General features: G+C 44.9%; 1 protein-coding gene and 2 long non-coding RNA genes across 7 annotated transcripts; 2 read left to right on the plus strand and 1 right to left on the minus strand.

Annotated features, from left to right (window-relative positions):
• Positions 1–39,662: 39,662 nt before the first annotated feature.
• On the plus strand, positions 39,663–41,395 carry LOC309866243. The gene is made up of 2 exons (XR_014312518.1): positions 39,663–40,134; positions 41,205–41,395. It is a non-coding gene; the product is annotated as an uncharacterized lncRNA (long non-coding RNA).
• A 5,322-nt stretch (positions 41,396–46,717) lies between these two features.
• On the plus strand, positions 46,718–243,219 carry MYO1E (myosin IE). 4 transcript variants are annotated; one of them, XM_082733714.1, is made up of 30 exons: positions 47,075–47,332; positions 47,497–47,684; positions 65,284–65,360; positions 129,443–129,586; positions 136,848–136,937; positions 139,086–139,180; positions 163,691–163,778; positions 167,367–167,456; positions 172,574–172,705; positions 174,835–174,969; positions 176,391–176,523; positions 181,946–182,142; positions 184,986–185,066; positions 185,368–185,454; positions 187,856–187,942; positions 188,906–189,073; positions 190,395–190,480; positions 192,672–192,753; positions 197,830–197,936; positions 204,808–204,906; positions 211,556–211,700; positions 215,112–215,226; positions 215,476–215,645; positions 215,729–215,874; positions 223,562–223,708; positions 224,528–224,685; positions 225,755–225,847; positions 228,358–228,559; positions 238,863–239,032; positions 242,138–243,219. In XM_082733714.1, the coding sequence occupies exons 4-30, from the start codon at positions 129,509–129,511 to the stop codon at positions 242,212–242,214; spliced, it is 3,258 nt and encodes a 1,085-aa protein (XP_082589840.1). In that variant the 5' UTR covers positions 47,075–47,332; positions 47,497–47,684; positions 65,284–65,360; positions 129,443–129,508; the 3' UTR covers positions 242,215–243,219. The 4 variants fall into 4 exon arrangements, with proteins under 4 accessions (XP_082589838.1, XP_082589839.1, XP_082589840.1 ...); XM_082733713.1 differs by lacking the exon at positions 65,284–65,360 and having other exon boundaries at positions 47,064–47,332; XM_082733712.1 differs by lacking the exon at positions 65,284–65,360 and having other exon boundaries at positions 46,718–47,684.
• Positions 189,408–201,090, minus strand: LOC309866244. Of its 2 annotated transcripts, XR_014312520.1 has the most exons (4): positions 200,673–201,090; positions 200,475–200,570; positions 196,373–196,572; positions 193,625–196,161 (listed from the first exon to the last, which is right to left on the minus strand). It is a non-coding gene; the product is annotated as an uncharacterized lncRNA (long non-coding RNA). The 2 variants fall into 2 exon arrangements; XR_014312519.1 differs by lacking the exons at positions 193,625–196,161; positions 196,373–196,572 and adding an exon at positions 189,408–189,687.
• Positions 243,220–243,793: the final 574 nt, after the last annotated feature.

Below are 243,793 nucleotides of genomic sequence, written 5' to 3' on the forward strand. Positions count from 1 at the left end.
CTGGTCCCTATTTGGGACTATTCCTTTCAGGTCAATCCTTGGACACATTTTTCTTAGTGAAGAACTGTGTGACACCATGTGACATACCTCACAACGGATCGTGACTCCTCACTGAATTTCAAGCCTTGGTTGAGAATTGCTGATTCGGAGATAAATATTAACACTTTATCCTGCAGGGCTCACTACATTATTGGCCTAACAGTATTCTAGCCTTTTCAAATACCACTTTTGACCCATACAAGCCTTTGACCTTTACCTAGAAGTGCATACTTTCTGGCCTCAGTGATGCCCTGTACATCATATCTTCATGATTTTTGGTGGTGTTAAGACACAGGTAGGACCAGAATTTGGCTGTGCGATAAATCAGGTAAAAAAAAAAAAATCTTCATAGTGTATCACTATGTACATCATACTACTTATTGTGATATACTTCACAAGATTTTTCTATTTAATGACTGGTTGGTGAATAGTAGAACAGTCATCAAATTTATAAAATTGTTCTCTGTGATGAAACTATTATTGATAATCTTTGCCAGTATAAAGTGATTTGTGATAAATCATAGTCTTAAGTTTTTAAAATTTTTTATTTTTTAAAAATTTTTCTATCTATTTACTTGACAGACAGAGATCACAAGTAGGCAGAGAGGCAGGCAGAGAGAGAGAGGAGGAAGCAGACTCCCCGCCAAGCAGAGTCCGACACGGGGCTCCATCCCAGGACCCTAGGATCATGACCCGAGCTGAAGGCAGAAGCTCAACCCACTGAGCCACCCAGGCGCCCCTAAGATTTTATTTTTAAGTAATCTCTACACTCAATGTGGAGCTTGAACTCATAACCCCGAGATCGAGAGCGGCACACTTTACTGACTGAGCCAGCCAGGTGCCCCTGGCTTTTTTTTTAACTGTTTCATCAAATAAGAGGAATCTTACATAGAGCAGAGGTGGGGTCCAGACCTTGGAACACTATCTTCTTAATAACCAACTAAAAATTTAGGTTAATAACCAGTTAAAAGGATATATATAATTCTTTATGGCTTTTCTTTGTTGATAATAGTAACATTTTAGGATTAAGGAAATCCCATTTTTAGTCTTTCATATGTAAAAATAACAGATTTTTCATATGTTTTAAGTAAACTGTAATTGACATGTTTTTGCTAATAGTTTCCCTTCAGGTGTTGGCTAATTCCCGCAGAAATGATGTTTTGCTTATGAATTTGTTGGTGAATCGGTCTCACAGGATTTTTAAAAGTAACTATAATTAAGGTACAACCAGGAGAGAAGGCATAAAATTTTGAAAGATTCTTCTTAGAGAAGTGTTAACTTAGGAAGTGCTATCTTTTTTTTCTAAGATTGTATTTATTTGAAACAGACAGAGAGTGAGAGAGAGAACTAGCAAGCAGAGTGGGGGGCAGTGTGGGAGGCAGAGGGTGAGGGAGAAGCAGACTCTCCACAAAGCAGGGAGCCCAACATAGGGCTTGATCCCAGGACTCTGGGATCATGACCTGAACCTAAGGCAGACGCTTAACCGACTGAGTCACCCAGATGCCCCAGAAGTTTTATGCCACAACGGCTCAGTATAGTTAAACAAACATGTTTATCTACCTTGTAGTCGCTAGTCATGGTGCCACAGCTCAAACAATGAAGCCCCACATAACCTGACACTTTTGCTTCAGCTTCTCTGCTCAATAGTACATTATGTGTGGGACAGTGACCCTCATAGACAGAATTAAAAGACAACCTTCACTTCCGTTCAACGACAAGAAAGGAACAATACCCACTATGTGAAAATATGCACAGCATACACGTTATCATAGGCACTACCACACCAAACCACAGTGAAGCTAATCGAAGGAAAAATTAAGATTATCAGTCCTGTCCTTACAGAATCCTGTCCTTACTGGCCCTGGGCTGGTGGTACAAATAGCCAGTGTTTCTATGTCAGACCCCATGCTAAATGCTTTACCTATAGAATTTCAAGTCTTCCTTGCAATAGCTCGTGAGTAAAACTGAGGCTTCAAGGTATGATGTGGCTTGTCCAAGATTCCAAAGCTATTAGGTACTGAAATGGTAATGTGACTATGGGTCCCTCATATGCCACCCTGTGCCTTAACCAGGTGCTAGATGGCCTCTTCATGATGATGTCAGACTAGAGAGGAAAAATGCAACACAAACTTCAGTATGTAATATGTGTGGCACAGTGAGACCTAAATAAGTATTTTTCCTTCCTTTATCTTCCCCCAAGGATAAAACATATCAAAGAATATGAATATTAACATATTTAAAAAACTCTTTTGAAAGAGTAAATTAATTTTAACATTCTGTCTGATTTCTTACAGCTTCATCCCAGGACTGTACTAGCCAAAGAGTCAAGATTGAGTGTAACTTTCCGAATGAATCTGGTTAAAGAATCTTTAGTTTAAAACATACAGAGTCAGAGATGAGTTGGGATTTGAACATCTTCTTAAATAATGAAACTGAAGCAAGATTTTTATGAGTGCACGCTTGTCAGCAAAAGGTATATAGAAATATATACTTTCCAAAAGTCTTAATTAGTAGAAATACATATTCTTTACTTAAAATAAAATTAATTTTTTATGCAACAGCTCTTTTTTTTTTTTTTGCAACTGCTCTTAAAAAAGAAATATCAAGTATAATCCTCCTTGTTTCCCCTTCAATATTTGGATACACTTCAATTATTTTCATGCACATATAACAGATTTCCCAAGGCAAGAATAAGTGGGTTGTAGGATTTTCTATCAGGAGCTGGAGGACCACAGAGTCATGAAATTAAGCTATCATCACTATGGACTGAAGACATAGCCTTCTCTTCCCCCTTAGAATCATAAATCATAAATCTGACACATTCTTATTTTCTTTCCTTAGAAGGCTCCATACCGTGAGGTTGCAGGAAACTATTGGTATGTGCTTAAGCAAGTTACTTAACCTCTCCTTGATACAAGTTTCATCATCTATAAAATGGGGGTAATGTAGTGCCTACCTAACTGGGTTCTAATGGAGATCAATTCATGTAAAAAACTTCAAATAATATTTTAGTTACTATTTTAATATTATTTGTTATATCTAATGTCACTTAAATTTTACTCTTAGTATTTTCTCCTATGACCCAATTGGAAGAGTGGTGATCTAATTAATATTGGCTCAACTATTTTATCTAATATATGGAGACAGAATTTGGTAATTAATCTGGTTGACTCGTTCTTCACACCGTTACTCATGTTGCTTGTCTTGCAACAATACGAATTCTCCTTCCGGTGTCAGCCACTCCCCAAAACCATCCCTTTCATTTGCATGTAGTTATCAAGGTCCTAGTCAAGTGTATATATTGGTGCTAATATCCTAGGTCATTTTTGGCTGCGCCTACTGTGAATTCCAAAGTCTCTCTTCTCTAAGAACAATGAGCGAGATTGTCACAGTATGTCTTCTGCCTTATTTATCTGACTTTTTACTGCCCCACCTAAATTATTCAACCAAATTAATTATCCACTCAGGCCCTAAAAAAGGGAAAGAGCCCTATGTATTTCGTGCCATGGGACAAGTGAAAATGGCATCACTGCTCCCTCCTCCTTCCTCCACCTGCCAGTTGAAGTCGTCCTCACAATGGACATCTCTGAGGATGAACCCACCTAGAATGACCGTGGAATCAATGGTGACCACCACTGCCACCAACACCACAGTTATCTGGTCCCTGCCTTCAGCTGTTTGATTTATTCCTATGAACTATATAAAGTAAGATTTCAAGAAGCATCATCAGAACAAGAAAGACTTTCACCTCCCTAGTCCCACCATCTGACCTGGGTTTTGCCCTCTATGATTCTTCTCCTCCACCTGCTACCCTGTCCTCGGCATCAGGAGTGGATGCAGTCCTGTTCCTGACCAGTATCTTTGCCCACATCTCTCACATCAGAATTTAGACCTTAGCTTTTCCAGCCTTATTTTCTCCCAAATTCAATCACTAGAATAACTAATTATTATTATTGGTTCAGTTATTTTATTTTATACATGGAGACAGAATTTAATAATTCCAGTACTTCACAGTCAGCAGATCTTTCTGGAAAGGTTTCAATGACAAAAACAAAATTATTGCTAATTCAGTGAGTTTGAAACCTAAGAATACCCAGTATCTGACCTTACCATAATCAGTTTGACCTTGCTTTTTCCAAGGAAGAATCTACCTTTTTCCTGTGGAAGAAATTAATAATATCTGCATGAAAACCTCCACAAGAGATATCAGATTTTCTTTTATTCAGTTTAAAAAGAGAAAATTATTAAGTCTTTAAAAATCCTCAACACAGGGTGCTTGGGTGACTCAGTGGGTTAAGCTTCTGCCTTTGGCTCAGGTCATGATCTCAGGGTCCTGGGATGGAGCCCCGCCTCGGGCTCTCTGCTCTGCAGGGAGTCTGCTTGCCCTCTCTCTCTGCCTGTCTCTGCTTGTGATCTCTCTCTGTCAAATAAATATATAAAATCTTTTTAAAAATCCTCAACACAGACATTTTTTATGAGCAATATTGAAGGATGGGACAATCAGTAAAACTGCCACAGTAAGCCCCCTAAAGTTGTAGAAAATTATACAAAAAAAAATTCTTATAACTGAAAAACATGATTACCTAGATTGACTAGAACTACCAATTAACTTACTGAATGAATAATAAAAGACCATACCAAAGCAACTCACTTTGAAATTTTGTAACACCTGAGGTATCTGGCTAGCTCAGTCTGCTAAGTGCCCAACTCTTGGTTTGGGCTTAGGTCATGATCTCAGGGTTGTGAGATCAAACCCTGCATTGGGCTCCATGATGGGCATCCAGCTTGCTTAAGATTCTCTCCCTCTCCTGCTGCCCCTTCTCTCTCTCTTTCTCCTCCTCTCAAAAAAAAAAAAAAATCATAACACTAAAGATAAAGAGAGGATCCTAAAATATTCAAAACTCTAAGAATATCACCTACAAAGAATCAGGAGTCAGAATGACATCATACTTCTCAACAGAAGCAGTGAAATAAGCATCGGTACCTTTAAAATTCTGAGAGAAACTTATTTTCTTTGTAGAATTCTACCCTCTGCTAAACTATCCATCACGTCTGAGGGCAAAATAAAGATATTTTCATACATGCTAATTCCCAAAAGCGTGCGCCATATACACCCTTTCTCAGGACTCTACTGAGAAATGTTAACTGTTTTAGAAAGTAAACCAAAAGGAAAGAAACATCCACTCTAAAATAATAACAAAAAGAATTCTTGGGAATATGACAAAAGGAATCACAGAGCTCATGTCCAGCAGGTCTTGTAAAGAGCCAACAGTGTGGACTGAAGCAAAAAGCAGAGCCCACAGGGAGGATACAGCCAAGAAAATGAGAGAAAGAGAGAGAGAAACAGATTACTTAATATGTCTGACCACGGTGAGAAGAATTCTAATTCTGTAGAAGGTTTATAGATGAACTAGTGGGTGGTACAAAAAGAATGAAACCAGTGGCCAAAGAGGCAATTATTAATGCCAGGACTAAAAGTCAAAAAGTTGTATGATTATACCTGGCTCAGCTGTGAACACTAGACATAATGTAAACGTTGACTGTTAGTTTAATCCAAAATTGTTATGTCACTGTATTGAGAAGTTTGGGGGAGAAGAAGTATATATGATAGTTTGAGGCATTTAGGAAAACTAAATCCCCAGATGCCTAGGCGGCTTGATTAACCCTCTGCCTTTGGCTCAGGTCATGATCCCAGGATCCTGGGATCGAGTCCCCCATCGGACTCCCCGCTTAGCAGAGAGCCTGGTTCTCCCTCCCCTGTTCCCCCTGCTTGTGCTCTCTCTCTCTCAAATAAATAAATAAATAAAATTTTTGAAAAATTGGCTCAGTGGGTTAAAGCCTCTGCCTTTTTTTGAAAAATTGGCTCAGTGGGTTAAAGCCTCTGCCTTTAGCTCAGATCATGATCCCGGGGGCCTGGGATAGAGCCCTGATGTGGGCTCCTTGTTCAGTGGGGAGCCTGCTTCTCCCTCTTCTTCAGCCTGCAGCTCACCCTGCTTGTGTACTCTCTGTGTCAAATACATTAAGAAAATCTTTTAAGGAAATAAAATAAGTACATGGATTCATTTGATGCAAATAAGAAATAAAAGAAAATCCAGATTTATGAGAAAAAATCTTGAGAATATTTTAAAAATACCTTTTATTTTAAAAGTTCTCAGGTTATTTACTTAGAGTCTTATTACTGCCTTTCTTCCTAGGACATAATTTCTGTATTTCTATTTCAGGCACATTCAAAATGTGTGGTTAGCAAACCATAATTCTTCCATTTGAGAAGGTCTTATAAAACCTTTTTAAGGGGACTTAAGATACTAATTTAAAAAGAAATTTTATTCACAAAAACCCACATAAACCCATTGACTGCATAGTAAAATGTTCCAAATATATTTTAATAACTCTCTGATCAAAAAAAAAATCAGTATATGGGTTTTCCTGTCAGCCTTAATTCATTAAAAATAAAATAGTCAAAGGTCGCTTGAGTAGCTCAGTTGGTTGGGCGTCTGCCTGCTGCTCAGGTCATAACTGCAGGGTTCCTGGATCGAGCCCCGCATCAGGCTCCCTGCTCAGCAAGTCTGCTTCTCCCTTTCCCTCTGCCTCTCCCCTGGATTCATTCTCTCTCTCACTCTTTGTCAAATAAGTGAATAAAATCTTAAAATAAAACAAAATAGTTAAGGAGAGGCCTATTTTATTAATACAAAAATATTTTCCAGATACATAGAATACTCATTTAAGGGGTGTATGTGTGTGCGCGCACGCGTGTGTGCAAGTGTGAACAACAATAATGTTTTAGAGCAAGAGAAAAGAAAAGAAAAAATTCATTTTAGTTGGCTTTTTATAAACATTACAAACAACAAAAAGCCAGGGGATCTTTTTTTTTCCTCATAACTCGGATAATAGAAATAATTTGTCTGCTGAACATAAATTATATGAATTATCATGTAACAGAAAGACTCTAGGATTCAGAATAAAAAGATTTGGGTTTAAATTTTGGCTTCCTCTCTTCTCTTACTAACTGAATGATTTGGGGAAATCCATTTATTTTTGAGCTTCAATTTCCTCATCTGTTGAACTGTGTTAGGCAGTATTTTAGGCCAAGGGGATATATTAGTCACTGTCTATGTGACTATATTAGTCTATGCCTTCGTGGAGCTTATAATTTGAATGGGGGAAGATAATAAACACACGAGCAAAGCAATTCTATTTATTATTATTTTTTTAAGATTATATTTGTTTATTTGACAGAGAGATCACAAGTAGGCAGAGAGGGGAAACAGGCTCCCCGCAGAGCAGAGAGCCTGATGCAGAGCTCCATCCCAAGACCCTGAGATCATGACCTGAGCTGAAGGTAGAGGCATAACCCATTGAGTCACCCAGGTGCCCTATTTATTTTTTTTTTTTTTAAGATTATTTGAGAGATAGAAGGCAAATGGAATCAAGCATGGAAAGGGGCAAAAGGGAGAGAACTCCAGCAGATTCTCCGCTGAGCACAGAACCCAACGAGGGGCTGAATTCACACCCCTGGATCCTGACCTGAGACAAATTCAAGAGTCAGTCACTTAACAGACTGAGCCACCCAGGCACACCTCAAGCAAAGCAATTTTAGATAGAATTGAGGATCGTGGAGAAAATTAAAAAAGCCATAGGATAGTGAGCAGCATGGAGCATGGCTAGTGCCAAAAGAATGGTTAGCATGGACTGCTCTAAGGAATTAGTATTTGACACCCAGATGATCGAAAGGCAGTTATGTGAAGATTCAGGGGGAAAGAACTGCAGGCAGAAGGAACACCCACTAAAGAAGGGTCTTGACATATAAGGGGAGTCGGAAGAGGGCTGGTATGATCGGAGCTTAGAGAGGAAGGGTGCAGAGTAGTAGATGAATTCAGAAGGCCCTGTGTGTAGGAACTTGAAAGCCACTGTAAGGAGCTTAGGTTTCATTTGAGATGAGAACCAAAGGGCAGTGGTAAGCAGAGGATCTAATTTGATCTAATTTGTCCTGTTGGCTATTTTGAGAATGAATTCTACGAGGGCGTAAGAGAAAGCAGAGAAACTGGTTTCAAGGCCTTTGTAGCAGTGAGGTATGATGATGGCCCGGATTACAATGGTTGTAGGGGAGATGGAGACCACGAGCAGTGGATTGACGTTGGATATGATGTAAAAGCAGAGTTCAGCCAACCTGTCACGAATTAGACATGGAGGAAAGAGGGATCAAGGTTGTGGGCATTGTAGTTTTTAATCAGAACCGCTGGGTAAATTATGATACCATTTACAAAATGAAGAAGGCTGTGGAAGGAGCAGGTTTAGGGGCAGAAATCAGGAGCTCAGTTTCACACATATTAAGTAGGGGGTGCCTATTAAATTTCCAAGAAGACATACCAAGGTGGTAGCTGGAAGTATGAGTCTGTTAAGTTTGAGGGAGAGTTTGATATCACTGGATTAGCTCTAGTATATAGAAGGTACTTAAAGCCACAGGAATGGATGAAATCATCTAGGGAAGACATACAGATGGGGAATTGTGTGGGTCCTAGAACCAAGCCTTGGAGCAGAGCAGGAGGAACCAGATGCCCAGACTCAAGAACCAAGAACCAGGAAAGAAGATTGAGAAGAAGGAGCCCGTGTAGTTGGCAGAGGACCAAGAAAGTCTGGTGACACCAAAGGCAAAAGAAGAGTTTCAAAGAGGGTGTTAATGCATGGGACAGTTGGGTTAAAGGCTGCTGAAAAGCTTCAGAATTAGGGCGCAAAAGGTGAGTGATGGATTTGGCAACATGGAAGCCACTGGTGACCTTCATGAGGGCTGTTTGGGAGGAGTGGTGGGGACAGACTCTATCGGAGCAGGCTGAGGAAAAGACAGAAGATGAATACAAGAAGAAGTGACAGTAGACAGTGCTTTCTGGAGTTGTGCAGCAACAGAAAGCAGAAAAATGGTAGCAAAAAAAAAAAGCCAGAAGTCATGAGATGGGATCAGCAAAGGTTTTGGTTTTTAGTTTTTTGGTTTTTTTTTTAAACAAGACACTGAAGCAGGTTTCCTTTCTGATGGTAGTGATTCAGCAAAAGGAGGGTAACCAGTGATGCAAGAGAAAGGAGGTAATAGTTATAAATCATGATTTTTAAAATCTTAATAGGTGAATAAATACAAGTTCCTGAAATTACATGAAATAATTTCCAGCAAAAACTTAATTTGGGGGCACCTGGGTGGCTCAGTCATTTAAGTGCCTGCTTTAAGCTCAGGTCCTGGTCTCAGGGTCCTGGGATCAAGCCCCGTATTGGGCTCCCTGCTCAGCAGGGAGCCTGCTTCTCCCTCCCCACTGCCTCTCCTGCTTGTGCTCTGTCTCTTTTTTTTTCTCTCTCTCAATGAATAAATAAAACCTTAAAAAAAAAAACTCTTTAATTTTGAACAGTTTTGGGAAGATTTCTGCTGTTTGGTTAGCTTCTTCTCAACCCTTGTTTCAAAGTATTTAATCTTTAGTCTGCATGTATCCAATTTCATGCTTGCTGAGAGTTTAACTTACTCCGTAATTCACACTTGTCACAAATAATAAGTCTGTGTCCACATAGGGAATTATTATTTTGTAGCGACTAAAAGATCAAGTCCTAGAGTCAGGCTGGCTTGGATTAAGCCTCAGCTCTCCCACATGATACCTGTGTGGCCTTGGGAAAGTAAATTAAAGTCTCTGAGCTTAGTGATTCTTTTCTATTAAAAGTTAATAATACCTTTTTCATTAGGCTGTGAATCTTAAAGAAGAAAATATATGTGAAGGATCTGAGACATAGGAGGCATTCCATAAATAATAGCTGATATCATCAATACTGAATAATGGCAAATCAAAAAACAAAGTGAAAAGATATTCATATGTTGAAACTCTTCCAACTGTAAGAGTCAATAAATTGCCTACTGAATTCAAGAAGTGACAGAAATGTCTTGAATTAGCCACATAATCTTTGCTTTCATACAGTTTTCAAAAGGTATAACTTACACAACAAATAATACATCATATGTTAATTTAAAAAGATATGTGTTAAATATTTTATGAAACTAGACAGAAGTGGTGTTTCACAACAGCATGAATATCCTACATGCCAGTACGTTGTGCACTTTCTAATGGTTAATTTTATTTTTTTTAATTTTACCTTTAAAAAAAAAGTATACATTGAACACATACTATGTGCCTCTACCTTTATTCGTTTAGGAAGATATGGCCACAATAACCTTCTTTTCCTTTTCTGGCCCAAACACGAAGTTAAAGCTGAGATAGGTAGGTAGATAGACAGACAGACAGACAGACAGACAGGGCTTATTGGTTTAGACAATCTTTCCCCAGAGAAAGAGCTTAAAGACGCCCATCCTTTTTACCGGGCAGGACCAAAAGCTCCAGGTGTAGGGCAACAATCAGTATAAGATAGAGCCAAGCACCAAAGAACAAGGAGGGCACATTTCCAAGCAAGGATTTTTAGATGGATGTTTTAGATAAAAGAGCAACAATTCAGGAGAGGATTCCATGAGGCAAGCAAACGGGAAAAGTTGGAGGCAGCACCTGGTAGAGCTCCCAGCCAGGAGCAGTTTCCTTCTACGCCCCTAAGAAGCAACTGCCTGTTTTCCTTCAGAAATCCAGGTGTCCCCCAGTTTGTCATGTTTTAAAGCATGGGATGTCCAGGACTTGAGGATCTCTCCAACCTCCAGTGATGGGGACCACATCTGCTCCTGCACCAGAATCTTTGGCCAGGCTCTCAGGGACCTGCCATACACTGATCCCCAGTTCTCCCTAGAACATTGCTGCCCAAAGCGTGGTCTGTGGACCAGGACCCGGGCACCACTTCTGTGTTAAAACGCGGATTCACAAGTCCTGCAGCAGATCTATGAAACAGAATCTGCATTTTAACAAGATCTTAGTTGATGTGTGTGCATAGTAAAGAAAAAGCAGCATTCTCCCGGAGAACATGAGTGCACCGGAACTTGGCAAAGAGCCTTCCTGGTGTTCTTCACTGGCTAAGAAAGAGTGGCTCAGGAGATAGAAACCCTCATCATTGGAATCATTGGGAAAACTCTGGAATTTTATGTTCTAAAAGAATCCCAGAGGGCGCCTGGGTGGCTCAGTGGGTTAAGCCGCTGTCTTCAGCTCAGGTCATGATCTCAGGGTCCTGGGATTGAGGCCCGCATCGGGCTCTCTGCTCAGCAGGGAGCCTGCTTCCTCCTCTCTCTCTGCCTGCCTCTCTGCCTGCTTGTGATCTCTCTCTGTCAAATAAATAAATAAAATCTTAAAAAAAAAAAAAAAAGAATCCCAGGAATGCCTTGCCATTTGGAATTTATAAGGAATATCTATTTGGCTTTATAATACACCACATAAACAACCAGGAAGAAAGGCCATTCAAAGGAAGAAACAACAGGGAAAAAACTCTCTCTAAGCTGGTACTTGGTTAGCAACATATGCAACAGATATTCAGTACGCAACATGTTTATTTTTCCATTAAACTCAGCTGTCCTAATTCAAGAGAGCCTCCAAAAATATCAGTTGCTATTTAGCTTCCTTCAGTTAAGAGTTGTTTAATTTTTTTTAGACAATATGAAGTTAATTCTCATCACTGCAGGAAGGAAAGCTGAGCGCCATAAAGCCACAGAAGGATGTCCCCACCTACACAAGGTCACAGTGGTATGACAAGCAGACACTGTGCCTCTGTGACGAAAAGCCTGTCCTGATCCTATAAACTTACAGGGCTCTGATGGGGATTGCCACAATCAGCAGTAGAAGCGACAGAGAAGCAATGGGCTTATATTTGCTTTTTGCATTTCAGTTTCTCAGCAAGAACATTCTGTCCTGCTTCTTAGATGGCAGTCTCTAAGGAGTGAGTCTCCAATTTTATCTTGCAGTGCATTTTCTAGGCCATGATTTTAGGAAAACTCTCTGTGAGTCAATCAAGCATACACCAGGCACTCGCTCCAAGTCCAGCTCTGCCCTGGAGAGTATGAAGAGAAAAGGGGTCTGGGTAGTGGGAGCCAAAATATATTGAAGTTGCATGCTCCCTGGCTATGAGAGGTTTCTTGTCTTACTAGGAAGAGTTTAAAAACAAACAAACAGGGGCGCCTGGGTGGCTCAGTGGGTTAAGGCCTCTGCCTTCAGCTCTAGTTGTGGCCCCAGGGTCCTGGGATCGAGCCCCGCATCGAGCTCTCTGCTTGGCGGGGAGCCTGCTTCCCCCTCTCTCTCTCTGCCTGCCTCTCTGCCTACTTATGATCTCTGTCTGTCAACTAAATAAATAAATAAATAGATATTTAAAACAAACAAACAGGAACTCATTGGGAAGAAATGAAAGACACAGTACTAAACTGGCAAATTCTATGGTTGAAACGTTGAGTGCTCTAGAAGGTCAGGAAAGAGTGAGTTCTTTGCCTCTGAAAAAAAAAAAAGGAGAGGAAAGCTTAAAATAGGCCCTGGCGAATGTGTGGTGTTTCAACGCAGGGAAAAGGGATTAAGGGCCATTCCTGGAAAGATAAAAGGGAGAGCAAAGGCACAAAGGTGAGAGTTACTTAGTATCTCTTAATCCTACTGTCTACTTCTCTAAGAGGGAAGAGAAATGATAGTATTTGCTCTGGTTGACTGGTAGATTTTTAAGAGAATGAAATAAGATGGTGTTTGTAAATGTTGGATTGTCTGAAGAGTTAATCAAATTGATGAAAGGGTTTCAGGAATGAAACCTACCAGCACTGAATTAAATCAGAGTATCAGCTTCCGATTTTAGGAGTGAAAGTAAAACCATGGGTGGCCGGCTCCTGATTTCTGCTCAGGGTCCTGGGATCAAGCCCAGAGTTGGGCTCCACCTCAGCTGGGAGTCTTCTTGGGATTCTCTCTCTCCCTCTATCCCTCCGCCCACTTACATACACTCTCTCTGTCAAATAAATAAATCTTAAAAACAAAAACAAAAACAAAAACAAACAGCCAAAAGATTCGTATCAGTCTTTTGCCTAAGATTTTCCCCTGCAATATATTCCAAAACCAAATTTCAGATCAAAAGGATAATGATGATCCTAGTAATACTGGCCACCATCTATTGTATGCCCCTATTCGGGTACACATGGCCTCGGTCTGTTCTTTGCACACGTGACCTTGTTGGTTCCTCACAGCAATCCTGTGAGAAGGAATCATCACCCCCACCATGCGCAAGCCCGGCTTCACAGCTAATAAGTAATGGAGACTGTGTTTATTTTTTTTAAAAGATTTTATTTATTTATTTGACAGAGAAAGAGGGACAGTGAGAGAGAACACAAGCAGGGGGAGTGGGAAAAGGAGAAGCAGAGCAGGGAGCCCAATGAGGGACTCGATCCCAGAACCCTGGGATCATGACCTGAGCTAAAGACAGACTGAGACCCTGTGTTTAAACTCACGCCTACACACGTAGGTGGCTTAGTTGTTAAGGGACTGCCTTTGGTTCAGGTCATCATCCCAGGTTTCTGGGATCGAGTCCCGCATCGGGCTCCTTGCTCAGAGGGGAGTCTGCTTCTCCCTCTTCCTGCTTCCCCTGCTGTGGTCTCTCTCTTGCTGTATCTCTCTCTCTCTCTCTCTGTCAAATAAATAAATAAATCTTTTAAAAAATAAATAAAAATAAACTCATGCCTGACTAGTTTCAAAGACCAACTCCTTTGTTACCAGATTTGAAAAAGACATCAGAGCAAGAAAACATGTTCAATAAGGGTATTCTTACACGCCTAGTGTTCACATGAACAACACACGAACAAGAAATAGCTGAGTAGGTGAACAGAAGTGAACATTGCACCAGCCTTGACAAGCTCTTTTGCAAGTTCGGTTGAAATAATTCCAACATCCCCTAAACCATTCCAAGCTTTCGTAACTCTCCATTAGAGAGAAGAGATTCAAGGAAGACCATAAAACCAACCTGCTTACTGCTGAACGTCTGAGAGTATTGTTTTCTGAAAGGGGAATGGTAGGGTCACAGCTAATGAATTTGATGGGTTGTAAAATTCTGTTCAGATAAATTACATCCAAGCCATCTCTTTTCTACTTAGATTTCCTGCTGCCACTACTCATTGCCTCACCTCTGCAGGTAGTCTGTTGGCTAGAACATTTGGTTCTCTAGAAGAGAAAAAAAGTGTCCCCTTGCTTGATGCATTCCGTAAAACAGAAGGAGCATTTTGTCTTTTTTTTTTTTTTTTTAAAAAACATTGCTATATTAATCATAGAGTAAGTTTAACACTTAGAGCTTGAGAAGGCAACATGAAGGAAATCAAGTTAATATAAAAGGGGAAATGACAGGTTGGGATGGTTTTCAAGCCACTGACTCAGCATCTCCAGACTCTGGGAAGGAGCAAACCAGGATGCTGGAGAGCACAGCCGGGTTATTCAACACTCCTCCATCTGGACCTTCAGCGAGCTGAACTCATTTTCTATCTATAGAGTCTCTCGTTTTGATTTTCCTTTAAGTTATTTCCCAGGATTCTCTCTGGGTAACGATGGAAGCTCCCAGCTTCGTCACACACTTCCCCACCCTCCATCCATCTCTTGAGTGATTCTGAGCCCATCACCTTGTGGAGACACATCTGCAGAAGTCTAAAACAGTGGTATCCAGACTCTTTAGCGGCTTACCTGCAAAAAAAAAAAAAAAAATTTTGGAAAACTATATACCCCCAGGGACATCTTAGAGTTGTTATCTAAAATTTTTCACCAAATGTGTAAATAGTTGCAAAAGATATGATTTCTGGCTCAATAATATTGGGAAATTGAACTTGGAAAATCCAACACACTTTGGAATGATTCTAGTATCTTTGAAGCACTACAGCTATTTGAAATGTACCCAGGAGGGTCATCATGAAGACCCAGGGATTTACCAGAGAGATGCTGTAGTGTACCAGATAGATGATACGGACTACGTATTTGTTGTGTATACGGGTGTGTGGAGAGAGAGAGATGCCCAGGGGTGGCGAGATGCTGGCTCTAAATCCTAGAAGGGATTGTGGCAGATGACGCAGATGTCCCACACCACACCGCCTTGGCTCGGGTTTGAGTCTGCTCACAGCTCTGGGTCACCGACTCTGCCAAGCTGAAGACTTTACACCTCAAATGATGTGTCTCTCTGCTTCCCAGTCAGGGGGTTTTTCTCTGGCACAAAGGAATTTGCTAGACCTTGTCGCTTAGGGCACAACCTGGAACTGAGGCTATTGAGTCCCTCAGGGATAACCTTCAACCTAAGGAGGACAGGAAGCAGTGGGAAAAAGAATCCTAGGCCCCCATTCTCTGTTCAGACAACTGGGGAGCTTGTATTATTTCCCAGACCATCCCCGGTAGAACTGTGTGCTTGTGGCCTGCTTATTAAAGCACACATTATTGCTGTTTTTCCTCTCCCTTCGAAGTAAATAAATAGATTTTTTTTTTTTTAATGTCTCAGAAAAGCAGCCCCATGGTATGGCTGGATGTTGTTCCTGGCCGTGTGCTCCAGGGCCTGGTCTATGGTCCTCCCAGATTCTATAAGCTACAGAATGTCTTTACTTAATAAATCCAATCCTGCTTAAACAAATCTTTGTGGAGAGTGCCTGGAGGGCTCAGTTGGTTAAGCGTCAGACTCTTGATTTCAGCTCAGTCATACCTTAGAGTCGCGGGATTGAGCCTCGTGTTGGGCTCTATGCTCAATGGGAAGTCTGCTTGAGATGGTCTCTCCCTCTCCCTCTGTTCCTCTCCCCACTTATGCTTATATACTTCCTCTCTCTCTTTCTTTCAAATAAAGCAATTTAAAAAAAAAAAAACATCTTTTGTATTGAATGTGTTTAGTAAAAGAGATACAAGAGAGTGGTTCTGATGGGGACAAGGTGCCACTCAAGGAGACTTCTCAATCTACTATTACTATTACTATTACTATTACTATTACTATTACTATTACTATTATTAGACTACTACTATTATAGTCTCTCTACTATTACTATTAGAGACTTCTCAGTCTCTCTATTATTACTATTATTGCTGCCATAAAACAATTACCATGAATTAGGTGGCTTATAATGGCACAAATTTATTATCTTAAAGTTCTGTTGTTCAAAATTCCAATATTGGTCTCACGGGGCTAAAAAGAAGGTGTTAGCAGGTCTGTGTCTCTTTTGGGAGGCTCCAGAAAAGTCTCCTTTTCCTTTTCTTCTTCAGCTTGGAGATACTGCCTGCAGTCTGGGGCATGTAGCCCCTTCCTCCATCCGCAAAGCCAGCAATCACGGGTCAGGTCCCATTCAGAGGCATCTCTATGATCCTCTCTGCCTTCTTCTGCCATCTCGAAGGACTCCTATGATTAGACAGGACCCCTCTCACGATCACCTGTTTGGCAAACTTAATTGCATCTGCACCTGTGACCCCCTTTGCCATGTGAGGTAACATGGTCACAAGGTCTACATCAGGATAGGGACATCTTTGGGAAAGCCATTATTCTACCTGTCAGAGCCTTACAAGGACTGACCCCCATCTCTCCCTTCTCTCCGTAATAGAAACACCTGGAAAGAAGTTGTTTGCAGGCTATGTCCTGATGAGTAGAGATAACTGTCTACCAATGACTTAAACAGAATTTTTTTTTAAGATTTTATTTATTTATTTTACACAGAGAGAGCGAGCGAGCACACAAGCAGGGGGACAGCAGAGGAAGAGGGAGAAGCAGACTCCCTACTGAGCAGGGAGCCCTGATGTGGGACTCCATCCCAGGATCCTGAGATGAGCCGAAGGCAGATGGTTAACCAACTGAGCCACCCAGGCGCCCCTTAAACAGGAACTCTTACATGCAGATAAAGGACAGCTAGCAATGGTTTAGAACTCTGTCAGTTTAGACTTTAGTGGCAAGACTTTTCTCTGTTCCCACATTTATGTCCCCTAAAATAAGGAAATGACATATTCATTCCCAGGTTCACAAGGTATAATACAGGTCTTTAAAAATGCCATCTTGGGGCGCCTGGGTGGCTCAGTGGGTTAAGCCGCTGCCTTCGGCTCAGGTCATGATCTCAGAGTCCTGGGATCGAGTCCTGCATCGGGCTCTCTGCTCAGCAGGGAGCCTGCTTCCCTCTCTCTCTCTCTGCCTGCCTCTCCATCTACTTGTGATTTCTCTCTGTCAAATAAATAAAATCTTAAAAAAATAATAATAATAATAAAAATAAATAAATAAAAATGCCATCTTGAGGGGCACCTGGGTGGCTCAGTGGGTTAAAGCCTCTGCTTTCGGCTCAGGTCATGGTCTCAGGGTCCTGGAATCAAGCCCCGCATCAGGCTCTCTGATCAGCAGGGAGCCTGCTTCCTCCTCTCTCAATCTCTCTCTCTGCCTGCCTCTCTGCTTACTTGTGATCTCTGTCTGTCAAATAAATAAATAAAATCTTTAAAAAAAAAATGCCATCTCGACTCCATTCTGAGCACCTGGCTAGAGGCCAGTCCGTTCCCCTTCTTGAGCAGACAATTACATCCACCCCCGAACCACCTCCCTTACCGGATTCTCACACTCCAGATCGCTGTCTAATCTCCCTCGTTGCCCTGACGCCAACTACCAGACAAGGAGGGACAGCCCCTATGCTCCACAGCTGCCTGAAATTATCTAAACTAACCAATCCTAACTTTCTTACCCTACGTCACCTGCCCCTTCCTGTGGAAACCACGACAAGGTGACTGCCTACGGTTCCCCCTTCTCCCTCGTGACTGACCCTGGTGCTTCCCCTGAGTGGCCCTGGGACACAAGCTGTTTCTCCCCTCGGGAGCTGTGGGTTGCTCTGGTTGCTCTCTCTTGGTCTGAGTCTAACCTCACCTCACCCAAGGTAATATGGTTCAAACACAGGGTAAGCGTGTTTAGTTGGTTTTTCTTTCTTTTGAATTTTTTATTATTTTTTCTCTCTGCAAAGGGCTCAGGGAAGGACCTTCTCAACAAGTTCAAAACTAATTTTATTTTATTTTCCCCCAAATGTTAATTTATTGAAAAATCTTAAATATACAAAGTTAAATAACTTCTTAATCAGCAGTATAACACAGTATTTTGTATATGCACACATAAACAAAGAAATTCAAATTTGTCTTGTTTCTTAAAACGAATTTAATCTATTTGAATGGAATATTTGGAGAAATATGATGTAGAACGAAATTTAGTTAGTTTGTTTTTTTTTGTAAGTATAATTTTTTTTTATTTTTTTTATTTTTTCAAAACTAATTTTAATGACAACAGAGGAAGGTCCAGAAAGGCCCCAGGTGATTCTGCTGAGGGCACCCCTAGAATGCCCAGAGACCCCCTCCTTGTGGGGCCATTGTGAGAGGGGTGGCAGCAGAGAAAGTTTGAGGAAGGGTAACCCCGTAACAAAGGGAAAGTGTCTTTGGAACTGTCTCTTGTTTGGTCTGGAAACCAGCCTCAGGGATGGGAACCTGAATTCAGACCGGAAGAAACAGCTTCCCTTTCACAAATACCGCTCACCTGCTTCTCAGGTCCATGATGCTGCAGCCTGTCTTTTTTGTTTCCAACAAAACTTCTGAATCTCCTTCACCCTCATAAACGCCACCTCATCTGCTCTGAACGTCCAGCCTCATCGCATCATCTTCCAAACTGTGGTCCCCTTTCTACTCACGAGCCCTGACTCTCTCCTGCCTGGTCCACACTCTCAGGGAGGACCAGAGAAGCTGGACCCACGTGTGCTTTCAGACCACCAGCGCACGGATTAGAAGTCCTCTCCCTCTCGACTCCCACCTTCCTCTCCTATTTCACTCTTCCCCATCTCCCCCTTTCCGATCCTGGGGATGGTCCCTCTTCCTCCATTTGCTTCCTAGTCACTCCCCTGAAGGCTGCAGCAGATTCTATCCAGGGCATGAAAAATACAGACAAACTGCTGTAGTCCTCTGGTGGGGGGAGGTGATCCCCCCTCTGTGAGGGGTAGAGGGGAGCAACCTGAGTCCACCCGGGTCTGTCGCCTGCACTGAAGGAGAAATTGTAGCTGGGACACAGGGGCCCAAGAGCACCTGGCTCCGGCCGTCCCAACCAGACCAGACAAAATCCAGAAGCAGAGCAACGAGCGACTGTGAAACCAGAAAGTAATCTGTTTCACCAAGGCCGGCACCAGGAAGACAATGGTGTGGGTCTAGAAGACCATCTCCAAAGTTCTGAAAACGTCGAGGCTTATGTAAGAAGAATGTGGAACAGAGGCTGGTGGGTACATGCAGATGGGCAGTACAGGTCAGGTCGATCCCTGTCTTGGCGACAATTTTGTGGGGTCTTGCTGGCTCAGGACAGTCGTTATTGCTTGAGGGGGTAGTTTCGGTTCCCCTCAGGGGATGCTTTGCCTGCGGGGTCTTTTGCCTGAGTTCAGAGATGAGCTGGCACCACCTGGCTGGCTGAGTCATAGAGCATGAGCCCCTTGATCTCGGGATCATGAGTTCAAGCTTCATGTTGGGCCTAGAGCTTACCTTTAAAAAATAAAAAGATAGGGGCGCCTGGGTGGCTCAGTGGGTTAAGCCTCTGCCTTCGGCTCAGGTCATATCTCAGGGTCCTGGGATCGAGTCCTGCGTCGGGCTCTCTGCTTGGCAGGAAGCCTGCTACCTCCTCTCTCTCTCTCTCTCTCTGCCTGCCTCTCTGCCTGCTTGGTCTCTCTCTGTCAAATAAATAAATAAAACCTTAAAAAGTAAAATAAAATAAAAAGATAAAGAACAGTGCTATATATCTATAATGGAATACTATGCAGCCATCAAAAGAAATGAAATCTTGCCATTTGCAACAATGTGGATGGAACTAGAGGGTAGTATGCTGAGCAAAATAAGTCAACCGGAGAAAGACAACTATTATATGACTTCCCTGATATGAGGAAGTGGAGATGCAACATGGGGGGTTAGGGGGGTAGCAAAAGAATAAATGAAATAAGATGGGATCGGGAGGGAGACAAACCATAAGAGACTCTTAATCTCACAAAACAAACTGAGGGTTGCTGGGGGGAGGGGGATCGGGAGAGGGTGGTGGGGTTATGGACATCGGGGAAGGTATGTGCTAATGCTGAGTCCTGTGAAGTGTGTAAACCTGGCAATTCACAGACCTGTATCCCTGGGAGTAAAAATAATTACATGTTTATTAAAAAAAAGAAAATAAATATAAAAAGACAAGCGGGAAAGAAGAACTCTATTAGAAAGCACCGACTGAGGTCAAAATGGCATAGTTGAAGTCCTCTTCCAAACTGGCGCAGTTGCATTGAGTCTGTCGAGTTTGAGGACTGCTGGAGAGACTCTTATTAATACTCGGAGCGCTTTTCTTCTCCAGCTGTGCTCCCCAGCTGACTCATTCGCACACTTTTTTCTTAGTGGGAAGCCCACTAGTCTCTGCTAGAAAAGCCACACGTGCCACTTTGTTTCTGCTGAGGGTCGAGGTCCACCCCGTTTCTCCTTCCAGTTCTCGGAGTCCAGCTCTGGGCTCGCCACAGCCTCAGGTGTTACGAAACACCCCCACCAGTATGTCTGCAATCCCGGCGACTATAGCCAAAGCAAATCTCAGCCCGTGCTCTGTCCACGCTCCTCCCTGACCTGTGGGACTGAGGTCTGAACTCATTCATTGAGCAAAACCCACGAATAAAGTAACTGTAAAGCTAATATCATTCACATAACTGTCAAAAGCAAAATGAATATGTATGAATTGAACATGAATATTTGTATGAATGTACTGTAAACTATAAATGTAAAATATGAATGAAGTGTAAAATCCACACTCAAGAAACAACTGCTGCTTGAACTTAAATGCAATATTGTTTCAACTCATTTCTAACTTCCTTTCTTTCATGTTTTCCCCCCTAAGCAAGCTCTTGTACCCAAGATGGGGCTTGAACTCCCAACCCTGAGATCAAGAGTTTTCTGCTCTACCAACTAAGCCAACCAGGGGATCCCCCACTCCTAGCTTTTAAAATGGTTTCTTTTTTCCAAACACAGGCTTTGGGACCATTTTCCTGGTGAATTAGTTACCCATTTTCCTGCGGAAGGTGTCTGGAGCTCTTTCTTCTCTGTGCAGTTTGATTGTTTGTCCCTCCTCACCCTCCTCCCTGCCCTGCCGGGGAAGCTGGGTGTGACGATTGCTTCAGGATTAAGAGCTGTGTGCATTCAACTAGGCCCAAAGCTAACTCTGTCAGTTTAGAGAAGTTTACCTACCCGCTCTCTGCCTGACTTCCTTTCTGAACAAGGGACCAACGTAATAAATAGTACCGATGCTCTTTTCCATACTAATAATCTCTACAGTGTAATGACAGTACAGGTATTGTGTTTGTACTCATAATTTCTGAACCATAATAATAATTAATTTCTGTACTATAGTAATTATCCTGATACTAATTTCTGTACTAATAATTTCTATACCATAATAGTATGATACCACTTTTATACACATTTCTGTACTACAGAAATAATTTCTGCACATAATAGTGGTACTGATACTATTTCCTTTACTAATAATTTCTACACCTGGATAATATCTATGCTAATAATACAGTTACAATAAAAAGTCTCCGCTACTAATAATTTAATAATGAAAATAATTCTATATAATTTCTATGCTAATAATATCTGTACTAATAATAAGCTAATAAGTAAGCTAGTAAAATAGTTTTCTGCAAAATGAAGCTTATAATACCGTTAATCCATAGAGTTATTTTGAGCACTATATGAGAAAAAAACAGATAAAGCATACATATAAGTGTGGCATATAGTTCGTGCTCAATAACTGTAAGTTATGGGGCACCTGGGTGGCTCAGTGGGTTAAAGCCTCTGCCTTCAGCTCAGGTCATGATCTCAGGGTCCTGAGATCGAGCCCTGCATCGGGCTCTCTGCTCAGTGGGAAGCATGCTTCCCCCTCTCTCTCTGCCTGCCTCTCTGCCTACCTGTGACCTGTGATCTCTCTCACTCTCTGTCAAATAAATAAAGTCTTAAAAAAAAAAGTAAGTTATAATTATTGTTTTTGCTGCTGCTGCTGATGTTGTTAGGCTCCTAGTCAGTCTCTCTCCCTCACCCCAGCCCTTGCACCAGAGGAATTTGTAAATAAAACTTAAAACTGACTCGTTCTTTTTCTTTTGCTTTTTTTTTTTTAAAGATTTTATTTATTTATTTGACAGACAGAGATCACAAGCAGGCAGAGAGGCAGGCAGAGAGAGAGGAGGAAGCAGGCTCCCTGCTGAGCAGAGAGGCTTTAACCCACTGAGCCACCCAGGCGCCCCCTTTCTTTCTTTTTTTTTTTACATTAATTATTTATTTAATTTTAAAATTAAACTCTCACCCCCCCCCAGCATGGGCTCAAACTCATGATCAGAAGATAAAGAGTGGTAAGCTTTAGGAACGGAGCCAGTCAGGTGCTTCAAAACCGGCTTGTTTTCAGATTTGCCTTGGTCAAGACAGTCTCCCAGGGTGATCTGACCTGTAGGAGAGCCTCACCCTGCCCTGGGGCCTCTTCCTGGGCCTGCTGCTACCTTTCCACCTGTGTACAGAATGTATTCCTGGTAAGAAGAGAAAGAGGTGTGAGGGGGCTGAAACGGACCACATAGGCCTGAAGAATGGGTTTTGTTATCTCTCTGGATAGAATGGGAATTTCACTCGAGGGACAAGAGGCATGGTCAGGAGGAATAAAGGGACTGAGCTTCCCCCTTTGCCTCTTTACCTCAGGGAGATAACTTTAGACTTTGTCACAGAGAAAGGTGTCTCAGTGGTCACGGAGAGGCCAGAGGCAGGGGGCGTGAACTGCACTGTTCCCAGGTATGGGGCAGAGAAGAATTTCAAGCCTTGCATGGTCATGAAGGGTGGTATTTGAGGGTAGGTGTGAAGAGGAACTGACCCTTTCGCTATTGTCTTCCTCACTTCCTGTTTCAGGGAGGAGCTTCCGCACTGGATAGAAGGAGGCTGATGGGGCTTTAGGTTGGCCCTTTGGATTATGTTTTTTTCAATTTGGACTTTTTTTTTTTTAAGATTTTATTTATTTATTTGGCAGAGAGAGAGATCACAAGTAGGCAGACAGGCAGGCAGAGAGAAGGGGGGAAGCAGGCTGCCTGCTGAGCAGAGAGCCCAATGTGGGACTCGATCCCAGGACCCCGAGATCATGACCTGAGCCGAAGGCAGTGGCCCAACCCCCTGAGCCACCCAGGTGCCCCAATTTGGACTATTTTGTTCTCTGTATTTTATTTAAAATGGAACCAGTCCAATAAATTAAGTTATTTAATTAAACTAATTAATTAAAGTCCTTCCGGGGAGGCTGACTGGCTCAGTTGATTAAGCAGCTGACTCTTGATTCGGGCTCAGTTCATGACCTGAAGGTCTTGGGACAGAGCCCTGTATCAGGCTTTGTGCTCAGCCGGGGTCTTCATGAGGATTCTCTCTCTCACTCTGCCCTCACACCTGCTTGTTCTCAAGCTCCCTTGCTCTCAAATAAATAAATCTAAAAAAAAAAAAAAAAAGCCCTTTCTGCAACTATTTGGACTAGATGCCCATGAATTAAGATGAACCATCTTCATATGTTTTAAGAAGCAAAAGAACAGAGAAATCAACATGTAGGATTTGCCAACCTTGGTTCTTCACCTTCAGACTGGCAGTGCCTCTCTGTGTCCTCAGAAGTCAGGAATGTGAATTCACAAACAAACTACTTTCCCTCCGGGCCTCTTGCGGAAGTGGAGGTCTAATACCACACCGGGGAACCGAGGGTTGAGGACTGAGCTAAGCCGTTTTCACAAAACAAATGCAACTTTTCATGAGATAAAAGATAATGCAGGATGATTTAATTTATACAGGCAGAAAATAGATCAGCGGTTGCCTAGGACTGAGGGTGGGAGTGGGGGTTAATTGCAAATGGGCATGAGGAAACATTTTGGGGTAGTGGAAAGGTTCTAAAACTGGATTGTGGTGAGAGCTACACAACTCTACAAGTGTACTAAAATCATTGCCTTACCAGCTTAGAGTGGGTGAATTTTATGGTATATAAATTATGCCTCAAGGAGACTGGATTTGACCAACACAGGTAGTGTAGGTGATCGGTTTAAACAGGTGTGCCAAACAGTATCATGGTTAGTACCTGCCTTTATAGCCCGGAGCACTTGTAAACCATGTGAATCCGAGAAATTCACTTTGCATTCCTCACCCCAATCGCTCCCTTTATCAAGTTGGAGATCATAATGCATATCTCTAAAGCTGAATGCCAGTTCAGTGAGATAACTAGTACAAAGCCACCCTTCTTCAGGCCCTATACTTCATCCTCGAGGGAGGAATGTGGGGATACCCTACAGGGAGAGTGAGCGTTGATCATTCTTGACTTGTGGGGGAAAGTTCATTCTGGGTTTTTCAATGAAGACGAACATGCTGTAGTATTGTTTCCCACCTCTCAGGCTCACCAATGTCCCTGTGTCCAATGGTTCCACAGTTCTACCTTCCCTTTCCAGGGGTCTCTGGACATTGACTTGCACCTCCCCATGGGTCAAGTTTGTGAGAACACAAGGAGTGCAATTTGTTATCAATCACGTGAAAAGAGCAGGCGGCTGCAGATGCTCCAGGTCCCTTGGTGACTATCCCAGGCTGGGTCTCATAGGAGATGCTCTAAGGTAGGTATGATCTGGGCAACTAGACGTGCACATAGGTTCCTGTCTACTGAGAGATGTCCAAATGAGCCCGGAAAAGTCAGGTCTGACCATGGGAGCAGAATGGGATAACTGGAATTTCCTCTGGAAAGAGGTCAAGTGGGAGGAGGGGCTGGTCCCAAGACTCCATTGAGAGGGCTTATTCTCTCCTTGTGTGTGAAAGACACTTCATCGTGAAGTTTTTAGAAACCAGGGAAGGACAAAATGAAGTAGTAGTCATCCTGGTAGGAAAGAGGCATACCATTACATACTTAACACCCTCACAAACCCCATTTCCACCCTGTCCTTGACGGGCTGACCTACTCATTCATTCATCCAACATACATCTATGGAGCTTCTGCTATTTGCCAGGGCTGTTCTCTCTTTGTCCTCAGAAAGCTTATATCCTAGTGGGAGACACAGACAATGAGCAAGGAAGGGAATGATTCTATCTCTAAATGCTAATGAGGGTAGGGTATGCAGGAGGCCGGGGCAGCTGGTTTAGATCGGGAGGTCAGAGAAGACCTCTCTGAGGAAGCGACAATTTAGCAAAGTCTTGAGGGATCAAAAGAAGCGAAAGTCTAGAAGAGGGTATTCCTGGCAGAGGGAAGAGAATGTGCAAAGGCCCTATGCTACACGTGAGATCTGTATGTTTAAGGAGCAGAAAGAAACCAGTGTAGTTGGAGCACTGACTAAAATTCCTTCATTACATTTGACATCACAGACCTTAAAGACAAAACTGGAGGCCAGAGATCTGCCAGAGGATCAAGGGCCCTGATATCTGGACCCACCCCTGAGAATAGTGCTTGACTGGCCCATGAGACCCAGTGTAGAAGCCTTCATCGTCTGGCTAAGGTTAGGGGTGGAGATGTGTCTTTCTTAAAAGAAGCAGACCTCTTTAGGCTTTTGAGGTCCATCTCTGTCTTTCAGATAGTCAACCCCCACTAGTGCCTCCCAAGTATACATGCTGCCGAAGTGAGCACACTACTGTATTTCCATTTTTTATTCTGGGTACAAATCACGACATAGGAAACTGCTTAGGGAAAAAGGATATGAGGGGGAATAGTCCCTGATTTTAGGGTTTCATAAGAAAAGGAACCAGAATCACGTTATATTTGACCAGTAGTACAGAGTGCAGTAATGAGTCCCGCCCCCCTTGTCCTAAGTGCTTGCTTGTGCTTCTGGTTCTCTACAGAGCACAGGGAACGTGTGGACCCCATGGGTGATCCAGCCAGGGAGACATTAATCAGCGACCATGAATTTGCAAGGCAGCATGTGCATTAAAGGAAAGAACCACAGGAAATGTGTGCGGGGAGGATTCCTAGCTGGCTGAGAGTCTCAGAACAATCTCCCCAGGCCAGTGGTGGGAGCCGAGTGGAAAGATGACCAGCAGTCACCAGCGGAAGGAAGGAGCATTGAAGCATACAGGAGAGCCCTGAGTCGAGGGAGAGCAGAGTGCTGGCAGAGGTGAAAGTTGACCAGGGGGGCTGGATTGGAGGCACAATGACACCTGATGAAACAGAAGTGTAGACCTAACAACTCAGCACTGTACTGGCACAGAGAAAGCTCCAATGGGGTTGTAAGTGCCCAGGGAGGGGGATCACAGTCATCTCTGATGCTGGGAAATGAGGACGCTGGCTGTGGCATGATCAGACAGTGGGGGGGGGGGGTCTGAGTGGGCACAAGGCAGCTGAACTGACAACCACTGCCTTAAGACAAGAGAGTAATAGCTTAGGGGCCATGGAGATGGTGAGGAGGAGGCAGACATGAGAGCTATCGAAGAAGCACAGTCACTAGAGGTATAAGGGGTAGAATGAGAGGTGAGGGAGAGGGAGATGCTCAGCTAGCCCTTGGCCTTCTCATTTGAACGTTGGGGTGGGTGGACGTGCATTCAGGAGATAGGGGACACTGGAAGAGGAATGCATTGTGGGTAAGAGCACTAGTCAGTCTTGGCCAAGTTGATTGAGAGGTGCCTTTGCATCTCCAGGTGACCCCCGGTTTCCCAGTTCACAGATTCCCACCTATAAAGTTCGCCATAGTAATGGACAGAGGGTACCTCTTGGTGATGTTCTCCCTCCCCTTCCCCCACCCACCCTGGTGCCTCTCCAAAAAGTCCACTGTAGGTGCTTGTGTTTTTCCTTCTGGTTGAAAAAATAAACAAACAAATAAATAAAAAAACCAACAAACCAACCAACCAAATGAAAAACAACTCCATTCTCCTATTCTGAGAAAAAACAAGGATGTGAGTGTTCTAACTGTTCTTCCCATTCCTGGAGGAATGGCCACTCACTCTAAACTTGGAGACCCAGATAAAACAAGAGACAAGGGAGAAAGAGCGCCAGACCCCTGAGAACATCACTGGACATTGAGAACTGGCCTGAGCCCTGTCTAGGGAGGAACTCCTCCTGCTCCCACTCCATAATTCAGCCAGAACGAGCACCTGTCAGTTCCTCCAACATGTCTTGCTTCCTCTTCCTCATGGCATCACGTGCGCTGCCCCCTCCCTTGAAGCACTCTTTTCTTCCCCCTCTCCTACATCTCTTTCATCTGAACAGGTCCCTAATATTTCCTTCTTAGCTTAGACACCCCTTCTTTCGGGAGGCCCTTTCTGATGTTCATGGCTGGGTTCAGTGTCTGCGGCAGAGACTGCTAATAGCCGACACCCAACACCCATACTCTCCTTTCTTTCTTGGTACCCGACCCAACCCCCAATTTTTAGCTGAGCTTATGGTGTCTGCAACAAAGACTACATCTTTTGCATCCCGGTATCTTTCGCAGTTAGGCGTGGCCGTCTGGCTAAAGTCTGGCCACAGTATGGAAGTAGAAACGCTTGCAACTTCTGTGATGTGCTCTTCGGCGGGGAGGACATGCCTTTCTTCTCCTTCTTCCATTTGAACATGAGGGCTGACTCTCTAGCCACCAACTTGGACCATGAGGACACAGGCCAACCTTGGGGATGCTGGAGCCTTGAACTGCAAAGAGATTCCCAGTGACCTCCTGGAGCTACTATACCTTCTGCACTGCCTACCTCTGCTCTTGTTTATGTAAGAAAGAAATAAATCTCCAGCCTGCTCAAGGTACTGGTATGCTGGGGTCTGGGTCTCATGCAGCCAGATTGAAATCCTCATTTATCCTATGTCCTTCCCCTGTGTTTATTCCTAGGAAAACGCAGTCTGCATTAGCACTGTAGTTACGCACCGGAGTGAAACAAAATCTGCTCTGAGTTTATACTTTTCTTATGTGGAGGGCTCCAAAGTTGCCCCCACTTAACCTAACCAACTACTCCCACAACTGCCAGTATAACTAGAAAGCTGGCCTGGTACCCAAAGGCGATGATGCTGTGGAACCACACCAAACACAGCCTTACAGTCGCAGGGTTTCGAGCCTCTGCCTGATGCCATGGTTCAGACTGTGTCCATTTCTCCTCCAGCACAATTTCTCACACCACTCAGTCAGATAAGACCACCAACAAACCCACAGAAAACAACAAGGCCAAAAAAAAAAAAAATGCACGCACAAAAATATCTTCTAACTGGCATTTTCCTAGTCTACATGCCCTGATGGTGTGGTATTTGTCAAATCAAAAGTAATTTTTAAAACTCTGACGGTTTGGCATTTGGAGCACTGAAAGCAATCTGGAAAAGCCCGATAGCCAGCATTTGGGTCGTCATCGCTAGCTGCAGAAACAGATTGCCAGCGTGGATTTTAGGAGGCTCCGAGGAGTGAGCGTATCTGGGCACACCGGCTCGCCTGTCGCAGCATTTGTGAGTTTCGGTGATACCCTAACAGACTCTAGCAAAGAGTCTGTGCTGATTAATTCACCTTTCTTCCCTCAGAGCCTTTCAGAGGTCAAACCCTGTGTGATGGGGTTTTACACCTTTGCACCACCATTTCTGCTTTCATTGGATCATCTGTAATGGATAAAGGCTTCATAGTATAAGCAAAAGTCAGAGCGGTCAAGAGATAGATTGAGGCACAAAACCCGGACAATACCTCAGAAGTCTGAAAGAAAAATAATTACAGGGGCGCCTGGGTGGCTCAGTGGGTTAAAGCCTCTGCTTTCGGCTCAGGTCATGATCCAAGGGTCCTGGGATCGAGCCCCGCATCGGGCTCTCTGCTCGGCAGAGAGCCTGCTTCCTCCTCTCTCTCTCTGCCTGCCTCTCTGCCTACTTGTGATCTCTGTCTGTCAAACAAATAAATAAAAATCTTAAAAAAAAATAATTACACATTACCCATAGAATACTGTCCAAATGTCTGGACAAAAGTGAAAATAGAACAGGGTTACGGTCCCAGTTATCCTGGAGTTTTGGACTTTGATGGTCTTAAACCAACAGAAGCTGCAATAGTTACTCTTACTGGAGGAACAAAGTTTAATAATTAAAATGACTGGTTCATTCACCATGTAACATTTCATCTGATTCTCCCTTCCCAGCTCTGAGCCCACAGTCACATGCCACAGCTTGGAACAAGAAAGAATCCCTAGTCCAGAGCTGCTGCCAAAGGATTCCGCAAAGTAGCCTCACTCCCCAGGGTGCGTCCACGAGGGTTTGCGCAAGTTAGCCTCTCCCACAGAGGTCAGAGAATCCGACTTGGCAATATCTATTAATGCCCAGTCATCAGAGAATTCATGTAAATAAGTGAAAGTCAAAATAACAATGTTGCGGGAGCCCAAATAAAATGACTTCTCTCCCTTACAATACACAAAGGCTTCCCTTCCTCTTGCCACTGAGGGTGAACATATTGCTCAGGTCGATACCCTTCTACGCACCTGGCTCCAGGAATCACACTGTGACCCATGTGGCAGGGCTCCCCTTTAAACACAGCCTCCAGGAGGGTAGGGTTATACTTGAAGGAGGATCCCATTAAGGACTCATGTCACTCAAGGTCCCCACACAGTGGCTTAATGTGGATCAAACACTTTGGGATGGGGGAGGGGTGCTTACTATGTATCAGGCACTACAGTAGCTACTAGGGATACAATGTGATTAAAAAAATGGGGTCCCTGCTTTCAGGGACTTGAAGCCCACTAGATGATAATGGCTAGTGCCCACTGACCAGGGCTATATGCTCGATATACAGTATTTCTCTTAATCTTCAGCACTATAAGGCAGAAGGCTAGTCTCATCCCCATTTTACAGATGAAAAAGTCAAGGCAGAGAGGGGCTGAGGGCCAAGTTTATATGCAAATGTGCATCAGAGCTGGGTTTGATCCCAGGGATGCTGAAATATTGTACTTAGCATCCCCTCGCTGCCTTCTTGTGGGCAGATTCTGGATGCAGAGGGAGAGATGGCCCAGGCAGTGAGTCCACAAGACAGCCTCAGCAAAGCAGAACTACCTTCTGAAGATAGAGACAAAAATGGGGTAAAAGAAATGTTTCTCTAAGAGAAGAGGTTAACAGAAGACAACGGGCTTCTGAGACGGAAATTTTATTCCCTTTCTTGCAGGGAAATTACACTGCATAGGTTGATAAGGAGAAAGTGGGAAGGTGGAAGTTTTGTGCTCATTCCTCTTGTCTCTCCAAACTTGACCTTGCATCTGAGGCAATGGGGCAGGCACATTCTCAAAAAAAGGATCCGTGGCATCAGCACCATTGGACAGAAACCAGATTTGCCTTATTGGTGTGAGACCAGACTTGCATATTCAACTGGCTGGATGTTTCTCTTAAGATTGTGGTCAGCGAAATCCAAGTGCTTCCTGGTGGTAAGATTGAGAAAGTTTTTGCTGAGGCTGTTTTTTGGGCTATGTGTCAGCTCCTGAGGGTAATTTGCATGAAACTTGTAAGAAGTCTATTTTCAAGGCCTGAAAACACAAAATGTGCCAGACTTAAGGTAAGGACCTTGTTCGACCAGACACCTGCCTGCTGAGGCTTTGCCATGTATCATCTTCCAAGAATCAATAAGACAGCTCCAAGGTTAACATTTTAGGAAGCAGATGGATCTGCAAGTGCATTCAGCAATGTGCACTGGGAGGGCTGGTAGTGGAATGTCAGGCCCTAGTGGGTAGAGAGGCAAGGTCAAAGCAGCATTGGCTACTAGTATAGTCAGTGTTTTGGAATCAGCAGACAAAGAGTGAAGGAGTTCCCTCATCTTTAAAATGGAGTTAGTGAGAATACCAATCAGCAGAGGTCACTGAAGGGTGCCACAGTGGCTCAGTGGGTTGAACGACCAACTTTTGATGTTGGCCCAAGGTTCTGTGTTGGGCTCCCCACTCAGCCGGGAGTCGGCTTGGGGATTCTCTCCCTCTCCCTCTCCCTCTCCCTCTGCCTCTACTCATGCTCTTTTTCCCAAATAAATTAATTATTTAAAAAAAAAAAAAAAAAAAAAGAAGGGGCACCTGAGTAGTTTAGTCAGTTAGGCGTCTGTCTTCAGCTCAGGTCATGATCTCCAGGTCCTGGGATCAAGCTGAGCATCGGGCTCCCTGCTCAGTAAGGTATCTGCTTGAGGACTCTCTTCCTCCCCCTCTGCTCTCTCCCCCACTCCCAGATAGTGCTCGCTCTCTCTCTCTCTCAAATAAATAAATAAAATCTTAAAAAAAAAAAAGAGGCAGTTGTGATAAATGAATGACTTAACGAATATGGCACACTCTGCGAATTGGCTAACAAATGTTAGCTGCCTTCATCATCACCACCAGTATCATCATGGTCATCACCAGCATCTTGGCTTCTTCACTTACCATGTATGTGGCCTGAAACAAGTTTTTTTTTTCTTTTGAAATAAGTTTTTGTTCTTGTTTTTTAAGATTTTATTTGACAGAGAGAGAGCACAAGTAGGGGGAGCATCAGGCAGATGGAGAGGGAGAAGCAGACTCCCTACTGAGCAGAGAGCCCAATGTGGGACTCGATCCCAGGATCATGGGATCATGACCTGAGCTGAAGGCAGTTGCTTAACCAACTAAGCCACCCAGGAGCTCCTTGAAACGAGTTTTTTTAAGCATCTCTAGGTTTCAGATTCCTCAGTTTTACACTGAAGATAAAAATTAGCTACCTTCTGAAGCAAGCAAGATGGGACCAGGGAAGGAGACAAACCATAAGAGACTCTTAATCTCAGGAAACAAACTGAGGGTTGCCGGTGGGGGGTTGGGGGGGAGAGAGAGGCTGGGTGATGGACATTGGGGAGGGTATGTGCTATGGTGAGTGCTGTGAATTGTGTAAGACTGATGACTCACAGACCTGTACTCCTGAAGCAAATAATACATTAGATGTAAATAAATAAATAAATATAAAATTAGTTACCTTCAAGAGTGAGGATTAAACAAGATAAGGCGCGTAAAGCACAATGCCTGGCAAATAGAGGAGCTCACTGAGCAGGTGTTATTACCTGTTGGTTTGTTTTTCTAAAGATTTTATTTATTTATTTGAAAGAAAGAGAGCACACGAGTGGGGGAGGAGGGCGAGAGAGAGAAACAGACTCCCCACCGAGCAGGGAGCAAGACGTGGTGGGGCTCAATCCCAGGACCCCGAGATCATGACTTCAGCTGAAGACAGACGCTTAACCAACTGAGTCACCCAGGTGGCTTACTTCTTACTTCTGAGTACTTACTTACACTTACTTCTGAGTGTATTTTGTTTCGGTTTTTGGTGTATTTGTTTTGGTGGGATGAGAGGAGTCGACTTCAGAGAAAGGTCTAACGTTATGGACTCTCCATGACGTTCCACCAACTACCCTAAGGCAAAACATTTTCTTCTGTAAGGTGAGGCTTGATCTAAGGATCAAGGTGTTTTTTCTGGAATTATCATGTCCAGTTCTTACTCCATTACTGGTCGAGACCACAAGGAGCACACATCTGGGTCGGGGATAGAATTGACTGTACAAGCACACGAAGCTCCAGGGCGTCACACTCAGCTTCCAGACCCCTCCTACATCCCTCCCCATTCTGATGTCCTCAACTCATGGCCTTCAGGGCTGCCCTGCCTCATGGATGGGCCCACGCAACCCAACAAAGGTCGGAAGGCTTTGGGGTGATATCTCCCAACAGAATGGACTGCACCTGGACCACGGGGCAAAGACAGAATCCCTGGTGGTCCTTCTTTAGTCCTCTACCATCTTTAACTATCTCTCCATATTCCTCCTCTGCCTTCCAGCTTTGGTATCTGGAAAGGTGATTTATGACCAATTCATGGAAACTAGTAACTCCTAAAGATATACTCTGCCTTTAAAGATCTTCCCCCTTGGTCCTCATCCCCAACAGAGCAGAGAGCTTTGAGGAACAGAGAGTCACTTTGCTTAAGCTGCTCGAAGGGCACTGAGGGCTGGGGTATAGACCACGGTTTACTGAGCTCCCCCAATACTTTGCTCAGCAGAGGAGTCTAAGGTGCCATAAATAACCGTTAGAAGTCATGAAATCAACCTTTCTGCCTCCTAGCAGCACTGGCAGTTAACAAAGAATGACCTTGACCTTGAATTTCCCCAAACCATCTAGAGGAGGACCTATAGAGATTGAATTAGGAGTGGAATATTTGACATCACTTCTGTTTTTTGTATAATGCATGGGACCCCAGAATTTTCTGCCCAAACATTGTCAAGCTTGCCTCCAAGCCCAAAGAAGATATTTACCAGGTCAGTCCTTCTAAGGGTGACCCTGATCCGGTATGTGGGCACCTCAGGCTCAAGGAGTCAACTAAGAGCGAGTTCTGAGGGGTGGGGAAGGAACTTGGATACCTTGGCTGGGGAGTTCATATACATAAGCAAGGGATCTTTGCGACTGAAGGAAGGGCTGGGTATAAGAGTGGGAAGAGAAAGGGGATACAGGATGACGGCCAAAGCATGGACTAGCTCTCCCCATGCCAGCATGTTCTGGCAAGGAACTCCAAGGAGTCCAAGAATTCTAAATTCAAACCTGAACCTCCAGGTTGTCCTGAAGGTATTTTTGTCAAGGTAGGAGGACAAACCATACTTTCTTTAATGATTAACTGGCTTGATTATAACATTATGTTATTTAGACATATGGCTTGTGGGTTTCCATTCGTACTCTTGCACTGGGGCCTACGACACCCCACGCCCCACTGGGCTACCTTCTGGGAGAGAAGGTTTCACAGCCCACATGGCTCAATAGTCCAGCTAAACCCATATGCTGAGTAGCCTTGCATCTGTGCCATTCTCCAAATCACCCTATTTTGACTCCTAAGAGTGGTTAGATCTTACCGGGTATTGAGTTAAGGATTCATATTTGGCCTATGTTTTGCACAAACCCTATACTAGTTTCCATTTCTATTTGCTCAGGGCATTAAATAGAATATAAGCTTTACCCAACTTCTAGGGATCACACACTTAATTCGATGTCATTATGGGCTTCGGAGACATGCCTGAAAAAGATGACTTGCTTCAAATTTAGCTGACGACCCAACTTTCTTTTTACTGAGTGGGGTGTGCCAGCCAAGGGAGAAAGGAAAATTTCAGGCACAAGAAGCCCCAGGAGGCAATACGGGTAGAAAAGGGGATAAAGCAGCTAGCAGAAGAGGGACCTTGAAGAAAGGCAGAAGTGTATACCAATATTTTTTTAGGGAAATTTTGCTCTTCATTATGAGGAACTTGCCTAATTTTCCAAAATTAGGGCTGAGTCTGCCCTGAGGATGATCTTGGGGTGACAGCAGGGACCAAGGGTCGTGGTGCTTTGGGTTAACCAAGAGAAGGGATAGCAGGCATCCCGTTCTCTTCCCCAGAGCTGACTGTGTACAGGATTTGGGGGTCATGACCAAAGGAGTAGCCACAGCAGGGGCGCTCAGGGCTTTCTGCACGATGAACTAAGAGATGAGCTCCACACTTGGCCTCAGTCCACCAAACTCCCTGCTTTTAAGTATGTGCTTTGGTTGTTTTTCTTTTCTGTTTTTACTACGAAAGTAATTTACGCTCATTAAATCAAATTTGGGAAACACAGAAAAAGTTAAAGGAAAAGAGAAACCATCCATGATGGTCCTACCATCTGAATCCCATCCATGTGAACACTGGTTATATTTTCTTCCAGGCTTTTTTTGTTCTCTGCATAAATGATGTACGTATGTGTGTGTGTGAGACAGAGACACACACACACAGAGATTGATTTTAACATAATTAGATCCACTTCTCTAAAGCACTGTTTTCAAGACAACAGGATTAATGTGATTTTTAAAGTACTAAAATGAGTCATGTTAGGATTATTGAGCAACTTCATGTGGTTTGGTCAAAACAAAGTTAACTTTCCATTATCCTGTCATCAGGAATCACCTACTTTAATATTCAACTGCTTTTCTCACGGTCCATGTTCAGTGGAAAGGGTAACAAGCTATTAAACGGAGAGATGCAAAGATAAGAAATACAAGGAAGGTGCACACTTAAATTTTAACGTTTAAGGAAATTACTACCCAATCTTGAGTCCCTTAGTCACAACAGACCTATTTCTGACTCAAGTTAAAGAGGTTAAAAATCAGGTTTAATTATCTGACCTTCCTGTTAAGTGCTATCCTAAAAAGGATTAGGATTGAATTTTCACAGCATAAGTAACTTCACATTTACTTGATGACTTTCCTCCAAGGTGAGCAATGGAGGAGATCTGATGTAGCCGAGGAGCGGGTATCAATAATATAAAAGCAGGATTGTAGATATTAGATTTTACATGGACCAAAGACTGAAAAACCAGACTTACTTTGTGACAGCTCCAAAGAGACAGAAGTGTACTCTCAGCTCATTATTTTCTCAGTGAGTTTGAGAAAGTGTCCTGGGAGAATCATCTCCAACCACCTCAATAGGTTTCATACTCCTGGGCTTTTGTGGATACAGATCCTAACGCCTAGAAGATTCTATGCTAATTCTCCACCTTTCTAGATTGATCTTTGAGAGCCAGCTCATGTGGCACTGCTCTGAGAAGTCCTCCTTATGCTTTCAAAATCTTTGCTGACAGGATCCCCTGTGTGGCCATTGTATGAGTCTGCCCTAACAATGTATTCTACTGGATAACAACATTCACAAATGTTTCTGAGCAAAATGTTTACAATGGTTGAAAAATCAAGCATTTTAGGGGCGCCTGGGTGGCTCAGTGGGTTAAGCCTCCGCCTTCAGCTCAGGTCATGATCCCAGAGTCCTGGGATCGAGCCCTACATTCGGGTCTCTGCTCAGCAGGGAGCCTGCTTCCCCTTGTCTCTTTCTGCCTGCCTCTCTGCCTACTTGTGATCTCTCTCTCTCTCTGTCAAATAAATAAATAATCTTAAAGAAGAAAGAAAAATCAAGCATTTTAAACATATCTAGTGTACAGTCTTGCTCCTACCCCTGCTCCCACGCCTCTTACTTACTGTGTTTTTGTGTCTTTTCTAATTTTTTTTCATGCAAACATCAATACAAACCTATTACTTCCCCATCCCTGTGTTCTTACACAAAAAGGTACCTTGATATACATACCATTCTTGAAAATACATGCTATTGTTTGATATGCATACTATCCAGTATTTTGCTTTTCATTTTAACTAATACATCTCAGAAATTTAGCTGAGATATATTTCCTTATCAGTTCGGAGAGAAATCCCTCATTCTGTTTTAAAAGCTCTTTAAAATTATAAAAAAAAAATCGAGTAAATGTTGTCCTCTCGTATATTTAGCCACTTCCACTAATGATGGACATTTGGATTGTTTCCAGTCTTTTGCTATGCCAATGATGCTTTGTAGGCATATGTTAATCTGCCTTGTGTGTGTACGTCTTTGGATACATTCCCAAAAGCAGAAAGGCTGGGTCAGGGACTGCACAATTCCATAGTGTTGCTAGATAGCGTCAAATTGTCATAGGGTTTCTACCTATTTATATTCTCATCTGAAATATGGAAGAAATCTGTCTTCCCACAGCCTTGCCAAGAGAGAGGTGAGGAGGGAGAGAAAGTTTCAGGAGTGGTTGGTCCCACAAGCACCTGGCCAGGACAGTGTCCTGAGGTTCAGCTAATCTCTCCCAGGGTTGCCTGGGGGCCTCTGCGGGCTCCAGCTAAGCACATCTAACATGGAGCTCTCTGAACCCGGGGCCTCCTCTTGGGTTCTCATTTCCTGCTAATGGAATCACAATTTTCTCACATTTACAATCCCGTAGGAGAGAGTGTGGGCAGGTAGACTTTCACTTTTCATTTTGCAAACTCTAAATTCTTAAGCTTTACAACAAAAAGCGTGTTTTTCTTTTGCAAGTTAAAACCAGTGGTAATGTACTACCCCCAAATTTGGAAGTCTAGTCACTTTTGGGGTGTTTTTTGTTTTTTTTTTTTTAAATTTCTTCACTCAACTACTTTTTATTCTGTTACCTGTTTTTCTTTTTCTTTTTTTCCTGCCAGGTGCCCAGAGAATGGTTTTAAATCACTTAACTTTGTAGGGAAATTTATCAAGAAAAAACATTAACTGTAGCACTTTACAAATTATTCCTAAGCATTGCCCCCTTGCCACCACTCTCAAGTTTTTGGGTTTTTCTTTTGAGTTTTGTTTTTATTTAAGTAATCTCTTTAACTGATGTGGGGCTCGAACTCAGGACCCCAAGACCAAGAGTCACACGCTCTTCTAAATGAGACAGCCAGGTGTCCCCCTATTTCCAGTTTTTAAAGTGAAAAGAAATTAAGAAAAAACTCCTAAGGAAAGGTTTAATTAATAGTTATAGGAGTTGGGATACTATTTTAGGGAAAATTTACATAGTAATGGGACGTCTGGGTGGCTCAGTGGGTTGAGTGTGCGACTCTTGATCTCAGCTCAGGTCCTGATCTCAGGACTCCCCTTCCCTCTGCCCTTCCCCTGCCTCTAAAAAAATAAAATAAAAATTCACATTGTAAGGATGTATGAGAGCTGTGTGGTATTTTTAGGGGCTATGATATACTTTTCAATCCAGAAATCCCTTATAAAAGTGCACATTTATAACCATTTTATACCATTTAGAGAAAAACTGTAGTAGAATTGTACTATCTTAAATCACAGAAGCTGGTAACTGTCATAGCTGCTTTTAGAATCACATTCTTGGTCAAATATAAAATTCATTTCCTACGATGCCTTATCAAAGGCATGCATGCTTGGCTTTATTTTGAGATTTCCAGGAATCTCATATAGTCAAGAGAGAAGCCATCTCCCGGTGCCCTTGGTCTTCGCACATTCACTTTCGTACAGATAAGGACATCATACATGAATGCACCTGAGCCATCTTTCCATATGGCATCTGGCTCTTGGCCAGGTGACAAGGGAACATTTTGATCGATCTCATGAGGGTGTTGTCTCCCGACTGAGCTCACAGTTCAGTTCCATCTACATCACTGTCTCTGTCAACCTAGCCGCAGTCATTCAACTATGTTTCTAAATTGCATTTAATCTTGTTGCTTTATCAAAGTTAGTGAAATATGGGAAAATATAAATGCAAACACCAGTTAACAGTCGTGTCGTACTCACAAACGTAGAACAACTGAAACAGAGGAAATCATAAAGAATCCAGAAGGTAGTGCACCAAACTCATACTGAGGATTCTCTATGCATTAGTCACTATTATAATCACTTTATATGATGTATTTGAATTATCACAATGCTATGTAAGAAATAAATGATGGAGGTACTATCATTATCTCTGTTTTTATAGATAAGGAAATGGATTCACAATTTGTAGAGATGTAAATAGACTGACCAAATTGGAAAGATGCCTTCCTTTTAAACTTTAGATGGTCAACTCTGTTCAGCTGGGATGGAGAAATCCAAATTTAAAGAACATTTACTGGGACATTTGGCTGGCTCAGTTGCTAGAGCATGTGACTCTAGGTCATGAGTTCAAGCCCCACACTTATGCGTGGGGATAAAAAAAAAGAACATTTACTAAATTCTGGACTTACAGCCTAGGTAGGACTATATATATATCCAAGAGATAAGGCACAATTAGGGATTTTATATTATATTTTAGCCCTTGGAAAATAGAGCCTTTTCCTTAAAACACACAAATCTGCTTTTGAATTTCATATATCTGACATTGGTATGTATTTTCAGAAATATGTTGTATTTGAAAGTAGGAAGCCCTTGTGTTGTTGTTGTTGGTGTGTGTGTGTGTGTGTGTATAAAATCTTATTTATTTGAGGGGCGCCTGGGTGGCTCAGTGGGTTAAGCTGCTGCCTGCGGCTCAGGTCATGATCTCAGGGCCCTGGGATCGAGTCCCGCAACGGGCTCTCTGCTCAGCAGGGAGCCTACTTCCTCCTTCTCTCTGCCTGCCTCTCTGCCTACTTCCGATCTCTCTCTGTCAAATAAATAAATAAAATCTTTAAAAAAAAATCTTATTTATTTGAGAGAGAGAGCATGTGCTTGAGGTAGAGGGTAGGCACAGAGAGGGAGGAAGACGAACAAGCAGACTCCATGCTGAGCGCAGAGCCCAGTGTGGGGCTTGATCTCACGACCCTGGGATCATGACCCCAGCCAAATCGAGAGCTGGATGCTCAACAGATGAGCCACCCAGGAGCCTCTGTTGTATGTGTTTTTGATGTTCATGGGAAGATGTGAGTCCTTTAGGGATGGGGCGTCTTTTTTCTACTTCTCCAATGCCTACAACAGTGCTCAGCAAATGTTTCTCATGGTGAGTGAAAATAGTAGTGGCTTGGAAACCATGCTGCCAACCTGCAAAGCACCAACATTAAGGAACTCTCTACTCCAAGCAAATCCCCCACTGGTAATGGGAGAGGCCACGCATGTGGGGGAGTGGGAGGCAGACTGAAAATCTCTGTATTTTCTGCTAATTTTACTGTGACCCTGTAACTGCTCTAAAAAAATAGACTATTAGAAAAAAAAAAAAGTAAATTCCCCCAAATGTTTGCAACAATATCTTGAAAAATATGTTATCTTAAATACACATTCACACACACAACTCTGTGAATGCACAAATATTTACAGTATCTAGAAACACAGTTACAGGTGTGTGATAATAAAGGCAAAACAGATGTCACATCTTGACTATGTAAAAACATTTATAGGTGCAGGATGAGGAGTTGAAATGATGCTGACTGCTGCAAAACCCATGCAGTTTGTTCTGTTGAAGAGGCAAATGGAACCGCCCTCACGGCTTCCCCAAGATAATCCTGCATAGGTTAAGGTGGCCAATTGGTGGCAAAAGGCAAACTGTGGCACGCCCCCCAATCTGAAGTACCCATCATGTCCCTTCCTCAGAGACTCTGTCCCCATTCACCGTCTTTACATAATGGGGTAGTGGCTTCAGGACACCACCCCAGTGACTACATTGGCTTGGAATGCGACTGTGCAGACACCTAACCCCAGCGACACCTTGCATAGGCTTATCGAGGACCTGTGACCCTGGTGGCGTGGTTTGAGCTGTATGAGTCAGTCTCTCCTTCTTTCTCTCCCTCCCCTTTCTGTCTCTAGAACTTGAATCCAGAGACCAAGAGGAGGGTTCCCAGTGAGCTGCGGGCAGCACTGCTGAGAGACCATTTGGGGGCCTGAGTCAGGTCTATGACAATCTCAGGATACTTTGCATGCCGAATTTATGGGAGGAGGAGCCACCATGAGGGAGTTGCTTACAGTGGGAGAAGCTGGAAGAGACAGAAGGACACTCATCCACGCAGAGAAGCTGGGAAGCCAGAGGACACAGAGTTGCGCAGGTCCACCTTCCTTTGTGTTCTGTTTCCCCTGGGCTCCTGGACCTATGTACCGTTAAAACATTTTTCTCATGAAGCAACCCTGGTGCTTTTTTTCACCTCCTGTTACTACAGAGACTAAATTAGAACAGCAGATAGCAGGAGAAAAAAGTCTCTGACCCTTGGAGGATATAAACTTAAAAACAAAATCAAGAACCACAAAACAGAGGTAGCAGTCAGTGAAGCATCTGCCTTGGGCTCAGGTCATGATCCCCCGTTCTAGGGATGGAGCCCAGCCTCAGACTCCCTGCTCAGTGGGGAGCCTGCTTCTCCCTCCGCCCCTCCCGCTGGGAGGGAGGGAGAGAGAGGAGGGGGGAGGATGGAAGGAAGGAAAGATGGAAGGGGGTAAAAAGACAAAACAAGAAAGAACGGCACATGTATGGTGGTACAGGGCCACGAAGTTTACTGACAAACAGTTGTTCCATTCAATCGTCCCCAAGGACCTCCGCTCAGTACAACCCTGTGTGAAAATTGATATTTATAGTGATGACCTTGAGTCTTCAGGCACAAGGTGCTTGACATTCAGCATATTTTCAGAAGGCAGTGAAGCATGCGGTTTACTACAGAAAAAAATTTCCTTCAAGTTAAAAAAAGTTTTGGTTCCTTAAAAAGGCAAGGCTCATGCAGTTGTTATTCTTTTTACATATTTTTAAAATACATATATTTATTTATACATGCCTTCCTTGTTTGAGTAAAGACTAAAGATGACTATAATTGACAGGAAAGAGAAAGAAGAAAGAACACCAGGGTGTGGACATGAAGTTGATCCAGGAGATTCAGTTATCTGCAAAGCTCACTTCTGTGAAATACCTCACTCCTTGATAGATCATGGAACATCATAACTAATATTACTCATTATTGAATCATTTTTAAATCTGGAGGAGTTTATATTCTGAATGTAACAGAATTTCAATTTCAATTTCTAATTGAAATTAGAAGAAAAAGAAAAAGAAAATATTGGCTTAAGTCAGAGAAAATATAATAACAAAAATGCATTTAATAAGCTGTTAACTAATTTTTTTTTTTCCCTGAAGGGCTTTAACTCAGAACCCTGAGCTCAAGACCCCTGAGATCGAGACCTGGGCCAATACCAAGCTGGACACTTAAACAACTGAGCCACTCAGGTGGCCATAATAAGCTGTTAATTTAAACATATGTTTAAATATTTTGTTCCTTTATTTTGTAAAAATTGTTTTTTTATTTCAGTAAAGTAATTGTTACATTATAGTAAAACTTTTCTTAAGATTTTATTCATTTATTTGACACAGAGAGAGAGAGAGCGCCAGCGAACAAGCAGGGAGTCAGAGGCAGAGGGCAAAGAGACTCCCCGCCGAGCAGAGAGCCCAACATGGGACTTGATCCCAGGACCTCAGGATCATGACCTGAGCTTAAGGCAGCTGCTTATCTGACTGAGACACCCAGATGCCCCGAAAAACTTTTTTTTTAATGTTTTACTAATTTAAGTAATCTCTACCCTCAACACAGAGCTCCAGCTCACGACTGTGAGATTAAGAGTCACAAGCTCTTCCAACTGATCCAACCAGGCGCCCCGCAAAAATTTTTTAATATTAATCAGACGTAGCATCACATTATGTTACCCAACCATTGAAATTCTCTGCACTATCCTTTGTACAAATCAATATTAACATATTAGGAAAAGAGCAAAGATTTACTTTATTTTTTAAAAAGATTTTATTTGTTTGACAGATAGATCACAAGTAGGCAGAGAGGCAGGCAGAGAGAGGAAGGGAAGCAGGCTCCCTGCTGAGCAGAGAGCCCGCTGTAGGGCTCAATCCCAGGACCCTGGGATCATGACCTGGGCCGAAGGCAGAGGCTTTGCCACCCAGGCGCCCCCAAGATTTATTTTTTTATTATTATTTTTAAAGATTTTATTTATTTATTTGACAGAGAGAGATAAAAGGAGAGAGGGAACACAAGCAGAGGGAGTGGGAGAGGGAAAGCAGGGTTCCTGCTGAGCAGGGAGCCTGATGTGGGACTCGAGCCCAGGACCCGGGGATCATGACCTGAGATGAAGACAGATGCTTAACGACTGAGCCACCCAGACACCCCAACAAAGATGTTTAAAGTTGAGTTAAACTCTCTATACAAACGTAATTTTTAATACAAATGTGATTTTTCGGTCCCATTAAAAAAGAGCAAGAATTTTTCCAGGAGCCCCTGTTTGGAGAGGCTCCCAGTGTTTTAATAAATGGGTTCCTATTCATATTGGGCCTATATCAGGGAAAATTTCTTCTAAAATTTATAGTAGGACATTCCTGCTACGGACTTACTGCTTATAGGGTAAGAGTTGGGGCGTTTGGAGTCAGGCTAATATATAGATTTGATGCAGAAAAGCTGAGCAATAGCTTGGGCAAGTTACTTCAAACTCCGTTGGTTTCTTGGTTTTCTTTCTTTTTCTTTTTCTTTTTTTTTTTGCAGTTTAATAACTTTATTTGGAATCAGCAGTTAGTTCTCATCCACATCATCTGTCTGTAGTTTTTTGGTTTATTTGTAGATTTTTGAAAGTGGTGACAGGTACACAGGAAACCTGAATTTGTCTGGTGGGTCTTCAGTGTCATTTTCTGGACAACAGCGTGCCCATATGAGATGAGACCGTCCTTACGCTGTTGGCCCTCGGAGCTTTGTTGTGTTTGGTATCAATCATCTAAGGTCCCCATTTCCCTCGTGGCAAATTCCTGGATCTCTCTGAATACCCACTTGACATCCATTCCACGGATGCACTTGTGAACAATGATGGTGTATTGGTGTATCCTCTGGTCACCTTGGTGGTGGGGTGGCGGAACGGCCCTTCACCTTGCCATTCTTCTTTATGGGAGCTGGTCTGTCCGGCCCATGTTGCAAATGCTCAGCTTAGTTTCTTAATTGCAAATGAAATCAATAGGGTTGTATGGAAGATTAGATAAGATATTACAGGGTAAGCACTTAGCTCATAGCTGATACCTATTGAACCTAACAAATGCCTATTACAGCAGAAACAGTGATGGCCCAGGACATCCGACATTGATGTGACATAAGCATCTCTTTCACTGGTGCTTTGGTAAAGATTTCTGGCCTAATTTTCCTGTGAACGAATTTTTCTTTAATTGCATTGTTGTGAACGCATTCTGATGTTCTCTTACAGTACTGACACGGAAACTAGTTTCATTGCCTTATTTTATCTTCTTACCAATTGTTTTCCAAAATGTATAAGCAGTGATTCTTTTCACTGCTAGATTCATACCAAATTGTGTTTTGTCTCCATTTGGATTTTTTTCTTCATTCCTTTTCATTCAAGCCCAGATAAAACTGCATTTTAAATCATGCCCACGTATGTGTAAAGTCTCATCTGACTAGCTCCATCATGTGTCTATAATGAGTTTTACAATTTTTAAAGTTGTTTTCATTTCATTGCTACTATGAGCTCGAATAACAAAGAATATTGGGTAGTATATTGATGAGTCCTCTTAAAAATAGGTGTAAATCAAGAAAATTGGAAAAGCTTTATAAAGCGAGAATTTTTGGAGGGGGGCTGCAATTTTGCCAAAAACTTAGGGTGATCATAATCTATCATTCAAATTATCAGGCCATTTTGGGAATGCAAGAGGGGTTCCATTAATTATTTCACTGAGATAAAGGCATAAACTAGGACTCTCCCATGTAGACCAGGGCATAAAACTGACAATTTATCTTCCTAAGATGGGGAAGGAGCGGGAAGAGCTTGAGCGGATTCTTTGTGAAATGACAATCTCTATCACATGCTCATACTCTATATTCTACGTTCAAAGTGTGAATTATGGGTTCTGCTTTGAGAATCCAAGCTCTGCCCTTACAGTATCAGACTCAGTTCTAATCCCTATACTTCAAGAAAAACACAAAGATCCAGGAAGGCATAACTAACGTGATCAAGAGCTATTATTTTGACAGTTCCAGCATCTTTGAGAATTTGATGAAAGCTATTAACTCTCCCTGAAGGAAAGGGCATACACAGAAGCCCCCAAGATTTGGCATAAAATTCAGAGGGCAGCAATATGTCTGATCCTACATGAACCCACATCTGGATCCTTAACCTAGAATACATGGCAGGTGGCAGGAGAAAGGAGCCAATGTTCGTTGACCATCTTTATACATATTTCATTTCATATGCACATCAATCTATTTTATAGATAAGGGAACTGAAGTGCAGAAAGATTACTATTTCACAGCTAGTTAAGTGACAAAGCCAGACTTCAAATTCACTTTTATGTGCCACTAAATCTTATAATCTAAGTACTGCTTAGACACACAATTTCTTTTTTTAACTTGGTTCCATGCCCAGCATGGAGCCCAATGTGGGGCTTGAACTCAAGACTCTGAGATCAACACCTGAGCTGAGATCAAAACTCAGCTGCTTAACCGACTGAGCTACCCAGGCACTCCACTATACAAATTAATATATACATTTATATTTCAATCTGGAAAAGAATTATATTACAAAATCATGAAAAATGAACACAAGCATATATCTTCATCAGAGTCCCACCTACTAAAATTACCTCTGAAAACTGGAACAAGATTATTAAGACAAATAAAAGCAAGCATTTAGGGGTGCCTGGGCGGCTCAGTCAGTTAAGTGCTGGACTCTTAATCTCAGGTCAGGTGTTGTTGTGAGTTCAAGCTCTGTGTTTGGCTCCATGTTGGGTATGGAGCCTACTTTAAAAAAAGAAAAAGAAAAAGAAAAAAAAGTAGGCATTTAAAAAAAGATCTCAAATGTTAATACAAATGGCATTTAGTGTCAAGATAGTTTTAGATCAATCCAAGACTGATAAATTGTTGATGGATTCTTTTTTTTTTTTTTTTTAAAGATTTTATTTATTTATTTGCCAGAGAGAGAGCGAGCGAGAGTGAGCACAGGCAGACAGAATGGCAGGCAGAGGCAGAGGGAGAAGCAGGCTCCCTGCAGAGCAAGGAGCCCGATGTGGGACTCGATCCCAGGACGCTGGGATCATGACCTGAGCCAAAGGCAGCTGCTTAACCAACTGAGCCACCCAGGCGTCCCTGTTGATGGATTCTTAAAAGATTTTTCAGTGTCTCATTGTACCCCTGCTTTACAGCCTGTCTCCCTTGAAGCCCATGTCAATCCAATAACTCATCAGGGTTGACTGTGGATGGGATGGTGGCTTAGGCAACATGTCATTTCCCACCTAAGCAGTGCTTCTTGTATAATTGGTAAGCTCCAATATTCCTTTTGGTAACCTCTGTTCATTAGTTCCTAAGATACCTGATCATATTCTGGCGTGCCCCTGAAATGTGGAATCAGTTTCCCTGGGAATTTGGTGGGTCCTGGCTGTTTGTACCTTCGCAGTACCTAGTACAGAGTGAGTGCCCAATAGATGTTTTGCTGTTTCCTGTCCAGTTTGTACTAGATCGCTGCCAGATGAATTCCCTAACCCAAAATGTAGCTCCTAGTTTGGAAGTTCCTTGCACAAAACCACTGTTGCTTTTCATTATATTTGTACCTTTCCTATAATTATTTATTGTTTTAATATGATCTCCTGGGGCTCCTGGGTGGTTCAGTTCGCTAAGCGTCCACCTTTGGCTCAGGTCATGGTCTCAGGGTCCCGGGATCGAGGCCCATGTTGGGCTCTCTGCTCAGTGGTGAGTCTGTTTCTCCCTCCCCTCTGTGATCTCTCTTGCTTTTGTTCTCTCTCAAATAAATAAATAAAATCTTAATATATATATATAAAACTATCTTCTGTCTTGCTCCTTCCCAAATTGTAAGCTTGGCAAGGGAAGAAACCACTGTGCTCATGGTTGCTGCGCTGACCTATAGTAGGCATTTAATCATATCTGTTTCCTCACGGAATGGATGATTACTACAAGAATTTAAGAATGTAGTCAACATGATTTTCTTTCAACTTTAAAATGGAGATAAAATTTGCATACCCTTCTATAAGGTATAATTCAGTGTCTTTCAGTATATTCACAAAGTTGTGCAACCATCACCACTAATTCCAGAATATTTTCATCACCCCAGTATGAAAGCTGTTTCCAAGGTTTAGTCCATGTTGTGGCCTGCGTCCGCACTTCCATCCTTTTTAAAGGCTGAATAGTATTCCATTGTTGTGGACATACCACATTCTGTTTAGCCATTCCAGGCAAGATGATTTTTAGCATTCACACCAACTCTAGGATCCTAGATCAAGTGAAGACCTACCACCAAAGTTCATAAACAATAAATCATAATGCTTCATACTTTCTCTAAGCCAGAAGTTTTCATTTCTTACCTGCCACAGATCCTGGGAGGACAGTCATGTTGTAACCCACCAAGATTACCTTCTGAACGCTTAAAACAATAAGACCACACTCTCTACCTTATTTCAGGATTCTTCCCCCACCTCCAATGTCCTCCTCACTGCCCACTCCATGCCTTGAAACTCCATATTCTGGAATAATTTGGCTTCGCAGGTATGGTTGTACAGCTAATTGTTCTCAACAGATAGGGTTGACTGAGGTGGGTGGGTGCTTTTTCCCTCACTTACCTTTCTGCTGTCTCTCTGTTCACTGCAGTGCAACTTTTTCACCATTCAAAAGTCCCCAAGAGAGAGACAGAGGGGAAAAAAAAAAAAAAAACGAAAAAAGAAAAAAAGCCTTCCTTTGTTTTCCAAGGAAATTCAGGTAAAAGGAGGGGTAGGGGAAATGATATTTTTGACTTTCCTCACAATCCAGACATTGGAAAGAAAAAGGATTTCCTTTGGGCTGCAGCCATGACTCTGATCTTTTATGCTGATAAAATATTTCCTTCTTAAAAAAAAAAAAAGTTATGGGAAAATCATACCACTTCGACTTGGAAGCCACACCTACTGTAATTTTCGCGTTTAAAAAAAAAAAAAAGAGAGAGAGAGAGAGAGAGAGTCTTGCTCACTTTCACGGAGGGTTTTGCGAGGTTGAGGTCTTGCACCCGGGAGCGAGCCGGGTCAGCGGCGCTCCTTTGGAAGCTAGCGTGGAGGACTACAGGATCCAGAGGTCTTTGGAAACTCCAGCAGCTCCAAGCTTGTTGGCTACCACGGTTTCCCTGAGGAGTGACGCTGTGAAAACAAACCCTGATTGGTCAGGCCTGAGCTGAATTCTCCATTTATGGACAGATTGCCCAGCCCGAACCGAGGCTCTGCCGGAGGAGTACAGAGTAAGTGGCTGAAGAAAGAAGGAGCGATCCTGGGCAGCCAGGCAGACGCGCGGAGAGCACCGGGCTCACCTACGCGGGTTGCGAGCGCCTGGTCCGAGTGGACCCCTGCCTTTGGCAGGATGTGCCCCGTCTGCTAAGTCGGCTTCTTCTCGCCCTTCACCTAGCGCCGCCGATCCCGCCTGGATGGAGTCCCCCCAGGGTTCCCATTGGCTCCTGTGAGTGCTTGGGTGTCGAGAGCCTGTTTTTGGCGAAGGGGACCAACTTTTGAAGTTCGCCCAGGAGTCTGCGATCCAGCCCCAGCTCCCCGGCAGCCGGACCCGGCAGAGGAGGGACCGCGGCGCGAGTCACCATGGTGAGTTGGTCGCGCGGCGTCCCGGGACGCCTGACCCTGGGATGGGGCAGGAAGCGCCGGCGCGGGGTACCCACCTTGGGCGCGCAGCCCAGGCCAGGGGTGGAGAAGGTGGACGCGGGAGTCGGCACGTCGCGAGCTCTGCCCGCCGCTTTCCGTAAACCCTGGCCGGGGGAGAGGGAGCGAGGGGGCCAAGGAAAACTTTCTTTCAAGTCGCTCTGGACGCCGCGAAACTTTTTGTGGCCGGGTTGCTATGGCTGCCAGCTGTCGGAAGCCAGTGTATGGGCACCTCTGAGCTCGGGGGCGCGGCCCTCGGAGGGGACCCTTCTCTTCCTGCCGGGCCGGTGGGCAGCGCCCGTGCCCCGGCGTTCCCGCCCGCGGCGGCCCGGAGCGCGGCTCTGCTGCGCGGCCGCCGGCTCGCCGCGCCCCCTCCCCCGCGCGCCCCGCGCTCCCCTCCCCGCCGGCGGGCACGGGCGCCGGCTGCCTCCCCGCCTCCCCGCCTCTCCGCCCCCTGCGCCGCCCGCAGCTGTCCCGCCTGGCTGCGGCACGCTGGCGGGGGCGGACCGGGCCGCACAAAGGGCGGCGGGGGCGCCAGGTAGGACAAGCACCTGGCGCTGGGCGGGCGGCCGAGAGCGAAAGTGGCGCAGCCCGTACGTAGCCTGGCCGGCCTGGACTTCGCTGGGCGCGGGCCCGTTGGGTCTCTGCGCCCGAGAGGCCGAGTAAACACCCCCACCCCTGCCCCCTATCCCTTCCCCGAGGGCGAGGTGACTGGCGCTTCTCGGTGTACCGCGAACCGGTCGCCCGGGAGGAAGTCGAGTGTTTTGTTCTTTTTCCTTTGGCACTTTGGGAATACAGGGAAGTGGCTGACTTTTTCTCCGACTGGCTTCTGACTTTTCCTCTCCCCGCCCCCGAGAGCCCCAACTCCGCCCCCATTAACCTGAGCCGCAACCCCCCCCCCCCGGGTCTCGGTGGGGTGTACGTTTCTTCCCGAAGCACAAAAGCAAGGACTCGGTTTCGAAGAGATGGACAGTCCATCCGAGAAAGAAAGAAAAAAAAGCTCGACTACAAGGCTTCATAGTTTCCACACTTGCTCCTTTTCAAAGAACCCTGCTCGGGTAGATGGCCTGATCCCCTTCTGGTTTGGTTTGTTCGGTTTTAATGATTGTGAATGTGGAGTTAAGTCAAAAACGATAACTAGTACAACACCAATTAAAAAAAAAATCTGTCCTGCATGACCGGCCTGAGAAATGTAGGAAAGGCCCATGCGAACGTATGGTCGAAACTCAAAAGCAGCTCTAGACCCAGTGCTGTTTATTCAAAAGAATGTTTAAAAACAAAACAGTCTTTAAAAGGGCATCTTTGACACAAGCTTTTTCTTTTTACGTTGTCCAAAATTGTGTCACTTCTGTTCCTCCCTAAGAGGACACTTCATCTGTAAATAAATTTCCTCCTTAAGTTTCAGGTTTTAAGAAGTCGGTCTAACCTACATTATTTTTGGAACCCCTGGGAGAGAACCGTTTACTTAAACTGTGTGTGTAAGTGTGTGGTTGGGTGGAGGAGCGACCGAATTGGGCCACTACCCATTTGGCCACTTGAATCTGAGCAATGTGATAGTCCTGGTACTTTGGAATTGCTATCATTATTTTCCATGGGTCAATATTTCTAAAAAAAAAAAAAAAAAAAAAAAAAAATCAGTGTGTTTATGTCAAGAGCTTCAAGAAACTTAACTGAATTCAAATACTTGAGAACTACCTTGAGAAAGTTAGCTTTCCCTTAGTTAAGTCATTTTTCTTGCTGGACACACTACCAAAGTAGTCTATGATGCCTTTTCTGGAGACCTCAGAATCTCCATACTCAGTTTGGCTGCATTGCTTTTGAAGGTGGTTGATCAAATGGGTACAGAGGGGGCGCCTGGGTGGCTCAGTGGATTGGGCCGCTGCCTTCGGCTCAGGTCATGATCTCAGGGTCCTGGGATCGAGTCCCGCATCGGGCTCTCTGCTCAGCAGGGAGCCTGCTTTCTCCTCCCTCTCTCTCTGCCTGCCTCTCCGACTACTTGTGATTTCTCTCTGTCAAATGGGTACAGAGGAGGCATGTTGGAAGGAAGAGACTTGTTGCCAGAGTTGTGTAGTGTGTCTATGGGAGGACAGGGTGTGACTTACCTATTGATGGGTTCCCTGCCAACAGCGCAGATGGCCCCGTTGCGGGCAGCCAGGCGACTATCAGCACATCAGAAAAAAGTTGAAACAGCTGTTGTCCTGAAATCGGAGATTTGCCATCGCCCCATCTACTAGATGTAGAGTAGCATGGCAAAAATGAAATGAATCACTTCTTCCCTGGCTCGAGAGATTGTTCATTAGCTATGTGAGGTTGTCTGAGAGCAGAATCACCCATCTTAAACAGAAACCTTAGTTATACTGTTTACTGTTTATATAAGATGCCTTCAAGCCAGATGAGGCTGCATTTTGTGTTTCACATCTGTCTGGGTCTGCCCAGCTGCATCCTTCAGCTGCTCAGTACAGGAAGAGAAGGGGCATTGCCTTCCATGGGTGTGGCTGAGGCTTAGCATGGAGAGTAGAGTTCCTCGGGCCCTCGGGCTGTAGGGAGAACACCTGTACTGTTGTTTGTGGGTTTGTGTGTGTGATCTTTTAGGAAGTCTGGTGGCACATGAGGAAGACTCCACTTGTCCCCATGGCCCTCCCAAGACTCATTCAATTGTGACTCATAAGGAATATTGTCATTTTCTGACTCATGCGCATAATATCCAGCTTACAGTTCACCTCCTGTCTCTTTCCTAAAAGTTCACTTTGGACCACTTTTCTCCATCTTTGGAGAATCAACAACACTACCAGGCGATATAAATTTGTACCTTTTTCCATAGGAGACTTGAAGAACTGAAAAAAAAAAAATCTCTGCCTGCTTTTATAATTCAGTGTACCTTGGTTAGGAGGGTACAGCAGTCTCCTTTGTCTTTTTTTTTTTTTTTAAGATTTTTATTTATTTATTTGACAGACAGATCACAAGCAGTCAGAGAGGCAGGCAGAGAGAGAAGGAGGAGAAGCAGGCTCTCTGCTCAGCAGATAGCCTGATTCGGGGCTCCATCCCAGGACCCTAGGATCATGACCTGAGCAGAAGGCAGAGGCTTCTGAGCCACCCAGGCGCCCCTCCTTTGTCTTTAATTAATAATCATACCCTACTAAGATTTCTTTTGTCGCGTGTGACTTTATCATTTACAAGGGAAGTTCTGCTTTGTGGCCATGATGGTTTGAATGGTCTAATATGCTAGAGCCCATGTCTGTAGCTCTGCCATATACTTTGAGTGCAGAAATTATTATTCATAGGGCTTCTCTGAAGTTAAATATACTAAAATATTTAATTAAGTCTGAATTGGCCATTCCTTCAGACTGTGGTCAGGTCACATTCCTTTTTTCTCACTTACGTAGTACTTGGGAGTGAGTTGCACAAGTTATTCATAAAAAGTACACAGGAATAGACCTAGGAACTTAGAAATCTGTCAGATAGCTGACTGCAAGGTAGGTAAGTTCCTTTGGGTGAAGGTAGGGCATGTATTTAGAAAGTCTGGAATCGATTTCAGATGTTTTCTGGGGAAGGTAACCTAGTCCATTCCCACTGATTAGTTTATCAGATTTGCTAATAGTTTCCGGGCCAAAACGACAGAATACAAATCCAAAACAAAACAAAAAATTGGGTTGAAATACAGAGAAGTTTTGTGTGTGTGTGTGTGTGTGTGTGTTTAAGATTTTATTTTTAAGTAATCTCTACACCCAACACCGGACTGAAATTTATAAGCCTGAGATCATGAGTTGCTCTTTAGATCGGAACCAACCAGGCATCCCCCCCAAAAGTTTTGATGGACGCAGTGGGGTTAGGGAAAGAGCTAGAGTTCACGACATTATCTAGGGGCCAATGTGAGTTGGCCAGCCTCATGGGAGAAGTTTGATAGGTGCGACGTGAAGGGAAAGCCAGCGGAGCAGCAGATGGAGAGGGATTAAGTGGAGGAAGCAGATAGTTGGGGAAGGTGAAGGCCGCCTCCCCCATACTCTTGCTAGGGATTTCAGCTTTGGGAGTGGTTGCAAACTTGAATATCTACAGGATACAATTTTTGCCGGGATGAGGCTGGCCCCTAGGGAGCAAATAAGCCCCTCTAAAAAAGGCATCATTACTTGACCTTAGGTCATGGTTAGTTATGTCTACCATATTACCATGGTTAGATCGGCCATATTACATATTTCAAGGGAAGCTGGAAATCCAAATTGTTCTGCCGGATTGCTGATTTTTCAAGTGTTCTGGCCATTGCTGAGAGGCCGAACACCTGCAAGTCAGCTGTTAGCAGCCACTCAATTGTAAATCTCAGAATGGTATCCCTGAGAACCACATGCTTCCTTCCATTCACCCACCAGCAAGACCGTCTAAACTTTGGCTCTATACCAGTAATGGTGTTTTATTAATACATCCACACCTTCCCACTGGGTTTCCCTTAAGAGAGGGAGTTGCCTGGTATTTTCAGCACATGGAACCTCCAAACTATCAACAGGGAAAATCTGCATCCAGATTCAGAGCTATCTAAACACCAGTGTAAGTATGTAAGTTGTGTGAGTGGTGAGGCTGTAAATTGAATTTCTCTTTCTTAACCCATCACCCCCCGCTTTGGGTGAAAATGCCTCCTTGCCCTTTCCAGTGTGCTGGACCTCTGTTATTACTCCTTTCTACAGCTGAATGTCGTGAATTTGAGGTCTGTCTCAGGGGTTCTCCTTCGGGCTAGATAATGAGCATTTTGGTAAATATGACTTGGAATACAACTTTTTGCTCCTGTACTCAGTGTTAATGTCATGAGCTTATGTGAGACTAAATAAAAGAGAGAACATGCAGTACTTTGCATTTCCTAATGAGAAAGGATTGGGTCTCATTACTTGGAAAGAACTTGTGAAAGCTTTCTTCATCAGCTTCAAAAAGCAAAAATATTTTGAACCTATACACAAATGCAGAGTTTTATGAGCTTCATTATGGAATATGTAGAAATTTTGTACAGACATGATTTTTTCAAGTATGAGTCATCTGCTATTTTTTTTTTTACAAAGAAGCAGCGATTATGTTTTCATCAGTATGTGATTAAAATGATGAGTTTTTAATATTTTTATTATTATTATGTTTTACCTTGCTGGGATGTAATATTTACAGAGCAATAAGGGGTTAAAGGTTAAATGCCAAAGGTATTAAAAATAAACATCTTGGCCTTACAAGCACATTCTGTAATAATGGTAAATAAATTGTGTTTTGAATTTCAACCTCACAATTTATTTTGGCAGAGACAAAAGGTTTTGGGGCACCCTAGCAAAGTTGTTGTGTTTTCTTTCTTTCTTTTTTTTTTTTTTTTTTTAAATTTTACCTGTCTTTATGACAGCCACACTTGAGAGAAGCAGAACTAGTTAAGAGTGCTCCCCAAAATAGAATTATTGGCTTTATGGAAACTGGGACTATACCACCCAGTGAAGTCAGCCTTCCCTTTTTAGTTGCCACCACGGAACAGTATCATTAATGTATAAAGCATTTCTTTCTTTCTTTTCAAGATCTTATTTATTTACTTATTTGACACAGGCAGAGATCACGAGTAGGCAGAGAGGCAGGCAGAGAGAGAGGAAGGGAAGCAGGCTCCCCACTGAGCGGAGAGCCCGATACAGGGCTCGATCCCAGGACCCTGAGGTCATGACCTGAGCTGAAAGCAGAGGCTTAACCCACTGAGCCACCCAGGCACTCCTACAAAGCATTAATGAATGGCTGTTTAAGAAACTCTTTTTTTCTTACTCCCTTTCTGACCTAAAATATTAGTGTTCAGCCGTATCACCCATCTTCATACCAAGGCCCTCAGCTGTTTCTGGAAGTTACATTCAGCCTCAAAGGAGAAAAATATGGGCCTTACCGAAGATGTGAAATATCATATAGAACAGGCTTTGGAGGACAGAGAGGAGGTGGCTCTTTCCAGGCATAAACAGAAGAACTACTTGGAAGGAGGGCACATGATTCTCTCCCATGTTCTGAGTTCTGATGTGTTTGGTCAAAGTTCATTCATGGGACTTTATGATGATATGCTACATGTAAAAAGTAAAATGTACCACATTGTAGAAGGCCAAGGAGAGTGTTTTAAGAATTCTACCCTAGGGGCATCTGGTTGGCTCAGTAGGTGGAGCATGAGACCCTTGATCTTGAGGTTGTGAGTATGAGCCCCATGTTGGGCATAGAGATGACTGGAAAAAATAAAATCTTAAAAAAAGATTTCTTGTGTGAAATCCTTAGGTAGGATTTCACAGGGAGGCTTAGAGTGGTTAAATGACTTCTGAAGCCTTAGAGAGAGGATTTGGCTGAGCTGGTGCCAAGATCCAGGTTTTCTGATCCCAATCTAAAAAAGCTTTCCTCACCAAACTGTAGTGGTGGATTAGGGTCTATTTCCTTAGAGTCTAGACATGACCATTTCTTTCTTTCCTTCAAAAAAGCTGCTTGGAGATGGAAGGTCATTTATTTTTGATTCATTATTATATCAACTTTAAAAGAGCCTAAGGAATGAATTTAGAAGAACTCACCCATGATATTGCTACCCTAACAGTAGTTATTTTCATGTCTTTGGGTTTCCTTACAGCCTATCCATGCACACCATTTTTCTGTAGTTGTAATTATGGGGCAAATGTACAAGTGGGGCTTGGTATTTTCCCACCTATTTTAGAATTCCTTTTCCTTGGTAAGCATATTTATCGTATTTAGGTGGTAGTAGAATAATTTCCATGTAGCCTGATTGTCCAGCCTGTCATAACTGTATAGAAACTTTGTCGCCAGAGCTATGTCCTGGGGAGACCCTCTCTGTACCCCCTGGGACCACACGGGTCAGCAGTGAACTGCTCAGCTTCCTGTCGCTTCTGAGACATGTAGCCCCCTCTCTGGTACAGAGTCGGAAGCAGGACAGGCAGATCTGGGTGACACTCCAAACTCCTAAGCCCTGGCTCAAAGGTGGGTGCCATTGGTGTTCTCTGTAGATTATGGTGTTGGTACTCAAATATGTGACACCCGTGGGTGCTGAGGCCTCTGGCTCCAACTTAACAAGTATGAGTGATTTTATCAGAGAACGCAACTAGATGGAGAGCTTTGAACCCCAAAGTGGAAAAGGCAACAGTAGTTGGAGAAGAGGTGATAGCGTACGTGTTTAATATGCAGAATCCTTATCAAACATGATGGCAATCACTGGGAAATCACAGATGAATTACACATCGCCTTGTGTGTAATGAACCCGATCTGTTAATTTTATGCTCTTTCACAAGCAATTGCATGACATATTTCTAATTTGAAATTTCTGAATTCAGGCATCTGTATCGCGCTTCATTATTTCACGTACTTGGGAGGGAAGGCAAGGTTGATTAAAAAATAATCTATCTTAGTTAATTTTACCCAGTAGTGCCAGAGTGGGATAATTTAGACCCAAGAACATTGCCCATTATGAGTAATCAGGGTCTGGGCTTTAATTTCCTTGTTTTGGGATTTTTGCATATCACAAAGTTTGCATTCTGGTTGATATCACACAGACAGTAAGTGGAAAAGTAAAAGTCATGCCAAAAAGCTCTCTGACCTCCAGTAAACTAAAGAGGTAGAAAACAAGGGGAAAGAGATAACCCCAAGAAATCTAACCTGTTAGTCCTTGTACATGACAGAAAACAAATAAAAAATTAGGATACCATATTGTAAGTCTCTTAGTGATTTAATTGGTTTGACCAGCATTTGATGCTGACAGCAACTTAGCATAATATTTCTTGGCAATAGAATGGTTTGGGCAGTATCATTTTCTAATATAGAGCTTTTCAGCAACAACAAGAAAATAGGGTTGCTTTTAGTGTCCCAAGTAGATGCAGACCTTTGTTATAGGAAATTTGGACTGAAATGTAGAAGTATCTATTAAGCTACTTTAGAGCCTTAAATAAAGATGGCTTCCTCCAAGACTTGGGAATGCTCAAATGCAAAAACAGGTCTACGAAGTGATAGCAATTCAACTTTCCCCCATCAGATTGTCAGAGATTCCTAATATTTGGGGGTGTCCTGAGGTCTTCTGAAAATATGTTGAAAGCTATTGACCTGTTTCAACAGTGTTTGTAATAGTAAAACCAAAAATAAACAGGACCAATCTAAATGCCTACTAGTAGAGGAATGCCTAAGTATGTGTGGTATCAGTATGGATAGGGTATCAGTATGGATAGATCTCACAAAAGTAGTGTTTGGTGAAGAGGCAAGTTGTAGAAAGATACATATAATAAAAACCATTTAAGAAAAATTAGGCTCAGTGGCATGGCTCAGTGGGTTGAGCCTCTGCCTTCAGCTCAGGTCATGATCTCAGGGTCCTGGGATTGAGCCCTGCATCGGCCTCTCTGCTCAGTGGGAGAGCCTCCTTTCCCCTCCCCACCACTCTCTCTGCCTGCCCCTCTGCCTACTTGTGATCTCTGTTGAGTAAATAAATAAGTCAATAAATCTTTTTTTAAAAAAGAAAAATTAAAAACCACAAAATTATATATATTGTTTAGGGATGTATATATTCTTCTAAAATACAAATCAATTAGACTGGAAAGATACCAAATTTAAGCTGCTAAAGAGGGAAGGAGAGCGCCTTCCTGGCTGGCTCAATTGGTAGAGAGTCTGACTCTTGATCCCAGAGCTGTGAACTCAAGGCTTAGCTTTGGTGTACAGATTACTTAAAAGAGAGAGAGAGAGAGAGAGAGATGTAGAGAAGGGAGAAGGCTGGGGTCAGTTGACTAACTTTAATACTATTGATTATATTTTATTTGCTTTATGTATTAACAAATTCAATAAAATAGTATCTTTAATTCTAGGCAGTGTGTGCATAGATGTTTATGTTATGCTCCATACTTTTAACATCTTTTTCCAATTAACAAAAGACACATAAACATTGTAAATCTTCATATAGTTTTAGGAGGTTGGTAAACCCCCGAAGCCCATATGGTTCCATTCCAAGAGTTGTAGCAAACATTGTGTTGAGGTGAATATTAGGGAGTGTAGTCAACTGTGGATCTACGTCAGATTATTTTAATGACAGTTGACATACAATCAGATCATTATTAAGTCCCATTGAATGTTACGTAAAGGGTCATTAGGGGTTGTATCCCAGGATGTTCAGTACATTAGTCACCTTTTCTTGCTCTATTGTGTCTGCTGGCTTTTGGTATAATAAACCACCCCAAACTTGGTAGTTTAAGTAATAAACATTTATTATATTTTTCATGATTTGTGCATGGGTTGGGCAGTTGTGGTCTGGACTGGCTCCTCAGATCCCTGTGGTCAACTGATGGCTTGGCTAAGGCTGGATGATCTAGGATGTCCTCACTCCCCATCAGATAGCTGGAACAATTTAAGTGGGGGTAGTGAAGATGACTTGGTCATGTATCTCTTGTCACAACTGGCCAGTCCTGGCTCGTTTACACAGCAGTGGGTACAGGGTTCCCAAGAACAGTGAAAGAGAAAGCAAGCCCCAGCACACATGTTTTGTTTTGTTTTAAGATTTTATTTATTTAACGCAGAGAGAGAGAGAGAGAGAGAGCGCGCGCGCGCGCTTGCGCTCACAAGCAAGGGGGAGGGGCAGAGGGAGAAGCAAGCTTCCTGCTGAGCAGGGAGCCCGATGCAGGGCTTAAGGCCAAGGTCCCGGGATCTGTGACCTGAGCCAAAGGCAGATGCCGAACCAACTGAGCCACCCAGGTGCCCCTAGCACACACTTTCTTTAAACCTCAGCTTACATCATGCTTGCTGTTGTCCCGTTGACCAAAGCCAGCCGCATGGCCAAGCCCAGAGTCAGCATGGGACAGGGCTCCCTGACGGCTCAGCGACAGTTTCCCACCCTCTCAGCCTTTTCATTCAGCTCACCTTAGCTGGGTGAATATACTGAGGCAGGAATAGACTCTGCGACAGCTTCAGTCTTTCCCTGGCGGGCCCTCTGAACCTCTGTGTACGGCCAAGGCCCCCATGGCTCCTGATCTCCTGCTAAGTTCCCAAAGCACGAGGAATTGGAACTACAGTTCTTTTGCATTATGGAGACTCAATATGATCTTCAAATTGCTATTTTTGTTGGAGAAAACAAGTAAAAGCAGAAGCTAACAACCAGAAGAAAAATAATTTTCTATCGGTTAAAGGGAGCTTTGTGAACATAACAAAAATTTTACAAGTAAGTCCAAACCGAGAGTGCAGTGAACCATGCCAAACCAGACTGGGCTGGACGGCCCATTGGACAGAGGGTGGAACAATTCTGTTTGGAACAGGTGGGGACAATACCGCTCATGGCTTAATTCTGCCGTTTCAGCCAGCACAGAGCTGCCATGTGGACAAAGACTTGCTTCACACACAAAAATCCTTTTTTGTCTTGGTTGAAAGCCCTATCTTGGCCTGTAAGATGGTGCCCCAAATAACCCCATGTCTGTTCCATATTCTGTTAGCCACAGACTGTGCTATCTCTGGGCTCCTCAACAAGATGTGAATTGAGGTTTAATTTGGCTTTGGACATGGTTCTCAAAAATCCATTAACCCATGGGCTTTCACTTTGACTTTCTCTCTCTTTTTCTAAATGGAAATTTTTAAACTACACAAGTGGGGAGAAAACTCACCCCCCAACTTCAACAAACTTGACAACTCGTGGCTGATCTTGTTTTCTTCATTTTGTTAGTGGGGTGTATCACATTGATTGATTTATGGATGTCGAGCCATCCCTGAATCTATGCAATGAATCCCACTTGATCTTGGCATATGGTCATTTTGTTTTATTGTTGAATTTGGTTTGCTCGGATTTTGTTGAAGATTTTTGCATCTATGTTCATCAGGGGTATTGACCTGTAATTTTCTTGTGGTGCTCTTGTCTGGTTTTGGTATCAAGGTAATGCTGGTCTTGTAAAATGAGTTTGAAAGTGTTCCTTAGTCCTTCATTTTGAGTTTGAGGGGGACATTAATGCTTCTTTAAATATTTGGTAGAATTTACCGGGGAAGCTATCTGGTCTTGGACTTTTCTTTATTGAACTGTTCTTGATTACCAATTGAGTCTCCTTGTTAATAGTTTAGATTTTCCATTTCTTCATGATTTGGTGTTGGTTAAGTTGTATGTTTCTCGGAATTTATTCATTTCTCCTAGGTTGCCTATTTGTTAGCATATAATTGTTTCAATCCTGTTTTCTGTATTCTCATCTTCCCTTGGTTTATGTTGGAGCAAATCTTAGGTATCATTTTATCTTATCTCTGATCAGGTTGGCTTTTAAATAAGCAAAACTCAGCTCTTGGCACTAATTACTCTTTGGTAATTCCCTTTGACTTTTAAGAGGAGGGTCTTTGTTTCACAGAATAATGTAGATGTCTCCAGTCACTGGGCAGTCTTGATACTTGTCCCCATTTTGTCTGCAGGAGTTTGGAGCAATGATATCTCAGCAGACGTTGTCTTGGGTTGCAGGACAGGGTGGCTCCCTACCCTACAGTCCTAGCTCTACTCAGGTACTATATGATTAGGTAGGATTGGTAGAACCAGTTCATGGTTGCTGGTCTCTTCATTCCTTCTTCCACATGCCTGCATCATGGTGATGACTCTAAGAATAATACTTGTTTCTTTCAATGATCAGAAGCATTTGAAAGTAGACTGTCAGGATAAGAAATATCCTGGAGACTTCTTGGGTGGAGGTTCCATGAAATTGCTTAAGTTTGTGTCCATGTTCATATGTGCATTTTTTCCTGGGAAAAAGATTCATAAATCCCCAAAGTGGTCTATGGCCTCCCCAGATGACCCTCTAAGGTCCAAAGAATTTAAATGGCGTGACCAAGGTCACTTGGTAAATTAATAGAAGAGGTGGCCCTAGAATTACAAGTCTGTTTCTCTTGAGGCACAATCAAGGGGTCTTGGTCCTAAACCTGCTTTTATTGGAAAAGTTTGAAAATCAAACATAATAAAGCACTAGAGAAAAGGAAGGTGGTAGGTTAATTTTTTTCTGAGATTCCCATAGACACTAAACTAATGTAAGTTACTATGAAGTAATGGTAGGTATTATTTGTTGGCAACTAACCTGATTTTTCAGAATAAGAATAAAGTATAAAAGGAGGCTTGGGTGGCTCAGTTGGTTAAGCTCTGCCTTAGGCTGAGATCATTATCCTAGGGTTCTGGGATCGAGCCCCACGTCAGGTTCCTTGCTCATTGGGGAACCTGCTTCTCCCTGCCTGCCACTTGCCCTGCCTGTGCTTGCTCTCTCTCTCTCTCTCTGAGACAAATAAATAAAATCTTTAAAAAATTAAAGAATAAAAATAAAACATAAAAACAGACTCACAACATTGGTCTTACATTTATTATGTTTTTAAATTCTCCAGTGATCACAAAGAAAAGTCTGTACCTCCAGTATGACTTCAAATATAAATCAAGGGCATAAGGTTTTGACTTTATGTAAATTATTGACAGTTTCTTATTTTCCTGGTAAGGATTTATTCTTATTAATTATAAAATTAATATTTGTTCATTGAGGGCACAAAACGAGAAAGAAATTGCTGGGTTCCAATGACTGGATGGTGGAGAAGATTACTGTACTCTTGTTTTTGTCCTCTAGGAGTAGGAGTGTAGAAAATTGGGGTGTAGGAGAAAGAAAATTGGAGCTTGGATAGTGTCTTCCTTCTAGCTCTTTCTGTCCCCTTGTCCAAGCCCCAGCCACATCCTCTATCTACTGTCCTGTCCTTTCCTCACGAGGCTCTTGCCTTTCTAGTTGCAGAAAGTTTGGAGAAGGCAGGAAACATAGTTTGCACTTGTCCAGAAGCGAGACACATAATTAAGGCCGCCGCACGAAGGGCACCTTTCTCCTCCCACTTTGGTCGCAGCCCCCTTTTCTTGTCCTTGGTGGAAGCCTGCTTAGCACCTCTCTCCGGTGACTGTGGAGTGCCAGCATGTGAAATGTTGTCTGGTCTACAGAGACAATAGGCACTGTCGTCTTTGTTTGGGGTGATGAATCAGCCTTCAGTTTTTGCAGCAGTGGTGGGTCAGTGTCAGGTGGCATAGGTGTATTTCATGTCTCTAAATATAAGAGGTACCAAATGCAGGAGTCTGCCAGTTGCCGAGTCCAATGGATTCGACCTCTGCAGTGTTGCTTCAGTTTACCTTTTTGTTTCATCTCTTACCTGGATCGCTTGGCCAGGTCCAGCTAATTGCTGTGTCCCTTACAGGCTTGGATGTTCTCAGTTTGGCTGATGGTTAGCCACAGTTAATTCCCCATCCCAATGGTCTCTCCTTTGAGGCCAGTCCCAATTTCGCCTTCTTGAGTCTCAGAGTGGGAAGTTATCTTCAAAATCCCATGACAGTCTATCTGCAAAGATGTCATGATTGTTTATGTGCCATTTAACTTCTCATCTGGTCATTTTCTTTTCAGGTAGAGCCCTTACTCATCTTTGTATCCTACCTCCTTTTGTGATTTGTTCTACTAGGTATACAGTGCTATTTTTGTTTTTCTTTTTGTTTTTTAGAAAGTTTGAGATAAGCCTCAATGCCATATGACTTTCTCACTACTTGTGTTCTTTTAAAAATATTTATTTATTTATTTATTTATTTGAAAGAGAACACAAGCAGGTGGAAGGGCAAAAAGGAGAGGGAGAAGCAGGGTTCCTGCTGAGCAGGGAGCCCACGTGGGTCTTGATCCCAGAACCTGGAGATCATGACCTGAGCTGAAGTCAGCCGCCTAACCAAGTGGGCCACCTGGGCAACCCCAGTGCTATTTTTAAGCCTATTGGGGAAAAATGCTTGCATTTCCTTCTCTGTGTGAGTATAGTCTTTAAAACTGCCCTCTTGGTCTTTATTTTGAGTAGAGAGAGGGCGGAACTGTCAACCCAGTGTAGTGCTCGTTAAATCCACGCCTATAAACTGCTGCTCTTGGTTACTCAGCTGATGGAGTGAAACAGGGAGGGGTGAGGCAGTGAAAGCACCCTGTGATTCAAATGTCACCGGGGCCTTTGATTTTACTGGGAACGATGAAGTTGTCTGATGTCGGTGTCACTCCTCACTTCATTCAGCTTGCCTCTGGAGAGATGGAATGGTGAGGACAGAGAGGAGGAGGATAAAGATACTTAAAAGGGCACCTGAAAGCTGAGCCACTCATTGACTGGAGGCAGGAAAATCCGTCTGCCCATCGTACCTGTCTTCACTCACCAGCCAGCTATAAAACCAGGGCAATCACCACCCGCTTGCCCCCACCCCGCCCCCCCAGCTGTTTTGGAATCTGTGAAAAAAGACAGTTCTCCCAGAAAATGGAATGAATCTATTGTATCTTGCCGGGGATCTTCCTAAATGTGGAGGTTTCAGGAACAGGCAGAGATACAGAGGGACAAAGGGACTACAAGAATCGAAATGGGATTTTGGAGCAGACAGTATGCTTTTTAGTTGCTTCGTGGTTTTGTAGGACTGGTTGAATTCAGATGTTTAAAATTCACAGGTAATCCAAATACTGGTAAGTTTAAACTGTCCTCGCGAAATCTTTCTGCTGGAACTCATCAACTAACAGAATGGGCAGACTTGGACTTTTTGAGCTTTATGGAGTATGTTTTCCACACTCCGCTCCAGGTTGGGTGGTGTGAGGTGTTCTAAGCTCTCCAGAGTATTAAAAAAATGGCCTCCAAGGTGAGGCAGGAGGAAAGGGGAGAAGTCCGAGGAACGGATGGGGTCTGGAAAGATACGTATCATCGCCAGTTAGAACATTCTAAATGACATTTTGAGATTCTTATAGACCAGGAGTAATGGAGTTGAGACAGGCAAGGTCAGTTGGGGCCCTCCTACCCAACAGGAGGTGTTTGAGTGATAGTAATTCATTAAATATTTGCTTATTGCCCTGTCCTGCTGATGTAGGAAAGATGTTAGGGTTTGAAGCCAACCACCAAGAAAGAATTCTTGAGAAACCTCTGGTCTCAAAAAAAGGTGGTTTTATTAAAACAACAGGGACAGGACCCTTGGGCAGAAAGCACCGCACCTGGGTGGTGAGTAGAGGCCCATTATATACTTGCAAGTTGGGAGGGGCTTAGGGATAGCGTAAGTCTCTAAGGACGAGGCTTCCAGGACCTTGAGGGGCTAGCTATTGTTAGGAAAAGGACTTTCATTACTGTCTAATAAAACCTTTAGTCACAAGACCCTCCGTATATCGGTGGGCCATATGCTTGGGGAGTGTCTGCCAAGGTGTATCTTGGGAGGTAGAGATAAAGGAAGTTTCCAAAGGAATTCTTACATGTTAAAGTAGACTTACAGGATCCAGGGGGTCAGGCCAAGCTTGCCTTTTGCCCTTAGCAAAGCGTTAACATCTAGGCAGCTGAGTTCTGGATGGAGGAATGTCACTCTGCCTGTTTTAAGGACTTGTGAATGGGCTGTAGGTAGTAAGGAAGTTAGTTTTTCTTTTGCCTTTGCTTCTTCCTACATCATGATTAGGCTGTATAAACTCCTTAAAGGGACACCGAGTCACACTGATTTTTGTGTTTCCATCACCTGGAGAGATGCCTAGCACTTGGTACAATCAGCAGCTTTGCTGAACGCAACCACACTGCTGTTCCCCACTAGACCGGCAATGCAGGGAGAGCTGAAAGCCTTCCCGTGCAACTTGGCCATGGCATTGAGGCCTCCAGTGGGTGAGTGATTGATGAGAGCCGGTGGATTAGAGTAGACAGCTAACTAATTGTAAACTGAAAATGTTATTCAAAGATAAAAATAGCCCCCACGGATAAAACCTTTTAAGTTTTGAGCTTCCTTTTGAGTTTTCTTTTAATAGAACAGGATATCAGCAACTTCAGCTCAGCTCCTGGAAGGCAGAGGCGGCCGAGGGAAGCTGGTGGGCTGGAATGGCTTCTGGATCTGACTCTCACTCTCTTCACTACACCCTCCTTCACTTGGGACCCAAAGAGTTACCGGATTCCCGGAGGCCACACAGCCCGTCCCAAATGCAGTCCCAAAGCCAGTCCCAACTCATCCCTTTAAGGGATAGTGCTGCTCTTCCCAAGCAGACATGGAAGCAGAACCCACCAAAGCCCTTTGAGGAGAAGTTCCCAATGCCAAAGGGAACCTTTCCAAATCAGGTGTGACCTGTGACCTCCCTTTCCAGCTCCTCGCTGTCACAGTGTGCTGGTTAGGCTGCGTTTGGTGATGGAAGAAATCAGTACCAGAGAGGATAAGAAGATTTTCCTTGTTCGGCGATGTGGACCATCAGAATATAAAATTATTAGCTGACCAAGTTTCTGTCTGTTCAGGTTCAAAGAGGAACATTTACTGCCTTTTTTTTTTTTTTTTTTCCCCTTAGTGGGCTAACCGTTCACCTGCCAGAGTGGAATCTGGTTTTGCCCACCTCCAAAGGCCGGTTTGTCTCCAAGGAGATGTGCTAATGGCTTAATTGTTTTGTTTATTCTGCTCCCCACCGATTCCGGTAGCTTCGTTTGCATCGAGAGTAAAACTTTTTTTTTTTTAAGTGTCTTGGCATTTCCTTTGGTTTTGAATAGCTCTTACCGTTTACTCCCAGTGTTTTTTTTTTTTTGAAAGGTTGGTTAGCTCTTAGTGATAGGTGTGGCTTTCTCTGAGTAGGAGTTTTTCTGGGTATGGGATAGAGAAAGTAAAAGGGAGGGATTTAAAAAAGAAATCCTAGGCACTCTCTCTGTAAAACAAGAGGCAGATTATTTTGGAGCCCGATATTTATGCAGTTATGTTCACTTGGCTCACATACTTGAGTTTTGGGGGTTAAAGGATTAATACATGCAAAGGAATGTTGATATTTAGCCTGACAAAAACTGCATTTACGGAGCTGGGGGTTTGCTTTTTCAAAATGTAGAAATGTCAAGGTTTATTTCTTCACCTATGACAAAGAATTCCAAATATGAGACTATTCTGGTTCATGATGGTAAATGCATTTTTTTAGTTTCATGTAAGTGACACATTTTGGATCAAAAACTTCATAACGTTCTAGGACAATAATTCTCAGTGCAGGGTGGACTCTGACTTTGGGGAAGGGAGGATTCTTGCAAGGGAAGGTTGAAGAAGCTTGAACACACTGAGGTTGGTTGAACCAGGTATCCTGGCTTCTTCAAATGCTTTTTTCTCCAGGGCGCCTGCGTGGCCCATTTACTTAAATGTCTGCCTTCAGCTCAGGTCTTGATCTCAGGGTTGTGAGTCCCACACTGGGTTCTGTGTTCAGCAGAGAGTCGCTCTGCCCTACTGCACCTCCTCCTTCTCCCTCTGCCCTACTGCACCTCCTCCCCCCACCCACTGTCTCCCTCTCTCTTAAGTAAATAAATAAAATCTTAAAAAAAAAAATGCTTTCTTTTCTACAAACTGGAGAATGGAAATTTTAGAACTGGGAAATCATGTAGGAGATCTTGCTGTTATAAATCACTGAGACAAACATAGGATCATGCTATTTTTGGATGTGTTTGTAATTATGCAGGGTTTCATGATGATAAAAGTTTTCAGTGGCTTTTTTCGTTTCTGAAGGTATCTTGTGCATTGCATTCTCAGTTAGTGCCTCTGGAGACCTTCCCTTTCCTTGTGGGAGTATGTGCCTGTAATTTTCACAGTTTTTCGCAGCATCCAGAAGAGAAGAGAAATCCGTTATCGCAATGAATGATTCCTGAGGACCCACCTGAGTCTATACCTCCTTTGAGGTAGGTGTTAGTTGTCTTCCTACAGACAGGGAAACAAAAACCTGCTCAGGGTCACCCATCTGAAAAGTGGCAGAGGAGGGATTTAAGGCAGGAATCCAAAGTCTGCTGGGGAGGGGAGCTGTCTTGTTCCCATACACATGCACATTCTTAGCTGTGGGTCCTTGGGCCAGCAGTGTAGGCGCCAGCTGGGATGTTATGAGAACGACAGAACTCCAGGCCTCACCCCAGATCTACTGATTCTGAATCTGCCTTTTAACAAGCTCCCAGGTGACTGAAAGCCCTAGAGCACAGGAACTCTATGGCCCAAGCAAGGTAACATGCTACGAAACATGTCCCCAGAGGAAGTCTGGTGGTTGTCCTCCAGGATACCATCTTCCAAGGACAGGGATGCAACCAGTCAGTCAATCCTTTCTAATTGTCTTACTGAAGCAAAAATGATAGAGCAGTGTTCAGAAGTGGGACAGATAGAAAGTTGTCTGAGACCATTCTGGAGTTAGATGCACAGAGTCAGTGCCTGTCTCCACCATGCTTGGAAAGCCCTGTGTCCAGAGTGGTTCCTCCATGGTTACGGTCAATGGCAAGCTTGACCGCTACTGGTCCCTCTGAGCTACTGCATTGGTCTTGATAAATTGTTGGTTGGTTACTAGCACCTCACTGTGAACTTCTCTATCAGACCATCTAAAGCCGCCTGAGAACAGATTTTGTCAGGCTGGAGAAAAAGAGAGAGATCCAGAGTGGGGATATCAATAGTACAAAAATGGAGACGGTGGTTGGAAAAAAGCCCAGCCTCCAGAACATTTTAATCCCGGGGCCAGAGAAAATATCCCCTTTACCTTCTCTTCCTCACTGGTTTGCCTTTCAGTATTTCTCTAGACATCTAGATTGGAGCCGTCTGGGACCTTGTTGGTCATTATCTTCTCTTCTGGACTCCTGCTGGTTTCCAAGCCCTGTGAGCGTGTCCTCCTTTTCCCAGCTGTCACCCTGGTTTGAATCTGTGATCTCTTAGGCTGGGACCGTCCCAAGAGTTTCCTAAGTGATCTTCACTGTCTTCCCCCTGTAGTTCATAGAAACAGCATTACCACAGTCATTTTCCTGGTAATAAGAGCTTTGCACCTGTCACTCTTACTCAAAAACTCTCAGCTCTTACAGAAAACAGGCTAAAGGCCAAAATGTGGTACTGTCTCAAATCTCTTCCAGGCTGCCCCTGTCCAACTCTTATTTTCCTGCAGTCCTTCTGGGATGTGTAAACTTCTGTGGGGCAGCTGAATGCCTTGTCCCTGCTGTTAGATCCTAACATAGTGCCTGCGCACAATAGGTTCTCTCTCTCTAAGATTTTATTTATTTATTTGACAGAGAGGGAGAGAGCATAGCAGGGGGAGCTGCAGGGGGAGAGGGAGAAGCAGACTCCCCACTGACCAGGGAGGCTGGCATGGGGCTCGATCTCAGGACCCTGAGATCATGACCTGAGCTGAAAGCAGACACTTAACTGGCTGAGCCACCCAGGCGCTTCAGCATACAACAGGTTCTTAATAAATATTGATTGATTAATTGAACAAATGAATGAATGAACTGATTCTCATGTCCATGCTTTATAGTCGGGCTAGAATTCACTTCTTGGTCAGGCCATTCTTCATGACTGGCCTCCCTTCCCTTTCTTGCCCTTTATCAGAATCCTCTGAGGCCTGCATAAAGGCTCATTTCCTGGAAACTTTTGATTTAGCTCACTGAGTTCATTCCTTCTTCAAATCAGCCCTTGCCATGGAGTTATTTATTTGGTACTTAATTATATGCAGTCTTGCAGGCTGTCTGTATGTGCGTCATACTGTGTAGATGGACTGTAAGTCCCTCGAAGTCAGAAAAGATTTACATTTCTTTATCCTCTTCAGAATTTGCCATCTTTCCCTCTGGCCTTTTCACATTTTTCTACCTGCCCTCCTGGTTCCCAGGTCACTGGCAGCTCCTTCATAGCACCTGGGTTGGGTGTGATGCTTGCTTGTGGGTGAGGCACCTCTCCCCTCAGGAATGCGTGCAGTCCCCAGGGCATGTCCTGCATCATCTGGTTTCTCTTTGTGTCATCTACTCTTTGTAGAAATGATGGATGCTCTAAGCTTTGTCCTTCTGCGTTTTATGTCCCTCCTTTTCATTCTGCAATGTCCATGGAACTCCCCTTTCTCCACCAATACAAGTACAAACATGGTGAATAAAAGTCAATGCCATTGTGACTCAGTGTATCCTCCTTGTGTGAAGGTGAGTCAGGAACCGCCAGAAGCAGCGGGAGTGGATCTGTTCCATTCTGAGTGGGAGGCAGGAGCCTGCCTGGTGACGAGGAGAGTTTTTTTCTCCACCTTTAGGTTTCCTGGAACCAAGCAGAGCAAATTATTTAACTCTGTACTTCAATTTCTTTTTTTCTTTTTCTTTTCTTTCTTTTTTTCTTAAAGGAAGTAAGAATAGTCTGTGTTCCCTTTTCTAGTGGTGCTGCATTGAGTATTAATAAGAACATTATAAAATGCTTTGAATGCAATCACGGTGACATGTGAAGTATCATAACCCGATCACAGCTGAAGCTCTGTACTATCGCCCCTCCTTTCTGGTTCTCCTGCCTACCCCCCAAAGCGGGAGGCAACGCTTCCTAATACAGTTATTACGTAAAGATTTTTCCAACAACCTTGTGTGACCTGTTAAGGAAAGACATCAAAATTGGAATCAATCGTGTAAGGTTATAAATGTCACAAGAAAATAGGCACATTTCCGCTTGATCTACTCAGCTTCAAGTGTTCACATCTTCCTAGTTTGGGGAGGGATGAATGGCAGAGAAGAGAAATCACAGAACGAAATGAATTAGTAATGAATTCATTGAACTTGCGCAGGGTGGCTTGCCTATTTGAAACATTCTTGGCAAAATTGCTCATCACCCTCCTCCATAACTGGCTGGGTCGTTTAAAGAAGACTTACGGCATTTGAATTTTCTAAAAAGAGCGAGTCCAGTTCAGCGTTTTGTATATGGTAGATATTTTGAAGCACATGACCGGAAGCGGGTAAGGACACCCTTCTCTGCCTTCTTCTTGGGCTGGAGGAAGGACACCCTTGTCTAGAAGCATGCTAAACCCACGATCATATCCTTTTCCTAAACATGACAAAATCTTGTTACAAAATTATATAAGAGGCATACATATACATAGAGATCCATACTGAGATGTTCTCCAGAGAACTTATGGGAGGAAAATAAAATAATTAATTACTAACCAAAATAAGGTTTCTAATGATCCTTTTTTCTCCCTCCTCTGCCTGGGTGCTCCCCTTCCATGCCCCACGTCTTATCTAGGCTCAACAAGATCCCAACCCCTCCAATAAGCCTTCTCAGATCTCTTTCTCTTCCCTATGTCCGTGGCATCTGTTTAAAATGTCCTTACCTCCCGCATCCTGGTCTGCCTGGTGGCACAACACTCGGGATTCCATGTCTCATTAAGATGTGGACCTCTGAGGGCAGGGCATGTTTTGGACACGAGCCAATGGACTCCATCTCGTTTATTATTTATTTATTTGTTTATAAAAGATTTTATTTATTTATTTGGCAGAGAGACAGAGAGGGAACCCATGCAGGGGGAGGGGGAGAGAGAGGGGGAGAGGGAAAAGCAGGCTCCCACTGAGCAGGGAGCCCAACGTGGGGCTCAATTCCAGAATCCTGGGACAGGGACCTGAGCCAAAGGCAGTCCCTTAATGACTGAGCCACACAGGCGCCCCTCCATCTCGTTTAGAAGGCCCCGTAGATCTTTTTAAAAATGTCAGTTTCTGGACTCCATCCTAGTGAAAATCAGAGTTCCTGGGGTGGGACTCAACTGAATGACCTTTCAAAATTTCTTGGGTGATTCCTAAAAAGAGCCCAGGTTTGGGGTTAGGAGTAGATATTTAAGAATTGTTGCCTGTGCTACAGTTTGGTGCAACATCAAATGCAAATCAGTGAGGCAATATATTTGCCATGCTGCAGTGAGCCACTGAACTAGGAGATTCGAGGGGGTTGTTTGTATTTTGTTGATGAAATGGGGGGAAAGGGATGGGGAGTGTATTTGTTTAATGCATGTATTTCTTCTGTAAAAGGGACATGCGCTCCCAGGGGACATTATAAAAGGTGAACAAACCTCCCGGTGAGTAGCACTGGGGGTCTTCAGCAGTGCAAGGCTCTGGAAGCCTTCTGCCCCCTCCCCCACTGTGGTCTTGTGCCCTAGAGCAGAGGCTTCCAAAACATGGCAGGGGCTCAGCCCACCTGGGGAGGCGATTTTCAGTGGGGTTGGGGGAGGTTCAGGCATCTGTTTTTCACAAGTGTCCTGGGTGACTCCTCTAAGAGCTTGAGAACCACTGCTCTACTGGCCTGTGGAACAGAAAACAGTGTGGGGGTTATATCATTAGCACTGGGTCTTTTGTGGGGGGAGCAGGGGTCTTTCCTAGATTGTTTTTCTCACCCCCAAATTATACAGTCCTACACATGTTTTCTCTAGAACCTTTCTGTAGTTCTAAAGTTTAGCTCCTCATATCATCTAAAATTTCCTTTTCTGGGGCGAGAGACCACACCCCCTAGAACTTTTTCCAAATGGGTATTCATATAATGGTTCTGAAAGTGATCTATTAAAGATCCTCTCTGAAGTGCTGCCTTTATCCACTATTAGATGCCCGTCTGTATTCCGTTTCTGTTCTCTTCTTTCCCACAGATCCTTTTCTCTATTCTTGAGCCTTTCCCCCAGTACCATACTGTGCAATTCCTCTAGTTTTAGAATATGCTTTTATATTTGTTTAGGCAGGACCTCTCTAATTGTATTCCTTCTTAAATGAGTTCTTGGTAGTTCACCTTCATTCACTCTTCTAGATACAATTTAGGATCATCGTGTCAAAGTTTCAGAATCTCTTTAGACTTGAAATTGGAGTTGCATGGCCTCTCTGGAGCACTTTGAGAAGGCGAGCATTTCTATGACTGAGTCTTTTTATCTGCAAACATGGGGTCTGTGTCTTCATCAGCTCTTCTTGTAGGACCTTCAGTGAATCTTTGGGCTTTTCTTATGTAACTCTTTCACATTTGTTATTAAGTTTATTACTGTCATTTTATAACTTCTGTTCTTAGTTTAAATGGGCTCTTTTAAAAGTAAATAAATAAATGGGATCTTTTCTATAACATTGTCTCCTGAAAATATTAATCGTTTTTTTCTCATATTTTATTCTAATAGTATAATGGATACCAATACTAACCCCAGAATTAAGATAAGAATCTCATTTATCTGAATATGAAGTATTCTGGTTCATTCCATCTTTATCTGTTAATTAATTAATTAATTAGGTTTTAAGTAGGCTCCGCGCCCTGTGTCAAGCCCTCACAATCCTGAGATTAAGACCTGAGCTGAGATCAAGAGTCGGACACTAAACCGAATGAACCACCCACGTGCCCTTGGTTCATTCCATTTTTAAAATGAGTGTATGTCTTCTTTTCTTGACTAAAAAAGAGAAAACCAGGGGTACTTGTGTGGCTCAGTGGGTTAAGCTTCTGCCTTTGGCTCCAGTCATGATCTCAGGGTCCTGGGATGGAGCCCCACATAGTGCTCTCTGCTCAGCAGGGAGCCTGCTTCCCTTCCTCTCTCTCTGCCTGCCTCTCTGCCTACCTGTGATCTCTGTCAAATAAATAAATAAAATCTTAAAAAAAAAAAAAATGAACCGCTTCTCCTCAAATGTCCTAGAATATTCTGCCTAGTTTGTTTCTTCATTACAAAAGCAGCTTGGACCATCAGGTCATTGTTTGAAAGACTCATGGTTGGCTGTATGTCCCATGACTTGCAGAAGGGGCAAAAGTGGACCAAATGAGCGGTAGCCGGACATAACCCTTCACAGAGCTTCTGAGTAGCACCCCAATAGTGGCCAGATGTTCTGTCCTACATCTCCTCTTCCTAAAGGTCAAGGAAGCACACAATTTAAAGTGAAAAGAAGAGAAAAATGTTTTAACTGTACTTAGCAGAATGAGGGATTCAGAAGTGGGAGTCAGACTTTGGTTTAGAATTTCAGTAGGAAAGGGACATCAGGGTGGCTCAGTTGGTTAAGCATCCGACTGTAGCTCAGGTCATCATCTTGGGGTCCTGGGATCGAGTCCCGCATCAGTTTCTGTGTTCACTGGGGAGTCTGCTTGATATTCTCTCTCCCTTTCTTGCTGCTCCTCTTTCTCTCTGTTTCTCAAATAAATAAATCTTTAAAAAAAAAAAAAGAAGAATCTCAGGAAAAAAGAACGATTCTAGAAATCAAATAATTCTGAGGACTAATAATATAAAAATGTTTTGCACACTATAAAGTAATAGTCAAATGTATTAGGAAGTACTAACTCCATGTGTTTTAGCTTCATTTAAAAGACTTCCAGAAAATAATGCCATTGCTGGACAAAACTTGGTCTATCTATCCCAGGATTCTTGTCATGGCTTTAAAGGAAGTTTTACATGAAAGCAGAGGAAACCTTTAATTTAGGTACACATCTATACCATGAGTAACACCTAGAAAGCCTTGGGGATTCTGGTAATTGGTGAATGTGCTATCTATTCTAAGTCCCCAGGCTAAATACCTATTCATTCCCCAAGCGAATAATGTCCCATTCTTAACAGTTAATTAATAATATCCTATCCCTGTTACCTGTCTCTGCATTTCCCTGTCTTTCCTCAGTCATTCTGTACCACTGGGAATATAAAAAGTCATTAGCCAATCCTGCTTTATAGCATGAAGATGAAAGCCAAAGTTAAAGACAAATGTTCAACCCTTGGGTTCTGATGGCTAGTGAATCTAGAGTTTCCTCTACAAAAGGGTAAAGATTCTGTAAACTCGTTAAATTTCTCTTCTCATCTTCCTATTTTTCCCATTATATTTTGCTGCTGAAATAACTAGACGTGAGTTTTTGTTTTTTTGCATGTTGTCGTGGTTAGAGGTTTAGAGGGGGTTGAGACTCCCTTACTGTCTTCCCGGTGGTCACCAGCCCCAACCCCCCTGAGAGCCCAAGGCCACCGTCCTGGTTGGGAGTTGGTCCTGGTTGGGAGTGGGGTATAATGGGAGGAGCAGAGTTGGCCCAGCCTCTCGTGGAGCAGGCTTAGTGGGAGGTGTGCAGAAACCACGGAGGATGGGGCGCCTGGGTGGCTCAGTGGGTTAAGCCGCTGCCTTCGGCTCAGGTCATGATCTCAGAGTCCTGGGATCGAGTCCCGCATCGGGCTCTCTGCTCGGCGGAGAGCCTGCTTCCCTCTCTCTCTCTGCCTGCCTCTCCATCTACTTGTGATTTCTCTCTGTCAAATAAATAAAATAAAAAAATCTTTAAAAAAAAAAAAAAAAAGAAACCACGGAGGAAACCGCTCTGTGGACAACTTCCCACTACCTAATTCAGCCCACGGGGTGCCTTTGTGGATTCATAGCCTAATCCTCTCTGACCAGCAGGTTGAAAAACAAAAAGTTTGTTTGGCTCCTGTCTGGGAGTCAGGAGCTCGGGTCTGTGCGCCGAGTCAGACATTTCAACTCCTCTTTGAAGCAAAAGGGAAGTTTAAACACTGACCTAGTTTAAGTGGCTACTATTCGTTAAAGGGGGAAAAATGGCCCTGTTCATGAAAATAGAAATTTGGCTAGAAATGAAAGAGGCTACCAAATTCCTAAGCCACCTATCAATTTCTTTTTCAAACTTAATTGCGTTTTCTTTGCCCCACAGTGCAATTGTTGCTGTGAACCCGCTTCAGTTACACCTAGTAGCTGAATCTGCAAATACCACAAAGCTTTACTTGCTTCAGAAGGATTTAGCTTCATTAATTTACACTGTTGGGGTGACATTTCTCAGTTGAGTGGGAGGGAAAAAACTGGCTTAATTTAACCACGTAAGCCACATCATGAAGGGGGAAACGTAGGGAGTGTGTGTAAGTGACTTATTTGCCTTCTTACTTAAGTGAAGATGTTTCTGGCTTAGGTTTTTACCTTGTCCTTTAAGAACTTTATGAGCAAGATATTTTAGGCTATGGAAGTTTGAATGTTCTTTTAACTCTGGTACTACAGGCTAAGGCTCTAATTTCTGCCAAATGTGAAAAAGTGGAACAGAATAAAGCCATGTGCTTTACATTAGAAAGGTTGTATCTGATCGATGTTCATGGTTAGAAAAATTGTAATCAGGCTCACCATTTGTAGATATGGGTAACACAACTCCTTTGCCAAACAAAGTTGGTTTCATCCTAATTGCTTGCCTTTATGTGCGTTATTTTTGTATCTGTGGTAATTGGGTTTGGTTATACTTAAAAACTATTCAGTGGTAATTTATAGTGGAGAGCCTGGTTTGAGTCCTGGCTTTTGTAATTTTAGAGAAGTATCTTTGGTTTGTTCATAGTATTCATGGTAATAAATCACCTCCTAGAGTTGTTACAAGGACCATATCAAATAAATTCTAAATAACTTAATAATTGCAAGGCAGTATTATGTAAGCATTGCTTTGCTCTGAGGCTAAAACGAAGGGTTCTTATGGGTGTGATGTACGAATTGCTGGAGGTACCAGAGAATTTTCCAGATGGTCCAACATGTGTCCAAAACTCAAGTCCTATTAGAAACACATATTTTAGAAATAAAAAACATTTGTCACGGCATTCTGAGATCTAGATTTTAAAGGACATAAGTAAACATTGAAATGGTTTTTTCCTCCATGAGAAAGCTTCAAGATTTTCTTTTGCTCTGGGTTTTTGCTGGGTGTCTTAGGACAGAAGAGTAGCAAATAGGAGTCACCAAGGGCCTGGTCCTTTGGCATCATCAGAGCGATCTCCACATCACACAGCCAGGAGGTAATCACAGGAGAAAGGCGTCAGAAGTGCATGTGCAAATGGCACTGCATATATTCTTGAGGACGCTTGTAACATCCTTTGTACAAACCAGGGCTAGCACACTCTCAAGCCATAATGATGCCTTTGCACCATCCGCCAGGGCAGTCCATTTATGGGCTTTTTTGTCTCCCCATCCTGCCTGCCAAAATTTATTGGTAAATAAATACTCAGGCCACTTAGCGGTGGCTGTTGTCTGGGGCACAGAGTGTAATCCCCTTTAAGGGCAAGTGTGTTCTAGCCTCCGAGGAGCTGGGAGAAACAGGTGCCGAACTTCGGAGAGATCTGGAAGAGAACCCGGTCAGGCCTCTTCTACTTTTCCAGCCGTGATCATCATGTGGCACGTGCACGGGACCACAGTGAAAAGCAGCCTTGATGCCCGACCGAGCGGGGTTTTTATTATTCATATTTTGCACAGATCTGTTGATGCAAAAAACATGCACTCCTGATGTGGCCACTGAATCATCGCCTGCTTCTTTCAAAATCCCTCAAATCTTGTATTCTGATGGTATTTGGCGGATCACGTCTCCTCCTGCAGCAGCCTGTGCTTGCCAGCAAAGAGTCTGAAAGTGGTTTCAAGTGATTTTAACAAACTCTTTGATGAGGGTCCACCTTTTACTACATGCCGAGAATAGCACATATACCCACGAAGTCGTGCCAAGCCTTGTTCTTTCCTTCTTTTTAAAATTTTAACATCAAATTTGTACTTTGTTTGATAGTGAAAGTATGAAGCCATGAACAGCGCAGGGAATGAGTAAAGATTAATTGGGGTCGGCTTGGGTCCGCACGAACGCCCTTGTTTTTCCCTTTCACAGTTGGACCCCTCGTGGTGTGAATATTTTCTTTGATAAAATGATTGTGTTACATTTTGCTTATAAGAGGTCTAAAGACTGTTAACATGTTTATTTAAAACTTCCTCAGCAATATTCACAGCGAGGAGGGATTGGTGGATGTGTCTTTGCAAATAAGTTTCCTTGGTTTGCTTTCTAGTTTGCTTCTAGGTTTCTGAACGTGTACCCCTAAATGACGCGTCCGGATGAATGGAACAAAATGGAGGAGACATTTATGCCAATCTGATAAGTAAATAGTTATCATCCTCATGTTAGAGAGTTGGCAAGTTTTTCTCAGATCTTCTACTGTTTTTGATTCTGCAAGCCGAACCCAAAGACCCAGCCGTGTGATGAGAAGGGGGTGAGCCCTGCCAAATGATTTTGGTGTAATCATCTTACCGAGACTTCACAAGCTTTGGAGAGTATTTGGGTGAAGTTGGTGGCTGTTTTATTGCTACCATCTGATTCTGCTTTGGGCCCGTAGCAGTTTCTGCCACTTTGTCACCAATTGCAGGGCGGGGTGGGTAGATGCTGTTACTAGAGTGGAAAAAGATGATGTTCAGTAGCTGTTTCCTGTAGTCCTCTCAGAATTTGTCCAAAATGACTATGGGACCAAGAGCATAGCATTCAGTTGCTGTTGATTGGGTGTGAGACATTAGTAACTAATTTTAATTTGAAATTATAGTGTCTGTCCTAAGAATGAGTAAGACGAGCTAACAGAAAATCATGGGGATATGTTCAGGTCCCCTGGGCCTCATCTTCAGTTTTGGTCTTATGGTCTCACAAGCCTACGGGCCCCAGGGAAGAAGTAGTTCTGTCTTGTTCACTACTCTTTCCTTAGTACCTCGTGCAGTGCCTGGCATAGAGCTCGGTCAGTTTATTGAATTAATTGAGTGAGTGAATGAAAAACCAGGTAGAAAAGGAGTTCCTGATAGCAGCTGCAAAAATAAGCAATTCCCATAATTAATTGCATTTTGTGGGGGTTTTGTTTGTTTGGTTGGTTGTTGGTTGTTGGGAGGGTGGGTTTTTTGGTTGGTTGGTTGGTTGGTTGTTGGGAGGGTGGGTTTTTTGGTTGGTTGGTTGGTTGTTGGGAGGATGGGTTTTTTGGTTGGTTGGTTGGTTGTTGGGAGGGTGGATTTTTTGGTTGGTTGGTTGGTTGGTTGGTTGTGGGAGGGTGGATTTTTTTGGTTGGTTGGTTGGTTGTTGGGAAGGTGGGTTTTTTGGTTGGTTGGTTGTTGGGAGGGTGGGTTTTTTGATTGGTTGGTTAGTTGGTTAGTTGGCTGGTTTTCAAAGTCCAAGAGTAGGAAAAACCCACTAGACTCCAGTCTTTACATGGTTGTTGTTCATTGATTTTATAGTGGATGGAGTGAATTGTTCTCTCCCTTCCCTTAGCACACATCTCTCGTGTTGGGTGTTGGAGTGTCACTGTCAGCCACCACTTTGTCTCCTAATTGCTGCTGTTCTCTGCTACTCATAGATACCCAGTACTGGTGGATATTTATGTTACTTCCATTTTTGTTGAAAATTCCTGCCAGTATTCCATTAAGAGTACTCGACCTGAGAATTGCAACAGGATTGTTGATTCATAGAGTATATGCCTATGACATTTTGAGAGGAGCTCCATAATTGGCTTCCAGAAAGGAGCTGTCTATTTACTTGCTCACCAGGGGCATTAATGAGTTATGAAAATAGGGTAACATTTGGAGGATAATTCCAAGTAACTAAAAACTAACTCCCTGGGAGCTTACAGAAATTTGGAGGATAAGAGATTCTTTATATTTCTTTTATATCCTCCACCACATAATTAACTGAGAAATCAATCTATTCTGTCAAGAAGTCTCTCACCTTTCATACTCTTCACCATTACCTGGGCATATTTCTAGGGAGGTTTTCAGGGAGAAAAAGTAACTCTTTTCTATGAAGAAGATATGCTGTTCCAAAGTTTTACTTAGATATGTGCTAGAAACTCAAAAGATATTTATTGAACTCATTCTTGTGGTTGAGCTTTCAACTATAAACAGTATAGGGGGCACCTGGGTGGCTCAGTCAGTTAATCGTTGGACTCTTGATCTCAGCTCAGGTCTTGATCTCAGCTCAGGTCATGAGTTCAAGACCCGCATTGGGGTCCACACTGCATGTTGAGACTTAAGATAAACACAAGTGTGCACATGCACACACACACACACACAGACACACACACAATAGGAATAAAGAAAAAAACAGAGGCTGAAATCAAGGCAGGAAGAGAGTTGGTCTAGAAGGAAGTAGGGAATTCGTTTGCTCAGAGGAAGGACACACAGCCAGTGGGATATAGGGCTACCGTGTGTGGTGGGGTGTGGGTGGTAGCAGGAAGTCTTTTTTTTTTTTTTTTAAGATTTTATTTTTAAGTATCCCTGCACCCTCATGGGGCTTGAGCTTACAACCCTGAGATCAAGAGTCACATGCTCTGTTCACTGAGCCAGCCAGCTCCCCGCCCCCCTATCCCTAGCTCCCCTGCCCAGTGGCAGGAAGTCTTACAATGTGTTCAGAAGGCTGGTAAGTGGAGGGGGTATGTTAGAAGGAGATAGCAGAGAAGCTGGATATTTACAACAGAAAGTTGCTAAGCAAGACACAGAATAGGACTATAGAATTTCAAAACTTACAAGAAATGTGACATTTCTTAGTAGATTATGCTTAGGTTGTGTTTATTAAGCAATAGTTAGCTCGTGAAGTTACTATATATGCCAGTTCTGATAAATAAGACCATTATGTCTTCATAAAAAGGAAAGAAGTGGGGTTCTTGAGAGGTTCGTTAAGTTAAGCATCTGTCTATGGCTCAGGTCATGATCCCGGGGTCCAGGGATAGAGCCCTACATTGGGTTCCTTGCTCAGTGGGGAGTCTGCTTCTCCCTCTGCCTCTCCCACTGCTGCCCCCCAGGCCCCAATTTGTGCTCTCTGTGTCACTCTCTCAAATTAATAAATAAGATCTTAAAAAAAAAAAAAAAAAGAAAGAAGAATTTGGGACTCCTATCTCTTTCTAGCTCAACTCCTTTTTTGAGGTATGGGGGTACAGTTGGGGGAGGGGGGGCGCTGTTACATAACGGGAAACACCTGATTGAAAAACAATATGAAGTCGGTCTTACAATCCAACTGGCTGCATCCAGTAGAACACCAAGAAAACCAATTCCTGGCATCTCTTCTGTTAACTATTAATACAAAGGTGACCTAGATGATGGGGGAATTTAGTTTATGTGGCTTTAACATGGGACAGATCAATGACAACTGTCCTGTGGATTTATAGGACCGGGAACACTACAACCAGAAATACCTGTAACTATAGACTCCCGGGGTCGTTCGGGGTAACCTATATCCTAATGAGGGTGAGTTTCACCTTTCCTAGTGACAACCGAATAATGGAAGCCCTGGGTCAGTTATTCTGGTCTGTGAGTCATAACTTAGAAAATATTAGAAGTAAGTCCCAACTTACTTTTGATGTTGAGAAGGCAAACGTGTTTGTAAAAGCTGTAGAAAAGCCCAGAATTCATTTCCCTTACATTGACATCGTAATCCCATGGGGCACTTTGTCTCACGAGCAAAGTGAACAACAATGGGAAGACCTCGAATACTCAACCCGTGACTTTGAGCAGGTGATTTAACTTCTCTGAGAACACAGTTCCTCATCTGCAAGATGGAAATAATGTCTCCTTCCAGTCACAGGCTATCCTGAGGGCTCAAAACGGTAAAGGAGACAAAAGCTAAAGTACTGCAAAATTGTAGAGTGCTTTTTGCTTTTAAATTACTTTGTACTCATACGTCAATTTTTATCTAGGGCCTCTATTCCAGGCTAAGAAAGAAAGCTCTCAGCCTTCATTTTACTCAAATTAGCCCTACTCTATCCTTACTTTAAATTTGTCCATTTTTTCCACCTCTTTTGAACATCACCCTGTCCTTCAATAATAAAATAGAACCGCAAGTCATGAAATCAAACTGTGAAATTACCGAATTGTAAAGCCAGAACTCGCTACAGGGAAAGAGAAAAGCAGTCTGATTAAAATACCCGTCATTAAGGTGAAAATGACTGACTTCTATAGCTCCAACAGGATGATTTACGTTTTTTTTTTAGACATGTTCTCCCGACTATTAATCTGCATATGTTTCCAATTGTGGAAGATAAGAGGTACCGATAATTTGGGACACAAATTTATTTTTCCAGCTCAATATTTTTGGAGGTAGGAGATTGATGTGCCCATGTAATTTACCATTAAGAAACAATTCGGGTCTGGGGTGCCTGGGCAGCTCAGTTCGTTAAGCATCTGACTCTTGCTCTGAGCTCAGATCTCGACCACCGGGTTGTGCGTTCAAGCTCCATGCTGGGCTCCACACTGGGCATGGAGCCAACTTTAAAAAAAAGAAAAAACTGGGGTGCCTGGGTGGTTCAGTGGGTTAAAGCCTCTGCCTTTGGCTCAGGTTATGATCCCAGGGTCCTGGGATCGAGCCCTGCATCGGGCTCTCTGTTCAGTGGGGATCCTGCTTCCTCCTTTCTCTCTCTGCCTGCCTCTCCACCTACTTGTGATTTCTGTCTGTCAAATAAATAAATAAAATCTTAAAAAAAAATGCTTTAAAAAAAAAAAAACCTAATTTGGACCTGATATTGATGACCAGATTGATTGTAATCCATAGCAGAGGGAGTCCGTCCCATCTTTTTCTTGCCATTTGTATGTATTGTTCTACCTCCTCCATGTCATCCTAAAATATGGAACAATCACTCAGTTCTATTTTTTAATTTTTATTTATTTTTTTAAAAAATATTTTATTAATTTATTTGACAGACAGAGATCACAAGTAGACAGAGAGGCAGGCAGAGAGAGAGATGGGGAAGCAGGCTCCCCGCTGAGCAGAGAGCCCGATGCAGGGCTCGATCCCAGCACCCTGGGATCATGGCCTGAGCTGAATGCAGAGGCCTTAACCCAGTGAACCACCCGGGTGCCCCAATCACTCGGTTCTAAAGTGTTTCTCCTCTGACATCTTCCTGACCTTAAATTTCACATATCAGTACTCTTCCCTTACTTAGCTCAAGACTGTGCTTCTTTCAATTGGAGACTGAGGTTTGGAAAAGGCTGGTCACTTCTCCAGATAGTTTGATCTCCACCAGCGCTTTCACAATATAGTGAGCACAACTGTGAACTGTGCAAGACTGCTCTAATACGTTTTGTGATTTTCCTCAATTTGTTCTTCTGCATCAAGTCAGCAAATTTCTGTAAAGGGTCGTCAGGGAAGTATTTTAGTAGACCCTATGGTCTCTGTTGCAACTCCCTCAACGCTGCCGTTGTACAAGAAAACAGCCACAGAGAATGCATAAATGAATGGGCATGGCTGTGTTCCAATAAAACTTTACTTACAAAAACAAGCAGTGGGCCAGATTCGGCCCAGGGACTGTAGCTTACTGATCCCTGTTCTACATCATTCCCACGAAGATAGGACAGCTGGAATAATACTAAATGGAATACATTTAATTAAATTAGGGTATTAATTTGTAAATACCCTAAAGTTGAATCAAAGATAGATTTTTCAGTTCTTTGTACTATGTACCCATAGATTGGATTAGGCTAAGGCCTGGCAGCAGACTTAGGGAATATTTCCTTTTCTAAAGTATTTACTTCTTCTCAAATAGTTTCTCAAGTATTTATTTTTCTCCACACATAGTCTGCCATTTTCCACATTGCACTGTCATTTTAGATTAATGCCACTGACCTAATGCCAACTCTATACCACTCTTGGAGCTGGAAACCAAAAGAGAGAGAGAGAGCAAGGACAGAGTAGGAGAGGAAACTTACCTTAAATGATCCTTGGAGTCCACATCAGCTACCTTGAGAAGCCATTGCTGCTTGGTTTTTAAGGTCTTCAATTACAGTGCTTTGATTCTTAACCTTAAGAAAATTCTCCTTCAACCATTTTATGCCATGCGGAATATCTATTACTGCTTAGGAATTTACTGTGGTTTTTCATTGATCGCGGCCCCAGATTCTGGAATATGTATTAATTTATTTGGGCAGAGAGTGCAGGAATCCACATGCAGAATATAGTGAGCTTATGTTGAAGCAGAATATTGAAGCTGGGAATGATTAATTCTTAAAAAATGAACCATCAGCATTAATAAATACTGAATTCTAAGAAGGTTATTTTGCAGTTTGCTTTTTAAAGTACTGAAGTAATCTGACTGACTTCCCATTTCAAAGTGAAGGGTTTTTTTTTCCCTTTATGAACATTATTTGTTTAGAGTCATTGGTAAATTATTAATCTGCGTTCCAGTGTTTCACGTTTGAAATACCAGCCCTCCCTGTCCATCGGGGATTTGATCTCACTGTAATCAGCAGAGGGTTCTGGGAAGTGGGAATGGCTGTGGTTTGCTCTTTGAAAGACCTTAAGAGAGAATAAAAAAGCTGATGTTATACAGGAAGTAGCCCTGCCCAGCATTTGACAGCTGGCAGTTTCCATATCGAGTCATACGATGCCCTGAACTTGGAGGGAACACTGAACTGTGGGAACGTTTGGGTGGGCTCCCTGCCCCCCTCTTTGCAGAGGTCCTTGTACTTTAAAGTGTTCTTGCAGCTCTTTTGAACAGCTGTCAAAATCTTTTCTGGTTTGGAGCTGCCCCAAATGTTGATATTCTGAGCCTTTGGTCCCTTTTCCTCCCTACAGTGCACACGGAGGGTTGCTTTTGGGTTATCTCATGAACTAGACTGGTCATATGATTCTAGGGAGCTCTGGCCCTGGGTCCACACCACTTCCTAGCTCTATGGCTCATTAGGCAAGTCACTTAACCCTTCTGATTTCTTAACCGAGTGGAGACAAACTCGAAAATGTAAGCTCCATGGGGAAACGGTATTCCCACTGTCCGTCACAGTGCCTGGCACATAGTAGGAGCTCAATAAATATTTGATAAGTTAATTTATACTCAGCACTCAGTATTGTCATTATTAATACTGTTCTTGTACTTACTTGTGCTTATGCTACCCTTAGACTCAGGTTCTGTTTTAAAGAGTCCCTCTCCTTACCTTCTGCTGATGACAGGTATCCTTTTTTTCTTTTTAAGATTTTATTTATTTATTTATTTATTTTTAAAAATATTTTATTTATTTATTTGACAGAGAAATCACAAGTAGGCAGAGAGGCAGGCAGAGAGAGAGGAGGAAGCAGGCTTCCCGCTGAGCAGAGAGCCCAATGCGGGACTCGATCCCAGGACCCTGGGATCATTACCTGAGCTGAATCAGAGGCTTTAACCCACTGAGCCACCCAGGCGCCCCTAAGATTTTATTTATTTATTAGAGAGAGAGAGCATGAGCGGGGGGAGAGGCAGAGGAAGAGGGAGAAGAAGGCTCCCCTCTGAGTGAGGAGCCTGATGTGGGGGACTTGATCCAAGGACCCTGGGATCGTGACCTGAGCTGAATGCAGATGCCTAAGCGACTGAGCCACCCAGAAGCCCTGATGACAGTCATTTTTAGGAAGCCATGGTGTCAGTGGAGTGCTGGGTTCAAATCCAGTGCTGCCCTCGTTAACCCCCTGTAGAGTTCTGTGCTACTTTCCTCACCTCTAATTGGCATCACAGTGCCCACGTGCAGAGTTTAAGTGGGTGCAGTCTCTTTGCCTTAGTTTTCTCAACAGTATATGGCTATGCATGAGCCCGGTACTCACTCCTTTTCTCACTTCTTGGATTATCACCTGCCCCAACTGCCTAACCCTGGAGGTGCCGTGAGCTCCACGCCGGAGCCCGTGGCAGGTTGGCTCTGTATGCGGAGGTCTGATGGAGTCCTCGCCCCAGGAAACAGCCACATCCAGAAGGCTTGTCACAAGTGGCCACATTTCCTTTCCTCATTGCTCCAAAAGCTGTGTTTTGATGAGGCTCATTGATGAATGGCCGGCATTGTGCATGTCCTTTAAGTTTCCATGGTTGGTCTTTATAAAATATGGCCACTACTACCTTGTGCCCCGTGGAGAGATACCATCACAACCACTGTGTCTAGGTGTTCACAGAGACCGTAAAATGCGTGTTTTGACACCTGCCCTGCATCCCTTAGGCTTGGTGTCTAGTTTGAGCCTAGAAGTGGATCATGTTCTCTCTCCTCCTTCAGCGTCTGTCTTTGCAGTCCACTCTGGGAGGTAGCACAGGTCCACATAGGAGCCACTTCCCCAGTGCTCTAAGGAAGGACACTGGTCTGTTCCCACCTCCTATTTTTGGCTTGAGCAAGGGCCAAACTCTGCTAGGCCTTCTGCTGCCCAGTTAGTCCCCAGGGGTGAGCTTTCTGTTTTTCTGACTTTCTCCTCTGATACCTTAGACACCTGGCCCTGTGCCCATTGGGTCTAGTGCAAAGGAATCAGTAACTGTCACCACCACAGCTGCCCCTGCTGGTAGCAGTTTCGCCGTCTCAGGTCCAGCAGCCAGCCAGCTTTGGTCCTTCGGAAGTGGGACCCTCTGTGAGGCTTTGTATCCCCCTCCTCTGCCGCCTTCCAGCAGGGGGTGAGCCTCCACACCTCCTGCCTGTGCTCTAGGTCCCATCACCTTCAGTTGCAGCACAGCTTCCATAGTGAAGGGGGTCCATGTGGCTAACATTCCATTGCCCATGGACGGAGAGCCTCAGGGTTGCCCAGGATGTGTCTGGAAATGGCACCCCAACCTAGCCTTTACTTGACTTCATTCTTTCTCTCACCCCTCACATCCCAACCAGAATGTCTTGTCATTTCTACTTAAAAAGTTAATGGAGGGGCGCCTGGGTGGCTCAGTCGGTTAAGCATCCGACTCTTGATCTCAGGGTCATGAGTTCAAGCCCCATACTGGGGCTTAAAAAAAAAAAAAGGGAACCTAACAGTGGTCCATCATTCCACAGCTGCCGTCCTAATTCAGTGACCACCATTTCTCACCTAGAATGACTAGGATATTCCTAATTGTCTCTGTTTCCATACTTTCCCTCTGCATTTTCCACAGAGTGGTGCTGTTTTTAAAGTACACAAATGCATGCGTTTATATAGTGCTTACTACCTGCCAGCATATAAACTAATACTTAGGCAGGACTAGATTTCCTGACAAGGTTTACGAAATGGCATAGGTATGGGGAAAGGTGAGCAGGAATTGAGTCCTGGAAGTGCCTGGCGGTGACTTGGGGCAGCGCTTGTGATGGGTGCATGGGGACCAGAGGCAATGTCTCGTTCCCCACAAGGTGGAGACCAGATTGCAGACTCCGCTATGGAGTTGTGTGTTTGAAAAGTCTAATAGGAAAATACCTCCCCCATGAGGCATTTCCCAGTGTCCTCTCCACTATATTGACCAAGGGAGGCGTTTGTGCAGTGATTACATCATCTTTAATTAAAGCATAGTTATAACATATGCAAGTTACAATACATATTTTAACAACAAAGGAAGGTCCATAGACCAAAACAGAGTGATAAAATCACACAAATGTAAATCCCTGTGTGTGGGAGCCATTTAGGCTGAAACAATGATTTAAAAGCCAACAGGTTTCACCAGTTGATGGGACATTGAGAAACGGCTTGTGATTTTAAACTGGAAGATGGGTTCAGGCCGACCATCCACCTAATTTGGTGCAATTCTCTACAGGAAATGAGAATTACTTGTATATTGAGAGAAATATATAGCTGTCTGGGTTTTTTAAAAAACATTTAATTATTAATTTTAATTTAATTGTTATTTTCTTGTAAGCACGTGATAATAAAGAATGTACCCCAAAAGAGGAACTGAACCTTTGAGCTTGCCTAGAGTTCAGTCTCTGGGTATCTCAGACCATGAAGAATGTGTCGTGGCTTTCCTCTAGTAGTTGCCTTCTGTGCTATGAGAAGACACTTAACTGCCTCCACATTGTGATTCCTGGGACAGCCCTGGTCACAGGTCACAGAGGTCAGCACCGGAAGGGGCTGCGGAGGTCAATCTGTGCCCCTCATGTGACAGGTGAGAAAACCAAGGCCACATACTGAGGGTCCAAAGACTCGTCTAGGCTGACATCGGGTCGCGATAGGCACCATGAACGTAACACCTGTTTCCACACTCAGCAGCTTTCCTCTAGTCTGGATTGATCAGTTTAAGAAAGAGATGCTGGCTCGATTGTTAACAGATTGAATGAATTTAAAGACATGAGGAGGAAGTGCTCGGTTAGTTTTTAAAAATAGCTATTACTAGGCCTTCACGGAAAGAAAGCTAATGAAGCGATGGGACGTACATTTCAGTACTTGAGTTAGAGGAACTATTAGAGGATTGCACCGTCAAGCCCCAGAAAACCCTGAGCTGAAATATGTAAATCATCTCAAACCAGCAGTTTATGGTGGGGCCCTGTGCTGGCCACCCTGCGGCCTGAGACGTGTACAGGACTTTAAGGCCTTCTGTCAAGCTGTGATCATTTCTCCAAAATCCCTGGTTATATAATTAGGCAATTTTTCCCCCCTAATAGAAAAGGAACATGGAATGAGTTTAGTGGTGAAACCCTGCTGAAAGGGAATATAGTTCCCCAGACAAAAGTCATTTCTTTCCAAAAAGCCTTAGGATGCTAAAAATAAAAACAAGTCCAACTATTATTTTAAATTTGCAACTTGCAGTTGAGAGAACTTGGATTCTTCTCTGTGCTTCATTACTCCCCCTGAGAAGTAAGGCTCTGAGAGCCATTTAACGTCTTTAGGATAGAAGACCCCATCTGACTCCTGAAGTTCATCGAACCGTCAAGGGAAGTAGGTACAACACTTGGACATTCTTTCAGCCAATGGTGCAGAGCTCTGCTGTGTACTGCTTTCTGGGCCAGGTGCTTGAACAAGGGTAGACACAGGCTTTCTCCTACTCAGGCTTCAGGGATGAGGATGTTCACCTTGAACTTGGGTAGCTGTGTCTCTGAGATGCTTCTTCCCCACCTGTTTCCCCCTTGAAGCATCGCAGATTCGCCAGGACCCCATCCCTCCCCCAAACCTGCCCAATTCCCAAGACAGCCTGATTTGCTAATGTTATTTTTTTTTAATTTTTTAGAAGATTTTATTTATTTATTTGACAGACAGAGATCACAAGTAGGCAGAGAAGCAGGCAGAGAAAGGAGGAAGCAGGCTCTATGCTGAGCAGAGAGCCCGACTTGAGGCTCCATCCCAGGACTCTGGGATTATGACCTGAGCTGAAGGCAGAGGCTTTAACCCACTGAGCCACCCAGGCGCCCCCCACCCCTTTTTTTTAAATTAAAAAACAAACGATTCTGTTTTATAGAATTCAGGATTTCATGGATTTGACCAGTGCTGGCACTTTTGTGTGTTCACAGACTGAGTACGCTTATAGCAGAGTTAACTCTGTTTCCTAGCAGTTCTGATGTCATATATTCTGCCTTGTTGTCCACATAGGTGTGTGTACTTGTCTGACTTCATGCCATGCTCTTTGACCTCAGAAAATCTAGTTACCCTCCCTTCTTCTGGCTAAGCTTTCTTTTCCTGTTTACGGTGGGTCCTGACATCTAGAACTGAGGGCACATGGAAGGATGCCTCACTTCATTCGAATACACAGCTGGGGTGAGAGGAAATTCCCTCCCCCATCCCACTTAGGTCCTGAACTTCAGAGATCTCTAGGATTCTGTTTTCATCCTGCTTTTCGAGGCTTCCTCTGTCTCCCTGCAGCCAGCTTGGCCCCTAGGACCCGAAGAGTCACAGAGGGCATGTGAAGAGTCTTTCAGCTCTGAACTAAGAAGTCCAGAGCCCCAAAAGCTTTAGTAATAATAGAAGGTGACAGCTCCCCAGATGCTCTTATGGGCCAGCCAGATCTCAAGCCTGCTGCTTTCCCTTAACCTGGAGGCCTCCCTTCCCTGCAGCATGGTCGGGCCCTGCCGCACACAGCAGTACCCATGCAGTCGTCCGACAAATGCACATGCCCATTCTCCATAGTGTCCTTAATTCTCAAGCCTGAATTTTATTTATTTTACTTTATTTTTAAATAATCTCCACACCCTATGTGGGGCTCAAACTCACAACCCCGAGATCAAGAGTCACACACTTGACCGCTTAAGTCTGAATTTTAATTCTCACATGGAAATTGTTTCTTTACGTATCATGTTCAGAAATTACTGTATTTCATCAAGACCAAGACTCCTTATTTGTTTATGTTTGAAAGAAACTGGTTTACTTTCTATCAGCCTTACTTCCAGTTTCTATTGCCATTGATTTTTAAGAAGCACCATTTTTTATGTACCTTTCAAAAAAATTTTTTAAAGAAGAATTTATTTACTTACTTGCTACAGAGAGGGAACACAAGCAGGAGCTGCAGCAGAAGCCGACTCCCTATCGAGTGGGGAAACCAGTGCGGGGCTTGATCCCAGCACCCTGGGATCATGACCTGAGCCAAAGGCAAACGCTTAACTGAGCCACCCAGATGCTCCTTTATGTACCTTTAATAAAGAAAAATGCTCTTAACTAAATGGAGACATGTCAAGGGTTGTAATATAGAGTCTGATTTCAAATAAGTTAAAATGCAAAAACAAAAGGATGTGTCCTTACTTTCCCCCCAACCCCCCTCCCTTTGTTTCTTAGAATCGATTAAAATCTGTATCTGGACTCCATTAGATTTTACTCTCCCTCTGACAGAGTTACTTATGTGTTTAGAATAGCCAGGTAAGCAGGACAATTTCCTTTCAGCTAATTGCTGTTGCTTGGCTTTCTTCTTCTTTATTATTATTTTTTAAAATGATTTTTTAATTTACTTGTCAGAGAGAGAGAGCACAAGCAGGGGGAGGGGCAGGCAGAGGGAGTAGCAGGTACCCCGCTGAGCGAGGAGTGGGATGTAGGACCCGATCCCAGGACCCTGGGATCACGACCTGTGCCAAAGGCAGACACCCAACCGACTGAGCCACCCAGGCATCCCTTGGCTTCCTTCTTACCCCATGCTCCACGTAAGCACTTTGAAGCTGAGAAACACTTAACTGTATTCTCACATGGTCTGGATTGTTTAAACAGAAAAGGTTAGGGCTTTTATATCTAAAAAAAAAAAAAAAAATGCTGTAGCCTTCTTGTTCCTTTTAATTTCACTTTTCCAAACTAAGAAATAGCTTATAAGGTAAACATTGTCAAAGCAGCTTGTAGGCATGGGTACAACTTTGCTGTGGCAGTTTCTTGATAATTTGAGGTGACAAAAGGGATACCCTTTCTCTGCGGAGTCTGGTAACATCACCCACTAAGAAGGGTAACGTTGAGAAGTGACCAGTGAAGGAATAAAAGGCAGGAAGCATCTTCCAGTTGAGAGATCTCGGTGTTCCTTGGTGACAGCTTTGCCTCGTCCAGAAATCCTTTTGACAGTTTCTGACAGCATTCTTGAATACTTCCAGTGATTAAGAGCTCAGGCCTCAGAAGGGAGCCTGTTTATTTTTGAACGGCTAAACTCATTACAAATGTGAAGGCAATTGTGTTTCTTTCATTTTTCTTCTTAAAAAGAATTTGGTATAATCCATTTACTTTTGAAGTTAGAATAAATACAGGTTACCACAGAAACTTCATGTTTGAGTTAAAATTTATTTTTTTGTGGCATTTAGCCATGTATGCTGGTTCTGCTTCTCCGGAATTCCCCAGCCATGCAAATTTTTAACCCATTATCATGTCTCCTGTTTCCTGTGAGGCATATAGGACATGTCCAGCTTCTATAAGATGTGAAGTTAAACATGTCAGTTCATCTCTGCAGTTTGCTCACTGTGTGATCTCAGGTAACTTACTCAGGTTGCCTCCTCTTTAAAATGTAGGTAATGAGGAGTTTTGTGAGAAATTAAGTTATTTGGCATGTGTAATGCCCTTAATACAATGCCTGGCAAATAGTAAGTGCTCAGTAAATGTTGATACTCTCAGTTACCATTCTGGTAAGCTGTTTTCCTGCCTCCCATACTCAAGTAAAATAATTTCACAATCCTGATGTTGTTGTTTTCTTTTCTTTTTTCTTTGTTTCTTTCTTTCTTTTCTTTTTTTTGCCTTAGTCTTTCCTTTGACTTCAGTGTCCAGTCAGTTATCTGGTCTAATTTTCTAATTCCTCTAATTCTCCTCACTACTCATTTTGACAATTTTAGAAAGCTACCGTCCAGCCTCCTTGCCTCCAGTATTTCCAGGACAGTGTGGTAGGAATAGCAGGGACTCTAACGGTAGCCTCACTTGGGTTCAAAATCTGATTCCACCATGTACAGTGGTGAATGCACAATTTATGAACCATTTTGAGACTTAGTTCCTGTTTCAGTAAAATGGAAATCTGGCTCTTCTGGAGTGCTCAGTGTGGATACTGAGGTAGCATTAGAAGTCCTGTCTGAAGAGGTCTGGGCACACCTGCGGAATTCGTTAAATGCCAGTTGCCTTCCCCTTTCTCCTCCGGTTCATTCTGCCTTCAGTGACTACGTGAATTCTGAAATCAGTGTTATAATTACATGGTACCTTGCATAAACATCCTCTGAGACCCCTCCTTTTCTGCTAAGGCATGTCTTAAAGCGTTGACACGCATTTAGTATGAAACAAAGGTTCTAGAACCCAGGCTAGGTATGTTTGAGTCTTGGCACCATGACTTACTAACAAGCTCGGGCAAGTTTTGCAACTTAGCTCGCTCGTTTGTAGGATGGGAGCGATAACAGTAGTTCCGGCTTCATGGGGTTATCATGATGGTTGGACTTGCTAGCTTAGGTACAGAATTTGGGAAAGTCCCTGACTGTAACTGTCCCACACCTTCCGTGATGCCCCCATGGGCTCTCTTTCCTGGTAGTGCTGTCATTGCTGTTCCAAGGACTCCAGGCTCCTAGAAAGCGAGACAATCTGATCTCCGCAGTCTGTCCTCCCCTGCTGCCTCCCCTTCCCGATGAAGGTCTCTGTCACTGCTCTCTTCCCAAGTTATTTCTTCTGTTGGTTTGCCTTGGTGATGGTGAGTTTAGAGTTTGCTCCCAGAATTTTGACTGTTTCCATGACTCATATCAGATTAAATTCTTGCAGTCTCTTGATCCAAGTTTCTTTGGGGAGGAGACAGAGAAGGAAGGGCGTGTTGTACCATACATGACTTGTATCAAACTGTTGGAATTGATTGTTAGCCTGTCTCTTTGGCTCATTGGACCGTAAGCTCTGGGAGGGCAGGCAAAATACATGTGTTGATCATCTCCATCACCCAACTCATAGCAAAGTGCCTGGCACGTAACAGGCACTCAGTAGATATTTATTGAGTGGATGGATGGATGGATGGATGGATGGATGGATAGAGCAAGATTGGAAAATATAAACATCCCCTTTGCATTCCTAAATTGCAAAATATCAGTTTTCCCCTCTTCCCCGCCTAGAGAGGAAACCACTCCTCGCAAGAGTGCATTTTAATGCTCCCAAATACTCTTGGGCCGTAGGGGTTATTTTGCAGGCTCTGCTACTGCTAAAGCTGTGGGCAGTTAGTTGTTAGCATTTATGAGTGATATCTTAAATAATATCAGCTTTCACCAGGACTTGGACTGAATCCAGATTTATTTTCCTAGTACAGTTTCAATTTTTAGTATGTGTTATTTGTTGTATGATACCCTCCTTACATAGCACAGTGCTTTCATAGAAATAATGAAACAGAATTGCTAATGAACCCACAAGACTCACATCAGTCCTCTGTGAAGCAGTGGAAAGCAACAGAACCAGTATCCAATCCACATGTGATGAAATGATTTTGTCGTTGAAAGACCCGTTTATATTGACGCCGTGATCAGAAGTAAAGTAGGAACGGCAAATACGAAACGTGATCATTTGGTCTTACCCTCAGGAGTCCTTCTGGATTTTCTTCATTTATTTCCATTCCCTTTCTCTCTTTCTATAATGCTGCTAGAAGGCAAGTACTACCCACACATTTTTTTGGCAGACTTGGCTATTAGTTAATTAGCATTTTGGCCTCCAGTCGGGAGAGCAGATCCTATTCTCTTTGTAATGGGTGTTGTCAAGGAAGCTTTTCAAAGGCCAAGGGAAAAAATGGCACCCACTCCACTGTCAAGGATTTTTATGAGGGTCAAGTAGCCTTGGCAAGAAGTCAGGCCAGAATGGCTTGGCTGTAGCAAGGAATGCCACAGCCCTTGTGACAGGTTAGATTTGCCATAAACCTGAATTCACTAAATTCTTAAGATGGTGAGAGATTGTTACACTCTCGCTGGAGAATGTCTTGTATGCTTTTTTCTTTTTTTTGCGAGTGGTGGTTGGATGGCTTGAAAGTTGCCCGCTCCCTCCTCGCTCTGTCTCCTGCTGTTCGTGCCCCTTCCCAGAGTCACCGTGAGCCAAATCACCCTGGTGCTGGCTGGCCCACCATACATCAACACACAAAATATTCTTTGGCGTCTGTGAAGTGTTCCAAAAATATGTCTCAGTAACTGATGAGACACGGCTTATTTGTCCTGGGAAAGTGATTTAACGTTCAGGTTCTGCCCTGTTTGAGTTTTTAGGCTAAACCTCAAGCAAATATTAACATTAATCTTGATCTGAGTGTGCTGGTTTTCTTATTTTTATTAGCAGCAGCAGTAGCATTGGAGCATTATTTCCAAAGGGTACGGATTCGAGAGGGAGGTTGAGGTGATGTATGAACTCATTCAGTCTTCCTAGCAGCCGGGAGAGGTCTTATTATTCTTACCCAAATTTTACAAGTGAGGAAACTGAGGCTCAGAGGGGTTAAGTAATATGTCAAATATTTTTCCTGGCAGATCAGGACTAGACCTTTTCCAGGGTCTCTTCCAATCCTGGGAGACTGAATTCTTATTTGGGAAGCGGATGGCACCTCGAGTCCAAAATGTCGCTGAAGAAGCGAGTGTGAGAGAGAGAGTGGCAGCGTGCTCTGGAGATGGCTTTGGGGGTGCAAGCGGCCTCCTGGGCTGCCTCACAAACCCAAGGAATTGGAAGGAAGAGCTAGAAAGCTTCCAAGGGCTCAAGTGAAGGAGACTTTGGATCTTCTCTCCAGATCAGAGGTTGTAAACTGGTGACAGCCCAGCCTCCACGAGGCCTGGCGATATACTTATTTGCCCCAGACTTATTTGGCCCAGACTTGAAAAAGTCTGAGCCGGCATTTAAAAATCAGATTCGGGGCACCTGAATCTGGTGCTCAGTTGGTAGACCACGCAACACTTGCTCTTGGGGTCGTGAGTTCAGGCCCCACGTTGGGTATAGAGCCTACTTAAAACAACAAGTTTTTAAAAAATCAGATTTCTCATGAAAATCCAGTTTCCCAGCTTTTCTAGAAAGTTCAGAACTGGCAAGCTTAAGTCCCGGTTCCCCCGTGATAACAACTGGCTGGAGCCACACAGCGGCTGCTCTCTTCCTCAGAACCTCAGCCCACTTTCCCACTGCCTGGCTCGTCCCTTTTGTATCTGCCTGGCGTCGCGAGTTGTTTGCCTTCAACCACTTCTCTCGTGCATGGTTTCTCATTCTTGATACTACTGACATTTGGGGCCAGAGAATTCTTTGTTGTGAAGAGCTGGCCATCTTGTGCTTTGGAGGATGTTTAGTGTTTCCCTGGTCTCTACCCACAAGGTCTCAGTAGTAACCCCTCCTCATTGTGACAGCCAGAAATTAACATCGCCAAGAGCCTTCAGCAGAGTAAAAGTGCCTCTGATAGGAACCACTAGGGTAGCGTAATGAGCCTAAGCCACCAAGAACTCAGCTGCTAAGCCTCTCTATTATGAATTCCTGGGAATGAGAATCTCGTGCATCTGGCTTGGGTCAGGGGTCTTCTCCTGTGGCCAGGTGGTGAGGTATCAGCCGTCGTGACCACCATCTCCTGCGGAAAGGGAAGCAGGGCGGGCAGCCCAGGAGACAGCCACCATAGGAAGAAGGGTGCAAAAGATACCAAAGGAAAGCAAGAGTCCAGGAGTTACTCCCAGTAGTATAACAATCTTAATTTTCCAAAGGATGGGTCTTTGTGTCTTTTTCTTTATGTGTTCCTACCACTGTTCTGTGATACAGCCAAGACACATAGAGCGTGCCCCTCTCTTCCAGTAGATGAGGAGACAGAGAAAAGCTAAAATGGCCGCCTGAGTGCCTATAGCCACTACATGGAGAAAAGATGAGAACCCGGCTTTCTGGAGCCCACCCCTGGTCCCTCTGCTTATCCCCGAAATGGGAGCCATCTGTAACCAGCACCTTGTCTCCTTTATTGGAGTGCGGGGGCGGGGAGGCAAAGCCAGCCGTCATCAGACTCGGCCTGGCCCTGAAAACACCACCGAGGCAGCCAGTCAGTCATGTTTGCAGAGCGGGTTTAGTTGGCAGGAGGCCACCCCGTCTAACTCCCGCTCCAGTCCGTCTGGGTGTAACCCAGCCATTATGGTCTCTCTCGGGTTTCGAACGCACAGGAACAATTAAGTCATTCTCATAATTTCATGTGGTACAGAAAGTCCCAAGCCAAAAATACCATCCTTGGTTCCTACTTTTAGACTTCCAGGGAACTTCCCCCTCCTTCTCTCCCTACCATTCACTTTGATTCCTTCTATTTTTCTCTTCTTGAATGCATCGGCCAGACGCGGAGTCCTAGTTTACTTAACGAGGAGCTACAGACCCAACACAAATCAAAATAAACCCAACCTTCCTTCCCTGGGCAGGCCTGGTGGAAGTAGGGGATTGTCGGCGGCCTCAAATGTAGAGGCTCCTAACACAAAAGAGTGTGGGGTTCTTTTTTTTTTTTTTTTTTTTTTTAATTTGTCAGAGAGAGAGAGAGCGTGAACACAGGCAGACAGAATGGCAGGCAGAGGCAGAGAGAGAAGCAGACTCCCTGCCGAGCAAGGAGCCCGATGTGGGACTCGATCCCAGGACGCTGGGATCATGACCTGAGCCGAAGGCAGCTGCCCAACCAACTGAGCCACCCAGGCGTCCCTGAGTGTGGGGTTCTTATCTCTGGTGTGTGAAAATAGAACCAGCCACCGGATGCTCCCAGAAGGATGATGGGGCTGCAAGGGAAGTAGTTGTATCTATACCCCTACTATTATTTCTGGGGCTTAGGTAACCACATTCAACCACTGTCTTTATCTTCAGTATATAAAATCTCTCACCCCATAGGACTGTGACATCACAGCAATGCTTCTTTCTTAAATAACTAATTCTTCTAGATCTTTCTCAGATGCACGTTAAGCACTGACTTCCTGGCGGTCAGATGACTGAGGTGGTCTTTGGGCACACACGGACTCACGGTGCACACAGCTGTCTCTGCCTTGTGCTTGGCACGTGTTGCTGGTCAGCCATTTCGGTTCCATCAGAAACTAAATAAAGGTAGGAAACGACTTGAAAGTTTCTGTCTGTAGGAAGAGATATTATAGGTTTACTTATACAAGGGCTTCTGGTTCTCAGAAACTTTAGCCTGTGTCGGAATCACCTGGACAATGTGTAGAAACACAGATGGGGAGCCTCCCATCTCGCCACACGCCGAGAGCATCTCATTCGCTAGGTAGGGCGTGGGCCAAGACTTGACATTTCTGTCCAGTTTCCAGGTGCGGCTGATATTGCTGACCTGGAGGCCCTCTTTGTGAACTAGACTAATCAAGAACGGTGCTTTGAAAGTTTCCCCAGGAGCCATGCTGCCTGCCCCTCCTGCTTCTGTGCCTTCTTCATTTGTGTTGTCCCTGCAAAGTCTCCCTCCTCCCGTTGGCCAGCTAAGTCCTCTGCAGCTGCCAGGCCCCACCTCCGTTCCCATTCCTTCCACCTACTCTTTCCTGACTGTTCCCATCCACTCAGGTCACTTCCGTTCCCTGAACTCTTCCAGTTTTTAAGTGAAGCCCCAGACTGCAATCTGCTGCCTTGTGTCCTGTGCACCTTGCATGCTTGTCCTTTGCCCAACTAGACCGGACTGATTGGATCAGTGAACTCGACTGGCCTCGTACACTCTTCTGTGTGTCCTTGGACTGAGCACAGGGCTCAGTACATTGTAGATAACTCATTAAGTTATTGCCTGGTGAAGGTTCAAAGTGAATTCAGAGGAGAAATAGAATGCTGCATGTACCACTGAGTGCTATTGCTTAATACTTAGGCACCAAATTATGCTTCTGATTTGGTAAGAATTCTTCAGTGCCCAAAGCCACAGATCTTTCCGTCTGATTCAGCATTGCCCAGCTTTTGGTCTTATAGAGAAAGGGCATCATGGGTTTGCTCAGTATGGTGGAGACCCAGGCCCACTCTCAGGGCCACCCTGTCCAGTTGCTGTCACCATGACTATTGTCTACTGTGCGTGAGAATCAGTCATGGGGCTCGGGCGTGGGGGGGTGGGTGCGGAGGCTGGCAGAAGGATAGCATTTATGTTGGAAAGGCAGTTTGGGACCAGAATGTGAAGGACTTACATGACATATTATGGACTTGGACTTTGTCTGGAGCTTTGACTTGAAGGCTTCTTTCTTGATGGTCAGCTCTTCCGACCTTTTTAAAGATCCTGTGTCAGTTTCCTAGGGCTGCCTTCACAAATAACCATAAACTAGGTGGCTTCATCCTAGAGAAATTGATATGCTTGCACTTCTGGAGGCTGGACTCTAAAATCAAGCTTTCAGTGGGGCCATGCACCCTCTGAAGGCTCCAGAGGAGAATCTGTTCCATGTCCTTCTCTTGGCTTCTGGTGTTGTGCAATTCTTGGTTTCTAGATGCATCACTTCCATCTCTGTGTCATCACATGGCCTCTCAGCATGCCTCTCTCTTCTTAAAAGGACATCAGTCATACTGGATCAGGCCCACCCTAATGACCTCATTTTAACTTTATTACATCTACAAAGACCCTATTTCCAAATAAGGTCACATTCGCAAGTACTGGAGCCCCATATCTTTTTTTGGAGGAGGACACAGTTCAACCATAACAGACACTTATTTTGCTACGTCTTATTTTAGGGCTTAAGATAGCAGTGGGCCTGCTGCTATATCCAGCTAGTAAACTCACCTGGGGAATGTGCCCATAAGGAGTTAGGAAGCTCTCTCCACCTTGAGAAATGTGGCAGCCCACTTTATTATGAAGGAAGGAAACACAGGGCCAAAGCAGCAGAAGGTGGGGCACTGATCCAAGGACCAGTTAGGATGGTCTTGCAGGTTAGAAATAATGAGACCCTAAGTAAGGCAGTGACTTAAGAACAGGGGAGGGGTAGAATGGAGGTATAGATCCCCGCAGAGCCAACAGGATTGGGTGTGGGGGGAGGAAGAACTCAAGAGTGATTCTTAGCCTATTGAAAAGTGTGCATGTGTGATTGTGTGTATTTATAGGTATATAATAACTATCTATATGTAATGCATGTGTATATATTTATTTCTCAAAGATAAACAAGGCTTTATAGAGAAGCCTCTCTTTCTTTGTCCTTTCCCAGTTAACTGCAATTATGCTTCATTATCCTAGAAAGGAGAGTAGTAACAAGGAAATAATATGGAAGAAAATAAGGCACAATCTTGGAAATCAATGGAAATAAAGATTTTTAAAGGAAAAGGGGACAAAAGATACATATGTTAGCCCACAACCTCCTGAGAAGGTTCTTGCAAATGTGGTGTGGTTCTCTAGGGGAATGGCCACCCCTAACCTGCTAAGTTCAGCCCAGCAAGCCCTTTGTTCAAGTCCATTCCCAGCCATCAGCCAGGCAGACTTGGCCAAGACTGGCTGACCTCCAGGGAGACCCAGACCTTCTTAGAAAATATAACGGAAAATTCCTTTGCAGGGCAGAAGTCCTGTTGCTATTTTTCAGGGGCGAGGGTTAGTATTTGGACAAGACTCTTAACTTCTCCAAGCTCCATTCTCTCATCAGTAATGGACCAAGACCCCCACCCTTAAAGGATTATTGTGAGGACAAATATCAATTAATGTATATGAAGTGACGGCGCAGAGCTGGTGCCCCACACTATTCATTTCCTTTCCCTTCCTCTTCAGTCTTCCTTCCTTATTCTTAGGACCAGAGCTCTTTCTGCCATCCTATCCCTCTGGAAATAGAATGTAAATAAATTAAGAGAAGTAAAGTATAAGTAAAATCCTGCAGAGGGGCACATGGATGGCTCAGTGGGTTCAAGTCTCGGTCTTCGGCTCAGGTCATGATCCCAGGGTCCTGGGATGGAGCCCCGAATCGGGCTCTCTGCTTGGCTAGGAGCCTGCCCCCGCTGCCCCAACCCCCGCCTGCCTCTCTGCCTACTTGTGATCTCTGCCTGTCAAATAAATAAGTAAAATCTTTTCTTAAAAAAATCAATAAAAAAAAAATTCCTGCAGAGAATTTGCTTTCAACTCATTGGAATCATTATCAGTTGCATACTCCCGAGAAGGGCTGGATGAGGGCTCTTGGAGTCTATGTAGCAAACCGTGAAAGTGAAGGTGAGAATGTTACCAATGTCAGAGTTATAACTGGGATTAATGGCAGTAGAGTTTGATAGGTAGAATCTGGTGCTGGTTCTGTCCCTTGCCCACAGTGGCTGGTCCCGGCTGCTCAGATGCTATTACTGTCTATCAGCTAGGCCCCCTGTGTCCCCTTCTTCAACAGAGAACAACTCAGCAGAACCACATCCTCTGGGACTTAGGTGTTGACGCAGCTGCTGGCGGATCTGTTCAGCTAACCCACACTTAAGTGCTACCTGAGACGCTGGAGAGGGGCCACTGCCCGGGTCACCCTGCGGCTCCTCTGGGTAACGTCCACTTGGACTTAGTTTCACTCAAAGGTTAGAAAGCAGTGACCACACTGCTTTATTGATTATTCCAGATCAATAAAACTGGGAACGATGACCCAGGCAGGCGTGCCTCTTCAACTTCATTTCCCCGCCAAGAATGCTTTCCCAGTGCCCCCTCTCTCTGCTCAACATCCTGTCCTCTCATCCCAGACCCGAGGTGCTAAGTCAGACTTCGTCCCACACAAATGTTAGCCCAAGGGGCAGAGATACACAGGTAGGAGAAGGCTTACTGCGGTATTACTCAGAATGGGGAGACCAGGAAAATAACCCAGGCGCCATTTACAGATTTTTTTTTCTAGAAGAAGGGCACCATGAGAAAGTGACTCACCATCTCAGAGCTTCTACTCTAGCTCCTTGTTTGTAACATAGAAATTACTAATATCCAGCCTGACTACAAGGACTATGAGATGATACGTATGAAAGCACTTTATAAATTTCAGATGGTTTTACAAAGGTAGGGGGGATACAGTAGGGGATACTCAACAGTGAAAAAAAAGTCCTTTGAGGCCTTTTACAAATAAAGGCACTTTATGTATTGAAACTCTTGGCACTCATATATTTAACATTTGAGGTTTTGCCAACCTAGGGAGCAGTCTGAGAGCAGTTTGCAGTTTAGCTGAGGAGTATGTTTTCCTCCTCCACGAACGTGAGGATCTCACATGAGGATGAGAGGAGGGGACTAGATGAAGTAGTAGAAATGAAAATCACATTCTAGAGTCCTTAGACGCTCATTAAAACAGGCATTTTCACAAAACAAACTGAGGGTTGTTGGGGGGAGGGGAGTGGGGGGAGGGGATGAGGAGGGCATGTGCTATGGTGAGTGCTGTGAAGTGTGTAAACCTGGCGATTCACAGACCTGTACCCTTGGGGCTAATAATACATTATATGTTTATAAAAAAATTTTATTTAAAATAAAATAACATTAAAAAAAATAAGCAGGCATTTTCTCAGTATCTTTATACCCCATCAGGGGGCTCTGTGTTATTGGGAAAGAGTGCAACCAAAAGGTAAAAATTAGAAATCTGTAATTAGATAAAACATACATTACTCATGAAACAGGGAGCATCGGAGTATGCAGCAACGTCATACACAGATTTTTACCTGTCCTGTGCACTCCTGGGGAGAGGCGGCGACAAGGGCAAAGCAGAGGGATTCAAGGAAGGAAGATCTGTGTAAACCTGGAGCTATAGAAGAGTTTCTGGGATTAAACAGTTTCAACACATTTAAATGGAAACAGTTTTCCCCTGAGACTAGGCAGCAGCATTCACAGGCGAGTTAATATTTTTGATTTATTAATTTATTATTGAAGTGTAGTTGACCTGAGTGAGGTTCTTTTGCTTGTTACTGGGGGGTGTGTGTGTGTATTTCTCCCTCACTTAACTTTTTGGATGTAGGCGGTGCAAGGAGCACGGGGGTGCAGGCTACTTCCTGGTTTCCGCTTTGCCACCCTGAGGGTGTGGCACCGGTCTTTATGGGTGCCTTGGCTACTACCTGCCAATCTAGCACAAGGGCGCAGAGTGAGGAGGTCATGCCCCCTCCCCCACTTTGTGATATGCCCGAGAGCTTGGACCTGCTCCTTCCACTTCCATCTCCGGCCATACCTAGCAGCATAAAGAATCTGGGAATGGATTCCTTCTGAGCAACTGTGTGCCCAGCTAAAAGCCAGAGATCAGGTCACTAAAGGAAAGGAAGCAAAGATGTTGGGGGGCAGCTCGCAGGTACTGCCACAGTTCAGCCCTCTCTGTGCCTGTGAACCCAATTAACTGTTCAGACAGGACAGCATCTGAATGGAAGTAGCCCTCTCTGTGCCTGTGAACCCAATTAACTGTTCAGACAGGACAGCATCTGAATGGAAGGAGAGGCAAGACCAGGCACGGAGATTGTGATCAAACCTTACTGCATCTGCTGGGGAGTTACTGGGGCAGTTTAATGCTGATTGTATTTTTGGTTTCAGAAAATAAAGGTTTGGGATCATTGAAAGATCATTTGCGTATGATCTTCCTTGACTTTCTTCTGTTCGTATGTGAAGTCTGCTCAGGGGACGTCGTTGCTTGAGAAGGAGACAGAGCAAGCCCTGACATCCTCTGTCGGGGACACAACTAAGTCTCAGTGTTGTTAGAAGGTGGCCCGGCACTCACAGCTGGGCCACGTCCTTGCATTGGACTGGGCAAGTGCACACACAACACAACAACTAGTCTCAGACAAGCTCCCTCTTTTTTTTTTTTTTTTAAAAGATTTTTTATTTATTTATTTGACAGACAGAGATCACAAGTAGGCAGAGAGGCAGGCAGAGAGAGAGAGAGGAGTTAGCAGGCTCCCCGCAGAGCAGAGACCCCCATGCGGGGCTCGATCCCAGGACCCTGGGATCATGACCTGAGCCAAAGGCAGAGGCTTTAACACACTGAGCCACCCAGGCGCCCCTCAGACAAGCTCCCTCTTAAACCATGGTCAAGTGAGAGCAAACAAGGCCACTGTGTAATTTCTTCAAAACACAGGCTAAGACAAGGCGCATTTACAGACCATAATATACTGTCAATACCAGCACCACCCCCAATCCAACCTGGTTAATAGGAGTGGCCACTGCTGCTTTACCATTTTCCCGCTCTCTGCTGTAGTCCACTCCCTCCAGAGAACATATATTGAGACATACAGTTGTAGATTGCCGTACTTTCTGATGGCACCCCATCTAGAGCAAACCCTTGCTTCCTTACACCTTCCCCCAAACCCACTACCAAAGCCCAAATCCTGTAGTAGAATTATTTTAAAATTTTTTTTAAGATTATTTATTTTTTTATTTGTCAGAGGAAGAGAGGGGACGGGCACAAGCAGGGGGAAGGGCAGGCAGAGGGAGAAGCAGACTCCCTGCTGAGCAGCGAGCCTGATGCAGGGGTCAGTCCCAGGACCTTGGGATCATGATCTGAGCCAAAGGTAGACGCTTATCCTACTGAGCCACCCAGGCGTCCCCCTTTAATAGATTCTAAAAACCTCTTACTGAGGAGAGCTGTGGGGCCGGGTTGTGCCTTTTCTCCCTCGCTGTGATGAGTAAATGAATGCAGCTGTGCAGCGAGAAGTGTGTTCCTGGTGGTCTTTGGCTGGAAGGCGTTGACATGTTGTATCGTGGAGGGGTAATCCTGCCCTATAAATCTAGAACATCTGGGTTCACTTAGACGTGACCTCACTGCCACATTGGGCCAGTTTCTTACCCTCTAAAAGGTTCTGTTTCCTGATCTGTAAATTGTGGATGGTAATATCAACTTTACAAGGTTGTGAAGATTATATAAAAGGATAGATAGGAAAGTGCTTTTTAGAATTATGGTGCACTTGGGGCTTCTGGAGAGCGCAGCCGGTGAAGCATCTGACTCTTGATTTCAGCTCAGATCTTGATCTCAGGGTCATGAGTTCAAGCCCCACGTTGGGCTCTACTCTGGGCGTGGAGCCTACTTAAAAAAAAAAAAAAAGAATTACGATGTACTTTATAGATCTAAGGCACTCAGTTTTATTTATGATAGGGGAAATAACAGCAGATTCTGTGTTTCTAAGATTTTCTTTGAGCTGAGGTCAATGAAGAGCTCGATTTATAGCCCAATTTACATCAGTAAGACATCTGCATTAGTCGTCCCCACTTCTCCGTACTTGGGAAGGAAATTTGAACCAGGAGCCTGACTCCAGGGCATTTCTATCCAAATAGGGCCATTTCAACGGAGCCTCCTTGAAAGGAAAGTTCCATTTCATTTGAAAGGAGAACGCAGAAGGCAGGCAGAAAGTCACATCATGACGTACATAGTGTCATACCTAAATAATGAGAAGATAGCACTTTCCCCCAAGAGCCTCTGTGAAGTTTTCAGGGGGCTTCCGAAGTCGAAAGGAAAATTCTAGAGCCAAGCCCTATTTCAGCTCCATTTATTTCCCAGGGTCCCTGTCACCCCAGTTTTGTGGAGCGTGGAGGAAATGCGACCTGAAGCAGCCAAGTGAGAATGCAGCTCTGCCTTTTGCTTTATGTGTGAGCTTGGCCAAGTCTTGGGCCACCATTTTCTCATTTTGAAAACGCAGGTGGAGACGGCTGCCTCACACCCAGATCCGCCATCGCTCCGATAGGATGTGTGTGTGTGTGAAAACGTCGCTGGGAAGTCCCGTATGTTCAGGAAAGCCGTTAGGCTCCTGGGGTTACTATTTTATGAGGAGAGGGTCCTACGTAGCTGGTACAGGTAAATGAGCAGCTTCTGAGCCCCAACTTTGTTTCATTAACCACTCTCTTGAATGATATAGAGGACCACATTAGGGGAGACATCCCTACCTCGATGCTGCTGCTTGGAGACATGAACGGAGCTGGGGATGTTGGGAGTTCTCGCTCCAAGCAGAAGCCCAGAAGACACCAGGGCCTCCTGCTTTTGTGTTTCAGACAATAAGATTTTATCAAGTTGGCACCCGATTCTACCCGTCAGATTTAGATTTGATTGGGGTCTGAAACTGAAGGCCTTATTTGCGGCCTGGAGCTTCCCCATCAAGCTGGATGGTTCCTAGAAAAACCAACCTGCGTGCCACATTTTCTTTTAGATGAGAATCCATTAATATGGTAGATAGTTTGGAGTGATCCCGGAGGATCGTCTCCCCAGACAATACCCGAGAGAGTTTCCTTTCTCCACCCTGGAGATGCCCTAGCCTTGCAGACCAGATTCATGGGTGTCCTGGTCACAATGCCACTGTCTCTTGGGCAGAAGAGAAACCCTAACCTTTAGTCTTTACCTTCCATATATCATTTTTGTATTTTAAATTGGCAAGAGTCTTTTGTTTGTCTTCATACCTTACCTTTACATATTTATAGACGTTTATCTTCAGTCATAACGCACGTACACCTAACCTGTTGATTACAAATTTAATAAAATTGATTAAGCCCTGAAAAGTGCCAGACACTAAGCTGGGTAGACTGGGAAATTCAGAGAAAAAGGGACAAATGTCTTCGCCTACAGGGCACTCAAGGACTAGTCAGAGAATCAGTTGTGTTTATGTCTAATTCATGTCAAGACAGCATGCCAAAGCCAACAATTGAGATGGGTTCCTAGTATAGCACAGTTCTCTTACTGGCCCTGTGAGTTCCATGGTGACACCCTATTCATGCGTGAGGAAATTGAGACCAAGAGCCCTAAGTGACTGCTGTGGTCACTTGTAAGCACTGCTGTGGTCTGACTTGTAAGCACTGGCGTTCTCCAGCCCGGCATGCTGCTCCTTCTCTCTTATCTACCTTGTCAGCATTCCTCCATAGCATGGTGCCCTATCAAGATGACAGGTGATTTCTGCCGATTATACAGAAAATTCTATTTTGGGTTGACTGTTCCCTCCAGACATTTAGGAAGATGCCTTAAGTATCTGGCATGTCCCCGCATCTTCCTTTAGTAGCTAACTGGTCTCCTTATTGGCCTGCCAGTGTCTGTTAGCTTCATGGTGTCCTGTTTTCACCTTTTCCCATATCTGATGCTCATCCCACCCAGGACTTTACTAGAGTTTTCACCAGATCCTATCCTATCTCGGTACCTGCAGTGGAGGCCTTGGCTCTGGCAGGTAGTACACATGCTTACTTTCATTTAGGTGTTCTTGCATTTCTTTGGAAAACAGGTTTGAGGATGAAGGAAGGTAAGTTCTGCGAAGTATATAGCAAATTAGTGTAAGGGCATAAATTAGGAGAAACTAACGAATTAAGTTGTTTCCACATTCTGTCTTGGTGTTAACCAAAATAACTCATGTTTATGGCACCATAAAGTTTACAAAGGACTTTCCTGCCCTTGATCTCATTGGTCTCTCAGCAACAACCCTGAGATGTTGGCAACAGGGGAATGCATGTGAATCCCTAGGCCACCCAGTCAGTAAGTGGCAGAAGAGGAAATTAAGAGTCTCTTCAGGCTCCAGTCCTGGGCCTTTGCTCTTTGCCAGGTTGTGGCAGAATGTGGACTTCAGGATAATAAAGTTGACTCAGGTACTCAGAGTAACAGTTAGTAACTTTATTCCTCCCAGCATCCAAGAGAAACTTCTCAATTATGAATTAGAGCCTTTGGGATTAGCCCTGGAGACAATGCTAAGTGCTTTCACCAGTTGGTTCCTGTTGGTAAGTCTGTGAGGGGATGGGGGACATCAGGAAGGAAGGCTGACTTTCAGGAGTCCAACAGATGGGTAAGGTTTCCTAGGAATGCGGACAGTTCAGAGGAAGGAGGTGAACTCTGGTGACAGGTTGTCGTATTAACGGGGAATTTATTTTAAAGTGCTTAGATGTAAATGTACCTTCTAATTTGGAAGTTTTTCCTCCAGGGCTGTGGGTGCATTAACAGATGTAGGCCATTAACTAGGGAGACATTTTAAACAAATTCTGAGGATTCATGTGCTTTTACTGCTAAAATGAAAAAGGAAAAAAAGTATAAAATAAGCCCACTCAGAGAGTTTGTTTTTCCTATTACTTTTGTTATCATGAGTTTATCATTTGGATACTCTCTTAGAGCCAGTCTGTTCGAGAAAGCCTGACAAAATTCTTAATAACCATACCTGCAACCAAAGAGGGGCATTTGGGGAATTTTTTTTTGTTTAAATAATTAGAATCCTGGAAGATTTATAACTCGAAGGCAATCAACAGGTCTCTAGACCAGTGTAGGAATTCATTGTCTTCCTCTAGCGTTTAACTTCCTTTCACATCATGGGACTCACTTCCAGATTTCAAAAATTATGACAGCATCGGGGTAGAGTCACTTCCTCTCTTAAGTATGAGAGTGAGGGGGTGGGTGAATGGGCAGGATGGGTGGCTAAGAATGGTGGTAGGTTCTGTTACATGGTCCTAAATGCTTGGTAGTATCTTTTGTCAGTAAAAGATGTCAGATGCCTTCCCTGTGGGCCCCACAGGCAGAGCCCTGGGAACCAGGACTGGTTTTGACAGACCGGCTCCGGTCTGCCCTCAGCCTTGCACCAAGGACTGGTCTTGCTGGACCTACTGGTGGGAGGAGCTGCCCTAGATTCTCCTCTAGAAGAGATTCAAGAGAACCCAAAGCCTGGCATGTAACACTTAGTGCTTTACCTGGTGATAAATTATGGAGCAGCTAACTGGTCTGTAGTAAACAGTTGCTCAAATGCCTTTTCAGCTTCTCAGTGGTGACAAACTATGTCTGAGAGAGATCTTACACCACATGAAAGATTTAGGGATTCCAGTTAGGCTATTTAAAACCTCTTGCCAGATGGGAGATGGTATAGCATACCTCACACCAAATTTGTGAGTCTCATAGTTAGGCACTGAGATTTTTAAAAAATAATGATCTTTGGGGCTCCTGGGTGGCTCAGTGGGTTGAGCCGCTGCCTTCGGCTCTCGTCATGATCCTGGGGTCCTGGGATCGAGTCCCGCATTGGGCTCTCTGCTCGGCGGGGAGCCTGCTTCCCTCCTCTCTCTCTCTCTCTCTCTGCCTGCCTCTCTGTCTACTTGTGATCTCTCTCTGTAAAATAAATAAATAAAATCTTTAAAAAAATAGTAATAATCTTTGAAGTCAAACAGCCCTACAATTTTAAGGAAAATCAAACCAACCTAATTTAAATGGAATAAATGATGGTTTAAGCTAATCATTATCTGACAGAGCTTGGGCTGGTGTTTCCAAAATGAAATTAACTGGGACACCCAGGTGGCTCAGTCAGTTAAGCCTCTGCCTTTGGCTCAGGTCATGATTCCAGGGTCCTGGGATCGAGTCCCACATCGGGCTCCCTGCTCAGTGGGGAGCCTGCTTCTCCCTCTGCCTGCCACTCCCCCTGCTTATGTGCGCTCTCTCTCTCACAAATAATTTCTTTTTAAAGATTTTATTTATTTGGGGCACCTGGGTGGCTCAGTCAGCCCTAACTACAAAGTTCTTAAAATGGGGATTCTCAGTGGGTTAAGTCCTCTGCCTTTGGCTCAGGTCATGATCCCAGGGTCCTGGGCTCTCTGCTCAGTAGGGAGCCTTCTTCCCTTCCTCTCTGTGCCTGCCTCTCTGCTTACTTGTGATCTCTGTCTGTGAAATAAAGAATTAAAATCTTTTTTTAGAAAAATGGGGATCATTCAGGTTAGAAGTCACTTGTTAGCAAAGATCAGGATCAATGATTTGTGTGAATTCATGTCTTCTCAGCTTACCTGGTAGCATGGGTCATATTTTGCAATGAGGTGTGAGCTGCACTGGGCATTCTCCTTCCTGGTAGTCACCAGCTCATTCAGTGTTTTTATGTGAGGAAAGAACTGAATCTTACGTCAACAGGATTCATTCTTCCCACACGAACTGCAACTGCAGACTTTGAGTCATTAATTTGTAAACCTTTATATCTCTTAAAAAAAAAAAATCATTATATCCCCAAGGCTGGCACAGTACCCAGCACAGGTATTGTTGCCTGTGACTGAATCAGTGAAAGACTGAATTGGTGAAAAACATAGGATGTGGTTGAGGAAAAAGACCACAGAGCACAGTTGTTATGAAAAGAATACCAGCCTTGAAATTATTATCATTGTTGCCAATTCCTGTTTATATTTATGGATCCTTCAGAGTATCAGAGTATACGCTACCAATACTGTATAGCTCATGATTCTAGCTAGAAGAGGAAAAATGAAATCTTAGATAGAAAATTTTCTGGGGCTCCTGGGTGGCTCAGCGGGTTAAGCCTCTGCCTTCGTCTCAGGTCATGATCTCAAGGTCCTGGGATTGAGCCTCACATGGGGCTCCCTGCTCAGCAGGGAGCCTGCTTCCCCCTCCCCCCTCTCTACCTGCCTCTGCCTACTTGTGATCCCTGTCAAATAAATAACTAAACTCTTCAAAAAAAAAAGAAGAAGAAGAAGAAGAAGAAGAAGAAGAAGAAACTTTTAAATTTAGAAAGTGTAAGGCTCAGTTTTCCAGGGTTGGTTCAGCAGTAACTATTAAAATCACTAGCTTAGGGCGCCTGGGTGGTTCAGGTCATGATCCTGGGGTCCTGGGATCGAGCCCCACATCGGGCTCTCTGCTTGGCAGGGAGCCTGCTTCACCCTCTCTCTCTGCCTGCCTCTCTGCCTACTTGTGCTCTCTGTCTGTCAAATAAATAAATAAAATCTAAAATAAATAAATAAATAAAATTAAAATCACTAGCTTATACATCCCTTTTAGAAATGGGCCCAGGCTTCTCACACATGTGGCTATAATACTGAGAGACCAAGGAGAATCTTTCATCTCCAGATAAGCTCACTGGCCTTTATATCTGTGATAATTTGCCCTTCAGACTGTTTGGGCTTCGTCCAAGGCTCTCTCTGGTTGTGGAAGCGGCCATCTACTGGTGGCTCATAGGTAATAACGTCCTCAGACCTAGTATTTCCACACAATCTTCATCAACAAAAAGAAAACGTTTAAGGACTATTCCAGGTGGTAGCAGATTCCCATGTGGGAACAAGAATGTCCGGAATCTAAGGTTGGACATAAAGGTCTTCTCTGTTTGTGGCTGAATAACAATGGTTGGCAGCCTCTTTGACCTGAGTTAGACTTCACCTCTTTACTCACGTCATTCTTTACCCCCAATCCACTTGTTCCTATTAGGCTTTAAGCTTTCTGGTCCAAAAGAACTTCTTCCAAGTCCACTATCTAAGTAGATAGTTGTTCATTCAAGAGCTCGGGGTGGGGGTTGGATTAAGTGGGGGAGGAGGCTCCTGGGCACCCTGACAAAGGAAATCAGAGATCAGCATCCTCACATAATAGCTTTGCGTATGGGCAGACGTGATTTCCTCGGACAGCTCTTCCCATGATGCTCTCTGGGCCATTAGGAATCACCTTGACTCATACTTCTGGTTTTTAGTTCGGCTTCTAGGAATGCATTATTTCACGCCCTGTGGAGGTGGATGGAACTCGCTGTCAGAGATGAGGAGCGCAGTCGCCCAGCAACCTCAGCCCCTCTGGAACCCAGGAAGTGTGAGGAAATCAGCTACCATGGCCCTGAGACGCTCACATAGATGCTCCATAGCCCCTGTCTGTCTAAAACACTCAGCCTTGGAGAGTTAATTGATTCTCCCTGAATGCCAAATAAGTGGGTTTAAAATTCTAATTCCATCAAAGCTGGTTGTCAGAGTTTGATAAGGAACAGGATATTTACATAGTCTCCAAGTCTCTTCCCACAAACTGCTTAGCAGTTACAACAGGAAAAAATAGAAGTTATGCAGTAGGAAAATGGGACAGTACTTAGCCAAGTGACAAAAATGAATATCACCCACAAACATCAACAAACATCGTGTCCCTCCAGACATGATACCCTGAGAAGGACACAAAATCACTTGACTAGAAGTCTAGCCAAAAAAAAAAAAGGCAAAAGCTGCATTTAATTATGAGGAAACATCTGACAAACCCAAACTGAAGGAAATTCTATAAAATAACTGGCCCGGATTCTTGAAAATGTCAACATTATAAAGGACGAAGGAAAGTTGAGGAGCTGTTAGAAATTAAAGGAGACTAAAGAAATATGAAAACTAAATGCAAAACAGGAGGATCTGGCACCAAGCAAAAGACAATCTTGTCAAAGGACATTATTGGGTTAATTGATGAAATTGGAATATTGACTTAGATAAAAACTATGACATCTATGGTATCAATGTTCCATTTCCTGAGATTGTTTACTTTGGTTATATAAGAAAAGTTCCCTAGGAAATACATACTGCAGTGTTAGGAACAAGAGGGCGTGATGTATACAACCTGTTTTCAACTGCTTTGTATAAGAAAAATTTACATATTTGGCAGGGAGAGAGGGAGGGACAGAAAAGCAGCAAGTGTGACAACATGTTACCAATTGGTAACAAACAGGAATCTTTTGTATATGTTTTGTAAGTTTCCTGAAATGGGGAAATTATTTTAAAAAAAAAAAAAGGTTTTAAAACCTACTTTTCTTATTCTACGACCATAAACAAACAAAATAAACAGAAAATCTGTTTTCTCCTCTATGCTGGGTTGGGTTAGCCATCAGCCAAAAGGGCCGGAAAGAGATTTTTGCCCCCTTTCTGCCTGTCCTCCTGACACTAAATCAAACTGCCCCAGCCAGTTGTGGACGATTCCTGTGGAGACACCAGCCAAGCAGGTTCCAGTTCTATGTCAGGGGCAACAGGCCTGGAGGACTGCGGGCCAGGCGGGCTGCTCTCCCCACCTCGGCCCACCCCAGAGCCGAGGGTTTCTTCCAGCAGCAGCAATGGTGGTCGCAGATTGAGGTCAGTAGGAAAACAGATCTGTTTCGGGTTGTCATGTTGCACATTATGCGATGAGTGAACAGAAAAGAATGCAGCCCAGTGAAGGGACAGCCTGTGAACTCTGGGTCTGGTTCTGAATATCCTTATGATGCCCGGCATAGAAAACAGGAAACATCGGTTAAAACGGGAAATCGCTGTGGGCTGAGTTACTGTAATGCCTCATTTTACTTAGAAGCTGGCATCAAGTAGGGCCTTCATCCACAGCCTGACGTCTCCTGCTTTTCTGCACCTAGATAATTTTGCCCTCTCTGTAGGGCGGTGCATTACTCAACCGAGAGGCTTTTAGGCTGGGATTGCTACCTTTAAGTAAGCTTAGAAATTGTGTTTCTCAAGAGCTGTTTGTTTTGCCCCGTCTCTGGGTTTAAAAAGCAGTCTAGCTCTGCTGCTGGTTCTGGGTCCCTCCTCCTGCCTCCTCTTTTATTTCTAAGTAGGTGAGACGCAGCACACAGAGACTCACAACCCAACTTAATAATATCCCGCCATTCAGGTCATGATCTCAAGGTCCTGGGATCGAGCCCCACATGGGGCTCTCTGCTCAGCGGGGAGCCTGCTTCCTCCTCTCTCTCTGCCTGCTACTGTGCCTACTTCTCATCTCTCTGTGTCAAATAAATAATATCTTTAAAAAAAATTTTAAAAAACCCACCACACCTTCATTTTAAAAAATTAAAAAAATAAATAAAAAATAATATCCCACCATGAGAGACTTCGCCATTATCATGCTAGACATAAGCAGTGGGATGTTCCTGCAGCTGAGGAGCCCAGCCAGAAATTTGCTCTCTTGTCCTCCCCAGATCTCCATCACTCCTCTGGGCTCCTCTAAAGTAAGGGAAATTTTGCCAGGCGATCCAGGCCGTGAAATGGACATCATTATACTTGTTCCCTTCCTGCCCCTCAGAGCTGCTCTGGGACTCACATGGGATGATATGCAGCTGAGTAGGGAGACGCTGGAAGCAATATACAGATTAGAGGTGGTGGTGTTTCTCTTTTTGGATGGGGATCTGACTGCTGGACTTTGGGCCTGTTTCCTCTGGAAGGAAGACAGTTTTTCTGTGTGACCTGGGCTGCACCCTCTGATGGGGATTCCATCTTGGCTGCCTGTTTCCTGTCTCCGGTGCCAAGTACTCAGCCTTGGCCTTCTGGCCTCACTTGGCTGCTTTTATTTTTCCTGTCTATCTAGCCTGTTTTCTGCCTCACCAATGAAAGTAGGCGTGATGGAACCTGGAGCCTTGTCTGTACAGTCTGCAAGTGTTGCCCCAGCACCTAGGACAGTGCTTGGCCCCCAGGAGGCGTATAACTGTTGGAATGAATGAATGAATGAATGAACGAACCAATGGATGAAGGGCTTCCCATCCTTGGTTTTCTCATCTGCTGTTTGCCTCCTGTTCTGCATAATCTCATGCATGTCTATGGCAACAACTTTTTAGGAATCAACAGAGGACTCTCAAATCGATGTTCCTTCTTGGCCCATGGCTTGCTCTTAAGCCCCAGAGCTCCGGATCTGAGCACCCAGGGCCTACTGTGGGAACATTCAATGAAGAACGGATTTTGAGTATAGATTCTGGAAGGAGGGTATTTGCTCACTGGTGTTGATCTGGGGCAAGTGATGTAATTTCATTGTGCTTGGTCTTTCTCATCCTTAAATTGGAGATTAACAATAACGCTGACTTTATAGGCTTGTTGGCACAGGTAAATGCGTTAATACCTGTAAATAGCTTAGAAGTTGCTTGATACATAGTGAACCATCTTTAGAGCTCACTGTACCCAGGTGCCGTGTGGGACATTGGGGTGATTGGTTTCTGCCACTTTGTCATGGCAGAATAAAGGGGGCACTGCTGAATTTTGAACTGTTTCTCCAAACGAAGTGCAGACTTATTCTTTGCCTGTGGCACGTGGACCTTGGCTACTACCCATGCCACCCTGCTCAGGAAGCAGAAAGTGCTTTTCCTGACCCAGCCGACTCTATGGCTGAGATAGCTCCTGAACTGTGAGACCCCTGCCTTGATCTGCAAACTCCCGTTTCCCACTACTTGCATGCCCGTGGGAGAGACCCTCCCTTAGACTCTCCAGGTTCGCTTCTCAAGCTCTGCCTTCTAGAAAATCCCCTCCCTTCTTTGGCCACGTGGACACGTTAGGCGTGGATCGCTGGTCCAGTTCAGATAAGAAAAGACCCCCTAAACCGGTAGGCCCAAGCTCATTTTGCAGTCTTGTTTGTAACTATAGTAATGTCACAATTCAGTTGAGATTTTCATCACACTGGTGAGGAAATTCGTAGGGAAGGTTACTACAGCAACCTTCACTCTGCTGGGGGAAAGCATATCCCTCACAATGGGGCCTTTCAGAGCCTGGGCCCCAAAGCTGGGCAGTGATTCAGTCTATTCAAAACACAATGGGGCAAAACAGAATAGAAAGGAAAGACACATTGTTTTAGGCCTCCCGTCCCCCCTTCGGTAGCTTTGCGCATGCTTGTCCATCCCTGTGCCCAACTTGGCTTTTCTCGACTTTTAATTTTACAACTCGCTTGGGACTCTGCTCTCTAAAGAGCATTTCGTGTCGGTCTAAATAACAATGACTATGACTCTACAGCCAGAAAGCAAAAGCGTAGAAACTCACTCATAGCCAGAAAGTGCTGCCGAAAAAATACCTTTAAGAAAAGGTGGCTCAGAGTTTCAATTTGGAGACCGGGAGAACACCGATTGATTAGGTATGTTTAAAAATATTCAAAAAATAAAATAAAAATAAAAATATTCAAACCACGCTTCAAAACTGAGCCCTGTAAAACCACCACCAATTTTTTTTTGAGGGCTGAAAATCTTAAATGACTAAAAAAAATCAAAATCAAATCCAACCAAATCACCCTTGCCTTCATTCACAGCCACTCAGAATAAACACACCCACCGAACAAAATTTACCCACCACCAGTCAATGATTGGTTCACTTACATTTTTTTTTTTTAAACTAGAGAATGTGGCCTAGGATTTTCAAAGCTGAATGAATATAGCCAGTTAAGCGTGTGAACTGTAGTTGTACTAAGCAAAAGAATTGTTAATTGCAGTTTCCTTAGAATGGAAGTTGGAAGGAAACTTTTTTCTAATTTTTTTTTCCTTGAGAGCATTTATAGTATTTTATTTTATTTATTCACACGCTTGCTCCATGATCAAACAAACTTTTCTTATGTTGTATATTCAGTATATCTGTAGGGTTGTTTTATGTCTTTCTCTTTTTTAATGTTTCCCGCATGTTTAATTTAAATCATTTCCCTTTTATCTTTCTCAGGATTTCAAGCTATTTCTTTTTCCTAACCTTTGTACTCTTGCTCCACTAAATTAAAAAGAAAAGTCAAAGTGAGCTTTTCTTGTAAATGCGAAACTAGCAGGTCCTCTGTATCTTAAAGCCAGATTCCATCAAACAAATGGCGAAACTTTTTGCTTTTGATGCCAGTGGACCCTAATTGGTGTGTGGTCACTTTTAGGTATATCTGGGTGTTGGCTCTTTGATTTAAGTAAGTAACGCTGTGCTTTTGACCCAGCTCCCAGGAAGAGAAGGCGTCACAGCCAGGGAGAGCATATTAGGACCACTGGTGCTTCTTGCCCTCCTAATTTGGGTCTGGGACTTGGGTCAAAAGGGGCTTTTATGCACTTGGGAGCAGAGTGTGGTCGAATTCTCTCAGCATTTTTGCAACCAGAAACCATGCAAATGTGTCTGCAAATGCACTTGTGGTGCTGCTGGCAGTGTCTGAGCACAGCCCTCTTTGTGAGGCCGTGATATTGGTACCTATTGTCTTTTCACTGTCCTGCCCCAAATTGCGTGCCCCGTTTTCTCCATAACTGGGTGGGTTACCCAGCCCAGAGAGCAGCTCTCGCTTTATCTTAATTCCTTGTCTAATATGATTTCTCAGTGCTGCTCTAGGGATCATTTGGGAGTGAGCCCCAGCCCCCTTGACTCCCATTCCTGTCCGTACCATAAGGGAGACCAGAGTTTATGACTTGCTCTTGACTTTCCGGAGCTGCAGGTTCTGTAGCCGGAACTGTTTCGGCAATTCACGTCTATGTCGCCTATTTTGTCGGAGTGAGAATTTCTGTGAGGTTACTTTGAACATATTCGAGTGTCTTCACTGGGGGAAGAGACACTTTTGCCCCAAAGGGAAGCCGTCCTCTCTTCCCAAAAGAATGTTAAATGAGAAGCCAGCACTTGCCGAAGACCAGGGTGTGGGACTCCATCTTCCAAGCTGGCTGTGAGGAGTGCTGTGAAGGGAGATGGGGTCGAGGCAGAGGTACAGTGTCTCAGGGTAGCTCCAACCCTCTGGCCTCTGAGCTCCAGAGAGGCTTCTCACAGCCCCCATTATCCTTCTGTGAGTCGGTCCTAGCAGTGGGCCTGAAATGCCCCTGTAGGCAGAGCGACCATCTCTGTTCCATTGCCAAGGCGATCCTTCATTCAACTTCAAGGCAGCTTCCCGGGCTGTACAAGACACCTTGCTGTCAGACGACAACGTGCCAACCTTGGGGGAGTTTCCCAGAGCGGAGAATCGACTTCCTTTGTCTTCCACAGTAGCCTTGAAGGAAGCTACCATGGGTTTCTAACTCCATCAAACCCAAGGATAGACCTGGACTCTGTGACTCTCTCTGGCCAAGTTTTTCATCTCCTGCATGGGAATCGGAGTACATCCCTGGTTCTACAATTCTTTTGAGACCAAGGGAAACAAAGCACCTAACATACTATTTGATACATAGTATGGGCTCAAGAAATGCAGTGCCCATTCCACATTCCAGGAACATTTTGGATCGCCCTCTTGAAGGCAGGGGTTGTCCCTTCGATACTGTATTACATTTTGCCGAATACGGTGAGCCATAGAATGAATGTCTTGGATTTTCTCTGGAGCTGGGAACTTTAAGCTGGTGGGACCCACCCATGGCCCATAATCACATCAGACATGGTTAGCTGTGTTTTGTTTCCAATTTTAGTGATTACAGCCACAGAAAGTACTACAAAAGTAGAAAGTTCTATAGCCAGATATCTCCAGTTAGATTATAGCTTTCCAATTTCGGCTGACCTTTCCCCCCATATTCTGAAGGTTACCTCTTTCTACTTGCTTCTGAGTTTTAAGCCAATGCCAGGACTTTGCCCCCTGCTCCCACCACCCATAAATAGAGGCCTGTATCTTCAGTGGAAGGTAAAGGGTCTCAGGAAAGTGATCCCCGAAGTTTAGGGCCTATAGACTTTTGCAGGCAAGATAACCTGGAAGGCACATTTAAAACTTCTATTTCTGTTTATCTTAATATTAAAAACTGAGAAATTAAGCTCTTCAAATATTTCATATTTGGATGGACACCAGCACCCTCATGCAGTCTGATTGCCAGAGCGTCAAGGTTCACAAATGATTATCATTATTAACATAAACATTATGTTTATTATTTGAGAAATTTAATTTTTTAAAAGATTTATTTATTTGATAGAGAGAGAGAGAGAGAAAGCATGAGCAGGGGGGTTAGGTGGGGAGAAGGAGCAAGGGGAGAGGGAGAAGAGGCTCCCCGCTGATCAGGGAGCCTGATAAGGGGACTCCATCCATCCGAGGACGCCGGGATCACAACCCGAATCAAAAGCAGACGCTTAACTGACTGAGCCACCCAGGTGCCCAAGAAATTTAAAATATTTACATGCCTAGACTTATTTGTTCTTTCCAGAAGCTCTGGGTGATAAAAAAAAAAACCTTTGCTATAGGTTTGCTCAGGAGAGTCTGGCCTCAGCTGCAAAGAAGGTGCTGGACAGGAGCCAGAAGACCTGAGTTCGAGTCCTTGTTCTTCCCCTAAGTAATTGGCACCACGGGCATCCCTCACCTCCCTGGGTCTCAGATTCCTCACCGGTACAGGGAAAGCTTGGAGGTTGATGGGTACGTACGGCCCCGGCCCCTTCCAGCTCTAAAATTTTAGGATTCAGAATGTAAACACAGAAGCATTCTGCCCCTTCTTTGCCATTTTTCCTTTGTGGTTAGTTTAAACACCTTCCTTTTTTTCCTATAAGGTATCAATCTGTTACTCAGATGGTCCTTACAGCACTCCTTCATTATAGGCTTCCTTTTTAGTTAGCCTCTTCAGTGCCCTGCACGTCTCATCTGGCAGCAACTGTCTTTTTTCTGCTCTGCTGCCGTCGATCCCTGTTCTCAAGAGTCTGGGTTCAGATGTCTCACATACGGGGCCATTAGGTTCATTTGAGGATCACGAAACTTTAAAAGTTCTGTATTTCTTCACTGAATCCTGTCTCTGCTGTCTCTTCTTGATAGCCCGATGAGACATTGTCCTCGTTCTTTCTCGAAACCTCCGATAGCCAATCAGAGCATGATTCCCGGCTCCCAGAGTCCCCGGGTCATTTGCTGTTATTGACAACTTGCTATTATTGGCAAGTTCACCCGCCCGGTGGGCCAGACAGTGTAATACGAACTCTCCACGCATGATCTTATTTAATTCCCACAGAAGCCCTGAGTCCTCGTCACTGTTATTATCCCCATTTTACAGAAAAAGAAACTGAGGCTTAGAGACTGGCATCCTTGCAATGCTGTGTTTACTAAATAGCCTTGAAACACTTAACGTCCTTAAAAATCTTTTTAGTCGGAGGGGTACTAAGATCTCTCTTAAGTCAGAATCTCTTCCCCTCAGAGAGAGAGGGCTTTCTCTCCTTCTCTGCTTTTTTTTCTTTATCTCCCTTCCCAGTTTCTAGAGTTTTAAAAATCTGTGTTTGTGGACAGTTAAGTCTATAGCCAGGATTTAAGCTGGTCCGAGGAAGACTTAGTCTCTGGTGGGTGGCCGTCCACAAACCTGGAAGAACCAAGTAATGGGGGGGCCTGGATGAGCTCAGAGTGAAGCACTGCTGATCTCCCAAATTGGTTTGATTGTAAATCCATCCCTATAACCTGCTCACTGAACTGGGGCACGGGGGGGGGGAGGGGGGCGCAGCAGGTAAGGGATAAGCCCTTGGAAGTTCTATAGGCAGGGCATACATATACACAAGAAGAGATCTGTCTCTGCTCCTCCTTGCTGTGTAGATACCCACACTCAGGCGCCCACCCCGTGCTTGCTGGGTGTGGCTTCTGAGAGATAAGCCGAGAACAGGGCATTAGGAGACCTCACCTGCTTTGCTGTCTCCCTTGGGACTTTGAATGGCATTCTCTGGTGTACTCAGTACTCTCCCCCACCCCCTTCTGAAATCTTCAGCCCAGCCCCTTGGTCCTTTCCTGAAGTTCAAGGTATGGGTCTTGAGAAGAATGGCAGGGTGGGTTCTGTGTCCTCTGCCAGGTGATGAAAAGGAGTAAGAGGTTGGACCGAGTGTCTTGTCTTCAGCCTGGAGCTGTTCTGAGCCTTCTCCATCCTGGTGACACTGATCGGAAATGTTGATTCGTGGCTGCTCTGGTGGCTTCCCCACTCCCAGATGTGCCCACAGAACCCTCCTCTCCTATCAGTTTGCCTCTTAGTAGCCCCAGATCTCTCTGGATTAAACATGCCCTGTTTACACCCAGAAAAGCTCCTAGACTCAAAGCCTTATGGCTACATTTTGCTCCTAGAGGGACATGGCACCTGGGTTCCACAGATCAGGCCAGATCAAGCAAGCAAATGGTCAAGATGTGCCCATGCCAAATACAGGAGAAAATGTGGAAGGCTTTTCTCACCTCTGTACTTTGTTGTTCAGTATTGGCTAAGGACTGTGTGCTCACGGAACCCTCCCACACCCCTGAGTTCTGCTTCTAGACTCAGTATTCCCATGGCTAATCCGTGACAAAGGTTGCCCCTATCTCTGAGACACCCCTGATCACATTCTTGATCCTTTTCTCTTAGCACATCCTGAAATAGCAACACCTCAACCTGTTGCCCCCTCTGCCCCCCCCCCCGCTTAAAATCCTACTCTTTATTCCCTTTTGGTATTTCTACATGAGCTTTAAAAAAAAAAAAATCTAGGTAAGAAAAGAATTCTGTAGACTCTTTTTTTTTAAATTGAATTGTTTCATTCAGATATGCCCAAACGGTTCATTTTCCAGCAAAATTAAATAATACTAAAATATAAAAACAGGGTGCCTGGGTGGCTCAGTGGGTTAAGCCTCTGCCTTGGGCTCGGATCATGATCTCAGGGTCCTGGGATTAAAGCCCCACAATGGGCTCTCTGCTCAGCGGGGAACCTGCTTCCTCTTCTCTCTCTGCCTGCCTTTCTGCCTACTTGTGATCCCTGTCTGTCAAATAAATAAATAAAATCTTTAAAAAGTATATAAAATCAGTTGATTATCTTGGGTTGTCATACCTCCACCATTTTGCATGACATAAATAATGCATGTTTTGCAATCAGTATGGAAAGATGCTGTAAATGATACTGAGCCCAGGGAGACTATTTTTAATCAGGTTAATATCAACTCTGCTTCAGTCGGCTGGCAAGTCTTTGCATATTTATTTTTTCGCAGAACAGCATTTAAAATTAGGATTTTTTTTCTTCCTTGGTACAGAGCAGTAGTTCATTTTATGTGTCAAGAAGTTGTTCGATTATAGGAACAAGAACAACTGGTGTTGGTATTTCTAGCTGGCCTGCCTGCATTATGGCTTTGGTTTCTGAATTAAGTTAAAGAAACTTACTGAACAGCTACCATCACTTCAGGGACTATAATTTTCAAACCAAAAATTATTATGGACATCCAGTCTGCTAAGATTCTATTTTCTTGGTTTATCTATTCATGAAAGTCCTATTGGTAGAGGTGCACAAACCCTAAATCACATTTAGTTATACAGTATTGAATAGATGCCTTAGTCGTGGAGAATAAAATTCCCTGAAACCGACCTTGCCCAAGGTCACCGAAGTAGAGCTTGTCCTTGAACTCAAGTCTGTTGATTCTAATGTAATGGCTGAATTAGTAAGAGGAATTGCATTCCCCAACCTTTGTACTTGAAAACAGGAGGGCTGACCTGGAGGGCCCTGCAGGGGCTGGTAAATGCTTGAAGCTGTTGTCAACCTGGCTGAGCCACAGCAGCAAAGACTGACATCAGTGTCACATGTCATCATTTGTTTGATTAAAATCTATAAATAGAGGCAGAAGTGAAACTAGCGTTTGTCTGATAAGGAGATCTCATACCATTGATTCATTTTATGCTGTAACATGAAGCGTCCTCATCCCTCTGTCAAGAGTAGCCCGTTTCCCTTACCTGTCTGGATGACAACGGACGATTGAGAGGAGGGTTAGGGGCACCTGGGTGGCTCAGTCATTAAGCTGCTGCCTTTGGCGCAGATCATGGTCCCAGGGTCCTGGGATGGAGCTTCTCATCGGGCTCCTTGCTCAGCCAGAAGCCTGCTTCTCCCTCTCCCACTCTCCCTGCTTGTGTTCCCTCTCTCCCTGTCTCTCTTTCTCTCTCTCTGTCAAATAAATTAAAACAACAACAACAAAACAGAGAGAGAGAGAAGGAGAGTTGTCTTTAGGAGAAACATCTCTCCCCTTTGATCTCCCAAGCCGGAGGTGAAAGGAAAACTTTGGAAACTTCTTTCTTCCTTGGGTCAGACTCTGGGCCCCACCGACAGCTGCCGCAGGGAGATGCACCTAGTCCTGAGATGAGCTGAAGAGGCCTGGAGTTCCTTCCCCAGCTCGTACTGGTGGAACACAACCAGGCGCCAGGCACTGCCCTGCCTGCCGGGGACACGGCAGGGAGCAGCTGTGCTCCCAAGGGTTCCAGTGCCACGGCCCCGAGCTTCTCTGACTCGTGCAGGGCCCTCCCTGTACCAGTCAGACTGCTTGCTCTGCGGGCTCCGTGGTGCTGGGCTCTGCACACGGTAGCCTCCATACTAATTATAAAAGTGTCTGCTCCGTGGTGTTGTGCAGATGAAAGAGGCTGGGCCAGGGTGGGTAGTAAACATGTAATCACGCAATTACTATGAACTTTAGAATGATTCCCATTTGCAACAGCCACTTAACCTTATTATGAGAGGCAGCAGGTATGATGGTTAGACACAAAGATTTGAGAGCCGGGTGCTGGGGGATTGAAACAGCGGGACGAGTTACTTCACGTCTCTGTGCCTCAGTTTCCCTGCCTGGTAAGGCGAAGAACAGCAAATAAGTTATCATGTGGTAAGTGTTCAAAGCAGTGCTGGTATGTCATGAGAATTAGCCATTGTGTGAGAAGAAAAATATCCTCCCAAAGGGGCAAGAGAGATTTCCTAGAGACTGAGGGGGGAGAGAACAGTGCCCGCCCAGCTTCCCAGCTCTCCAGCTAGTGCTTCCCTAGGGAGAAGGAATAAACTGCAGGTTCCCAAGAAAAAACTACGTCCTTAGCCTCAAGACAAGCCCTCCTCCTGGGGGACCACTAAAATGTCCCACGTGCGGCTTAGAGGATTTTCTGAGAAGACTAGAGGAGGGGTCTTGGGATCCCTGATGAAATGCGCAGAGGTTTTGAAACATGAGTACAGAGTCGTTTCTACTTATGAAAACAGAGCCTAGGCTCTCACCTGCTATCCAAAAGGGAATCTAGTTTTCTCGTGCAAGATTTTCCACAACAGAGAGCAATACATCTGGGAAATAGAAGAGAAGCCATTCAAATTCCCTACGGCTAGAGACACCCCCGCCCCCTGCGACTCCCCGTCCCCCAGCTCAGGGAGTAGAGCATATGACTCAGCGTCATGAGTTCAAGCCCCATGTTGGGTGTGGAGCCTACCTAAAATAAATACACGTACACACACACCTACATCCATACATACACATGTACCCTACGGTTAGACTTGAAATTAGTGAGAGCAGGCTCAGGAGAGAATGGCAGTGGGCCCCTACGTATGAAACACGGCACCAAGATGGACAGCCCTACAGTGTGTATTTTTTTTTATTAACATAATGTATTATTTGCCGCAGGGATGCAGGTCTGTGATTCATCAGTCTTACACAATTCACAGCACTCACCAAAGCACATACCCTCCCCAGTGTCCATCACCCAGCCACCCTGTCCCTACCCCCCTCTCCGCGGCAACCCTCAGTTTGTATCCTGAGATTAAGAGTCTCTTACGGTTTGTCTCCCTCCCGATCCCATCTTGTTTCATTTTTTCCCTCCCTTCCCCCCACAACCCCCTGCCCTGCCTCTCAAATGTGTGTATTTTTAATTGAACGCCTCATTATTATGTTAATACATATGGAAGAAGTAAAGCTAACACACCAAACTGGTGAGTTTATGGAGATGATTGTTTAGGATTTAGTCACATTAAAAGGGACAGTTCATAGAAACAGCGGAAGCATAGGAACGATATAGAAAAGTTTTGAGAGTAGTTGAAAACAGCTCTGGGCTTAGGAGACTCTGGACCATGGTGTCTGTGAATAAGGGTCACAACTCACTGTAATCCCCCAAGGTGGGTGTATCTGGGAGAGGGGAGAGGTAGGGACCTTCCTGCTTCAAACAATCTTAACCCTGAAGGAACTCCTAGGTTGAAAGAGATACAAATCAGAACATGCCTTTCCAAATCAGAGAGGAAATGCCCTTGCTGCTTGCAAACATTTTCAGTGAAGCCTCTCAAACTGGGCAGTCATCAACCCACCAGTAAAACTACTATGTTTCTTTCTTTCTTTCTTTCTCTCTCTCTCTCTTTCTTGCTTCCTTCCTTCCTTCCTTTCTTTCTTTCTTTTTTTAAGATTTTATTTAGTTTTTTGACAGACAGAGGGAGATCACAAGTAGGCAGAGAGGCAGGCAGAGAGAGGAAGGGAAGCAGGCTTCCTGCTGTGCAGAGCCTGATGTGGGGCTCTATCCTAGGACCCTGAGATCATGACCTGAGCCAATGGCAGAGGTTTTAACCCATTGAGCCATCCAGGCGCCCCTAGTATGCAGTTTCTGAAGTAACACTGATGCATGGTGTGATACCTCCAGAATACTGTAAATCTTTGTAACATTTTCTATCTCTGAGGCTATTACACCGTGACTTAATATTTGTGAGGTGCACGGATTGGTGCCTGGCCCCTTTTAAGTGTTAAGTGCCATAATTCATCAAGCTGAAAGATACTACTGGTTGCAAGAGAGCCATCATTATTTTATTTTTCTGCTTTAAAGAAAACCCCAGAAAAGAAAAACCACACTCAGTTAAGCTGTGACACAACGTTGATTAGAAAGACGCATCCTGGGGCGCCTGGGTGGCTCAGTGGGTTAAAGCCTCAGGTCATGATCCCAGGGTCCTGGGATCGAGCCCCGCATCGGGCTTTCTGCTCAGCAGGGAGCCTGCTTCTCCCTCTCTCTCTGCCTGCTTCTCTGCCTACTTGTGATCTCTGTCTGTCAAATTAATAAATAAAATCTTTAAAAAAATCTAAAAAAAAAAAAAAGAAAGACGCATCCTGGGATGCCTGGTTGGCTCTCTCCATGGAGCGCAAGACTCTTGATCTTGGGGCCGTGGGTTGGAGCTCTATGTTGGGGGTAGATATTGCTTTAAAAAATGGACATCCTGATTTCAGAATATTAGGATATGAAGAAAATGCATCTTGGAATTGATGAGCTATGTTAGCTCTTCATTTATAACATGTTAGGTTGGAATTGTTCCTTGACCATAGAAAATGGTCCTTTGGGAGCAACATCTTGGGCTGATTGCTTTGCCTGCGGGGACTCCTTGTTTAAAGAAGAGTTTACTGTAGCTGCAATGCAGCCAGAGATAGACAAGAATTGGAGACCTGAGCTGACACAGACTAATGAAAAATATGGAAAATAGTGTCATGTTTCATTTCACTTCACAGAGTACTTTCCTGTCCCTGAGGTGATCTTTTTTCACTGAAACCCAGTATGTGTGTGTGTGTGTACATTTTATAAATACGTGCTCAGGAGAAAAATAACCATGCAGAAAGGACACTAGAGATGCAACATATGCAACATTTTAACAACCATATTTCCACACAGATACTTTATATAAAAATGCCATATATGCACTTAAAATTTGGGCATTTTACTGTCTCTCGTTTTTGTTTTTGAAGATTTTATTTATTTATTTGACAGAGAGAGATCACAAGTAGGCAGAGAGGCAGGCAGAGAGAGAGAGGAGGAAGCAGGCTCCCTGCTGAGCAGAGAGCCCGATGTGGGACTCGATCCCAGGACCCTGAGATCATGACCTGAGCCGAAGGCAGCAGCTTAACCCACTGAGCCACCCAGGCGCCCCTGTTTTTTTTTTTTTTTTTTTTTTAACAGACCTTTTTTCTCTCCTCTACTCAATGTTGCCCACTTGCTATGTACCATCCATACGTTGCCCTCTGATTGTGTCATTGTGTAAAACCAACGCTACCCCGAGAGGCATTGGGGGTTGGGTCCATTAGCATTCTTTTTCCATCTTCTGGATCTTCATAGCAGCCCCTGGGGGTCTGAGAGACTGAGGGATTTGTGGGGGACCTGTGGGTAAGTAGCCCAGGATCCTGGCTGGGAGGGCCAGTCTTTGAAAGCTGCCTGTGACTTTTTGGAGATCAACTTGGTCACAGATAGAGTGCGCAACCTGAGACAGCCTCAGTTCATGCCTCATGTTCCAGCTTTATTAACAGCACTCTCTTCTGCGCTCAGAGTGTCCCTGTTTAGATGATAAATGACGTCTGGTCTAGTTGCTTCCAGATTGACTCGGGCCAGCCCTGGCTAGGAGACTGCTGGCCCTCCGATCCTGGAGCCAGCATCTATCTACACTTGGCGATCATGTTGGAAGTTAGTTGTGGTATAGCGGAAGGAACGACAAGGAAGTCAGTCCTGGCCCTTGGTCACAGGGATTAACTGAGATCGTGGAAGTGGAGATGTTACACAAATATGGAACTTTGGGTCAGGTCACATATATTTAACATGAATGATAACTAATGAGCCCATGTCCTGTATCCCGTGAGGGCTCCCCACACTGGATGTGCCAAACCCCCAGTGTACTTCTCCTTCACCAGCTCCTCCAAGCAGAGATTACGTTACAATCCCAGGACGAAGGGATTATAATATTCATCTCTTGCAGGGCTGTGAGAATTAAATGAGATCATGTAAAGTACATCGGCACCTGTTGATGGGTTCAGTAAATGTTAGTTCCTCTGATGCTAAGGGATTTGTTGGCTACCTACTGCCTCATCCCTCCCCACCCCCGCTACTGCACCAGAAACACTTTTTTGCACTCCATTCACTGCAGTTCAACATATCCACACATGCTTGCTTCAAACATACATGTTCACATCACCAAAATGGGGGGGGAGCGGTCTGAATTCCATCAAGTGGAAAGTCATTGCAATCCCAGTGTGAGTTTACAGTGCCGGGCTCAGAGGAAACAAATATTTATGGTTGATTTTTTCCCCCCCATCATTTGCCATAGAAGTGTTTCATTCCAGTCAAATAGCAGAACTTCAAAAGGTAGAAATCCTAGACTGTCAATTAAAAGATTAAAGGACAACAGAGAGTTCTGTTCCTTTCCTGTTATGACTCATGAGGACAAAAAAAATCCCATTAAAAAACAAGCCCTGTTCAACCACAGGCCAGAGCCTTACCCCATTGTCCATTGTTCACAATCAGAATATGGTTTATCTGCCTGTTAGGGTGATACACTTGAAACATTGGGAGTATTCTAGTCCCAGGTCTTTTGGAAATCAGATCCGCCATCCTGTTATGCTCATGGACCTGCTAAACATCCCAGATATGATAATATCTTGTCATGTAGGCAACATCTCCCAATCTACTTTTCAGACCCGGAAGGGGCACAGAACCCAGGCGTACAGTGATGATCCCAGCTTCGGGATAGGCCCATCAACACCCAACACCACCACCAGACAATTCTCGAATGTATGGGCATCCTTTTCAACATGTCTGTTTATTTGGTTATTTTACTAACGCAGGCCTATATGGTTAAAAAATAATAAGTTAACTGCAGAGAAGTTTGAAATGGAAAGTAGAAGACACCCTTCTCCCAAAACCCCAGGTTTTCTTCCCAATGGAACCTTGTGTATCTTTCAAGAAAGCAATTAATCACGTGTCTTTTAAGAATTTTAGAGTGCCTGGGTGGCTCAGTGGGTTAAGCCGCTGCCTTCGGCTCAGGTCATGATCTCAGGGTCCTGGGATCGAGTCCCACATCGGGCTCTCTGCTCAGCAGGGAGCCTGCTTCCCTCTCTCTCTCTGCCTGCCTCTCCGACTACTTGTGATTTCTCTCTGTCAAATAAATAAATAAAATCTTAAAAAAAAAAGAATTTTAGACAGTTGCGGTCACTCTCTGCTTCAGTCCACATATCGATTGCTGTTTTCATGATCCTGGGTGTCTTGAAGATACTTCTATGTCAGCAGAAGCAGATTCCTTTTAACGACTGCCGGAATTCCTTTGTCGGGTCTGACCTCTTCTCATTCGGCCCCAAACCATGTGTCCAGTTTTCCCCAAAACAAACTGTGCAACAGTGAGCAGGCTTGTACGTACATCGTGGCACATGCACTTGGTGTAACTTAAGGTAAATTCCTAAAAAGAATTACTGGAACAAAGAAAGTGTGAGTTTTATTTTTATTTAAGTAACTATTTATATATTGGTCTGCGTGACTAGAATTTTGATCCCTGTTTCTACAATGCTCTCTAAAAATACTGTGCAGTATACGCTTCCTGGAAGAGGATAAGGTATTTATGATCACCCCCTCCCCGCCAGGCCCTGCCCAACACTAGGCCTATTGTGCCACAACGCATTTCATGGCCTCCCTCTTCTGGGTGTCTGAAAGGCGTTCAAGACTTACCCTGTGTATGGTCTCCTTCTCGCTCCTGGACGAACCAGAGAAGAAAACTGCTCACGGAGACACTAGTGAGAGTGGCTGTGGCTTCCCTCAAGGCCCCCCAAACACCCTCAAACCCCTTCACCCCACCCCACCCCTGCCTCCCCACGCTGAGGGACAGTAGGGTTTCAATGGAGAACAGTCCTACCTTTGTGTGCTGACTCACCTTTGCTCTTCCTGGTCCCCACCCTGGTAAACACTCAGCGGCGAGGGACACTCCACCTTTTAAAGTCAGAGAGTCAGCGACCGGACGCCTTCCTCGGCATGAGGGACTCCTGTGTCTTGGTGCTACCTCCTAAATGTGAGGAACAGACCAGGCCATTATGTGCACATGGGTGGACTCCCCTTTCCAGAACGTGTGTGTGAATCCATTGCTTTTTAATAAACGGAATCGTTGTTAGAAACCACATGTGGAGGGAGCGTGGGGGTGGTTCGGTGAGTTAAGTGATGGACTCTTGCCTTGGGCGGCTCAGGTCGTGGGATCGAGCCCTGTGTCAAGCTGCTGGTTCAGCCCGAGACTGCTTGAGGTCTTCTCCCCCTTGTCCCCACCAACTCAGGCGTGCTCATGCACACTCTCATTCATAAATGAATGAATGAATGAATGAATAAATACATAATCTTAAAGAAAGAAAGAAAGAAACCAAACATGGACCCACAAAAGTCTGCATTCAATTCTTAGTAACAGGAAATATCTCCCTTCCTCATTGTAATAACTGTCAGGGCTAAGAGTAACATTTATTGTGATTTTCATGTTCTTTTTTTTTTTCTTAGCTGGCACATCAGCAGCTATAGTCCTTCCTTTGCACAGTGCTGCCATGCTCTTTAAGGACTGTAGGATGTATAATTGCTGAGTACCCCTACTTGTTTAAAATGTTCCTATTTTTAGTGTGGAAACAAAAGTTGAGTTACCTACCCAAGAAGAAGCCCACAGAAGAGAAGGAAGCTGACTCTTGTTGTGGGGATAGCCTGGTAAGCCAGGCCTTTGCTAGCTGCAGAAAATGGCCCTTCTCAGATGGGGAAGTCCCCGTCGCTGTTCTTCCTTCTCCCAGTGCGCAAGGCAGCCAGTCCTACCCCCGCCCTCCCAGTCAGGAGCGGGAGGAAGCAGCAAAAAGGTCAAGGTTATTTGTCCCAGAAATACTGTTCATATTCTCACAGCCATAGCACAGTAGTTTGTGATCTGAAGGTCATGTCCAGCCCCTGCTTCCGGGGACATTGTCTAGGATTATAAAATGATAACCATTTTCCCACAGCGTTTCCACTTGCTGCCTGCCCGCAGCTGTGTTCCGCGGAAGACCTCTATCTAGAAAAGTCATGCTATGATCAAACTTGATCGTCCCCTACAGAAAAACAGAAAATAGTTTTCTGTTTCACTGTGGGGAACTTTCAAGCAAGGGTGAGAGCCTGCGCATCTGTGTTCGGTTCCCTAGCTTCTCCGACGAAGTTCTCATGCTGTGCTAGAACTGCCCTGCCCAACCCTGGCTCTGCTTTCATTTATCCATGGGGTGGATTCTGATCTTGTCCTTGATAATCCACGTGGGTCAGTTTTCCCCAAAGGCTCTGATTGTTCCTACACTTTCTAGCTACGTTCCCTCTTCTACTTTACTTCATATGAATTGTTTTTTGGGGGCGGGGCCGGGAGGGGCTGATATGGGGAAGGAGAAAGGAGAAAGGAATAGTAAGGTGGGGGTCATTGAAGATGGAGAAGTTACAATTAGAAGACCTTGGACAATTAAGTTTTTTTCATTAGTATAACAGAGATAATCATATACAGTATGGGCAATGATTGTGAAGGTTGAATGAGTTCCCGAATATCATTGCCTCAGGGAAGGAGGGACAGAGAGGTGGGGGGTGGGGAGGTATATGTGACCAACTGGGTATAGGAAATGTGCCAAATAAAACATAAGTCCAGTGTTTCAGTCTTTGATGCAAAGAGAAAGTGGTCATTAACAAAGATTATAGGTATTTTTAATGATCAAATCAGTTTTGGAGACAGTGTGTCATTCTGGGGCCATCTTAAACAGAACTGTTGGAAATATCCAGTAAAGTCACCAGGGAGACCCTTTGAAGAAACCATGATGTTTGAATGAATTCATAATCATAGAGACTTGGGTTCGCATCTTACCCTTGCTGCTTCCTAGTTAGGAAGTCTGTTTCTTTCCGCATAGCATGAGAATGTTAACCCCTCTCTCTTTGAGTTGATGGCAGTAGCAGAAGGAGCAGCCACCACAAATCAAATGGCCGATTCCTTTGCTTGTGGTAAGCGTTCCGTCTCACTATTGGTTCCTTATCCTTTTACGGAGAGAGGTCTGAAGAGACACGTGGGACTCTGGTGTCCGCAGATATTTGAGACCATGAGTCCGTGAACTCCACAAGGAGGCCCTGTTTTCATGAGGAATAACTGCCATTAGAAGGAGGACAATGGGCCATATGGGTATATCTCACTCTGCTGTGAGACAGAGAAAAGACAGATTGGATACCAAGACCAACCTGGATCACCTTGAGAAGCCAGTTTCTGTGGCTTGGTGCCAACATATACACTGTGACACAGAGCACCTCCATTTCTTGTCCTTTGCAGACATTAAATAACAGCTTGTTGATACCCTTCTGTTTTATTAAACTGTGCTTACATTTTCAAAGAGAGAATAACATATTTGACCTCTTAAGTAGATGGATATTTATCGGGGTTAAAAACAAACACACATACCTCCTGGTTAGGTACTCCGTGGCCTCAGTTTTTGATGAAGAATAATTTTTTGTGAGTGCCCAGAGAATAATCAAGAAAAGAAGGGAGGACAGAGAAGGGAAGGAGTTGCAGGGAACCTTTATCTGTTTGGAAGTAGACGGTGGATCTTGGATTGCGACCAAGTGAGTCCTGTGCAGCCAGTGCTTTTTCCCTCTTTCTGCTTTGCCACAAGAGGAAGTAGGTGTGGTGAGGCTTGGGTAGTTTTGTAGAACTGATGCTGCTTGTGGTTCTGCGGAAGCCAAATATATCATATAAAGAGTCCCTGTGCAAGGCAGCATGGGTGGCAAGCCTTCCAGAACCCTTTTCTGGAGCGCGAGCCCATGGCACTGGTATACCTTCCCTATGGTAACTCTTTCCTGCCTGGTTTTTAAAAACTGCTTTTCCCAGAGCCCCTTAGAATGGATCTTACAAAGGACCCATGTCTCCTACAGAGAAAAAACATTAAATAAATTTTCCAAAACGAGATTTCAAGTGGTATTTATCTTGTTTCCTTCCACTTCCCCTTTCTCTCGAAGAACCTCCTTGGGACCTTTTCTCATCCTAGTTTATATGTCTGAGCGTGTGGCCTTTTTAGATAGCCTTATTACCCTTATTCAGAAATTTTCTCTTTTATCCAAATCCCCCAAAACAGTGAGCTCCCGGGAAGGGGGCAGGAGCCGAGTCTCACTCAGGTCAATGCCCACCACACTTGGGCAGCACGCAACATCTCCAGTAGGATGCATAAAGGGAGTGAGGGGAAGGGAGGATCTTCTAATATCTTGTCCTGTTCATTTGCCATTATCTCATACGTATCAGATTCTTGCCCCAGTGTGTCTAGATTATAATGACTGTCCCTCCTTGACTCGCCTTTTCTGGCAAATTCAAAATATTTTAGATCCCTTCAAATGGCACCTTTTCCAGGAGGTTGGTTCTGTCTTCCCTAGGACAAAGAAGTCTTCAGCACTCCTGGGACACCCATTTTACATGTGTTTACATACTGACTGTTGCTGATGCATGTGCTACTTCCGTCAATATCGAGGTGTCCTTTAGTGGACATGAGTTCCTCAAGGGCAGCCACCACGGTGCTTCCAGCTGCCTCTAACTCCAGAACTTGGCACATAGCATAACATGCAGGGATCCCACTGCAGACGTGCCAAGTGAAAGGAAGTCCAGCAGGCCAAGGGTGTTGAGAGGCCACTTCTGGTGTTAGGTCATAAATCCAGTGAGCAGACAAGGGCTACGGTTTCATCTCTCCAAGGAGGCCATGGGGCTGGATGAGGTCCTCCTGTCCACGGCACCTTCTGTAATCCCATTTCCTTGTTAATAGAGCAGTGATCAGCCATCAAAATGTACCTTATCTTTTGAATCTGGAAAGCCCATATTAACGTTGACTGTGGAAGTTTATGGAGGGAAAATAATTTGGATGGCTTGAGAAATTAGGCCAATGTGACCTAGCCATTGTGTGATACATACTACTTCTGCTTCTGAGTTCTGTCCTATAATTTGCAAATTAATGTAGAAAGTTTCTGTTTTATTGCCTATTGTATTGTTAATTCTACAAAACAATAAGGTTGAAGGAATTATTGGAGACAATTGCTCATTTTTTTTTAAAGATTTTTATTCATTTGAGAGAGAGTGAGAGAGAGAGCAAGCTCAACCAGGGTGAGGGGCAGAGGGAGAAGCAGACTCCATCCACGTGTGGGACTCTATCCTGGGCCCCCAGGATCATGATCTGAGCTGAAGACAAATGCTTAAGGGACTGAGCCACTCAGGGGTCCTGACCATTGGTCATTTATTGTGTTATACTCAAGATACTCTTCAGTACTTTATATATGTTATCTTAGTTAATCCTTACAGGAACTCTATAAAGTGGGTCTTAATTTCTCCTCTTTTACAAATGAGAGAAGAGCAGCGTAAGGGACACAGTGAGCCTGTGTAACTTCCTCCCTTCTCTTAGTTCATAGGTGGCAAAGCTGAAATTTAAATCCAGATAATGTTAATAACAAAATCTTTGTTCTGCTCATTCTGCAGCATTTGATGTAAGGAATATTTGGGAGCTTCGTCGCTTTTTTTTCCCCATCAGGAGAAAATAAAGCATCCTAATTATTGTGCGTTTTCTGTTCCCAGGGAAGCAAAGGTGCCTACCGGTACCACTGGCAAAGCCACAATGTTAAGCACAGCGGCGTGGATGACATGGTCCTGCTCTCCAAGATCACAGAGAACGCCATCGTGGAGAATCTGAAGAAGAGATACATGGATGACTACATTTTTGTATCCTTTCTTAGTTTCTACGGACTTTTCTAAGTAAGACGACCATACCCACGGTAAAATGTGATGTGTTCCTAGCATGAGAAGATCCACCTGAAATTCTGAACTTGACACTATGCGCTCAAGTTCTTTTCACTGTTTCAGAACATGGTTTTGTGCTTTTCTGCCCTCTTTGTTAAGGTGGTAGAAAGGGCAAAGATGATGCTAAATTATTTTCCTGGCATTTCACAAAATCAAGAACCAGCCGTATTCATCTGTTTCAATCAATGGCACTGTACCTTTGACGTGTTTTAGCTACGCACGTGGGGTCTAAAACCTCTGCTGTTCCTAAGGGAAAAGTCCTGATCTGCAGAGAATTCTGTCGATAGAGCTCCCTAATTGCAAAGCAGACAGTTAAGTCCAGACCTAAAAGGTTTTCAAAAGATTGCCTCATGCAAAAAATAATGCAATTTTGCCAGTTTTTCTGCATTCTTATGTTTACTAAAAGAAACATGAGACGTGAAGATCAACTATTGAAAATGCCTGACATTCTTGAGTTGTTCTTTATGTTTCAATTTTAGCTTGCCAGATGCCGTTTTTTACAGGGCTTTCAAAAATTCAGAATGGAAATTTGATTCAAATGTGTGTTGACTTCATTATAAACAGAGAACTGTGATATTTGCTTAAGTTCCTACAGGATTCAGTTTTGTTTGGTACAACTATAAAAAGATCTCTTAGTGGAATTATTGTAGAGTTTTAGATATGCGAAGATCTGTGCAAATCTATATTGCTGTACCGGGAAGTTTAACTGTGATGCTCTTGGTAACTTCGGAAGGCACAGTGTCTCGGAGGACCATTAAAGGTAGAGTCTTTGCAGCTGGTGTTGCATACACTTTAGGTCTTAACCCCAAAAGCTTGAAGAGGCCTAGTTTTCTCATCTGTAGCTTCTGTTTGTTATTCATACCACTCATTTGACTATTAGTTAAAAGCATCCATATGTATACAACAATATTTTTGCAGAGAATGCCTTTCTCTTCATTGGTGAGTGGGGAGTTCAACATACCAGGATAGACCAATACATATATTAGTAATGCTAATTAGTAATATTAATTAACAGAATTATTCTAAGACACTTGGATGGTGCAGACCAAGACTGTGCTATTTCTTATTGACCACAGGAAATTTTACCAAATCTCTCGGTAGTTAAACACCTAAACCCCTGCTTTGAAGCATTAACAGATATATTTGGACTTCTTAACTACATTAATAATAGCGTCTTGATCGGGGGCAGTGGCCTACCACCCGCAAATGAAGTCTGCCCACTGCCCATTTTATACCCAAGGTTTTATTGAAATATAGCCGTACTCACTCTTTATTTGTTGTTAATGCCTGCTTGAAATCTACAAAGGCCAGGGTGAGTAGTTGCCACACAACCATTGGACCTAAAATAATTATAAGGCCCTTTACAGAAAACTTTTGCTGACTCCTATTTTAGTATATGTGCTGCCAAAACGAGCACCCTTGCTGACTGCTAGGTATCTGTGCAGAGCTTCCTTTTAATTTAATTGTATGAAAGCAGTTGTATTGAGTGCTTAAGTTTTCCTTTTATTTGGTCAAAAAATTTGAAACGTGGGCTTATCATCATGAAAATATGTTAATCACTTTTATGTGCAAGTCCTGTGGCACAGGGGAACTGGCAGGGGCTGGGTACAGGCTGTGGATCTGGACTGCCTGGCTTCCAGCCTTACTCTGCACGGGCTTGCTGACCTCCTGCAGGGTTTGTGATCTATGTGGCTTGATTCCCTCACGTGTAAAATGGGAATGATATTGAAATCTCCTGCATGAGACTGTTGGAAGGTTAAATGAAATTATGAATGCAGTGAGTAACAGTAAGCATTACTTATTATTATCATACACTAAGGCAAGTATAGAAGTTCCTTCCGCATTTCTGGGTTATGTTCCAGAAATTCAATTTTAAAGTTGCTTATGGAAAATTCAAATGCATTTTACCATGGAAACTGTTTTAAATGGAGGATTGGTTTATTGACGAGCCCATAAAAGGTGAATTTCCACTGAATACAGTTGAACAAATTATTTATTGGAATGTTCTTAGAACTTGGGCTCTGCTTATTATGTTATTTACGTAGAAGCGTGGTTTTTGAAAGATGAGTAAGAAAAAAATGCTAGTGCTTATCAATAGCCAGTCCATCATCAAGCTGGACAGACTCACTTCTCCCTATAAAGATAGTTTACCCCCTAAAACTAGGGACTTTCTTTTATACATCTTCTTAAAAAACACGAATTCTTTAAAGCAGTATGTGTTCATTTGATATGATTTATAAAATGCAGTCAATCAGAAAAGAGAACACTAACATCACCTACAATCCTAACATAACCTCTTGGTGTATATTTTTCAATAGAACTGCATATAGACATGCATATATAAATATAAATAACAAATATAAATATATATATATATATTTTGAGGGGTCTTTCTTATTAATTTTAACAAAAACGGCCTCATCTTGCCTCAGACGGTATTTAGTTGCATGCATAATTCTTCGCATCATGCATTGTATTAAGTATTCATTGGAAATCTGTTGACTATCAAGATTGGCTTTTTATATTCAGACTGCAGAGTTTTTAAATGACTCACACAGAGGGTGCTGATTACGAGCCTTTGAATTATTGCCTTTGAATCAATGGCTGACTAATTGTGTGTTCTACCAAGGAAATGAGTTAGTTGACCACTAATGGCCTCTTGTTTTAGAGATCTCTACCCACTCAGTACAAGAGAAACTCAGCATCTGCATGCTTTCCATCAAGAACACAGAGCAGCCTTGAGCTTTGAGGAAGCTTGACGATTCCTTTGGATGTTTATGAAATAATAACTGCAGATCTTTGCCTCTGTTAAGTGATAAAAGCCTCCTTCATCCCGTCAGTGCTATAGGAATATTATTATGATGGAGTAAGATTATTTTAAACAAGAGAATTTTTTCCCCTCTCCTAAGCTCAGTAGTTCAGGCAAGAAGAGATTTGATTTCCTATTAAGTTATGAGATTGCTTATGGTACCTCCTCTACATCGAATACCAGCACATTGTTTCAGATTGAAGGTCCACATTTGGAGCAATCAATTGTTAATGCATTCAGGCTGAATGCACATTTTTTTGTTCTACATTAGGGGGGAAAAATCTGCTTAGAAAATGCTAATACTGTTTACCAGTAATTTTCAGCTATTTATCCTAAGACAAGGAAGGTTTAATTTACCATCCGTTTTTTTTCCCCTGAATGTTGCCACACTTCTTAAAATTACATTCTAAAATACATGAGGAAAACAGTGCCGTCTTCGCTCTTGTGCTTGGCCAGACATCCTTTATAGCCACTTTGCCGACGAAAATAGTTCCTGTGCAGAGCATTCCATGCTCATTTGGTCCAACTTTCTCCCAACTTGTTTTTACTCAAAGACCACGCTCAAGTGTGTTTGACATTTTCAGCCCTTGAATTAGTTGAGGCTCTTGGGCCAGAGCAGCCAGAGCCCAAGGCCTTGCAGTAGTTCCAAGTGAGACTTGGCCCTTGGCCGTCCATTCAGATGGAGTGGGCGGCATGCTGGAGGGACATGTTGGTCCGGTGGCTGGAGCCTGGGGCTCAAGGTCCTGCTCAACTGGTGTCCCCATATGTGTCTTCAGGCAGGTCCCTTCACCTCCCCGTTCCCCCTCAGTGATAAATCCAGGGAAGTCACCTAGATCAGTTGGGGGGAATTCACTGGACTGTTAAAAAATTTTTTTTAAGTTAAGCTCAACTTTGCCTGTTAAGACCATAGAAGTTGTACTACCATCACATTTCATAAAAGGAAGAATATTCTAATGCCCTGAAAGTAGAAAGGAAATAATCTAAGACTACAGGATGGTCCTTTATATTGAATACATTGAGCTTTATGAAAAATTCAGGGCGTGTTTCTTGTGTTGTCATCGTTGCTGCAGAACAATGAAAACCCATAGATCCACCACCAGCTTTTGAGAACTAACCAGTGAACGTTCTGTTGGGTCTCTTCCATCCCATGTATTCTGTGAGACAAGATGGCATGTATTTTGTTTTTGTCTGGTTAGTGCGTGTATGTGTGTGTGTGTTTATGTGCGTTTGTGTATCATAGCCTCATACCTCCATACATTCTGAAAATTAACCTTGGGCCACACCTTCACAGCCAGAGGTTACGTGGGTAGAGACAGTTTACGTTCCGATTATGCCTGAGCCGCTTTTTCCAGAGGCACGCCTGAATTATGTAGTAGGGAGTGGGAGTGAGTTGTCTGGGAAATAACCCAACCCAGCAGGAGACGTGGGTCTCAGAAAAGGAGCTGAGATCTCCGCAGACGCAGCCAGGTGAAAAACCGGGCAGGCTTTTGGATAAACCATTAGGCCAGATTCACACCTGAAATAACTAAACTATATTTGTTTTCTTCAGATTCTAAACTAATCTCTTTTCTCATATCTTCTGACTTACGGAAGTGTGTAGCTGCTTAGCACAGCCACAAGCCGCATTATTCTTCTCAAACCAAACTTTATTTTTCAGGAATCCTCCCAAATTATACTGAGTTTGAGAGCCTTACTGGGAGGTTGAGGGAATAGCTATAATTTTCCCTCCTCTTCTGAGTCACGAATTCAAGATTGGCCTAGAATAATCTGAAAGAGGTTTTTTCTCTGTCTTCTTACGAGGCCTTTACCCAAATTTATGTAGATGACTTAGTGAAAATCAAGACTTTCTTTTTAAAAAGATTTTATTTATTTATTTATTTGACAGATCACAAGTAGGCAGAGAGGCCTCTGTTGAGCAGAGAGCCCAATGGGGGGCTCTATCCCAGGACCCTGAGATCATGACCTGAGCCAAAGGCAGAGGCTTAACCCACTGAGCCACCCAGGCGCCCCGAAAATCAAGACTTTCTAAGATGTTTTTTGACAAAGCAGATTAATAGTAAAAAAAAATAAATAAAGTATGGTTTCCTACAAGAGCTCTCATGCAGCCCAGTCCATGTTTATCCAGTAGCTGAGGGCTTGGTGGGTAGGAAAGAGTTGGTGGGGAGCTCATGCCTGTGGCTCACGTCCTCAGGCAGCTAGTTCTTCTCCATGTGCAGTGCTGATTTCTCTAGAACAGTGGCATTTATCACAGCATTTCCTTTACAACTAAGGGAAGGCGCACCCCACCTCCTCCACAGAAAGATGGAACTTGGCCAGATGTGTTTACATCTGGCAATAAGTGGACCCCTAGACCTCTCCCCTTCTGACATGAGGAAGGTCACAGCATTGCTGTATTTCTTGAAAACTGGGTTTACCGTAAGAATCACTGTATTTCAAACGTAGTGATCCGAAGGGGCACGTGCACCTGAATGTTTATAGCAGCCATGTCCACAAGAGCCAAACTATGGCTATGCTCTTCCAATGGCCCTTATCTCCTCAACTGCTCTTCCTCGGGCAGCCCTTCCAAGTCTGACGATTGTTCTGGTCCACGAAAAGAGAAGCAGAATTGCCACCAGATAATTCCATGTTTTCTCCTTCTTGTGTAAATATTAATTTTCAAGTATTACCTGACTCATCCCACATTTGACTCATTTGTGTTCAATAATAATACCAAAGCCGTGTCTCCAAGACGCTAACACTGGACGCAACCAGCATCTCAAAGGATACGGATTAGGGAAATGGCTGAACCTTCTATACTTTGATTTAATCCTCATAATAAGTCTATCAAGTAGGTGGTATTGTACCCCATTATCCATTAGCCACGGCTTAGAGACATGACTTGCCCAAGGTCAGAGTTAAACTGAGCTTGGGTAAAGTAGGCCTTCTCACTGGTTTCCCTTGCTGCTCTATTTGACACCCAGGTCCTTGATAAAAATAAATAAATGTCCCCTTGGGGGAGGAAATGTCACAGCTTTACATCTTTCACTTCAGATTTTCCAGACATTTCAAAATCCTTGATTAAAAGAAACGACTTTGACGTGGCGCCTGGGTGGCTCAGTGGGTTAAAGCCTCTGCCTTCAGCTCAGGTCACGATCCCAGGGTCCTGGGATCGAGCCCCACATCAGGCTGTCTGCTCCGCGGAAAGCCTGTTTCCTCCTCTCTCTCTGCCTGCCTCCCTGCCTACTTGTGATCTCTGTCTGTCAAATAAATACATAAAAATTAAAAAAAAAAAAAAAGAAACGACTTTGAGTATGTGTATTTTGTTGTGTTTGTTGTTTTCTCTCTCTCTTTTTAAATGCTTGTTTTTCCTCTATGAAGGGCGGAAGTTTAACACTTCTGTCTGTTTAGTTCACCACTGTATCCCCAGCATCCAGAACCGTGCCCGGCATGTTGTGGACACCCCATTCAAGCTAGTCGATTACTGAATAAATGGATACTTTTTTATTTTATAATATTTCCCCTGTTGGGGTATGTTAAAATGTGTATGTGTTTATAAAACAGTTAAGACTTGGTGTAAATGCTTTCTCTTCTGATTAGCTTTCCTGGATTCCCCATGCAGATATAATACCTTCTTCCCCTACACCTGATCTGTGTGGGTTTGTGATTTTCTGCTCCAAATAATGTCTTACAGATATAACTCTGTTCCCCATAGCTTCTAAAGAGTAGGACTGTTCAGTTTGTCTTGTATCCCTCTGTTTGTTAAATGAGTAAGTGAGTACATTTTTAGTCTACCTAAAAGATATGAAAGTTCGCAGGGAAAAACAGTATTTGAGGGCGCCTGGGTGGCTCAGTGGTTAGGCCGCTGCCTTCGGCTCAGGTCATGATCTCAGGGTCCTGGGATCGAGTCCCGCATCGGGCTCTCTGCTCAGCAGGGAGCCTGCTTCCTCCTCTCTCTCTCTCTGCCTGCCTCTCTGCCTACTTGTGATTTCTCTCTGTCAAATAAATAAATAAAATCTTTAAAAAAAAAAAAAACAGTATTTGAACAAAGGAATGATAACTGCTCTTTTCACTCCTAGGTCAGTTCTGTTTTGTGTTGTTTTGTTTTCTTAGCCATACATGTCACCAGTCTTAAAAAGGATGTGCTTCAGATCATTTAAAATAATGATTTCTTTTTGGAGCACCTTGGTAATTAAACTCATTACTCTTCCTGGAGAGGAACAAAACCTGAGCCAATTGGTAATTGCTCTTGTCTTTATTTGTAATCTTTTAGAAAACATGTATCTGAGCTTTTTATTTGAACAGTCATTATGAATTCTTGATAACATCTGGTTACTTAATTTGAAAAATGTGTAGCTATGAAGATTAATGCTGGACCTTAACTGGATATAAATTCAGACATACATAGGATCCGTATTAATCTCAGTCAACCCTTTCAAGCAGATGCCGTATTTTGGGGAAAAGGAAATTGAAATGTACCAAGGAGCGGTAAGTTATATGCCACATAAATTACTGTAGTGTTTGGGGCTTTTATGATGCATAAGTAATTTTTCTTGAAGTTGGCAATACATTTGCATTTTCTTACTGTGAATTATTTATTGGGGAAGCTCGAGTGGATGACATCGTTTGTTTTTTAATGATGTGCTGCTCTAAAAAGCATAGGACTATCTAATATAGGAATGTGGTATACAAAATTATTCAAATAGGATGTAAGACCTACAGTTTGGTGGGGGAGGCAGGGCTCCCTCCTTCCACACAGGCCAGAGAATACTAAGGACTGAAAAATCAGTTAGCAGGTAAAAGAATAAATAGGGCAATGAGAAGAACCATTCCCTCCAAACCAGAACCTTAGTTAGCTATGGCTCTGCACGGAACCTGAAAAATGAATCTTTTTGTGACTTTATTAATGTGGTCCCTATTCAGATCCAGCTCCGTAGCCATTTCAGTTGTCTGATAAAACAGAAACTGTAAATCTGATGACTGTATTTCCCGACATCCCCTGGCCACCCCTTCCCTGCCTCTTTCCCCTTCTCTCTGCGGCAGAAGCACCAGAGCGTTCATTAATCCTGACCCCTGGAAAACAAACAAAGGAGAGCCCACACAAATTCATCAGTTGAAGTGGAAGGCAATTTACCCGGAGCAAGAGCCCAGCCCATTGTTGCCAGATGAATGGTGCTGGTAGCCGGAGCCCAAGGAGGCTGCCACGCGAAAGACCTTTGATAATGCTGTCTTTATGGGAGCCCGGCACAAGGGACACACTGTCAGCAGAGGCTGGGCCCGGCCCTGGCGCCCTGAGCAGCGGGCCCTCCGGTTCAGCAGGCTCGGAGTTGGCTCGGCGTTCTCAATGACGGCCAAAGCCAAGGCGGGGTGGCTGGGAGTGCTGTGCTGTTTCTCTCCCGTCCTCTGAAAACTGTTGTTTCACGAGTTCCTTTTGGATCCTTTATCTCTTAAAAAGTTCTCTTTAAAGAAATGCCCCATGTGCTCGCTTCGGCAGCACATATACTAAAGAAATGCCCCAGAATTTTAAAAGATATATTTATTCTGAGCTGCTAATGCTAAGAGTTGTAAAATCGGTGTTTATTGAACGCTAGGTACCGTGTTCCACCACCAGTCATTAAACAGCCCTGGGTGCTGGCTGTGGGTTACCATCCAGCCCCATTTCACAGATGAGGAGAGTAAGGCTCAGAGAAGTTCAGTACGCAGCTCTGTTGAGTGTACGACGATATTATCCCTACTTGAGAGCTGGGACCCGTTTAGGGTGACAGAGCCCAAATGTCTTCTCACTGTGTCTGCCATCCTCTTCCCTCTCTGATGTGAGTTAGTCTTAAATGTAAGGCAACTTCTTTCTTCCGATTCATAGCACATGAACTATTTTTCTTTTTAGTGATTTTTGAGGTAGTGATGTTAAATCCCAAGAAGCTGAGGAAAGTGGGGGGCGAAATCGTCCTGACACAGTGAATTTACTGGTGAATTGGTATTCAGGCATAGCTCATAGCCAAGCCAGCCCATGGGTCTAAAGCCTCAGGAGGAGATCTTGGTGTGGTAGGATTTTTTTTTTTTTTTTTTTCTTCCCCAATGAGGTGAAACAGACTGGTCAAATCAGTTTATCCCTTTAAAGAACTACTACCCCTCTTGCCCTCTTCTTAGGGAAAATGTTTGGGTTTTCCTCCTCATTCATAGGTGGTGTCACTTCATTTCTTCTGGGCTTCCAGCATCTCCGACTTTCCTCTTAGAAAAAAGTTACGTAGGACTTTAGAATTTCAGTAAAAGTCAGATCCAAGTTTTTAGTAGGCCTCTCATAAGACCTGTTGCCCGGATGTCTTCAGAAACGTTTAGGAATGGAATGTGCTCGGCCGAGGCGTGTTGGGAGGAAGGGTGTGGTGCTAGAGTTACCTGAAGACATCTTCCCCTCTGAGGGCTGAATCACACCTTTGCTGACGGAGAAGTCCTTTCTGGTCCCGTCTTATTTCTCAGGTGTAACTCTTGAGGACCTAGGCAAGCTTATGAATTCCTGTGTTATACAAGCCTTCAGATTGGAACTGTACAGGGGCAAATGCATTGCTAAGACCAAGAAAAGAAATGTGACACGTCGCTCTCTCTGACCATAGTTTTGCTTTTGTTTTTTTGCTTCTCTAGGCACAGTATGAAAACCCACCACATATCTATGCTCTGGCAGATAATATGTTCAGAAACATGATCATTGACAGAGAGAACCAGTGTGTCATCATCAGGTATGGGAAAGAGCCTTCTTCAGAGTAGAAGGCGTGAGACCCTGGCAGATTTCACGTTCGCGGTCAAGGAATGCTGTTTTTTTCTATAGGGGCTGGGGTCAGAAGCTGATTGACGTACCCAAGAAACAAGCAGGACGTCTGCTTTGTCTTGGTTTATTTTATAACTCCAAATCGTAAAAGATTTTGCTTCCCTGGGGTTGTGGTTTATACTTCTGTTGTGGGGGGCATTAAGGCTCCGGGACACATAGTGCTAGCCTGCCTGAACTAGCGTCGTGAAATATCTTCCCTCCCACTTGACCACTGGCTTCACTCTGAACTGGAGATCTTTTATGTCAGGAGTACACTAAGTGTGCTTCTCTATTTTGTCAGCAGGAATCCTTTTCCCTAGGTCCCTCTTTTTCCTTTCCTTAATAATTTAGTAGTTCAAGTTCAAACTTTTTCGGTATCCTTTGTCGTTTGCTTTTAATCTACTGAGGGCATCCCTGTCAAACACCAGGCTTAGGTGTCTGTGGCCGCGTCTCAGAATCCTTCCAACCTGAGCCAACTCTGAGTCTTTGCTGGGTTTAAGTGCTTTCACGATTTTGTTTATTATTATGAACATTTTCAAACATATGGAAAACAGAAGCATCCATATTCCCATCACTTAGAACTCGACGGCTACTAACATTCTGTCATATTTGCATTCCTCTTTTTAGTTCTTCCTTTTTTTAACTGAAGCGCTTTTGAAGAATTTTAAGCTCTGGATATTTACAAACAAAGATGAGAAAGAGAATTATAATTATATATAATATATGTATATAATATATACGCTCCCGTGGACCTGTTTCTAAGCTTGTGCAGCTCTTACTCTCTTGGCCAATGCTCTGGTCCTTCTGTCCTGCCCCTACTTGGCTATTTAAAGCAAATCCCAGGTCGAGAATCATTTCACTTTGTCACTGATTAGGATGTGCCTTTCAATGATCGTTCTTACCATACCTGACAAATGAATAATCCTTTTAAAGTTATCTAGTGCTACCCATATCCGAATTCCGTGTCTTGTTTTCACTCAGCTCCCACAAAGGCTCACACAGAGCTCTTAGACGTCTGTGTCTCCGGTCTCCTAATCATTAACTATTTTCTCTGATTGTTTTTGCTTACTTGGCTCTTGTTTGTTAAAGAAAAAGTTTATTTGTCCTGCAGAATTTTCCACAGTCTGGGATTAGCTGGTTATGTACTGTGTAACATTGCACTGTCCCCTGGATTTCCTGTGAATTTGTCATTAGATCTAAAAGTTTGATCAGGTTTGGATTTACTATTTTGGCAAAAATGTTTCGTTCGTGATGCTGTGCACTTAGGGCCTGTTGGCCTTTTGGTGTGCTGTTCAGACAACCAGTGGGTCCATCCAATATAAATGCTCATTTCACGTCATGGTTTAGTTAGTGGCTGAAAAATATTTGTTTTCTAATTCTGTCATTCCTTCTACATTTATTACTTTTATTGGGTTACTTTTATTGGGTTACTTAAAATACAATTTATGTGGGGAAAACTAGATATAAGGCTTGATTTGTTGTCTTTACTTACCAACTTTTGAAGCAATGACTTGATGCCCTTAGCAACCTCCCAGAGTAAACTGTTTTTGTTTTTTGTTTTTTTTTTCCAGCGTCTTTCCAAACAAATGGGTTTTAAATCTGTTACCTATTTACTTACGTGATGATTTTTCTTTGGGGCTCAAATGGTCCTATCTTCGGCCATTGAGAGCCGTTTGTATTGGCTCCTACGTCCCTTTGACGTGACCCCAATAGACTTTGATGGTTTCCTTAGTTAAGATGTCAGGCTCTGGGGTGCCTGGGTGATTCAGTGGGTTAAAGGCTCTGCCTTCGGCTCAGGTCATGATCCCAGGGTCCTGGGATCGAGCCCCGCATCGGGCTCTCTGCTCGGCAGAGGGCCTGCTTCCCCCCGACCCCCTGCCTTTCTGCCTGCCTCTCTGCCTACTTGTGATCTTTCTCTGTCAAATAAATAAATAAAATCAGGGCGCCTGGGTGGCTCAGTGGGTTAAGCCGCTGCCTTCGGCTCAGGTCATGATCTCAGGGTCCTGGGATCGAGTCCCGCATCGGGCTCTCTGCTCAGCGGAGAGCCTGCTTCCCTCTCTCTCTCTCTGCCTGCCTCTCCATCTACTTGTGATTTCTCTCTGTCAAACAAATAAATAAAATCTTTAAAAAAAAAATAAATAATAAATAAATAAATAAAATCTTTAAAAAAAAAAAAAAAAGATAGCAGGCTCTTAGGGCGCCTGGCTGTCTCAGTAGATGGAGCATGTGGCTCTTGATCTCGGGGTTTGAGTTCTAGCCCCAGGTTGGGGGTAGAGATTGCTTTAAAAAAAAAAAAAGATGAATAAAAGGTACAGGCTCTCTTGGGCATTTTCTGCTGAGCCCTGGAGTCAGCCATGTCACCAAAAAGTTCATTTTACTGGGAAATGGGCCTTAGAGACCACCAGTCTAGTCACTAAGAGTGCTAAAAGGCAAAAAAAAGTGAACTTTTTTTAGAAAAACATGAGTACATACGGTAATTTCCAGTTCATTTTTAAGATTATAGGGAGGGGCAGGGGGTGGGGGGTTAGGTGAGCCTGGTGGTGGGTATTAAGGAGGGCACATATTGTATGGAGCACTGGGTGTGGTGTATAAACAACAAATCTCAGAACACTGAAAATAAATAAATAAATAAAGTCAAGCTCTAGTTAAAAAAAAAAAAGATTATAGGGTGTTTGCTTCTTTGATATCTATATTTGTACCCCATTTTTCTTTCTTTTTTAGAGACCACATGCATACAAGTGGGGGGGAGGGGCAGAGGGATAGAATCTCAAGCAGACTCCTCACCGAGTGTAGAACTCAGCTCTGGGCTCAGTCCCACCACCCATGAGATCCTGATCTGAGCTGAAGCCAAGAGTCAGACACTTAACCAACTGAGCCACCTAGGTGTCTTTTTCTTATGCTGAAAATCTTGGTTCCTGATGACATTATCACAGTTAATTGCTTTAAACTGTGTGTGCAAAAAGTATAAATATAAATGAATAAACATATATAATAGATAAAGCAAATAAGTTTTGTTAATGCTTTAAAATAACTAGCACTATTATTAATAGCGCTACTGAGTTCACTTTAAAATTTGTTATTCTTTTGTCCATAGAATGTACAGTTAAAATATTGGATCTTGGGGTGCCTGGGTAGCTCAGTGGGTTAAAGCCTCTGCCTTCGGCTCATGTCATGATCCCAGGGTCCTGGGATTGAGCCCCGCATCGGGCGCTCTGCTCAGTGGGAAGCCTGCTTCCCTTTCTCTCTCTCTCTGCCTGCCTCTCTGCCTACTTATGATCTCTGTCTGTCAAATAAATAAAATCTTAAAAAGTAATAAAATAAAATAAAATATTGGGTCTTAAAAGTCACTTAAAATAATCCTTTTCTGTGTCATATGTGCCAACCCAACCTAACCATTAGGTTCATTTATTTAATTTTGGATTGTAGGGATTTACAATTTTTAATTTTAATTTTGTTTTATAATTATATAAAACATTTACATGATTCCAAAGTCAAAGCTATAAATCAAGAACACTGAAGCCTTTCAAGGTAAATACAGATTTCGGGTATTTCAAGGTAAATATAGACTTTGTGACATTTTGCCTCTAAATACTTCCATATGTATCTCTGGAAAATAAAAACATTTCCTTTCTGGGGTGCCTGGGTGGCTCAGTCGGTCAAGTGCTCTGACTCTTGGTTTAAGCTCAGGTCCTCATCTTGCGATCAGGGATCGACCCCTGAGGTGGGCTCCAAGCTGAGGGTGGAGTCCAGTTCAGTTTCTCTATCCCTCTCTTTCCCTCTCTCTTAAATAAATAAATAAATAAAATCTTAAATTTTTTTTTTCTTTCTTAGCACAAGGACCATTATCACAACTAAATAATTAGTCATAATTTAATATCATCTAAAAATAAGCAGTCCACATTCAAATTTCCCTAATTGTTACAAACATGTCCTTACCTGCTGGCTTACGTAAATCAAGGAACACTGGTTGCATGTGGTCATGAATCTTTTTTTTTAATTAATTAATTTATTTGAGAGAGAGTGAGAGCGCAAGAGCGTGAGTACACGCGAGGGTGGGGAGGCAGAGAATCAATCTCCAGCAGACTCCCCATGAGTGCGGAGCCTGATGTGGGGCTCGATCCCATGACCCTGAGATTGTGAGTGAGCTGAAACCAAGAGTTGCTCAACCGCCTGAGCCACCCAGGCGCCCCTCGCCTTTTCCCCCTCAATGGTCATGAATCAATCTTCCTTTCTTTCTTTCTTTCTTTCTTTCTTTCTTTCTTTCTTTCTTTCTTTCTTTCTTTCTTTCTTTTTTTTTAATTCTACTATAGTTTCCCTACTTCCACCGTTGTATTTTCATGATGTTGACTTGGTGAAGAGAAAGATCCCAATTCCGTGTAGACACATCTTCTAGATTTGTCTAATTGCTCCCTAATGGTCTCGTTACACTAATTCCTTTGACTGGCTTTTCTGTAAATTGGAAGTTAGATCTATGTACTTAATTAGATGCAGGTCAAGCCCCTTTGGAAGGGATTCTTAGGTGCTGATAAGTTATTGCTTAGGAGGAAATGCTTCTGTGTAACCCCGGGTGGAGGTCACTGACCACTGGATTAGGTGGGAGGCGTTTTCTTGACCGGAGCTGAAGGAGAGAGTATAGGGTGCTCTTTGTTCTTCCTTCTGGGACTCTAATGAGATGAGAAAGAAGGGAATGGTCTTGTTGCCTGAGCTTCACGAGTCTGGAAGCTGCTTCAGGGACCCAGCCCAAACGTCGCCTGCTCAAAATCCCCCTCACCGTCACTGCAGGTGTGCGGGAACAGAAGCGGGATGCGTGCCTTTTCTAGAATCCTGCCGCTGTTCAGGTGGCAAAGACTTGAAGACTTGCTCCAAAGGTTTCTGGGGTGGTGGCTGTGCTATTAATTCAAGAGAAGGTAGAACAAATTTCTGCTTTCTCTCCTGAACTAACTACTCAGACTTCGGCCATGCTTCACAGGTTAAGGCACAGTCCTGCAGAAGGCCACTTGCCCTTCAGACACCGGCTGCAAGTTTGGGGGTCCCCAGGGCACCCTCACTTCTGACTACTCAGACTTCGGCCATGCTTCACAGGTTAAGGCACAGTCCTGCAGAAGGCCACTTGCCCTTCAGACACCGGCTGCAAGTTTGGGGGTCCCCAGGGCACCCTCACTTCTGACTAGCTGGATCCAAGTTCAGGGGTTCCCACCACCACCTTGGGTTCAATAATTTACCAGATTGGCTCACCGAGCTTAAAAAAGTGCTGTACTTGTGGTTACAGTTTTATTATGGCAAAAGGATACGCATCAGAACTGGACCAAAGAAGGTCTGGGAGGGGTCCAAATGGGAAGCTTCTGGTCATCCTCTCCCCATGGAGTCATGGATGGTGTTACTCCCTTCCAGTTATGATGTGTGAGTTGGCCACGTAGCCTTGCCACCCAGGGAAGTTTACCCGAACCTTTGTTGTGCAGTTGTGCAGTTTTAATCTGGGCTCACTCCTGTACTGCCCCCCCATCCCTCCCCCATCCCCGCAGCCCCCGTGATTTCGGGCTAATGCCTATGGTCTCTAGTTCCTCCCAAAACCCTTACATTAATCACTGTTCCCGAAAGCCCCCAGGCAAACAGGCACTCGAATCCCGCAGGACATTCCAGGCCCCTAGAGATTCCTCCTGAGGCAGAAGGCAAAAGCCAGACCTCTCTTTGTGTTAATTCCTTACTGTCCAAGAGCTGTGGTTTTTCTGCTTTGAGAAAGTCATTTTGCTGTCTCTGAGATGCAGTGGTTCCTTCTGCCCAGCTCAGGGATCCTGGGCAGCAAACCTAACACTTGTCTGGGCCTCAGTTTCTTCTTCAATGGGTGAACTGATTAACCAGATGACCTCTGACGTCTCTCCCGGTTTTGGAACTTTTTCTTCCAAGTAATGCTGGAGGGAAGAGAGAACAGGGAAATGCTGTTTTCCGTAGACACGCCCAAGTTTGCAAGCCATCGCAACCACTGGCGCTGGGAGAGTTGGGGACTGAGTGGAATGCTGCTTGCCCAAATGCATCTGGGAATAGAAAACAAATCCATTGTCCTGGGGGCTGGAAGGGAAGCCCGCTCTTATATTAAGGACTTCTGCCGCGGCTGGTAAGACTGGGAGTTTTTAGAATCATCTCATTGGAAAATAAAAAGGTAATGATGGCCTTATCTCTGCCATGTTCTTTTAGACCTTCCCCTCCCAAGTTCCCAGGTATGACACTCTTTAGAGGGGAGGGTGGCAGCACATAAAGACGGTCTTATCAGTTTCCTCCCAGGACTGCTCATGTTTTCCTAAGAGGTGGATATGGTGACAGGATGGATTGGCAGCTGACTATTCCAGGACTAGAAATCAGCGTAGCAGATTGACTTTAAGAAGAAAGAACTTGGGGCATCTGGGTGTCTCAGTGGGTTAAAGCCTCTGCCTTCGGCTCAGGTCATGATCCCAGGGTCCTGGGATCGAGCCCTGCGTCTGGGCTCTCTGCTCAGCAGGGAGCCTGCTTCCCCCTCTCTCTCTGCCTGCCTCTCTGCCTACTTGTGATCTCTGTCTGTCAAATAAATAAATAAAATCGTTTTTAAAAAACATTGTATTAAAAAAGAAAGAACTCAAGGAAGAAGACAGGTGCTTTCTCAAGTTCAGGCCTCCATCCAAGCTTTGGTCCTGAGTTTTGCAAACATTTATAGACTTGACTTATCAAAATAGTTGCACTGGGACAGCCTCGGAGAGGCTGTGGCCAAGCACAGCATGAACGAGAGTGAACTAGACTTTCAAGCATGATTTTATAAGGAGGATTCTGCCCTGGACGGCTCAGGTCATTATTTCCCTGGAACAGAGTCCACAAGGGGAGCCAGATTCCCATTTTAGGGTGGAATTCAGGGCGGGGGATGATCACATTGGCTCCTGCATCAGATCATGGCCCCTGCCTCTATCTGGAGACCGTGAAATAGGGTCTCCCTCCTCCGTGGTCTGTTTGCCTGGGGGAACACCCAGTATTTCTCCTGTTTATTTTCCTACCCTGACTCCCGTGTAGGTCAACCCCCTTTTAGTAACCCGCACTCTCCTGCCAGCCTGTGCCATCCATCAGGTCATGAATAAACACCCAGGATTCGCCTTAGGTGTTCCCCAAGTCTTCTCCAACAGCCCACGGGCAGATAGGTCAGGAGAATGGCTGCCCTACATGTTACTTTCATCCACCGTCCCTTGCGTTCTCTAGTTTAACTTTCCAGGTCTAAAGATTTCCAGTGCCTGAATTGCCTTATTATTTCAGTGGCTCTAAAGACATGGAGGCCCCACATCCATTTCAGCTGATTTCTGGTGGTGGGCCCCAAGCCTCAGTATCTTTTTTCAGGCTCCCCAATTTTTCTAGTTGAGAACCAGGATGAAGGCAACTGGAATCCTAATTCCTAGATGCATCTTTTGTTGAAGCACCCCTAGCATGGGCAACGTGCAAACGTGCAACGTGCAAACCCCCCGCCCCACCCCAGTCCCAGCCTCGCTTCTGCTGGGCACTCTCTGCCCAGGTGGTCTCGTCCTCCTCTCTGGGTCTTGACATTATTATTTCTCAAGGTTTCATGCAGGAAGGAGGCTTGAGAACTAAGATCGTCCAACTAGTAAATGGCAGAGTCTGTTTGAACTTGGCCCTGTCTGACCTTAAACCCCCTGCACTTTCTCTGCACCCTATGGTCAGTGATCCCTCTCTGTGTCTCAGACATCCCACATTTCCCTGGAGGTGGTAAAGCTACCATACACTGTGAGGAAAGGTTAGTTATCCAGGACTTGAGCTCCTGTGGTGAAGGTCTTCTCCGCCCGAACCACAGATGCTTGCTTGAACCTAATCCTTAAGAGGTTGTTGGCCATGATGCCTTGCGTAACCCAGGAGGCGGATGGTTGTGCTTTGTCACCAGTAGAAGGCAGGCACATGGAATTCGTGAATGAACATGACCTTATGAATATGTGAATCTCAGTTTCTTCCTGAGAAGTGAAAACACTTGTATGTACTAGATGGGGGTTTTTTGTTTTTTGTTTTTTGTCCATACCTGGGCCATTTCTCCTTTTTTTCTTTTTCTTTTTTTCAATTAACATCCAACATATTATTTGTTTCAGGGGTACAGGTCTGTGATTCATCGTCTTACTCAATTCACAGCACTCCCCATAGCACATACCCTCCCCAGTGTCCCATCACCTCCCTCCCCTCCAGCAACCCTCAGTTTGTTTCCTGAGATTAAGAGTCTCTCGTGGTCTCCCTCCCCATCCCCTCTAGTTTCATTTTTCCCTGGGCCATTTCTTTATCTCGATTTCCTTGTTAGTCCTGGATAGGTGTGAGGGAATTACCGCTATGGATCTTTGCATTCGGTTAAAGAAGCCTTCATCAGTGGAGGAAACCAGCAGGTCAGTTTCTGAGATAAGCCCCTTCTCACCCCATACCGTGTCCCTTGCAAGCCACGTAGTTTTAAATGTGTGCATTTATCAAAGATACCCTCATGTGCTATCCAAAATTATGCATACTTGGCACGTAAAAGTAAAATAACAATGTATTATAAAGTTGAACAATAGGAAATAATAGAATTCTAATAATTACTAAATAAACATTTAATATATACTCATTCTGTTTACCTTTTCAGGATTTAGGAGATCTCTTGATTTGGTTAATATCTATTTAAGAAGCTACCTTGAAGGGTTTCGATGCATATGTTCCTCTGACAAATTTATAAGGAGGCATATTTAAATTATCTGAGTTCTTCGCAACTTAAAAATTGGGGTCACTTGGGGCGCCTGGGTGGCTCGGTGGGTTGAGCTGCGCTGCCTTTGGCTCAGGTCATGATCTCGGGGTCCTGGGATCAAGTCCCGCATCGGGCTCTGCTCAGCAGGGAGCCTGCTTCTCTCTCTCTCTCTCTCTGCCTGCCTCTCTATCTACTTGTGATCTTTCTCTGTCAAATAAATAAATGGAATCTTTAAAAAAAAATTGGGGTCACTCTATCAAGTGGGTGTTAACACTTGAAGGCATGAGAAAGAACTCCAGTTGTGGGGAATGAAAGAGCCTGGATCCCCATTGTAGGCCTTTCTCCTAACCTGCAGGCTCAAAAACTATGGCCTATTGCATGTTTTTGTGAAAAAAGTCTCTCTGGAACCAAGTGTTAGCCATCTGTGTCCATATTATCTTTGCTTCTGTGCTACACTGTCACAGCTGGGTGGTGAGGGAGACCGTACCTGGGCCTTTATGGGGAAAAGTTTAGCAGCTCCTGCCTGAAGCACAAGTTTCAGTGTAATCATCCCATGTCTGTGACATGCAGCATCTCAAATTTCACAAATTCGTGATGGTTCTTCTTATCCTACCCCCGAACATACTCCTTTACCAACTCTCTCTTTTCCCACCATGGTTGCTAGATGAATGGTTTCAAACTGTTGTCCTTTAATGTTGTCCATATAAACCATTCACTTCTGCCAAAATATCTCAGTGGCTCTCCATTGCCTAGTAGGGTCCAAAGTCCATAGCTCTAGTAGAGACCAAAGTCCCTAACTTGGGACACCTCCCACTTTAACCAAATTGCTGTGGGTTTTTGTTTGTTTGTTTGTTTGGGTTTTTTTGTTTTTTGTTTTTTGTTTTTTTGCCCTCCAATGGGTCAGGTTTACTTCTGCCTCCAAGTCCTTGCCTGGGTAGCTCTCCCAGCCCCTCCTCACCCCCCCCCCCTTTCTCACCAACCTCAAGCCAGTAATCTCTCCATTTCCTGAATTTCAGTAGCGCCTCATATAGCTCTCATTTTCACCTACTTAGTATCATGATTATTTAATTTGCATGTGCTTATTTTAAGTAGCTTTTCAATCCTTGATGACTAGAAACTGGTGTTAGGCTTCTGGGTTTCTCCGGTACACACAATAAATGTTTATTTCATGATGCTTTTGAAACCGAAACGCTTGAAAGAAGCTCTAAGTGCTATTTGTGTTTACGTGAGGGGGAGATCACTTTGGACTAGAACAGTCAGCAAAGGTGTCATGGAGATGCTGGGACTTGATTTGAGCCCTCCCCACCAGATGTGTAGGAGGAAGAAAACCTGAATGGCTTGAGAGCCTCTGGAACCCACACTGTGTGATGGGGAGAAAGTGAGGAGGGTATCAGTGTGGTTGTTAAAGGTTTCTATTGACACGTTGTCTTCATAAATTACTTGCGGGCCAGTTCTACTTCTGTTTCTGCATCGTAGCCACGTAGCATTTGGGTAGCCCTGCCAGGAGGTAAGTGTGATTGGGTGACAGGTCCCTCCTGGAATGACAGGCTGGGTGATCTGGGGTAAGCCTGTGCAGGGATACAGTGCACAAAAGGCTGGTTGACAAAAGGAAGTCTATGTGTAGAAAAGAGGTGAGATCTTGAGGGCATGCAGGTAGCTGGGGAGGTTATGAGGCCCTGACCTGAGCTGGAAAGGTGAAGAAGAAACTGATGTGTGACATCAGGATGGGCACCGGCATGGGGACTCTGGACAGTGCCAGCAGGTAAACACAACCACTCAAGCTCTGTCAGTGTCATTGACGATGATGAGCCCTGAAGACACAAGTAGACACTGTGAGTCCATTACATGGCAACCCATGTCCACTTAGCTCATCTGTCTTCTGCGCTACAAAATGCAGAATTTGGGTTTGTGTTATAGAACTACATATGTGATGCCTTTGAATCTCCCAGAGACATCATTGCCAATCTGTTTAATAAAATAATTGTGTCAGGGGAACTGGGTGGCTCAGTTGGTTAAGCATCTGCCTTGGGCTCAGGTCTTGATCCCAGGGTCCTGGGATCTAGTTCCGAGTTGGACTCCTTTTCAGTGGGGAGTCTGCTTCTCCCTCCCCCTGCTCATGCATGCTCTCTCTCTTTCTCTTTCTGTCTCTCTCTCTCTCCCTCTCAAATAAATAAAGAAAATCTTTTAAAAAAATAAAATAGTTATGTGGTAAGAGGTAAATCATGTGGTAAAAGGGGAGGGAGAACCAGCAGGCTTTTGTGTTTTCTTTACCATCTATATTTCCAGACAAGAGCTCGGCAGTGTTTCTGGGGCCCTTGCCAGGTGACCTCTGTGGGGACCTAAGGGGCTATGAAGAACATGTATGTGGCAGTTGTATTGCTGCTATCAAAAATGAATTCCTGGGGCACCTGGGTGGCTCAGTGGGTTGGGGCCTCTGCCTTTGGCCAGAGTCCTGGGATCGAGCCCCGCGTCATGCTCTCTGCTCAGCAGGGAGCCTGCTTCCCCCTCTCTGCCTGCCTCTCTGCCTCCTTGTGATCTCTGCCAGTCAAAAAATAAATAAAATCTTAAAAAAAAAAAAAATGAATTTCTATCCCTTTCGGCCCGTATCAGCGATTGCCATCTTGGCTTGTTTTAAAACCGTGTTGTCAATTTGAAAGCATTGCATTGGGGGCAGTTCCTAAGTTTATTTTTTGCTTTGAAATATTCTGCTGCATTTGTTTTCCAAAGACGAGGGCATTCTGTCCTTAATGTGTCCAACACCAGTTTGTAAAGTCTTGAAAGGTGGCATCCTGAATCCGTGCCAAGTAAATATTGTTTTAGGAATAAATCAAGACCTGAGAGATAGTTTGAAGATATGTCCCTGCCACTGGGTGACTGAATATGTAAACCTTCATAGAGGAAAAGGAGATAGCTGTCACCATTGGGTCTAAGATTTCTGAATTATCTGCTTCAAAAGACATTTTGGATTTGGAATCCCTAAGCTTTGGAGTAGTAAAGGTTAAAGATGAAAAGATTAAAAAAAAAAATCAGAGCCCCTCTAATATTTGGCTTGTGTCCCGTCTCCGTTCTCTGTGTCTGCACCATCTAATGTCTCGTGGATTCTCAAGCTACCTTCCTGTCTTTGATGTATTTCAGGAACCTTTTATTATTAGCATTGGAGCTTCTGTTTCTTTGGTCCACCCGACTTGTTTATCCCAGCAGCCTTGGCCATTGAGGCTCCCTGTCCCTCTGGCCAGGCTTTGGGAGACCCTGTTAGCTCACACCCAGGGCTGGGGTCTGCGTGAGAACTGCCCTCTGGCTGAGAGCTTTGAAGAGCATGACCTCAAATCTGCCCTGTCCCCCAAGCTCGCTGCAACTCTTACCTTCCAGCTGGTGTGATGGTAGAAATTCCTTTACCACCAAAGAATGTTATTCAGGAAGCCTGACTCACTCGCTAATTAATAATATTATCCCAAATCATAATCATAGCCCCTCTTAGAGTCCTTGCTTTAAGTCTCAACATTTTTCAGTTGTATCATTGACAACCAGGCAGGCGAGGTGTTCCTGCCCCACTTCTCACCCCACGCCCCAGCTTTGCACGTCAAGAAATGGAGTCTCAGCGGCAAAGGAACCATGTTAAACATCTCACATTTGCGATGCGGCAAAGCCGCACTCTGAGCCGGGGCTGCCCAACTCTGTTATTATACTCTTTGCACATCTCCCTGATGCGCTGAGCCAACAGGTGTCAGGTTAGCTGGGTGATCATCTGTTAGCACCCACGGTCACGTGGTGTAGTAGAAAGAAAGACCGAGGGGGCTGAGTCACAGGGTGGACTCAGTTCTGTTCTGTGTGAGGTCTGTGACTTCAGCAAGCTTTAGTCGTTTGAGCTACAAAACGAGGATTAATGCCTTAAAAGAATAGAGGGAAAGCCAAAAGAAGAATTACACATAAATACAGGTTTTCTTTTTCTTTTTTCTTTTTTTTTAACATTTTATTTATTTATTTGACAGACAGAGAGCACAAGTAGGCAGAGAGGCAGGCAGAGAGGGGTGGTGGGAGGCAGGCTTCCCGCTGAGCAGAGAGCCCGATGCGGGGCTCGATCCCAGGACCCTGAGACCATGACCTGAGCCGAAGGCAGAGGCTTAACCCACTGAGCCACCTAGGAGCCCCTAAATACAGGTTTTCTTACAAGATTTTATTTTTATTTATAAGAGAGAGAGTGCACGAGTGGAACCGGGCAGGGAGAGGGAGAAGCCGACTCCACGGCTGAGCAGGGGTCCTGACTCGGGGCTCGATCCCAGGACCCCAGGATCATGACCTGAGCCGAAGGCAGACACTTAACTGAGTGACCACATAGGCATCCCCATCACAGTTTTTGAACTGTGAAGGAGTGCTGTAAAGTATCTGCTAATAACATTGAAAAGAATTTCAAAGCTAGTAAGTAAGTAGCTGAGCTGGGGCTCAAACTTGGTCTTCAGACTAAACATTCGAGGCTTTTCCTAGTGCGTCAGCCTGGGTGGAGAAGAGCGCTGCCATGAGCCGGCTTTCTTGGCAGACTGTAGACGAACTTTGTGTCTGCTTCACAACACTGATTGGGAGGAAACAAGAGCTCTCTGTCTTGTTCACACTTCCCTTGTTACGTTCAAGAGTGAATTTTTATCATTCACTCCGTGGCTTTGGCAGGTCTGTGATTACACCCTTCGCTATGGCACGAACTTTAGGATTTATTTTTCAGTGTCGGGACGGGCTGTGACTGATCACCCCTTTCTCTGTTCCCCTGGAATCCCCCAGGTGGGCACAGAGCTGCTTCCCCTCAGACCTGGTTCTTGCCCAGATCCAGGAGGGCTGCCAGGAAGGGAATGTGTGAATTCAGTCTTTGGAGGAGGCTGTCCTGAACCTTCTCTGGTGTGTTTCTCTGTCTTGATCACATGTGATCACAGGGATGCAGGCTATTATTTGTCACTTTGCACAGTCTGTGAGATAATCAATGTTTTTGGCAGAAGCCCTAATTAGGGAGGTGTCTATCTGTAAAGACTCGGGTGTAGTGAAAAGTTTGATGATGCTATGAACTGTGGTATTCATGGAGTGACTTTGCAAAACACTGTTGATTTTAACTGACCAGCTAACCCGTATGAGGATTTTAAATATATGCCTTGATCAGAAGTGGTAGAGCCAGACTCCTTTCCTAGCAATGCCGCTCCCTGGCTGTGTGTCCCTGAGCGAATTGTGTAGCGTTTCTTATCAAAGAACGGGGCAGAGAGCGCCTACCCCACAGGTCTCACTCAGGTCAGATGACTGATGGATGCGAAGCCTATGCAACAGTCCCTGACGTGCCTTAGCTGCTTACTCCCTGTGCAGTGCTGCAGTGATTCCATCTACTAGATGACTCCTTTCAAATCTTTGGAATTGATATTATTTCTCGTCTTCTGGACTATTTCTCAGACACACATATGTTCATCTTTTGAACTCTGGAATCAGGAAACTGTATTTTTCCACTGTATTTTTTACCCTTAGGTTATACCTTTTGAACTAAGAGTCAAGTTGAATACTAGTATGTCCTGATATCCAAAAGTAGGGTTTGAGAGAATCCGTCCCAGCAGGAAGATTTCAGAACTTTATTGTCTTCTCAGTCCCCTGCCATGTTGACACAGTCGGCCTCCAGCTCCTTCAGTTCCCAGAACACTATGTTCATCCTTTTCCTTTCCCTCATGCCTCTACCACCTTTCCAGCTTGTTCTCCTTGGGGAGCTTCTTTCTCAGTGCTCCCGAAATGTCAGTGGTCCCCATTGCTTTTGACATGCTTGGAGCTGCCAGCAACAAAAAATCTAATTCAACCTGGCTGAGAAATTAAGGCAATTTTTTTTTTTAATTTTTTAAATTAACATGTAATGTATTATTAGCTCCAGCGGTACAGGTCTGTGAATCGCCAGGTTTACACACTTCACAGCACTCACCATAGCACATACCCTCCCCAATGTCCATAACCCCACCACCGTCTCCATATCCCCCTCCCCACAGCAACCCTCAGTTTGTTTTGTGAGATTAAGAGTCTCTTATGGTTTGTCTCCCTCCTGATCCCATCTTGTTTCATTTATTCTTTTCCTACCCCCCCTAACTCCCCCACGTTGCATCTCCACTTCCTCATAACAGGGAGATCATATGATAGTTGTCTTTCTCCGATTGGCTTGTTTCGCTAAGCATGATACCCTCTAGTTCCATCCATGTCATTGCAAATGGCAAGATTTCATTTCTTTTGATGGCTGCATAGTATTCCATTGTATATATATATATACCTCATCTTCTTTATCCATTCATCTGTTGATGGACATCTAGGTTCTTTCCATAGTTTGGCTACTGTGGACATTGCTTCTATAAACATTCGGGTGCATGTGCCCCTGCATATCACTGTGTTTGTATCTTTAGGGTAAATACCCAGTAGTGCGATTCCTGGGTCATAGGGTAGCTCTATTTTAAACTTTTTGAGGAACCTCCATGCTGTTTTCCAGAGTGGTTGTACCAGCTTGCATTCCCACCAACAGTGTAGGAGGGTTCCCCTTTCTCCGCATCCTCGCCAACATCTGTCATTTCCCGACTTGTTAATTTTAGCCATTCTGACTGGTGGGAGGTGGTATCTCATTGTGGTTTTGATTTGTATTTCCTTGATGCCGAGTGATGTGGAGCACTTTTTCATGTGTCAGTTGGCCATTTGGATGTCTTTTTTGCAGAAATGTCTGTTCATGTCCTCTGCCCATTTCTTGATTGGATTATTTGTTCTTTGGGTGTTGAGTTTGCCAAGCTCTTTATAGATTTTGGATACTAGCCCTTAATCCAATATGTCGTTTGCAAATATCTTCTCCCATTCTGTCAGTTGTACATTAAGGCAATTTATTATCCCACGGAACAGAACATGGAGTGATCGTAGGGACCTCAGGGCTAGTGGCTCGGTGGTCCATTGATGATCAGGGACTTGGTTTCTTTCCACCTCTCTGCGTCACCATCCAGACATCCTAAGATTTGTTCTGGTTCCCCTGGGTAGTTGCAAGTGGCTACCGGGGCAATCAGAGTAACGTCCTTCCTTACATCCTAGAGGGGAGAGGAGCCTCTCCCATGAGTCCTACCTTAATTCTAATGCGGCAACTTTGTTCACATGGACTCTTGAGCTGCTGGGAGTGCGGGTCAGGTGCAGATGGGCTCCTCTGAGCATGGGACCAGCCTCTCTATTCCTGGTGTACCAGATAGGATCCCTGAACCAAGTCAGGAAATTGCCAGGGAAGGGGAAGGTGGGGAAAAGAGCTTGAGGAGTGGGAACCACCAGTGGCCACTACAGTCCCCAAGGTCCCAGTGCAGTCAGCACTCAGGCATGCTTCTCTTTGGTAGTCCCACTTTCTCTTGCTCCCATCCTGGTATTCTCATCCAGAACCTTTCCCTGTGCATCAGGCTCCCATTTTCAACTACCTGCTGACCATACCTATTAGCCACTGATCCAGACAACTTACAAGGGGGAAAATATATACATTCACGTGTACACAGGTGACCAGATACTCCATCTACTTCTTCCTTCGCGTCCTCAGATTTGCAACGTTTCCTCTAAACTCTTTAAAATGATTTATTTTGAAATAATTCCAGTTGTACAGAAAAATGGGCAGAATAGTTCAAGCAATTGTCTTCTTCACCTGGTCTTCCCAACTGGTAACATTGGGCCACATTTACGCTCTCTCCCACCCCTTCTTTCAAGCATATGCGCACAGACACAGTTATTGATATTACTGGTGATGTTAATATTTTTCTGAACCTTTTAAGATCAAGCTGCAGATGTGATAACTCGTGACCCCTAAACTCTCCAGTGTGTATTTCCTGAAAACAAGATGTTTTCCTACCTAACCGGTTATAATACTCCAGACCAGGACACTGATCATGGTCCAACCCCACCTAACCCATAGACCCCATTTCCATTTTTTTACCAGTTCTCTCCCAAATATCTCTTTCCATTCTGCTGCAGGATTCTTTCCAGGAATACATGTCTCTTCAGACTCTGTCATTTTGGAATAGTTCCCCAGATTGCACTCAGGGGACACATTGCAAGGTTTACCCAATATGTGTATTTCCTGCTCTTTACAGTTTTAAAGAGTTCAGGCATTACATTCAGTGGGCTGACCTCAGCGTGGGTCTGTCTTGTGATTCCTTCTGGCCAGACTCAGGTCATTCCTGCTGAGCAGGACTTCCTTAGAAACAACACTGTGCTCTTGAGCAATTGGTTGGACCCGTATGTGTCTGCTATGTTTCCTCTGATTAAGTTCTCCATATTTTCTTTTAGGATAAGTTAGCGTTTTGTGGGTCTGTTTTGAGATTATGGCAGAATCCTGCCCCTCAGTAAACCGTCGTCCACTGTAGCATTCACTAAGGACTGCCGCCCAGACCTGTCTCCTAAATGATGGTCGCCAAATGGTGGTGCTCTGTTTCCATCATTTCTTCTGTGTTCATTAGTTGGCACTCTATGATAAGAAAGAGTATTCCCTTCTCCCATGTTCTTGATTGATCTTATATTATGGTAGTATGCTCAGACTGTACTCAGTGACCATAATCCAGTACTGTCATGATCTCCATCAGCAGGAGCCCTTTCAAGCTGGCTCTCGTGAGCTGGACATGTCCACATCAGACAGTGTACGTCTCTATTTTGGGACATTACTACGTGTTCTAGGCTCAGCTTGCATTTTCCCTTGGTCCAGCCTTGGAATTGGCTATTTCTCCGAGAAGATTTGGTCTCTTCTGTTTATTTATAATCTGTACATTTACACTATACACACTATACATACACTACACACACATACACACACACACACACACACTTACACACACTTTATGACTTTCTGTGTCACCTTTCTTTCTAATAGTCAAAATGGATGTCTTTAATACCAATCCAACCCCTCAGGGTTCTTTCTTCTTTTCAGATTTGTTAATACTTTCTCTGACAAGGAGAGTGTTGTTTCACATTATTTTCAATTTCCCTATTGCTCAGTCAAATTTATGTGCTCAATCGACTCAGTCCCCCATCGCCAGCCGTCTCTTCCACTCATTACCTCCATGCTCCCCTCTACCTCCCTGTGGCTCTGAGGCCCAGCCCACCATGCCCACTGGCCCCCACCTCTGGGTGGCCCCTCAGATGCCCTTCAGTGCTCTGTAGCCTTAGTCTCTGGGTTCCTCCAACCACATGAAATAACCCCAACCCTGCTTGGGGGTTATATAAACACTGATCTTAGCGATACAGTGTCCACCAGCTCCTGAGGCCCCGAACCAAGATGTTGTTCTTGATTCCTCTTTATCCATCTTCTGTCAAAACCCATCTCTGGCTAAGTTCTACCGATTTTGCTTCCAAATAAAGCAGGACTTTACCCTCTTACATTTTTGCCACCAGCACTGCCCTCATGGAGGCCTTCCTCCCCCCCCCTGGATCCTCCACACCCTTCTTTTTTTTTTTTTTTTTTTAATAATATTTTATTTATTTATTTGTGAGAGAGAGCAAGAGAGCAAAAGAGTGAGCACAGGCAGGCGGAATGACAGGCAGAGGCAGAGGGAGAAGCAGGCTTCCCCGCCAAGCAAGGAGCCTGATGTGGGACTCGATCCCAAGACGCTGGAATCATGACCTGAGCCAAAGGCCGCTGTCTAACCAACTGAGCCACCCAGGCGTCCCCCTCCACACCCTTTTAACCTGGCCGTGTCCTTCCAGCTTGGCCTCCATGCTCCACACCTGCTTCCCATTGATGACTGCAGTGTTTCCTAGCTATGCAGGGTGCATGTGACATTACAGAACACGCAGAGGACGATCCCATGCTTTTTTTTTTTTTTTTAATTTTTATTCTTCTAAAGATTTTTATTTATGTATTTAATAGAGAGACACAGCGAGAGAGGGAACAAAAGCAGGGGGAGTGGGAGAGAGAGAAGCAGGCTCTCCCAGCTGAGCAGGGAACCCGATGTGAGGCTTGATCCCAGGACCTCGGAATCATGACAAAGGCAGACGCTTAACAACTGAGCCACCCAGGCGCCCCACATGTTTAGTTTTATTTCCGTGCTCCTGCTTCTGTCAGAAAGAAAGAAAAAGAATATCCTCTGAACTGACCCTCCTTCTCTCCAGTCCATCCTGGCTCCTTTCGCATCGCAATTCACAGGGAAATAACCACTGTCCTGATTTTTAAATATCACCTTCCTTTTTTTTTAAGATTTTATTTATTTATTTGCAGAGACAGAGGGAGAGAGAGCGAGCGAGCACAGGCAGACAGAGTGGCAGGCAGAGGCAGAGGGAGAAGCAGGCTCCCTGCCGAGCAAGGAGCCCGATGTGGGACTCGATCCCAGGATGCTGGGACCATGACCCGAGCCGAAGGCAGCTGCTCAACCAACTGAGCCACCCAGGCGTCCCTCACCTTCCCTTTTCTTGATGGTGTTACATTTGCTTCTGTAACCAACCTCTTGATTGTCTTTTTGGGCTGTTGAACATGAGGTAAATGGAATCCTACTATGTGAGTTCCATGTATTCCTCTGCAGCTTGCCTTTTTTTTTCCCACACAACATTAAAGTTCCTGAAATTTCCTGGGAGAGCGAAGCTATGATTCTTTTTTATTCCCCCCTCCTAGAATTCTACTTTTGGATATGTCGCAGTTTATTCTGTGTTGGTAGAAATTTGAATTATTTTCACAAATAACTATTTTATTTTTGTGGTATTTATTTTTAAGGTTGCCATTTTGGGGTACGCCGTCATGGTCTTCTATTTATAGCGGTCATATATATGTTCCATTAAAAAATGAATTTAAGTCGGTTTAGAGAAAAATACTCAGTCAGTAATAGATCCATTGGTCTTTAGAAGAGAGGTAAAGGCAAAATTCATGAATATGATGCAGAAAGGACCAGAGTCTGGTCTGTATAAAATAAGAAATACTGACTGCTGCTGACCAGAACCCTCGGTCCTTCCTCAAAACCGATACCCAAGGCACCGTCATGGACCTTTCATCCCCTCATAGTCCCTCTCCTTCTCCCTCCAGCCCCCACTCAAGTCCCTTTCACCTGTGGTAGTTCCCTTCAGTTGCACCCAGTGGGGTTTTGTCTCCAGCTGGGACTCACGCTTCTCCCTTCGCCTGTGGGTCCGGCGGCAGATGCCCCCCCCCCCCCCCCCCCCGGCTAAAGTGACTCATCTTGTTGAGACTTGAAATACTTGTGACTTCCTTTAAGAATCTTTTCTTAACATGCATTCCAGTCAGGGGTACCTGCCTGCCCCCGGGTGTCTATGAAACCGTAGCCCCATCTACACGGTTTCCCCGCAGCCTGTGTGCTCTCCCCTTCCCCAGCAGGCAGTGAGCTCCTTCGGGGCCGGAGCCCCCTCCCTTTTCCCCCTCCAGCCCAGAGCTTGGCCCCTGGAGGGGTGACAGTACATGTAGGGTAAACAAAAGCACTTCCCATTTCTGTTTTAAGTGTTTCTCTTTTGTAAAGTGCAAACAAATCTGAAATCGGTAAAGCAACGTTTCAATGACATTAACTTGATCAGTTACCAGGGAACAGTAGTTCGTGCGGTAAGAACTGTTAGAGAGGGGCGCCTGGGTCACTCAGTCAGGGCCTCTGACTCTTGGTGTCAGTTCAGGTTATGATCTCAGGGTCCCAGGATCCAGCCCCGCATGGGGCTCTGCATTCAGCACAGAGTCTACTTGAGTTTCTCTCCCTTTGCCCCTCCCCTGGCTCGTGCTTACACACATGTGCACTCTCTTTTTCTCAAATAAATAAATAAATCTTAAAAAAATAAAAAAAAGACCCATTACAGATTATTTTGAGACTAGGAAGGGGGAGATCGGAGTAGATTGATGAATCTTCGAGCAGTAGGAAAGATCGACTCTCCTTACTCTATGGGAAATCTGCCGAAAAATACAACAGAAATGTTTTTATATTTGTTAGAGTAAGTTGAAGTGAATTGAAAACACTATTGATTTCTAAGTGAGGTGTAACTTTCAGACTCACAAAAGCAATTATGGTCCTGGAATCCAATTGTTAATATACCATTGTAAATAGCTTTCCCCCCCAGAACATTCTTTCCATTTCTTTGAAATTTTAGCATATGTTTCCATTTCTATGGCTAACACACACAGAACATTATTTCCTATTTGAATTGATATTTTCTATGAAGTCTGTCTTGACTTTGTTTTAAATTTGCTTGGCTGGTTCCCAGCCAGTTATATAAGAACTGCGGAGTTAGTTAAAAAATCTTATTTCTAGGTCCTGTCCTTGGAGACTGGGATTGGAGGCAGGTCAGCAGAGGAGCCCCAACATGAGCATTTTAAAAGTACTTTGAGGGTTCTGGTACACTGCTAGATTTAGGGACCCCTGCGTCATTTTTCTGATATAAAGCACATATACTTGCAGCATATTTTTTTGTCCACGTTATAAGTTAAGTGAAGGCAATTGAATTAAGAAAGACTGCCTGTAACGATGAGCAAAGCAAATTCCCTAACTGCAGTGAGATGCAAAGCAAATAATTTTAGGCACGCTGTATAATGTCTGATGCCTTACATTCTTCTAACTTGCATTTTAGTCCAGAGGAAGAAATAATATTTTTCCATCCCCAAAGGGCCAGTGTAGTTATGGTTGTATATACTGTAAGCTTCAAATAATTATGTAACATTCTATTATTGTACCATATTCTCAGCAAATTATCAACCTCTGATCAATAGAACTTTGTTTTAAAGTGTTTGTAAATGGAAACCAAGAAATGAAATTTCCAGTCAATGTTCAGCCAGAACTAATTATTTTAAAGCTTCTGAAAAATATCACAATTACTAGAATGTCAGTGTTCTATTATTGGACTTGGCATACTTATTTTAATACATGAAATGAATTATGTTTCATTATTCTTCTGTTCTTTTGCTTCCAACTGAAGAAATAAAATAGTTCATGTCTGATCACACTATTAACCAAAGATACTTTTATTTCATAATTCTAATAGGATTTGTTGCTTTTCCTTTTCTCTCTCTTTCTTAAACACACACACACACACACACACACACACACAGCTTGCTTCAAGGAATTCTGAACATGAAAATATGTTTACTCATCCTGATAAAGGAAGCTGAAGAATAGAGAAATTGATCAGTGTTGATTATCACTGAGATGTGTGGTTCCACTTTTAATAGAAATGCTGTCTTTAAAAATCTGAAATGTATGGGGCGCCTGGATGGCTCAGTGGGTTAAAGCCTCTGCCTTCGGCTTAGGATAGGATCCCAGCGTCCTGGGATCAAGCCCTGCATCAGGCTCTCTGCTCAGCGGGAAGCCTCTCTCTCTCTGCCTGCCTCTCTGCCTAATTGGGATCTCTGTCAAATAATGGGTAAAATCTTAAAAATAAAAAAGAATCTGAAATGTGTAAGTAATTACCTATCAAAAATTTAAGCAATTAAGAGGAATCACATCCAAAGAAAAAGGAATCATCTATATATATCAGCCCTTCAATAAGTCAGAAATATTTCGTTTTTTGGAAAGATTTATTTATTTATTTATGAGAGAGAGAGAGAGAACGAGCACACAAGCACAGGTGGAGGGGCAGAGGGAGAGACTGCACTTAAGCAGATTCCACTATGAGCGTAGAGTCCAATGTGGGGCTCACTATCATGACCCCAACATCATGACCTTCACCAAAATCAAGAATCGGACACTCAACCTGCTGAGCCACCCAGGTGCCGCAAGTCAGAAACATTTCTTTTTCTTGGGATGCCTGGGTGGCACAGTCATTAAGCATCTGCCTTTGGCTCAGGTCATGATCTCAGGGTCCTGTGATCGAGGCCTGCATGGGGCTTTCTGCTCAGTGGGGAGTTGTTTTGTGTTTTGTGATCACATTATAGATACATTGTCTTCTGCTTATGTTGCCATTAGCCTCAGCTGCAGTCTTTTGTATGTTGCCACGTGATTTTCTAGTTATTATAAATGCCTATGTGATTATTAGATTGGGTGGTTGTACCTTTGCACTTTGGGACTTTCAGTATTCTTGACTATGCACATTATTTATAACATTACAAAATGGAGTTTCATTTGTCAACAAAACCTATGCTTCAAGTGAACAAGAGCGCATGTTTTGACCCTGGATCTTGCATATAAAATCATTTAATTACATGGACCGTTTAACAGATCATTTCCTCATAGACCTGAAATATTTGCTATACCTACTTGTGCCTGGGAGTAAGCATGTCCCCTACGAACAGGGTGCCATTTCCTCCCAGACTTGCTGGTTTTCTTCTTGCCACCACGTCTTAGGGAATTTCAGTTTGGTTTCCCTATTCACGTGACCTGCAAGCTGGGAACTCTGAGCGCTGGGATGGTGAATGAGTTACACTGATGGACTCAGAGCCCCTCAAAGAGGATTTTTCCCTTATTATCCCCTCTAATCGCTCTAATTAAACGTGTATTACATCAAGGAAATTCACCAAGTTCTGAGTTTTGCTCTGATGGCTACCTTCATCTTTTTGTTTGTTTTCTTTCAAAATATCAAATGATTTCCAAATTTATTTCGGTGTCCTTTTGAAGCTAGGGGTCACCTGGCTTGGTTGTACCCTAAGCAGACGTTTCCTCTTGTCTTGAGTAACCAAGCCATTGATAGCACAAAGGAAACCCATAGAGAGATGAGAAATCGGACTGACTTAAGCGCCTTGTGAGCTGAGGTCATCATCAGTTGGAGGGGATTTTGAAGGAAGAATGGGTATTTTGAAGAGCAGACTATACACTGTTAACAAAAGGGTTTCCCCATGCAGTGAGGCCACCAAACGGAAGGTAGTCTTTGTTATGCAGGATGTGATAAATATTGCCTCATCATTTAATTTTAGAACTTCTAAAATAAAGTTGCTTACACCACTTCAGGGCACACAGTTTGAAACCTGAGAGAGCCTACGGTTTCTTTTTATTTATTTATTTATTTATTTTTAAAGATTTTATTTATTTATTTGACAGAGAGAGAGAGATCATAAGTAGGCAGAGTCAGGTACAGAGAGAGAGGGGGGAGCAGGCTCCCCACTGAGCAGAGAGCCCGATGAGAGGCTCGATCCCAGGACCCTGAGATCATGACCTGGGCCGAAGGCCGCGGCTTAATCCACTGAGCCACCCAGGCACCCTATTTATTTATTTTTTAATTATAGAAGTAGTACATGCGTTACTAAAAGCTTGGGAAATCAAATGAACTGAAAGGAGTCTTCTGTGGTATCTTTCACTTTACCAGAGCCTCTGCAAATATTTTGTGGTAGTTCTAGTCTTCCCCCACCCCCCAATGTTTTTTTTTTTTTTCTTTACATTTTGCAACCATGTTTTCATATAGAACTTTATCTGATTTATTTCACTCAACATGAATTCCTATGCTTTTTTCCCCCTAAGGTTGCAATCTTCCTGTCAGTTGTAATTTCCGTCTACTATTCCATCTTTCCAATATCCCGTAATCTTCCTAATCATGTTCTCCATTATTGGGCATTTAGAATGCCTCATTGTCTATTCTGACATGATCGTTTTCAAGACCTTGGTCCACAAGGTGGTTGGTGTTTCTCATACAAGTCAGGGAGCTGACGTCATCCTGGCACGAATTTGCCTTTCTCAGCCAGCACTGTGCATTTATTACTGAATACCTTGATGCTTGATTTCTTTTCTTGTTTTTCGTTTGTTTGGTTGGTTGGTTGGTTGGGGAGAGGGAATGGGTTGTGATTTGCTTACTGGGTGGGTAATTATGTCTTTCTTTTCTCAGTGGAGAAAGTGGTGCTGGAAAGACAGTGGCTGCCAAGTACATCATGAGTTACATCTCTAGAGTATCTGGAGGAGGTCCCAAAGTCCAGGTGAGTTAGCGACATGGCCCATTTTGAGGCCCCATCTTACGTGAAATGTAAAAGTCTCTGTTTGCCGTTTAAAAAAAATAATTTTTTTTCCCACAGAAAAGACATATAATCAATCAACTTCTGTAACCAAGAAGCATGAAATCTGTAAAGAAATAGCTTGGGTTGGAGATACCCGATATAGAATAAGCTCTTACAAATCAATAAAAAAGGTCAAAAATCCCAAAAGGGAATAAATGAAGGGACAATGCATAAAACATGAAAGCATGCTCACCTTCATGGCAACAAGGGTGGTGCAGATTAAAACCTCACCAAAGAACTATTTCTTAACTGTCAGAATGGCAAAAATTTTGTAGTGTTTTAAACACCTTGTTGGTAAAAATATAAGAACATAGTTCCTCTCGTACATTATGGGGAGGAGCATGAACTAGTATACTTTTATGGAGGGCATTTCAGCAAAATCTATCAACTTTATGTGTATACAGTCGTTGATTCATCAATTCTGCTTAAGAGAATGTATCCTTTAGATGTTCTGAAATGAATGCAAAATGATACAATTATTTGATACAGTTTTTTTTAGTAGTGTAAAAGATTGGAAACAATTTGAAGGTTCATCAGTCAGAGACTGGTGAAATAATTTATGGTTCATGATAGAGTAGAATATTAGACAGCCATAAAAAATGAAGCTTCACGTACTGATAGGTCATGATCTCTAAGATAACAATGAACTACAAAAAGCAAGGTTCACAACATTGTGTATAATGTGTTGCCATCTGAGGAGCATAAGAGAACATATTTCCCTGTTTGTTTGGATAGTTAGAGCATACCTCTGAAAGGACAGATAAGAAACTGATAATGGGTTTTTCATGGAGGGAAACTGGGAGACCAAGGGAAGGGCACACTCTGCCCTATCTCCTTTTGAATCTTTTAAATTTCGAACATGTGACTACATTTCCAAAAAATCTTAAAATAGAGTGAGGGAGGGCTTGGGGGAAAGAAAGGAAGTAGGAAAAGTTACAGGGTAACATTAGGAAGGCAGGAAGATCCAGAAGAATGAGGACACAGGGGAGGTGAAAAAGGAGAGGAGTACAATATGGGCCGAGAGGCAGCTCGTTTGAGCGTGCAGTATAGAGCACAGAAGATACAGCGTCATCTGTCCTTCGTTTGACCCATCGTGCTAGCGGCATTGGCATCAGCAGGAATGAGTGCAGCCCCCTCCCCAAAGAGCAGGGGAGGATGGCGGAGGTGGGCTAGGGTCCACAGAGGGCTCCCAAATGCATAGGCCCCATCACTGGCCCAGACCACTGGGAACAGTTTCTTACTGGTACTCACGCTCCCAGGTGGATTTCCCCATAAAAATTAATGTTTTAATCTGAGTCATTGAAGAAGTGCAGTCATCTGTAGGTTCTAAAAAGATACATCAAAATTCTCTTCACTGTGGTTCTGTCTGCTGTTTAAATGGTTCTCTGTCACGCTGTATCCTGTTGGGTCAGAAGGCTTCAGGCAGCATCCAGAATTCCTCTCACATACTAAAAGGCCTTAGAGTGGCCTCATTCACTCAATGAAAGGAAGATTTAGGGAAGCACTGCCCAGGGGAAAGATGGCGCAAGTCACATACATAATTTAGAATTTTCAAGTGGCTACATATTTAAAAAAGTAAGAAGAAGCATGCGAAATTAATTTAAAAAATATATTGTATTTAACTCAGCATATCCCAAACATGATCGTTGCAGCATATAATCAGTATCAAGAATCTAATGAGATACTCTACATTCTTTTTGATATTAAATCATTGCAATCCGGCATGTAATCTATACTTAACAGTACCTCTCATTTGTGATTAGCCTTCTTGTAACTCAAGGCAACACGTGGCTCGTGGCTTCAGTGTTGGACAGTGAATATGACACAAGCACGTAGGTTGGTGTGGTGCCACTTGATTGTCTCCATTCCCATGATCACACCCTGTCCCTAGAAGGTTCGCATGAAGACCAACTCAGGATGTTCTTTTATGGCTGGGCTGTACCTTTATTTTTGTTCTTGGCCTTTTCCCCAAATGCTGACCGCATGCCACACAATTCTGTTGGACATCTTGATAGTTGATGGATGGATGATGGATGGATGCAGAAGGATTCTCAGCTTAAAAGTCAATAATTTAAAAAGGGAAGAGACAAGGAAGAGCCTTTCTTTGGTTCTGGCCCTATTAGAAGCCGAGTGTTGATAAAGGGTATTCAGTAACAGATATCAAGGATTGATGAAGAGCCACAAAGTCATAATTAATTTTACAAAGAAAGCATTGTTTGTATAAATTCATGAGTTTTTAAAGGAGAGTAGGCAGCTTGGAAGATGTTTCTAAGCTTTGAACTTGACCCCATGGAGGGACCACCCAGAATTTGTCTTTGGTGCCATGGCTAACCACATATCCCAGTTAGTGAAATTCCCATTCTTATTTCCTCTTCTGAATGTTCAGGAGGTTGCTGAAGGAACCACTTTAGCTGTTACATAGTTAACTAGTCGTTAGTGCCTTAATCTAGTCCTGTTTGCCACAGACCATGACCCAGTGGCCAGACTGCAGACGTTTATTGTTGACTTTTCTCTTCCTGTTTTCCTATGAGGACAATGATACAGAGCTCTTGGCTTGAAATTAGTCGGTAGCTAAAGAGCATAAACGAAAGACTTGTTATTTCTGGAACATGTTTAACCATAGCATGTGAATAATTAGAACTACAAGGAATGACTCACTTGTTGAAAGACCTCTCCAACATCAACTCCTATCTGTTGAGCTGTCTTACCCATAGAGTGTTTTGCACACTTTTCAGTCTGGCACAGAATTGGGGTGTTTGAAAACCAAATCCTTCCTCTTCAGCGGGCCAGGAGTTGTTCCATATCATCCGATGTTGGCCCTTGCTGCTTCAAACGTGGCTCCACTCTGGCAAGACCAGTAGTACCAGGGAGCTGGTTAGGAATACGGACTCTCGGGCCCTGCCCCAGACCTACTGAGTCTGCGTCTACATTTAAACAAGATCCCTTGGTGATTCATGAACATGAGAGCTTGGGAAGTACAGGCCTGTGTGCCCACAACCTTGTCTGGGAGGAGACACTATTCCATTTCCTCTCGGCTACCTCTCCCTGGCCATGAAGAGGGAGGGGGTAGGGATGCGATAGGCAGGTGGAGAATTAGGATAGAAAAGGGGTAGATAGTAAAGACTGACCAGCGTGGCAGCGAGATGCCCCTTCCTACTTCACTCGCCTTCCCGCTGTGACTCTCAGCCTGCCTGTGAGCACAAGGTCAAGCCCCACCATCCAATTTGGAAAGCCAGTCCTGGGCTATCTGTGGATCCCGTTTTCCTGGTGGTGGTGCCCTGGCTCCAAGGAATCAGGCATCAAGTCAAGGGAGTTGGAAGACAAAAGCACACAAGCAAGTTTAGGTCTGTTGAGAGGAAAGTGTTAATCTTCCAGAAACCCCAGGACCATGTAGATTTGAGACATCATCTGAACGGCCTTCAGAAGCCGAATGCTTAGGGAAAAGTGTGGTTTCTTGCTGCCTGGTTGGTGCTTAGACCTTCCTGACCTCTGGCCTGTCTTCCATGACAGCACGTCAAGGACATTATCCTGCAGTCCAACCCGCTCCTGGAGGCCTTCGGGAATGCCAAGACTGTCCGGAACAATAACTCCAGCCGATTTGTAAGTCTCTTCCCTGTTTCGGAAAATGTCGCCTGATTGATGGATGTTGTTGATATTTCTGCTTCAAGGCTGGTATCCCCAAGGAAATGGGAGCTTTTCACATATCATCAGCTTTTCAATCTCTCCCTCATTTCCTATAGCGTTGTGCTGTCAGGCATCCATTTGCCCTTTAACTGAAGTTATTTTTGAGCCTCGGGTTAGAAGATAATTTTTGAAAACGGTTTTCAACTTGATTTGCCTGACTAGGGAAAATAAAAATTGATAAAAGTGTCAGCGTTGGTCCTAGAGGGGTTTGCTTTGTGCCTTGGAGAAAACACCTCCTTTCCCAGACAAATAAATGAGTCGGTTAGATTCGCAGGTCTTCTTGTCTTGCTTTTGCTTCCTGGAACCTGGGCAGTGGACGTGGAAGGGACCAGACCCTTCAGTCTTGTACCTTGGATAGAACCTTCCTCCTCTCTGTCTGCCAGAGTGAGCCAGTTTTCTACCCACCCCAAAGAGCTCTGTGTATTTGTTTTAGATATGTTCGTGTAACATAATCACGTCCAAAAGCAGCTTGGCTTGGCCTGTCCGATGGTCTCCCAACCTCCACTTAACCCAAGGCAATGGAAGTGTCAGGCAGATGCGTGGTCATGAATGCCCGTTTAGACATTTTCTGCCTGAGTGTCTCCTCAGGGGGTGAATTGGAAAGCTGGCGAGGAAGCATATGAATATATTCCCCTTGACAAAAAGCCACATTTATAAAGAAATGAGTATTGGGCCGGTGGCTTTGATTTATGTAGATTTCATATCTTATCTCAACCATAGATTCTGTCTGGCGGTAAACCGTTCAAGGAGCCATCTGTGAGGCTGATTCCAGACCATTTAAAAATAAATACTGGGAATTTTGGAGAAGCATCATTTCTTTTTCACCCTTCTATTTTGGAAGGAGGGTTCTATTTCCAAGAGAATTCTTACTAAGGTCTCGTGTGGTGATTGTTAGATTCCCTGGTGAGTTATATCTGTGCTTACTGCCCTCCGTTTCCTTGCTGTTCGGTACTGTTCACACTATTCACTCATTCGTTCACCACTCATATTGTTCTGCTCAATGCCCGGGTTGTGTTATCCTGAAGAAGTTGCTAGGTAATGAAATACAAAAGAAGATGTGAATGAATTTTCCACTTGACCTTTCTTTCCTAATTGTCTGTCTCGGTCTGCTCTGTAAAAATGCACTTGACCAAATTCGACTCTCTAGCTACCCACCCCTCCCTTTTGCCTTCTTTAGAGAGCAAAATTAAATCAGTATTTTGATGTCTCCAATACAAATTATTCTTTATCCTTGGACAAGGAGGATGCATCGGTCATTTTTTGTAAAACAAACCAAAAATACCCAGCATTTACAGTTTTTCCAATTATAAAATTTCATGTAACCCTGATGAAAAGATGAGAAAGAGTGTGAACACGCGCACACACACACTCACGTGCACACACACACACACACACACACACAAGATAATGTCTGATGGGGCATCCAAAGATGTTTCCATTAATAATGAGAGAAATGTAAATTAAAGCCATATATCATTTTCTGTCTCTCAGATGAGCAAACATTAAGGAGTTTGATAATACCAGAGAAGAAACACTATTGGTTGAAGCCTGACACATTCCTCCAGGAGAGCAATTTGGTGATTTTTATCAACATTTAAAATGTTCAGGGGCACCTGGTGACTCAGTCAGTTAAGCACCTGACTCCCGATCTTGGCTCAGGCCGTGATCTCAGGGTTGTGAGTTCAAGCCTTGTGAACTGTGAACTGTGGCTCCACACCCAGGTGCCCACTTTAAAAAAAAATTTGTTTTTAATGTTCATTTTCGTTGACCCAGGAATAGGTACTATATCTAAGTTCCCTGTTAATAATGATCTGTTTTGCCTGACAACTCACAGACCTATACCCCTGAGGCAAATAATACATTATATGTTAATAAAAATAATTAATAAATAAATTTAAAAAATAATAATGACTTGTTTTTAAAGAGATCCATGGTTAAATTTCAAGAAACAACAAGTTATAAAACAATATCATATTTGTAATTTGGTCTCATTTTTATTTTAAAAGGTGAATTATATAAAAGGTAACTAGGTTGTCTATAAATCAAAGTTTGAATACACTGTTAACAAGTGATTGTTTAGTGGGAGGCAGTAGAAGGGATGTCAGGGTGGGAATATAGGTAATTTCTCTTTTTAAAATGGACATGCAGGGGCGCCTGGCTGGCTTGGTCTATAGAGCATGCAGCTGTTGATCTTGGGGTTAAGAGTTCAAGCCCCACTCTGGGTGTAGTGATTACATAACAATAAAATCTCTAGGGCACCTGGGTGGCTCAGTTGGTTAAGCAGTTGCCTTCATCTCGGGTCATGATTCCCAGAGTTCTGAGATCAAGTCCCGCTTCGGGCTCCCTGCTCGGTGGAGAGCCTGCTTCTCCTCTCTCTCTCTTTGCCTGCTACTCCCCCTGCTTGTGCTCTCTCTTTCTCTCTGTCAAATAAATAAAATCTTTTTAAAAAATTAAATAAAATAAAATCTCTTAAAAAATGGACATGCTGTATGAATCATAAAAACTCTCATAAAAAAAAAACTCACATAGCTCCACTTAAACAAATCTTCTCCAGTTTTAAGAAATACATGGTGAAATATTTCAAACACTATTTAAAAATAATACAGTGAACACCAGTGCACTCAGTACCTAGCTTGAGAAATAAAACATTATCAAGAATCAACGTTTCTTTCCATTTAATTATGAAAACGAAAAATCCCTTCTTTTTTTTTTTTTTTTAGATTTTATTTATTTACCTGACAGAGAGAGATTACAAGTAGGCAGAGAGAGAGGAGGAAGCAGGCTCCCCGCCAAGCAGAGAGCCCGATGCAGGGCCCAACCCCAGGACCTCAGGATCTCGACCCTAGCCGAAGGCAGAGGCTTTAACCCACTGAGCCACCCAGGTGCCCCAAAACATCCTTTCTTTACACAAGTTTCTCTTTTCCCCCAGGGTGCTCTGCAACAGAACTAAACTTTTGGTCTCCTATTAAGGGTTTTAACTCTTCTATAATAAACTTGAACTGTATATTAGCATTTCTATTTATTGGAACAGTGGTTCTCCACCTTAGCCACATATAAAAATCACTCAGGCTCTTTAAAACTGCTCAGGTTTGGGTACCAGTCCCTAGAGTTGGATTTACTTCTCTGAGGCGCCTGGGTGGCTCAGTCACTTAAGCATCTGCCTCCAGCTCAGGTCATGATCCCAGGGTCCTGGGATCGAGCCCTGTATCATGCTCCCTGCTCCGCGGGAAGCCTGCTTCTTCCTCTCCCTCTGCTGCTCTCTCTGTTCCTGCTTTCTCTGTCTCTCAAATAAATAAATAAATAAAATTTTTTTTTAAAAGGAGAGGGTGCGCCCCAGGCCTTTGCAACAGGACAACCAAAGTTTTCAGCCACTTCTGGAAGTGCTTGAGAGTCTGCCATTTCCTGCATCTGCCCTTCCTGGATTTCATGTCCTGTTTGGTTTCACTCCCGCCCCTACATTGGTGGGGAATGGTTAGGGGGTACATATGGACAGACACTGATCTATTCCCTCCAAAATGTGCCAAAAGGAAAAGATGGTGAAGGAATAGTCATCAGAACCGGAGGCATGGGGAATCTTGTGCAGCCATCACTTTTCAGGAAGCACTGATTTGGGATGGCAGTCATTAGTGGTTCTTCTCTCCGTCTGGTGCTTCTGGTATTTCTTTGGGGATTTATTTGGAGGAATTGGGGAGGAGTCATCTGAATAAGATGCACAGACAATTAGAGGGTGGCCTTCTTTGTAGCCTTTCTGATACCTGGAATATGCAGTTGACTTAGGAGGAACCCGGGAGATGATGGATACTGTAGGCAGCAGGAAAAACCTGAAACGTGCTTTACTTGTCCTTAATGAGTTTATGGTTCTAGTCCCAGACTTGCCGCCGGGCAGGAGGCAGCCCTAAAATGGGTGGATTTCATCAGCGTACACATTTAAAAAATATTTAATGTTTTAAAATATTAAAGTTTTTTTTTTTTTTAATGTGAAATGCAGCTAGGCCAGGCATGCTCGCCAGTTCATCCCCAGGCCATACCGCTCCCTAACACCCACATTCTCATCTTTTCCTTCATCTACGTTTACGCTCCTGGCCCTTTCCAGGGATGGAAGAGCAACCGGATTCCAGTGAGAAAAATAATGTCATTTCCTTAACAACCTGGACACCTTTCCAGCTAAATCCCAGGGCTTTATTCTCCTTTGTTCTTTCTGAGCAGTAGTTTAAAAGAAAATGATTAGCAACAACAGCAACAAAAATCTGCATACCCACAACTAGCTGGAACGAACATTGTTTAAAATCAAGTGTTTTTACTTTATATAAGAACACTAGAGGGGCACCTGGGTGGCTCAGTGGGTTAAAGCCTCTGCCTTCGGCTCAGGTCATGGTCCCGGGGTCCTGGGATTGAGCCCCGCATCGGGCTCTCTGCTCGCAGGGAGCCTGCTTCCCTTCCTCTCTCTCTGCCTGACTCTCTGCCTACTTGTGATCTCTGTCTGTCAAATAAATAAATAAAATCTTTAAAAAAAAAAAAAAAAAGAACACTAGATGATCCCAAGGTAAACGGCATGCTTTTTGCTCAAAGCCATGGAAATTTATCTGGCAGTGGGAAAATTTGCTCTCCCTGAAAGAGACTGATAGGGTTCACTCCTGTTGTGCTCGCTTCGGCAGCACATATACTAAAAAAAGGGTTCACTCCTGTTGGATCAAGGCAACCTTGAGATTTTCTATCCCATTCTTGACAGCTTCCGGCTGAGCAGGCAAGCACCCACGGTATGGGGAAATGGGCAAAGAATACAGCATATCCTTATTTAGTCAGGCTGGAAGGATAGATTCTCTCTGTCTCAATACAGAATGGTATGACTGGACAAAAGCCCTGGTTATTGTCTGATAGGAAGAAGTGAGGAAGTCTTGATCAGAGCTGGGAATAATTCAGAATGTATCTTTCATTAATGAATTTCCTTGAATTATATGCTACGTTCAAAGCCTGTCTGGAACATCATGTTTCTGTTCACCAACCATTGAAGGAAACCCCTAACTTTCTTGCAGGGAAAATACTTTGAAATCCAGTTCAGTCCAGGTGGGGAACCAGATGGTGGAAAGATCTCCAACTTCCTTCTGGAAAAATCCAGGGTGGTGATGAGGAACCCCGGAGAGCGGAGCTTTCACATATTTTACCAGGTTTTCCTTTATGTTTTTTTCTTTCTTATTTCCTTATTCCTTATCCACATTAAAAAAATAATTTTTCTCCCTCTCAGCTTTCAGGTTTAGACAATCTAGTCTGCCAAGCCAAGAGTATTTATTCCTATAGTATGTATAAGTCGGTTTGCCAAAAAACTGTGGAGATGTCCCTGCTTGTAAGGAGAGTAAGTTTTTGGGGAGAGAAGATAAGAATTTCCCCAAAATTAAATAATCAAGAAAGTGTTAATATAACTTCAGAACGTAAGTAGGAGTGCTTGATTCTTAGCCCCGCAAGAGTCCATCCACATGGGGGACGTGTGGCTGGGAGGGTGAGGAGAGGTATGGAGGGCGCACAGGGGAATGAGGTGGGGACAGTTCCCTGGCAAGTCCAGTGGCCCGAACAAAGCCCGGTTGGCAAGGGCGGAAGTCTCCCGAAGGGAGCTATCAGAGAAAAGACTAGGGATGGGCTAAGGATCTTTAAGCCCCAGGAAGGAAGGCCTGACCTGGATGTCCACAAGCCACCGACAGGCTAGAGCTGTGTGCGGGCTGCTCTTTGATTGTGTCCCAAGGCTTCGGGTAGCCTTGCGTTTGCCTACTTTTTAAAATGTTTTTCAGTACTTAAGAAATATAATACCAGGGGCGCCTGGGTGGCTCAGTGGGTTAAAGCCGCTGCCTTCGGCTCGGGTCATGATCTCAGGGTCCTGGGATCGAGTCCCGCATCGGGCTCTCTGCTCCGCAGGGAGCCTGCCTCCCTCTCTCTCTCTCTGCCTGCCTTTCCATCTACTTGTGATTTCTCTCTGTCAAATAAATAAATAAAATCTTTAAAAAAAAAAAAAAAGAAATATAATACCAAAACAACGTCTTTATGCATGAGTTTACGTATTAGCATTTCTTTCATCTCTCAGGGATCCACATCAGACTTTGTGTGAAGGCGTGCAGCTGTTTTTTTGTCTCAGTTTTACTTTGTTGGAGATCATCGGATTAGAAGGAAGTTAAAGCTGTGTCGGGAGCTCGCACCCATCCTTTTCAATTACATAGCTATCTCAGAGGATGGCAGATCATTCTGGCAGGTGGCTAGCGCGTGATGAGGGAAGTTTATTCTGCGGCCTGGAGAAGTTCAGAGTCAAGGGAAAGCTTACAGCCAAGAGCAGCATGTGTCCGCAGGCAGAAGAGGGTTGAGAAGCCGGTGGGGGTTGAAGATGCCAATGAGGGGCTGCGTGATGTGGGGGGGGGGGGCACACACAGAAGGGGGAAACAGGAAGGGGGTGGCACGAAGATATTTTGAGGAGGTGGAAGAAAGCTCAGGACCCTGATGTCATGGGTGACCTAGAACTTCTCAGTAATGATGCTGAGATGACATTAGGAACTTGACGGAGATGGAGAAATATGGCTATGCCCTTTCTCTCCCTACGGGAGAGTCCCCCTCCGGGCTGGAGCCAGGGTGTTGCTGGAGCCCCCTCGCACGGGCTGTGTATCTCCCTTCCCACTTCGTCCTTCAGTGCTGTTTTCCAGGTAGTCTGTAATCAGTCGTGGTAGGAGGATTTACACCGTAAGCGTCAGCAAACACTACAGTCCATTGTTCTCCCCACGAGTTGATGTGTATTTTTTTAGCACACCACTGGGGAGCCCTTTAAGAGGGTCTTGCTCAGACCGAAGGCAACATCAGAGCGGGAACAGAAAGCCACGGGATGGTCCATCGGGCGGGAGGTTTCAGAATGCCAGAGAGCGGGACCTGGGGCTACAGTTCCCAGGCATCTGTGGGGAGAAGCTCGAGGGGCAGCTGAACTTCATAAAAGCCATCAGCAAGTTGAGCAGGAACGAAGTGGTTATGATCTGGCTTGTTTTCCACTCTTCTGAGGGCTCTCACTCATACAGCCCTGCAAGTCCTCCTCACTGGACAAGGGGCAAATTCTCAGCTCCGGTAGGTCTTACCAGAGTTCAGAACTCGAATTTGCAGAGATGATCCGCGGCTCCCCCAGGCCAAGCAGCTATCCCGAGGCCCATAGTTTGGAGATCAGGACCACCCATCACTGCAGAAGGCAGGGTCAGAACATGCTCCTCACCTGGGCCCAGGAGTGGGGCCTGGGCGTGGCGGGCCCACCACACACACTCTGCTCCCTTTCGTCCAGCTCATCGAGGGCGCCTCTGCAGAGCAGAAGCACAGCCTGGGCATCACCAGCATGGACTATTACTACTACCTGAGCCTCTCTGGGTCCTACAAGGTGGACGACATTGACGACAGGCGGGAATTTCAGGAAACACTGGTAAGTGCGGGCTCCGGGCCAGGCAGGAGGGGCTCTGCCTGTCGCCTGCGGTAGAAGGGACCAGGAGAGTTAAGAGCAAAGAGCAGTGGGACATTTCCCCCTCATTCTGTTGCAAGCACCTCGTTTCCTTAAACCTGTGGGTGAGCGCCCTTCAACAGACACACGCCCAGCTGCCCGAGCACCACCAAATGAGCTGAAATGGGTAAAGGAGTGAATTCTTCATCCCTCCCAACCCCATCCTCCAGGCGCTCTGGTTACCAGGTGAACACTGTTGTAGGTTAATATATTTATCATCCTGGTTTACCTAGAGCTTAGGCTGGTGCTGAACTGTTGCCTCAGAAAGATGAAGTGAAGACCGCCCTCCAAGTCTTCAGCACCTCCAAGTGCTGGAGTTCCCTTCCTCCCCTTCACCCCCACACTGAATGGGCAGAGGGCGGCCCTCGCCTCCCTGCCCTTCAGGCAGTGTGCATGTTACGGTACCAAGGGTCAACCCCGGTACCATAGGGTTGAAGGGTCACATCTTCAGGGAAACAATTCAGTAAGTCAGTCTGAAATTTCTGGGGCTGGGCTGTTCAACCATTTAGCCTCAAAGAACTCTACACTTCCTCTGCCTTTTGGGTCAGCTTCCTGCTGGGCCCATCCTCAGCCCATGCCCATGTATGAGGCAGGGACCTTGACAGGGCAAGTGGGGGTGCGTTTTGAGGGGAGCTGACCTCCAGCTTGTGAGAGGGGGGCAGGCTGCTCAGGCAGACTGCATCCTGGGTGCAGGAATGGGGCCACCATGGGGCCACATGGCCTCAAAGGAGTGGGGAGAAGAAATGGAAATGGGGGACCTGCATTGGTCCTAGCGTGTGGTGCTCTAGAGCATTCAGATAAATAAGTCTCGGCATTTCAGCTATTTTTACTGAAGTTAAGGGACCTCAGAAACAAGACTTTTCTGTTACACTTTTATTTCATTTGCCGGAGACTTTTGATCAAATTCCTTTCACAAATACAATCTATTCCCCACCCTCCTGATGAGGCAGAAGATCTCCAGAATCTCCCTGGAGTAACTAGAAAGGGGGCATCCGTGCTCTTGGCGGGAGGGGCGTGGCAGTGAGGACACAAGGGGCTCAAGGACAGGGTGCTGACTGCGGGTGCAGCTGCTGCTCCCTCTGCATATCTTTGCTCCTGGGGGTCTCCTGCTGGGGGATCGCCGGCTGGATCCGAAGACAGACCTGCCTTCCCAGCGTGCCTCTGACACTTGAAAAAAAGGGATGAGCGTGCGCCGGGCAGCGACCTTGTCCTACGGGGTCTCCCGGCTGCCCCGGCCAGCTAAGCCCCATGTGACTGCACTAGTTCATCCAAGCTTCGGCTTCCTCATTCCGTGCTTAGCAAGCTCGCGGCCTACCCACCTGCATGATTTCTCTCTCCTCTCCCAGCACGCGATGAACGTGATCGGGATCTTCGCGGAGGAGCAGACGCTGGTGCTGCAGATCGTGGCGGGCGTCCTCCACCTGGGGAACATCAGCTTCAAGGAAGTCGGCAATTACGCGGCGGTGGAGAGCGAGGAGTGTGAGTGGCTGCGGCGCACGGCGGGTGCAAGCGGGTGAACGGCCGGGTAGCTCCGGCCGAGGTAACCGGCCCACGTCCTTTGCTGGGGTCTCAGCCGGGGGTGTGGGGAAGTCTCGTGTCCTGTCGGGGCAGAGCAGATGGCCTTCGGAGAGTCTGGCCTCTCCTGTGCACCTGCCCTCCTCACCACATCCCACACCAGGAGGCCGTTCATGAGATGTTTGTTTCAACGTACCGCCGGCCTTGGGGGAGTCTGGCCCAGTTTCACACCTTGGTTTAAAAATAGTGATGCCTTGGGGCGCCTGGGTGGCTCAGTGGGTTAAAGCCTCTGCTTTCGGCTCAGGTCATGATCCCGGGGTCCTGGGATCGAGCCCCACATCGGGCTCTCTGCTCAGCAGGGAGCCTGCTTCCCCCTCTCTCTCTCTCTGCCTACTTGTGATCTCTCTCTGTCAAATAAATAAATAAAATCTTTAAAAATAAAAATAAAATAAAAATAAAAATAGTGATGCCTTAATGAGATGAGAGTAATAGCTAAAGAGAGTAATAGCTAAAGGAATAGCTAAGATTTGTCTGCTAAGAGAAATCTCTGTACCTGACCTGTGGGGTCTCCATCCACCTCGAGGTCCTGAAGAGCAGGTGGTCGGGTTTATGTCAGGATGGGAAGCTCCCAGTTGGAGCTTGTCTGGGGGCTGGTTTAGACTGGATTCTGGAAACAAACAAATGGGCACTGGCTATCCTGTTGACATTGTCGGTGATTGCCTTTCATGGTCCCCTCTGCTATAGTCCGAGGCTAAAGACTGAATGATGGTGTTTGCTCTTTGGGAAGAAATCGGTCCTTCCTGCAGACCCGTGATTGGTTGTGTACGCTGCCAGCCGCCATGGCCAGTGTGGCCGGGGACTTTAGCCTCTGAGGCCTCAGATGGCTTTCCAGGCTGCTCTCAACCCACACAGCCTTTAACCACCCAGGAAGATGTTTCTTCCTTTCTCAGCATTCTTCCAGAATGATAAATTTAGATGCTTAGTAATAAATAGTATCCTACTCATTGCCGACAATGCAGGGAGGCTATTACCATTCCAAATATGGCTCTTTTTAAAATACTTTTGTTTTCTTTTGTGATAAAAAAGGGAAGTTCTGCTAACTTCTGATGTGTCTCTGATAAAGATGAATTATGTTAACTAGGGAAGGGGGGGTGGGCAATAAATACACATGGTCTGCATAAAGTCTAGAAACAGGACCCAATAATAATCACTACTTTGTTAGATTTAACGTACATTTTCCTTCCCATTTAACAAATGCACATAGATATCCAGGAGGGTCATTAACACTTGTCTTTTTTCAACATTGACCATGTGGGTTTCTTGGTGGTTGCTGTAGAAGCACAATGAATTTCTCTTGCCTTCTTGGATAGTACAGTCTTTTATTGCCTCTTTTTGCTGGAGAACAAAACAACCCTGACACAGCAAGCCTTCCCCCGTATGCTTGAGCCAAGAAGTGGTTCATTGCACATTGATGTCGGGAGGAAGTAGTCTCCTCAGCCAACTGGGTAAGGCCCAGTATTGGCAACTGCCTTGCAGTGCCCGGATTAGAGGCGCTGGAGTGGGGGAGATCAGGAGAGGCTGTGCTCGAGACCTAAGAGATGTAGCAAAGAACTGGGCCCTTCTTCTGAGACTTCTTTCCTGCGCCTTTGGCGTACCTTACCGTGAGTCATTCCCTTAGCCGAGTGTCCCATCTACCCCTTCACCCGTCACCTTGTTCCCTTCCCCAGAGGGCACCAGAGTTGCCACGCTCCTGTATTCCTTTCAGGGGATATGTGTTTCCCAAGCCACGATGTTCGTCCATTTTTTTTTTTCTCCCTTTTGTGCCTTAATGGGGCACAACACGTCATGTTCTACAGTTGCTTTTTCACTTCACCTTATATCTTGAAGGTTATTGTAGTCATTAAGAGCATCGTCTCTTTTTAGCTACAGTGTGCCATTACTTGGCTCTGGGTACTTGTACTGAACCAGTCATCTACTGAGGGATGATATCAGAGCAGGACCTCCGCGATTACAACACTAAATGAACGCACTAAAATGAATAACCTGGTTTGTTTCCTCTTTCTCATGTTTGAGTATGTCCTGTGGAATATACACAAGCGGGAAGAGTAGCAGGCAGAGGGAGAAGCAGGCTTCCCACGGAGCAGGGAGCCCAATGCGGGGCTCGATCCCAGAACCCTGAGATCATGACTTCAGCCAAAGGCAGACACTGAACACACTGAGCCCCCCAGGCTCCTCCTGTGGAGTAAGAGGGAAGTGTTCACCCATGTTTTTATAACAGAAGAAAGCAGACTTTCTGTAATTATCATGGAAAAGATGGTAAGATTGCGGTCACAGCTGACCTAGTAAAGCAAAACAGCCCTCAGTAACAACAGATTTTGTTACTGACCCAACCCCAGACTAGTGGAGCTGTAGGGTTGCCTGAGTCAGACCTGTATGCAGCTGAGCAGTCAGACAGACCTTCGCTTCAGCACATGTGTCTCTGCCCGAGCCCCTACAGTAAGATGACATACTCTTGGAATCAAGTCTTGCTCCCAAGGCATTGTTGTTAAAGGGGGAAAAAAATACATAAATAGTAATGGGAAACATGAATGACGATGCCCATCTTTTTTTGTCTTGTGGCCGGTGGGTTAGAGAGTACGGAACCTCAACACCGAGGACAGCCCACATTTACTTTGCCATTTCTTTTACATTTGTCCAATAGCACTTTGTTTTTGCTACGTCTTTTTAGTTTATCTCCTCTGGACTTCAGATGCACATGGAAAAATTAATCCAGCTTTGCTTTACACTTTAGTGCAGTAACAGAAATCTATTCTCCTTTTCAAAATGCGTTGAAACTTTCTAGCAGGTTCCTTTATGCTCTATGTAACTGTGATTAACAGTATCAGAGTTACAGTGGCATTTTGAAACTAATGCCTCCTCCGCCCCAGCCTCCCTCCCTTCCTGCCTCCCTGCAGCCTCTGAGCTTCTGTACTGACATCCTTCTCCAGCCACACCTGCACACACCCTCATGGAAATTCACAGCCTGAAGGAAGTCAGTATGAGCAACCCTGTAATTTCAGCACCAGGGCAGCCACTGAAGAAAATACAGGGCCATAAAAGCTTGGACTTGAAAAACATGGCATCGATCTACATCCCCCCCCTCCCCAAGCAAGTACCAGATTTCCTCTCTAAACTTCTTAGGGGTCTTCTTGAGTCTGTGGCTCTGACTCTTGGCCACATTCCATTCCTTGTATTTCAAGTGCCTGTGGTCCTTCACTCCTGCCTTCTTCTACGGAAGCCATGGGGAACTTGGAAGGTAGAGTGGGTTTTTTTGGTCTTAGATTAGGACCCAAGGACTTAGCCTTTGTGTGGCATTTCTTTAGTTGTGGTCATAAAGACAATGGTGTAAACATTTTTACCATATTTTAACCGTGTCCCTATTTTAGCATGACCAGGGGCTTGGGAGAAGTGCATATTTTACAAAGCAGACAAATGGAGGCTAATTATTCATTGTATCAAAGTATTCAGTGTGTGAATAGTGAATTTACTATAAACCCCTGGTAATAATATCCACTGTATCAAATGCGAAATGGATCTGACTAACTGCCTAATGGTGGTGGCTTCCCCTTCATAAAGGCTCTCATGTCAGACACTTTGGGAAATGTCTCTTGATTTTCCCAACAAACACACATGTGTCTAGTCTGGCTTATGGGCGTCATACGTCCTTGTCCTATGTAAACTTAAGTTTCAGTTTAGCAGAAGACACATTCAGATTCCTAAACCTATGTGTTAAGATGAAACAAACCAAGGGAATTGGCTGTTGGCAAATGAATACCCTGGATTTTGTTCCAGTGCCCTTTGTAAAAGGAAGCCCTTCTACGAGTCTGAGCATTTCTGTAGAACACTAGCATAGATAATAAATACCTTGTTCTGGCATTACACATCTTCAGAATGCCTTCGCTGACTTAATCTCGTTGGAAGGTATCTACTGAGAAATGTCAACCCGTTCGTTCTAACACCATCTGTGAAATTCAGATTATCCTTTATTGGGAGGCTTGTGATTTTTGAGCATTAGCATAAAGTCTTTAACAAAATCCTTTTATCAGAAACTTTTGATACAGTTTTATGTGGAAAAAGAAGACTCCTATCCAAGTTTGGAGTTGGGATTTGTGTGCGTGAAAATCTTTCATTCATACTACCAAAAAAGTCTGCGCGTTCTTTCATGATCCAGAATGGTGTCATTTATTCACATTGGAGTGTTTCGAGCAGGAATTAAGAAAACCCATTAAATGCCTGGCCCTCCTCTTGGCAAGTTGCATGGCTTGCAACAAGTTACTAAACCATCTTTCAGCTCTTCTCTTCGAAGACCAAGGCTGTGTTACTACGTGTCCTCAGGGTGGGATGGGTGTGCTGTGACATGCGCTGCACCAATGCCTTCCATTTCACTCCATCTGCCTCTCCCAGAGACATCTTGTAAATTACACCTCCTGCCCCAAAGGACCTCCGCTGTCAGAGTTCCCCCTAACCTTGTGACCGCCTACCTTTCCAGCAATGACCAATGCTGGTGCACTTGCTGCACCTTGACCGTGTCTCCTTCCTTGCTGCCTCCCCCCCAACCCCCCGTGCCCATCCCACGGCTCTCCCCTCTTTTCCTTTGCATCTGTACAAATCCTGTTCTTCCCCTTTCAGGCTCCACTGGAATCCCAAATCTTCCTCGATGACCCCAGCAAGTCATAATAGCTTCCTGTTCTAAATGCCTCCAGGACTTTATTATCCCTCTGTATCACATATTCAGCTCTTCAGAGGCTTCTTAATTTGGCAAACTATCCATGCCTCATCTAAACTGTCTTCAGGGTTTCTTAACATTATGTGTTCTGTCCTCTTTAGTAACTGTGTGCGTGGTAAGCCCTCAAGAATAGGTAATTATTATGATATTGAATTATTACTCCCATGATACCAGGTGCTTCAACATCTTTGGGAATGATGCTGTGAAAACACCATACCAGAAAGGAAGAAAACAATTTTGGGAGCCAAAGAAATGTCTCCTGATTTAGTTCCATCCGGGCTGCCCTCCTGCAAACTTGGAAAGATGTCCATTTTAGGCATGTAGCTGTGATCTCACAGGGGGATTGGTTCACCATCCTTCTTGGATCACTGATTTGTATTATTGGAAGTCTCAGCTGTCAGAGGAATTGACTCATGTAATAGAACAATTGAGAAAAACAAAGTGGATGGGTGTGTGCGGGACTGCTGATAAGCAGTCTTCGGTAGAGTGAAAGTTTTTAGGGGGCCAGTGATGGGGTGTCTTGTAGGTGCACATGCGCACATGCAAAAATGCCTCCACGTGTTTGTGAAATGAATTGTTAAAATTCTGAAAGACCATCATGTTTTGTTTTGTTGTCTATAGTTTTGGCTTTTCCTGCGTATCTTCTGGGAATAAACCAAGACAGGTTGAAAGAAAAGCTCACAAGCCGGCAGATGGATAGCAAGTGGGGAGGCAAGTCGGAGTCCATCCACGTGACCCTCAATGTGGAGCAAGCGTGTTACACCAGAGATGCCCTCGCCAAGGCTCTGCACGCCCGGGTCTTTGATTTCTTGGTAGATGTAAGTAAGCACAAGTGGACATTGGTGGCATTTCACATCTCTGCTCTTAAAAATTAAAACTACTAAGAGCTTTGTTTTCATGTTTTAGTCTGTTCCTTAAAACCATTAGCTTACTCCTCCACTTTTTATCCGTTCACCCTGGAATCACTGAATACCACCTTGGCTTCTAGAATTGTCCAGCAAGATGTTAAGATGGTAACAGTTTCTTCCAACAAAATATTTAATAAAGCCAGAACGACAGAACAGAAAAAGGGGAGACCTGTGGTTGATACTTGGTTGACTGTTGAGCCTCAGCTTTAGAATACTGTATCACGTATTGCTATGTTACAGATTAACCCCCAATTTAGTGGCTTCACCAATAAGCATTTATTCTGTCACAGTTTCTACAAGTGACTTAGCTTGATGATTCTGGCTTAAGGGTGAGGCCGAAGTCCAGAGGCTGACTGGAGCTACAGCCATGTCAAGGCTTGACTAGGCTTGAAAGGTCTTGTCCTAAGGTGGCGCACTCCTAGGGCTGTTGGCAGAACGCCTCAGATCCCTGGCATGTGAGCCTTCTTTCAGGCTGTTTGAATATCCTCACAACATGGCAATTGGTTTCCCGCAGAGGGAGTGATCTGAGAGAGAGAACATGGAAGAAGCCAGAAAGCTTTTTTTTTTTTTCCCTTAAGATTTTATTTATTTATTTGACAAAGATCACAAGCAGGCAGAGAGAGAGAGGGAAGCAGGCTGCCCACTGAGCAGAGAGCCTGATGTGGGGCTCGATCGTAGGACCCTGGGATCATGACCTGAACCGAAGGCAGAGGTTTAACCCACTGAGCCACCCAGGCACCCCAGAAGCCAGAAAGCTTTTAATTTGTAAGCTTCGACCCCAATATTGACTCTCTGCCATATTCTGTTGATTAGATGTAAGTCAGTACAGCCCACAGTTAAGGGGAGGAGAATTAAGTTCTACCTTTTGAAGGGAAAAGTATCAAAGGGTTTTTTTTAAAGATATATTTTAAAACTACCATAGAGTGTTTTATAATTCCATAATCCTATATACTTGTATATACATATACATATATGCATACACACACATATGTATATATATGTGTACCACATAGATTCTGAAAATTAGTCTTTCAGCAATATGGGGCTGCCAGTGATAGGCTATGTTAATCATCATATCCTCTGAATGGTAGAAGAAAATAGCAAACACTTCTACCATCCTTACTATGTGCCAGATGCCATTCTAAGTATTTAAGAAAAAAAAAGCTATAGGATTCTTCCCACAACCACACGATGTAGGCATTATTCTGCTCGTCTTATAGATAACTTAGGCACAGAGAGGCTAAGGAACTTAGCCAAAGCAACACTACAATTAAGTGATAAATCTAAGAATTACACCCAGGTAATTTGGCCATGTTCTAGCCCTTCTACTGCTCTTTTATATATTCAAGCTAGAAAGAAGCATAGGGGGACCCTAAGGCAAGACCAGCAGCATGGCCATTCTCTTTAAAAAAATCTCCTTGAACTTGGCAACAACATCTGTAAGGCTTTAAGTGTGGTTAGGTGTGGTTAGGATTGAGTAGGGCAGGGCAGGATAGGGTAATGATTTTGTGTACTTTCTGTGGAAGGTCAGGGTCATACTAAACATGAGTCATCCTTTTAACTTGTCCAGACGCCTCATTTTACTGACAGGGGAATCATAAGCCTAGGGATTGGTGGATTTGCCCGAGGCCCTTCAGCAAGAGATTGATGCAGAGTTGACAGCAGAACCCATGTCTCTCGTGCCTCCCAGTGCTGGCCTTCCTACCTTCCTTTGTTTTTGCCTGCCCTTTATTTTGTGTGTGGTGAAAGCGGATGAACGTCCCGTGTAATTAGAGCTGACATTTACTGGGCCCTGAGCATGCGCCGGGCACCGGGCTGAGGGCTGTGGGTCGTGATGCATTAGCTCTCCAAAGAGGCCATGCCATTTTCTTGGCCCAGAAAACACCTCTGGTGCTTCCACATTCATCCAGGTGTTCACCACCTCTGGGAACTTTTCTCTTCTGTCCCTCCTTACCCTGCTACCCTCCCGAGCCCCCTGGTGGAAACTGCACCCCCCCTTGTTAATTCCAGCCCTTGACTTGCATGTCCCTTCTCACGGTGATCCAGAACACAGGTGGAGTAGACATTGTGCCATTCCATGGAACCCCAGACCCTGCCCCTGGCCCAGGGCAGCCTTGGGGATTCTAATGTCACTCTCGTTGGCAAAATTGTAGCAAGGGTTCAGTGAAATACGTGGAAAGTGCTAAGCAAAGCCTGGCACAGGTGAACGGTAGATACACGGAGCCTACTTATATTCTCCTCGCTTTCATAATGATGACTGGTATCATTATCCGTAGCCCGCCCCACCCTCTGTCGAAGCTCCTGGCCCCAGACATTGATATGCCTCCCAGCTGTTAGGGGACCATTAAATGGCTACTGAACGGGGTCAGTGGAAATAATATTTATGGATATTGTCTTATCAGTTCTTTATATGAAGTAAGTTTTACGTCAAGTCGTGCAAGATGACATTTACTTCCAATTCTCCAGACTTCCTGAGAAAAACTAACTGCTGGAAGTTCATGGCTTTCATCATGAAGCCATAGTAGATTTTTCAGATCCTGGTGGTTTCCCAGAGTACTTGACCTTGCAGCAAGCCTTTTTCTTTTCTTTTCTTTTCTTTTTGAAGCTGCAAGTCACCTCTCTTCCTGTTATCCTCTGTTTCCAGCAGGCAGTTGCATTTGCTTTGTACAGTCTTGCTTCCCTGTCCCCCATGCATGCCCTTTTCTGATAGGAAATAAAAGGAGTTCATTGCCATCTTCCTTACTTTCTCTTAGTCCATCAACAAAGCAATGGAGAAGGACCATGAAGAATACAACATTGGCGTTCTGGACATCTATGGCTTTGAAATATTCCAGGTAAGGCCCGTCTGAACAACTGGGGCTGTGGGAGGGGGATGCCTTACATCTGGCTTGAAAGAAAGAATTCTGGGCAATGGGGAAAAAACCCGCTCCAGGTTCCTTTTTGCTTCCGTTAAGTTGTTCATGTACCTTTACTAAATAGTTTCTCCCAAATATAAACTATGTTGCTATCTCCTGATGCCTCCAACATTTCTGTTAAGGCTTCTCACATTGAAACATTTCACTTAACCACTTAAGGAAGGACTTCATAATGATTTCGCAGAAACAATTACATGCAAGCAACTTTTTTTTCTTTCAGAAAAATGGCTTTGAACAGTTCTGTATCAATTTTGTCAATGAAAAATTACAGCAGATTTTTATCGAACTGACGTTAAAGGCAGAACAGGTAAGCAGCCCCTCTTCTTTCCTCCTGTGTTATTTCTAATGTGTTTTGTTTAAAAGATATGAAAGTCTCTCTTTGGGCACTAGATTTAAGCTTTAGTCTTGTATTAGGAAACGTACTTAATAAAGTCAGGCAGAAGAACCATATGCCGTTTTGACATTTTGGTCTATGAAATGTAAACACCGTCTGCTACCGTTTCTTTCTCCTTTAAGCAAATGATGTTGTGAAGTTGGACTTATTGCTGGCTGCTTTTACTACTCTGACTCATTGTCCCAGTGGAAAATGGAAACCCAGTTCCAACCCTAGCTGTCAATGGCATGGACCATGTTCCAGAGGAAAAACTTGGGTTTTCTCACATTTGCTCTACTCCCAGTCTTCTGTAAAAAAATCAATGTGTTTTCAAGAAAGCGCGTAGTTTTCATTCTGACTTGAAGGAACGTGCTTTGGTTACAGTTTCTCCTCAGAGTTCAGGGTGGGTTCCCTTTGATTCTGGGCTCCATGTTGTTTTGGATTCCGAGGGCTGCTGCTCAATGTACCACCAACTCAGTGGCTTAAAACAACAGAAACGTCTTCCTCTCACCATTCAGGAGGTCAGAGTCTGAAACCAAAGTGCCTTTAGGGCCACACACCTTCGTGGCCTCTTCCAGCTTCTGAGGGTCCTGGTGGTCTTTGTCCTCTGTCAGTGGAATTCCAGGCTCTGCCTCTCCCTTCATGTGGCTTTTCCTCACTGTGTCTCTCTGTGCCCAAGTTCCCTTCTTTTTTCTCTTGGAAAGACACCAGTCATTAGATTAAAGGATCTCCCTCAATCCAGGATAATTTCATGTATAAGATCTTTAGCTTAACTATATCTCAAAGATCCTATTTCCACACCACACATTTTGAAGTTCTAGGTGGACATGAAATCTCAGGGGACACATGCAAACCTACTACACATGTGAAAGGCTATTTGGGGGACATTAAGCCATGGAAGTGTTCGTGCCTCTGCTTGGAAATCCCAGTGAGCAACGGTTTCCACGTAAATTTCTGCCCTAGTGTTCTAGCTTTCCATCCCATCAGAGCCGCCAGAGCAGAACAGCCAGGGTAAAGGGTGGTAGGGACTGAGACTGGATGATGTTGGCAAAGGTTAGGTCCTAGAGGAATGTTGTCCAGGGGGAAAAAGCTTCAGATTTTGTAGGAAGTATGATGGGAAACCCTGGGGGAATTTTGAACAGATTTGTGTTTTTGTGATTTGTATTTTTGAAAAGACTCTTCAGGTTCTATAGACTTACGGAGTGGGCTGAGGGGAAGACAGACAGGAGTGGAAGTTTAAAAACCAGCTAGGAGACTGGGCAAGAAATGGCGGGGGTGTAGGCAATGATGGTAGCATTAGAGGTGGTTACACCGTGAGAGGCGGTCAGATTCAGCATGTGTTTTGGAAAGTGAGTCAACATGACTTGCTCAAAATAGTTAGCAAGGAACCAAGAAGGAAAGAGGAATTAAAGATGATTGCTCCCTTTGTAGCTTGAATCACAGGGCCAACGGTGAAGCAATTTGCAGAAGAGTGCGATTAGGAGAGTTGATTGGAGATGATGGGGGAAATGCACAATCAGATCTCCACAGAACAAGTCACACTCCTAAGACCTCTGACACTTCGGGACAGAGTCTCTAATGTATGAAATGTGCATGACCCTGGAACTCAGTGGGGAGGTCTAGACTAGAGAAATGAATTTGGGTGTCATTAGCCTGCAGGTTCTATCTAAAACCAAGGGATTGAGTGCAGTCCCCTAGAGAATCAGGGCTGAGAATACAGAAAGGCTGGAAGATCGAGTCCAGAGACTCTGTCAGGTGAAGGTCTGGAAAGAAGCTAACAAAGCAAGACAGGTGAGGAAGAAGGGAGACCAGAACGTGGTGGTGTTCCTCATGGGAAATGAGCAACTGGCCTGAGGGAGGGGCCTTCCCCTTGGGTGCCTCGAGGCTAATCCACACTACTCTTCTTATATTAAATTCAAAGAGATGATTTTGTACCTGGACCTATAGGTTAAGCCATATTAAATTGCCATCATTAGTAGATCAGAAATGATTGTGTGCTAACAAATTTCACAGGGCTCAAACTAAAAAACTACCAAGCATGAGGCATCTGGCTAGTTCAGTTGGGAGAGCATTTGACTTTTCATCTCAGGGCTGTATGTGTGAGCCACACATTGGACAGAGTTTATTTAAAAAGAAAAAAGAAAGAAAGAAGATTACTAAGCAATGAGATATTCCTTTTCTATCCCTCTTAGGGGGAAAAAAATTTCCCATTTATGTCAAAGAGTATTCAGATTTTTCTTTCATGGTGAGCCCTGTACCTTTGCTCGTCATCTGTGTGGCGCCCTAGCTCATCTTCACTGGGTCATAATGTGAATTCCCGCTTTCTGTCCCTCAGGAAGAGTATGTTCAAGAAGGCATTAGATGGACACCCATTGAGTACTTCAATAACAAAATCGTGTGTGACCTCATAGAGAACAAAGTTGTAAGTATCTGTCTGGTGTGTCTCTTGTCTGCACACAGGTTTATGTCAAGTGGGTTTTTGTCTCTCGTATCCTTGTTCTAGAGTAAGCGAAGGGACAAGTCTGATTTGCACAGAATTTCAGCAATTACACCAGTTGTGTGTTTGGATGTCCGTATAGTAATATGAACATCTGTATATGAATAAAATCCCAATTTACAAATGGAAGTTGTTACTGAATTCTGAGAGCAGACGTCTGTTACCTAAATGGGTGGCAGAGCAACTGAAGAGGCATAGCATTGGCCCTACCTTCTGGACCATCTCTGCAGCTCGTAGGACTATAGCCCTAAAACTTAACCAACAAGAAGCTTGTAGGCAGAGATGGCCACAGTACTGTTTGTTTGATTTGGTTTTTTATAAAAGTCCAAAACTGGAAACTGCAAAAACATCCAAGGACAATCCGGTCATTAAATAAACTAGCATATCAGAGCAGGAAAACATAGGCATTAAAATAGTAAGTATGAAGACTATGTAAAGCATGAAGATTGTTCGTAAAATAGTGCTATGCAAAAAAAGTAACACATGAGAGAATGTGTCTGCCTTGTAACCGTGTAAACTATGCCTCTGTGGGTAGTAGGCTAAAAGCGAACATTAAGAAATGATTAGGGTCAGAGGAAAATGTTTTCCTTTTTCTTTTGGGTTTTTAAAAGCAACTTAGTACAAATGGGAGTCAGCAGATAGTGATCTGTATATGAGTTTGAATAGAACTTCAGGGAGTGAAACCTTTTTTTTGGAAATGGACTTTCCTCCATCATGAGATCTAAGTGTCTAAGTGGTAACTCCCTTTTGGGGTTATTAATGGCATTCTTGCTCAGAGGGAAAGACTGACTTTCAAGATGGTATCTTGAGTCTGGGGAGCTATTTCCTTGCTTGAGAAAAGACGCGATTAGCCGCTGACCTGGGGCTTTGCTCTCTTGGTCCCCTCAGAACCCTCCTGGGATCATGAGCATCCTGGACGACGTATGTGCCACAATGCATGCTGTGGGGGAGGGGGCAGATCAGACGTTGCTGCAGAAACTGCAGATGCAGATTGGGAGTCACGAGCACTTCAACAGCTGGAATCAAGGCTTCATTATTCACCATTATGCTGGAAAGGTATGTCTGGGGAGCAGGGCGGCCCCTTTTGAAAGGAGAAGTTACCCTTCCCAGTGTCTGTCTTCATGTTTTAAGCCTTTGGGTCTGTGATCTGTTTTCTCATGAGGCAACTGAGTAATGGTACCCACACAGCTTCATCTGCCTCGTTGTATTGTATTCATTCAGCATTCATCCATTCAACAGCATGGGCCTGGGAAGGGCAGTAGATTCTATCACATATTTTTTTTTTAAGATTTTAATTATTTATTTGACAGAGATTACATGTAGGCAGAGAGGCAGGCAGAGAGAGAGGGGGAAGCAGGCTCCCTGCTGAGCAGAGAGCCCGACATGGGATCACGACCTGAGCCGAAGGCAGAGGCCTTAACCCACTGAGCCACCCAGGCGCCCTGCTATCGCGTATTTTAAATCATGAACCACCCTGGCATGTATATTAACTGCTGAAGGAATGGGTTATCTTGCCTCTTGCTCCAGTCACAAGCCTGTATCCCCCTCTTCTGTGCCTGCTGGGAGTGTACATAAGGCTTGCTTTTGGGATCCCTGGCTGGCTCAGTCGGTAGAGCATCTGACTCTTGAACTGAGGATCGTGTGTTCAAGCCCCATGTTGGGCACGGAACCTATTTAAAATAAATAAAAATAAAAATAAAAATAAAAATAAGGCTTGTTTTTGATGTTAGTCCTCATAAGATGCATGATTTTGGCTGCCTCCCAGGTACCAGTCTTTGTACTGGTGATACAAAGATAAGTAAATTAAGGTCATGATATTTACGGTCTTCTAATCCTCTGGAAATGTACTGGTCTCACCTTTCATCCCCTTGAATCTCTTGTTAACCAGGGTCCCTGACCATGAGTTTTGGACTGACTTGATCCAATTATGATGCCATTTGTGAAAAAAATTCCAAAACCTCAGATGACATGCCCCGTTGGAATGGATTAATGAGCAGGAGTTTTCTTTCATTCTGTTGTAGTGAAAATTTAGGGAAAGAATTAGGTGTCCCACTAAACACCCCTATGGATTCACTGGAGAAGGGGTGGGTGATCATGGTAGCTGAGGTCCTAATTCTAGGTCATCTGGGCCATGTAGGCAGCCAGATAACCACTTATCAACATCCACACACCATCACCACCTAAATCTGCTAGCAAGTTAAATAAAACATGCACAGCCTTAATGTGACCGTTCACGATGAAATCCCAGTTGTACATCTGGAAATATTCACATTCTGGTAAGAATAGCCATGCCAACTTGAATTTTTTTTTTTCTTCTTCTTCTTCTTCAATGAAATAGTTACAGGATAAAATTAGATTTCTTTCCATTCTTGGCCAGGTATCCTATGACATGGATGGCTTTTGTGAAAGGAACCGTGATGTGCTTTTTATGGATCTGATCGAACTTATGCAGAGCAGTGAGCTGTAAGTGTGTTTGCCTTATCTGACAGGTGATATAGGTTTGCTGAAATTTTTACTATTAAAAAAAAAAAAACAACCAACTTGTGGCATTTGAATAGTCAGTAGTTAGTTCCTTTGAGCTCTTGGGTCTGGATTGTCACTGGGAAATTTGGTTTTTCAAAATAATTTTTCTTTTCCAATCCCATGTACCCCTAACATCTTCTGCCTCCAGATTCTACATGCCACGTGCATGCCCTTCCGGGCCCCCAGCTTCCTCATTTTCAGCAGTGATATCAGGGAGAGGCGACTATCCAGGAGTTGGGTTAGGATGGCCATTTCTGACTATCTAAGAGTGGAATGTTCTGATTCTCAGATACTTTGCCCTTAGACTATCATCCCAAGAATTTTGCATGGTCTCTTAATTTTTTGAATGCCTAATGGCTTTGCAGGATGTGAGATGACGTGTCCCCAAAGCACTTGGAAATAGCTCAAGAAGTTTGGGAAGGGCAACTTAAAAGGGATTTCCTTAGAGGTTTCTGTTAACTCTTAAGACCCTGTCTAAGCTCTGCTGGCAGGAGCTGGAGGGGCGTCCATCTGTCTTGCAAACTGCAAGAGCTCCCAGGACCAGCCCTGCTCTGCCCTCTCTTCCCTTCTTCCCTGCAAAGGTTCCCAAGATCCCAGGTAATGGATATAAAGTATAATTTACATGGTCAGGCCTGGGTATGCCAGGCAAATACAATATTGTACAGTCTTCCGGATTTTATAGTTTTTAGAGCTATCTCCAAGGAGGAGCTGCCCTGGGAGTCCCTGTTACTCAAGCTGTGGTAAGATTAAGGTGAACTTCCTTAGTCATCAGCTCTGAGTCTGACCATTTTCTAAGAAAACCAAGTGTGTGTTTCAGGCTTTGGGCATAAGTTGTCCTGCTCCACTTCATTCTCTACCCTTCATCTCCCCTCCCCTCCCCCCACCTCCCCGGCCCTCATCCCGTGCTGTACCTACCTCCCCTGTGCTCACACCCCCAGCTTTGGAGATCCCGGATTTGTTTTCGTTGGAAAACACACAGAATCGATTTGCTGTTCTCTGAAAAAGTCAGGTCAGCCCGCAGGTCCTGCCTTGTGGGTTTTTATGACCTGCTTTCAGATTTTTTTTTAATCATTAAAATTTCTGCTGAGTTTGAGAGCTGTGGACACACCCACGTAAACTCCTATCCTATAGACACAGTCTGTTGTTCATTAAACACGTTTACAGCAAAAAATCTGTAATCGCGTCTAGTTAAGTTGAAAGTAGATTGTGGGGAGAGTTCCTAGAAAATTCAAGATGGCCCCAAAGCCACTGGGGAGGAATTGAATTTGAGGGTCAGATTGGCAGTTTACATGGATGACTTTATTCCGTCACTCAGCACATAGTTATCAAGCACCCACTGCATGCCAGACTGTGTCCAGACACTAGGGGCACTGAGGTTACTAGGACATTGTCTCTGTCCCGTGTCTTGGTGCATGTGAACGAACACAGCTATATTGGAGCCACTAACGGAAATCTATCCAACAGGCAAAGGACTGGTGAATTACTACTGTTTGACTTAAAATGGCTTGTACTCAAAAGCACCGTTTGTCAAGGTTTTTTGTAGGGGCTGGAGACACAGTGGACTGCTGGCATTGAGTGGGCAAAGGTCACCATTGCTGCTAAATATCCTACAATGCGTAGGGCAGCCTAGCCCTCCCCACCCCAACAAAGAATTCTCCAGCCTCAGATCCCAATACCTATAGCGCCAGGATGGAGAAACCCTGCCTTAGATCAAATCAGGATCTGCACTGGATCTTGACAGTCCATACACACACCCGAGCTCCTGTGTGTCCTGCTAATCTTAACTCAGTGAACCCGTACTGACCCCCTCTGTGTGTCTTCTCTTCAAGGTGTACCTCGATTCCAGTGAGTAGGCAAATTCAAAAGGCAGAGTTTATAAAGTGCATTTTCCAGGCTTAGATGCTAAGATGTTCAGACCTTAGAGTTCTTCCTCTGTTTCTCTTGTCCACCGCTGATTTCCCCGAGTCACACCTTGGTGTGACTTGGTAACTCGTGTTTTGAGTCAGGTGGCCTTTCTGGAGCCAAGGTTATGTGCTTCTGGATGGCCTTCCTTTCCATTCTCCGTGGAAGCAGGCTTTCATCCCCCAAGGTACCCACTGATGGCTAATCCTTTCTCCTTCTCCCTTTCCAGACCTTTTATAAAGTCTTTATTTCCGGAAAATCTGCAAGCTGACAAGAAAGGGCGCCCAACTACTGCTGGAAGCAAAATAAAGGTTGGTTCTGTTTGGGGAGGGTTAGAGATTCCTGTACAAGGCAGGGTTTTCTAGGAGTTGGGACCTGTACCCTTGGTCCAGGATGAAGTCAGTGAGATGTAACAGCCTGGTTACAGAAGTTGCCCAGAAGTAATGCTTGAAAAAAGGGACAGGATTCACACCGAATTTGACTTGGCTGTCCTGAAACCCCAAATGGGTATCAGATACCTCCTAAGCTTCACAGTTAGCAGATGACAGTCAGCTGCTTTCTGAGAGGAAATGGCTTTAGTCAGAATTTGGAAGAATTCACATTAAATGATAAGAGAAAATTTTAGGATTGAGAGCCACAGTTTGGATTCCAATGACCTTTTTCCAGACTGGACCCTGACACTTTCTAATTAGGAAACTTTCACATACCTGGAATCCTCCGGGGTCTCACGGGGACAGTACATCCACCCTCCCCACTGGGTGTTGTAAGCCCCTCCTTTCTGCGGATTATGGGCACACCTGGCCCCCTCGTGTCTTAACATCTAGAAGGAGTTCTTCCAGCTTTTGGGAGCCCCTGTAGAGAGTGCCCTGTGTTAATCTGAGCCACTGTATGATGAAGTTCATGGTCCCTAAGTACACTCTGAATTTAGAGCTTGTGTCAGGCACACTTAATCATATAATTCTGTGAGAAAGTCACTAAACTATTTTTAAACCATCATACCAGTTAAATACGACCTCAGTTTGATACTCTGTGGGATTATCAAATGATTAACAGTAGGGCTCTGGGGACACGGGTGTCCCTCGTGTGTGTTGAAATCCCAGCTCTGGCTTTTATTAGCTTGTGATTGCCAGCAAGTTGCCTAAACTCTCAGTGCCTCTTTTTGCTTTATCTGTAAGGTGGAGATCTCTGTACCTATCTCAAGGGGGGACTGGGATCTGGAATTCAGCAATCCATCTAAGACACGGAGCGCACTGCCCGAGACATCAGACACACAGAATGTACCTGGTCACTGATGACACTCGGCTCCATCAGCGGCCCCATCCCCCACGTGCGCCATGCTTACTCGCCTCCTTCTTAGTGGACTCTTGTCTGCGCATGTCCGTGGCCCCTCCCTGGCTCTGTGCCTCCAGATTCTTCTCCCTTCCTCTCCCTCCCCTCGACAGCCCCTGCCATTGGACTCCATAGTTGTTGTCCGTTCTTGTTGCCAGCTCTCTTCTCTGTCTCCTGTATGGAAGCCTGCCTCCCCAGCCCCTGAGGGCAAGAACACGGGCTGGGATAAAGGAAACCATCATCAAAACCTCACAGCAATGGGAAGATCCCAGGCGAGACCAGCCTTCAGGTGTGGAGGAGGAAGTCCGATGCAAGCTCCGTTCTGAACTAGATTGTAGAGTCCTCTGGGACCGGGAACAGTCACATTCAGAGTACCAGAGACGTGTGGTCGCCCCGGGATGATCTCTGGATTGGGTTCACTGGAGCGAGAGTCCAGAGCAGAGAGCAGATGCCATTCTCATGAGGCCCCAGAGAGTAACGTCTGTGCGAGGCTTCTGACTCATGCCTTTACTTCCAGGTCCTGGATAAGGATTAGCTCTGGGCTGGAAAATCTAGTCACAAGACAGTCACATTCAGATCCAAGGGGCCCAGATCATCAAGGTCACAATGACTCACTTTCAAGTGGTCTGGATTCTCTGTGGAGTTTATTCCCTATAAAACAGAGGGTGGAGGTAGAGGCGTTTTTCTCCTCGTTAGAAGATGTGACCTCTTTCTTTCTTTCCTATTTTTGTCTGGTTCAGTGCTCAAAATTGCCACCTTCTGGGTGTGCTCAAAATATTCAGCACTGCAAGGGCTGCAATGATGACTATTGTTTGGGGAGGTCAACCTCAAGTCAGCCAGCTTAAGTAGGATTTTCATGCTGCCCATATTCTCACTTCTGGGGTACCCTCCTTCGTGGACTGTGTGACCCGTGTCCGTTCGATGGTTTACTTCCATGTAGGGATAAAAGTCTCCCTGTTTTACAATCCCCTCTAAAACATGTGTTAGAGACGGATAGCCATGGTGAATCTCTTAGAGCTCTTCCATCCACAATACTTTGCAGATACCAAGTGTCCTCTTAATGATGTCCGTGAAGGCACACATTTAAAGGGATATGGAATTCCTTGGAAGAGGAATTAAATTTATGTTTAAGGTGGTTTTAGTGTTGGGTATTCTATTGTATTCCAACTCTTTAAAATTGCAAACTGATCTGTAGGATCTAATTAATGAATATTCATTTGGTGAGAACTCCTGTTTTCTTATCTGCAAATCATAGTATGCTCCATTTAATAGCAATTTCTGATGTTGAGGCTTCACTAAATTCTACATTGTCATGGCTCCAAGGGACCAGTTTTGCAGTGAGAGTCAAAGGTAGATGCTGTGGGAAATTGCACGGAGCTCAGCACTGGCCAAGTGCCCAGGCCGGTGGCTTCGTCTGAGTGAGAGCAGACTCTGGTGGGGTGGATGCCTCAAGAGGCGAAAGCATCATGTGGGGACGGGACTTAGTGATTTCTAACATCTTTTCCAACCTTTAGATTAAGATAAATAGCAGTCTTCTAGTTCCATCCACTTAGTTTACAGATGGGGAAACTGAGGCCCAGAGAAATTTAGTGGTTTGTCATGTAGCTTGCCAACTGTAGAGGCAGGACCCCAGCTCGGGTTGATGGTAGAACAAGGCATCTTGACCCTAAGCCTTTTCTCGCTGTCCTGTCTGCATGTTTTGCCTTGTGCTTCTGTTGGACAAGTCCCTCTGGTAGCCTTCTGTCCTCACTGCTGGGCTGTTCTGGCTGTTCCGGGTAAATCCAGTTGCTGCTTCCCAGCCGCCTCAGGAGACCTCTAAGGTTGACTCACAGCTGAATTCAGGTGTAGTCCTATTTGCCGAAATGAATTTTCCCACAACCTGAAGGCTTTATCTACTCCTCACTCACGATGTTAATTCCTCTTATATCACACCAAAAACCATCTCCTGTCTTCCTTACGAAGGCAGGATAGCTTTGTGGTTAGGGAACAGACCTGGTAGGCTGCACACTTGAGTTTAAGCCTCAGCGCCAGTCACTAAGGGCGCCACCTTGAGCAATCCTTTCTTTACGGCACTGTTTCCACGTCTTAAAAAATTGGAATAATGATAATACTAGCAGCTAGCACTTAGAGTCGTGAAGTAGAGATGAGAAGGCCTGTGTGTTTCGCCCCTTGGGCACGTTCAGTAAATGTCATCCCATTATTACTCGGGAGCTGGAGCGACCCATGTCAGATGGCTGGTCCCTCGGGTCACGTTTCCCCTTCTCTGCGCTCAGACTAAGGTGAAAAGAAGGTGTGCTGTTAAAAACTTAGGACTGAAGAGTCTGCCAAGTGATTCTTGGGAATTAAAAAGGCTTGATAAAATTAAAATATTAAAAAAAAATTGGGGGCGCCTGGGTGGCTCAGTGGGTTAAGCCGCTGCCTTCGGCTCAGGTCATGATCTCAAGGGTCCTGGGATCGAGTCCCACATCGGGCTCTTTGCTCAGCAGGGAGCCTGCTTCTCTCTCTCTCTCTCTGCCTGCCTCTCTGTCTACTTGTGATCTTTCTCTGTCAAATAAATAAATAAAACCTTTAAAAAAAATAAATAAAAAAAAATTGGGGGACTTGAAAAGAACCTTTGTTATGAGCAGGCTCTGTCACCTCCTATGTTGCGAAGATCATCAGAGTTGATCTCGAACACGGTGGACATCGACAAGAGGCGATGGCAGTCCCTTCACTTTTTCACTGTAGGGCTCTGCTTGGGCTTTACAGAATCTGCAGCTTCGTCTTTCTAAGCATTGCAGAACGTGCTGTATTCTGCACATCTAAACCGAGAACACAATTCACCAGGGAATCTCTTGCTTTGAATATACCCAAGAGTTTTTCTCAAGGGTTTCAGATTTCCCAAACCCATGATAGCAGCAAAGCCCTAATTGCGAGAGGGCTGTCTGCTGTAGGCAGATCCCTTCTGCTGACTTGGTCATGGCTTTCTGGCTTTCAAGATCCCTCCTCTCTGTTGTCTCTGAGAGGTTTTCTCTCTTCACACTGATTTGCTCGGGAGGAGAGTTTGCTTGGGCCGCCTCCTCGGCCCCACAAGGGCTTAGCCGTGTGGTGGTGGGAATGCGGATGTGGGCCCTGCTCCTGTTTCTTCCAAGCTGGAGATGCTCCTGATTTGAAATGCAACATAAACGATTCTAGCTTTATTTATGTGGCTCTCTGTGCTTGAGCCTGGTTTCCTTTTGGGTACCCCGTGTGCAGGTGGTGAGAGATGATTTCAGATTGAGTATTTGGCAGAGGAGCGGGTTTGTAAAAGGACATGCTGAGGAAGGTGTATGAAGTGAGATTTTTGATGTATCTCCCACCCTTTATGTTTCCATCATTTTCTTTTTTAAAAGATTTTATTTATTTGACAGACAGAGATCACAAGTAGGCAGAGAGGCAGGCAGAAAGAGAGAGAGGAGGAAGCAGGCTCCCTGCTGAGCAGAGAGCCCAGTTCGGGGCTTGATCCCAGGACTCTGGGATCATGACCTGAGCCTAAGGCAGAGGCTTTAACCTACTGAGCCACCCAGGCGCCCCTATGTTTCCATTATTTTAATGGTTGGGTTGCCCAGCAAGAGAGTACGGGGGCTTTGACGCTTTATCCTTGCAAATAATCTCTCCTTCCCACCCTACCCTCGAACCAAAAGAAAAAAAAGTTCATGAGAACAATGTGTTGCAAAGGCCCACAATCAACATAAACTTAATTTGTTAATAACTGGCCTGCTTCCTTGTTTCTCACAAAAACACCTGTTTGTGAAGATTTACTGGCTTTGTTGTTTTGCTTTATTTTATTAACTAGACTAAAAAGACCTGGTTGTTTTCAAAAATACAGTTTCAAACCCATTTGTAAGTGTTAAAATCGTCATAAAAGTCAGTAGAGCCTTGAGAAAGGAAGTTGACCAGAAGGAAGCTTGATGAACAGGTTGTTACGAAGATTAACTTCTAGCTATTTCCACGGTAGAGTTTCATAGCTCCCCTTTGACAGTTGGTCTGCTTGAGAGAAAGTGCCATGTTTCCGTCTGATGTTACTCTTCCCCTTCTAGAAACAAGCCAACGACCTTGTGAGCACCCTGATGAAATGTACCCCTCACTACATCCGCTGCATAAAACCGAACGAAACCAAGAAGCCCAGAGACTGGGAGGAAAGCAGGTATGGCTAAGACGGCAGACAGTGGGGTGGAAGGTGAAAGCCAGCTGAGGTGCGCCTGGCCTGTGTTCCCTCTGCTCAAGATGGGCCACCGATCCCCAGGGCAGAAGCAGTTTAAATTGTTTTCAGATGTGTTTCATGTCCTTGTGTCTTAACTTTTTCATGACGAATTAACTTTTTCCTTCCTTGTCTTTTCCTCACATTTTAGCAGTGCCATTCAGCTCAGAATTAGAAATTTATAATGTTGATCTTGGCTAGTCTGGGGACAGACGGGAAACGGGGGGGAGCCTTCATACTGCAGAGTCGGGCGGGTTGTAAACTTAGTTGGAGGCCCTGTGTAGACGTTCTTAGTCCACTTAGCTTCTCACTGGTAGCCACAGGACGAGGCCTCGCGTGCTCAGCTCGGGGTTCAGAGCAAAGGTCTGAAGGGCTGGTTGCAAAACCATCTGTCATTTACTGTTGCTCTTGGGGGTCTTGGGGGCATGTGCTAGGTCTGGTTCCAGCCCCTGAGGACTCACTGTGTTCCTGAGCAGAGTGATGACTCCCTCCAGGAGGGATCAAGCCCCGGGAGGCGTGTGACATAGGGCGTGCAGCGAGCCCTCTCCCCTCGGACCCCTGAGGAATTCTGGGCCACCATTCCTCCTACAACTGCCGTTAGGGATGTGGGCTCTGCAGGCTGGAATGGGGGTGTTGAGTGGGAAAATGTTAAGGATGACTGGCGAGTACAGTTTTATCCAACAGGCAGCTCCAGACACACACGCCTAAGACTGACACCAGCATCCGTGAGCACAGGGGAAGCAGGACTGAGGCAAGGCGTTACGGATATGGGACAGGAGGGAGGAGCCCGCCTTTGTCACCAGGCAGTCAGGTCCCCAGACAGGGGCATGCAGAATTACGATCTTTTTTGTTTTCTCTCTTGGAGAAAAGTAGGCAGAGTTAGGTATCTAGCGACGTATCAAGGTTCAGCTCCGCAACGGCAAGACAAGACGTGTGTAGGTCCGTTCCCATCCTGCCGGCGAGATCCTTTCTAGGCATGGCAGGCCGTTACGAGAAGGAAAAGACGAGTGGGGAGGAAAGTGCCCAGGCCCCAGCGTTCAATATCCGCCATTCCTTGTTGGTGTTTTCTCACGTCCCCTGCAACCTGAATCTGTTTTCTCACCTCACGATGCTGCGGGATATGGCAGCCTTCCATTTCCTCTGTCTGCGGCATTCTGAGGGATCTCGTCTGTAGGTCCATGCTTCTCAAGCGTCGTTTCTACCCAGGGGCTGACCGCGATTCTTCTCGAACGTTATTGGGTAATGACACGGAGCCTCAGAGGAGGGACCCGCTCTGCCAGCCCATCAGTCCGGCTTGCAGGGACTCTTGCATTATTAGCAGACTCTACAGTCTTCCTCTACGTCAAGGTGACCCTAATCCAGCATCTAATCTGCCCTAAGAATTATTCTCCTGACTTTTCCAGGTGACAGCGCTTGCGCTCCTTCCCAGCAGCTGTCCCGTTTCCCGGCAGTCTTCTCTCCCACGGCAGTTGCTCTGAAGGAAGGTGGAATCCGACCACCCCCCTTCTTGGTCATTCCCCTGGAGGTGCTTAATTTGCCTTCTGCTTTTCTGAAACGTGTCCCTCACTTTCTCCTTTGAGGCTAAGAAGGTAGCAGCACTGTTACTTCTTCCCACCTGAAGATAGAAGATGTCTACTTATTGATTGATTGATTTAGTTCTCAAGCTTCTGGATACACCAGAGTACCCCTTAGAGGGCTTGGTAAAACCTGGGTTGCTGGGCCCTGCTTCTGGAGATTCTGATTCAGTGGGTTTGGGTAGGGCCCAGAAATGTGCGTTTTTAAAGATTTATTTATTAGAGAAAGAGAGAGAAAAAACAAGCAGGCTCCCTGCCGAGTGTGGAGCCCCACAGAGGGCTTGATTCCAGGAGCCTGAAATCATGACCTGAGCCAAAACAGATGCTTGACTGAGCCACCAGAAGCTCCTCCGTGATGCTAGTGTGGGTGGTTTGGGTCTCCCACTTTGAGAACAGCTGGTCTAGAGCGAAGGGCTGGCCTGGGAGTTGGAAGGGCTGTATTGTGGTGCTGGCCTGTCACTAAGTGGTTTGAGTGAGACATTTCATCTCCTCAGTCCTCAGTTTCTTCTTCATTAAACTGAGAGTGTCCGTTCCGAATGGGATCTCCTTCAGTCTGACAGAATGTCTCTCCCAGACCTGGGGGGGCTGTCAGCCTGCCTCTGCCTGTCTCTGTGTCACTCCCATCCTCCCCGCTCCCACGTGCACACGCATACGCACCTCGCTCCGTCCCAGGCACATATACACACCCAGTAGAAGGCGGGTGACACAGACAACCTCAGAAACAGATTACAGGATCTTGGAAGCAGACGTAGTGCTAAGGGGTGCTTTAGGCCGTCTTTCCCCCAGCCCCCACTTCAAATCCCACCCAACTCCCCGGCCCCGGCCCTTTCCAATAAACGTCATCTTCAATGAAAGCATCTTGCTCTGCCTACAGATGCAGCCCACCCCTGCCCAGCACATGCTCCCTTACCCTGTGTAGATTGCTCTGCTCCAAGTCCCTCTATTATAGAAATCTTGCGTTTTCTCAACCCTGATGCTGTCTTCTCATAAAATCCAAATTGATTCACTGAAATAGCAAAAAATGGAGAGATTAAGACAGAGATAACGTTTATCCGTAAATCCCCATAAAATCCCCCACAGTGGTGCTTTCCTTTATTTATTTACTTACTTATTTATTTAAAATCACATCACTGGGGCACCTGGATGGCTCAGGGGGTTAAGCCTCTGCCTTCGGCTCAGGTCATGGTCTCAGGGTCCTGGGATTGAGCCCCGCAATCAGGCTCTCTGCTCAGCGGGGAACCTGCTTCCCCCCGTCTCTCTGCCTGCTTGTGATCTCTCTCTCTGTCAAATAAATAAATAAAATCTTTAAAAAAAAATAAAATAAAATCACATCACTTACTTGCCTTGCAATAAGGAACTTCATAACATCCATTTGTGTAAACAGGTGTTAAGAAGTCTGCAGTATTTGTGGGTCAAGTGTTGATATATATTACAAATGGGATTGCTTCCTGGGATGCGACCCTCCCTCCAATCCCGGTTCGGGTTTATTATGTGACAGATGGTTTCATTCCTTCTGAGTGTGGAGAAGTTAGGGGCTGTAAAAGGGCACTGTGCTTCATTGGTGGGGATTACACGGTCAATTGAAGTTCTCGGTGGACAGGGTTACTCATTCCACAAGTTTATGGGGTGTGGTTTATTTTTCTTTTCCTGTTGAAAATGTGTTTTTGTTTGGCTCTGGCAAAGTTGCCTGCCCTGGGTTCTGAATTGCTGTTCTAGCAGAGTTCTCAGGCCTTGACCTACTTGTATTAACGGCGAAGGAAAGTCTTGACGAAGACTTGCCCCAAGGGAACCATTGGGCATTGCCAGCCTGGCTGATGTTTACTGAGGAAGAGACAGTGCAAGGTTATGCAAAAGTCAACTTGGATCCTTTGGTTAAATAAAATGCTAAACAATATGGAATTTGCTAAACCGATTGTCCTGTGGAAGAAAGTTTCTGTAAGACAATTTTCGGGGCGCCTGGGTGGCTCAGTGGGTTAAAGCCTCTGCCTTCAGCTCGGGTCATGATCCCAGGGTCCTGGGATTGAGCCCCACATCGGGCTTTCTGCTCAGCAGGGAGCCTGCTTCCCTTCCTCTCTCTCTGCCTGCCTCTCTGCTTACTTGTGATCTCTCTGTCACACAAATAAATAAATAAAGTCTTTAAAAAAATTTAAAAAAAAAAAGACAATTTTCTGGTGATGGAGGTTAACAGTGAATGAAACAGTGTTTTAGCATGAAGCTTATTCTATCCTATGGAATCTATGGAAATGGAACGTTTCTTTGAATCAGTGGGTGATGCATTCCCTACCTCAAAAGCGTGGGATAAAGCCAGTATTTACGAAAAATACTTAAAATGAACAAATACCCGGGGCATCTGGGTGGCTCAGTTGGTTAAGCATCTGACCCTTGGTTTCAGCTCAGGTCATAATCCTGGGATCAAGCCCCACATCGGGCTCCTCTGTCAGAGGGAAGTCTGCTTAAGATTCCCTCTCTCCCTCTGCTCTTCCCCCTGCTCGTGTGCCCTTTCTCTAAAGCAAATTAAAAAAAAAAAAAAAAACTTTGTAAAACAATGATCAAATACCTCTAATTGACACCCTTGTTTATTTTCCTTAGCAGAGAAAAGGTCAGTGGTGAGTTTTGGAATTGGAGGATAGGAGAAGGGAAAATTAATTACTTCCTTAAATCTGATTTCCACTGTTAGTTAGCCAGACACGTGTCGCGAATCAAGTGCGGATATTGAATATTACTTTCTATAAAGTTGTTTTGTTTTTGGTTTTTTTAGGTTTTTATTTATTTGACACACAGAGATCACAAGTAGGCAGAGAGGCAGGCAGAGAGAGAGGGGGAAGCGGGCTCCCCACTGAGCAGAGAGCCCGATGCCGGGCTCAATTCCAGGATCCTGAGATCAAGACCTGAGCCAAAGGCAGAGGCTTAACCCTCTGAGCCACCCAGGTGCCCCTCTATAAAGGTTGTTTTAAAAAGTACTTCTCTTGAAGGAGCTGACATTTCTGGATACTGGTCAAGTAAGACCAATGGGACTCGAGACTTTCCTTACTCGTCCCTCACTGTGTGACCTCGTCCTGCCTGGGCCAGTCCAGGCTCCACCCCCTCATCCAGCTTAGTTTTTCTCCTGCTCCTTCCTCTCCCACTGCCCCAGGCCACAGCCTTTCCCACCTTTGTGCCTTCACTTCCACGGTGCCCCCCCTGCCTTTCCCTCCTCTGCCTCTGGTGAATTCAACTCATCCTTCCAGACCCAAAATCCATTTCTGTCTCTCGTCTCCGGTCCTGGTTTACTTATTGTAGCTGCAAATGCAGGAGAACGATAGCAGCTTCATGTCGTGTGTGCCAGGAGCCAGCTCAGGACTCCCTATGCCGTGTACCCAGTTAGGAAGGAAGAACTAACGTCACCATCCTCTCTCCAGACGTGGGAAGTGGGGCACAGAGAGGTTACACAGTGGCAGAGCTAAGGCCATGCCGGGAAGCCAGCTCCAGGTCCTGGCTGTGCACCTCCATGCCTCCTGCAAAGTCTGCAGTGGGAATCTGCCGTCCTTTCCCGGTTCCCTAGCAGCTGCCGAGGGCAGCGCAGAAGGCCCCATCGCGGTTGCTAGCACGTGCACAGCTTCGTCAGGGTTGGGGCTCGCTGTGAGCCTTGTTGGAGAGACAGGTGTGGGGTCCCCTGTGAAGCTGGACAAGGCCGCTGCTAGTGGGCTCACCGGTGCAGCAGGTCACAGAGGTCACGAGGGGCCATTCCTCGGGAGCATCACTAGTGCGGCTTCACCCCAAATATACTCAGTGGGGAGAAGGCCGCTGCCTCCGCACTACGGCACAATTTCTCATTCCCCTCAAATACCATATTTCCCAGTGTCCGCATTCAGCCAGCCCATGTCATGTACAGCAGAGGCCCCACTGCCCTCCCCGAGGGGACGCTCATAAGCCCATGGCTGGGATCTGCCACTCTGCTTCCAGGACACTTTGCTTCTCTGGAAGGGGTGAGGCATTTTCACCAGCGTGCGCCCCCCCCACCCCCACTCTGTCCCCTCCTCGGACCTATCAGGCCTACTAAGCCAGAATCCTCAAGGGACAGGGTAGGGGACATTTGCTCTGACGTGAAAATCCCGTGTGAGAACACAATCTAGTAGGACCTGCCTCTGTTTTCCAAAACACACTGGCAGTTGCTGATTCTTATAAAAACCAACTAAAACTATCATTTACATATGTCATTAGAGAATTTTTCATTTAGGTGTTTGAAATTATTTTATATGCCCTTTCTTCTGTTGCATATGAAAAGCTGAGATGTGTGATCTCCTTAGGTCTAGAGTCACTATAAAATTTAGGTAGGGAACAAAAATAGCTCCAGTGTCGTTTAAATCCAAAGTTAAAAGTTCTTCCCTTTAGTCTTTTGAAAAACAGATACTTCTGTTCATAATCTCTGTGACAGGCATATGGCTTTTTGTTTTACCATTTTTGGAAATAGATGTGTGGCATCTTCTGTAATTGCTGTATTTCACAAAGAAATTTTTTTTTTTTAAAGATTTTATTTATTTATTTGACAGAGAGAGATCACAAGTAGGCAGAGAGGCAGGCAGAGAGAGAGAGAGAGGAGGAAGCAGGCTCCCTGCCGAGCAGAGAGCCCGATGCGGGACTCGATCCCAGGACCCTGAGATCATGACCTGAGCCGAAGGCAGCGGCTTAACCACTGAGCCACCCAGGCGCCCTCACAAAGAAATATTTTTAAGATGAATATTCTATAACCTGAGGGTCAGCTCAGACTCTGAACAGTATAAATTATAGTTTGTTTGTTTGTTTGTTTGTTTGTCTTTGAGAGGAGGGGGAAGGGCAGAGGGAGAAGGAGAGAGAGAAAGTCCTGAGCAGGCCCCATGTGCAGCAAGGAGCCCAGTGTGGGACTCGATCTCACAACTCTGAGTTCATATGTCCCAAGCCAAAATCGAGAGTGAGAGTGAGATGCTTAACCAACTGAGCCATCCAGTCGTGTGTGTGTGTGTGTGTGTGTGTGTGAGAGAGAGAGAGAGAGAGAGAGAGAGAAATTCAGCTGTGTACATTTAAAGATCAGATTAGCTTTTATTCAATGATTCCTGAATAGGGCAACATCCCATCTAATATATCTTCATAAAATGAAGCTCCTAAATTGTAGTCTTTTTAATGTGTCCTTGCTGCTTATAACTGGGGGTTTGCGGGGATAGTGTGGCTAGGAGAGCCAGATGGAAGAATTATCCAGTGATATCCTGGCTCACTTTCCTCCTTTACAGAGTGAAGCATCAAGTAGAATACCTGGGTCTGAAAGAAAACATTCGAGTGAGAAGAGCTGGTTATGCCTATCGGCGCGTCTTCCAAAAATTCCTGCAGCGGTAAGAAACTGGTGACTGTGGATTCTTTTGGGTTTCTTTTCTGTTTTTTGTTGTTTCATTTGTTTTTGTTTTTTTGCTTTGAAAAGGTTTTTTTCAGATATAATTCACTTACTATAGCATTCACACCTTAAAGTATATAATTCTTTGGCTTTTAATGTATTCTTAGACTTGGGCATCCTTCACCACAATTAGTTTGAGGACATTTTCATCACCCCAAAAAGAAACCCCACTTCCCTAGTTGCCAATCCCTGATTCTCCCCTCACCTCCTGCCCGAGGCACACACTTCTTTCGGTCTAGAAAGAATTTTAAAATATTGCTATATTCTGGCCATTGCGTAGAAATAGTCTCACGATATGTGTTCTTCGGGTCTGGCTTCTTTCAGTTTGTGTTATGTTTTTACGGGTTGCCTGCCCTGTGGTGTGTATCTGTGCTTCATCTCTACCCGCTGCCCAGTAATACTGGCTTGCGCCAATATTGCGATGCTATATTACATTTTACTCGTTCGTCCGTCAGCTAGCTGATGGGCATCCGTTGTTTCCACTTTTTGGTCAGTGATGAGTCACAGAGAAAGCTGCGGTCAGCGTTCATCTACACACTTGTGTGGACATGTGTTTTAATTTCTCTTGGATGCTCACCAACAAGGGAATTACCGCATCCTCTGGTAACTCTTCGTTGTACCTTATTGATGAATTGTGAGATTGGGTTCCAGCGTGGCTGTACCATTTTGTTTCCCCACCCAGCAGTGTTCGAGGGTTCTCCTTGCCGATTTGCTAGTATCTGACTTCGGTAGCACCTATCCTGGTGGGTGTCAGGACGTGGTTTTGTTGTCATGTCCCTGATGGGAAATAAGCATATTTCATGTGCTTATTGGTCTTCAGAGAAGTGTCTGTTCAGCAGCTTTGCCCATTTTTAAATCAAGCTGTTTGTCCCTTTTTATTAAGTTGTAACAATTCTTTTTACCATTGCTTATTGTAGAATAAATCGGTAGCCACAAGTGTTTGGTCTGCTTAGTGTAACACACCAGTTCGGGGATTCATGATAATTGTGACATGGGAAGGTTTAACTTGACTGACCAAATTAGTAGTATGAAGATGATTTCAGGAAACCTACTTAAGAAAATAAGCTTAAAGTATTTAACCTCAAAATTTTTGTAGAGCCCATGTATAAACTTAAACTGATTTTCACGTTTCTGTTAAAGCGTATTTGACAAGACCTTTACTCAAATTGCTCTTATATTGTGCTCCTTATTTTTGAAAAGGATAGAATTTAGTGTCCTTAATATTACATGGTTTTAACTTCTCTTAACAATTTGAAGTTAATGGGCTCCCACTGTATTTTCTACATCTGTTTACTCTCATTTAAGAGAGAAGGAAGCCATATATTCGCATTTTAATCAGAAAATAATTATGTCTTCGGGGTATAGCTAGAGGAGCAGAATATAAGAATTTTTTTTTTTTTAATTCAAATTTTATGTAACAAAGAGGTAGCCGGCTGAGGAAGAGCGTCGTTAAGGTTTTGGACATAGAGTAATTCTAATGAAGCAGGGTTTCCTTGAGGACTTTCGTTGTTTATTTTGTCCTGAGATTGGAATGGCTGGCCTACCGGTCGCCAGTGTGGGTGGTTGTATGTGGAAGGTCATTGATGTGGAAGATCAAGAGAGACTTAACAGAAGGGTGGGTCTTTCCATACAGTAAAGCCCCATTGACTCTCTCCACAAGATTCTGGATAGTTTGAGAGGCAGACTAGACATGAAATCTACCCTCATGGCTCTCTGAACTGATGAAAGGGCCCACTCCACCTAGGGTGGAAACAGAACTGTATGGAAAGACATATTTAGGAGGTTGAGAAAAGAAATCTGCCAAGTTCTTGCATGATGATAGCAGCAAACATCTGCTGACAAACAACTGAGATGTGAATTACCAAAGACTACTCTCCTTTAAACAGATCGAGAACACAAGCTAGAATGGGATTTCTCAACCTTAGCTATTGACATTTGGGACTGGTTGAGCCTTTGTCATGGGGGCCATCCTGTGTGATGGAATGCTACTCTCTGTCCCTCCCGAGCTGTGACAACCATAAGTGTATCCAGATATTGCTTCCTGTCCCCTGCTGGGGGTGGGGGTAAAGCCACTTGAGAACCCCGGCTTAGTTAATCATTGAAGTCTTAGCCAAACTGCATGTCTTTGACAAATACCCCTTTTTAATTAAGAGGGAAAAAAATTAAATACAGGAAACAGTGAATGAAAAATATTTCCTCCATCTTTTCCCTAACTCAGAAGGGCCTGCCTTCTAATTCCAAAGCATTCATAATTTTATCCTCCTTCAGTAGTTTTTCCTGTATTTAAAAACTCTTTAATCTTCAAAGTCTCTCCAATTGACATTACTATTAAAAACTAATTTGATGTTTTAAAAAATTTAAACGTGGGGTTTTCTTGTGGATGTTTTGTTGTTCGGTTGTTTGGTTTTTGGGGAAATGGATTCTGAAAGACCTTGGGCCTTCCATATTACTTAAAATCAGACAAGCCTTTGGGATGCCTGGATGGCTCAGTTGATTGAGCCTCTGATGCTTGATCTCAGCTCAGGTCATGATCCAAGGGTCATAAGTTCAAATCCTGCATTGGGCTCCATGCTGAGCATGGAGCCTACTTTAAAAAAAAAAAGGACAAGCCAACAGACTTAAACTCCATAAGCAATGCCATGAGCCTCCACACTGGGGAGAGCAGGCTGTGTTACAGGTTTGCCGCAGCTCTGTAAATGAGCTGTAAAATGACCTGGTTTGGTGATAACATCCGGGACCTCAGTCAAGTATGTCAAGTGCCACCCTGGCCCCATGCATGGGACTTTCTTCCCTGACTGACACAGAGTTAACCTGTAGTGAATCTCTGTTGGCCCCTTTATGCTGAGGGACTTTGACTGAAGCGATTCTGTCCTTGGCTGTCTCCCCTCTGGTGCTCCTGCTGTGGGCTTTTCCATTCAGAAGAGACAGATGGACAGCCCTGTCTTAAACAGAGCAACCCTTTTTCATGTCCTATATCTTTTGATTTGAGAATCCTAGGAGAGTAATAAAAAGAGAGTTCAGAAGAAAATTTGTTTCTCAATAAAAAGTACTCAAAAAATGGCTAGCAGGCCATCTGTGTCCATGGGCAGGGACTGTTTCTCAAGAGACGGTGCTGCTTTCCATAAGGTGTGTGAGTCCGAGATCCTGGTCTTGCCGGATAGGGCCAAAGCGTGCCACGGTCTGTCTCATCTGAGATCCTCTGTGAGTAGCTGAACCGTGTGGTACCTTTATTCTCCTCAGAACTGAGAAAAAAGGCTTTGTTTACAAAGTGGCTTTCTAGATGCCTGCAGAAAGCCTGCGAAGTGAGAAAATAACAATCTGCAGGAAAGGGATGCATTAATACCCACTATGACTGCCCGTGGGCCCGCCTCCTACACCGCTCCCAGGGAAGGCAGCCCACAGGTCTAAACAGAGCGGTAGTTCTCACACAGCCTAGAGCTTAGAAAAATAGGCTTAGCCAATGGGAAATGGCCTTTGTGTGTGTTCATTTCCTCCCTGAAAAATGCTTTATGTTTATCAAAACCATCCCTCTTGACTTTGAATTGGAGACTAAAAATCAAAAAGATGGCTTAATATCCCCACCAGTGGGCCATGTGCTCTTGAAGTAAGTCCTGCCCTGCCTTCAGAAGGAACACCCTATTCACCACCCTCAACACAACATTCGTATCTTTAGAATGTGTCAAAAAGCTATTAGAAATGGCAGTCACTTTGACTCTCAGCTTGGGAAAATAACTATAGATTCTTAGAAAACAATTTTTCAAGAATAACTGTAGATTCTTAGAAAACAATTTTTCAAGCCCCTTACTGTGGCTGGAAATAAGCCCAAACGTGGGATCTGATTCTTAGGAAGGAAAATCTGATAGCAATATAAGAGTTTTCTAAAATCGTTCTTATGGCAACAACATATTTCCCTTGACCTTGACCCAGCCTCTCAGAATGTGGAGTGGGGGGGAAAGACACATTTGTGAGGAAAGTCAGTCCATACCCTGGGCAAGCGAGAAGAAAGCACAGAAGGCTCAGGAAAGCATGGGGTGTCCAGAGTATCCTAAGAGCTGTCCAGACTTTTGTGTCCTTGGATGTCAGAAACAACCTCAACTCCTGTGCGGGCGCTGGGGTCAGGGCTCCATTTCCTCGGAGGAGGAAACATTGATCGGTCATCTGAGATATCAAGGAGCCCATGACCCGCCAGTCCGAGGGAAGAGGACAGCCAACGCACAGGCCTTGAGATGAAATTTTGGCATAGTTGGGTCTTAAATGGAAAATGCCTGATGAGAGGAATGTAAGCTATGATCGGCATCTCTCCAAAACTGGGGACTTCCTTAGTGGGAGAGCCTTATACGAGAATTGGGTGCTGGTCTCTGCAATGAATACAAAAGGAGGTGAGGAGGGCACATCAGGCGTCCTGGCAGCTAGGGAGCCGTAGCCGTCGTGGTCTGTGGTCACGGGGCCCTGGGAATGCCATGCAAACCTCACGTCTCCCCTAGACCTGAACTGTTAGAAGCCTTGCCTTGTCAGCTAAAGGGAGAGAAAGTCTCTGCAAAACAACTTCCGTACTATAAAAAAAAAATGAAATGCAAAATGCAGTGTCATTTTAATGGGGGTGGGCGTGTGTGAATTGCAAAGAGCTGCCCGTTCGCGGTTGCTCGATACATACTTGCCTTTAGAATTTTGATTCCGTGGAGCCAGCCAGAATTGTACTCTTAGAAACTTGTGACCTTGGAGGCCTGGCTTTCTTCTTTCTCTCCCGTAGCCTGCATGGCTTTCTCTCCTTCATCCATTTAGCTTGCCAGTACATTCCCGCTTGTTCGGCGGGTCCCCCGTGGCGTCTAGAAAGGTTCTGCTCTCCCGTCATTTATGTGTGGCTTCATTTGTTGGACTTCATTATACCGCACACGAAATGTATTCATGCAAATGTGTGGCTTCAGCTAGGTATTTTCATTTTTAAGTTTTTCATCTCTAAATAGGGAGTAGGAGGGTTTGCTTCTCTGAGACATTGAAGACGTTATCAAGCAAGATGTGAAGATTTGGGAGGGTCCCTAGAATCACCTTGTCCCAGCTAACTAACGCTAAGGGTAATAACCTGATTTTGTCCTCTTAGTGAGCTCTGGATGCCGAAGGCATGGCAGCTCTTCTTTTCAAGATTACTTTTTTCCTTCTCCCTTCAATGCCATAAGTCAGTCTAGTCCTGGTAGTAGCTTCTGGAAACAAAGGGCCTGACTTCTCTGGAGGACTGGAACCCATTCACTGCCTCTGTTCTAGCTGTGCCTATGCAAAGGCCATGCCTCCAACTTCCCTTCCACACTCCTTTCTGATTTCTGTCCCCCTCCCCCTCTCACCCCTGCCTTTCTTTCCTTCCTTCCACCTTAAGTCTGCGGAACCTGCCATATCTGACATCCCGTAACGCTTCTGTTGCTAGTGTGTCAGCGTTTCGCGTAATTACAGTGTTTGTAGCACAGATGTGTAGTAGACTGTATGGTCTTTAAAAGAAGTACATACACATCACCACCTCATGGCTTATATGTAGTGTGGTGGTAGGGGTGAGGTGGGGGTTCACATCTCAGCTCTGACAGTTACTAGCTAAGTAGCCGTGGGTGGGTCTCTATCTGCCTCTGTTTCCTACTCTGCAAAGTGGAATGACCAACTGAATCCGGTGGCTGTGAGAATAAAATGAGATCATCCAGCTAAAGCACCAAGAACGACACGTCATGCAGACAGAACAGCCCATAGTTGTTGGCCATTTTCTGTTGGCTCTGACCGCCAAGCCCGGATGTTGGGGAAGGTGCTCGATGTGTGGTATGAACTACACGGGTGCCTTCAAGGAGGAGGCGTAATGAATTAAGTACAAACGTAAATATAATTACAAACTGTAATAGGTTTTCTGAAGGAAAAATAGTATTTTCTGTGAGAGAGACGAGCAGGGCAGGGGGGATTTTTTGCTTGAGTAGTCCAAAAAGACTTCTCTGGAATTGTCACTGAAGGGGAGGGTCCCTGCACTAGAAACAGCCACGGGAGGCATTTTTAGAATGACACAGCCTGGTTGAGGGAACAGCATGGGCCAGGCTCTGGGGAGGGAGAGTTTAGCGTGTGTGAAGAAGAGGCCATCCTCCCAGGAACACGGTGAGTAGGAGAGAACGGAGAGAGAAGAGCCAAGGACCGCGTGACCAGGGCCTTGGGACTCGAGATGCACAGGATTCCAGAGATGGAAGTGTATCCTTAGGAATCACCACTGCTTACGGGGAGCTTTCTGAAACACTTCCCATGAACTGTTTAAGGCCGCGGAAGAGATGGGAGAAACCACTACTGAGAAAACAATGTTTGATTTTGCCTGAAGATTGTCACTGGCCACCTTCTGCAGTGCTATTTTTAGATGGTGGTAGAAAGGAAAAGCAGATTTTCACCAGGGTGTTAGCATGGAAACGGTCGGCTGGGCCGTGGGTAGGAGGGATCTCGGAAACGGGAACACCAGACCTGCTGGCGTCTCACGGCTGTGGAGACCCGCCCCTCAGCCCTAGAACAGAGGTGAGCGGGTCTCCAGGACTCTGCGTAGTCCCATCCGGGTGTGACCCTTCTCTCCCTGCCTGTCCTCTCAGGTACGCCATCCTGACCAAAGCCACCTGGCCCTCATGGAGAGGGGACGAGAAACAAGGGGTCCTCCACTTGCTGCATTCCGTCAACATGGACAGTGACCAGTTCCAGCTGGGGAAGAGCAAAGTGTTCATCAAAGCCCCCGAGTCTGTGAGTGTGCGACTGCCCCCCCCCCACCCTGGTCGTTTCCTCAGGGCCGCCTCTCCCCCCCACAGCACCTCTCCTGCCCCTCTCTGCACAGGGATGGCTGCATTCGCCCCCTTCTCCCCCTTTGTCCGTGCCTTCGGTGTCCTCACCCCTGCTCCCAGTCTCTCCCTAGGTCATTCCCCACATCCCTGCTCCTTGTAGCCCTCAGCGTGCGCAGCAGGTTTAAGAAGTCGTGGAGTAGTTTCTCTTCTTTCTCATTGTTTCTCTCATCCATCCTCTTGAGGTGATAGGCCATTGTGTACCCAGAGCCTTGTACAGAACATGGCTCATAGCAGGTGCCCACCAGTTACTTAGAGTGTCCAACAGTGTCTAAGCTGAAAGGGACTTATTGGTCCCACACAGGAGGCTTGGGTAAACTTACATCCTTGCCTGGGCGACACCGGTCAGGTTATGCCACATGGACGTAGGCTTCCTCCTTGCAGGCAGCACAGAGCTCGCAGTGGGGAGTCTCAAGACTTTATCTTGAAAACCCTGAGGGAGTCTGGAAAGAACTTTGAGGAGACAAGGAGGAGTAGAACTCTCTGGGTTCGTGGAACAGAAATATTTGGCATCAAACATGCATTTTACGATTCACAAACATAATTAGACCTCCACAGATTCATTGGAGGAACTTCTTTCTCTTTCCTGATGGGGAGGTGGTCACTTTGAGCCTCATGAACGTCTGTAGGAAGTTCTCCGTTCCTAAGCTAAGTTCCTTGGAGTAGAACCCATCAGTTCTTCTGCCCAGTTAGCTCTGGGACCAGGGAATGAAGTCATTACTTCTTAAAAATGGAGAAACTTCTGGAACTGAGTTTAAGCATCATCATTTCCTGAGGTTCCTTGAACAATCACAAGACTCCATTTCAAGAGTCTGTAGTGAAGTTGGCAAAATTAATGATCAGATCAAACGGAAATAACATGAGAACTGGCAATGTTGGTGATAGTGGAAACACTCAAACTTGAGGCAAATCCTGGTCTTGCCGTGAGTTCTCTCTTTTACAATGGGCCCCACGGCCGCTGTTCTGCCGCAGAGGATCAGCCGGAGACCGAGAAATGATAACGGCTGTAACTGAATGGCTTTAAGAACCATAAAAATTATTAAATAAATAAGAGGCACACATCAGTAGAACCCGTTTATGAGAAGTTTGTGGTAGCATTTTCCACTTTGAGTTATTTGTAGCTTCACAGCGATTTCATTTCCAAATATAAAATGAAAATGTTGTGTCATACACCATTAAGCAACCCACAGAGCAGTTCCTGTTCTTTCTAAAATGGGATGGAGTGATTTATCAGTACAATGCAGAACTCCTCTGTTGTTTTATACCCGCTCTTACTTTTTTGTCTTGCTAAATTTTCACATATAATTAGAACAGCCTCAATATTTTTCAGACTTTTTTTTTTCTGCTGTAGTTGAACTGTGGGTTTTACTTCCAAAGTCAAGGTTTATTTTGGGTGTGCTTTTCCTTGTCTTCCTCCTAAATGTTTTATCACCATCACCTGATTCTTCTTTTCCCATCTTTTTATGCACACACGCACACACTCACCTTCACCAATAATCTCCCCCCTCCCCCGTCACTCGTCCATCTGCATTGAGCCCTGACATTGCAAACACTTCTACAAAAACTGGTTTTTAAAAATCGACCTTTATGGTTTTGTCCTGACTTTTATAGTAAATGCGCTGACTATACAAAATAACCCATTTGCTCTAAGAACCCACATTAGACATCAGACACCAAAAGGTTTGGTTTTGCTTATTTGTTACATATGTCCATGATTTGGGGTTTATTTTTCTCTCTTTGTTTTCCTTTTTTTTTCTTGAACCTCCCTCTAATCCCCTTGACTTGTGGAAAAAAACCTAAGACCCAGCTGATCTTTGATAATCTATAGGAAGTTGGGAATTGGTTGCCTCCTGCTTTCTGAGTCACAAGTGTATTTTCTGTGACACTCCCAAAATAGTTCTGGAAAAGAAGAAAACAAGGCTTACTCAGAAACCCAACATTCAAGATAAGAAAGACCAACGAATATTCTTCAAACAAGCAACCTCAGAGCTCAGATTTTAAACATTCTAAGCAAATGTGCAACTGAGTCTTCCTTTTGTTTTTCGAAATCCACTCCTCATGCCTGTTGTTAATGGTGCTGAAGGCTGTGGAATGAAGCAGTGCCTTCCCTTTGAAGTTTGAGATGTTGTTTTTGCACAGCTGGGACTGTGAAAAGCAGAAGCTGAATGACAGGAAGGGACAGATGTGGCTCCTGAGTATAGACCCAGATAAATGGAGGCAACAAATCAAGGCTGGCTGCCTTCAAACTGAATTCACTTGTTTACTTCTGGAATATTTCTGCACTGACTTGTCATCTTTACTTGTGTTCATTGGTACCTCTTATTTGTTTCCTAGAGAGTCATGAAACTCCCTTCCTAGGTGAACGAGAAAGTTTCCCACCATTTCAAGAGTGGCTCCAAAGGCAGATTTGCAGAGAAAGACTCGCATGTCAAAGTGAGGAAGAGCCTGGCAGGGCATGGAAGACCCTTGATTCACTTTCCAGACCCTCCCAGATAACAGAAATATGTGGCTGGTGTTGTCGTTGATGAGCCAAATGAAATAAGGTGTTCTGGGATATAAATCTAGAAGGATTCCCGAGCCACAGTGGGCACTCGGCACCTCACAGCTGTTTGCGCTCGTCTTCGTTGTTCCGGAGCTCCGCCGAGGGGTGTGGGGAGGTCAGGATCATCCAAATGGCTCACGTCTCAGGACCTGCCAGTGTCTGATACGGGCCCTTAAGCCGTGAACCGACGTCTGTTCGTTGCGCATCTGCAGTCCAGCTCCAGTAGCTCTGGTGGTTATGCTCGGGCCCAGTGAGTCCTTGGAGACTGTGTGCAGTGGGACATGTGTACTTCATGGAACTGAAAGTAGGGCAGGCCTCCCTCCACAGCAGCACGAGCTCTGCTCCGATAGAAGCTGGAAACTCTGTGAAGAGGCTACACACAGTCGCAAACAGCCGCCACCTCTGACCCGTTTCGCCTGGCCCGCTGCTCTCCTCTTGCCATCAAGACCGAGAGCCAGTGGATAAATGCTGAGTCCCTCATTTGATGCGCACAGGTTATGGGCAAGGCAGGCATTATCAAGGCCTGACTGACCTTCAAGATATGGCTGTTTTCCATTCGGTTTTCTTTTGTTAAGCGAATAAAATAGAGATAAAGATGTCCCAGTGATTCTAAAGAGTATGCCCTAGGAACAAAGTTTTCATGTGTGTTCATGAGTCTGAGAAGCCGCTTCCCAGGTTATGTCCTTGACTAACCTGAGTGTCCCTGAGATAACCAAAGAAAGTGACGTTCAGGTCTTGTGAGTTGGCTCACGTTTGCCCTCTCTACGTTCACAGCTATTTCTTCTAGAAGAAATGAGAGAGAGAAAGTATGATGGGTACGCGCGTGTGATACAGAAGTCGTGGAGGAAATTTGTGGCCCGGAAGAAATACGTCCAAATGAGAGAAGAAGGTATTTTAGTCGTTTGTGGGTTGGTTTTGTTGTTTTGTTTGTTGTTTTTGTTTTTTTCTATGCATTTAGCAAATCTCAAGAATAATTTTGAGCTTAGATGAAGTTATAGGTTCACTTTACTCTGTGTATAATGTCATGCGTTAAAAACCTTGCGTTCGTGTGGAATTTCTCTGTGTTTTTCCACACAATTTTCCTCCTCTTTCCGGAGGACTGACCCTCCCATCTTCTCTGTCCTTTCGGTTAATACAGCCTCAGACCTCCTGTTGAACAAGAAGGAGAGAAGGAGAAACAGTATTAACAGGAACTTCATCGGGGATTACATCGGGATGGACGACCACCCAGAACTCCAGCAGTTTGTGGGGAAGAGGGAGAAGATAGATTTTGCAGACACAGTGACCAAGTACGACAGGAGGTTCAAGGTACGCACTGACCGCAGGCCAGCATGGGGAACGTTGCCACTGTGACACATCTGTCCACCTCCCTAAATCACCTCTCCTTACAGGGTGTCAAGCGAGACTTGCTTCTGACTCCAAAGTGCTTGTACTTAATTGGACGAGAGAAGGTCAAACAGGGTCCAGACAAAGGCCTGGTGAAGGAAGTGCTGAAGCGGAGAATCGAGATGGAGAGGGTCTTGTCCGTGTCCCTCAGGTGAGTGGCAAGTGTCGGAGGCACAGGGCTGCCTGACCCTCCTCATCACTGCCATCTGCAGTCGTAGCCGGGAGAAAGGCCTGGCCAGGTCCCCCAGTTGTGAAAATCGTGGTGAAAAGAACTGAGTGTCCTATTTTGCCCTGAGAAGACCGGACCTTCAAAGCGTCTCAAAAATGAGATTCCAAGAAATGACCTTCTGGTCAGCTGCACTAATCAAGGGGTACGCAGATCTCTTGTTCTTCGCAAATGTGAGAGAAAAACCTGATATTGAAAACTGAGTATAACTGTTCTGACTAAAGTGGGGCCAAGGGACCAGAGGCCTATTCCCAAGCCCTCCTCACCCATGTTGGAGGTCTGACCCTCTTCACACCAAAGGCCCAAGCAGAGATGGCCAGCCACCCATCAGTATTGCTTTTTAGTTGGTTGTGACTATGGGTTGCCCTGGGAGGGAAGTGTCTTTGGACTCCTGAGGTCCCTTTTTGCCTGTTCGTGCATGGAGAGTGTACAAATGGTCTCCACAGTCTGTAGCCTCAGAGTCCTTACCAAATGCTCCCTTGAGCCCCAGGTTCACAGGCAGGGGCTCTGGCTCTTCCTGTCAGCACTTGGGCTTTCTTTTGACGGAGGGGCTTGTATGTGTGAGGAGACTTCGCTAAATCCTCCCAGGCTCAGATCTCCCAGACGAAGGTCCGTCTGATGAGAGGAAATCCTCCAGCCCACAGAAGGCTGAGAAGAGAGGAAGAAAACCTCCTTCGGGCTCGGTAGTTTCCCCCTTGAGTTGTGTCCCTGGAACCTCTGAGGAGATTGTTGCTTCTGTCATTCCACACAGGGAATGGCGTGTGGGCGCCATTGCACTGAACGTGGTGATGTTCTGGTTGCTTATGAACACGTCCTCTGGAATTGGGACACCTCTCCACCCTTATTCCACAGAGAAGACAAAACTGCCACTCTCGGGGAAAACGTCCGGGTTTTGGGTGCTCAGGCCTCCAACCTACCAGACTGGAAATCCTGGCTCCGGTGTATAATCCAAAACAGATTTCAGGTTGTGTCCATTCTTGCCTGAGTCACTGGTTTCTGATTCTCTCTGTTCTCGATTCTCCTGATAAAGGAAAAGCCAGGTGGTGCGTGAGATTAAATGTTTAAAACCTTTCAGTTGAGGATGTGATGAAACTTCTAAGCAGACGAGTCCATCCACTGCCTTTCTGCAGTGCCCTGTCAGGTGGGCCTCGCTGCCCTGCGTGTTGAGGAAGAGCTCTAGGCGTCGTCCTGTCTCTCAGAAGGTCTTCCTGAGCATTCAGCTCACCAGCTGGTGGGTCACAGCCTGAGCTGGCCACACTTCCTGGCTAGCTGGGCTCTGAGGCCACCCTTGTTGCTCCAGGAACCCAACTGGAAGCTTCTTGTTTCCTTGCATAGGGACCATGCCTACACCTGGGCAGACGGGGTCAGCCGAAACACGCTACGTGTTCCTGAGCTATGTCTGAACGCCAAGGGATCTTAGCTCCGGGACGTATATGCTCGTTACTCTGAGAGGGATTATTACTCTTCCTGTTATTACTGCTCAGGCCTGTCTTTAGCCTTCAGACCACTCAGGCGGTGCTTGATCATAAGTAATCATATGTCTACGTTTGTATCAGCCACTTTGACACTATCTTTTTTGTCTAGTCCTTGAGATTTATCAAGGTGTGTGGGATCTCCCCCACTCAGATTTTTTCCTTTCTTCTTGTCTTCTCTCACAGCCTCTGGAGATCGTGGCTCTTGGTAAAGCCACCTTCCTCTGCCTTCTCTTGAGTATTCGTGGTCTAGACCTTTGCTCCCTATGGCCTTCCCTTATTAGAGGATATAATAAAATGAGGTACTCAGCCTAAAAGTTGTTCTGGCTCTCCGGAAAGAAAAAAGAGTCTGAGTCATTGTAACTTGTGATCTGTGCATGTTACAGTTACTGAACCTCACACTCACCAAATTTAACTGTTCCCTCATTTCCTTCATCCACTGGGTTAGGCCAGTAATCTAAACCAAGTGAGGAATGTAACCAGATGTGCAGAATCAAACCCAGAGGCGGAATTGATTGTGGTACCAGACCACCAAACGTGAGTGTGCGTGCGCGCACGTGCTCAAAATATTTCAGTACTGGTATAGAAAAGGATTTTTTTTTTTAAGATTGTATTTATTTATTTGACAGAGAGAAACACAGCAAGAGAGGGAACACAGCAAGAGGAGTAGGACAGGGAGAAGCAGGCTTCCCGCCGAGCAGGAAGCCCAATGTAGGGCTCAATCCCAGGACCCCGGATCATGACCTGAGCCAAAGGCAGACGCCTAACAACTGAGCCACCCAGGTGCCCCTAGAAAAGGATTTTAACAGTTTTAATTCCGCAAAAAAGTTGTATCATGTATATGTTAGCTGAAGGCAGGCTTAGTGCTTGACTGCTGGCTGGAATGATCACCCAGTGGCTTCGTCTAATGAGGACCATCGAGGTGCCCAGAAGCTCCGTCTTCTGGCCCACTTCTAACTCTTATGACCCCTGTGAAAGCAGAATGGGCTCGCAGCTCCCAATCCAACCAACCAGCCATGCCAGAACAACCAAGTGACAGTTTGGGAAATGAGAGCATGACTATTTAATACGAAGGCCTAGTGTTGATTTCTTGAGGTGTGATCATGGCACGGTGGTTATTTTTGTCTAAGGAGGCTTTGTCTGGGCTGCCTGGGTGGCTCAGTCGGTAGAGCATGCAACTCTTGATCTCAGGGTTGTGAGTTCAAGCCCCATAGTGGGTGTAGAGACTACTTAAAAATAAAACCTTAAAAATGAAAATAATAAAAAGGCATTGCCTTTTTTTGATATACAGTGAAATATTTAAGGATAAAATATAATATTTACGGGACGCCTGGGTGGCTCAGTTGGTTAAGCAGCTGCCTTCCGCTCAGGTCATGATCCCAGCGTCCTGGGATCGAGTCCCACATCGGGCTCCTTGCTCAGCAGGGAGCCTGCTTCTCCCTCTGCCTCTGCCTGCCATTCTATCTGCCTGTACTCACTCTCTCTCCCTCTCTCTGACGAATAAATAAAATCTTAAAAAAATATATATATATAATATTTACATTTTGCTCTTATGTTGCCTAGTTTGTGCATGGAAGTAGGGGTAGTGGGTGTTTAGACAAATGTGATTGTGGATTGATAATTGAAACCTCTAATGTATGGAGGTTAACTCTGCTGTTCTACTTTTTAAAAATATTGGAGGGCTCCTGGGTGGCTCAGTGGGTTAAAGCCTCTGCCTTCAGCTCAGTTCCTGATCTCAGGGTCCTGGGATCAAGCCCCGCATCAGGCTCTATGCTCAGCAGGGAGCCTGCTTCCCTCTCTCTCTCTGCCTGCCTCTCTGCCTGCTTGTGATCTCTCTCTGTCAAATAAGTAAAATCTTAAAAAAAAAAAAATTAGAAGCTTTCCATAATAAGTTTTTTCTAATCCTCTGGTGACAAATTTTTTACCTTTTACAAATAGACTGAAATATATCTAATCAAGTTATCACTGAAAACTTTTTTTAAAGATTTTATTTATTTATTTGATAGAGATCATAAGTAGGCAGAGAGGCAGGCAGAGAGAGAGGAGGGGAAGCAGGCTCCCTGCTGAGCAGAGAGCCCGATGCGGGGCTTGATCCCAGGACCCTGAGACCATGACCTGAGCGGAAGGCAGAGGCTTCAAACCACTGAGCCACCCAGGCACCCCTATCATTGAAATTTTTTAAAAAACTTTTAGTTAAAGAAAATATAGGATAGGCGCAAAAGCTAAGGGAAAGATGAAGACCACCGTTTCTCAAAGAGACTCCAGGATACTTTGAAAAGGAAAAAATCCTGTCTCAATGAAACTTCAGTCAAACACTGCCTGCATTTCTGCCTTCATGGGAGAGCTGGTAAGAATATTGGGATGGCGCTGCCTGGATGGCTCAGTCATTAAGCATCTGCCTTCGGCTCAGGTCATGATCCCAGGGTTCTGGGATCGAACCCTATATCAGGCTCCCTGCTCAACAGAGAGACTGCTTCTCCCTCTGCCTCTGCCTGCCTCTGCCTTTCCTTTTAAAAATTAAAAAGGAAATCAGGGATGGCACAGCAACATATAGTTGAGACACTGCTTTCTGGGGTTTGGGGTATCTGCTCATGAAGGCTGATGACTGTCAGTTTTTGAAGGATCCTTCAGGAGCTGCTTCTTGACCATGTGCTCAGCTGGCTTCCCTCTTACTGAGAAACTTAAGTTTGCTGGAACAGTGGCTCCAGGTGTACGAGCCTGTGTTCTTTGCTCTCACATTGTAGGTGATGAGATAGATACCCTCATGTCTCCTACTTGGGGTTCTGTCCGGTGAGGCTTCTAACGGTCCTTGTCATTCCCGTAGCGGACCGCCAGAAGCCCGAGACCCCAAAGTACGAGGGGTCAGTAGATTTTCCAACACTTACATGCAATAGGAAAAGCAGCCTGCAAGAGAACCTTGGGCAGATGTTCCCCTCGTCACAGGATTCTCGCCCAGGATGCTTCCCTGCCTCGTTGCCTAAACTTGGCAACAAGAGCAGCCTGCTTCACTGCTACTCCGCTGACCTGAATATTCCTGAAATCCTGACTTGATGTCACCTTTGATCTTTGGGAACCTGCACGCTGTCAACATTTTTGGACTGACGACTTACCTTCTGTCCAGCTCTGGATTCGAAGGTGAATGAGAACACAGTCGCTGTCTCAAGGAGCTCCCCATCATTCTGGAAGTGGGAGCAGGCATCTGAGTAACCAGGATACTCCTGGGATATGAAAGGCAGGAATGAACCTTCTCACCTCCTTCCTTGGGGCGCCTGTGTTGTGGCCTGACACAGTGTGTATCTACAATCTCAGAGAAATCAAGTGGGACCCAGGCTGGTGCCATTGGTTTCTCTGAATGGTAGAATTCTGGGTAAGGTTTATTTTCTTCTTTAACCACCTCTGTACTGTCCCGTTTGCTAAAAGAAACATATTTCATAATTAGGAAGAAAATTGTATAAAGATTTAAGTCAAGGCAGGGCTGGCCTAGGAAACTGCCTTTTCAGCTTAAAGAGAAAAAAAAAAACAAAACTCCTTTAAGTCTTTACTCAGTGTTTTGTAACTAATGTTTTTGTGAAAAAGATATTGGTTAAGGGAGTGAAACAAGATTTTCTAGTGTAGTCAGCAGTACAACAATAAGCCACAAAGATGAGGGATAAAAATGGAGTAGAGAGCCAAACCAGGGACTAGTAAAGGATCTTTCAACACGGGATACTACATCAAACATCTGTAAGAAATTGTAGCTTGAGCATATGAACAAGTCAGGGGTGAGGTCCAAAGATAAGTCTGAGTTTTTAGAACAAATAAATGTAAAAGCTTTGTTTTCAGACCCTGGAGCAAAGGCTGAGGAGAGGCAAGTGAGCTGAAACTCTGGCCTGGCCGAGGACGGTTACACAGACTCCCATGCCTGGTCAGCGGAGAGACAGGATTTTGAATGTGACAGTTGAAGTCAAACTGTCCAAACACTTTCTTGTTTCCAGACTTCTGGGCTAATGGACCCTGAAGTTTTGGCCTGCTTGCTTTTTTTTTTTCTTTATGGTCATGAAACTCCTAATCTGAATACGTTGAGCCTGTCAAGGTTACTTGCACTCGGTTCCCTTAGCCCTGTTGAATAAGCACTGCCCCACCCAAAGTACAGCCCGGCAAACAGACACATCCAGACACACATCCAGCAGCGCCCTGCGACGAGCAACTGAAACAGGAGTCTGGTTCCTCAGCCCACACCGAGAAAGGTGGGGCTTCTGGTTTTACTCTCTCCCGATTACATGCACTTCCTTCCTCATGCACTAGTCTCCCCCCTGGGCCAGGATGCGGGGATGCTTGGATTTTATTTCATTCATTCCAAATGACTTCTAGGTCTGTATCTTTGTTTGGAGGTCTGCGGTGCTAGATCTGAAGTGATTAAGTCAATCCCAGAGTTTTCACCTAGCGGTAAGGGAACGGTGGCTACACCCTCTGAGGTGCATTCTCCCAGACTTTTAAGAATAAAGACTCCATTTCCTAGTTGGGAAAAGTTTATGAACAAGGAGGTATAGTCGAGATGGTGAGCTGTCCTGCAAGACCTTGTCTTTCCATGGGAGGAGCAGACAGCTGACCTGAAGACTGCATTTCCCAGGCTTCCTTATGAGCTGGGGCAACCATGTGACATAGTGCTGGCCAATGGGGTGGGAGCAGAAGTGACTTGTACAACTTCCTGGCCGTACCTGGGAAAGGAAAGTGTAGATGCCTGGCTCCCAGTTGCTGTAACACAGTCACGTTGGCCCTGAATTGCGTTTGCACCTGCTGTTGAGTAACAAGAGATAAAAACACAGTTGCCTCTGTCTGCCCAAAGAAGACCTCCCTGGTCCACCCCAGCCTTGGCATATTCATGGGACTAAACAGAGAGACCACAGGAGTTACAGTTTGAATGGATCAGAGTCTACGTGGAAGAAGAATCCTTTGTCTCCAAGCTTCTCCGCATCCTTGTCCACCATACTTGCCTTCCTGTCTGCCTTTGTGACAGCACGGTCATCTACTGGTGCCCTGGTACCAGGGGCCCCATGAGCAGGCACAGCTCCTGTGTGATACAGTCCCGCCTTGGTTATTAAAAAGAAAAAAAAAACATGTTGGCATTTCCTGCACTTGGGGGAATTAAAATGTTACTGAGGCCAGCTCATTGAAGCAGGTTTACTTTGTTTTTCATACCTGGAAAAACACCATCCCTAATGAAATGTTTCTCAGAAGGTTATCTTGGATATTTGACGGTGGTACTCGGAGGTCATTGTAAGCACGTGTATTATGAAACCTTAGGGGCTGGTGGCCTCCTTCAACTGAGTTATACATCTAATAGCCAGGGAATTAGAAGTCTCAATTATATGTGTGTTGTCATATCCGCAAAGTCTAGGTGGGCCTTTACACGGTGTCTAATCAGCCACCTCTACCACAAAGCATTTTCCCTGGGACTGGGTTTGCCTGAGCCTCTTCCATTCCTCCTGCAGCTCCTTACGGGTCCTCCCTCCCGGCCCGAGTGTGCCCCCCCCAGGCCCACCCTATCCACACATGCAGTTCCCCCAGCGGCTTGCTTGCCGTTGGGCCACATGCCTTGCCCATCTCTGCAGTTCAGTGTTTGTGCGTTCGGCAGCTGATGGAACACCATTTACACAGAGCCCAAACACCCAAAGACTTCCCAGTAAGTGCCTGCAAAGCCTGGGACACCGGTTTCCCTGTTGATAACTGAGCTACAATGCTTCAAGTTAGGATTTAGTATCATAGCTACAACCATATTGTAAACTCTACTAACTGGGCACATCTGTGGGACTGTCCATTTTCAGCCACATACAGTTTGTAAGTTTGGATTTTTACGATCTTAAGAACACAGAAGTTGAATCTGAACGTGGATTCTTTTTTTTTTTTTTAATACAGACTAAGATGTCCTTAAATTACCGCTCTTAAAATCATGTGAGAGATTTATTTTGATTATGCGTTTGATGGGTTATGAACTTACTTCGGAAGCAGATTTCAGCAATTATGTAATTCATTATTGTGTTTTGTTTTAGAGATTTCACTTATGGCAAGACTATAAAAACCTAGTGCTATCTTACAGGGCGTTTAAAAAAGGGAGTAAACAGAAGCACAACTCTGATTAAGTCTTTCCAATGTCTTCTCAGTACTATGCAGGATGACATTTTCATTCTTCATGAGCAAGAGTATGACAGTTTGCTTGAGTCCGTCTTCAAAACTGAATTCTTGAGCCTCTTAGCAAAGCGTTACGAGGAAAAAACCCAGAAGCAACTACCTCTGAAATTTAGCAATACGTAAGTGGGGACCTGGGGCCCAAACTTCTGAGTAAAGCTTGGTTTCCCCACCGGGGTCCAGGCTGAGAGGAGGGGAGGCGTGTGGGGGTGGAGCAGGCTCTGACCGGCTGCTGTGCCTCCACTTCCCCAGCCAGTCCTGGGAGTCTGCCGAAGACAGTCCCCATGGGTCTGCGTTTCTGGGAAGTGATATGGACAGCTACTTAAAATGAGGATTTTCCTGTCATATGGCATAAGAAAATACAAGTGAAAAGAGCAGACTGTGGGGTTGTGTCATGCAGGCATATAGGCAGTGTGAAAAAATAAAAACGGGGTAGTTTTGGAGTTGTGAGTACACTTCCCTTCAATTTGGATTTATTTTGGTTGCTAGCGAAGGGAATTTAATTAAATACTGACCCCTTGCTGTGCCAGGAAGATGTGGGCTTTCTTGTGTCTGGCATCTCTCAGTTCTCCCCCAGCAGGACTGAGGGAAATTGCAGAGGTACAGCGACACATCGTAGGAGGTGTGGCCTGGAAAGCGCCCCCTTTCCGACTGTCCCCTGGGCAGGCGCACCTGAGTTCACCTGGAGTGACGCTGGTACCTGTAATGGGCTGCCTCGCTCACCAGCCGGTTTCTCACAGGCGCCGGGCCCTGCATTCTCCTGCCTCTGGGGTCGGGAATGTTGTCTCCCTCTGACAGCCCCAGGTGGGCTGCCGTCATCCGCGCTGGCCTCGTTCTACCAGACGCTTGCCCGGCAGCAGAAGTCCACGCTGGGGTCCGCGAGTGCCATTTTTCTCACTGTTGTGTTCCTGCCCGTTACCCACAAATGTCCTTTGTCGCAGGCTTGAACTCAAGTTGAAAAAGGAGAACTGGGGTCCCTGGAGTGCAGGGGGCTCCCGGCAAGTGCAGTTCCACCAAGGCTTCGGTGACCTGGCCATCCTCAAGCCCAGTAACAAAGTGCTGCAGGTCAGCATCGGACCGGGGCTGCCCAAGAACTCCCGTAAGTGTCCCCGGGCACCCCCCACCTCGGCTTCCCTCCCCCTGCTTGGCACCAGGCTCGCTTTTCACCCAGTGCTCACGGTGGGTGCACACATCTGCAGGCCAGACCACCACGCGACCCTCCTCCTGCCCCCTGGCCCCGGACCTGACACCCAGTTCCTTCCTTCAGTGTTGATGCCTGGTCAGTTCCTGCTCTTCTTGTTTCCTCGGCCCTTCTCTCTACAAGGAATTCCCTCTGCACCCCTCCTCCAGCTGGATTAATCCTACCTTCCTTTGTATCCTTCCTGAGACCTTATTTATTGGTTTCCTTTGCAATACACATGTCCCGGCACAGATGTCCTCTGCCCCACTCCTGCCCCCATGCCTCCATGTAGCTGCAACTTGTTTTCTAGCTCCTCATGTCTGCGTCGAGGGCATGAGTGTGCTTCCACCCTTCGTGGTGTCTGTGTCATTGGAAGACTAGACTCGAGATCTTGCAGGAAAGGCTCTTGACCCAAGCAGAGGTGGAGTGAGCCCTGAAAAGGGCTGGGACCCGTGACCCGCAGCACTCACGCGTTCAGCCTCTGTGCCGTGTTCGGAATATGAGTGTGAACCTGAAAATGACCCCTCTTTTTCTCTTTTAAGATTTTTATTTGTTTGAGAGAGAGAGAGCATGCATGAGAGGAGGGAGGGCCAAAGGGAGAAGCAGACTCCCCACTCAGCAGGGAGCCGGAGGCGGGACTCGATGCTGACACTCCGGGATCCTGACCCTAGCTGAAGGCAGTCGTCCAACCAACTGAGCCATCCAGGCGCCCCCTCCCCCTCCTCTTTCTCTTTTGAAAGCCTACAAAGTTAGAAACACTGTTACAAGGTTGTTTGTAAAGGCATGGTCTCTAACATTTCAAAACCATAGTTCCGTGGACATACCTTCCGGCCCCTCCAGCCCAAGAGCTCCCAAGACAGTCTCTCCACTCCCACCTCCTGCAGATCCGGCCAGAGCCCGGATTCCACACTTCGCTGGAGGTTCCCATAAGCAAACCACTAGCAGAAGCCATAAAACCAACCGGCGGCGCTGATTTTGTTTATTTCAGGTCCCACCAGAAGGAACACCACTCAAAACAGAAGTTACTCCGGTGGGATGCACAATGCCAACTACCCAATGAGAGCTGCTCCTCCCCCTCCAGGTAAGCCGTCTGTGCGCGGTAGAACAGGCGCGCTAATCGGGAACCCCTAACTTTCACAACGTATTTGGGAACGAAACCCAGAAGCAAGGAAGTGCGCACGTATCAGCAGGCCGTGAGCCCTTTCAGTACCAACACAATGGCCCTGCTTGTGACCCCGACATGCAGGAGAAGTATGAGCTCGAGAGGCTGGAGTCAACGATCTGGATTTCATTACCGAGCAGCATTACTCCCTGAGGAAAGGCTTCTTACATCAGTAAGAGAAAAAGGAGTTCCTTGTCCGTGGCAAGCAGAATGTTGTCAGCTTTTCAGTCATAGGATGTGGCTTTTCTGGGCCTGGGAGCCCGTCAGCTGTGACCGCGACACCACTACTGAGTTCCAGCCGAGGATCACAAGGATATTTTGTAAATAGTTGGTACCTTATGAATTAAGCAGAAGATTTTTATTTTTGGTCAGATCGGTTCTAGGACAAGTGGTCTAAACACGGAAGTAGTATCTAAAAGGATTACAAAATGGACACAAAACATTTTTTAGGTCTTATGTTTCCTGTTTCTCATTTTTTATGATAAAACTACTGCGTGCAGGTCAATAACATCCAGACCTGAGTAAATGCAAGATTTCTTGCCTATAAAAACCCATTTAGTGCTTCCCGAGCACTCTCAAAATTTCCAAGATGTTTTTCTATCACTCACCAAATTCAGTCAATCGAGAACTGTCCCCAGAATATTTGGTATTCATAAGCTTAGGTGTCTAGGTCTGAAGGGGTCATCTTAGGACCACACTCACATAACTCAAATCATCTCACACAAGGGAATCCCATTTGTAGCCGTGTCCAGAGGAAGCGGCAAAAAGCATTTCTTTTGTTTCTTGCTCCGTAGTCTCCCTGTTGTGTGCTAAAACACGAACACCCGTGCCTCGCAGTAAGAAAGTAGTTCTCATCTTTTCTGGAGTCCCCATGCTGTCTGGCCCGGATCTCTCCCGGATCTCTCTCTTCCCCTCTGCCTTCACCCTTGAAGAAAATCCAAGCACAAAAGAACATAAGAGAACCAGTGTAGGATTATGTTACTACTTATGTGCTAGCTCTCCTCCCCTGGGCAAGATCCTAGCCAGAAGACCTGGAAAGCTCATTTGCCTCAGCTAGGTTGGCCAAAGTTGCCTTAGACCAAATACCTGACCTTGAGCTTGGCTCCCAACCTCTCTACATGACCATTTCTCCATCAGTAAAATGAAGCAGTTGGACCTGAATCCCTTTTATCAGCCTTTTCTCACACTATCTGTGGTGAAGGAACAAGGTCAGTTGGGTTTTTTTTTTCTCTTTCTTTTCTTATTTCTTTCTTTCTCAACCCATTGCAAAACATACTTTTGTAAGATAAAATAAAAACTACTCGAAGAATAGAATTTTAAAAACAGTCAAATAGAAGCCCAAATTTCTTATTGGATTCAAATGACATGAAATATCTGTGAAACTGCTGTGAATGTTTCTGAGTGCTTAATTTCTGAACTTATTGAGGGCAAGTGGTCCATCCGTGGACCTCTCACTTGGAGTATCACAGCCATTAGAGCACGCCCCTCTCCTTGACAACCTTGGCAGCAAGTAGGGGCTCACCAGGCTCCTTGTGTCCTTAAGGAAGAAACTGACATACTGACAGGTCACAGATCTTGCTCAAGGTCAACAGAGCCAATGGAGGCAGAGCCAAACTTGACTGGCTAGTGTTTCTTATAAACTAGGGCCATCCCGTCTGTACCAAAGAGTTCTTAAATTCATTTGGAAGAGGTTTTGTGGTCGGTTCACCAAAATGTGCCTTGGGGAGTCTTGTTCTCCTTCATTCTTGCCCAGATCTGTCAGTGGGAGAGGAGATAAGAGAGCAGAGTCCATATACACAATGACATGATGATGCCCCTTTCAGCCTGGGCCTGTGGCTTGGAGCCCATCACCATATTCCGTTACTTACCAGATCATGTGAGCTTGACTAGGAACAGGTGTCTGGCTAAGAGAGCTTGCCCTGTCTGTACTGATGCAACCAGCGGCCACATTTCCCCTGCCTGTGTGGAGTGCTCCCTCTACCTCCCATAGGCGGCTCCTGCAGAGGACACCTAAGGCTGACCCCTTGAAAATGGATGTCCAGCTGTTTAAAGAGCTGCCTGCCAACTCTCTTAAATCCTAACGTCATAATTCTTAGATCAACGAATGTGCCTGCCGACACGTGGCAAGCTTACCTTTCCTTGCATGGGGGCTTTGACACCCTGAACATCTGGTTGTTCTAATGTCAGGTTCAACAAGCATGTGTGAGTGTCTGCTGTGTTCCAGCCACTGGCTCGGCACCTTACGATGTATTAGCTCGATTCCTCACGATTTATTGGTAGTCATGCCCTCTGTATTTTCAGATGGGAAAACAGAGGGCAAGAGAAGCTAAGTAGCTTGCTCTTGGCTAAGAGATGGAAGGAATTTGGAGAGCCTTTTCGCAGAAGATCAGAAATGGACGCGTTGTTTTCTCTCCTTCTCCTGTCTTTAGGTTACCATCAGAATGGAGTCCTCAAAAACCAGTTTCTGCCACATCCCCATGCTGCTGGCAACCAGAGGTTAAATCAGAAAAGTCTCTACACCTCCATGGCCCGACCACCCTTGCCACGACAGCAGTCCACCGGCTCAGACCGAGTGTCTCAGACGCCGGAGAGCTTGGATTTCCTGAAGGTCCCAGACCAGGGTGCTGCCGGGTAAGCGTCCCACCTCCCCTAGACGACTCTGGCAACCTCTCTCTCCCTTGATCACAACAAGGTCCGGGGATTTCTTTGGGCAGTCTCTGAATGCTTCTACGGTTGTTTTCCACCTGCCTGTTTTAATCCAGGAGCCAAGGCCAAGGCCATGGGGCTTGTGGTAGATATTTCTGGAAGTACAGCCAGGTTGATAGACATAGTTTCTTCTCTGGAGACGGCTTACTGTGAACCTCAGAAGAGGGTCCCCTTCAGCCCTGAGACTCTGTGACCTGTCTTGTTGTCTGGCGGGGCTGAGGAATGATGGGGTTTTGATCTCCGTGCAGGCAGTGGCATAAGCCCTGCAGCTCAGGGCGCCCTTAGAAACTGAAGGATGACATCCCAGCCTTCTTTAAGGTATGGATGTTCTTATGCATACAGATCTTCAGGGCCTCAAAATGAGAGCCTGTCTGCCTTTCTAGAACTGAAAGTGAAGACTGGTAAAAAGAAACCCAGGGTTTTTAGCTGGAGTAAGGAAAGACTTCTGGAGCTCTATATTGATCTCCCAAGGAGTCCTTGGTGTGGAAAGGGGATTAGACACGTCCTGCGGAGTCACTGGGCATAAGACAGGCCAACTTTAAGACAAGTCAGTGAACTCTGCCAAGAGGTTGATTTTGACATCAGTGAACAAAGGAGCATTCTAGAAGCCCAAAGGTGAACTGCCTGGGCTGTAAGGAGTGCCTTGTCCCTGGAAGTGTTCAGGCACAGGGTAGATGGAAATAACCAGGCAGAAATACTGTAGAGTGATGTTGTCAGACACCAGATCAGGGCGAGCATCTTAGCTCAATCCCTGTTAACCCCTCCAGCACTGGACCTGCTGCGTCCGCTCTGTGAGCTCCGTCTTCCTCATCCAGGCCCTGGTGTGCTACCACCAGGCCAGCAGGTTGTTGGGAGGACCAGAAAGAACGTTCATAAAATGCCTGGCAGTGTACTGGACGTGTAAGGGGCTGCTCGGTCAGCCGTGGCTTGACGATGGTGATGGCGGTGACGGTGATAACAACCGTTACCTCATGGTGGTTGAACTTGTGACTTGGAAGGTTTCATCCCACCCCCCATGATCCTCAGTGGCAGAGTAGTTTTCCCCGCTAAACCCCAGAATGGGCCTGCTCCAGGCCCCTCTTCCCCGCCCTGGGGCCCGCCTCCATTTTCCATTCTCTCCTTGTCTTTAGGATGATGAGGTTTCGTGTCTGGTCAGGAGACATGCGTATGACATAGAGCTGTGCCGGGAGAGAAACAACAGCTCCTCCCATCCCCTCCTAGGCCCCGTTACAGGATGTTTTTCCTGCCTTGTCAGCTTCCTTCGAAAAGACCACGAAGCTCTTATGAAAGTAACCACACTCTCCTGGGGTTCCTTTCCCGCCGGCTAGTCTCACCTCATTTGGGCTCCAGATACGAAAGCAACTCAGTTTTTACTCATGGCTATCTGTAGAGGGGCTGTAGCCCTTCGCTGGGTCTCTCCCCACTTACCGCCACGCTTGTGTAGACAAGCTGCTCCCCACTGGCTCCAGGGATCACGGCCTACCTGACTGGGGCGTGGTCGAAAGCAGTAGTTCTCCGACTCTAAGGTACGCAGAATCACCTGGAGAATTTCCTGGCCCACTTCCAGAGTGTCTGGTTTAGCAGGTCCGGAATGGTACCCAAGAATTCCCATTTCTACCAAGTTCTCAGATGCTGTTGCTGCTGATCCAGGGACCACATTTTGAAAACCGCTCATCTGAAGGCATCTGTTGTCTCATTGATAAAGCCAGGAATGATGCTGTGTACAAGTGAATTCAAAGGGTGCTGTCGAGGTGCTAGGATTTTTAGTCCATAACCCAGACCTATGCTCTCCGGAAGGATGGACATGTGAAAATAGTCCAGCAGCCCTTCCTGGGCCAGGGTTGATGTCCCCACGTAGGCAGGGGATGAAAATCCATCAACAAAATGCACCAAATCTCTTAGCTCTGTCTGTTAGCTTCCTACTTGCTTTCGCTTTGGCAAGCAAGACCATCTTTCCAGCCCTGCTTTGCAAGTTACAGACTTGCACACCAGCCAACTGGGAGCATCTGTCAGCCAAAAGCAGGCAATTTAGGAACACTGTGTCTTAACTGAGGCTGCTCCCTTCCAGCCCTCGGCTGCCTGGCTCCCCATTTAAGTCTCGTCACGCCCTTTGCCACCTCTGGGTCTCAGCATACGTGATGGCATATCAGGCGTATGTGACATTGGCTTGGCAATGGCCGTGAGGCTGGAGGGGAGGGCACCTTTGCACCCGTCTATCAGGAAGGAGGCTGTTCCTGGCCTCCTGTGGTACGTGTCCTCTTGCCCGGCGCACTCCGCCCCGGTAGCTACAAGAATCCCAGCCAGCCTCTCCTTTGCACCCTGAGATCTGCCGTGATGCCAACATTCCTTGAAAAATCACATGCCGGTCAAAGGGCTGAGCTGCTTCTTCGGATTTCGTTTCTAAAACACATGAAGGGAAAATTAAAATAATTTCTAATGTGATCAGAGACCTTATACGGGCGTGAGACACATGCCCGAGGCATTTTGGGAGTCGTGGGGTCGGCTGCCTTTAACAGCTGCTCTTTGCCAAGAAAACACGAGTTGCGTTCATTTCACAGCAGCCTGTTGGAGCAAGCAGCAGACTCTGGGATCCCAAATCTTTCCACAAACACGAACGCTGCTGTATACATCACAGCTCCAAGCAGTGACCTTGAACGTGCCAATTCATTAAAAACCAGATAATGGTGGTCTTTCTCTGCTTGGGTGTTCACACTCTTGGGCTTATCTTCCTTTTCCCTCTCCCGCCCCCGGTGCACTTTTCTGTATGGATGCATTTAGCATAAGCAATCATTTCTTTTGGATCATGTAATGTGGATAAAATCAAATGGTGTAATTAGCACCTCGAGTTAATTCCGGAAAGTCTCGGTCAGTTTATTTTAGGTTCAGCCAGGTTTTCTGGAGGGAGCACAAAGCCTTCACTAAATCACCATCCTAACTGGGTTCTTTCCCCTTGCCTTGCCGTGTTTGTGACACGGGAGCTATTCTTGGTGGCATCCTCATTGTCACTGGCTGAGGAGACAGAGAGAGGAGGTATCCTGCAGTCTCTCAGCATACCTTTTGAAATGTCTGGTGCAGGTTCTAGATCTTTCCTGACCCTCAGGAAAGACAACAGGTTAAGCAAGAGTCATGCAAACAATTCACTCATCACCCTTTGCCCTGACTTCCCAGGAACACTGTCTTTTTGGTTGGCCTCTTTAATCCCGTGGGCCATTTCATGAGAGGGCAACTTCACGAAATTTCGAGATACCCCAGAGAAGCCGAAAAATATTGAAAGTGCTCAGAGCTGGGGCTTCTGGCCATGCCACAAAGAGGAGGGACCGATAGAAAAATTCAAATGCTGCCTGTGTGTCTCTTGACAAGATTCTCCTAATGGGGTCATATTTTCAAGGGGCTTAAAATTTCCAACAAGTGTCCAATAGCAATATTTCTCAACCCACAATCTACAGGAGCAGCAGCCGTATCCTGGCCCCGGCAGACATGAGGCTTAGGAATTCCTGGCATTCATTCCCACATTTCCAGTAATGTTTATAGATTCAACCTTTTGGAACCGAGTATATTTAAAAGAGCCAATGAAATAAAATGCCATTATTTTCCTTCTTGGAATTTCAAGACATAAATCTCACATCTGCAGAACAAAGGGGTGATACTAGAAAGCTTAATCTCAGCTCACCCTGGGATCAGCTAGGTACACCCAGCTGCCCCAGAGGTGTGGGAGCAGCGGAGATGCCCATAGAAGGTGGCCTGATGGTGTGCAGAGAGCACAGGAGTCACAGCTGCAGGGACGGACTGGGTGTCGGTCCCTGATTTCAAGTGTTTGTCCTTCACGGATTCAGGCATCAGATATTCACGGAGCCCCATGCCTGCTCTGGGCCACACGTTGGACACACCAGTCGCTTCCCTCATCACTAGCTGTGTCCCTTCCTGTTTGTCATGGCGTCTTTTCACACCTTGGGGTCCTCACCTGTGTCGTAAGGATAATAATCTCAGTTAAAGCCCACTCCTCAGGGTGTCTTGAAGACGAAGTAAGGGCTTTGCAAACGACACGTGTTGCACACCTTGAAAGTTGATGTGTGTTGGCTTTATTACTGTTGTCCAGGTGCTATGGTCTTACCGGTAAATACTCCTGTTCTACCAGGACTGAAAGGCGGCTTTACTCTTAGGAACTCAGATCTCTGGACTCCATGCGGGTGGAAGCCTCAGGCATTGCAGGCTTTGGGCCAGAGTTGGGGAGGCGTTCTTGTTAAACATCCTTTGCTCCTTTCCCGGTGACAGCTCGCGTCCTACGGGCAGTGACAGGCCTTACCAGAGGAGAGCAAAGGCACAAACACTCAATTGCAGATAGCCTTGTCCTCACTGACGTCATCTGGGGCTTTGCTCTCTTGTGAGACTGGGCAGCTGTCCATAAGGGTTCAGCTGTGGGTCGGCAGCCTGAGGTCTCCGGGCAGAGGCCCCCCTCACCGGTCTTCCCCAGTCAGGAACAAGGGGCTTGTCCCGTGGTGCGGTGCGTGCACAGCAACTTGGATGGGAGGCGCTTGAGGACTCTGGAAACCTTGTGGGGTGGTTTAGGATGGACTGCACCCGAGGTCTGGTGCCCTCCTCCGAAGAACGACGTGCTGCGAAAACAAGTTGCTGTAGTTCACCTTCCCTGTGTGCCTGTTTTCCTCATGGGGAAGAGATATGCCCACATGGTAAGGATGGGTCAAGTCGCCGCAGGGAAACCCGATTACATTGCACCGAAGTTACCCAGAAGGAAACTGAATGGGCTCGGTGATGGTGATGGGGAGTTTCAGAACTCAGCATTAATATGTATAGAGTGCAAAATAACTTAGGGAGGTTCTGGAATTCTTGCCCCAACCCCCAGGATCCCCATGAAAGAATTGCTTTTGTAACAGTCTTCAGTCACATAAAGCTTATTAGGAGGGCCCGTGTCCTAAGACACCAGAGGTACCAGAACAATCTAACTCCTACCTGTGTGTTAACGAAACCAGTTCAGGCAAGATGCGTGTAGACCAGTGAACGGGCCACCACGACCGAGTGGGGACAGCAGCGTGCTGGTGTGGCTTTCTGGAGATAAAAGGGCCAGAGTTGGGGCACCTGAGTGGCTCAGTGGGTTAAAGCCTCTGCCTTTGGCTCAGGTCATGATCTCAGGGTCCTTGGATCGAGCCCCGCATCGGGCTCTCTGCTCAGCAGGGAGCCTGCTTCTCTGTCAAATAAATAAATAAAATCTTAAAAAAAATAATAAAAAATAAAAAAAGGTCAGAGTTGGGAAGAGATGTGTAGCCACACACCATCGAGACTAGTGTCCCGCCATCCTCCAGCAGCCAGACATTGATAACATCAAGCACGTAGACAGAGGTAAAATGTGGGAGGATAATTAGGAAGGGTTGAGTTTTGAGTATTTATTGCCTTGCTTGTAATTTATTCAAAATTGTCATTGTGTTCGCTCTTGTCTGTGACAATGGCTGTGTTTAAGAGCTGACTTGCAGAATTGGCCATGCGTAGCGTCCTCCTCCCCTGGGCCAGACGGAGTCCGTTCCAGCTCACTGGGTGAGCGGGCCCGCATCCCTTCCTCGTGGTATTGACCACCCGACCCGGGGCTGCACGTGGAGGCCTTCGGGGCCCCTGGAAGGCCTCATTAATCAAGTCCTGGCAGCTGGTAGTCCTTCTCTTTCCTCATTATTGATTACACAGGATCGCCACCTAGTGATGCAAAGGGGGTTGTGTGGGTTGAAGGCTGAGACGAAGACGGAGCAGCGGAAATGGCTGTAGCTCCTGACCCGTTTCTGGCTCTACGTTGTGGTAAAACGGAGAGGCAGCCGTCACGTCTTTGGCACAGACGTCCTGGGCTCCGTCGTACATCTGACAGTGGAGTTTGCGGAGAGCGTGCTAGAAAGCATCTGAGCGTTAGGGTGAGCAGTCCCGGTGGGGCATGGGGGCAGGCCAGCCCCGGGGACCAGGAAGGTGTGCGCAGGTGCCCTGAAGCAGCACCTGTGAAGATGCCCGGCACCGTGTCTTGCCCGGAGCAGCCACGGCTGAGGCGAGCTGGTCTGACTTCCTACAGCTGCAGGAAGGGGTTCCCAGGTGACCCGCCTTTGCTGAGTCGCACAAGAAGGGTGGAAACAAACTGAGATGGGAGAATGGGGCTGCAGGGGCTTGGCTCTGACTGGCTGCCTCACTGGGCAGTTGTATGCTCCTCTCTGGTCACAGAGGACACTGGAACGGGGAAGAGCCAGATCACGGTGACTTCAGGATTGGTTGTCTACACAGACACTTCCCTGATGCAAAATGCGAAGCTGTCCCCCACCTCCACAGCCATCCCCCTCAAACTCAGCCCCCCAGCCCACATTCTGCTCCCCAGCACTCAGTACCTCATCTCAAAGCTGCCTGGACTCTCCCTGCTCTCAAATGTGGGGTACTGTGAGCCCTGTTTAGGCAAGGCGGCTAAATCACTAGGTGGCTTTAGATTGGTGAAGCACGGTGGCCATGGGCCAGGGCCTGGGACAACCAAGCCCACTATTGCCAATGGCCTACAAGTGACTCTAAACCCCCAGTATCCCCTGAGCTTTTATTTTGGTTGGTTTTACTTTGACTTATCCTTAGGAAGGATCCTCTGATGCCTTGGGACCAAATACCGTGCAGTGGCTGTGCTCGCGCAAGTGTTTAAATAGTCCTGCTCTCCTCCATCTCTGCGCCAGCTGGCCCTGCTTCTGGGACATCCAGCGCCCCCGGGGCGGACAGACTGGATGAGGTCACTCTGGGTATCAATGAGCCGCCAAGCCAAAAGGGGTCTATGTGATTTACTTTGTTGTTTTTTCTTTAAGTAGTTTTGAGATATAATTTATAGATTCTTAAATCGACCCATTTAAAGTACCATTGAGCAGTATTTAGGTGCAGATCTATACAACCATCATTGTAATCTAATTTAAAAAAAGAATTTTTAAGTAAACTCTATACCCAACATGGGGCTCACACGAATGACCCCAAGATCAGGAGTCCAATGCTCTACTGACTGAGCCAGCCAGACACCCCATCATAATCTAATTTTAGAATTTTCATCATCCCCGAAAGAAATGTCCTTCCCCCAACCCCCAGCCCCAGCCCTAGGGAACCACTAATCTACTTGCTTTCATTATAGATTAGCTTCCGCTGAATATTTCATATGAATAGGACTACCCTTTTGTAAATGGGATTGTTTCCTCAGCCTTGTATTCTCTAATCTTGCTTAACTTGTTTATTGGTTGTAATAGTTTTTTAGTGCATTCCTTGGGGTTTTTCCTACATGCAAGATCATCTCATCTGTGAAGAGAGGTAATTTTACTTCTTTTCCAGTCTGAATGCCTTTTATTTTTCTGGAGTACTTGCTCTGGCCGGAGCTTCCAGTGCAGTTTAGAACAGAAGTGGTGAGAGCTGGCATCCCTGTTTTGTTCCTAATCTTAGAGGGAAAGCATTGGTCCCCTAAAGATGACATAAGCCAGGAGTACGTGAATAAGGTGTCCCGACCCCAGCCAGGGCTCGTAAAGAAAGGTAGGAAGATACCAGTGTGGCCTACGGCAGGACTTGAGGCTGGAAGCCCGCAGGGGCCACACTTGGCGGTGGATTTTCTGGGCCCCATGCAGGGTCTTGGTTTATTTCCCAAGGGCAGGGAGAAGCTCTCAGGATTTTTAGTGGAGGGTGTAGTGAGCTAATAGACACTGAGTTGGGGGATATTCAGGGAGCCCAGGAAGGATGCAGCTGGCAGCAAAGACATGAGGGAGGAGGAACTGCCAGGGCTTGGTCAAAGCAGGAGGTTCTGGGTAGAGCAGCCAGGGGGTGACGCCCAGGATTGCTGCAGGAAGGACAGTCGTACATTTCAGACAGTCATCCACCTTTTTCTCTCCACTGGCCCCTTTTCCTCTGGGACTACACCTAACTCCCAATACTCTTGGGCTTAGACGCCTCATCAACTGCACTAATGTTGGTAAGTTCCCCCTGGACATGAGAGAGGTCGGATCTCCATCTCTGAGTATTTGGCGGGAGAAAGAGAGAGAGGGAGAAAGAATGCATGCATCCTTTCAACATTACATCCTAGAACTAGCAGCCTGGAAGCTTTCCTCCCTCCCAGGGTATTGTAATGCACACCCTTCCTCCACACCCTCTCTTCCTTGTTGCTGGGAAATCAGATGACTTCTGGTATCCAGGCTAATGGCTCTTATTAACCAGATGCTGACACATCCTTAATATATAGGTTGCTTAATTAAAAGCCTGCTTGCCTGGCCAGCTGTCAGAGAAGCAAGCACTTCTCGAGCAGGGAATGGGGATTTCCAATCGACTAGGGAGGAAATGATGTCATGCTAATGATCTACAAGATGCCTTTCCTCTATGATGAAAGAAGAGTGTTTGGTGGTAGGTGGGGACAGTGGTTGACCTAAGAGTAGAGCCCGAGTAACCTTGGGGTTTGCTCCCCACCCACACAGGGAGCCCTAGGCAGCCCCCTAAAAGCCCACCCCTGATAGAAGCAGTCCTACCCCACCCAGCTGGCAGCCAGGACCACACCTCCACACACACACACACACCCAGATACCCATGATCTAACCTCATCAGCCCCCAGTGAGCATCTGTTATCGAGGGACCTCAGCGAACAGCAGCAGCCCTGGCCTGCTGAGAGCACAGGTCAGAGTGGGTGTGCTTTTCCCCTTCACAACTCAGGTTGTGGTGGAGAAAGACTCTCCCTTCTCCTCCTTCCTGCCACAGGTAAGAACACACCTGGCCAGGCTGAACAGCCAGCCCCACTGAGTTGAGTACAGCCCAGTTTCTCAGAGAAGAAATCATCAATGTATGTTTGTTTTGTGAGCAAATGAATGTGGGCTTTTCCTGGTTTCGTCCTCAGGCAAAGTGGGAAAGAAAACATTTGCTACTTTTTATTCTAAATGCCTTGTATGAACATATTTAACAAAGAGTTGTTTCAGATTAAAGATTTCGAGCTATATAGCTCTTTGCCTTTGAGACAATGTAGGAAGGGCAGCTGGGGCGGTATAGTGCCTAGAAAGAATACGTTTTCATTTTTGTTTGTTAGTCACCATACAGTCCATTATCAGTTATTTTTTTTAAAGATTTGTATTTATTTATCAGAGAGAGAGGGAGAGAGAGTGAGCACAGGCAGACAGAATGGCAGGCAGAGGCAGAGGGAGAAAGCAGGCTCCCTGCCGAGCAAGGAGCCGGATGTGGGACTCCATCCCAGGACGCTGGGATCATGACCTGAGCCGAAGGCAGCTGCTTAACCAACTGAGCCACCCAGGCGTCCCGTCCATGATCAGTTTTTGATGTGTGTCCCTGATTCGTCGTTTGCATAGGACACCCAGTGCTCCACGCAGTCCGTGCCCTCCTTCCGTTCAAAGCTAGAAGGCGCAGGTGAGGGTGCTAGTGCCGGAGATGGTTTTGTGAAGGCCACGAGGAAGGGAAAGTGCTCCCGGCATCCAGAGGGCAGAGGCCCGGATGCTGCCCCACAGCCCATGGTACTTGCCTACCCAGCCCTGTCCCCTACCCCCCCACCCCCCACCCCCCGCCGCAGAGCCTCACCAGCAGGGCAGGAGTATTCAAAGTAGCGCTTTTGTTTTTATTGTTATTTTTCACGGTACTAGAACCTGAAATCATCCCAAATGACCATTGACAGGGAACTGGAAAAGTAAATGGTGACATATTTATGCTGTGGAAGAGGTTGAGGCCCTGAGAACGCATGGCCAGTGTGTTCAATATAGAGCGAGTGGTGGTAGAATGGGTTTCCTTTCAGGGGCGCCGGGGTGGCTCAGTCCGTTACGCATCGGACTCGTGATTTCGGCTCAGGTCATGATCTCAGGGTCGTGAGATCGAGCTCTGCGTCAGGTTTTGCACTGGGCATGGAGCCTGCTTAAGATTTTCTTTCCCTCTGCCCCTCCCCGCCCCCCTTCCCCCTGCCGGTCTAAAAAAAAAAAAAAGAAAGAAACATGATTCCTTTTATCCAGTTAAACAGGCAAAAAACCATGTGTACTGTTTAGGAATACTTGTGTGTATGGTAAAAACACAAAGAAAAACAGAATTATTAATACAGAATGCAGGGTGGTGGTTGATTCTGAGAAGGATTGCTGTCGAGGAAAGGTACCTACAGGCTTCTGGGGCCCTGACAAGAGTTCTTTCTCCAAAGTTGGGGGCAGTATTTTTATTCTCAGAGAAATCTTTATCTCCCATCTCTTACCTGCCTGCACTCTCTCCACAGTGTCCGGAGACAAACTAGCAGTCGGCCTCCCCCAGCTGGGGGCAGACCTAAGCCCCAGCCCAAGCCTAAGCCTCAGGTGCCACAGTGCAAGGCTCTCTATGCCTATGATGCTCAGGACACAGATGAACTCAGCTTCAATGCCAATGACATTATCGATATTATCAAAGAAGGTAAGTGCATGGTTGGCTGGCTGGCTGGGACAGCCTCCTGAAGAACATCTGGTCACATTGCTATAAGAACTAGTTTAAACACGAAGGAAATTTATAGACTATTCTAACTGAAACTTGGAGCAAAAGGCTAGGCTTCAGGCTCAGTTTGATCAAGGCTCCAAATTTTTTTTCTTTAAATATTTCTTTCAGCTCTGCCTTCTTTGTATTTGCTCCCTTCTTGGCTGTTTTCCCTCATGGCAGCAAAATGGCTGCATCAATTCCAGCAATATCAAACTATGTCCGGAATCTGCTTTATCTCTGAAACTTCTCTTAGCCATTGGACTAAAGCCCTAGGTTTCACTCAGATTAGACCAAATTGGTCGTGTGCCCATTCCTGAATCTCTGTAGCAAGACAAGGGCTGTACCTGTAGTAGGTTAGGCATGGCAGGGACTTCTGTAGGAAACGGGAGTTAGGACTATCCCACCCAAACTTGATGGCCTCCTCATATGGAAAGTAGATGGAATGGAAGCCAGGGAGGCAACCTGGAACATCTATTATAAAAGTAGTCTGTGGGCTTGGCATTTGTTGATTTTGGCTCAGGTCATGATCTCAGGGTTGTGGGATTGAGTCCCGTGGCAGACTCCCTGCACAGAGGGAAATCTGCTTGGGCTTCTCTCTCCCTCTCCCTTTGCCCCTACCCTGCTCCAAAGCAAATAAATACATCTTTAAAAGAAAAAGGTAATGGCAGATTTAGGATGTTAAAAAAGCACCGTGAAGGAAATGGCATTTGTGGTGAGGAAAGGGGAGAGACAGAGAGCCAGAGAGGCTGGAAAGAGCAGGTCATTTTAGGAAAAGGAACCGACGCTCAACTGTGGCAGGATCCCTTGGGGATGTCACAGGAGACCACGTGAAGCTGGGCGCAGCCTGTTGGTGGAGGGCCCTGAAGGACGGGCTCAGGAGGACTGAGGACAGTGCGGAGCCATCCGTTACAAGCAGAGCAAGGACAGCCTGAGTGAAGTGGCCTTGGTTAAGTTTTGCCTTCAGGAAGAGGTGGCCAAGGACAGGTCCAGGAATGGTGTTTTTAAGCCATTCCCTCATCACAGGAGCTCAGTCAGGAGATTTAGGTGCCTGGACTGACCTCCTTCTAAATGGCTTCTGGGCATTATTTTGACCTCCCTGAGCCACCTAGTTTGCTATAGGTTTCAATATTTTAGCCATTTAGTATCCTTTCTAGAAGGTGTCAGAGTCCAAATACAGATTGAAATAAATGCTTAGTAAACACAAAACCGTTTTTATCACCAGCTTTGTTCGGCAAAAATAGTGGAAATGACCAGTTACCCAGTAACAAAGATTGGCTAAATAAGCTTTGCTCTATCCCTTCAGTGAACTTTGATGACATTTTTGTTAGAGATCATGAGATCATGATGCAGTAGTGCGGTATACTTACTGAAATGGAAAAACTGTTCATGGGAAAAAGGAAAAAGGTTATAGACTGTGGACTATCGTCTCATTTTTGTAAAAATATAAAACAGATGGCTATCTGAGTATTTGTATATATTCATGTATTCATAGGTGGTCTCCTTAAGTGTTGAGTTTTGAGTATTGCTTTCTTTTCATTTCTAAATATTTCAGATTTTTCTAGAAATAACACGTATTTGGGGTTTAATCAAAACAATTACATATTTGTGGAAAACGTCGAGTCCTAGAAGTTTCTCAGAAAATGCTATAAGTTGTCACTGTAATGGGTGCAGTGCAGTGTGAGTACAGGAAAATAGGACAGAATAGAATCCAGAAACAGACCCATGTATATACAGGTGTTTAATCTAGGATAAATGTGGCATTTGAAATCAAGAGAAAGGAGAGACAATGACTTTTCATTCTGAAAAGAAAATAAAGTTAGGGCTCTACCTCATACATAAAGCAAATACCAGATGAATTAGAGATCGAAAATAGGTAAATGAAATATCATGATCTGAGCCAAAATCAAAAGTCAGACACTTAACCAACTGAACCAATAGGTAATAGAGTATTACCTATTAGAACAATGTTTTATTGTCCTAAGAATAAAAGGTCTATGTTCTTTGAGCCAGGAATCTCTCCTGTAGACCTGCTTGCACACAGACATAAAGATATAGGTAGGGACACTGATTCCATCAGTAGTGGAAAAAGAGGGAACAAGTGTCCATCAATCAGGAAATGGATCTATAAATCTTGGTATAAAGCAGCTGTTTAAAAATGAGATGTGGACGTGGAAAGACAATACCTGTTAAATAGTATTGAAAAGCAAGATGCAGAATAATAAGATAGAGTGACCTGTTTCTGTTTAAAATGAGTGTGTGTGTGGTTATAGTCACAGAAGAGGGTCTGAGAGAATGTAGACCACATACCTACTCCTGATGGAGTCTACGGCCATACCACCCTGAACGCGCCCGATCTCGTCCTACTCCTGGTGGAGGGCCTGGGATTAAGGTGGGAGGCGTTACAGATCAGGTTCTTCAGAAACATTCCGCGCTGGAGGAAGGAGTGGGAAAGGTCTGATGTGGGAGTAGCCCTGTGTGGAGAAAAGTGGGGAGGCAGGACTGGGGGCCCTATCCTGGTCCCCGACTAGGCTCGGCGTGCCTGCACCCCAAGGGGAGCCATCAGCCTCGTCTCAGAGGCCCGGCAGTCCTGGAGGGCTGAGAGCGGGACACTGTTAGCAAAGCCTCACGTGGGAGCAGCAGGTTCTTGCTCAAAGAGGACCCTGAGTGGTCTGTGTCTGCTGTGGGGGAGGGGTTACTTTTTACAACAGACTCGTTCATTTAAGAGAAAATAAAGGGCCAGGCCCCTGGGTGGCTCAGTCAGTTAAGTGGCTGCCTTCGGCTCAGGTCACGTTCTTGGGGTCCTGGGTTGGAGCCCCACGTTGGGCCCCCTGTTCAGTGGAGAGTCCGCTTCTCCCTGTCCCTCCACTTCTCGCTCTCTTGCTCAGATAAATAAAATCTTTAAAAATAAATAAAAAGGACAAAGAACGCAGATGGAGGGAGCCAAACCACCTTTCCCCACATGCTGCACCCACAGGAGCGGGGCGTGTTTGGCCCAGGCAGACCTACCTTGCTCACCCTCACTCTCGCCATCTCTGTCTCCTGCAGATCCTTCTGGCTGGTGGACAGGTCGACTACGAGGCAAGCAGGGCCTGTTCCCCAACAACTATGTGACCAAGATCTGAGGTGCACAGAGACTCTGACGTCACTGGAGTGAAGGTGCTCCAGACAGGGAAGGGGACGTTTTGGGGTTCTCCTTCTGATCCATAGCGAGCAATTGCTTCCTTTTTCTGGCACCTTCCCCATGGAGGACAATGATATGCTGGGTTGGGGACAGGGAGTGTCACTCCATAAACGGTCCTAAAAGGTGGCCCTATTCATAGGAGCCCAGGAGGGCAAAACAGCCACCCACTAAGATTTATTTATTGTATTTAAACCTGGTGAGAGGACAGGCAAGGTCCGCTCAGACCTTGTTGGCTCTGTCGGAACAGCACCCGCTGGCTTCCCAGGCCCAGGGAACGGCTGTAGGCGGCCGCTGACAAGTGCCTTTAGTCAGAGAGCACATTGCTTCCATCCCTCTTTTCCTTCCCTGACACACACATTCCTCTCTGCCACTTTCCCTCAGGGAGGACCTGCCCTCTGCAGGCTGGGCTTGGCGGGAGCGGGCACTTCCGGTGCAGATGCCGAGGGCCGGCATGGCCTGCGGAGCCCACGGGTGCAGAGGGTGCTGGGTTACGCTTCGCCGGGACCATCCGGCTGCCAGGCTGAGCAGGGGCTAGGGGCTGGGCTGTTGGCCTTGCTTTCTCTGGGTCTTCAGTTGGAATGTGGCTGGCCCATGTTGGTTTTGTGTTTAATGCTGTACCTATTATAAGAAGGATCTCTTTTTTTTCAAGCTGTACATTTATAAAAAACAGATCATATACTGTATATAAAAATCTGAAGATGGTAGAAACATGTATGAATGTACTAAGTAGTATTCCACTGTACTTATTCATAAGGTAGGTTTTATTACCAGACTCCCACCAGGTACTTACAAGTGTGCACTACTCCTTTTCAACTATAGAATCAGTGTTACTGCTTTCTGGCCCAGCCCCTGCAAAACCTTCAACCCTTGCCCTATAGGTAATTTTTCCTCTGTCCCCTGTCTCTCCCGCTACCTCCTAAATAAATAAAGGAACCAATGAACCACCTGTTGTTTTGTGACATTTTCTATAAGTTGAATTGGACCTCCCTATCCCCTCAAAGATGTTGAACCCCGAACCCCAAGTACCCCACAATACGACCTATTAGGGCGGGCCCCAATCCAGTATAACTGGTGTTCCAATAAAAAGGGGTCATTTGGACATGGATGGCCACAGGCAAGAGAACACGAAGGGACAGCCATCGCTAGCCAAGGAGAGGGGCCTGGCACAGATGTGCTTCCCTCACAGCCCTCAGAGGGAACCAACCTTACCCACTTGCAACAGACTGGAACGACTGGCTTCCACAGCTAGAAGACAGTCCATTTCTGGCGGTCAGCCATGCAGTCTGTGGCACTTTGTGAAGGCGAGCCTGGCGGGCCTAGCCGGCCAGTGCAGTGTTTGTTGCAATACTAGTGAAAAGTCAGAAACGATGGAATGTCTATGGATGAGGCAATGATTCTCAGGGGAGACTGTCACTTCTCTGCCTCTCCTTCTTCTGATTGCCTTGGCCTTTTGGAAGCTGTTGGGAAAGTAGGGTTTGACCAGTACACACCTTTTTGCCATTCTAAGATTCCTGAGTCCA

Source organism: Mustela nivalis (genome assembly GCF_964662115.1).
Source record: "Mustela nivalis genome assembly, chromosome: 6".
Classification (NCBI taxonomy): domain Eukaryota; kingdom Metazoa; phylum Chordata; class Mammalia; order Carnivora; family Mustelidae; genus Mustela; species Mustela nivalis.

Excerpts from the sequence above, each read along its gene's own strand:
- MYO1E (XM_082733712.1), top strand. Across the intron at positions 185,455-187,855 it reads TGACGTTAAAGGCAGAACAG|GAAGAGTATGTTCAAGAAGG; the intron begins GTAAGCAGCCCC and ends TCTGTCCCTCAG. Across the intron at positions 197,937-204,807 it reads AGAGACTGGGAGGAAAGCAG|AGTGAAGCATCAAGTAGAAT; the intron begins GTATGGCTAAGA and ends CCTCCTTTACAG.